General features: G+C 40.7%; 1 protein-coding gene, 3 long non-coding RNA genes and 2 pseudogenes across 7 annotated transcripts; 3 read left to right on the forward strand and 3 right to left on the reverse strand.

The window, feature by feature from the left end:
- Window positions 1–39,491: 39,491 nt before the first annotated feature.
- LOC105465699 (uncharacterized) lies at window positions 39,492–84,965 on the reverse strand. The gene is made up of 2 exons (XR_003014410.2): window positions 84,397–84,965; window positions 39,492–45,017 (listed from the first exon to the last, which is right to left on the reverse strand). It is a non-coding gene; the product is annotated as an uncharacterized lncRNA (long non-coding RNA).
- A 70-nt stretch (window positions 84,966–85,035) lies between these two features.
- LOC105465697 (TNF alpha induced protein 3) lies at window positions 85,036–101,020 on the forward strand. Of its 3 annotated transcripts, none has more exons than XM_011714271.2 (9): window positions 85,036–85,295; window positions 88,907–89,216; window positions 92,522–92,712; window positions 93,376–93,523; window positions 93,684–93,854; window positions 94,749–94,929; window positions 96,131–97,050; window positions 97,770–97,951; window positions 98,732–101,020. In XM_011714271.2, the coding sequence occupies exons 2-9, from the start codon at window positions 88,922–88,924 to the stop codon at window positions 99,014–99,016; spliced, it is 2,373 nt and encodes a 790-aa protein (XP_011712573.2). In that variant the 5' UTR covers window positions 85,036–85,295; window positions 88,907–88,921; the 3' UTR covers window positions 99,017–101,020. The 3 variants fall into 3 exon arrangements, with proteins under 3 accessions (XP_011712573.2, XP_011712576.2, XP_011712575.2); XM_011714274.3 differs by lacking the exon at window positions 85,036–85,295 and adding an exon at window positions 87,411–88,628; XM_011714273.2 differs by lacking the exon at window positions 85,036–85,295 and adding an exon at window positions 88,635–88,806.
- A 14,644-nt stretch (window positions 101,021–115,664) lies between these two features.
- Window positions 115,665–170,349, forward strand: LOC105465702 (uncharacterized). Its single transcript, XR_011623413.1, has 4 exons — window positions 115,665–115,891; window positions 134,349–134,466; window positions 135,201–135,363; window positions 169,686–170,349. It is a non-coding gene; the product is annotated as an uncharacterized lncRNA (long non-coding RNA).
- Window positions 164,195–172,470, reverse strand: LOC105465701 (uncharacterized). 2 transcript variants are annotated; one of them, XR_011623412.1, is made up of 4 exons: window positions 172,374–172,470; window positions 172,150–172,229; window positions 166,948–167,100; window positions 164,195–166,400 (listed from the first exon to the last, which is right to left on the reverse strand). It is a non-coding gene; the product is annotated as an uncharacterized lncRNA (long non-coding RNA). The 2 variants fall into 2 exon arrangements; XR_977738.3 differs by having other exon boundaries at window positions 172,106–172,229.
- Window positions 172,471–216,684: 44,214 nt separating this feature from the next.
- Window positions 216,685–217,581, forward strand: LOC105465703 (small ribosomal subunit protein uS2-like; annotated as a pseudogene).
- A 502-nt stretch (window positions 217,582–218,083) lies between these two features.
- On the reverse strand, window positions 218,084–218,208 carry LOC112423849 (U4 spliceosomal RNA; annotated as a pseudogene).
- Between the last annotated feature and the right edge of the window lie 70,150 nt (window positions 218,209–288,358).

Genomic DNA, 288,358 nt, shown 5'->3' on the forward strand with positions numbered 1-288,358 from the left:
TAAGCATAAGTTAAAACCATGAGAGTTTTGTCAGGAAAGGAATAAAAATCTTCCTCAAAACCCATAAGTTTTTTATTTTTATTTTTCATTGAGAGGGGTTTTCATTCTGCCGCCCAGGCTTGAGTGCGGTGGCAAATCATGATTTATTGCAACCTCCACCTCCTAAGCTCAAGTGATCCTCCCACCACCTCCCAAGTAGCTGAGACCCCAGGCGCACACCACCACGCCCGGCTAATTTTTTGTTGTTTTTTTGATAGAGACGGGGTTTCACCATGTTGCCCAGGCTAGTCTCAAACTCCTGGACTCAAGCAATCCACCAGCTTCAGCCTCCCAAAGTGTTGAGATTACAGATGTGAGCCACTACGCCATGCCTCCTATGAGTTCTTAGTTGGGACAGACTCCTGTCACAAAAGACAGATGAACAAGAGGAAAACAAACACATTTATTAACACATGCAGTGCACATCACACTGGAGAAAATTCAGTAAGAACGATTTCAAAGCAGCGGCCTAGAACTCTGGCTCCTCAAGTGTCTTCAACAAAGAACAATCAATTTGTAGAGAAACGACAAGATGAAGGAGAGTAGTCTTAGGCTTCCAAAGAGAGGAAACTGTGGGAAGGTAAATATGGGAGAAAACTAACAGAATGATGTTTGTTTGCAGATTCCTTCGGTGCTGTATCTGGGCTGATGAGACTATAAAGCTCTCCAGCAGAGGGGAATTTACATCCTGTCTTCAAGGAGGGAAAAAGCAGGATAGGGAGAGTTTCCCCTTTGTCTGCTGCTTCTTAATGATCTTTAGCTCAAAAATAATTTTTGTCAACAAGGCATATTTTGGATTGACATATTCTGGTTTTCTATAGTTTCTTCTCCCATTTCTCTCTTCTCCACCCCTTCCCCACACCACGCATAAAAAAAGACAACACAGACACTTGCTCTCAACTTTGATGTCAGGCCCAGTGAGTGCCACTTACTCCACTCAAGTAAAGCAACTCCTAATGACATCCCAGCTAGCCGTTGTCATAGCCAACAAACACCAAAGACTATGGGAACGTTGTCCTTCATTTACTTCACCCACAAAAACTTTATAAAGCCAAAATTTCGTTTGTGTTTAGTTAAATATTCCCTAGAACCCTCCTGTCTTTACTCTTTTCTTGACTGACATTTGCTTATTCCTTAAGTTTCTGTGTAAATGCTTCTTCCTCAAAGTACCCTACAGTGCACCAAATTCTAAGTCACTTAGTAATCATCTTCCATTTCACCCTTCACCTTACATTCTCAGTATCTATCAGAAATTATAGTTAAACACTTGTACAATTATTTGCTTCGTGTCTACTGCCCAACTAAATTAAAGGACAAGGAGAACAGGGAATGTTGTTTGCTTTTGTTTTCACTGGTGTCTGCAATAGACCTGACTCACAGAGGGAATTCACGACTGTTTATTAAATTGATTAAAAATAGTTTAGGTCAAGCTTTTTAAAAAATACTTTTTTAAAAAAAATACACAATATACTTCCTCACCTGCCCATGAGGGAAGAATTGTTGTGGGAATTTGCTCTTCTAGAAACAACTAGGAATATAGACAAAATATGTGAAATAATGTTTTTCAGATATTTAGACAGCAGGCACAGCTGGATTGTGATCCTCTGGGAGAAGAGAAACAAACCAGGTGACCCTCTGATGGTTACAGGTTTCTGTGTGGAGACAACTTCCAGACCACAGGAAGAGGAAAGAAAGTCTGGTGATCTCTTTAAATAGAGGAGACAGATATAGAAGATTGGAGACACTGAGATTTCTGCTATGTGTGTGGCAGAGTGCCAGAGAGGGAAAAATTGCACAAGGAAAAGAATCCAACGATCCCCTTAGGCCCAGATACTAATACTCCTTGGCTGAATACTAATCTGTGCATGGTAGGCTAAATTTCCATGAGGCTGAGGAAAGAATAACTGCCACAGTAATATAAGCTAAACAACTTCCTGAACTCAAACACATCTGGGAGAAATTTGGATCCCTACCAGCCGGAATGGAGTGGCCTCACTGAATACCCAGTGCATTCAGTAAGGACTCCAGAAGGGTTATGTCTTAGTAGTAAGTCTAAACTAGCTCTAGAATAAAGACTATTTTACAATGATCCTAAGAAAGCTTAAAAACAAGTATCGAAAATCAAGCGGATGACAAGTTATCTCATTTCTTGCTTCATAATATTCAGCATTTTGAAGAAAGATAACAAAATTGAAACACTCAACAGCATAGAATTCATAATGTCTACCATTCAATGAAAAATTACTAGATATGCAAAACAAAAGCCACAAAATGTGATCCATAATCAGGGAGATAATTAGTCAATAGGAACAACCAGGGCTGGTCTGAAGGTAATGAGTTATTTTAATTTACTGTTCACAGTCAGTTACAGATCAAATCTTGTATTCTATGCTTTCACCCCTCCTCACTATTACACTTGACTAGTCCTGAAAACAGGTTGAGAGAGAGAGAGAGAGAGAGAGAGAGAGGAGAAATAGCCAATACAAATGATGAAATTAGCATATAAGAATATTTTAAAGTTTAAAAGTAGTCTGGCCCAATTGCTCAAGCCTGTGATCTCAGCACTTTGTGGGGCCAAGGCTGGAGGATCACTTGAGTCCACGAATTTGAGGCCAGCTTGGGCAACATAAGGATACCCTCCAATCTTTACAAAAAGTAAATATAAAAAAATTAGCATGGAAGCACACACCTGTGGTCTCAACTACTCACTACTCAGGAAACTGAAGAGGGAGGATTGCTTGAGTACAGGTCAAGGCTGCAGTGAGCCATGTTCATACCACAGCACTCTAGCCAGGACAACAGAGCAAAACCCTGTCAGAACAACAACAAAAGAAAACAGTTATTACAATTACGATCATGTTATTTAAAGAAAAACATAAACAAAATAAGGAAAAAAATGGGAGCTATAGAGAGAACAATATGGATATTACAGGGCTGAAAAATACAACACATAAAATGTAAAATTTATTAGACTGAATTTATGGCAGATTGGATCCAACAGAAGAAAAGATCAGTGAACTTGAAAATAATGGCAATATAAACTATTCAAGCTTAATCACAGAGAGAAAAAATACCAAAAAGTTAATAGACCTCAGTGACCTGTCAGAGAATACTGAGCAGTCTAATGGAGTCTCAGAAAACAAGGAAAAAGACATAGAAATATACATATATATGTATATTTACTTATTTAAGAATATTGGCCAGAAAATTCCAAATTTTGTGAAAATTATATATGCCCAGATCCAAGAATCTCAACAAATGTGAGGATATATATATATATGTGTGTTTATAATTATGTATACACACACACACACACACACACACATATATCTTTCCTGATAGTTTCTTCTGTAGATGTCAGTCTTCCATAAGTTCTGGCTAATAAATTTTTCATTTTATCTATTATATTTTTCAGCCCTGTAATATCCAGTTGTTTTCTTTCGTTATATATATATATACACACACACACACACTCTCAAACTACAACAGACATCATAATCAAATTTCTAGAAACCTCTGATAAAGAGAAATTTTTTAAAACAGCTACAGGAAATAGAGAACAATGATACCAAATACCACATATTCATCATTATATGGCATTATGTGGCTGTTTTTAGCAGGAAGATTAAAAATGATATCTTCAAAGTGATGAAACAAGATCCTGATCACTTAAAACTATATGGAAAATTAGTAATAATATCTTTCAAACAAAACTGAGAAAAATGTCATCAGTAGAGGTAGTACAGCTCGAAAATTCTTCAGGCACAATGAAAACAACAGACGGAAAATGCTAGAAAAACAAATATGTAAGTATGACTTCTTTCCTCACACAAACAAAATTCTCCCAAAAATAATTGTTTAAAGCAAAAAGTAATGCCAATCTATTTTGCGGGGTTTATAATACATGCAAAAGCATAAGGAATGACAAAAAATAGCATAAAGCATAGGAAGGAAGAAACGGAAGTATACTATGGTAAGGATTTTACATTAAATATGAAAGGCTGTAATATTACTTGAAGACAGATTGTGATAAGTTAAAAATGTATGTTCATAACATAAAATCTAGACAAAATAAAGAGATACAGTGAATAAATCCATTATAGAGAGAAAATACTCAATCCCAAAGATAGTAACGCAAGAGACAGGGAAAAGAACAAAGAACAGATAAAACAAATAGAATTTATCTATCAAGATGGTAGGCTTCAATTCAACTATATCAATAATTACATTAAATGTAAATAGCCACTATTTTACATTTGGATTTCACATTTTTACATGTACATCCACCCCAATTCAAAGGCAGAGATTGCCAGACTATATGAGAAGAAAGACCCACTGTGAGTTGCTACAGGAAATAGACTTAAATATAAAGACATATATAAGTTCAAAGTAAAAGAATGAAAAAAATTATACCACGTCAATACCAATCATGAGAAATCTAGAGTAACTACGTTAATGTCAGACAAATGGACTTCAGAAAAAAGACTATTATCAGGGATCAATAAGATCACATCATAATAACAGAATCAATTCAACAAGAGGGCATAACAATCCTAAAAATATGTACTTAATAACAAAGTTTCAAAATATATAAAACAAAAACTGATGGATTGATTGACAGGAGAAATATTCAAATCCACAATTATAAAGATTTCAATACTTCTTTCTCAGTACTTGATAGAAAAGGTCAATAGAAAATCAGTAAAAATCGACTGGGCGCGGTGGCTCATGCCTGTAATTCCAGCATTTTGGGAGCCCAAGTTGGGTGGATCACAAGGTCAGGAGTTTGAGACCAGCCTGGCCAATATGGTAAAACCCCAGCTCTACTAAAAATATAATGATAAACCAACCGGGCGTGGTGGCGGGCGCCTGTAGTCCCAGCTACTCGGGAGGCTAAGGCAGAATTGCTTGAACTCGGGAGGTGCAGGTTGCAGTGAGCCAAGATCACACCACTGCACTCCAGCCTGGGAAATAAAGCAAGACTCCATCTCAAAAGAAAAAACAAGAAACAAAACAAAACAAAAAAACAGAAAGAAAGAAAGAAAATCAGTAAAGATCTGGAGACCTTAACAACACCATCAGTTCACTTGGCCTAATAAAATGTTATACCCAAATAGGCTACTTGGCCTAGTAGAATGCTGCACGGCTGGTGCTGCTACACCCAGCAAGACACACATTCTTTTCAAATGCACATGGAACATTCACTAATATAGACCATATGCTAGACCATAAAACACATTGCAATACATGTAAAAGTACTTTATTCACACAGAGAATGTCCCCTGACCAAAATGAAATTAAACTAAAAGGTTTATTAAAATGATACCTGAAAAATCTCCAAATATTTCGAAATTAAACTATACAGTTCTGAGTAGCTCATGGATCAAAAAGAAAATAGAAGGAAAGAAAACACAGGTACAAGTTATCCCTGCTTTGCACAGGTCCTAATATGCACAGATGTCAGTTACCAAAAAATAACACCAGTCCCCCAACAACATGGTTCAAATTTCAGCTACCACATTTCTGTTACCACAGTATATTAGCTGCAAGCAATTCCATAAAATATAAACTTCATTCTTAGCACATCAGTCCATGAATAATTATACAAGTAACATCATGAGTATCATGATCTGTGACCAATCACATCCCTTCTTCTAAAGGCTGTTGGTGATTGGTTGCTGTGCATTTCATACTCAGTTCACACACATATAGGAAAGCTGTTTCCTCTTTGGCTCCCATTGATAAACTCACATGGCATTTTACAAAATTCGATGACCAAAAGAAGAAATTGACCAACAAAGATGAAAATGCAGCAAGCAAACAAAAAGTTATAACGTTGAAAGCGAAACATTTGTATTGAATGTAGATGGAATTACAGACAAAAATAGCTGATATGGAAATGTTAATATTATCACTTTTTGAGAGACTAGGTACGCAAAGGACTTGATGAAAGTAACAAATGAAAAGAGCATTTATGATGAAAAGGATGAAGGTGTGTCCCAAAAAAAGTGATGTCAGCAAAAATTTTACATGACAGGAACTCTCAGATATTTCACGCCATTGAAAATACAAAGAATAAGAAGTTGGAAGTTGACCTAAACTTAGAAAGGAGTTTGACAATTCACAGAGGCAAGGAAAAGAAGATCACTTCATATCATAAATTACACAATGAGAAAGCATCAAGCATTGTCCAAACTACTCCTGATAACATCTTTTAAATTGCATAACACATACATAATATAAAATTTACCATTTTAACTATTTTTAAGTATACAGTTCAGTGGTATTGCATACATTCATACTGCTGTGTAACTATCACCACCATCCATCTCCAGAACTTTTTCATTTTCCCAAACTGAAACTCTACATTCACGCTCTCATAAGTTGTTTGTGGGTTTTTTTCCCCACAGAGTTTATTGGGTTTATAACTGGAGGAAGTCACATGTGTACAAAACGAAGCTCACACTATCCCAAAGCAGAGTAGGAACCGAGAGCTGACTGATAAGTTTTTACAAAGACACAAAATACTTTTGTTCTTAATGTTTCTAATATTTTAAATTATAGTATTAAAAAGTTTCACATTTTTTCATTTTCCTACACATTTATAAAAGACAATAAAAGTTTTTAATGTCACGATAAAAAATGTAAAAGGTCACAGAACAGTTGTAATTTTTTTCTATTTATTATTAAGATCACTTTGCAAGATTTCAGCTAGCATCATTGTTTTCATGGTTCTTTCCTACTAGATAAAGCAAGGATTGTCTTGTGAGGTATATATAAAAATTCGTGAGGTACATCAAAGTTCTTTAAAGGAAAATTCAAAGTCCTGCATACTTACATTAGAAAAGAAAATCCCTCCTAGCACTTTGGAAGGCTGAGGTGGGCAAATTGAGAGGTCAGGAGATCGAGACCATCCTGGCTAACATGGTGAAACCTCGTCTCTACTAAAAATACCAAAAATTAGCCGGGCGAGGTGGCGGGCGCCTGTAGTCTCAGCTACTCAGGAGGCTGAGGTAGGAGAATGGCGTGAACCCGGGAAGCAGAGCTTGCAGTGAGCCAAGATGTTGTCACTGCACTCCAGCCTGGGCAACAGAGCGAGACTCCGTTTCAAAAAAAAAAAAGAAAAAGAAAAGAAAATCCTGAAGTCAATCATCTAAGGTTTCACCTTAAAGCTAGAAAAAGAAGAGAAAACTTAACCCGAAGAAAGGAAATCATAAAGAGCAGGAATTAATGTATAGAAAAATGCATAAACAACAGAGAAAAATAAATGAAATCGAATGACCCAGCAATAGTATTCCTAAGATGTAAATAAAAGAAATGAAAACATGCCCATGCAAAGATTGGTACCTATTCATTATAACCCAAGCTAAAAACAAGACAAATAGTCATCAAGAAGTAAATGGAAAAATAAATTGTGGAGTATCCATTCAATGGCATGCCACTACTCTCCAACAAAAAAGAACAAACCGGCAGGGTTCGATGGCTCATGCCTGTAATCCCAGCACTTTGGGAGGCCGAGGCAGGCAGATCATGAGGTCAGGAAATGGAGACCACCCTGGCTACCACGGTGAAACCCCGTCTCTACTAAAAATACAAAAAACTAGCCGGGCATGGTGGCAGGCACCTGTAGTCCCAGCTACTCGGGAGGCTGAGGCAGGAGAATGCCGAGAACCCGGGAGGCGGAGCTTGCAGTGAGCCGAGATCGCACCACTGCACTCTAGCCTGGTCCACAGAGCGAGACTCCATCTCAAAAATAAATAAATAAATAAATAAATAAATAAAAGGAATAAACTACAAGTTTATGCAACAACATAAATCTTAACATTTTGAAAGCATTATGCTGTGTAAAAACAAAGCCAGATGTCAAAAGGTACATATGGTATAATTCTATTTCTATGAAAATCTGGGACAGGAAAATCTAATCTGTATTGATTGAAAGTGTATTAGTGGCTGCCTGGTACCTGGCGGGAGCTGAGGGGATTGACTATCAAAGGGCATGAGGAAACGTTTTAGAGTGATGGAAATATTCTATATTTTGTTTGTTATGGGGTTACTTCGTGTCTATATTTGTTAAAACTTGCCAAACTGTACATTTAACATGTGTGCATTTAATTGAAAATAAAATAAAAAATAATTATTAGGAATCCCAAAATGTGAATTTGAAGAATATGTTTATGTAACCGTGGATTCTTGTGAATCAAGAGTGCGGATGGTGGTATGGGGGTGGGGGCAGGTGGAGTGCACATGTTTACAATCATGCCTGTTTGAGTTCAGGGGTGTGTATATGTGTGTGTGTGTGTGTGTGTGTGTGTGTGTGGTGATGGTGGTAGTGAGAGAGCCTTCATTGTATAACTATTTTCAACAACAAAATTCAGTCAACAATAAGAAAAACTGCAGCCTTCTGCATAGTCTACCTTAAATGCATCGGCACTGAGAACTAAAGGCACGTTCTCTGCCAATGTGTAATTTACAACCTAATGCTCCACAACAAAGTGAGTTTATCTCTCTCCAAGTTCCCTAACAACAAGCCACCTACTTCCTCGGGGTTTTTTTCCAGGAACTAGGTCTTTCAGGCAACTGATGGGTAATAGTCGCCTCCTCCCCCCCTCCACCCCCCCCCCACCCTCTCTCTCTCACTCACACACACACACACACACACACACACACACACACACACAGCGCGCAGTACTTCCTGGGGGAATTCAGACCCAATCTGAGCTAGTTTTTGGAAGCCTGACAGTTCCTCTACAGCTAGCAAACCAATGCCAAGCCTAGTGGGCCAATCTGCCCGGAAGCATCACTTCCAGAAGACGTGGCCTGAGCTCGGCTTCTTCCAGGACTGGACTGGAAGTCCACTGGAAGTCTGTGTTTTCTGCTGCTATAGGCACGTGCAGGCTGTGGAAATTGCTGGGGCTCTGCTTCACCAGTGTCCGTTCAGTGTTGCTTCTGTTCATTCTTCCATAGAGCACTGTTTGTAAAGCCCAGAAGCTGCCTAAACTTCTCTTCTCTTGTTAAGCACTTTCTTCACACGTTACTTCTTTTAAGTAGTTGCACATGATATTCCAAAGTTGCATTCACATAGCATTCTCTTTTGCTGGATGTTACAAATGATTGAGCTTGGTAGAAGTCACAGAACTTCTTGTTTTCTTAACCTGCGACTTACAGGAGGTTATGTACTACACTAGAATAAACCACACCCAGTCCTTTGATCCATACGCTTTAGCACTCAAGTTGATGATGTCAGATATTAAACATTCAATAATAGTACTCCAAACCAAAAAAGATATGCATTGTTTTTTCCAGTCTTCAAGGTTTAGAATGTGATTGTGTCATATGAGAGACACTAGCCTCCTTGCCCGAGACTGAATCTAGAGTAGACAATGCCCACCGCACAGACAGACAAGCAATGCAGAGATATATACTGAGAGATTTCTTCTCCTTGCCCATCCACAGCTTCCTGTTGGGGATCTGAACTTGACTTCCAAGGTCTCTGACTCCCCAATCAAACCAAGTCCACTTTAATCATTTCCAATTCCCTCTCTAATGTCCTGGGACTGGATAGAGACAGGCAGATGAACAACTTACATGTTAGGTTGGAAATCTCAAGACTCTAATGTTAATCTAAAACATAAATGCATTTTCTTTCACTGCAGCAGAGTTTCTTCTGCTCCCACAAAAAGCTGGCCAAGAAAAGCCAAGTGAAATCTCTTGGGAGAATAGATGAATGTCACAACCAGAGTCACATTATCAAGAATGAGGCTGACCTGAGTTATATGACAGATGAAGAACGTTATAGGATTGATGCCTGTTATCAGGTCAGAATCACATTGCAAGCCAAATCCTATTTAAGATGTATGTGGTTAACACTCGCTGCTAGGGTGCTCTTTTGCACTGTTCAGGAATAAAAACAGGCTGCTCTCAGCTCAAGTGTCCTCATGGCACCAGGGCAAAATACACAAACATGGCACTGGTACCTGTCCAGAAATGAAGAAAGGTTACCAGAAAATGGCCAAGCCAATCAACCGCGATCTTGTGCATATTTTTAAATGTGTTTTCAAGTTTAATTTGAAGGTAGACATAGTAGTTTCAGCCAACCGTCAAAGTGAAACAACTTAACGTACTCCTTTGACCTATTGCCACCTCTTGATACAAGGCAAGATGGAAAAACTTAGAATATAAATCCCACATTTATAGCATGTGTACTGCCTCTCTGATCTAGATAGAGAAACTGGGTGGGAGGGTTGGGACGGGGGGTAGAAGTTCCTCTTAAGCTCAAACTCCCCAGAAACTTTTTTCCTACAGTTGTAAAAGTATTGGTAATTTTTAAAATAAGTTTACTCTGTATTTTACAAACATTACTCTTGAGAGCCTCATCTCACCAGAAGCAGAAGTATCCAGTATTGTGGCCTATAATAAGGCCCCCGGGGTATTTCCAACCAGACTGGCAACGAGAAGCAATAGAATCACCTAACAAAGGAAACATCATTCTTGTGCATTACCTAACAATTGTTGAGCCCCGACATGTTCAATCAAAATAAAGAAGCGTTAGAGAATAATGTGAACACTCACTGACCCCCAGACAGACCCCACAAATTGGCAATTACCTTGGTGAACTCGTTACTCTCCAAAATCTGGTCCATAATTTTGTAGGTGCAGAAATGATGTTGTAAGTGTCCCAGGGTTGGCTAGACTGGAGATGCTGACTCACTCAAAGCCCACGAGAAAATGATGTATAAAGTTAGAATGCAAATCGAGAATTTTACACTCATGGTGGCCTGAGCAGCCCCTTCCCTTATTTTAAACAAGTTACATTAACATCAGGTTGGTTGTTAATTTATTTAATTTTATTTATTTTTATTTTATTTTATTTATTTATTTATTGAGACAAAGTCTCGCTCCGTCACCCAGGGTGGAGTGCAGTGGCATGATCTCGGCTCACTGCAACCTCTGCCTCCCGGATTCAAGTGATTCTCATTCCTCAGCCTTTCGAGTAGCTGGGACTCAGGCGCCCACCACCACGCCCAGCTAATTTTTGTATTTTTAATAGAGACGGGATTTTGCCAAGTTGGCCAGGCTGGTCTCAAACTCCTGGCTTCAAGTGATCCACCTGCCTCAGCCTCCCAAAGTGCTGGGATTATAGATGTGAGCCACCACGCCCAGCTAGACTGGTTGTTAGGCATGGAGTGCCAAGAAAGGTAATGAGGGCACAATGGCATTAGACCCTGATGGCCTGTTATTTCCATTTCTTTCTTTCTTTTCTTTTCCTTTTTTTTTTTTTCTCTGTTGCCCAGGCTGGAATGTAGTGGCCCGATCATGGCTCACTGCAACCTCTGCCTCGCGGGTTCAAGCGATTCTCCTGCCTCTGCCTCCTGAGTAGCTGGGACTACAGGTGCACGCCACCATGTCCGGCTAATTTTTGTAATTTTAGTTGAGACGGGGTTTCACCATATTGGTCAGGCTGGTCTTGAACTCCTGACCTCATGATCCACCCGCCACGGCCTCCCAAAGTGCTGGGATTACAGGCGTGAGCCACTGCGCCTGGCCCATTTCTAAATTAGAGATAGACTTGCCAGACAAACCAAATACATAGTCACTGACAGAGTACCTTCTTCTCAGCCACATGCTTTTATGGGTCTTTTTGTCATCTGTGCCTGCTGCTGATTAATTCCCTATCTGGTTGACATTTCTTTTTTCTCTGTGTTCCTACATTCTGTTAAGTTTACCGGTAGTCATTCAGTAGAGTTACTCTCTATGGCTGTGCTGGTCTGGCAAGCTCCTTTCTGAATTTCACTCATCAAATGCAGTCTCATTTCAAGTTGTTAGAGAGCATTTCCCCAAGTGCCACCTACATTCTGAGAGGATATAAAGATATTTGATGAAAACCTGCCAACCATGTGGTTTGGTGATAGTCGGTGCCTCTTGGGAGGGGCAGAGCTTCAGAATAGGAGAGAGAAGGCGTCAGTTACCATGATGATTGTGTATTTAAGGGGTTTTTTTCCTTAAAGGAATATTTGGCTGCAGGATCACTAAGGTGTGACGATGGAGGAAGAAGGAAAGAAAAAAGATACTAATCAACACCTGCAGGTTGGAGGTGTGGCAACCACATAGCAGTTCTTGATAGCTTCCAACTTAGTGAAGTTTTTACTGAGCCCCTATCACGTTCAGGGTACAGAGCTCTGCTCTATGAGGCTTTCAGGGAAAATGAGGACAACTTGTTACAAATGATTAATGAACTTGTCTCTTCTTGCCTGGCCAGTACATCAATTTCCCCTCATTGGCCTGGAATATCTAGAAGGAAGGAGGGATACAGGGGAATTAAGGGGATTGTTAGAGAAGGAATCCAGTGAAATAGAAGATAATAGTCACCTTCTGGCATTCCATAATAGGACTTTGCAGCATGACATTAGCTTTATAAACTTGCCTAATACCTTGACAAAAGAGTATTTCCATGTCTTTATCTGTTCTTTAGCTTACAGATGAGTCTGCCCGACCAGCCAGATCACAGAGTTCTGATAAGGTAATTCAAGAACAGGAAGTGGGTTAGTGAAGGCCAGTGTGTGAGGTGGGGAAAGGGGAATGTTCCTTTCGAATCACAGAGAAGTGGGAAGAAGAAAAGGAGGAAGGTGGGGGAGGCAGGAGAGCCACACGAATGTCCCATTTGTCCTTTCCTGACTTTTGACCTAGAGTAGGAGTATATCCAGCTAATTGTTGTTATTTTCCATAGTTATGCTTATTATGGTCACTGCTGTGGGAGACCAGAACATGTCATCCCCAGATATGAAGAATTGTTGAGCTGGAACAGTTAAGAAGAAGTGGATACAGAAAAGCTCTCTACCCTCTCTCTGTTGGCCTAAAAGCAAGACATAGTTATGCAAAGATAAAAGGCATCTTCCTTCCTCCCTGCCCTCACTGGGGAGAACAAAGGTAAACACTGAGCACAATTTTGGACCCTTATTGGCCTGAAAATGTTACCAGAGAAATCTACATTAAGGGCTTTACTAACTGGCCTTTATCTGTCATTCATTTGCCTTCTCCCAAACTACCACCCCTAGGGACTCAAAATCCTTTTCCTTTGTCCTGTCACTTTTCTAAAAATTTAGTGTTCTTTGATGAAAATGCTATGTGAGCTGGAATTCAAAACCACCTCTTTGAGAACTTCTCATTACCTGGGTGTCACCCACGTATATATGAAATATATCTGTTAATAAGCTTCTGTTTGTTTTTCTCTTGCTAATCTGTCTTTTGTTACAGGGGCCAGAACCTATGGGGATTAAAGAAAAAAATTATTCTTCCCCTCCACCACAAACACTGAATTAGCAAGTACTAAACCATTGCTCTTAAAAGAAATACACAGTTGTGTTCCTGTGAGCCTCTGTTCACAGCACTTACTTTTTCTTTTTAAATAGAGTATTTTTTAGAGCAATTTTAGATTCACAGCAAAGTAAAGCAGGAAATACTGAGAGCTACCATTTACCACCTGCTCCTGCCCCTCTCCCTGCACAGCCTCCCCCACTATCAACATCCCTCACAGAGTGGTACGTTTGTTGCAGTTGATAAGCCTACATAATCACCCAACATCCATGGTTTACATTAGGGTTCACTCTTGGTGTTGTACATTCTATGAGTTGTGGCAAATGCATAATGACATATACCCACCATTATAGTATTGTATTATACAGGGTATTTTCATCACCCTAAAAATTCTCTGTGCTTTGCCTATTCATCCCTCACTTCTCCCTAACCCCTGGCAACCACTGATCTTTTTACTGTCTCCATAGTTTATGTTTTGCCTTTTCCAGAATGTCATATAGTCGGAGTCATACAGTATGGAGCTTTTCCGATTGGTTTCTTTATCTTAGTACTATGCGTTTAAGATCCCACCATGTCTTTTCATGGCTTCACAGCTGCTTTCTTTTTAGTGCTGACAAATATTCTAATGTCTGTATGTGCCACAGGGTTTTAGATCAAGTTGTGTCCTCCCAGAATTCATACGTTGAAGCCCTAACCCTCAATGGGACTATATTTGGTGATAAGGCCCTTTAAGGGAGTAATTAAGGTTAAATGAGGTCTTGTGATAGGGAATTCGTTGGATGGGACTTGTGTTCTTTTTTTTTTTTTTTTTTTGAGATGGAGTCTCGCTCTGTTACCCAGGCTGGAGTGCAGTGGCACAGTCTCAGCTCACTGCATCCTCCATCTAGTGGGTTCAAGCCATTCTCCTGCCTCAGCCTCCCAAGTAGCTGGGATTACAGGTGCCTGCCACTGTGCCCAGCTAATTTTTTGTATTTTTTTTATTAGAGACGGGGTTTCACTATGTTGGCCAGGCTGGTCATGAACTCCTGACCTCAGGTGATCCACCCGCCTTGGCCTTTCAGAGTGTTGGGATTACAGGTGTGAGCCACTGCACCCAGCTGGGACTGGTCTTCTTATAAGTAGAGATACCACAGAGCTTGCTGTCTCAAGAAAAGGCCATGTGAGGACTTAACAGGAAGGCAGCCATCTGCAATCCAGGAAGAGAGACTTCACCAGAACTGAGATCGTCTGAGGCCTTGATCTTGGACTTCTAACTGCCAGAACAGTTAGAAAATAAATTTTTGTTGTTTAAGCCACTCAATCTCTTTTATTTTGTTATATTGGCCTGAGCAAATACACACGTTTTATCTATTCACTTACTGAAGGATATCTTGAGTGCTTTTAAGTTATGGCAATTATGAATAATACTGTTATAAACATTCATGTACAGGATTTTTGTGTGGACATAAGTTTTCAACTCATGTAGGTAAGTACAAAGAAGTGAGACTGCTAGGTCATATGGTAAGAGTATTTAGTTTTGTAAAAAAAAACTGCCAAACTGACTATACCATTTTGCATTCCCACCAGCAATGAATGAGAGTTCCTGTTGCCCTATATCCTTACAAGCATTTGATGTTTTCAGTGTTCCAGATTTTGGCCATTCTAATAGGCATGTAGTGCTATTGTATTTTGTGTTTGTTTTGTTTGAGATGGAATTTCGCTCTTTTTGCCCAGGCTGGAGTGCAGTGGCACAATCCTTTTAAGTATGATCCCTTTAAAAGAATTCTTATGCATGCGTGGGTAGAGGCTGGAGGTATGTATACATGCATGCACATAGACAGAGGGAAAGAATGCCTGCAAGACTGTTTTTGTTTTTGTTTTGAGACAGAGTCTTGCTCTGTCACACAGGCTGGAGTGCAATGGCGTGGTCTCGGCTCACTGTAACCTCCGCCTCCCGGGTTCGAGCTATTCTCCTGCCTCAGCCTCCCAAGTAGCTGGGATTACAGGCATGCACCACCCACACCTGGCTAATTGTGTGTTTTTAGTAGAGATGGGGTTTCACCATGTTGGCCAGACTGGTCTCAAACTCCTGACCCCAGGTGATCCACCTGCCTCAGCCTCCCCAAATGCTGGAATTACAAGCATGAGCCACCGTGCCTGGCCCGCATTGTTGTTTTAAATTGCAATTCCCTGATGACATATGATGTGGAGCTTTTATTATGTGTTGACTTGCTATTCGTATATCTTCTTTTATGAGGTGTATATTCATGTCTTTTGCCCTTCTTTGTCAGCAGGTTATTCGTTTTCTTTTTGTTGAATTTTAAGAGCTCTTTATATATGTATTAGTTCATTCTCGCACTGCTATAAAGAAATACCTGAGATTGGGTAATTTATAAAGAAAAGAGGTTTAACTGGACCATGGTTCTGCAGGCTGTATAGGCTTCTGCTTCTGGGGAGTCCTCAGGAAACTTACAATCATGGTAGAAGGCAAAGAGGAAGCTGGCACATCTTACAGGGCTAGAGCAGGGGGAAGAGAGAGAAGGGGGAGGTGCCACACACTTTTAAACAACCAGATCTCCTGAGAACTCTGTCATGAGACAGCACTAGGGGGATGGTGCTAAACCATTAGAATCCGCCCCCATGGTCAAATCACCTCCCACCAGGACCCACTTCCAACACCAGGGATTACAATTCAACATGAGACCTGAGTGGAGACACAGATGCAAGCCATGTCAGTATATTTTGAATAACAGTTCTTTACCAGACGTGTCTTCTTGCAAATATTTCCTCCCAGTCTGCAGCTTTTTCCTTCTCTTAACAGGGAACAAGTATTTTTAATTCATTAATCAATCAGTATATAATCTTGTTTTATGTGTGTGTCTATTTTTAAACACCTTACTTAATAGGTATTATTGACTCAGTAGCACTGAACTCATGACCAGTAACACTATAACTCATGTCTGATTGAAGCTTATCTAAGACATGTTTTCTCAATCTGCCCAGGCTGATCTAATAAAATTCCACAGACTCTGTGGCTTAAAGAGCAGAAATCTATTTTCTCAAAGTTCTGGTGGCTAGAAACTCCAAGATCAATGTACCCACAGGTTTGGTTTCTGGCAACGGCTTTCTTCCTGGCTTTCAGACAGTTGCCTTGTCCAAATATGGCTTTTCCTCTGAGTGGCTTTTCCACTGAGGGGGGAGATGGGCAGGGTGGGCAGAAGAGAGAGAAAGCTCTTAGCTCTTTTTATAAAGAATTAATTTTGGCCGGGCGCGGTGGCTCAAGCCTGTAATCCCAGCACTTTGGGAGGCCGAGACGGGCGGATCACGAGGTCAGGAGATCGAGACCATCCTGGCTAACCCGGTGAAACCCCGTCTCTACTAAAAAATACAAAAAAATAGCCGGGCGAGGTGGCGGGCGCCTGTAGTCCCAGCTACTCGGGAGGCTGAGGCAGGAGAATGGCGTAAACCCGGGAGGCGGAGCTTGCAGTGAGCCGAGATCCGGCCACTGCACTCCAGTCTCGGCGACAGAGCAAGACTCCGTCTCAAAAAAAAAAAAAAAAAAAAAAAAAAAAGAATTAATTTTATCAGATCAGGGCCCACTTTATGACCTCCCCCCATAACGTTATAAGGCCCATTCCTTTAACCTTAAAACCTCCTTAAAGACCCCATTTCCATATACAGCCAAACTTTGGGTAAGCCTTCAACATATGAATTTGCAGGGACACAAACCTTCAGTCCATAACACATCTTTTCTCTGTAAGGTACATCACAGCATTCTTCAGCTTAGGAACACCAAACATCACTTCTGCACTATGGTGGGGAGCCATTTGAAACAGTAAAGTCACCAAGAAAAACCACAGAAATGAAAAGATGTGCAACTAAGGAGGCAGAAGGACCTTTGATTGCAGGATGAGAGCTGAAACAAAAAGGCAGAGCTTCACCTGGTGCAACCTCAACTGGAAAAGTGCATGATGAGTGATTCAAATTTTTTACCATGTCATGCGTGTCTATGAATGATACAAAAGCACAAGTGTTGATTTGGGGGTTAAAAATAAATTTTAGCAAATAGGCAAATCTACAAATAATGAGGATCAACTGTATATATTTTGGATACATTGAGAGGATCACCCAGGAGAGGGGCTGCCACACATGCCCATTTGGATGGTAGTGAGAGGATTACAGTGAAGATGGTCCCACACCCAAATGTGATCATCCAGGTGCTTAAGAGGGTAGAAGGACATGAGCAGACACAAAGGGCTAGCTGGCAATCTGGGGTCTCCCTTCATTCTCTTGCCCCACAGGATGCTGAGATGAAAGCCGGAGGACTTGCCACAGGGCCTGCTATGACAAAGCAAGGTGACTCCACAGCACAGGATAGATAGCCAAGCCAAGGGATGGAGGCAGCAGAAACCCAAAGGGCTAGAGCTCATTAGAGTTGAAGAGAAGCAGAGATCAGGAAATGAATGTCGAGTTCTTTTTAAGAACATTTCTGGAGCTGGAGACCACCAGCTGCAGGTTTCAGCCCTGAAGAGCAACAGGGCAACAGCGTTGGACAAGGGGCTGGCCACTACAGATACATGGATTCCTATCAGCACAACCCATGAACTGTCATGAGCCCGGCGCCTATCCATAGCCCATCAGCACAACATGGAACCATTAAGTCACATTCTTTTCCATGCTTTCACCTAGACCTCAATATCTCAACTAGGTAGAAATACAGGGGGTAAGGTCAAACTAAGTGAGCCACTTAGTAACTTTATCCAATAGTGACTTAAGATGACTTAAGGGACTATTTAAATTACTGGAACACTAAACTTTAACATTTAGATTGAACATTTAGCCTTTAACAACAGATTGAACATTTAGCCTTTCCCCCATTTACCAATGGGTAGAAACTTGGGAGGGCCAATTAAACAAAATATAAAGAAATTCCCTTTTCTCTACATCTCAGCTGTACTATGAACTGACATATGTGATCCGGTTACATAATGTTTTTAATTGGCTATCCTCTTAATGGTGGTCATAATCTGGGGAGGAATTTAGATGCTTCGTAATTAATTACAATAATAAGACAATTTCTGATGAGAGCTTCAAGTGTTCATTAAATTGGTTTGTTTTATCCAGGGGGCAGCAGTGAGCTTTGGCAATGCTCTCAGCAAAGAAAGACACTGAATTGGTGCTCAGACAGTGAGTGCTACTCTGAATGTCTTGGAAAGGGTGTTACAGTACTTTCAGATGTATTTCTTATGGTTTTCAGGGCTAACTGCAAAAGGCTAATCTGTCAGGTGCACAGCACCATAGCCCTGCCCTGCCATCTTCATTTCTCCTTCCCCAAGACTTTATACCTCCACATCCCCTCCTGATTCCAAGATGCCTGGCCTGGGCCCTCTCCTATAACTGATGCTCTCGGCAGTAGTGGTAGTAGAGATGACTTCTCTTTTAGTCCACTCCCTTAATTGTCCAGCAATTCTTCATGTTGGTGATGTTGTTCTTAAGATTTGAAATGTGCTAATGATTTTTCACTGCCACCCCTGTCTGCCCTTCTCTGCCCTGTTTAGTGCACTGAGAAGCTGCCCCTTGGGATTGTGCATTCAGGCTCCCTTGCTGGCTGGCTTCCAGTTGGGTTCTGCCACGGAAGGTGCCCGCCCTGTTTGACCCTCCCTGTTTTTATGCACCCTCCCTGTCTCTGGCACCTGCTGCATCCCTTTTTGGCTACAGCCTTTATTGAGGGCCTGTCCGCATCAGCCCCATTACTTAATGGGATTTAGTGACACTGTTACATTCCCCTTGTTCCTTCAGCCCTATGGGTGGAGACGATTTCCAGCTATTGCCAGTCTCTGAATACTTTAACAACCCCTATTGTTTCCCTTAAACCTACCCCAATGCTCATAAATTTCTTCACTGAAATTCTTTCTTCAATCACAGGAGTTGGAGTCTGCTTCCTGCTGGAACCCTTCCTGATCCTTTAAGTTAATCTCTAACTTGCTGTTGGTGATGCTTCCTTTAAGCCTTGAGTTTTTCATAGTTTAACCCACAAACAACTTACTTTCAGAACTGTCATAAGTGCCTGCTAAAATTGCAATCTCCTGGGACCCATCTTTCTAATCAGAATCTCTAAGAGAGCCCAGTGGTGATGAATGCATCTCCATTTTAACCCACTCCTGAAGCTGAAGGACCTGATATGAGGCTCACCACTGCTGGGAGTCAGCTAGTGCCTGAGAGCGTGTTCTTGGGCATGTCAGTAGCCTTCCAGAACCCTCTGATCTCTGACAAAGCCCCTCTTTGTTCATTAAGATTAATTACATGCATTTCAAGTGATTTAAACTTCTAAGAGAAAAAGGTGTCTATAAATAAGATATTTTTGAGCCAAACCCACCAAGCGTTTGGAGCCCTGCTGAACACGAATCTCAGTCTGCCTTCTTGGGAACACCAAAAGCGTGAATATCAAAGGGGAGTTGAACATTCAGGCCAGTGTGCTCAGGCTTGCAATGGTCTCTTTTAGAAAGCCACCCCTACTCTTCCAGCACTCACTCTTTGGGATCTTTACAGAATTCAGAATTACAGGAAACGGCCGCCTAGTTATTCTTGACTTTCATTTATTAACTTTACAGAAGGGAAACTGGGCAAAAGGCTGCCCAGAGGCTCACTCCGAGGTTTCTGGAGGTCAAAGTCTAGGCCCAGATGTGCTGGAGCTTCTGCTCAGGGTCTCACTAAACTGAAATAAAGGTGTTGGCCAGGCTGCATTCCTTTCTGGAGATCAGCAGAATTCAGTTCCTTGTGATTGTAAAACTGAGGCTCCAGTTCTTTCACTGACCGTGCACCTGGGGTGGTTTCAGGTCTTAGAGGCTGTCCGGCAGTTCCTGGGCATGTGGCCTCCTCCATGAGCCCTGTCTCACTTGGGCTTTATGGATAATCTCCCTTTTATGAGCTCGAAGTCAACTGATGAGTAACCTCATCATAAAATAATATCCCTTCATCTTCACAGCTTCTGCCTACACTAGAGGGGAAGGAATTATACAAGGCTTATATGCCAAGGACAGGAATCATGGGGACATCTTAAAACCCTGGCTATCACCAGGGCTTGCCTTAAAGCAGCATATTAATAGCAAATATTTATTGAGTGCCAAACACTGGTCTAAGCCCTATACACAGGTTAACTCATATAATCTTTAATCTTTACAACATCTCTAAGAAATAGGGACTATTATCATCCTGTTTTTTGTTGTTGTTGTTGTTGTTGTTCTTTGTTTTTGTTGGTTTGTTGGTTTGTTTGTTTTGGAGATGGAGTTTCGCTCTTGTTACCCAGGCTGGAGTGCAATGGCACAATCTCGGCTCACTGCAACCTCTGCCTCCCTGGTTCAAGCGATTCACCTGCCTCAGACTCCCAAGCAACTGGGATTACAGGCACCCGCCACCAAGACTGGCTAATATTTTTTGTATTTTTGGTAGAGATGGGGTTTCGCCATGTTGGCTAGGCTGGTCTTGAATTCCTGACCTCAGGTGATCCACCTGCCTTGGCCTCCCAAAGTGCTGGGATTACAGACGTGAGCCACCGCACCCAGCCATTACCCTGTTTTTATAGGCAAATCACTTGAGGGATATAAGGACATATGCAAAATTAGAAATAAGGCTTAATTCCCCCTGTTAAAAGTAAGGTAAGGAGCATCCCACCCTTTCCTTTTCTTCAGAGTTTCTTTCTCTGTCCTTGTCAAATGTATATAAACCTTGTTAATGGCTAACTAAACCTCTGGCCAGTGTCAATACTCAGGAATGTTTCCTGAAGTGTCTAAGAGCCGTCTCTTTGAACTATAATCAAGGAAGATAACAGCCAGTCTCCCTGTGTCCTGGGAAGAGATAGGCCTACCTGTGACCTAACCCTTAATTGCAAAACCTATCCAAGGTAATGGGTTGGATCCACTTAGCTATATAAAAGAATGAAATTTCTTTCTTTATAATGCCTTTAGCAGGTTGCCTGTCTGTGATATACATCACATTCTAGTTTTTTGTTTTTTGGGTTTTCTTTGAGACAGTCTTACTATGTCACCTAGGCTGGAGTGCAGTGGCACGATCTCGGCTCATTGCAACCTCTGCCTCCTGGGGTCAAGCGATTCTCCTGTTGCAGCCTCCTGAGTAGCTGGGATTACAGGTGGCCATCCCAATGCCTGGCTAATTTTTGCATTTTTAGTAGAAACGAGGTTTCACAATGTTGGCCAGGCTGGTCTCGAACTCCTGACCTCAGAAGATCCACTCGCCTTGGCCTCCCAAAGTGCTAGGATTACAGGTATGAGCCACTGTCCCTGCTGCATTCTGGTTTAATGCTGACTCAGTAGAGAAGTTGTTTTCTACTTTCCTACCTTTGTAAAGAGGTTTTGTGGATTTGGAGGTGATATGGTTTGGCTCTGTGTGCCCACCCAAATCTCGTCTTGTAGCTCCAATAATTCCCATGTGTTGTGGGAGGGACCTGGTAGGAGATGATTGAATCATGGGTGTGGGTCTTTCCCATGCTGTTCTCGTGACAGTGAATGAATCACAAGATCCAATGGTTTTAAAAACGGGAGTTTATCTGCACAAGCTCTCTTTGACTGCTGCCATTCACACAACATGTGACTTGCTCCTCCTTCCTTTCCACCATGATTGTGAGGCCTCCCCAGCCACGTGAAGCTGTGAGTTGTCCATTAAACCTCTTATCTTTGTAAATTTCCCAGTCTCAGGTATGTCTTTAATAACAGCATGAAAATGGACTAATACAGGAGGAGATTTTTTTTTAATTATATTTCCCTAATAAGTGCAGAGAAGTTAAGTAACTTGTCAATGACACCTTGCTACTGAGTGGCAGAATTTACACTGTGAACCCAGGTCTCTGGTTCCAGTTCTAAAGTCCATGTGCCTACTCACCTCGTAAATCTTACAGTTTTACCAGAAACAGTTTGGAGTATCACCTATTCTTTACCTGAAGCTTCCCCATACACCTATCAATGACCAGTGAGGCCTCCATACCTAATCTTTTAGATCAGGATTTGGAGCCATGTAATTTGTTGTGGTGTGGGTTAACTTGTGCATTTGTAGGATGTTTAGCAGCATCCTTGGCCTTTACCCATGAGAAACCAGTAAGGTACCAAGATGTGACAATCAAACATGTGTCCAAACATTGTCATAGATTTTGAGGGAAAAGGGACAAAATCACCACAAGTTGAGAACCAGTCCTTTAGTGGACACACACACACACACACCACTTGCTTGGCAGAGAGACAGGAAGAAAGAGAAGAGGACCTATAAATGGGAGAAAGGCTTTGACTTTCACACAGTGGGTAGAAGCCAATGGCCTGGTAACTGAGGCCGCAGCCTCCTAAATCTTGCTTTTTCAGAAACAAGAAGAAAAATGTTGGGTTAGCAGTGGCTTCATGACTCTTTCTTCCCATCCTTTCTTTCTGGTTGGATTGGAAAAGTTAAGTGTCTGAGAAGAGTTAATCACAATAAAAATAATTTCTCTTTAACAAAGATTTGGGCTACTCTAGCTTGTACCGTATTTCCCTTTATTCTTTAGTGAAATTTCAAGTTTTGTGAAATCCTCTAAAGGATCATTGGGGGAAAAAATAATGAGTTTGGTCAAAGACTCTAACTTCAGACTTTCTACAGCTGCAGACCACAGCAAGAAGGTGACTTCACTCTGGAAAATTCTCAACTGAAAGCCTGGGAACAATCAAATAAAAGGTTTGGTTTTTTTCCCCCCCAAAAGATTATATGCTGCCCATATTCAAGCATTTGTATCTTTCTTAAACTAACCAAAACATACAGAATTATCTTGTGGAACTAGAAGATTTATGAATTGAAAACAAACCTAATGTACTTTCACTCCCTTGCCTGAACATCCTGTACTTCAAATATGTCAGAACCGTACTGTTTTTGTTCTGGGCTCTTTCCTTCCAAGTTGTATAAAGGACTATTCCTTTCACACAGTCAGCAAATAATAAGCACATATCAAAGACGTGTTATCTCGCTAACACTTTAAGAAAACAAAGAATGGTAAGATCCAGTCTCTCTTCTCTCAAGTTAGGTCACCTCTGTGAGAGACCAGCTTTATATTTGAAGTGAAAAAGCATTTGCAAAATTTTCTAATCTAGGAGCTCTTTTACTCAAAAACAGATTTGGTTTTCAAAGTTTATTCATCAATCCTTTTGTTTATAAGTAAAAGGAGACCAAAAGTGTTAAATGTTGTATTACTCCTTGATGTATTCCTACCAGACAGAAGCAGGAATGATTTCTTTCATGCTTTGAAAATTGACATACATTTTCTCTTTACTTGGATATGTTGCAGTTGCATCAGGCATCTTCTTTCTGAAATAAAGCAACTTCAATTACAATAAAAACCTGCTGAGGAAAACCACCTATCATTGATGGTTTTTCCAATGTTCTATGAAGTCCCTTAGCAAGTACCTTTTGATGTTATGTAAATCCCAACAGGCATTACATTTATGGAAACCTTAGCCACATTTTTCCGTGCTTAACTTTAGACTTTTAAACCTGCACTCTAGACTTCTCCTAAATTAACTATAGGCTACCTGCGTTGACTGGGAGACCTGGCGGGTCCTATTTTATTTTTGCTACCACAAGCCAAACGCAAAGCCTTGACACTGATCCCTCCAATACTTTCCACCACTACGTGGCTGCCAAGGTCAAAGGCTGCCTTCAAGGTCTCCAAGACGGGGATCATAGGAAGCTTGTAACCTTGGAAAAATCCCTGGTGAATTGATGCTGACATCACTGAATAATATGAGGATAGGCTGACCTGACCTCTCTGCTTCTCAAAAGTCCAGTTCCTGGAGGGTGCTCTTTGGCCTTCAGGAATCTCCTGCTTTCCTTTCCCTTGGCAGAAGGCCAGTCTAGCAAGGGTCTGGATGGTTATCGTGATATGGTCCTCCAGGAAGTCGCTGTAAAATCTTTCATTTATTGCCTGATCTGCTATATCTTAGTGGGGGAAATGGTCTGGACCTCAAGCATGTACTCAAGAGTAGGGCTGACACCCACATTTGTTACAATTGACCCAACTCTATATATATACATTTGATACACACACACACACACACACAAGATATATGATATATTTTTCCCGATTTCATCAGTTTTTTATTCCTTCTATTATTGATTGTTGAGCAGTGTATGAATGTATTACTTTTCACTGGTTGCATAATTCATTCTTTGTGCTTCAGAATATTTCCCACTGTCCAACAATGTATCCAGTTTGTCCTGCAACCTTTGCCATTTTCTCATCATTTTCATTGTATTATTTGTACCTACATTTTTGTCACAATGACACACTTCTTCTAAAAGAATGATCCTAAAGCATCTTTGTAACCAAACCTCATCTTGGAGAAAACACTCAGTGGCATAAACCGACTGTGCAAAAGTATTGATACCATCATTTGGTGCAAGCACAGTTAAAGTGCCTTTCTGGAATAATTTTGGTCTATTTAGGTTTGAAAATTATTTAGTGGAAAGAGCTTCTTTGGTGTTTACTCGGAGGCAGTTAACCTATCATTCATCATTTATCTTCTCCTCAACTGTTAGGAGATAGTGCAGTGTAAGGGAAAGAGGAGTGGACTAGGAGCCAAGGCACCTGTGCAAAAACAACAAAAGTATCCCGAACCACTGCTTCCTCTAGCTGTACTTTTGCACAAATATCTGCACTAGTATTATTCAATACAATTTTCCATGATGATATAAATTCTCTATACCCCTACCGCCCGATACTGTGTGCCCAACATAATAAAGTGTCACTGGCCACAAGTGATTATTGAGCACTTAAAATGTGACTAGGTGACTGAAGAACTAAATTTTTAACTTAATTTAATTTTAATTAAATTAAATTTAAATAGCCATACAAGGCCAGCAGCTACTGTAGTGGACAAGGCAGGTCATAAGGTTTAGATCTGTATCCCTGCCCAAATCTCATGTCAAACTGTAATCCCCAATGTTGGAGGTGAGGCCTCGTGGGAGGTGATTGCAACATGGGGATGGATCCTTCATAAATGGTTTAGCACCATCTCCTCAGTGTTATTCTTGTGATCATGTGTTATCATGAGATCTGGTTGTTTAAAAGTGTGTAGCAGCTGCCTCTCTCTCTCTTCCTTCTGCTCTGGCCGTGTGAGATATCTTACTCTCCCTTTGCCTTCCACCATGATTGGAAGCTTCCTGAGGCCTCCCCAGAAGGAGAGGCTGCTATGCTTCCTGTACAACCTGCAGAACTGTGAAACAACTAAATCTCTTTTCCTTGTAAGTTACCCAGTCTCAGTTATTTCTTTATAGCAATGCAAGAACAGACTAATAGGCCTATGATTAATTCCTTGCAATTAAGTGACAAAGACTTTCAAACCACAAATTTTAAAAATATCTTCCCCCATATTAGTCCATTGTGAGTGAAACAACTGAAGTTTAGCACCTGGTTCACATTGCCAGAATGAAATTATTAGTCCTGTTTACTAATGCAGTGCTGCTAGAAAATCAGTGAGTAGTTCTCAACGGGCTGGTGAAGCATTGCTGTATCTAAGCAGGAAAATGTATAGACTTCATATCACATGTGCATGGTTTTTGTTAGAACTGCTTGCAATGGGCTATCCAAGTAGAAAGGATAACAGTGTACAAAGACGTTGAATCCCAACTCTAAATTGCTCAGACTTTCTAAGTCTCCATTCAAATCTCCCTGAATATTCACCAGTTCTAGAAAACAAAGGAAGTAAAAAATAAAAGCAAGGGGCAGGGTGAGAAGCAAAGCAGTAAGAGTCTAAGAAGTCAGCAGAAAAACATACTTTTGTAAATTGGACTGGTTACCAACAAAATCATCTGATTCAAGGTAGGTAAGGTTGGCACTTCATCAAGGTATGGGAGTTCCCTCCTTGCCCTGGTTTGACCCTTCCTTCCAGGATGGACCTCTGGGACTTGCCCTTTCCATCCAGTTGCTCCCCCAGAGCCTCCTGGGTTCGGTTTTGGTCCCTGCAGGTGAAAAGCCCTTTTTCTCTTGTTTCTAGACTGTTCATCACTTGCTTCAAACTGTGGTGCACTGCTCTTCCAAGGTTCTACTTCACTTTCTTCCCAGGCTCTTGCACTGCTTGGGGCTCCTAAAAGTCTACCCGTACCCCTGTCCCATTAATCTTTATACAGGGAGGTTTACCTGAAGCATGTTTAGTAACATGTAAAGACATGCAAGGATATTGAAACGTGGTTTTATTTCTCCCATGTTTGGAATAAAATAGCTGCTCAATAAATATTTTGTGAATGACTCATAACCTGGGAACATGGGAGTTGTAGAATGAATGATCAAGCCCCTCTCAACCAAAGAATTGATGTCACCATCGCCCACTTCACAAATGTGTCACAGCTACCAAAATGCTCTAAACATTTGTAACAAGAATAACATTTTTGAGACATTAGGTCAATATTTATTTGTTTCGTTTCTGGTGATTCCTTTTCCCTAATTGTCTTTTTTTTTTTTTTTTTTTTTTTTTTTTTGAGACGGAGTCTCGCTCTGCCGCCCAGGCTGGAGTGCAGTGGCCGGATCTCAGCTCACTGCAAGCTCCGCCTCCCGGGTTCACGCCATTCTCCTGCCTCAGCCTCCCGAGTAGCTGGGACTACAGGCACCCGCCACCTCGCCCGGCTAGTTTTTTGTATTTTTTAGTAGAGACGGGGTTTCACCGTGTTAGCCAGGATGGTCTCGATCTCCTGGCCTCGTGATCCGCCCGTCTCGGCCTCCCAAAGTGCTGGGATTACAGGCTTGAGCCACCGCGCCCGGCCCCCTAATTGTCTTATATGTCGCTACCTATTGAACTAATGGGCAGAATCCAGTGAAAATGAGAGCCATTACTGTTCTTTGTGTGAAAGTGGATCTTAGAAAATTGCAGGTAGACAAAAGTCTGCAAGCAAACACCTCTGTTCTGCAGAGGCCATGCTTTACTCAGAAAAAAAAATGATTTAAAAAGACACTTATGTGGTCTGAGGAGCTGAATGCTGGGGCCCCATCAAAGGGTAGGGATGGGCAGCACTGGCCACAGAAGGGTTCCCCCACCACAGCCCCATGGCAGCCTTCCTGGGCTGTGGAAAGGAGCCAAATTAGAGGGAGGAAGACAGGCCAGGGCCTGACCTCATAGGGCAGTCAGAGAGGTTGGGGGATAATCTGTGAGCACAGTGTAAGCCAGGAAAACAGCCAGTCTTTCACAGATTTCCAGTCATCTAGAACTGGAGAACCAGCCTGGGGCAGCTCCCACAGTCTCACGTGGTACAATATAGAAATAAGACAGCAACAGGAGGATGGGGTGGGGGCAGGAGGGAGGATGTAGGTGCAAGTAGGGCCATCTGACTAGATGGGGTCAGAGTCCAGAGTCCAGGCCTACACGTACAGTGTAAGCAGGCCCCTGACATCAGCCAGGAACCCCAGCTTGGCACCTGAGGTGCATGGGGTTAATCACTCCTTTGTGAACAGCAGAGCTGAGAGAGCAGGCTCCTCAGTAGAAGCCATGACTCTGCAGAGGGCAACACAGGGTCAGAGGCCCTCCTCCCTCTGCCAGCCCACAATTCTCTCATCTAGGAATAGAAGGAGAGAGAGAGGAACTCTTGGGAGGGGAGAAATTGCCCTGGAAGAGGGTTTCAACTTTCAATGGACTGAATATTTACCCCCAAAGAACCATTTTAGCCCGGAAAGAATGGAAATTGTCAAAAAAAAATGTCAAGAATGGAAATTGTCAAAACCCTGTTGTCAATGCAAACAGGGGCACTGCGCAAGATGAGCTCAGTGAAGGAAAATAAAGATGCATTTCCTTATTTTTTATTTGTGCACATGTGATTCATATGTGTGAATTTTGACCCCACTACAAATACATGAATTATTTTCCTATCAATATGTTAAGAGGAAAAAATGCTTCCCACTTCAGAAATTAAAAGCAATGATTACCAGATTGTGTCTTAAATCTAGAAAAAGTTCCCATTCAATATATGGGCTCTTTATTATGGGCTCCCCATTCAATGCTAGGCTCTTACCATATACCATGCAATGGGCAGGCTCTGTAAGTTCAGATTAAACATGTAATGTTCATGTAGGACACTGAAAGCAAACGATCTTCACAGCCAGAGAAAACAAAATGATCCTTAGAAAGATTATACCTGCAACCTGGCCAACATGCTAAACCCCGTCTCTACTAAAGATGCCAAAAAATTAGCTGGGTATGGTGGCATGCGCCTGTAATCCCAGCTACTCGGGAGGCTGAGGCAGGAGAATCTCTTGAACCCAGAAGACAGAGGTTGCAGTGAGCTGAGATCGCGCCATTGTGCTCCAGCCTGGGAGATAGGGTGAGACTCTGGAAAAAAAAAAAAGATAGAAAGAAGGAAAGAGAAAGAAAGAGAGAGAGAGGAAGAGAGAAAGAGAGAGAGAGAAAGGGAGAAAGGAAGGAAGGAAGGAAGGAAGGAAGGAAGGAAGGAAGGAAGGAAGGAAGGAAGGAAGGAAGGAAGGAAGGGAGGAGGGAGGGAGGGAGGGAGGGAGGGAGGGAGGGAGGGAGGGAGGGAGGGAGGGAGGGAAGGAAGGAAGGAGAGAGATAGTGGGAAAGAAAGAAAGAAAAAGAGAAAGAAAGAAAGAAAGAAAGAAAGAAAGAAAGAAAGAAAGAAAGAAAGAAAGAAAGAAAGAAAGAAAGAAAGAAAATACCTTTATTAGTTATAATATTGAAAAACAAATGTCCTCATCCTGCTTCTAGCAAGACCCCAGAGCAAGCTGATGAAAGTGCTCATTGGTCACCTACATGTTGCAATTTGATATTTATAGTTAGCACCCCTACCTCAAACTCTTCCTCATAACCTATGTATGGTTGTTCAAATTACCATTTTAGTCCTTAAAGTCGAGCAGTATCTCTATATGCAAAACTATATTCCTAATATCATCATACATTACCATTAATAATAGCTTAAGGTTATTACATGAGTTATAGTTTACACTGAGATTTACAGAATTCTTTAACCTGGATGGCAGGTTGGACATTTTTTGCACCCATTTTACAGATGAGGAAATTGAGGCACCTTTGTTCAACAGTCTTTCTCAATAAAGATTAACCCAGATCTTTAGACTTGTGGACTTGCACCACCAGCCCATTCAAATATCTGCTTGGCTGCTGCCATTCCTAGGATAACTGATTTGGACTTTGCTACTTACCTATAGATTCTTTCTGATTTAAAAGTGTAGCATAGCTCTAGATCCACTGTTTGCCCAAAAACTTCCCTTATCCACCTTGCCCACACTAACCTCGCCTTTCTCTGAATGCCCACAACACACCTTATTGACATTGCTATTTTGTAATCCATCATGTTCTTCTTTGAAACAACTCTTACACTGTTACTTACCTTTCCAGATGCTTACATCTTGTTGCCCCCAACTAGATAGAGCTCCTCAAGGATCTTTTCCTGTCCATTTGCCCCACACTCCCTTGCAGAAGACTTGGCAGACAACAAGTCCTCATATATTTCTGGTTTTATTGATTAACTAAAACACTTCAATTTCTCTCCCTAAACCCCTGGGACAAGAGAAGAACTCCCCAAACAGACAACCACACTGACAAAGACAATGTTCTGCTTCACAGTTTGGCATATGACCGTCCCTGCCAAGACCCCAGATATTAATTTGTTATTTAACCCAATCCAGTGAAGATTGCATAATTTCATCCTTCCAATCAAGAATGCTGTTCTTTATTTAATGACTGAAACCTACTTACTCAGCTTGCAAATATGGTAGTAATTACTTGATATACAGATTAATGCATTCCCAGGCTAGTGCCTTGCACCGAACTATCAAATATAATCGGGGTTTCTAACCTTGTGACAGCCCTACAAATTGCCTTCTTTATTTCCTTTTCTTAAAAAGTACGTTCAATCTACTCTGGACTTTCCCATCTGTCGTCAGGTGACTTCCTGCTCTGTTAGCTGACTGTGAGTCACGTCGCTGCTGCACAGCACGTTTAGTAAGACTGCCTCTGCGTGTGAGGCGACCAGGAGAGGAAAGGAGACACTTGAGCTATCAGACCTCTCTCCTGGTGGGATATTGTTTGTTTCCCTTACCCTTTTCATTTAAAACCTCTTAGTTACAAGCTTTGCTCCTCAGTTTATGCCTCTGTGATGATGCTTCAAAAGACAGCGAAACCAGTTTCCTACATTCCAAAATAAAAATGACATTGTAAAAAGTCCATCACTTTAGGCAATGAATCATTTATCTGGGCAACCCCCTTCGTCAAGGGGCTTCTTCCTTTGGGCCACATTTCAGGGATGTCTTCTGTAAGGCAAATGGTTGTGAACGAGTGCGTACGTATTCTGGAATCAAAATGATGCAAGTAGAGTTTAAAAGGAATTTCAGAATTACAGGAAAGGAGCTATGAGGGTAGAGAGGATGAGTTTAAAATACAAATAAGGAAACTTCGTGGATTGGGGAAGTCATTGGAGCAAAATAATGGGGAAGTTGGAGGCTCAAGAATAAACAACGTCTAGAAAGTTAGAGGAGTCTGGAGGTCAATGTTTGCCTTCTGCAAATATCTTGTATATTATTTTGCTACGTGGGGGCTTAAATTAATCCTCATTAAAAGAGGATAAAGGAACAGTAACACTAGCCTGTCTCATCTGATATTTCTGGGTTTTTGTTTTTATCGTTATGATTATTATTATTATTATTTAGAGACAGGGTCTTGCTCTGTTGCCCAGGCTGGCATGCAGTGGCGCAATCATAGCTCACTGCAGCCTTGAACTTCCGGACTCAAGTGATCCTCCCACCTCAGCCTCCCAAAGTGCTGGGATAATAGGCATGAGCCACCATGCCTAGCCTGTTTTTAGTTATTATTTATTTTTTCTTTTTTGGGACAGTGTTTCACTATTTGGCCCAAGCAGGCTTAACACATTTCCACTTAATATGCTAATAAAGTAATCAGTATTTGGATAAAAAGGTGGCTAAACGTAGAAATAATAATCTAAACTCCATGTAATAATTTACAAATCATTTGGGGATTCTAAACAGGACACAGACATCTATTAGCTGAATAATAAATAGCATGTGTATAGCCAACTTCTTTATGCCAGTCTTTCTGGATTGGTGATATTATGGATTTGTGTTGGAGAAATAAACGTATCCATTAACATTTTAGATCAGCAGTTTTAAGCCCCAAATGAAAAAGGATATGTATTGATTAAGGTTGTATCTTTACAACATTCAATGAAGTTATTCTTGGCATACTGTTTTGGAGAAATTGGATCTGCACTCATAGGTATGTTTACATGTCTTCTTTAAATAGAAGATTTCAGGGTTTTTTTTTTCTTCTCCTAAGGCCTAGTGATATATGGGTGCTCTCCAAATGTTCATTTTATAACAGTTTAAAAATCTCAGTAATGTGGAGTGGGTACCTAGTACTATTGAATTAAATTGGAAAGCTCTGTATTTTTATTAAGAAAAAGCTTCACCAATTATTTAGAATGAATTGCTCCAAGATTCTCCATTGGCTTTCATTTAGGAAGCCAATGTCATAGGGTTTGGACATCGTAGTTGTTTCTGGATTACGATGGAAATATGATGGTCATTCTCTAAGGCTGAACCTATTATTCCTAGAAAGGAGGGGAATAATAACATCATCAACTAAAATCAATGTGGAATCATAAGGAAAAATCTCGTGAATCTTTCAATTAAATGAAATCATCTTTCAAGGTAACATATTCCGTAGACAATTTTTCTGCCTACTTCAATATGACCTTAGAGGGCTAGCTCCAGTGACTAAACCCCCAACCAGGCAAAGCTAAAATTCTGTCTTGACTCAAAAGCAGAATTCCACTACCTGAGTCACCTACAAAACTTCAACAGCACCCTGGATTTTCCTGAAAGCATCCCCAGCCAAGGATTGGGCAGGTTTAGGCATGTTCTCTTATGAAACCAGCTGATGACACAGTTACAGGGACTATGGCTCAAAGGTTATGGGTTGGGTTAGCGCCAACCCTGGTATACTGCCCTCCATTAAGTACTGAGAACGCTCATCTCTAAATATCAAGACACTGTTTGAGATGAAATATCAATGTGGACTGCTCTTGGCAAACACATCACTTTTAGATCTATCCTTTCACAATATGAAGTGTATTTCTTGCACCTTGGCTTAATTCCATCCGATTCCCATGAATTACATGTCAATTTTCAGCTGCATTTGCTCATTTGCTTTTAATACTTCTTCTCTCTGTCTCTCTTCTAGGTAGAGAATCATTTCTAAAACCCAGTATAAAAATCAGCCTCAAGCAGCCAGCACCTAGAGGAGGCTGGAAATCTTAAAACTCGTTGGAGCAGGCCGGGTGTGGTAGCTCATGCCCATAATCCCAGCACTTTGGGAGGCCGAGATGGGCAGATCACGAGGTCAGAAGATCAAGACCATCCTGGCCAACATGGTGAAACCCCATCTCTACTAAAATACAAAAAAAAAAAAAAATTAGCAAGGCATGGTGGTGCGTGCCTGTAGTCCCAGCTAGTTGGGAGGCCGAGGCAGGGGAATCGCTTGAACCTGGAGACAGAGGTTGCAGTGAGCCGAGATCGTGCCACTGCACTCCAGTCTGGTGACAGAGCAAGACTCCATCAAAACAAACAAACAAACAAATAAAAAACAAACAAACAAACAGAAACCCATGTTAGAGCAAGAAGGGACTTTGAAGATTAGCTGGTCTAAACTTAATTCAAACGAGTTAGGATGCCCATGTTAACACTTCCAAGCAGAAGTGCAATCTAAATCCAGCTGCTGGAATTCTCAATGCATATGACTTTGACCCAGTAAATACACATGGAGGAATGTAGTCTACAGATGTATGTACAAGGACACTCAAGGTAGCAGTTTGTAGACAAGAAATAATGGAAGCAGCTTACCTACCAATAAGAGAATGGCTTTCAATAAAAAGATGATCAAATAAAGCGCAATCTCTGAACGTGGAGACACTGCAGACCTGAGAAGGAGGTAAGGCAATCCCTGTATCAGCAAAAGGTGTTCATAATATAATCTCTTTAAAAGAATTTTTATGCATGCATGGGTAGGGGCTGGAGGTACGTATACATGAATGTACATAGACAGTGGGAAAGAATGCCTGCAGGCCTGTTTTTGTTTTTGTTTTTGTTTTGACACAGAGTCTCGCTCTGTCACCCAGGCTGGAGTGCAATGGCGCAGTCTCGGTTCACTGCAACCTCCAACTCCGGGGTTCAAAGAATTCTTGTGCCTTGGCTCCCTCCCCCCACCCGCCCCGCCTCAAGTAGCTGGGACCACAGGCGTGTGCCACCAAACTCGGCTAATTTTTATATTTTTAGGGGTTTCACCATATTGCCCAGGCTGGTCTTGAATTCCTGACCTCAGGTGATCCACTCACCTTGGCCTCCCAAAGTGCTAGGATTATAGGCGTGAGCCACCACGCCCAGCTGCAGTCCTGTTTTAATAGTGACTACCTGTAAGGAATCGGACTAGAAGAGCAGTGGGAGAAAGAGAAGGTTGTTTACATTTTGTTTTATAAACTTCTGCTATTCATTTTTAAAATGGAACAAATTAAGGGATAAGAAAGATGCAGGTGTGACTTCCTGACTCTCAGGTTGATGCCCTCTGCATTAAAAGTATTGGTATGAACAATTTCCCGGTGCACTAAATATGCTTCTCAAAAGACCCCTTTCCTCCCTGTTCAGACAATAGAAACATATTTAATATCCTTTACTATTGGCTAGTGCTGGAAGTGTGACTTATTTAAAGGTTCAGTATGATAGAAAATGATTCATTTAGGCTGGGCGCAGTGGCTCACGCCTGTAATCCCAGCACTTTGGGAGGCCAAGGTGGGCGGATCATGAGGTCAGGAGATCGAGATCATCCTGGCTAACACGGTAAAACCCCATCTCTAATAAAAATACAAAAAATTAGCTGGGTGAGGTGGCGGGCACCTGTAGTCCCAGCTACTCGGGAGGCTGAGGCAGGAAAATGGCGTGAACCCAGGAGGCAGAGCTTGCAGTGAGCCGAGATCACGCCACTAGACTCCAGCCTGGGCAACAGAGCGAGACTCCATCTCAAAAAAAAAAAAAAGAAGAAGAAGAAAATGATTAATTTTCCCCACCAATACAACCTGCAGCCTGTTAAGGTCAAAGCCTCTGGTGGAGGCCGCACAGGTAATGATATGGGAGTACTGATAACTGCTCTTTCTCCCCCAGTGACTGGTAGGGGCCTTCACTGGAATATTTCTCTCTGTCAACTCTGTGCACAGGGTTGAGTCCTGGCCATGATAGAATGAATACTGTCATTCAAGTTTCCCCTGGCCTTACCAGACTGTACAGATAACAGGAACAACCCCAACTCAAATTTCCCTGGTTTTTTCCATAGCCTGGGGATGGTGGACCTTTTGTACCCTGTAAGGTATCTTTCAAATATTTCTTGAGGTCCCTACAAGTTGTCTCACAGGTACTGCTGAATGACATCCCTCCTCTAAGCTGGCCCATGGCTTCATCTGTCCACTGGCTGGCCAGCAGAGTCTCCTGTTTGCCCCTTCCATGAACTTCCACAGCTGAGGCTCAGGAAAGCTGAGATGTCCAACTGACTTGGCGTTTTCTTTTAAGTAGGAGAAGTGCTTCCTTCCCCACCCCGTCATGTCAACCACAATGAGGACACCCAGCACTGATGCCCAGCAATGTGACTTCTGCTCCAGCATATTACAGAGTTTGAATTAAGAATTTCAGATTCCCTTTGTAGGCTGCTGACTGCTCAGAGGAGGTAGGCTTTCATTCCTAAATATGTATTGTTTGCCTGCTCTGTGTAGATGCATACAACGTGCACAGGGATGAGTGAAACCACCAAGGACTCTGACCATGACATTTTTAGCCTAGTCATGGAGAAAGATGATGACCAAGAAATAAAAGCAAATAAATATACAACCACAAATTGAGATAAGTGCTATGAAGGAAACAGGCAGAGGTGTGAGAGAAAATTACAAAGGAGCTACTTTCAATCAGAGGGTCAGAAAAGGTCTCCAAGGTTTTGACAGTTTATATAATAACTATTAATAGGACATATTAGAAATCCAGACTTGGAAAAAGGGAGGGGAGGGGTTTTTAGAAGAGATTTGTTGGGGAGGATAGGGATGGTACAAAGAGGAGGAGGAGTTAATATTTTCAGACATTACTATGAACCAGTAACATTCTAAGAACTTTACATATGTTCTATTCTTTAATCCTAACACAACCCTATGTAGGAACTACTGTTAACCCTGCTTAACAGAGGTATAAGATGTAACAGAGGTATAAGATGAAGCACAGAAGGGTTAAGTAACTTGCCCTTGTCACACAGCTACTAAGTGGTGAAGGTGGAATTTGAATCCGGGCAGTCTCAGACCCTAAGGAAGAAAAGACTTTGGATTATTTTAGCAACTTAAAGACCAGTGTGACTGAAATGGAAAGAAAAAAGGGGGGGAGGGGAATGGGAGAGAAATGGAGTTGGCAAAGCAAGCAGGGCCTTCCTAGATCATGCATGGATAGGCGGTCAGATTTCATCCTCAGAGGGTGTCATGGCTGATTAATTAATACTGCTCCAAAGGAACAACACTGTTCTGGGGAGCCAGCTGTGGTCATGAAAATAATGATCACTTCTGTTACTTTCTTAGGCTGAGGTATTAGAAAACGAGAGTGCTTCCTTTACGCTGAGAAGAAGAAAGGAGCCTAAGATCCTGGGGATGGAATTACCCTCTCTGGCAGAAAGGTCAACTTCATGCATAACCCAGGAAACGGCACCACATCCCAGGACCTACCTGGAGCAATCCATTCCCTGCGTTATAGAATGATGGATGGCCAAATTAAACAGTATTCCACTTGGGGGTGAGCACTGGGTTAGTAATACAGGGATGGGGAAGGGCATGGAGAGGAGCCAGTTATCACAATGGGCCTCTCTAGGGGACGATCTCCACTTTGGCAGGAGCAGCTTGGGGAAGCGCCTGTGTTCCTGGCCACTGACTGCAACTCACAGCCTCTCTACACAGCCGCTTAACTGGGACAATAAATCCCTGGAAATGAAGAGGAGCAGTGTCTGGTGTACCCAGCAAGTAAACTCTGGTAAGTTATATCCACAGGAAGAGTGAAGAGGCAACAATCTCTTGATTCTTAAGGTCAGCATCTTGTTTGGTTGCTCTTTCCTGAATTCTCTTAGGAGATTCCTCCCACTCTTGGGAAATCTCAAATTCATCCCATGAAGAATATTAACTCAGTCTAGCCTCCTAAACTGAGTCTAACCTCATCTCTAGTCACATAAACTAGGTAGAATGGGGAAAGGAGTTTTCAAATTCTGTTTATTGTAATGGTAAATTTTTCCTTTTTTTTTTTTTTTTTTTTTTTGAGAAGGAGTTTTGCTCTTTTTTGCCCAGGCTGGAGTGCAATGGTGTGATCTTGGCTCACTGCAACCTCTGCCTCCTGGGTTCAAGCGATTCTCCTACCTCAGCCTCCCAAGTAGCTGGGATTACAGGCGCCCACCACCACACTCAGCTAATATTTTTATTTTTAGTAGAGATGGGGTTTCACCATGTTGGTCAGCTGGTCTCGAACTCCAGACCTCAGGTGATCCATCTGCCTCAGCGTCCCAAAGTGCTGGGATTACAGGCGTGAGCCACTGCGCCCAGCCTGTAATGGTAAACTTTTAACTGATTAACCTGTTCTTGCTTGTCGAGTAGTGTGGGCATCCATTCTCCATGTTTCCCTGTCCAGCAGCCCCTCGATTTTTGTTTGGGGATCCACACGATACCTGAGAGGCTAATTCCATCTGAGTGGCAAGAAGGGAACACGTGGCCTGGGCTAAGCCATCAGCACATTCTATCCCCCCCAACCAGAGTGACTGTGACCTAAGCCCATTTGTTCAGCGTGAGTCTCAGGATCTCTGCTTTGGAATACAAGACAAAGTCCCTCTGTCCCTCTTGGTGTGTTTGAAAAAGGAGCAAGAGTCATCTAGGAATCACAGAAGGTGCCTGACTTAGGATAGAGCCAACATAAAAATAAAAATAAAAAGAAGTAGAGTTATAAAGAGCTAGGTCCTGCATGACATCATTAAGCAGAAGGACTCCCACCTCATCAGAACCCTGCTCTTTTCAGGGATGAGAGTTGATTAAATTGAGCTCAACAAATATTGACAGAGTGCCTTGTCATGTGCCAGACATGGCATTGGGCACTCACAATACGTTAGTGCATAAAACAGGTAAGAATCCCTGTCCTCAGAGAGAAGGAGACAGAAAACAGACAATAAGCAGAACAAGAGAAATAATAGTATGTTAGAGGAGGATAAGTACAGTGGGGAAAAGGAAAAGAAGAGCAGGTAAGGGAGATGGGCACTGGGTGAGTAGAGCTGGGGATGAGGCTCTGTATTCTTTAAGGTGGGGCTCTCTCTGCTACTTGTTATCTATTACTTGCTAATAAACCTACAACACCTTAGGACATTCTAAATACCTGTAACCCCTTGCCCTAACAGCCACCCAGGGGCAAAAATTTCTATAGATTTTTTTTAAAAAGAATATTGGGGGGGCACAGTGGCTCATGCCTGTAATCCCAGCAGTTTGGGAGGCCGAGGCAGGGAGATCACGAGGTCAGAAGATCGAGACCATCCTGGCTAACACGGTGATACCCCGTCTCTACTAAAAAATACAAAAAAATTAGCCGGGCGTGGTTGCAGGTGCCTGTAGTCCCCGCTGCTCAGGAGGCTGAGGCAGGAGAATGGCATGAACCCGGGAGGCGGAGCTTGCAGTGAGCTGAGATCACACCACTGCACTCCAGCCTGGGCGACAGAGGGAGACTCTGTCTTGAAATAAATAAATAATAAATAAATAAATAAATAAATAAATAAATAAATAAATAATAAAAAAGAATATTAATTACATTCGTCTAAGATTTGGCTTGGGGAGGGACATTATATTTAAGTTCTGGATAAAGGCTGAATTCATCAGTTTTGGAAAATCCTCATCCACATTTTGGGGGCAGGGCACAGGAATTAAAATGTTTCCATTTCAATCCTGTAGCACTCTGACATAAATTATTCTACTTTCCTGAAGCAGCAAGGTTCTTTTACTCCCATTGTTTCTGCTTCTTGAAATATACAAATAATCACCCATTTTTGTTTCCAATATTGATTTATGGAAAATGCATCAAATTAGTATTGAGAATGCTTTACAACTTGAGAAGTTAAATTCTGTGACTCTGATTTTCTCAGGGACCAACAGTTATAATATTGTAACTGAGTCAAAAGCTGGTGAGCAAGAAGGTGAAGAAGAAAGCAAGAGCAAATTAACTTAATATAAAGATATGTCTTCCCCCCACTGTTCTGAGTACGTGGCTAGTGGCTTCCTGTGAAGGAAACACTTGGTCGGCTCTTGTCTTAGTTAAGACTGGCATTCCCCCTTTTGCACAGCTCTGCGATGTTGTGTAAAAGAAGAAACTATCACCATAGAGACTTCGGTCTCCTGAACATTCAAATGATTATCCAGGAACACTAGATAATCTGTCTTTTGCCATAGCACTTACTTTTTAGCAGTCATCTATTCATAGGCTATACGTTTTTAAAAATGGTCCAATGCCAGACAAACTAAAGCTTTGCTCTGATAATGCCTGAAAGACACATTTACAAACATGGCCAAATTAGCCTGATGGGCTTTCATGCAAATGCCCTGTGCCTTTACTGTTTCAGATTTCCAGCTTTCCTTAGATGCTCAGAGTTCAACTTCAGTGAAATTGCTGCTGAACAGAGGCACCCAGAGCCAGGGGGATGAGTGGGGAGAAGAATGGGAGCAGAAGAAGGTACTGTGCCTTCTCAAAGACTCTCCCTAAAACCTAGATGGTTAAAAAGGACCAGACCCACTCCAGGAAGACATATATATGCTCCAATAATATTGATTTTTAAGTTAGTGAAAAGAGACACCTGAGATCATTGGGAAACAAAAAATCTACAAGTCATGGTGAGACAACTGGTCGGTCCTTTTTGCAAAAGAAAGCCCTCCCCTCCTGCCAGATGACAAATTAAATTATCAGTGGATGGGACCCAAGTACATGTGCACATAAATGCACATACACAAGTACACACACACGCACACACACATACCACACACACACACACACACACAGAGGCAAAGAAATCAAACTGTATACATGCCAAAAAAAATAGCTGAATATTTATTTGATCACTGCTGGTGAAGAGCACTGTGAGTTTGTCATGTAAGAAATCCCATGGCAAATGATAATAGACCTGACCACCGAGAAATGGTAAACTTCTGAACATTAAGAAGGGCACAGACTAAAATACAAACATCTACATAGAAAAATCTATGGTAAACAATAAGAAACAATCGTCTAATATCTCTGAAACATAGAGCTTATAAACATTGATTAGAAAAACATGAAGATTTCAGAATAGAAATGGGCAAAGGACACGAGACAACTCACAATAGAGCAAATATAAATAAAAAACAGATAGAAAATGTTCATCTTGTTACTTAACAAAGGCAGAAGTGAAACAGCAGTAGAGAATTTTTCTTACTATCAAGTTAGCAAAAATGATTTCTTTGCCTAATCATGTTCATAAGAGCACAATGCAACAGGAAATCTCATACACTGCTTGTAGGAGTATAAAACTTTCTGGAAAGCGATGTGCTGTTTCCTAAGAGGACTCCAAGTGTTTATATCCTTTGACCTAGTAATTCTACTTCCAAGAACTTATCGTCAGAAAGTAATTTAAAAATTCCAAAATATGGACATCATGCATAAAAGATGTTCATTTCATCACCGCTTATTTAAAAAAAAAAGTGGAGGCACCCTAAATGCCCACTATTCATTTCAATATTTTTTGAGTACCTAGTATCTGTCAAACAATGAGCTAGAACAGAAGCCAAACACAAAACAGATATGATTCTTATCCTTCCAATACTGGGAGGAACTGCAGGCTGGGAGGCGATATACATTTAATTAAGTAATTATTACACTTGCTACAGGAATGCACAGCAGAGGGACCTAACCAGAGGGGGTGACATTTAAACTAACTCGTGAAAACTGTGTGAAAATGACCAGAAGAAGGGGATGGCAGACACAATATTCTGATTAATACTTCAAGAAGCAGGAACAATGGGAGTAAAAGAATCTTGCTGTTTTGAAAAAGTATCATAATGTGTTCCAGAAAAAGGGAACAACATATTGCAAGTCCAGGAGGGAAAAAATTTGACCTAAATTAAGAGTGTGCTCGTATTTCTTAGTGGTGATGAAGAGAGTCCAAGCATCTCTTGGGAAGATTAGACCTAGCAGGAAACATAGTGGAGTTGCTTTCCTCCTCTTCTGATTAATTTCACAGGTTTTTCACATTTTTAGTTTAAATGTCACCTCCTCTGGTTAAGTCCCCTCTGCTATGCACTCCTGTAGCAAATGTCATAATTACTTGATTAAATGCTTATCTCCTCCAAGACTGTAACTTCTGCAAGGGTAAGAATTATATCTGCCTTGGGGATGGGCGTGGTGGCTCACACCTGTAATCCCAGCACTTTGGGAGGCCGAGGATCACCTGAGGCCAGGAGTTCGCGACCAGCCTGGCCAATATGGTGAAATCCCATCTCTACCAAAAATACAAAAACTTAGTTGGGCGTGGTGGTGCACATCTGTGGTCCTAGCTACTTGGGAGGCTGACATGAGAGGATTTCTTGAGCCCGGCAGGCGGACGTTGTCATAGTGAGCCAAGATTGCACCCCTGCACTCCAGCCTGGGTGACAGAGTGAGACTCCCTCTCAAAAAAAAAAAAAAAAAAAAAAGAATTGTATTTGCCTTGTGTTTGGCCTCTGTTCTAGATCAGTGCTTGACACATATTCGGTGCTCCTCATGGAGTTAGCGAGAGACCTCCCACCAGGAAGCAGAGGTTTCCCACGTGGGAGGATGGCTATGTGGCGGTGCTGAGGGACGCTGAATCCGAGGTGCTGTGTCTTGAATTCGTCAGTGAAGACATGAAGGCCTGGCCCGTCAGGAGGACAGCTCCCACCACAAGGGAATGAGAAATGGTCGTCATGTTGGACACGCATCTATGGTCTCGGCCTGTCAGGCTCCAAGGGTTGTGGTGAGTGTCTGTGTATGCACTTATATCTCCAAGAGAACGGGAGTGTCATCCCCAAACATGAATGAGGTTAACTTTTCTAAAGAACATTGGTTAGTGGCCAGGCACAGTGGCTCACACCTATAATCCCAGCACTCTGGGAGGCCGCGGCGGGTGGATCACTTGAGGTCAGGAGTTTGAGACCAGCCTGATCAACACGGTGAAATCCTATCTCTACTAAAAATATGAAAATTAGCCGGGAGTGGTGGCACATGCCTGTAATCCCAGCTACTTGTGAGGCTGAGGCAGAAGAATCGCTTCAACCCAGGAGGCGGAGGTTGCAGTGAGCCGAGATCATGCCACTGCACTCCAGCCTGGGCGACAGAATGAGACTCTGTCTCAAAACAAAACAAAAACAAAAAACATTGGTTAGTGTAGCCAAGAAAGATTTTTTACTTAAAAAATAAATCTGTTGTCCATGCAGTGTGTTGATGAAAAAAAAAAAAAAAAAAGATAGTCTTTGTTACAAATAAGATATTGCATGATCATTAGTAAGATTATTTATGAAGAGTTTGTAATAATGTGGGAAAGTGGTTATGATATAAAGTTAAGCAAAAGAAAAAAGTAAATGCCAAATTATAAAAATAGTATATTGTTAGCTTTGCTTAAACATATATATACGCACACACAATCCACAAAAAGCAGGAATATACCTCACTCTGTAAGTGGTGGTTATCTCTGAGTGATATTTTATAGGATGTTCCCCCGCTTTTTTTTACTGTAATGTACATTCCAGATTATTAGATTAGTATATTTTACTTTTACAAATGGTGATTACACATTTTAATAGTTTCAGAATGTTAAGATCTTAAGAGACTAAGCTTAGTTCTACAGCTAGCATATAGTAGCATTGCATAAATATTCTTCAATCAATTAATGAAGTCATCACTTCATCGCAAGAGTGTACATAAAGTATTAGAACTATTAAAATGTTTGTGTGCACACCAGCCCCATCAATTCTGAATAATGCCCTATCTGCCATAATTATATATTCTTATTTTTGGGGTCCTCATTCCTTAAAGCAACATTGATGTTTCCTTCATTTCTTCTCCCCAAGCACAGAGCAAAAAAAAAAAAAAAAAAAAAAGTCATTTATTGTTTTAAAATCTTCATTTATTTTGGGATGTCACCACGGATTTTTCAGGTCTTAGACATATAAGCATGCATTTCTACTTTTTTAGATTTTGAATAATGTAGAAATCTAGCCAAATTAATTGAGAATACTCTATTGAATAAATCTACAACTTTACTTCCAAGGTCCTGTTAACCTAAGCTAAAGATAAAAAAGCAGCAGCAAAGTGCCGCTGTTATCTGGTTAAAACTGACAACTGTAAGATGTATGGATGATTTTCTACAAGTTTAGAAACAGGAAACAGTGCTTGCTGCACTTGCCACAGGGCATACAAACTGAGAAAGTTATGTAGAAATTCAAGATCAGAGGATGAGCACAAGGATGATCTTCAAGAACAAAACAGTGAACAGAGACCTTTGTGGTGGCAAGCAGTGACGTGAGGTTGTGTTTGTGTGAATACAAACCCTCTCCTCCCAAGTCTGGTGACTACAGTGTTTTCTTCCCACCGTTGTTAATTGTGGAAATATGGTTGTCACTATTAACATATCAAACAGAAGTCTTGATATTATCTGCAGCTGGTCATTTGTTTAGGTTTTACCCGCAGGGAAAGTCTGGTGGCAGCCAGCCCCAGGACAGCCACGCGTGACGTGCAGAAGAGTCCTTGTTGTTCCCCCAGAGGGGATGATGATGCAAGCAAACGCCACGCCTGATCCCTTCGGGTCTCCGTGGCAACAAGGCTGCCTGTCAGACCAGATGATAATGATCCATGATCTGGAAGAGGCTTATTCCATAACAGGAGGGAGGTTTCAAAGGTAACACGTCAATAGCAAAGCAATGCCTCGGCAACAGCTTTTGTTATTGTAGTCGACAAGGACAAAAAGAGGACAAGGCTGCCAGAAGATATTGCATATGGAACAGAAGATTTCCTGCCCTGGAAGAAGGCTAAGTTAGAGCCTCTCTTTATCTATAAATGATCTGTTGGTTAAACAGGATACCTCCCTTCTGAACATCTCAGCACCTCAACAAGAGAACTTCAAGTCTCTGCTATTTAGACATGTCATTTGTAAGTAAAAGAAATCAGGGAAGTAATAGGAGGAAAGCTAAGAATGAAAGGAATTCATCACTACTGCAAGTTTGTCCCCGAAGCAAGGCGAGTCCCTGCCCATCTGGCTATGCCAGCTTTTTTATTTCCCCCTTACTAGACCCCATTTGGGATTTTGTTGGCATATTTGCTTGGGTGTCTATCTCCTCTGTAGTTCCTGAGGTCAGGATTGCAGTCTCTTTTTTAAAAAATTTGTATCTATAGTGCCTGGCAAAGAAAAGAAGCTCCATCAATATTTACCAGTTGCTGGTGGCAATGGTAGTGGTAGTTGTATAGAAGTGGGGAGGGATAGAAGTATAGCTAAGTGATGGGACATTCTATTTCTACACCTTGTTTAACTGTGGAGGTCTCTGGGATTAGCCAGGCTAGCCAAGATTGGGACGTTTGGTGTCTTCTTCAAGAGAGGCAGAATGAGCCTAATGGTTTCGAACATGGGCTCTGGAGCCAGACAAGCCAGATTAGAATCCCGACTCTACTCCAAGCAGTGTGAACTTTGGCAAGTTACTTACCTTATCTGTGCCTCTGTGAGGATGAAACAAGTTCATTAGAATGATGCCTGGTACCCCAGAGGAACTATTAAGGTTCAATGGACTCTGTTTCTAGTATTACTGCTCAATTTAGGAAGAAAAAACGTGCAGATGAGGAGAGCCTTTTGCTTCAAATTTTGAGTTTCACATTTAACCTTGCAGTTTTATCCCTGGGGAGCTTCTGTTGGATGGAAGATGAATCTGGTATCTAAGCTCCTTAGAGCTGTCCTTTAGACCAGTGCCAATCCCTAGGAGTGCTTCTGATTTCCTGCTTATCTCCTACGAATGTAGGAGTTAAGTCAATTCAAAAGAAAAGATAAGTGGTCCAAACAAATCCATACTGTAATCCACTGTTCATGGGGCAATTCATTTGCCCTTGAATTATTATTATCTCCCTTACCAGATGTGCTTGACACTTCTGATCTTGAGCCATGCTGGGCACCATGGCAAATTTGGATATTTGGTATCAAATATCAAAATATTTCATAGTTTTTCCTTGATGCTTTTGAAGACACCTCCTCCATAACCACGATCTCTGACCAACACCCAAAAGGCTGAGGGGAACTAAAGCCAAGTTAGGGAAACAATGTAAATGCCTGGCTGATTAACACATATGGATGTCCAGGGAGTTGCTGGGTCTTCTCACCTCTATCCTCACCTGCCATGAGCACACAGTGCTCCACGGATATATTAAAATTTGAATCAGTAAGTGAGGAATTTTATGAAGTGCCCTCTTGAAGCCAATGGAATAATGTCATCCATAACCATAAACCAGCAGCTAAATATTACCTAAGCACAGGACTCGGACTCGCTTTCATTTAGACCACCTGAAGCAGGTTCTCTTGCAACTGCAAAACAAAAGAAGAGAGAGAAAGAAAGACCACCATTGTGATGGTTTCCAGATAGGCATAATCAAAAGGTTGAAAATGTCTACCAAGAATATTAAGTCATTATGACAGGTACCTTTTCTAATTAAAATTGTATTCCCACTGCAGCTGCATCCTAATAAACTGAGAGGCATCAGCTACCTTATCTTTCATACCAGCTGTAAGTATGCTGATACACATATGTATACTATATTTGTATTATGTATAATATCTATATGCTATATGTATATATAAAGTATCGACCTTAAAAATTATTTCAAAGTCACACAATCATCTGAGTCACATAAGCACGTAGAAAAACAGATAAAGGTATGTTATGTAACTCACCTCCTATATCCAGATAAGTTTTCATTCAAACAAATACAATTATTTGATATTTTTACCTTGATGCTTTTGAAGATACCTCCTCCATAACCACGATCGGGAATGGTCTGTATTGTAGCAGTCAGGAAGTTCTTTTTTTTTTTTTTTTCCAAATAAACTGCTTATCTTAGAATAGTTTTAAAATTATAGAATTAATGTAATTAGTACAGTAATGGTACAGAGAGCTCCCTACCTAATACTGAGTTTCCCCTATTGTTAACATATTACATTAATATGGTACCTTTGTCACGACCAATGAATCAGTATTGATACATTATTTCCTCAGTTTTTTCCTAATGTCTTTTTTCTCTTTTCTTTTTTGAGATGGAATCTCACTCTGCTGCCCAGACTGGAGTGCAGTGGCATGATCTTGGCTCACTGCAGCCTCCACCTCCTGGGTTTAAGTGATTCTTCTGCCTCAGTCTCCCAAGTAGCTGGGATTACAGGTGCCCACCAACACACTCAGCTAATTTTTCTATTTTTAGCAGAGATAGAGTTTCACCATCTTGGCCAGGTTGGCTTCGAACTCCTTACCTCAAGTGATCTGCTTGCCTCAGCTTCCTAAAGTGCTGGGATTACAGGGGTGAGTCACCATGCCCAGCCCCTAATGTGCTTTTTCTACTCCAGGATCCCATCCAGGATACCACATTGCATTTAGTAGTCATGTCTCCTTAGGGCCCTCTTAACTGTGGCAGTTTCTTGGACTTTCCTTGACTTTGCTGACCTTGATAGTTCTGAGGATTACTGGTCAGATATGTTGTAGAATGTCCTTCTGTTGGGATTTGTCTGATGTTTTTCTCATGATTAGACTGGGTTAATGCATTTGATGGGAGGGAGACCACAGAGGCCAAGTGCCATTCTCATCATATCATAACAAGGGTGCACACTATCAATTACTTGCCAATGTTAGGGAGTTGTTTTTAAGGTCAAAAGTAAATTCCTTTTGTTAAAGCAGTGGTTCTCAAAGTGTGGTTCCCCAGATCAGCAGTGTCAGCACCACCTGGAACTTGTTAAAAATGCAAATTCTTGGCTTTGTCACAGGCCTACTAAATCAGAAACTCTGGGGGTGGAGCCCAGCGATCTGTCTGAACAAGTCTAGGTGATTCTGATGCACCTGGAGTTTAAGAACTGCCGTGTTGGTTGTCTAACATGTTTGGCTTCGATGTATAAAAAGAATTCTCCTCAGTGCCCATCATTAAGCCAGTGGTTCTCAACTCTGCTGCATTTCATGAATACCCATACCCGGGCATCTATCCCCAGAGACTGATATCACTGGTTTGGGAGGGTGTCTTACTGAAAAGTTCCCAGGTGGTTCCAAGCCTAGACAGGGTTAAGGGCCCTCAGCTAACAGAAGTCTCCCTCTTCTACTCATGCTTTCCACCCTTCTAAGCTCTCCTTCCTTTCCCCCTTGGCCTTTGGAAGAATGGATCAATCAGTAGCCTGGTTTCTTAGAAAACATCAGAGAAGATTTAATGCTATAGAACTTCAGGTTGGTAATAGCCATAAAGGTCAACTAGTTATGTGGTTTTAAAAGTTTTTTTTTCAGCAGACGCTTTCTTCAAAGAAAATCTTTATGGGGAAACCCAACCCAATACAGAAAAAGAGAGAAAACTGAGTGGCTCTGAGTGAAGGGGAAGGGACTTGAGGTTGCTTCCGGTCCTCCTGTCACTATCTAGCCGTCACTGGGCTAGTTCAGCCTTCCCAGTCAATGGTTGTCCACCTTCTCCTTGATCATCTCCCGCATCAGGGGCTTCTCCACTTACCACGCCACTTCCATTTCAGTACCAAGCATCAAAGCTTTCTTTCCTTTGAGCCCCAATTGGCTTCCCATTGATTATCACTTCCTATCACTAATACTAGTTCCTTTCCTGGTGCTAAAGAAGAGAGATAGAGAGTCTTTCCCATAAAAAGCTTCTTTTTATATCATAATTTAGGCACCCTGCTCCCTAAACAGTGGTTCTCAACTGGATTGTGCACTAGAATCAACCAGCGCACTTTCAAAAGTCTCACTGCCCAGGACACATCCCAAATCAATCTGGCAGTGTCTCTTCACATGGACCCAGGCAGACAAGAACCACATACAGCGTGGCTGGGGACCAAGCACCTTTGTCAGAGCCTCTCCCCTCACCCCCAGGCCAACAGGGAAACCCTCTTTCCTAACAATTGACACTATTCTGAATCTCCTCATCAATCCATCTGCTCCCTTTAGAGAATGCTCCATTATCCGGATCAAAAAATAAGTCATAATGGCACAATTTTCACAAATAGTTTTTATAGAACGAAGGCAAAAAGTTTAAGCACTGGGTTGATATAACACCAAATTCTTTCTTTCTCAAGTTAATTAGAATAAAAAGATACCTATTTGCTTTGTGACTCAACAATCCAACTTCTACTCCAATGTCCCCCTTCCCCTATACTGGAGAGATTGTTCAAATGCTCCTACCTTTCCCGGAGCAGAAGCGTCTCACAGCTAGTATCCCTGCCTTGCCCTTATTAAATGAGAGATAAATGATGTGATTGGTTTTTTGCGACGGCCTTAAGCAACTCCACCCAGACGGCCCAGCTGTTTGTTTGGTGAAGATTTCTCTCTCCTCTTCTGCCCCCTCTTTCTGACCCATTAGTCAGAAAATAACTGGGCTGTGCAAATGTAGGTTGCGTAGGTTGTCAGGTTCACCAGCCTCCAAATGGCCTGTCCCGAATCCTCTTAACCAGTATTTCCAGAATGAAGTTAAGATCATGCAGGCCATTAGCCAAGGAGTAAGCTAGAGAGGGTGGGGTGAAGCACAATCCATGCTTTGAAGTATCTCAAACACTCACCGGCCAATGACAATTACTTGTCTCCACTAGGCTGAAGAACATATTTCAGTTGTTCCTATCTCCACTGAAAAACTTGCCTCCTCTATATGACATGACTCATAGTCATGAAGTCCAATGTGGAGTGCAAAGAGATTGATGTTTTCCTAACCATTGTATTCTAAGTCTCAGTCAACTCAACCAACTGCACCAAGTTGCAGTACATTGCTGAGGTAAACATGGAATTGTGCTGAGAGTTTTGTCTTAAACTCATGCCATCCATCTTCAGTTGGACCCTTGATTCTCTCTTATAATCATTTTACTTTTCCTTACTAAACTTGATACTCTATGCCCCACAATAGTGTTTCAGAACTTCCTTCCAAAATTTCAGTTTTCTCATCTTTAAAATAAGGATAATCATAGCACCTACTTAGTAAGGCTGTTCTCAGTACCTAATACATGCTGTTACTATTATTATATATTATTATCTATGCTAATATTATATGACATGAATAATGAAATAATGAAATAATATTTTCTACTCATCTCAAAGTTAAGAAACTTTTTTAGTGTCAGCTATATGCTGGTTATTCTGTTAACATGACACTTTGACATATAGCCCCTAAGATCCCAACTCCCTTCCACTCTCTTTCCCTCATCTTGTTGGCCTTCTTTCTTGCTAAGATGAAGGCAAGTCCATGGAAGCCCCTCAATGTTCCCCTGCATCTCAGAATTTCTCCATGTCATCAAAGTTCCTGTTTTTCTTTCCTATTCTCTCTGAAAACCATCTCTGCTCTACTCCACAACCCTGGCCCTTCCCACACTAAGTATGGTGCCCCAGGGAGGATTTCCCCTTCAGCTCCACCTACGAGCTCTCAGCATGCAGCCCACAAAGTTTAAAATTGGGTCCTTACTCTTGAAAAAATGAAAACAGAGTCGAGGTGCCAAAAAAAAGAAAAGAAAAAAAAGAAAACCTACAAGATAGCTCATAACAAGTGCCAACTGAGTCACTCAGAAAAAAGAAAAAAAAAGAGAGAAATGCCACTACCTTCAGCAAAAGGGAACCATTGAACTCCAGTTGAAACAATACTATTCCCCAGAGGGAAAAAAAGTTAACTCCAAAAATTTTGTCATCATATTAATAACATTTTAACATCTCATCATTTTTATAAGGCAGTTTCACAAAATTATTTCGTTTAAACCACTTAGAGAGGTAGATTAAGGAATATTCTGCCCATTTTACAAATGAAGAAACTGAGATGCAGAGAAGGTTTAGGAGAATTCCCAATGTGGGCAGCTAGTAAGTTGTAGAGCCAGGACTTCAATGTGGGTCTTGGGAGCCCCTCTCCCCTGCCCTTTCTTGTAGGCCACATTGACTTTCTGCTGGAGGACATCACCATTTGTTCATCTACCATGATGCTGGAAACTTAGCATTATGTTTTTACATCTGCCCATTACAACTCTAGGCGGTCAGTCTAATTACCTGCATTTTAGAGGTAAGGATGACTTTGTGAGGAGGGAGAGTGGAAGGAGGGAGTCTGTTAAGTAAGTAGCCCAAATCCTACTGCTAAAAAGCTCTAAAGTTGGCATATAAATTCAGGGCTCATGAACCTGAATTTTATTTATTATTTGTAAGAAATTGTATTTCTTACAAATTAAGGATTTTTTTTTTTTTTTTTTTTTTTTTTGCCTGTGAGAGCAAAAGATAACACACACACACACACACACACACAAAATGAAAGCTAAGTCTAAAACAGGTGGTTGTGACAGCAGGAAAAAAAAAATATATATATATATTTATATATACACTCACGGTTCGGCAACTTGTCAGCCAAGCCTGGGCCATAAAACAGGATAAAAAAGGTTTGGTTAATAGCCAAAATTACTCAGCTATTCTCATAAATGCTAATTATTAAGTTATTTATGAAAGGAAAAGGATTTTCATTTGATTGTCCCCTGGCTTTTGTTGCTCTCTAAGATAACATAAATTTCCCTTCCAGGACCCCTTCAATGATTAAGGTGCATAGCTGTGATCTATAAGCCTATGCAGACCTATCATCCACATAGATCAGCTCTGACAAATGATTTGATGGCTTATGTTTTTTCAGATAAATTCAATTTTTTGTATTTCATTGGAATGTAGATACCTATAAAAAGTACCTTAAGTAATCTGAATCTTGAGATGTTAGAAACATTTCTTCAGAAAAAAAAAAAAATACCCACCAAGGAAGTTATAAACCAACTTAAAGAATAGGTGTTCAACAAAATTAATAAAACTAAAAATACTTAACATAATACAGGAAAGTTTATGGTAGGGACTTGATATGGCAATCTCTTTGGAATTTTAAGTATAAAATGTTTCAGTGGGTTGATTGTCAAAATTCTAAAGCATGGCAATAATTTTTTACTGGGTACAATGTACTTTTATGAGGATTTCTTCCTTTTCTCCCCCCTTTTTATGTTCAGTCAGACCTGGTTGATGACTATGACTCAGATGATAGACGGACTACTTGTGGTTTGAAGGGTGTTGCTTCAGAATTCTAATCTCTTTTGTCATGGACCATCCCTGGGGATTCCAAAGTATTACTAGCCTTAAAGGAACTCCCCCTCCTCAATAAACCACAGCTCCCAACAAGAAGTGAGCAACTTCTGATAGTGAAAATGGGACATTTTAAAAGAATTAACTAATAGTAAAACCAAGTCAAGAAAACACTCTCTGAAATGCGTTATTTACCGTATTAGGAAAAGATGCATGAAGAGAGACAAAAGTTTTACAAGCAGTAAACTGGATTAATTCTGTGAAAAACTTGCTAGCCAAACACTTGTTATTATTGCTTTTCACCAATGTATTGGAGGAGTGGAAAGAGAATAAATTATAACTCACCTAAGAACCAATTACCTCACTTTTGTGACTCATACCTAGAGAAAACAATTATTCCTAGGAATCCCTTAATCAAATTTAAGTCCGACAAACATCTATGTGTATCTACTGTGTGACACTCTATGTTGACAAGTACTGGGGAGTAAAGCCAGGTCTTTCCCTTCAAGAAGTTTACTATTCGGTGGAGGAGTTCCTACTAAATTCACAAACCTTTTAGCACTAATCAGAGTTGTTATGTATTACTACCTGCTAGTGCTTAGCTCTGTCCTCAAAATAAATAAATGAGAGAGGATCCAGGGGCACATGAAGGCCTCCCACAATTCAAGTTCAATAGACTTCCTTACCACAGGCTTCCATTTGTAGTGTTATATTTATTTTCTCTTAATCCATTTCGAGTAGAGGCATGTATTCATTTATTAATGATGTTACAAATACAAATTACTTATTTGCAACCCAGAAACTTCAATTTCAAAAAGTAAGCGACTGATTGGATCAAAAAAGGGCCTAAAAATGAAAAGGGTGCTGGTCAGAATATCGGCAGAGGCTAAAGTTACAGCTCATTCAAACCAAAGATTTCCAAGATGCTCCCTTAGCACACTGAATGCACAGAGTGAAAATAATGTTGGAGTTTGCAGAAACAGTTTTTTAAGAAAAGGCATTATCATATATAAAATACTCAAATTTTCCTTCAAAATTCCCAAGCGGAAAAGAATTGGGGACTTTTTAAGGAGATGTAATGATTCGGCTTGATTATCCAACATTATTCAATTGCTATTTGACTTAGTATGTTTTGTGTTATTATAAAGGCATACCTGAGACTCGGTAATTTATTTTCAAAAGAGATTTATTTAGCTCACGTTCTGCAGGCTGTACAAGAAGCAAGGTGCCAGCATCTGCTCAGCTTCTGGTGAGGGCTTGTGTGCTGTGTCAAAATATGGTGGAAAAGATTAAAGGGCAAGTAGATACATGCAAAGAGGGTCAAAACCGAAGGGGTGTCCTGACTTTATAATAGTCCTGCCCCTCAGGAACTAATCCATTCCCCCACAGAACCAATCCAGTCTCAGGAGAGCAAGAGTTCACTCAATTCCTTGAAAACAGAACTGATATGGTTTGACTGTGTCCCCACCCAAATCTCGTCTTGAATTGTAGCTCCCATAATTCTCACATGTCGTAGGAGGGACCCGGTGGGAGGCAACTGAATCATGGGAGTGGGTCTTTCCTGTGCTGTTCTTGTGATAGTGAATAAGTCTCATGAGATCTGATAGCTTTATAAAGAGAAGTTCCCCTGCACATGCCCTCTTGCCTGCCACATGTAAGACCTGACTTTGTTCCTCATTTACCTTCTGCCAGGATTGTGAGGCCTCTCTAGCTATGTGGGACTGTGAGCGAATTAAACCTCTTTCCTTTATAAATTACCCAGTCTCAAGTATGTCTTTTTTTTTTTTTTTTTTTTTTTTTTTTTTTGAGATAGAGTCTCACTCTTGTTGTCCAGGCTGGAGTGCAATGGCATAATCTCAGTTCACCGCAACTTCTGCCTCCCAGGTTCAAGCAATTCTCCTGCCTTGGCCTCCCAAGTAGCTAGGATTACAGGCATGTGCCACAACACTCGGCTAATTTTTCCTATTTTTAGTAGAGATGGGGTTTCTCCCTGTTAGTCAGGCTGGTCTCAAACTCCTGACCTCAGGTGATCTGCCTGCCTCGGCCTCCCAAAGTGTTGGGATTATAGGCATGAGCCACCACACCTGGCTTTGGGTATATCTTTATTTGCAGCATAAGAATGGACTAATACAAGAACCAAGCCATTCACAAGGGGTCTACCCCATGACATAAGCTCCTCCCACGGGGCCCCACCTCTCAACACCACCACTTTGGGAATCAAATTTCAACATGAGATTTGATAGGGACAAACAAACCATATCCAAACTACAGCAGGGTTTAAAAAGCAAGCAAACAAAACAACAGAAACACACACACACACACACACACACACACCATGCCTGATTATGCAGCTAGGTAAAATACTCAAATCAGCAATGAAAGTTTACAAATTTGTAAATTGCATCAAGTAGTAGCCTGTAGAGTCTGGGACTACATTTTGTATTTCCTTTAACTCCCTACACAATGATGAGCAATCTTATTCCCATCATAGACATTCACATTTAGTGAATATGCTAGAAGGAAGGGAGGGAGGGAGGGAGGGAAGGAAGGAGGGAGGTAGGGAGGGAGGGAGGGAAGGAAGGAAGGAGGGAGGGAGGGAGGGAGGGAGGGAGGGAGGGAGGGAAGGAAGGAAGGAAGGAAGGAAGGAAGGAAGGAAGGAAGGAAGGAAGGAAGGAAGGAAGGAAGGAAGGAAGGCTCTATAGGCACAGAGGTAGATGTGGGTATATGGGTGTGAGGATCACCTCCTGGTGATCACTTGTTATCAAGCAGGTTTAGGAAATACTGAACTAACTGATTCACATTGCTCTGTTCATAATATTTCATTTGCTTAATTAAGATCTTTTTACCATAGACATTTCCAGTGGTCCTTTCTTCAGTCCCAAACCCTATTACCCTACATTTTTTCCCTCTAGGAGTCTTATCTCCTCCCTTATACGATGGTGATGCAGCCATATCTGCCTGAATCTATAGACCATTTCCACCAAAGTTGTCATCATTGATAACTCTTCCATCAGAGTCCTCATGGTTCGGGTAATACATGATCAGGTCAAAACCTTGGAAACCTTGGAGAAAGGAAATAGTTTTATCAGGAAAAGCTGAGAAAACAAAAACAAAAACAAAAACAAAAATTTGAGGAAGTGAAAACATCTGAGGCCTGAAATCAGGGAATACGCCAAAGGAACAAAACCCTAAATCTCTTGTTTACTCTTCCTCCAGATGCACTTAGAAATTATTTGTAATTTCTACTTCAAAAAACATTATTTTCTGCTTTGACCAAAGTTTTCAAGTTTCGTAGATGATATTTATGTATTTTTATCCTAACTGGCTGAGTATGTGAATGTGTTAATTCCACTACACCACATGAAGAAATTTACCTACTCATTCATTTTTCATTCATTCAACAATTTGCTAAATACCTACTCCATGGCAGTGTGCTATTGAACTAGTATAGTGTACAGACACTAACAAGAGATAATCTCTGTCCTTAAATAAATTATAGTTAATTGGAAAAATAGACACATAAGCAAATAACTATACGTTATGCTCCAATGTGACTATTACATTAAGATTTGTATATAAGATGTTATGAGAACATAGAAAAGCGTATCATGGTTATGCAGAAGGGTGACCTTTAGGGAGGAGATGACAATTTTTTTGCAGTTATCTATTGCTAAGGTAATTTTTAATTGCATAAATGAATATAGTAACATTATTAAGGAGAACATTTTGTCAACACTTTGCACATTGACATTTTTCCTTTTTCCATGTTTCCATTCAGCCTTTGTCCATAAGTATGTGCATATATACATGTGTGTTAGAAAGCTTAAATCATAACATCTGTAATTATGTTTCAAAAGCTTGCATACATTTGGCTATTTGAAAACCAAAATATGGTTTCCTGTAAAAATAAAACTATTCAAGGTTGTTAGCTTTCCCCAAACAGCCTATTTCATACACAACACTCTATTGCCATACTATTGTAGTTGTACAGTGAGAGAGTAATTGTATTGTAATTAGAAAAATATATTGGGTTTCTAATAAATTTCTCTAATAAGAAGGAAAACAATAAAATGATTTGAAAAGATTTTTTTTATGTATTCCAGATGTTCTTCCTTGAGGTATGAGTTAGTAGCCATAGCTCGGTAAAGGAAGGATGTCAACCAGATGCTAGTGGATGGGTAGTTCTCTTTCCCTTTGATAGAATTCTAGTTAGGGGATGTGGACCTCCAAACTTTAGAGCTAGTGGCAGACAGTGGCATGCACAGCTCATTTTCTAATTTGGAGAGGAAGGTTGTCTCTGGAATGGGGGAGAGATGAGCATATATGGATCTAGGTCATCCTCTGGTTGACTGGGAAATCATCATCCTGAAAATGTACAGCATGTATACAGCAGAGTGGGAAGAGAAAAAGAAAAGCAAGTGATCAGGTTCACAGTCCAGATGGTTGGCTGTTTGCCTGGGAATTCAACACCCAGAACAGGAAAAAGTAAGGTGACTGACTGCCAGAAGTCCTCCATACACTGGAACTGGGCCCTGGACCCTGGAATCTATGGATGTTGGGAAACAGGAACCCTAATAGCAAATTAGCTAAACACAAATCATCATTACTGTGGTTCCTTCCAGACATCTGAAGAACATCTTGCATCGAGGCCTCATTTCAGTGAATTAAGCATATCTTAAGAAACTTGAGTCGTGCTATGGAATAGTTGCAAATTAATGTTTCCAATTCAGGGTGCATCTATAGATATGTACTTTGAGCTCAATGTTTTTAAAACTAGAAGCAGATGACCTCTGGTACACTTTATTTTTTATTTTTTATTTATTTTTTTTTACTTTTCCATAAGTTATTGGGGTACAGTGGATATTTAGTTACATGAGTAAGTTCTTTAGTGGTGATTTGTGAGATTTTGGTGCACCCGTTACCCGAGCAGTAAACACTGCACCATATTTTATCCCTCGCCTGCCTCCCACTCTTCCCCTCAAGTCCCCAAAGTCCATTGTATCATTCTTATGTCTTTGCATCCTCATAGCTTAGCTCCCACATATCAGTGAGAACATATAATATTTGGTTTTCCATTCTTGAGTTACTTCACTTAGAATAATAGTCTCTAATCTCACCCAAGTCACTGCAAATGCTGTTAATTCATTCCTTTTTATAGTTGAGTAGTATTCTATTACACATATATACCACAGTTTGTTTTTCCACTCATTGACTGATGGGCATTTGGGTTGGTTCCACGATTTTGCAATTGTGAATTGTACTGCCATAAACATGTGTGTGCAAGTATTTTTTTTTTGAATAATGACTTATTTTCCTCTGGGTAGAGACCCAGTAGTGGGATTGCTGGATCAAATGGTAGTTCTGCTTTTAGTTCTTAAATTTTATTTAAGAACTTAAATTATTCATGAGGAATTTCCACACTGTTTTCCGTAATGGTTGTACTAGTTTACATTCCCACCAGCAGTGTAGAAGTGTTCCCTGATCACTGCATCCACACCAACATCTACTGTTTTTTTTATTTTTTGATTATGGCCATTCTTGCAGGAGTAAGGTGCTATCGCATTGTGGTTTTGATTTGCATTTCCCTGATCATTAGTGATGTTGAGCATGTTTTCATATGTTTCTGGGCCATTTGTATTTCTTCTTTGGAGAATTGTCTGTTCATGTCCTTAGCCCATTTTTTGATAGGGTTGTTTGTTTGTTTTTTCTTGCTGATTTGTTTGACTGTTGTAATTTCTGGATATTAGTCCTTTGTCAGAGGTATAGATTGTGATGATTTTCTCCCACTCTGTGGGTTATCTGTTTAATCTGCTGATTGCTCCTTTTGCAGTACAAAAGCTCTTTACTTTAATTAGGTCCCAGCTATTTATCTTTGCTTTTATTGTATTTGCTTTTACGTTCTTGGTCATGAAATCTGTGCCTAAGCCAATGTCTAGAAGGGTTTTTCCAATGTTATATTCTAGAATTTTTACAGTTTTAGGTCTTAGGTTTAAGCTCTTAATCCATCTCAAGTTGATTTTTGTATAAGGTGAGAGATGAGGATCCAGTTTCATTCTTCTACATGTGGGTAGCCAATTATCCCAGCACCATTTGTTGAAAAGGGTGTCCTTTCCCCACTTTATGTTTTTGTTTACTTTGTCAAAGATCAGTTGGCTGTAAGTATTTGGGTTTATTTCTGGGTTCTCTATTCTGTTCCATTGGTCTATGTGCCTATTTTTATACCAGTGCCACACTATTTTGGTGACTATGGCTTTATAGTATAGTTTGAGATTAGGTAGTGTGATGCCTTCAGGTTTGTTCTTTTTGCTTAGTCTTGCTTTGGCTATGCGGACTTTTTTTTTTTTTTTTTTTTTTTTGGTTCTATATGAATTTTAAAACTCTTTTTTTCTAACTGTGAAGAATAATGGTGGTATTTTGATGGGGATTGCATTGAATTTGTAGATTGATTTTGGCACTATGGTCATTTTCACAACATTGATTCTACTCATCCATGAGCGTGGGATGTGTTTCCATTTGCTGATGTTGTCTATGATTTCTTTCAGCAGTGTTTTGTAGTATTCCTTGTAGAGGTCTTTCAACTCCTTTGTTAGGTATATTCATGAGTATTTATTTTTGGCAGTTATTGTAAAAGGGGTTGAGTTTTTTATTTGATTCCCCAGTTAGTAGCTACTGGTGTATAGAAGAGTACTGTACTCTTTTGTGTACTGATTTGTGTACATTAATCTTTTATCTGGAAACTTTGATGAATTATTTTATCAGTTCTAGGAGCTCTCTGGAGGAGTCCTTAGGGTTTTCAAGGTAAACAATCATATCATCAGCAAACAAAGACAGTTTGACTTCCTTTTTACCATTTGGATGCCCTTTATTTCTTTCTCTTGTCTGATTGTTCTGGCTGGGACTTCCAGTACTATGTTGAAGAAGAGTAGTGAGAGTGAGCATCCTTTTCTTCTTCCAGATCTCAGAGAAGGTGCTTTCAACTTTTCCCCATTCAGTATTATGTTGGCTGTGGGTTTGTCATAGATGGCTTTTATTACATTAAGATATGTCCCATGTATGCCGATTTTGTTGAGGGTTTTAATCATAAAGGGAGGCTGGATTTTGTTGAATGCTTTCTCTGCACCTACTGAGATGATCATGTGATTTTTGTTTTGAATTCTGTTTATGTGGTGTATCACATTTATTGACTTGTGTGTGTTAAACCATCCCTGAATCCTTCGTATGAAACCCACTTGATCATGGTGGATTATCTTTTTGATACGTTGTTGGATTCTGTTAGCTAGTATTTTGTTAAGGATTTTCACATCTATTTCTATTTTAGCATCTATTTTAACATCTATTAGCATCTATGTTCATCAAGGATATCAGTCTGTAGTTTTCTTTTTTGGTTGTGTCCTTTCCTGGTTTTGGTATTAGGGTGATATGGGTTCATAGAATTAATTGAGGGGAGTTCCTTCTTTCTCTGTCTTGTGGAATCATTTCAAAAGGATTGGTACTCGTTATTTGAATGTCTGGAATGTCTGGTAGAATTCTGCAATGAATTTTTCTGGTCGTGGACTTTTTATTGTTGGTGATTTTTTAATTACCATTTCAATCTCACTGCTTATTATTGGCCTGTTCAGGATATCTAATGCTTCCTGACTTAAGCTAAGGGATTGTATTTTCCCAGGAATTTATGCATCTCTTTTAGGTTTTCTAGCTTATGTGCATAAAGGTGTTCATAGTAGCCTTGAATGATCTTTTGTATTTCAGTGGTGTCAGTTTTAATATCTCCTGTTTCATTTCTTAGTGAGGTTATTTGGATTTTCTCTCTTCTTTTCTTGGTTAATCTTGCTCATGGTCTGTCAATATTACATATCTTTTCAAAGAGCCAGTTTTTGTTTCATTTATCTTTTATATATTTTTGTTTGTTTGTTTCTATTTCATTTAGTTTTGCTCTGATCTTGGTTACTTCCTTTTTTGTACTGGGTTTGGATTTGGTTTGTTCTTGTTTCTGTAGTTCCTTGAGGTGTGACCTTAGATTGTCTGTTTGTGCTCTTTCTTACTCTTTGATGTAGGTGTTTATGGCTATGAATGTTCCTCTTAGCACCGCCTTAGCTGTATCCCAGAGTTTTGATAGGTTGTGTCATTATTGTCATTCAGTTAAAAGAATTTTTTAATTTCCATCTTGATTTCATTTTTGACCCAATGTTCATTCAGGAGCAGGTTATTCAATTTCCATGTATTTGCATGGTTTTGAAAGTTCCTTTTGGAGTTGACTTCTAGTCTTATTCCACTGTGGTCTGAGAGAGTGTTTGATATAATTTCAATTTTTTAAAATTTATTGAGGCTCATTTTATGGCCTGTCATATGGTCTATCTTGGAGAAAATTCCATGCACTGTTGAATACAATGTGTATTCTGTGGTTGTTGGATGAAATGTTCTGTATACATCTGCTAAGTCCATTTGTTCCGAGGTATAGTTGAAATCCAGTGTTTCTTTGTTGATTTTCTGTCTTAATGAGTTGTCTAGTGCTGTCAGTGGAGTATTGAAGTCCCCAGTGTTACTTTGTTGCTGTCTATCTCATTTCTTAAGTCTATTAGTAATTGTTTTATGAATTCGGGATCTCCAGTGTTAGGTGCATATATGTTCAGGATTGTGATAGTTTCCTGTTGGACAATGACTTTTACCACTTTATAATGCCCCTCTTTTTCTCTTTTAACCATTGTTGCCTTAAAGTTTTTATTGTCTGATATAAGAATAGATACCCCTGCTCGCTTTTGCATGAAATGCCTTTTCCCACCCCTTTACTTTAAGTTTATGTGAGTACTTATGTGTTAGGTGAGTCTCCTGAAGGAAGCAGATAGTTGGTTGGTGAGTTCTCATTCATTCTGCGGTTCTGTATCTTTTAAGTGGAGCATTTAAGCCACTTGCATTCAATGTTAGTATTGAAATGTGAGATACCATTACATTCATCATGCTCTTTGTTGCCTGTGTACTTTGTTGTTTTTTAGTTTTGCTTTTTAACTTGTGTTTTTGTTTTATAGGTTCTGTGCAATTTATACTTTAAAGTGGTTCTGTTTTGATGTGTTTCCAGGATTTGTTTCAATATTTAGAGCTCCTTTTAGCAGTTCTTGTAGTGGTGGCTTGGTAATGGTGAATTCTCTAAGAATTTGTTTGTCTGAAAAAGACTGTATCTTTCCTTCATATATAATGCTTAGTTTCACTAGATACAAAATTCTTGGCTGATAATTGTTTTGTTTGAGGAGGCTGAAGATAGGGTCCCAATCCCTTCTAGCTTGTAGAGTTTCTGCTGAGAAATACGCTGTTAATCTGATAGGTTTTCCTTTATAGGTTACCTAGTGCTTCTGTTTCATAGCTCCTAAGATTCTTTCCTTCGTCTTAACTTTGGATAACCTGAAGAAAATGTGCCTAGGTGAAGATCTTTTTGTGATGAATTTCCCAGGTGTTCGTTGTGCTTCCTGTATTTACAGGTCTAGGTCTCCTCCTCGATTATTCCCCCAAATATGTTTTCCAAGCTTTTAGCACTGTGTTCTTCCTCAGGAACACTGATTATTCTTATGTTTGGTCATTTAACATAATGCCAGACTTCTTAGAGGCTTTGTTCATATTTTCTTATTCTTTTTTCTTTCTCTTTGTTGGGTTGGGTTAATTTGAAGACCTTGTCTTCAAGCTTTGAAATTCTTTCTTTCTACTTGTTCAACTCTACTGCTGAGACTTTCCAGAGCATTTTGCATTTCTAAAAGTGTATCCAAAGTTTCCTGAAGTTTTCATTGTTTTTTTATTTAAGCTGTCTATTTCCTTGAATATTTCTCCCTTCACTTCTTGTATCATTTTTTGGATTTCCTTGCACTGGACTTTGCCTTTCTCTGGTCTCTTCCTGAATAGCTTAATAACTAGCCTCCTGGGTTCTTTTTCAGGTAAATCAGGGGTTTCTTCTTTGTTTGGATCCATTGTTGGTGAATTAGTGTGATTTCTGGGGGGTGTTGACAAGCCTTGTTTTATCATATTACCAGGGTTGGTTTTCTGGTTCCTTCTTGTTCGGGTAGGCTCTGTCAGAGGGAAGGTCTAGGGCTGAAGGCTGTTGTTCAGATTTTTTTGTCCCACAGGGTGCTCCCTTGATGTAGTACTCTCCCACTTTTTCTGTGGATGTGGCTTCCTGTGAACTGAACTGCAATGATTGTTGTCTGTCTTCTGGGTCTAACCACTCAGGGAGTCTACCCAGCTCTGAGCTGGTACTGAGGGTTGTCTGCACAGAGTCCTGTGATGTGAACTGTATGTGGGTCTCTCAGCCATATCCATGCCTGTTCTGGTGGAGGTGGTGAAAGGTGCAATGGACTCCATAAGGGTCCTTATGAACTCAATTTTCTGAGCTATACATGTGCAAATAAACTTCATTGAAGACCAATGCTTTATGATAATTACATTAAAAGGCATCTTTTTATTCTACCTGTTTCCTCCTATACTAGTTTAACCATGAATCAAAAAAAAAAGGGAGCATATATAATAAATAATGTATTTGGCTAGAGCATGGAGTAAGTGAAAACTAACTAACTGGAAAGTTAGGTTGGGATCATCATATTGTGGATGGAAAAATGATTTAGTGGAGAAGTTTATAAATTTGGCAGGCAAGAGAAGGTATTTTCAAATTAGACTCTTATAAAATTATAATACTAAGTCACGATTACGGTACAAAATTCAAATTGTACATTCTTATCAATCCTTCCAAAAGTTTTCTATGCAATCACGGTTTTTTGAACAGAGGCTTGGGGTGTTCAGAATTGGTATCTCAGGAAGGTTGCTTTAGAGATTATATGAAGGCTGAATTCCAATGGAAAAGAAAGGATGGCAATTAAAGTCAGAGATCTGGCAGTACAATCATTGACAGGACTTGGTGACTGATAAGTGGGAAGTGCCAGAGAGATGATCAGAGTCAGGATGAAAGTCTACGTGAGTGGGAGGAGGATGCTGTCATTGGCTGAAATATGGAACCCAGGAAGAGGGAAGTTCGTAGATTTGTTTTGGAGTTGTGGTGAGTTTGGGGTTACTGGCATTTGGAAATATACACAAGGCCAACATGGAGCTCAGAAAGAGGCTAATGATAGAGGTGCAGGTTTGCAGTTCATTCACTTGGAGATCACAGCTGAAGTATCTGGGATAGGTGAGATAACTGAGTTGCATAGTGTTAGAATAGACAAGTTCCCAGAAAACAATTAAGAAATTGAGTGGAAGAAGAGGAGTCAGTGAAAGTGACAGGAATGATCAGAAGTGTGAGAGAAGAACCATGTCATTGTATTGTCTCAGAAACCAGTAACAGAAAATTTCAAGGAAGGTTTATCAAACAGCACAGAAATGGCAAGGCCACCGGGTTTGGTAACAAAGGAGTCACTGGGAAACACTGAACAATTTCAGTGGAGCAGTGAGCTAGAAGCCAGATGGGCTGGAAAGAGCATTACAAGTGCAGATTTCAAGGGGGTTTGAATAGAAGATAGATAGATTTATTTATTCATTCTCTTATTCACTCATGCATTTATTTATCCAACAGGTAAATTGAATAAATAAAGTCTCTGCATAAGGCAATTTGCTAGACATTGGGGATAGGTGCCAGCCCTCATGGAACTTACATTCTAGTGGGGACAAAAAATGAGTTAACAGAAAATTAAGGAATTATGTTGTGATAACTACAATTAAGAAAGTAATTATGTAAATGAGCAAGCAGGCACAGGGATAGAGGTGGAGGGGGAAATTTCTGTAGACAGGATGATCAAGGAAAAGTTAGGAAAGGAGATTTATTTTACCTTAATAGGAAAGAAAGAGCCTATTTGTAGGCAAGAAAGAAAAGACAAAGTAGAAACAAAAGAAACAAAAGCTGGAAGACAGGTGCAATACTTACAGAGTGAAGCACAGGAGAAATGAGAGCCTGCTGGATCCTGGCCACAGGGGTTGCAGTGGACCTTGGAGAGGTTCATGGACATTTCTTCCTTGAAACAAGATTGAAGAGAGAGAGGAGGCATACAGACCTTCCTCTGGAAAAGAAGTGGAGGAAAGAGATAGAAGGGTCCCACATGAGGAGGAGTTCATCTCAGTATGGTAGACCGTGAGATCATTCACCAAGCCAGAGATTGTCCTTTGGTCTGGTGACATCTTTGAGTGACTGCTGCAGGCCAGGAGCTGTGCTAGGCACCAAGCGTGCAAAGTCAAGTAACACAGAAACCCATTTTCAAAGAGTACATAATGGCTTTAAAGAAGAGAGACTTGAAAACAAATTCTTACAACTAAGTACAATAAGTGCTCTAATAGAAATATCCACTGGGTGGACTGGAGTACAGAGGAAGGAGTGATCAGGACTACCTAAGGAGGAGGGAGAGAAGGTGGCTCAGAAGAGGTTTCTTGTAACTTGTGTACTGGATTGCAAAGATTTCAAGTATGTAAAGAGTAACCTGGGTGGGAACACTCTGGCCAGAGGGAGCACCATGTCCAGAGGCAGCCAGTAGCACAGTGAGTTAGAGGAAGGGCAAGTTTAAACCGCTAGTGTGTAAGGTTCAAGGAGAGAATGGGGTAGGAGAAGGAGGTGGCATGCCTGGGCAAAAAAAAAAAAAAAATGGAGAGGTGAGTGAGGGCCAGGCTACTGTTTTCTGTATAAGGAGGCTGGATTTTCCTCCTACAGGAATGGAAGTCATTGATGAGTTTAAAACAAAGATTTCACATCTGAGGCCATGTGGAGGAAGAACTGGAAGAATTCCTGATGAGAAGCAAGAAAAGCAATGACAGTTTGAGTTTGGGAAACAACTATTGGATAGAGAAAAGGAAACTGAAAAGAGAGGGCCTTAATAGATACAATTAATGAGATTCGGCTTCCATCTGAATATAAGGATGAAGAAGGAGGAGTCCAGAGAACTACCAGGTTCCTGGCATGGGGAAATCAAGGATGGAGTGCCCATCCCTGAGATAGAAAACAAATGTAGAGGGGGAACCGGGTGGGGAGTTAGGATAAAAAAGTTTGAAATCTAAAAGTGGTTAAGAGGAATGAAATAAACAATCAATCATAAGTGGTTATCAAATGGTAGGAGGGTCAAGTTGAAGTTAGCCACATGAATCAGTAGTAACATCACCAGGCGGTGACCTAAGCTTCCCAGAAGAGCTTAGGAGTGAAGCTGAGAAAACAGGTTCATCTTTCCTCTAGAGCAAAGTGTGGGAATGTGAGAGTGGTAGAAGGTCAAGCAGAAAGAGAACTATCAGGCACCAATGACGGTGCAGTTCAATGTGACTAATCTTGAGCTCTGTGCAAGGATAGATGAGGGGCTGGAGGAAAGCGTAGTAAAGAGTTCCGGGACAGTGAAGGAAACAGGTGTTTCTGAGGTCAGACAGAAGCTCAGTGGGAGACATAGGGATAAGTGGCTATGGTCAGGGTAGAGAATTTCAACAGGTAGGATGCCAGAGGGAGAGCACTTTCAGTTGACTTTGAGTTCTAAGATGTGGCTGTGCTCCAAGGGGGCTACTTGCACTGATATGGCTCGGGTAGTGTCTGAAGTTAGATTTGAGAATTTGATCAGAGAGGACGGTAAGCATGGATGAGGAAGTCACTGTGACTCATGCAGGGGAGGGTAGAGGGCACCCTCTGAGGAAGATGGAGATGCATCCTGAAAGCCCTTCCTGCGGTCTATGAGGATGGGTGCCATCTGCCTCCTGCCAGCCTCTCTTCCTGCGGCCCTGGCCCAGCCTCCCCACTCCAGCCCAGCGGGCCTTCTTTCAGTTCCTTGAATGCCCTGGACTTTGTTTCACCCCAGGGCCCTCACAAATGCAATTTCCTCTTCTCAGAATTTCTAACACCCTTCGGCTTCTGCTCTACCTTCTTCCACTCCAATCAGATCTCATTTTGAATATCACTTCCCCAAGAAGATTTCCCCAAATCCTCGGGCCTTAAGTCTGTGTTAGAACCCTCTGTCAAACTTCCCCCTATTACCTAGTACTTCTTAGCATTTGCCACAATTGTAACTCAGTATTTTGTAATGATTTGCTTATGGCCAATCTCAGTGGATAAGCTTTTTGAGGGCAGACACCCTGCCTGCCTTGTCTATCAATACAACTCAGTACCTAATAGAGGACCCACTGACGCATTTTTACCTACCCTTGGTCTGTGAGGATTACAAGTGGCACAATGCAATGTATGCAGTATTTTGATATAAAATATTGAACTAATATTCCAGAAATACATTTAAAATATTAAATTTATTTTGATATTTAAAATAAATTTAAAATATTAGATTAAATGTGTAAGTAAATGTGAAAGTAAATGGTTCGCTGGATCGTGAAACAGTTAATCTCCCAAATTAAGACTCTACAGCATATAAATTTATAGGCTGCTGCTATATATTTTTCTGTGTGGGTGAACTCAGAAAAAGAACTATCAGGCACCAATGACGGTGCAGCTCAATGTGACTGAGCTTGAGCTCTGTGCCAGGATAGATGAGGAGCTGGAGGAAAGCCTAGTAAAGAGTTCCAGGACAGTGAGGGAAACAGAAGGTGTTTCTGAGGTCAAACAGAAGTTCAGTGGGAGACATAGTCTCTCCCAGAGTACCTCGCTGCCAGATCAATCTTCTTTAAACACCATTTTTATCACAGGACTCATGCTTAAAATTTTCAGAGGCTCCATTTCCCTTCCCTACCACAACTGAAGTCCTTCCACAGACTTGCAGTGGCCTCTAGAATGTGTCTGGGCCCCAGCTCGCTTCTGCTCATGAAAGCCTAGTTCTTTCATGCTTCCATTAATCTGTCGGCCTCATTTTCCCACCTCCATGACTTGGCCCACATTGCCTCCCTTTCTTGGAAGGCCCTCACCTTTCTCCAGAACACATTGGGCATTGTCCCTGTCATTTAAGACCGGCCTCAACTATCAGTTTCTCCATGGAGCTTCAGCCTCCGGCCCTTTCTTGTCTATTGTTTTAGGCTCCTTTGAATTCCTATAGCCCCAGAGAACCACAACATAGCTCTCAATGTATACTGTCCTGGGTTGTTCAGTATAGATTCTTGGGAGTTATACATGTCTCATAGTAGATAATAAATTCCTCATCAAACCAAGGGGAACCTAAATAACATAGATCACACTTGTCTTCCCCCAGACTATGATGCTGGTCAGGTTATCTGTTTACTGAATATCCAAACACCTTGAGAAATCATTTTGCCTTAAGGATTTCTTTTCAAATTCAATAGATTTTATCTCTATTTATTTATTTTATTTTAATTAATTTACTTTTTTTGAGATAGAGTCTCGCTCTTTCTCCCAGGCTGCAGTGCAGTGGCACGATCTCGGCTCACTGCAACCTCTGCCTCCCAGGTTCAAGCAATTCTCCTGCCTCAGCTTCCCCAGTAGCTAGGATTACAGGCACCCACCACCATGCCTGGCTAATTTTTATATTTTTAGTAAAGATGGGGTTTTGCCACGTTGGACAGGCTGGTCTCGAACTCCTGACCCCAAGTGAGCCACCCGCCTCTGCCTCCCCAAATGCTGGGATTACAGATGTGAGCCACCAGGCCCGGCTGAAATTTAACGTATTTTGGAAAATATATTTTAGCATTGCTTTTCTTGTTTTTCCCCTAGTCTCCTGTGAGTATATAGTTAACGGGATGTGTTTGGATGAATTATAAACAATCCCTTTCTAGAATACAAAATCAACATTTACTGCCATAAGGATCTGTCCCAAGTCAGTTATTTAAGGTCGTATGATATTTACAAGTGAGGCTGGACTGGGGATAGGAATTCCTGGTATTCTGTGTATTTTTATAATTGACTGCAGTGACTCTCATAACATATGAAGACATTATTACAAAGTATGTTTAAGGCAATTCAGGACTTTTTTTGTGTGACTCTTATTTAAATAACTATTTCCAGTGATTTTCTTGGCTGTGTATCCCACAGAAATTAAGCAAGCTCAGTCTTTGAATCGCTGAAGGCACATTTCTTATAAAACGAAAACAGTTTTCATTAAAAAAAAACTCACCTCTACGTACTAAATCCGTAAAAACGAAAACAGAAAGAAAATCTACATAACAAATGCCAGTTAGTTATGTATGTGTTGTTAAGGGCTCACTATCATTATATTCATAAAATTATTAATTATGTGCAGGGCTAGAATCCAAGACATATCTATAACTCCTTAGGAATTAATGTAGAGGTTCATAGTCACTAATCAGCTGAAAAAAAGTCCTTGGAAAATTTAGAGAATGTAAGATTATTTTGCTTAACCAAGAGACATGACACTGGATGGTGGTCAAAGCTTATGACACAGTTTGTATATGAAGATCGGCAGTTCATATATCATTCTTTATCCTTTGAGAAAAGGTAACATAACATTTCTAGGTTCAGTGTCCCTTTTGCAAGTAAAACAACAACAACAACAAAAAAAAACGTGGTGGAGGCAATTCTGGAATATCCAGGAAATCTGATCTCACAAATGAGGAAGCTCCCAAATATGGGCATAGAGTGAGACCAATTTTCCAGTGCAAATCCTCTGAGGCATATGTAGTTGGGAATACCCTTATTGAAAATTCCTTTTCCAAATCCAGTTTTAGAAGATCTGTTTAATTACTAGATAAAACAGAAAAAAAATTATAAAACTCTTTTAGATTACTGATGGGAAAAAACAACAGTCATGATGTGGGGAATCACCCAAAGTTTTCTATAGACTCATAGGATCCAAGTAATCAGAGGCACTAATTTCAGGAGCCCTGGTTCAAGTGACATTTCCTTCTGATCCATAACGGGCACCTTTCTGTTTCATATTGTCTGTGCATAGTTCACATATGAGGCCAGGGTCATCACCCACACAGAAAAAAAGACAAAAATATGTGTGCCACCCCGACCCGCTTCTGAAAATGAATCCACATCAAAAATGCAGGATACAGTCTGAACTTGTACAGTATGCTGTGTGACTAGACCAGAGCTCCAGCTTGAGAGGTTAGTAAATGTGAAATACGAAGGCAAAATCTGTTATTTCCATTTGCACATGAATCATATTTGCTATCTGTCATAACCTAGTGACATAAAAGTATTGCAAATCCCCAGAGCCCCATTTGCTCCCTGGAAGGAAACCCCTGATCCCCCCCGTCCCCAAGTCTGGCCAAGCTAATTTTATCCAGAGGACTAGAGAGCCTGGGGTAAAGACTCTCAGCCTGGAGACTAAGAACAAGGATGCAGCAGCCAGATTGTGCTGCCACTTAAAGAAAGCATGACTTTGGGCGTGTTACTTACCCTCTCTTGGTCTCAGTTGCCTCATCTATTAAATGGGTTTAATAATAGTGCTTACTTTATAAAGTGATCATGGGAGTAAACTAGACCTACATATTTTCTGCTTAGAAAACACTAGACCATTGCCAAGCAGAGGATATTAATAAATGTTATATAACTGTCAGCTATATTCATTGTTCTGATTACTTTAATGCCAACCGTGTCCTTGTGTCTTGCCAACAGTCCTCCTGAGGGTTTCTGCTGCCTGCCCTATAAAGGCATCTTCATAAGAACTCTGTGCTGACCTCACCTGCACTTTATAGAACTGAACTCAGTTCTGAATTCCTCAAAGAATTTTCCTTAAAATTGTATGATTGTTGACAACTGCAGTGTAGCGATCAGCAAATTCTCTCTCAGGTCATCTTTGAGTGGGTTGACCCTGAGGTCCAGCCAGGTTCTGAGGGACTCTTGTCCTCACAGCCTGTTTCCGTCCGTGATGCTAAGATTGTAGGTCTAACCTTGCAATTCATCTCTGTCAGGCATCACAAACACTTTCCCTGCATTAACTAATTTCTTTTTCTTGTCACAATCACCCTGTTTTTAGCCTCACTTTGGACATGAGGAAATTAAGGTACTAAGACATTAAAAACTTTGCCGTGTCATCCTGCTGGAAGTGACAAAGGCTGTCACAGGCAAATCTGACCCCACATTCTAGATGAGGTGTTCCCTCATCGTAGTCACCTGCCTGCCACCTGTTATAGTTGGTGGTGACTTCACAAAATCTCAGAACCTGGGCTATCCTCTTTGGGAAGCTCTTCAACCCTTTGGGATCAAGGCCACTGAATTTTCTAGACTGGGGTCAGGGAACTATAGCCCATGAATTAACTTTTTTACATTTTCAATGGTTGAAAAAACTTAAAAAATACTTTGTGCCATATGAAAATTATGTGAAACTCAATTTTCAGTGTCCACAAATAAAGTTCTCTTGGAACACAGCCACACTCATTTATCCATGTATTATCTATGACTGCCTTCAAACTTCAATGGCAGAGGTGAAGAAATGTGACAGAGATCATATGGCCCACAAAGCTGGAAATATTTACTATCTGGCCAACCCTGCTGTAGATTCTTGCTACCCCACATGTGGTGCAGATACCACCACCACCAGCAGCAGCTGGGACTTTACAAGCAAAGTAGTACCTCTAAAGATTACTGGGAGGAATAGAGATATTGACTATACTGAACTCATCACAGTACCAGCCACAGAGCAAGCAAATAAATGGAAACTAAATGGTAGCTCATAAAATTGTGAACCCTGGACATTTGGGACGCGTGACTTCCTTAGTAAGAAGTTCCATGGAAAGTGAGGAAACTGGAGAAACATTTTCATTATATTTGATCAAAAGTGAAGACCAATAATGTGTAAAGCTGTCATCGAATAAGTAAGGAGCTTCCTGCCTACTCCTCATCCTCCTAATTTCCCCCAACTATGCCCTGCACCCAGCCACTGCACATGCCACCTGCAGCTTCAGCCCCACCCGAGGCTCTGCAATAACCACGTCCTTAGTCATTGCTCAGGTGAGTTGGCATCAAGTCAACCCCACTCAGAGACCTGCTTTCACCACATGCCCTACATTCTGAAACTGGGTGTCTGCCCTATGCCTCATTTATTCACTCAACAAACACTTAATTGCCTCCCATGTGCCAAGCAGAGGGCCTCCTCTTGGAAACAATATAGCAATAAGCAAAACAGAAGCAAAACAGACACAGTTCCTAGAAACAAGTCTTCCCCTTACACCCCAGTAGTCAGTTTTTTTGTCCAAGTGTCTGCCTTCCTAAAACCCTAAATATTCCACTTCCTCCAAGAATAAGTTCCAGGTTTGCTCTCCCAGTTCTTGTAGAAATGAGGTCCTTTGACATCTAGTCCAGCCACCATCTCCTGCCAGCTCTGTAACTATGCATGTCTCCACATACTTCTGTTCCCGGCCTCCAGGCCTTTTCCCCCATTCAACCATTGATGTGATTCTGACCTTCCAAATACCTTTCCCACCCACCCAGTTCTGCTTCCCATGCCCTAGGCCCACCATTCCTACTTGTAGCATGCTCTCTGACAGAGCATCCCTTTGGGTACTTTAGTGACAAAGCCTCACTCTTTACAAGACAGACCTCACCAGCCTGTGTGGGAACAATCCCATGCTGATTGCATCGATGGAAACTATAAAAGGAATCCTGGCTTTGTTCATTCACCTTTTTTGATCATGGGGTAGTCCTTATGTTTGGTGACTCATATTGAAACGCCTTGAGTGTTCTCTTCCCTGGGCAATCAGTTTCCCCTGATTCATTGGCCACATGCTTTTCCCTTGGGGAATAAGTAATTTGCTGGCCATTTTTCCTACTTGCTGATGTGTTTCTCAGAGGTTGAATAAGTTACCTGGGAAAAGCCAAATGGAAGTGTGACATAAATAAGTTTTCTGCCAAATGAAGGCATTAAAAAATTAAGACCATTAAACAGATTACTCCTTGGATATTGATAGGATGGCATTTTCTGTTCACATAAAAATGAAAACTTTATCCTCCTGCAAATGCAGCTGAAAAGATAGTTGAATTTCCTAGGATATTCAGACTGATTTTCAAGATAGACCAGGAACTATAGCCCTCAGTCATGGTGCAATTTTATTAACAAAAACAAGGTATACACTAATAATACCTAGCATGACAATGCTTCTGTTCCAGATGAAGGAGCATGCTCTAACATGCAGTCAAATCATATTTCAATTTATTTTACAGTTGGTTTTATTTAGCTTCTTCAAAATCAGCTAAATTAAGCATTGTGGTTAATAGCAGAGACTTTGAAGACAAGCAAATTTCCAGCTGCAGTTTTACCAGTTTCTAGAGCTGTGACATTAACCCTCAGTTATTTTGTCTGTACCATGGGATAATGATACCTACTTCAGAAAATTAAATATGATAAAGCAAATAAAACAGTTAGCTCAATACCCACTATACAGTGAGTGTGCTATAAGGTGTATTACATATACGGATATGGGGTGCTGAGTGTCAGGAGACAATAAATCCAGACTCCGTGTGATTGACAACTGAGCAATCTTATCAACCCCCCCGCTATCCTATGGAGGGAGATCCTCTACCTTCAAAACAAAAATAAAGTAGCTTTGAAAGCTATAATGTATCTTTAATATTTTCTTCATCCTCTCCAGAGTTGTCAAGAGAGATGTGAAATGTGACTCTTATACAGTCACCTCTTTCTGGATCCTGATACTTCCCTTGACCAGCAGGGCAGCCATATCCTGAATGTCTCCCGTCCAAGGATGGCCACAGTTACCCCTGGTGGGACTTCTGGTTGTCTCAATTCACCTTTCACAGAGGTGAGCTGGACACAGTGAGTGCGACATAAGTAGAAAAAGAGTTCCTATTTCAAGGGTAGAGCCAAGTGTGAGTCACAACCATGGAAATTTGAGATTATTGAAAGACCGATTTATCTTATTAGATTAGTCACACATAGTCCAGGATATGGCGATAAGTGTGCATTTGTCATGCTTTAATTTTTTAAGTGTGTGTTATGACCAGGCACTGACTATTATCTTCACTTAATCTTTATAATAACTCTTTGCAGGAAGTACCATTATTATCCTCTCTTCATATTTAAACACTCTATGACATCCATACATAGAAACTTCAAAATACTACTGAGGGACACAAAAAGTTAAATAGAAAGGCATATCATAATCTTCTGTAAAAAGGTCCAATATCATAAATATGTAAAGTCATCCTAAATTAATTCATAAGTTTAATGCACAACCCTCACAAAATAGTAATTAATTTTGTTGGGAGTTGGGGGAAGACTAGATTAATGGATACTAAAGTTCATATGAAAAAACAAGTAACATTAGCCAGGAAAATTCTAGAAAAAAAGTTAGAAGATACTCTATTAGATAGTAAAGCATGTTACAAAATTCCAATTTAAACAATGCTTTCTTTGCCTAAGAACAGACAAAAAATTAATGGAACAGACTAGAAAGTCAATACATCAAAATATACACAGAAGGGTTGGGCGCAGTGGCTCACACCTGTAATCCCAGCACTTTGGGAGGCTGAGGCAGGAGGATCACTTGAGGTCAGGAGTTCAAGACCAACCTGACAACATGGCAAAACCCTGTCTCTACTAAACATACAAAAATTAGCAAGCTGTGGTGGCAGGCACCTGTAGTACCAGCTACCTGGGAGGCCGAGGCAAAAGAATCACTTGAACGCGAGAGGCAGAGAGGTTGCAGTCAGCCCAGATCGCACCACTGCACGCCAGCCTAGGTGACAGAGTGAGACTCTGTCTCAAAAACAAACAAACAAACAAACAAAACACACAGAGAAATTTAGTATATGCTAAATTCAGTTGGCAATGAATGTATTATTTAGTAAATGGTATTGTAACAACTGGGTGGCCATCTGGAGAAATAAAATAAAATTAGGTCTCTACTTACAGCTTAAAATAAAATAAATTCCAGATGGAACAAATATTTAAATATGAAAAACAAAGCCATAATTTTTTTTAATTGGGAGACTTTATTTTTTTAATTTCAGAGTGGAAAAGATCTTTCTAAATATGACTTTAAAAACCCAGAAGCCATAAAACAACTCTTAAAAGACTCTGCTTGGTCCTTTGGAAAGACATGCAAGATGAAAAATAAAATAAAATAAAACTCTGCTTGGAAAACTATCCCCATATACAAAGTTAAAAGACAAACTTTGCATATACAAATAAAAATACATGTATATTTGCAATTCGTACAACAGAATAAGGATTAATCCCTATACATAAACAGTTCTTAAACTTTGGTAAGAAGGCCAATACCCAAGGAAAAATGCATAAAAGACTTGAGCAGTTACAGAAAGAGAAATAAAAATAGTTATTTAAGGCTGGGCATAGTGGTGCATTCCTGTAATCCCAGCACTTTGGGAGGCCCAGGTGGGAGGATTTCTTGAGGCCAGAAGTTCAAGACCAGCTTGGTCAACAAGACCCCCTCTCTACAAAAAAAAATTTAAAAAGTTAGTCGGGCATGGTGGCACACACCTGTACTCCCAGTTGCTCTGGAGGCTGAGGCAGGAGAATTGTTTGAGTCCAGGAGTTCAAGGCTGCAGTGAGCTGTGATCATGCCACTGCACTCCAGCCTGCATGAAATAGTGAGACCACATTTGAAAAAAAGAAAAAGTTATGACCCACCACATTGCAGCATTGGCTCCTGTAGAAAGAGACTGGAAACTGCCTAAATGTCCATCAATAGTTAAATAATGGTACAGTCATATCATGGAATGCTGTGCAGCCATTAAAAAAAAAAATGTAGATTGCCCGTGTTGATATGGACATCTCCAAGATCTTTTAAGTTAAAACTATGTAAGCCTGAGAAAAGAACCTTCCAGAAGTTGAGAAACTTGCCTAAAATAACACTGCTATAAGGAGGGTAGTTGGTACTAGAACTCAGCTCTGTCTCAGTGCAGACCCCTGCTTATATCGGGATCTGGGCACTGCTGTCGTTATACTGTGGGAAAGTCATATTGCTGGTAAGATGGGGAGGGCCACTGGATGCCCTGTTTTTGTGACTCCGTGGATCCATTGTTTCTTTGGGCAGTTTTTCAAGGAGTAGGGGACAGAGCATGGGATGAAGTATTGACTATAAGACTGACCTATTGAACAATTGTTTCTTGAGCACTTTATTAATGCTTTTCCCTTAACATGTGTCAGAGACATCCAGGACAAGCAGGGAGGTAGAGTGTCCTTGATCCTCTTAGGATCACTGGAGCCAACTTGAAGCTGAGGGATCTAGCATTGGTGATATGGTTTGGCTCTGTCCCCACCCAAATCTCAACTTGAATTGTAGCTCCCATAATTCTCACATTTTGCAGGAGGGACCCAGTGGGAGATAACTGAATCATGGGGGCTGTTCCCCTGTACTGTTGTCGTGGTAGTGAATAAGTCTCATGAGATCTGATGATTTTATAAGGGGTTTCCTCTTTCCCTTGGCTTTCATTCTCTTTTTGCTGGCTGCGATGTAAGACATCCCTTTGCTCTTCCTTCATCTTCCACCATGATTGTGAGACCTCCCCAGTCATGTGGAACTGTGAGTTAGTAAAACCTTTTTCCTTTATAAATTACCCAGTCTTGGGTATGTCTTTATTAGCAGCATGAGAACAGACTAATGCAATTGGGAAACATGAAAGTTTGTTCCCTCTGTCTCTGCTCCTTGGAAAACATTTTGTACCTTGAAGAAAGCTAGATATTTATGGCAAAACCTTTTCCATTCTGAAGGGAAAAGCACTCAGCAAACTGAGCATTGACAGTAGTTGAAGGGCATGTGGCAACATCCCAAGTAAGTTCACAAAAGGAAATGAAGGCAGAGCTCTTATCTAGTTAAAACAGCTTGGGGAAAGAAAATGGGCAAGGGTTATTACCTAACTTGGCATTGGGCCCAGAAAAGAAAGGTTGGCATTTCTTTTCTTACAAAAACTGTCAGGAAACCTCAAATTATAATCCTTGCTTTAGAGTTATAGGGAATTTTTCTTTCCTGAATCCCAGGGTACTTGACATATATGAATTATTTGGCCCTTGGAATGCTTCCTTAAAAAGCAATTACTGCATTAATTTTTGTATAGGTGGGGAAGTTAAATAAGATTAAGGTTTGAAGAATTTACAAAACAATGTAAAGGCCCAACCTCTGGCATCTTTTCTGGAACTCCTGACTTTAAGTGATTCGTCCACTTAGCCTCCCAAAGTACTGAGATTACAGGCAGGAGTCCAGCACCCCAGTAAATCTCTGTCATCTTGTCTTTTCTTTTCTTTTTTTTTTTTTTTGGAGATGAAATTTCAATCTTGTTGCCCGGGCTGGAGTGCAATGGTGCCATCTCAGCTCACTGCAACCTCCACCTCTCTGGTTCAAGTGATTCTCCTGCCTCAGCCTCCCTAGTAGCTGGGATTACAGGTGCACACCACCATGCCCAGCTAATTTTTGTATTTTTAGACATAGGGTTTCACTATGTTGGCCAGGCTGACCTCAGGCAATCCACTCACCTCAGCCTTCTAAAGAGCTGGGATTACAGGAATGAGCCCCGTGCCTGGCCAAATCTCTGGTTATCTTTTCTAACCTTTCAATTTGCCTTCCCTTGGTTTAGTGTTTACTGCTGTTATGAAGTGAGAGAAACCCCACTTGGCAAAAGCACATTGGTATTTCCTAGAGAGGCTCTGGGTTTTTTTTTTTTTTTTAAGTTGTTGTTTGTTTGTTTTTACTTTCATCTATTTTAAAGTTTCCATGGTAGCATGGTAGAATGTGGTCTATTGAGCAGTCAGAAAGCCTGGGTTTGATTTCTGGTCTGCACTAACCGGCTATGTGTTCCTGTCATTCTGATTTACCTCACTGGGGCCCAGTTTCTTCATGAGGAGAAACTCAATGAGGAAATTTGTGTTAAATCAGATTAATTATCAAGAATTACAGTATTATATAAAGCCAGTGGAAGCAAGACTGTTTTGGTTGAATTTGAAGAGGAACCATGGAGGCACATCCTTTCTTGCCCATCCATCTGCATGGCTTGAGAATAACCTTCATATCCTCTCCAAGGAACTCTAGGATTCCTATGTAGAAAGTAGCTTGAAAATCATCAGTCTTGATGGTTTCTAAGATCTCAAACTCTACCATTCAATAGTTCTATACCTGTAAAAATAAGTAAATGTGTAAAGGAATTCTTGAACTCCCTTGCAAAAAAACCCTTTACCCCCAAGATATGGAAAACAACCATAAAATGCCTTGTTGTAGCTTTTAGTTTTATTAATTCCAAGCAAACCTTAGAATAAAAAGACTTCTCCTGTCAATAAAGTGAGCAAATAACAACTAACATTTATTGAGTGCTTACTATGTGCCAGTCACTGTTCTAAGCACATCACATGTATTAACTTATTTAATCCTCCTAATAACCCTAAGTCCTATTATTATCTCCAATTTTTCAAATTCAAAACCAAAGCAGAGAAGCAAGTAATTTGCCCAAGGTTGTTTAAGTAGTAAGTGGCAGAAGAAGCTTTGAACCCAGCAGTGTGATTCAGAACCTATACTCAGATTCCTATATTAAATGTTATTCACTGTAATATCAAATCATATACAATTTTCTTGATGGAATCATAGAAAGATAAAATAGCGGAATTGGAATGACTTAGGGACCAATGAATCCAGATCCTTCATTTTATAAATGAAGAAAATGAGGCCAGTTTAAGAAGGGAAAAAAATAATCTCTTAATCTCTTGGCTCAGCAGAAAGTTCCACCGTTTTTCCTAAAGTTTCTCAAAATGATTTCTATAAGACTTTGTACCTTAAAGACATAAAAACAAACAAACAGACAAACAAAAAAACAGTTATTGGCCAGGCACATTGGCTCATGCCTATAATTCCAGCACTTCAGGAGGCCGAGGAAAGAGGATTTCTTGAGGCCAGGAGCTCAAGACCAGCTTGAGCAACAAAGCAAGACCCCAACTCTATAATAAATTACAAATTAGCTGAGTATGGTGGCGCAAGCCTGCTGTTCCAGCTACTTGGGAGGCTGAAGCAGAAGGGTCGGTGAAGGCTACAGTGAGCCATGATCACACCACCATACTCCAGCCTGGGTGACAGAGTGAGACCTTGTCTCTAAAAATAAATAATAAAAATTTTAAGAATTTGAAAATAAAAAAAAAAAAACAGGTATCAACTCAGACAAACAGAAGCTTTAAGGCTTAGAGTCAATGATCATTAGTTTAGAAAGTGATTAATGTTTTGTTGTGGTGAATTTTTTATTTAAATTATCCAATTTAGCACTAGAAAGGCACTTTGAAAACAGCAGCATCCAGAGTTTTGCATTGTTCGCTCAGTTATCACAAAGTAAACAGCTGTAGCAAGGGAATAAGACGTAGCAGGCTGTGCAATTCTGAACAATTATAGTTAAAATGCCTAAGGCCAAGAATTTTTCAGCCACCCAAGAAGTACAATAATTTTCTCGAAGTTCAAAGCCGGGGATGTATGTATGAATGAAGTTATTTCATAAAAAAAAATCTTTTTCAAAAATCTCAAATCCCATACTTGCTCAAGTTAGGATGTTTGACACCACTAAGAACCAACCAAACAATGACTGTTTGGTTCAACCAGAGAACCTAAGAACCAACCATGAAAGCCTCAAGAATCAAGGCATTTCTTACAGGTTTATTTCACACCTGAATTGTAACAAGTTGAGTGTTCCCAGGGGTACTTCTTAAGATACCATAAAAGTAACTTAATTCAAGAGAAAATCACATTTCATTGTAGAGATGAAGCATAACGCTTCTCTAGTTGTTTTCTGTAGAGAGCTGAACATATCTCAAGATAGATTTGGTAGATTTATTTCAAGTATGAAAAATTCAGCAACCCCTTCCCAACCCTCTCCTCCTCCCTGCAAAGCATATACTAAAAATATGGCAACTGCAACATTTTCTCCTAATTTTCTAAATGCTCTCTAATAAAAACTAGAAATCAACAAGGCTAAATTCTAGGGATTTTATGAGAGCAGAACCAATTAAGAAAAATAAGAACATTCCCATTAACATAAAACAAAAGATTAACACTTTTGCATGTAAGTTCATTTACAAATAAATTTAAAAAAATTAAAGTGCATGAAAAAACATTTTAAAACGTCTAGACATTAATATGGGAAAACAGCCAACTTACTGTAATCAAAAGAATAATAAATATTCTAAACAAAAATAAAATTCTAAACCCCCAAACCACTGAATGGACCCCTACTCTCAGCCAAGGGGATTTCAAAGAAACCTAAAAAACTAGTTCAGGCCATGATGGGAAGGGAGGGTCGGACATGCCTCCTTATACTCTCCTCTCTTTGGAATTCAGGCACAACTGACCAGCATTAACATTAAAACAGAGATCTTAAGACTGACAAAACAGACTTTTTGTAGCAATAAGATAGCAATATGACAGGAGGCCCTGAAAGAAATCGAAGTATTTTACTTCCAAAGTTATTTATTTGATACATTTTGAAATGACCTGGCAAAGCTGTCTCTTGTGAGGAAACTCTCCATTCAGTAGATAATTCTCTCTCCTTTCCAGGTCTTTTCCTGATCCAGGAGAGATTGAACTAAGAGTCTGGCACCTTTTAAGGTCTGATAGGAGATATTTACCACCTATTACTCTTTCTGAAGCCTACTACCTGAAGACTTCATCTTCGTAACAATAACCTTGGCCTCTACAACCCCCACTCTTATCTTAACCCCAGGCATTTCTGTCTCAATTCTTTAGAAAGAAACTTAACTTTTTCAACCAACTGCCAACCAGAAAACCTTTGAATTCAACTATCACCTATAAGCCCAACACCCTCCTTGAAGTTGTCCCACCTTTCTGGACCAAACCAATGTATACGTTATATACATTGATTGATGTCTGCCTATAAATTCCGCCCCCTAAACTGTGTAAAATCAAGTTGTAACCCAAACGCCTTGTTTGTATACATGTTCTCAGGACCTCCTGAGGCTATGTCATGGGTCATGGTCCTCACATTTGGCTCAGAATAAATCTCTTTAAATATTTTACAGAGATTGGCTTTTTTTTTTTTTTGTCAACAGCATATAAACATCCATACTAAACATACCTGGCAGAGGGTCAGTGCATCTCTCCCTTGCTGATGGTTATTCATTCAAACATGAAAGGGGAAAATAACTGGTCTAGTCTTTCTCAGGAACACACACTCTTTTTAGAGTCAGACTATTTTCTTCTTCAATGAGTTAAGTTTTATTAGAGACACTTAGTAGTATATTTGGAAACTTAAAATGTAATAGCAGTACCTCTTCTTTTCTGATCTTCTGTTTATTCCCTTACCTACCTAAAAAGATAAATCACTAGGATTAACCCAACACTTAGGCTCAGTAAACTGCATTAACGTGTTTGGACTCTCAAAATACTATATTTCCTCAATTTTACAACATACTATTTTTTAACATTTTAGTATTTCTAATATAGTGATTAGTTTAAATTTTTACATAAAAAGCCTCAAATGCCAGAGAGTGAAGAGAGGTGGTTCTCATTGCCTGTGCATTTGCAAGCTTAAAAATGTCCAAAGGAAAGGTATCTTTTCATTCATCCACCCAATCGTTTCATTCATCTAACAAACTGTTATTCACTGAGTGCCTGTTTTATACCACGTACATTTCTGGGCACAGGGAGTACAGAGTACAATGACAGGCAAACATCAGTGACAGACTCTCAAAGAGTCTCATTCTAGTAGGGAAAGGTAGATGATAAACAATTAAACCAATAAATAAAGAATTTTCCATTGTGATAAACGCTTCAAAGAAAACAAGACAGAAAGATCAGGAAGTGGGGTAAGTCAGGGAGGTTTCTCTGATTAAATAACATGTAAGCAGAAAGCTGAGTGCTGAGCAGTTGAGAGGGCAGTCCCTGTAGAGAAAACAGTAAGTGCAGGACCCTGAGGCGAGCTGGCCTGAGCTCAGCAAAATCAGGGAACATGGAGACTCACCCTGTTGACTCATTTACATGGCTAGCTGAACGAGAAGTTCCATTTAACTTAAATTTGGATTTCTATCTCTTGAACAAAATATCTTTCAAAAGATACATTATGATGCTGGACTACAGCTACAAGAGAAAAACGCAGAACTAAAGTCCATTGTTTCTAGTAAAGCAATGGCCCGTTTGGTCCCTATATAGAGATAAAGCTGTTTAAATGTGTCATGGAAGAATAGACCCAATCGCACGATGAAAGGCTTAAAGGGAGCCAAATTCCTTTCCAAAGCTGTTATTGAACAGAGCATCTTCAAGGACTATCTCTGTTTCCAGCAGACCTTTAAGAGAAGTTTAAAGGAATATGTAATGTTATGGTCAATTCTAAATTACGAAAAAGGCCAGAAGAGGCAGATTACTGCAAACAGCCTATCTGAGCACTGCAGTACACAATTGTCAAAGATCAAAATCAGCTCAGAGGAATCACAAAACTCCAAGAAGCCTTCAAATCAAACATGAATGGTGACAGTGAAGAAGAAAAAGAAATGTCATCGCATCAACAAACGTAGGCTAAGTGAGTAAAGGAAGAAACGTGTGTACATTTCATACAATGAGGTTGTCCCCCTCCCAATCTTGTTATTAAATCCATAGTGTGTCTTACAAACATGGACTCTAAGAATCATAGAAATACCACAGCTCTTTCTCCAGCCTGCTAAAGTGCTTGGAATTTCCACCGTTAAGCTCTAGGAAGTTCTGTAAGAACATTTTTTTCAAGAAATATAACACAGTAACACATCGCAATCTGTTTGAAAAACGAGCATGATTTATCTTACCAGCCAGTCCCGGAAAACAGGTCTCCGAAGGAATGGAAGCCTTTAAAATTTCTTTTTTATGGAGATGGCTCACAGCCAAAGGAGCAGGATTATAGAGACCCCAAACTAGATTGAAGGGATTGAGGGACAAATGAAGAGAAAGGGGAATGTCAAGGCAAATTTTCACAATGGCTTGCACTATTCCAAGTAACAAGAACTAATTTATCTCAGAAACACATGGCTTATTGCTAAAACCAACACTGCATTCTAGCTAGTTCCTAGTAACACTCATTTCTAGGCTTTCTGTCATCCTATTTGGTCATTAATAGCAGCATTCGCAGAAACAGAAATGAAACTAAGAATTGAATATTTATATTTATGATGTAAAATAAAAATTACTTTGCCAAGTGTTTCAGCCAAGAGTTGACAGGAAATAAAACAGAATTCACAGGGATAGTGGATTTTCGGACAAGTTTGAGATGTCAGCATCCCATGCTTTCAGGCAAAGTGGAACAGAAGGAACTGTACTCGTCATTACACCAACTGCCTCCCTCCCAGCGGAGGGTCTTTGTTCCTGGCACTATGACTCATTGGGGTCACTAAGGACATCAGTTGTCCCTCCGCCATGGTGGGTCTTGGGTTTCTCCATTCGGTCCAGATAACACCTGTAAAGGATCTGAGGTCCCTAGATAAGAAGCAACATTCAGTAGAATTTGGCATTCGTAAGATGATGAAATCTATGACATCATTATCCCAGTTCTCACGCTTATAATCCACAGAGAGCTGCTCTTTATTCTCAGAACTAGCCTTTGTAGTGATCTTGAATGTGCAAACATCACTCTTTAGTAATGTTTGAAGCAGCATTTGAAAATCTGAACCATGATTCAAAACTATCCTGTAATAACTAAGCTGCCATAGTTATCTAAGGGTGCTTTCCAATATGTTTTGTATGATCTGCCTTTCCAATAGAGTATAGTGCAGGGAAAAGGGGTGGAGGCAATTGTATAAAAGACACAAAAGGTCCAATTTTAGTTTGGCCCATGACTGCCATGCCCTGGAATTCTGTACACTCTCAGAAAGAGAGTGTCACTGATTATTAAAAATATATAATTTCTTCTTTTTTATTTTTTTTAATTTTTAGAGACATGGGTCTTACTGTGTTGCCCAGGATAGACTCAAACTCCTGGACTCAAAGGACCCTTTCCTCTCAGCCTCCCGAGTAGCTGGGACTGCAGGTGCATGCTAATTAAGAATCAACAACCAGGGGCTCACGTGTGTAATCCCAGCACTTTGGGAGGCTGAGGCGGGCAGATCACGAGGTCAGGAGATCGAGACCATCCTGGCTAACAAGGTGAAACCACGTCTCTACTAAAAATACAAAAAATTAGCCGGGCGTGGTGGCGGGCGCCTGTAACCCCAGCTACGAGGGAGACTGAGGCAGGAGAATGGCGTGAACCCGGGAGGCGGAGCTTGCAGTGAGCCGAGATCGCGCCACTGCACTCCAGCCTGGGCGACAGAGCAAGACTCCATCTCAAAAAAAAAAAAAAAAAAAAAAAAAAGAATCAACAACCAATAAACTGTTGCTGATTCTTGATTAAGAAAGGCTTATGAACTATGTTTGAGCTCAGCAGGGTCGCCTCTCACTTGTCACAGGTAGTGCTCTCTTTCATCAGGTTCTTCCTGCTCCCCCCATCTTGGCAAGCACATCTCTTTTACTGCATGGTACAGGGATACAGGCTGCAAGCACAGTCTCACAGAAACCGTTTAATTCCAAGAGGTCATGTGTGCTCATTTTACACAGTTCATGACCCATAAACCCCGCATTGGTGTCAAAATGGCACGTAACTTAGGAACTCTCCAAAAATATTTCACATAATCAGAATTCATTTTTCATCTAATAAGGAGACATATTTTTTCTCCTGTCTACTAGATTTTAATAATTATTCTCTTCTTTAAAGAGTTCTGTCCATCTTTACAAGGCCTATAGCTCAAATTAAAGTCTCCTTCAAGGCTTTTCGGCATTCTATATCTCTTTGGTTTCAACTTATTCAACAAATCTCCCCAAATTGTATTTCCCCTTTTTTCCATAAGAAGTCATTCCATCTATACTCTCTCCTTCTCTTCTATTCTTTCCTTTTGTTTCGCCAAGAAAATTGTCATTGGTCTTATCAATGCATTACATAATAGAAGGGGAAAAGCCAAGGGTACAGCCCAACACAGCGCTGATTTAGAAGGTGGAAAGGACAGTAAAGACTGCCTGGTGGTGGGAGTGGCAATTCACAAGCCCAGTAGTAGAATCATGGAAAGTGGAGTTTGAACAAAATCGAGGGCTACAGACCACTCCTGCCTCTGACTGCTATCACCTTGTCACAAATCCTGGCAGGCAAGATGACAAAGCATTTACATCAGGACAGTTGGCAGTGGCAGGTATGGACATGGCCCCTCGGGCTTGCCACTCCTCCTGACTGCACTCCCAGCTCATCACACCAGAGAGCAAGACATGAGCCAGACAGGGGCAGTGGAAGCTGCAGGAGGAATTGAAGCCATGGAGCCAGACAGAGATGAGAGGGAGCAGGCCAACTCTGTTTACAAAGGAGCACCAGCGGGACAGTGGTGTGAGGACTAACATTCCAGGCAGGGTCTTTCAGATACACGATCTTCTTCTGTCAGCTCAAATGAAGCCCAGGAGGTTTCCTAAAGGTGGAACCAAGACCCTTCTACCTCTGAAGCTGCATTCTGTTTTGGGAGGCTGGGAGACAGGGCACCAAAAGAGTCCCTGTCTCACAGGATCTTTCCTGAGAGGAATGGTCTAGTAAGACTGGTCACTAGGGTCTTTGGAGTAACACAGGCTTAATGCCACAGGTGACTCTGCCCCTTTTGGTTGTGGAAACTGTGCAAATGTCTCAAGTTTTTTAAGCTTCATATAAAAAGCATATATAAGCATATAGCAACTAGTTGATCAATGTCATTTTAGACCCTGTCATTTCTGCTAGCCCTGAATTCCAGCAAGGTCCATCTACAATGGATAGCTGACTATCCATTGTTTGAATGTTGATAACACATTTGTGAACAAGAAGAGAGGACAAATAACGAGAGGTTTGGAACTGGAAGAAATTCCAGCCATCGGTTTTAAGACCAGAACCAGTCTTCGGAGAGGCCACTAGTGACACCCTGCTCTAAACTTCTTTTTTTTTTTTTTTTTTTTTTTTAGACGGATTCTCGCTCGGTCGCCCAGGCTGGAGTGCAGTGGCACTATCTTGGCTTACTGCAAGCTCCGCCTCCCGGGTTTACGCCATTCTCCTGCCTCAGCCTCCCGAGTAGTTGGGACTACAGGCGCCTGTCAACACGTCCGGCTATTTTTTTTCTATTTTTTAGTAGAGACGTGGTTTCACCGTGTTAGCCAGGATAGTCTGGATCTCCCGACTTCGTGATCTGCTCGCCTCGGCCTCCCAAAGTGTTGGGATTACAGGCGTGAGCCACCGCGCCCGGCCTGCTCTAAACTTCTTTTTGCCAAAACAGTGCCATCCTCCACCCAGCTCGCATCCCCATCTCTGCAGGTACTTACGGGCGAGAGGAGGATACTTTTCTAATTAAAAACCTGTGATATATGGCCTGACGAGTATTCTTAAATGTAATTAAAGGGACCACAGTACAGAATATTTCCAACTGGTTCTAGTTTAGCCAGTCTAGTAAATGATCCAAAGGGTCCCGTGCTTAGAGGGCAGTAAGACAGTAAAAGCACCCTAAGCCTCCTCCCTGCACAGGACCTGCACCCCCACTGCCCAGGGGACTGCACCCATCTCCACATGACTCACTCTCCCTATGCAACGCATGGGGGTGGGGAGGGGAGCGCCAGTATTATCAGCCATCAGCACCCTGGGGTGAACTGATAATCAGGACAACTAAAAACACACCTAATAAAGCCTTGGAGACACATGGCAAGCACGGTGATGGACTAGAAGCGATTTCTAAGCTGAAATGCTGCTTGAATGCAATGTCAGCTGGATGCTTGGTGAGCAGAAATAGAGAAGGGGAAATGGAGCAAGGGTGGCATAGGGGTGAATGTTGTTCTGATTCCTAAGTTTACCTAAGATTGGGGCCACGGGGTCAGGTGTTCCCTGGGACCTACGTCTCATGCAGCCTGGGGGCCAGAGCTGGCAGGAACAATGGAGATGGGGACCAAAGGCTGTCACTGCTGCTTTTTCTCGAAATTCCCGCCCGGGTCCTGTCTGGGGCTCCCGCCTACGCGCTCATCACGTGCACAGCCCAAACTTTTCAGAGCCAGCCCGAGGCCTGCGGGCCCGGACGCCAGGGTGGTTTTTAGGGTTTTCTTTTTTTCTTATTTCCCTTCTTCTTCTCCACAGTTGATGATTTTCTGCAGAAAAACAACTGCGAAAAAGAACCTATTTCATTTCCAGTTCCCATCACCGCGATTTCCACATGGATGTGACGTGACCCCAGCTTCCGAAATGCCCAGGTGACTCACGCGGGGACACCCCGGGGCGGGGCGAGGGAGTTTCTCTCTGGGCCCGCGGGGACTGGGCGGGGCGAGGCAGCGGGGCGGGGCAGGGAAAGGGGGCGGGTCGGGGCGCGGAGGCCGCGAAAGCCCCTCGCCCCCTGCGCCCTCTGGCGGCCGGCGGGACGCAATTCGCAGCCCTACCCAGAGAGTCACGTGACTTTGGAAAGTACCGTGGAAATCCCCGGGCCTAGACCCGCATACAACTGAAACGGGGAAAAGCAGACTGCGCAGTCTGCAGTCTTCGTGGCGGGCCAAGCGAACTTGGAGCCCGCGGGGGCGGAGCGGCGATAGCGGCCGCCAAGAGAGATCACACCCCCGGCCGACCCTGCCAGCGAGCGAGCGAGCCCGACCCCGGGCGTCCATGGAGCGTCGCCTCCGCCCGGTCCCGGCCCCGACCTCCGCCTGCTGGGCGCTCCTGCTTTGACCCGGACTTGGGACTTTGCGAAAGGATCGCGGGGCCCGGAGAGGTAACCACTGCGCCTCCCAGTGCCGTCTGCCTCGGGCTCACCGCAGCCAAGGGCTGCGGGTGCATGTTGGGCAGCGACCCCCGGGCTGGCTCCGTCTACCTGGCGTTGGTTTTGCAGCGCTCCTGGAGTGGGAGTTTGTTGGACGTTTGTTTCTGTCTGGGTTTTGAAGTGCTGGGAGTTGAGGTCACCGCTCCAGAGGTTGGAGTGACAGCCCTGGATACCTCCAGCCAGCTGTTCCTTTCGGATAATGCACGGAACTTAAGCTGCAGCTGACTGGTGAAGAGGCGCCCCTCGGGCCCTCTGATCGGGTGGTCGTTGATGCTTTGCTCCTTTCGTGTCTTTTTGGGAGCCAAGCGTTGCATGCTCCTGGCCACGTAGACCTTGCAGAAGCGCTGCGGCTTTTTCCCAAATTGTGCAGGGCCAGCCCGACGGGGAGTAGGGTACCGCAGTGGCCGCCAGCCCGGCGGAGGTGGGGGGCTTCAGTCCCAGAGACAGCTTCCCAGACGCTCAGGGGTCCGTGCACAGGGCTGGGGTCCTGGCGCAGGGTCTAGCTTTTCCAGCTGCAGCAGTGTAAGAGAAGTATGCATGTAGACATGGGTTGCTGGCGCCTGCTCCAGCCCCTACCCCACGGTTAGACTGTCTTTGTCAGCCGGAGTCGTCCCACATCCTGCCACCTGGCCTCTCAGGAAAGCAGTGGCATTAAGTAAGGAAGGAGCTTAACTCTTTTTGAACCCGCTTTGTTTTCAGTTCTCCTCGCCTCAGATCTTCTTGCCTTGGAAAGCCAGTCTGGTCAAGTGTCTCAGGGCAGCATTTTGGTGGAACCATTGTTAATTAAAGGGGCTTCTGGACCCGCAACCTTAATGTACTGGATTATTGAGCAGCCAATGAATGCTTCATTCTCATTGTTTAAGGTGCTGCTTTGATTTTTTTTTTTTTTCAATTCTTAGTACTATTTTTGATAGGCACATCCCCAAATTTGGATGAGGTATTTGTTGATAAATAATTCATCAATTTCCACAACGCAGACAAAAATATCTGCCCAGAGTGGAAAAATGAAACAAGGGGGAGAAGAGTTTGAGCAATGGAGAAGTTCTGTAGAATCCTAGTGACAAAAGTTGAGAAATTACCTTTAAATAAGACAGTGAGGTAACAAATGTTAAGAAAAAAAAAAAGTTAAGGGTAATATTGCATTGTTTGCCACTTTATAATGTATCTGAAACATTTATTCTTTAATCTTAAGTGTAGAGAGATCCAAGAACTGGAAACTTGGACAGTGGGTTTTGATTTCTAAGGAGGCAGTTTTACAGGCTGTGCAAGGCTAAACCTACCAATGAGATCACACTGGGGTATCCAATATTGACATTTGCATGCTTGCGTATGGTTTACAGCTCTCACTATTTTAGATCTTTGGTGAAAAATCTTTAGATTCAGAAGAGAAAAAAGGGTCAGACAAGCAAAAAGAGATAACACCTCATTTGTTTAAAATCTTCCTATTGCCCATCTCTTTCCATCTGATTGTGGCAGGCACTGTAGCCACAGGTTTGGTGTTGTGGGATTGCAAGGGGCAGGTATTGAAAGACCTGGCTCCTAGGCAAAACTTCGCCCCTGAATGGCTGTGGGATCTGAGCAGTACCTGTAACTCCATTGCCTTAGCTGCAGACTAAGTTGGTAGTGTGATTTCAAGGAAGGGAATAAGGTCATCTTTGACTTTCAGTCCCATCATCAAGCATGGTGATTGGCCTTCAGTAGTGGTCAGGTAGTGCTTGTTGGGTGGATGGGTGGGTTTGTGGGTGGATAGATGGATGGATGGATGGATGATATCGTGAGAGAGACTTTTGCTGTGCCACAAAGGAAAGGTGTATGTGTTATTTTTGTCCTGTTATGGTTTTGCCCAATTCCACCTGTAGAGGACGTCTGACATCAGAAGAGAGCACCATCTGATCCAGAGAATGACTCCCACTATGCCTTTCCCAGCAATCAGATTAAGAATCCTAATCTAAAACTATCACCAGAAAACTCCTCAGGAGAAACCATGGGTCATCTAGTCCAACCTCTCCCCTTTGAGTGGGCCACAAGAATTTAGACCACCTTATTAAGAGAGTCTAGACCCACGCAGGAGTAGCTACCCTAAAATCTAGATTTCTTCTCCTCCCTCTTCCATAGGTTTAACATTTTTATTAACTGGAGAGTTGCCCTGGCAAATAGGATGTGGCAGGAATGGAATTAACAATCACTGCGAAATTTCCTAGGGAATGTCTTTGTGCTCTGAAAACTTCTTCATCTTCTTGGAAATTAGGAATTGTGACCAGACACCCTACTAAGGGCTAGTGAATCAGAGCTGGCTTTTTACACTGTTCCATACTGGAGAGATCCCACATCATGTAAATTTGCATCATCCTGCACTGTTGGCATGGGTTGTAGATGCTGGTCTTTGCCGCCTTTCCTCCTTCATTTGCCAGAGTGGCTTCCTGGTGGAAACTTCTTTCCTTGTCTGCTTCTAGACTTTCATTCCTTCTACTAGTTGATTATGCTTAAAGATTTCAGGGTGAAAAGCCAGGCAGACATGCCCCTGTGTTGGTACCTGGAGGGTGATGATAAAATTTCATTGGCAGTTGAGTTAAAATGATTGAGCTCCAATATCTGTTCTTAGAAGTATAGAATTTATTGTTCTATTATTATTTTGTGGTTTTTCATTTTTTGTTTTCGTAGAGACCTGGGTCTCACTATGTTGCCCAGCCTAATCTCAAATTCATGAGCTCAAGTGATCCTCCCACCTAGACCTCCCAAAGTGCCAGGATTAAAGGCGTGAGCCACCATGCCTAGCCTATTGTTAGTCTGTTTCTTATTCTGATATGAAGTCCTATTGGGAGGTTCTGAAGGAATGCTGACTGCTCTTAAAATTACAAAGTATCTTGGTGGAAATGGGCTTTTTTATTGATTAGAAAACATTCGGTTTTAACTCTTTATAAACATTAGAATAAACTTTATGAATACACACTTTATAAATACTTCTCTTTGGGAATAAAGAGGAAACACCAGCCAGCAGCCTAAGTGACAGCATAAAATTGCAAGATTTTTCATAAAGTATTTTACTGTCCTTCCAGCATAGGGAGGGAGTGATAACTCAAGATTTGGCCCAAGAGTAGGATTGCCTGGTGGTGGTCTGAGGGGAGGAGCTACAGACTTGTCAGGGCTATGTTGAGCCCTTAACTGGCATCCGGTACTCCCCAAATCCAGCGCTGTTCAGCGTGGCCTCAGAATGAAACAGGAGCTTAAGTTGGTTTTGAGGAGCAGTACCTGTTGCTGACAGACAGGGTTGGCTCCCTGACAAAAGTTACTGAAAACACGGGTTATTCCCCTCCTCCTCAGTACCCACTCTCTGCCTTCCTTCTCCTGTTTAGGCTAATCTTTTAAAGTGATGTAACTTAAAACAGTCCAGTGTGAGTTAATCTCTGGGGCCAGCTAGTATCCCGGGAGTAGAGGTGCTAAGATCTTTTGCCTACAGATCAGGGTAATGACAAGATCAAACACTGGGGTTTCCTGCAGGCAGCTATATAGGAGTCGTATTAAAGTTAGGCTAATGGAATGGCTTTTTTTCCTTTCCTTTTCAGGTGTTGGAGAGCACAATGGCTGAACAAGTCCTTCCTCAGGCTTTGTATTTGAGCAATATGCGGAAAGCTGTGAAGATACGGGAGAGAACTCCAGAAGACATTTTTAAGCCTACTAATGGGATCATTCATCATTTTAAAACCATGCACCGATACACACTGGAAATGTTCAGAACTTGCCAGTTTTGTCCTCAGTTTCGGGAGATCATCCACAAAGCCCTCATCGACAAAAACATCCAGGCTTCCCTGGAAAGCCAGAAGAAACTCAACTGGTGTCGAGAAGTCAGGAAGCTTGTGGCGCTGAAAACGAACGGTAAAACTTGATCTGTTGTGCTTCTTTTGCCTGGGTGATAGCTCCCGCCTGCTGGGTCCCCATTCGAGCTTTAATAGCACAAGCCCAAGCTCAAATCAGTCTTGAGATTTAGTATTGAGACCTTAGTATAGAATCTCTATTCGGCGCATGTGATAATAGCAGACTTGTTTTGTGAATCTATTTATTAAGGATATTTTCTGATTGCGTATATTGCAGAGCACATTGAGGCTTGGAGAATGCATTTGTAAACACCATACCCCGATTAGGCAATTTGTTTCTCATTCTTGCAAATGTTTAATCATCTGTAAAATACCCTTCACTGGCCCGTAATGGAAATGTTAAAAGCCTTTAAGTTCAAAAGGAAAGCATGGTGTGAAAACTGGTAGTACATTTGTTTCCCACTGTCATTAGAAAATGCTTGTGATGTTCTTACACTTCTTGAATTGGTAGCATTTTATGGGTTAACCAGTGAATGGCTGTTGAAGACATGAAGAACTTCGTTTGTCTCCTCCTCCTCTCTGACCTAGGTTCTATTGCCTATGCCCTGCAAGGTGAAATAGATAGCTGAAATTTTTAGCATGAATTTTAGACTTCACCTTCATTATTTTTAGGGGTTCTTAGTCACTGAATTCCTTCCTGTCTGTGCTGTTCTGCCAATGGCCTTTACCACTAGTAGCTATTTCCTATTCCAAGCTTTACTGTTTTGTTTTTTAATCATTTCCCTTGGGTAAGAATATGTGCATTAACAGGAATGTCAGAGCATACTGCTCCATGCAGGCACAAAATTCTACTCTATGGATGTGGATAATTATGACAATAAGCAAATAGACTGTACAAGATCAATTAAATGCTCATAGTCTACATAAGAGCAGGAATCTCAGGTCCTTATATCTGTGACAGTCCCAAGCCATCCTAATAGAAATAATATGTCCAAGGGAAGAAAATCCTTGTTGACAATGATTACGATAAGAACACTAACTTAATTAACTTCATTGGTACATTAACTTTGGCTTTTTTTGACTTGGGTAACTTAGAGTGATTAGTGGACATGGGTTTTTAAATTTTGATTCTGGGGACTCTTGTACATTACCCCAACATCTTGCCTAGACTTATGAAACACTGATTCTTAGAAACATACATAGAAAGAAAACTGGGGATAGCTACTGTCTGCATTGTTCTTGGCATTAAATTAAGTGATACATAGAGGTAGGTAATTATGTGAAGTCATCATCACGGGGTTTATGTGCCTGACAATTTGTGGTTTTAATCCTCTCCCATTTGTTACCAAAAAGAGATGGAGTCAACTCTGGGGGAGTTAGAAACAAAGATTCTGCTGAATTAAAAATGTGGTAGAAAGGGGAAAACCTTATTAAGAGAATTAACTGACTTTTTGCTTTATTTCCTTAAGAAAGGAAATGCTCTATTTCCACTAGAAAAAAAAAAAGGAATATAAATAGGAAACACTTATTTTGCAAACATGTCATTTAAATCAACAAGGAGCCACACTAGAAATAAAACTACAAAAGCAGGTGTATTTGTGTAACATTTTCTGGGAAATCATTTTTGGACTCAGAATCCTTTTGTTTCTTCACTTTCAAGAAAACTCCTTAAGATTCTAAAAAACGAAGAAAAGATATTTAGGGAGGGGAGGAAAACAAATGACTTTTTAAATTTGATTTTGATTAGCACCTTTTAAAAAAAATTAATCCTTCCCTTGATAGGAGAGTTCTTCAAAGGCAATATCTGTTTGGGGAGGGGGTGATTCACAAGTTTGCATTTGAGGATATGAGACTGTGGTGAATGAGGAAGGGAGTAGGTGGCATAAAATTGAAACTTCATGTGAAAAATTCCAGCGTCTATTGGCTGCAGCGATTTCACTTGTATAATGAGTAGCCCTATTCCAGCTCACCCTGACCACACCCACTTGGAAAGTCCAGGGTGCACTTCGCAGTTTAAATGTCTACACACCAGAACAAAAAGTACAATAGCTGTTGCTCAATTGCTAGTCAAATAACTTAGCACTGGGGAATTCCAGATGTTACTTAGGGAATTTTATACTGGTGCATCTCAATAAAGAACTGAAAGTAAGCACAAGAAGAAAAAAAGCCTTATCTTTGCTCTAGATTTTGCAAAGGGGAAATTTCAACAGAATGCAATCATTGCTACACGTCTGCCAAGACACAAGGCTTGGGTGATCTTTTTTGTTCATTTGTTTGAATACTTAGCTAGTTTTTCTAAATGTATAAATTGAAGGAATACTGGCTGTGGATATATATTTGAGGTTTTTTGGTTTCTTTACAGTTTGACTATAATTACAATTTGATAAAATTTCAAATAACTTTATTGCCCTACTTATAGAGTAATATAAGAAACAGTTTAACTTTTCTTTATAAAAATTATTTTGCACTTGCCAAAGGAGATTAAGGAGTTAACGTTTTTTGTTTTAAACATTCCCCCAAAAGATTTATTGTTTGGGGGTTGAAAAAAAATGCAGCCCATTGAATTGTGAGTTTTAAACTGGAAATGTCACAAATTAATGGCATACAATTAAACTTGTTTTTTGTTTTTTGTTTTTTTCTCAAAATGTCAGCCTTAAACACTGAATTATTTTCAAATTTAGACACCCAGGTGCTTTTTAACTTTTGTACTTTACAGTTACTAACAAGCAGGTTTGCATAAGGCATTTTTGAGAGCCGGACTAGCAGGCCATAGGTAATTCAGTGTTGTCAACGCCACTTTACACACCAGGAGAGGAAACTCCCAGGGCCCAAAGGCTAAAGTGGAATGGTCAAGTCATTTGCCATTGAGTCACAGCCAGACCATCCCTGTCTAGCAAGCCATGCCTGCTTCCTGGTTTGTGCGTGCAGCCTTGTGTGCGCTTCCTTAGAATTAGAGAGCAGCCATGCCAGTGCCTTCACCGGCAGATCAGGGGATGGTAGGAAGGAATGGGGCTTTAGAGACCGTCACTCACTGCCCTCATTTCACAAACAGGAAAAATGCCCAGAGAGCTCAAGGAATTTCCCCCAGGTCACCTGAACTAGGTAGGAGCAGAGTTAAGCTAGAACCAAGGTCCCCTGGCTCCTCTGCAGTTGGTGTCATTCATTAAAAAGAAGAATAAAAAGAACTGTTTTTTCCTTAAAGCTGTCATCATCTTATGAAATATCAGTTTGCCCTTGACTAGGAAATTAAACCAAATTAAACCATTCAGTCCACTAGAATAGCAGTAGGGCTGGTTTATTCTGAAACCTTTGCTGGGCCTTCCATGCAGATAACTTGACTCCTTCTCTTTTCCTTTCTGTCCTCAGGTGATGGCAATTGCCTCATGCATGCCACTTCTCAGTACATGTGGGGCGTTCAGGACACAGACCTGGTACTGAGGAAGGCGCTGTTCAGCACGCTCAAGGAAACAGACACACGCAACTTTAAATTCCGCTGGCAACTGGAGTCTCTCAAATCTCAGGAATTTGTTGAAACGGGGCTTTGCTATGATACTCGGGTATGTTTTTCCCCGTAATTATCTACTGACAGAGCTCCATGGTGGGCATAGGGTACCCCTGGACGAGTCCCTGCCCTCTGGTAGCATCTGATGGACTAGGTCACATGAATTTGTCTAAGTGAAGCATACTCAATGGAAAACACCAGAAACCTCCAGTGGGACCCACCCAAGGCTCTTGCCCTGTTTTTGGTTAGCAGATTCCCAGCTGTGCATCTGTTCCCTGTAGCAGCAAGTCTTTTGATCATGGCCTTTTCCACTGGTGTTTTGTTGTTTTTCGGTTTGATTGCCCTTAGCTTTGCTGAGCCAGCCAATAAGATTAAGACACGTGCCTCACCATCCTCAGTCACACGTTTGGAATTTTTGTGAACATTTGGATAAGGGGCTGCAATGTGATACCTCATCAGGGATTTTTTTTTTTAAAGCAGGTGCTGTCCCGTCCTCCCCAACTTTTGAGTTTGCCTTGTAGTGGAAAAAAGTAAAGGAAGAAAATGGAAATGGGGAAAAAAGGGTGATCATTTGAATGATAGTTTCATGAAAGGGGAAAAATAAGCTGAGTTATATAAATGAATAATTGTAGAGTGATGTCAGAATGACTTTTTAGTACAGGGAGTACAGGGTACATTCAAGCTTTTTTTTTCCTTTCTTTCACCCCCCTCCCCTTAGAACTGGAATGATGAATGGGACAACCTTATCAAAATGGCTTCCACAGACACACCCATGGCCCGAAGTGGACTTCAGTACAACTCACTGGAAGAAATACACATATTTGTCCTTTGCAACATCCTCAGAAGGCCAGTCATTGTCATTTCAGGTGAGATGCCTATAGATCACATATCTGTACTTAAATGCTTTCAGCTTTATGGCTTGGCTCGTCGAGAAAACCACATTGCCAAAGTTCAGGTAACAGAGTGAAATGGAATTTGATGAAAGTCACCTAAGGGTCTCATTTTTCTTTCTCTTTCTTTGAACAGACAAAATGCTAAGAAGTTTGGAATCAGGTTCCAATTTCGCCCCTTTGAAAGTGGGTGGAATTTACTTGCCTCTCCATTGGCCTGCCCAGGAATGCTACAGATACCCCATTGTTCTCGGCTATGACAGCCATCATTTTGTACCCTTGGTGACCCTGAAGGACAGTGGGCCTGGTGAGAAAACTGCATTAATTCAGATTTGTAACTAGACACTGAAACATCAGGGGTTTTTTTGCTTCTTATTGAAATAATCTTATTTAAGTATCTTATTTTTATTTAAATGCATTGTTCTGTGACTTGCTTGGTTAGTAAGAGTAATGCAATAGCAATAACTCATAATACCCTCATATCTTTTTGAATATGACTTGGAAAGTACTTTCATACATGATAAATTAAGGCACACAGTGCCTGTTATGGAGCAAGTAAATGCCTGTCAGGTTAGCTTTTTTATTTCTTTTTGAAACAGGGTTTCCCTCTGTTGTTCAGGCTGGAGTGCAGTGGCACAATCATGGCTCATTGCAGCCTCAACCCCTTGGGGACAAGCAGTCTCCCGCTTTGGCCTCTCAAAGTTACAGGCATGAGCCACCGTGCCTGGCCTGTTGGCTGTTATTTTAATAGCTTCATGTGGAATAAGCACTGTGCCTTGGATATATTATTTTATTGCATTTTTATCCTCTTAGCATTCTTGTCAGATGTAGGCCTTGGTAGCCTTATTTTACAGATTAGACAGTTAAAGCTTAGAGAGGTCAACTGACCTGCCTAATGCCACACAACTTGACAAAAGCCAGGATTCAAACTCAGGTCAGTCTGATTCTAAAGCCTGGGACTTCAACCAATAAGATCCACCCCCTCCAGGCTGGTTAATATTCTGTGAGTTTCCTGGAAACAGTGCATTTTTATATTAGATTGTAGCACATTCTGTTTTCCCTTTTGGGTTTAACTGTGGCTGAGAATAGTTTTCTATTCTGTAAATTATATATTTTACACACTTTCAAAATGCGATCTACTTACCTATGGCCTTGTTTAGTAGAATACGATTTTACTTATGTGTTATTTTTTTTCCCTCAGAAATCCGAGCTGTTCCACTTGTTAACAGAGACCGAGGAAGATTTGAAGACTTGAAAGTTCACTTTTTGACAGATCCTGAAAATGAGATGAAGGAGAAGCTCTTAAAAGAGTACTTAATGGTAATAGAAATCCCTGTCCAAGGCTGGGACCATGGCACAACTCATCTCATCAATGCCGCAAAGTAAGCAGTTTATGTTCAGCTCTCTCCTGTGTCATCTGTAACTGTCTTTAACCTCAGCCACCTGAGTTGCTGCCACCCTGAAGCTCAACAGTAGAGTGATTTGTGGCCAGTTTCTGCCAGTGGGAAACAAATTCAGAGCCTTGTGCATGGTTAGAGAGGATTCTGTAAGGCCGTACTAACTTGGTTTTCAAATCGAAATAAGTCATTTATCCATATTGAGTTTCCTAGATATCTGGATCCCAAAAGCCAGAATTGCAGAATTATGGGTTTTCAAAGTGCATTTACATCAAGGATAGTTGTTGTTTTTTGTTTTTGTATTTTAATTACTCTGGTACGTATTAAAAAGACTAGCAAGTGAAAACACTTGGAAACAAAAAGCTTTCTCTCTTGGCTTCTTGGTAAGAACAGGCACATCAGACATAGCTGGGGCTGTAGAATTGTTCCTGTTGCAGCTCATGATTCTGCCACATGGAATGGGAGGAAAGCCCCAGAATGCCCATTGTGCAGGTATCTGGTCTTTAAACGTTGGCTTTATGTTAAAGAGATGCCTGTTTCTGAGCACTTGAGATGCACAAGAGATGACAAGGAGACCGTAAGAGAATCTGTCTCTCAACGTGGAGATTAGCAAATTATAGAGTCAACAGTAAATAGGCAAGTGCCTTTGAGTGTGTCTGCATCTTAGTTACTCATGGCTGCTAATGCTGGTGGAGACCAGACACAAGTTTAAAGTTAGTAATAGCAAAATACCCAACCTGAGGTTCCAAAGTAGTTTGTGCTATAAAGTAGACTAGTCCCAAACGAATGGCCTGAGTGATGTTTTACTCAAAACTTGATCTCTGAGAAATTAAAGAGTCAGCTGATTTTTTTTTTTTTTTTTTTTTTTTTTTTTTGCCCTTGTTTTAAAACTATCTATAATTTTTGGATGGACCAAGATTGATTAAATGAAACTGTGATTTTAAAAATAAGGAAGTCTTAGCAAACTAACTGACATCATTCTTGACTCTAGAACGTGTTGGGAAATGTGTCAGATCATGTTACGTGAAAAGTGTGAGCTCTTCATCACAGGCCTGCGTTTCAGTTAATGGTTCTGCAATTCTTGTCATAATCCGTATTCTAAAACTTTGTTCTGTAGGCTAATGATGTAAAATCTTGTGTGTGATTTTGTGTAGTCTCATACATATTTTTTCTTTTTGGTCTTCAGGTTGGATGAAGCTAACTTACCAAAAGAAATCAATCTGGTAGATGATTACTTTGAGCTTGTTCAGCATGAGTACAAGAAATGGCAGGAAAACAGCGAGCAGGGGAGGAGCGAGATGCATGCCCAGAATCCCATGGAATCTTCCCTGCCCCAGCTTTCTCTCATGGATGTAAAATGTGAAACGCCCAACTGCCCCTTCTTCATGTCTGTGAACACCCAGCCATTATGCCATGAGTGCTCAGAGAGGCGGCAAAAGAATCAAAACAAACTCCCAAAGCTGAACTCCAAGCCGGGCCCCGAGGGGCTCCCTGGCATGGCGCTCGGGGCCTCTCGGGGAGAAGCCTATGAGCCCTTGGCGTGGAACCCCGAGGAGCCCACTGGGGGGCCTCATTCTGCTCCACCGACAGCACCCAGCCCTTTTCTGTTCAGTGAGACCACTGCCATGAAGTGCAGGAGCCCCGGCTGCCCCTTCACACTGAATGTGCAGCACAACGGATTTTGTGAACGTTGCCACAACGCCCGGCAACTTCACGCCAGCCACGCCGCAGACCACACAAGGCACTTGGATCCCGGGAAGTGCCAAGCCTGCCTCCAGGATGTCACCAGGACATTTAATGGGATCTGCAGTACTTGCTTCAAAAGGACTACAGCAGAGGCCTCCTCCAGCCTCAGCACCAGCCTCCCTCCCTCCTGTCACCAGCGTTCCAAGTCAGATCCCTCACAGCTCGTCAGGAGCCCCTCCCCGCATTCTTGCCACAGAGCTGGAAATGACGCCCCCGCTGGCTGCCTGTCTCAAGCTGCACGGACTCCGGGGGACAGGACGGGGACCAGCAAGTGCAGAAAAGCTGGCTGCATGTATTTTGGGACTCCAGAAAACAAGGGCTTTTGCACACTGTGTTTCATCGAGTACAGAGAAAACAAACGTGAGTGAAATGGTTGACTTCCTAACATAGCAGCTACTGTCCAGAAGAGGTTTTGTTCCTGACTTTTAAGGAAAAAATCCCGTGTGGGCAGTCAGGCAGAGTGGTCAGGACCTACCGTGCTTTTCTACTGGCTTGTGCATGGGACAGCCACGGTGGCCCTGCCAGCTGCCCATGGAGGCAAAAGGCACTGCGTGGTTGTAGCAGCTCCTAATATCACATTCCAAAAACCAGAGTGCCCTGTAGACAGAGCTCATGGGATTTGCTTTTACTAGACCGTTCAGGTCTGGCGTATCTAAGACAGTCTTAAACTAGACTTCTTTTGCAACTTAGATATAATAGAACAATCTTAAAATCTGAAGAGTAGTAACTGGAGAGAAGGAAGTCTCTCTTGACACTGTAAGGAAACAGATGTGGTTTTGGAAATCTCTCGTTTGAAAGAAGGGTGACCAGGTAATGCCTGCTCTTTGCCCTGTTCCTGTGACCAATCAGTGCTTCAAGTTCAAAATGAGAGATTGGTAAAGCCAAAGATGTTTCCATAATAGTGTTGTTATTATTTCTTTTGCTGAATTTATATACTTAAATATGTACCTATATATATTTCTATATATTTAAGGCTGGCCTAATCTGTATTTGGAACCCATTTATTTCTCTAATGTCAGCATCTCTGTATCTGTGGGGTGACACCTATGTGGTACTAACTAGCATCCACTCTCGTGTAGATTTGGTCGCTGCCTCAGGGAAAGCCAGTCCCACAGCCTCCAGGTTCCAGAACACCATTCCGTGCCTGGGGAGGGAGTGCGGCACCCTTGGAAGCACCATGTTTGAAGGATACTGCCAGAAGTGTTTCATTGAAGCTCAGAATCAGAGATTTCATGAGGCCAAAAGGACAGAAGAGCAACTGGTGAGACATTTTGAGGAGTTTTCCCTCCCTCCCGTGTGTCCGGTGCTTTTTGCTGGAGCGTTGGCTTCCGACAGTGACAAGCAGGCTTTCGTCTCTGCCAGGTTCTGTCCCCTCATGATAAAGGATTAGTTCAGAACCTGAAGGGGAATGTCCATGTCACTGTGGCTCCCCAGGTCCGAAATGCTGCCACCGATTTTCATGCTCCAAGAATACTTTTGAATTTATTTTAAAAACAAAGAAACACAGCCATTGCATAAAACTTCTTCCAGCCCCCAGAAAGCCAGACCGTGATGAGAGGCTTCTTTGATTTGTAAGAGAAGCACAGACATCTAAAAAGCAGCCCTTCTTAAATAATCGTTTATCACAAGGAGCGAACAGACAGAGCTTGCCGGGGGCCTGCGCTTAATGGTACATCAGAAAAGCCAGCTTTGACAGATACAGGTGTGTCGCCGGTTGTTCACATAATGGTAGAGAAGCCATCTAAGAACAGTGGTTATTGGTCCCAACAGAAGAGAGCCAGGGAAAGTTTGCAGGCCAACTTAGGCTTGACGGTTTTCCTCAGCCTCCCTGGGGGCCAAGTCAGCTTTCCTTGAGATTGGAAGGAAACATCCTTCAAGAGCTCTGGCTCATAGACTGCGGTGCTCTCCTGTTCCCTTGCTCAGGCAGGTAAAGCTCTTTGTAGACTCCACACTATCCAATGAGATTTCAGTGTGCTGTCCCTAAGAAATGTGAGCAATAGTTTCCTGACTTTTTAATGATCTGTCTGTTCTTTCCACTCAGAGATCGAGCCAGCGCAGAGATGTGCCTCGAACCACACAGAGCACCTCAAGGCCCAAGTGCGCCCGGGCCTCCTGCAAGAACATCCTGGCCTGCCGCAGCGAGGAGCTCTGCATGGAGTGCCAGCATCCCAACCCGAGGATGGGCCCCGGGGCCCACCGGGGTGAGCCTGCCCCCGAAGACCCCCCCAAGCAGCGCTGCCGGGCCCCCGCCTGTGATCACTTTGGCAATGCCAAGTGCAACGGCTACTGCAACGAGTGCTTTCAGTTCAAGCAGATGTATGGCTAACCGGAAACAGGCGGGTCACCTCCTGCAAGAAGTGGGGCCTCGAGCTGTCAGTCATCATGGTGCTATCCTCTGAACCCTCAGCTGCCACTGCAACAGCGGGCTCAAGGGTGTCTGAGCAGGAGAGGAAAGATAAGCTCTTTGTGGTGCCCACGATGCTCAGGTTTGGTAACCAGGGAGTGTTCCCAGGTGGCCTTAGAAAGCAAAGCTTGTAACTGGCAAGGGATGATGTCAGATTCAGCCCAAGGTTCCTCCTCTCCTACCAAGCAAGAGGCCAGGAACTTCTTTGGACTTGGAAGGTGTGCGGGGACTGGCCGAGGCGCCTGCACCCTGCCCGTCAGGACTGCTTCATCATCTTGGCTGAGAAGGGAAAAGACACGCAGTTGGGTGGGTTGGAGAAGCCAGAGCCATTCTACCTCCCCTCCCCTAGCATCTCTCAGAGATGTGAAGCCAGATCCTCATGGCAGCGAGGCCCTCTGCAAGAAGCTCAAGGAAGCTCAGGGAAAATGGACGTATTCAGAGAGTGTTTGTAGTTCATGGTTTTTTCCCTACCTGCCCGGGTGCTTTCCTGAGGACCCGGCAGAAATGCAGAACCATCCATGGACTGTGATTCTGAGGCTGCTGAGACTGAACATGTTCACGTTGACAGAAAAACAAGCTGCTCTTTACAATATGCACCTTTTAAAAGAATATTTTAGTGGGAAGACGTGTAACTCTTTGGGTTATTACTGTCTTTACTTCTAAAGAAGTAAGCTTGAACTGAGGAGTAAAAGTGTGTACATTTATAGTATACCCTTACATTATGTATGAGGGATTTTTTTTTTTAAATTATATTGAAATGCTGCCCTAGAAGTATAATAGGAAGGCTAAATAATAATAACCTGTTTTCTGGTTGTTGTTGGGGCATGAGCTTGTATATACACTGCTTGCATAAACTCAACCAGCTGCCTTTTTAAAGGGAGCTCTAGTCCTGTTTGTGTAATTCACTTTATTTATTTTATTACAAACTTCGAGATTATTTAAGTGAAGATATTTCTTCAGCTCTGGGGAAAACGCTGCAGTGTCCTCTTGAGAGAACATATTTGCTTTGAGTCAGGTTGTGGGCAAGTTCCTGACCACAGAGGGTAAATTGGCCTCTTTGGTACACTTTGCTTGCCTCCCCGGGAAAGAAGGAATTGCATCCAAGGTATATATATTCATCAAAGTTTCGTGCTTCTCCTTATGAAACTCCAGCTATGTAGTAAAAAACCATCCTCTGTATTCTGTTAATGCCTCTGAGTGTCCTACCTCCTTGGAGATGAGATAGAGATAGGGAAGGAGCAGGGATGAGATTGGGGATGGTCACAGGGAAAGATACGGCCTTTTGTGATGGTTTTATTTTCTGTGTTAACACTGTGTCCTGGGGGGCTGGGAAGTCCCTTGCATCCCATGGTACCCTGGTATTGGGACAGCAAAAGCCAGTAACCATGAGTATGAGGAAATCTCTTTCTGTTGCTAGCTTACAGTTTCTCTGTGTGCTTTGTGGTTGCTGTCATATTTGCTCTAGAAAAAAAAAAAAAAAAAAAAAAAAAAGGAAGGGAAATGTATTTTCCCCTGAGATAAAGGCTGTCATTTTGGGGGTCTGTGCTTATGACCTGAAAATATATGTGCTCTATAACTCTACACAGCCTTTACTCATATTATTAGACATGCTTTCCCCTTAGAGCTCCCTAAGTTTTTTCCCAGACAAATCTTTATAATTTCTTTCCAAAGATATCAAATAAACTTCAGTGTTTTCATCTAATTCTCTTAAAGTTGATACCTTAATATTTTGTGTTGATCATTATCTCCATTCTTAATGTGAAAAAATTGAATTATTTATACTTATTATAAAAAGTATTTGAAATTTGCACATTTAATTGTCCCTAATAGAAAGCCACCTATTCTTTGTTGGATTTCTTCAAGTATTTCTAAATAAATGTAACTTTTCACAAGAGTCAACATTAAAAAATAAATTATTTAAGAACAGATTGTGATGTTTTCAATTGATGAATGCTGAAAGAAAAAGAAAGGCTCGGATATTAAGACTGTGCTTCCTAAGCAGCTTTATTTTGAGGCACACCTGAGCAATGCACACATCTCTCATCCATGGTAGCAAGGCAGCTTTTCATAAATAATAACTGTATGAGGTCCAGGCCCGGTCCTCAAGCACAAGGCCCCGCTTGACAATGAGGACTCTTTTCCTCTGATGGGAAGAGGAAAGGGATGCTAGGACCCTGTGGCCCTTCTAAGTTTCCTGCCCTAAACTTTCATAGAGTGAAGAAAGAGAAAACAACAGGGAGGAGGAGGAAAGACAGGAAAGAGAGAAGAAGGCAGGGAAGAAGGAAGACTGATGTAAGATCTCCTGGGTCAGACAAAGCAGAGGAGGCAGCATGGCTGTGCTGGCTGCCAGAACTAGGAAATTAAAAAATAACACATTCCTCCATGTGCAAGCCTTCATCCCCACCTCCCATCCAGTACAAATGGACTCACAGACGACTGATTCCGCAGGACTGTGCAGCTCCCAGAATCTATTTTTTTAAGCTCCTCGGGTGATTCGGATGATCAGTCAGATTTTAGAATCACACTTTAAAAATATATTTATAATCATTTTTTAAAATTTTAACTTTTAAAGTAGAAAACTTTAATGAAAAAGTGACAAGTACTATAAAGAGCCACTCTAGATGTGTGGTATTATTTCTGAGGACTCTGTTCTGTTCCATTGGTCTGTATCTCTGTTTTGGTACCAGTACCATGCTGTTTTGGTTACTGTAGCCTTGTAGTATAGTTTGAAGTCAGGTAGCGTGATGCCTCCAGCTTTGTTCTTTTGACTTAGGATTGTCTTGGAGATGCGGGCTCTTTTTTGGTTCCATATGAACTTTAAAGCAGTTTTTTTCCAATTCTGTGAAGAAACTCATTGGTAGCTTGATGGGGATGGCATTGAATCTATAAATTACCTTGGGCAGTATGGCCATTTTCACGATATTGATTCTTCCTATCCATGAGCGTGGTATGTTCTTCCATTTGTTTGTGTCCTCTTTTATTTCACTGAGCAGTGGTTTGTAGTTCTCCTTGAAGAGGTCCTTGACATCCCTTGTAAGTTGGATTCCTAGGTATTTTATTCTCTTTGAAGCAATTGTGAATGGAAGTTCATTCCTGATTTGGCTCTCTGTTTGTCTGTTACTGGTGTATAAGAATGCTTGTGATTTTTGCACATTAATTTTGTATCCTGAGACTTTGCTGAAGTTGCTTATCAGCTTAAGGAGATTTTGGGCTGAGACAATGGGGTTTTCTAAATATACAATCATGTCATCTGCAAAGAGGAAGGGTTATAAACCATGCTGCTATAAAGACACATGCACACGTATGTTTATTGCGGCACTATTCACAATAGCAAAGACTTGGAATCAACCCAAATGTCCATCAGTGACAGACTGGATTAAGAAAATGTGGCACATATACACCATGGAATACTATGCAGCCATAAAAAAGGATGAGTTTGTGTCCTTTGTAGGGACATGGATGCAGCTGGAAACCATCATTCTTAGCAAACTATCACAAAAACAGAAAACCAAACACTGCATGTTCTCACTCAAAGGTGGGAACTGAACAATGAGATCACTTGGACTCGGGAAGGGGAACATCACACACCGGGGCCTATCATGGGGAGGGGGGAGGGGTGAGGGATTGCATTGGGAGTTATACCTGATGTAAATGACGAGTTGATGGGTGCTGACGAGTTGATGGGTGCAGCACAGCAACATGGCACAAGTATACATATGTAACAAACCTGCACATTATGCACATGTACCCTAGAACTTAAAGTATAATAATAATAAAAAATAAATTTTAAAAAAAAGAGCCACTCTATAGCCATCCTCCAGTTTCAATAATTACCAACATTCTGCCCAATTTGTTTCATCTATCACATCCTCTTTTTTGTTTTTCCTGAACTCCTTGAAAGCAAATCCCAGATATTGTGTCTTCATACCCATAAATATTTCAGTGTGCATCTCCAATTCATCAGAATATGTCCTTTTAACATAACCACCATTATCAGAGCCAGCTAAATTATTTTCTTCTTTAATATCCAAATTCCAAGTATGTATTCTAATTTCTCAGTTTATCTACCATACAAGACAAAGTCTTATTGCTTTCATTTATTAAGGCTCTTTTTGTTTTTCTTTTTTTAATGTTTGGCAATATTTATTAGGACATATACCTACCTTATGATCCAAAAATTCCAATCCTAGGTATACATTCAGTGGTATACACTCTACTCCTAGCTATACACCCATAAAACAGAAATACATACATATGTTCACCAAAAAATGGTAGTAAAATGTTCATCTCAGCAATATTCATAACAGCTCCAAACTTCAAATGATCCAAATGTTCATTAACAGGAGAAAAGAGAAATACATTGTGATGTATATTCATACAATGGATTATTAGATAGCAGTAAGAGTGAACAGGCACCTTAGTTCCAGTTACTCAGGAGGCTGAGGTGGGAGGACTGCTTAAGGCTGCAATGAGTTATATGGCTCTTTTTTATTTATTTATTTATGTATTTATTTTTGAGGCAGAGTCTTTTTTAAATTTTTTTTTATTATACTTTAAGTTCTGGGATACATGTGTAGAACGTGCAGGTTTGTTACATAAGTATACACGTGCCATGGTGGTTTGCTGCATCCATCAACCTGTCATCTACATTAGGTATTTCTCCTAATGCTATCCCTCTTCTACCTCTCAAGCCCCAATAGGCCCCAGTGTGTGATGTTCCCCTCCCTGTGTCCATGTATTCTCATTGTTCAACTCCCACTTATAAGTGAGAACATGCAGTGTTTGGTTTTCTGTTCCTGTGTTAGTTTGCTGAGAATGATGGTTTCCAGCTTCGTCCATGTCTTTGGAAAGGACATGAACTCATCTTTTTTATGGCTACATAGTATTCCATGGTATGTATGTGCCACATTTTCTTTATCCAGTCTATCATTGATGGGCATTTGGGTTGGTTCCAAGCCTTTGCTATTGTGAATAGTGCTGCAATAAACATACATCATACGTGTGCATGTGTCTTTATAGTAGAATGATTTATAATCCTTTGTGTATATACCCAGTAATGGGATTACTGGGTCAAGTCATATTTCTGGTTCTAGATCCTTGAGGAATCACCACACTGTCTTCCACAATGATTGAACTAATTTACACTCCTACCAACAGTGTAAAAGTGTTCCTATTTCTCCACATCCTCTCCAGCATGTGTTGTTTCCTGGTTTTTTTGTTTGTTTTTTGGTTTTTTTGAGACGGAGTCTCACTCTGTCACCCAGGCTGGAATGCAGTGGTGTGATCTCAGCTCACTGCAACCTCCACCTTCCAGGGTTCAGGCAATTCTCCTGCTTCAGCCTCCCGAGTAGCTGGCACTACAGGCACCCACCACCACGCCTGGCTAACTTTTGTATTTTTAGTAGAGACGGGGTTTCACCATATTGGCCGGCTGATCTTGAACTCTTGAGCTTGTGATCCACCAGCCTGGGCCTCCCAAAGTGCTGGGAATACAAGCGTGAACCACCATGCCCGGCGTTTCCTGACATTTTAATGATCGCCATTGTAACTGGCATGAGATGGTATCTCATTGTGGTTTTGATTTGCATTTCTGTAGTGACCAGCGATGATGAGCTCTTTCTCATATGTTTGTTGGCCGCATAAATGTCTTCTTTGGAGAAATGTCTGTTCATATCCTTTGCCCACTTTTTGATGGGGTTGTTTTTTTCTTGTAAATTTAAGTTCCTTGTAGATTCTGGATATTAGCCCCTTGTCAGATGAGTAGATTGCAAAAATTTTCTCCCATTCTGTAGGTTGCCTGTTCACTCTGATGGTAGTTTTTTTTGCTGTGCAGAAACTTTAATTTAGTTAGATCCCACTTGTGAATTTTGGCTTTTGTTGCCATTGCTTTTGGTGTTTTAGTCACAAAGTCTTTGCCCATGCCTATGTCCTCAATGGTATTGCCTAGGTTTTCTTCTAGGGTTTTTATGGTTTTAGGTCTTACAGTTAAGTCTTTAATCCATCTTGAGTTAATTTTTGTATAAAGTGTAAGGAAGGGGTTCAGCTTCAGCATATGGATGCCAGTTTTACCAGCACCATTTATTAAATAGGGAATCCTTTCCCCATTGCTTGTTTTTGTCAGGTTTGTCAAAGATCAGATGGTTGTAGATGTGCGGTGTTATTTCTGAGACCTCTGTTCTGCTCCATTGGTCTATATATCTGTTTTGGTACCAGTACCACGCTGTTTTGGTTACTGCAGCCTTGTAGTACAGTTTGAAGTCAGGTAGCATGATGACTCCAGCTTTTCTGTTTTTGCTTAGGATTATCTTGGCTATATGGGCTAGTTTTTGGTTCCATGTGAAATTTAAAGTAGTTTTTTCTAATTCTGTGAAGAAAGTCAATGGTAGTTTAATGGGGATAGCACTGAATCTATAAATTACTTTGGGCAGTATGGCCATTTTCACAATATTGATTCTTTCTATCCATGAGCATGAAATGTTTTTCCATTTGTTTGTGTCCTCTCTGATTTCCTTGAGCAGTGGTTTGTAGTTCTCCTTGAAGAGGTCCTTCACATCCCTTGTAAGTTGTATTCCTAGGTATTTTATTCTCTTTATAGCAACTGTGAATAGGAGTTCACTTATGATTTGGCTCTCTGTTTGTCTATTATTAGTGTATAGGAATGCTTGTGATTTTTACACATTGATTTTGTATCCTGAGACTTTGCTGAAGTTGCTTATCAGCTTAAGGAGATTTTGGGCTAAGAAGATGGGGTTTTCTAAATATATAATCATGTCATCTGCAAACAGAGACAATTTGACTTCTTCTCTTCCCATTTGAATACCCTTTATTTCTTTCTCTTGCTTGTTTGCCCTGGCCAGAACTTCCAATACTATGGTGAATAGGAGTGGTGACAGAGGGCATCCTTGTCTTCTGCCTGTTTTCAAAGGAAATGCTTCCAGCTTTTGCCTATTCAGTATGATATTGGCTGTGGATTTGTTATAAATAGCTCTTATTATTTTGAGACATGTTCCATCAATACCTAGTTTATTGAGAGTTTTTAGCATGAAGGGATGTTTGAATTTTATTGAAGGACTTTTCTGCATCTATTGAGATAATCATGTTGTTTTTGTCTTTGGTTCTGTTTATGTGGTGGATTACATTTATTGATTTGCATATGTTGAACCAGCCTTGCATTCCAGGGATGAAGCCAACTTGATCGTGGTGGATAAGCTTTTTGATGTGCTGCTGGATTCAGTTTGCCAGTATTTTCTGGAGGGTTTTCACATCGATGTTCATCAGGGATATTGGCCTGAAATTTTCTTTTTTCGTTGTGTCTCTGCCAGGTTTTGGTATCAGGATGATGCTGGCCTTAAAATAAGTTAGGAAGAAGTCCCTGTTTTTCTATTGTTTGGAATAGTTTCAGAAGGAATGGTACCTGCTCCTCATTGTACCTTCGGTAGAATTCGGCGGTGAATCTGCCTGGTCCTGGGCTTTTTTTGGTTGGTAGGCTATTAATTACTGCCTCAATTTCAGAACTTATTATTGGTCTATTCAGGGATTCCAATTCTTCCTGGTTTAGTCTTGGGTGGGTGTATGTGTCCAAGAATTTACCCATTTATTCTAGATTTCCAAGTTTATTTGGGTAGAGGTGTTTATAGTATTCTCTGATGGTAGTTTGTATTTCTGTGGGATCTGTGGTGATATCCCCTTTATCATGTTTTATTGTGTCTATTCGATTCTTCTCTCTTTTCTTCTTTATCAGTCTGGCTAGCAGTCTATCTATTTTGTTAATCTTTTCAAAAATTAGCTCCTGGATTTATCCATTTTTTGAAGGGTTTCTCGTGTCTCTATTTCCTTCAGTTCTCTTCTAATCTTAGTTATTTCTTGTCTTCTGCTAGCTTTTGAATTTGTTTGCTCTTGCTTCTCTAGCTCTTTTAATTGTGGTGTTAGGATGTCAATTTTAGGTCTTTCCTGCTTTCTCCTGTGAGCATTTAGTGCTGCAAATTTCCCTCTAAACACTGCTTTAGCTGTGTCCTAGAGATTCTGCTACATTGTGTCTTTGTTATCATGGGTTTCAAAGAACTTATTTGTTTCTACCTTAATTTTGTTATTTACCAAGTAGTCACTCAGTAGCAGGTTGTTCAATTTCCATATAGTTGTGTGGTTGTGAGTGAGTTTCTTAATCCTAAGTTCTAATTTGATTGCACTGTTGTCTGAGAGACTGTTTGCTATGATTTCTGTTCTTTTGCATTTGCTGAGGAGTGTTTTACTTCAAATTATGTGATCAATTTTAGAATAAGTGCAATGTGGTTCTGAGAAGAATGTATATTCTGTTGATTTGGGGTGGAGAGTTCTGTAGATGTCTATTAGGTCTGCTTGGTGTAGAGCTGAGTTCAAGTTTTGAATATCCTTGTTAATTTTCTGTCTCATTGATCTGTCTAATATTGACAGTGGGCTGTTAAAGTCTCCCACTATTATTGTGGAGGAGTCTAAGTCTCTTTGTAGGTCTCTAAGAACTTGCTTTATGAATCTGGGTGCTCCTGTATTGGGTACATATATATTTAGGGTAGCAAGCTCTTGTTTCATTAATCCCCTTACCATCATGTAATGCCCTTCTTTGTTTTTGTTTTGTTTTGTTTTGTGTTTTGTTTTGCTTTCCATTTGCTTGGTAAATCTTCCTCCATCCCTTTATTTTGAGCCTACGTGTGCCTTTGCATGTGAGATGGGTCTCCTGAATCCAGCACACCAATGGGTCTTGACCCTTTATCCAATTTGCCAGTCTGTGTCTTTTAATTGGAGTATTTAGCCCATTTACATTTAATGTTAATATTGTTATGTGTGAATTTGATCCTGTCGTTATGATCCTAGCTGGTTATTGTGCCTGTTAGTTGATGCAGTTTCTTGATAGTGTTGATGGACTTTACAATTTGGTATGTTTTTGCATTGGCTGGTCCTGGTTTTTGCTTTCTATATTTAGTGCTTCCTTCAGGAGCTCTTGTAAGGCAGGCCTGGTGGTGACAAAATCTCTCAGCATTTGCTTGTCTGTAAAGGGTTTTATTTCTCCTTTGCTTATGAAGCTTAGTTTGGCTGCATATGAAATTCTGGGTTGAAAATACTTTTCCTTAAGAATGTTGAATATTGGCCCCCACTCTCTTCTGGCTTGTAGGGTTTCTTCAGAGAGATCCACTGTTAGTCTGATGGGCTTCTTTTTGTAGGTAACCTGACCTTTCTCTCTGGCTGCCCTTAACATTTTTTCCTTCATTTCAACTTGGTGAATCTGAAGATTACATGTCTTGTGGTTGCTCTTCTCGAGGAGTATCTTTGTGGTGTTCTCTGAATTTCCTAAATTTCAGTGTTGGCCTGTCTTGCTAGCTTGGGGAAATTCTCCTGGATAACATCCTGAAGAGTGTTTTCCAACTTGGTTCCATTCTCCCCATCACTTTCAGGTACACCATTCAAACGTTGGTTTGGTCTATTCACATAGTCCCATATTTCTTGGAGGCTTTGTTCACTCCATTTCATTCTTTTTTCTCTAATCTTATCTTCATGCTTTATTTCCTTAAGTTAATCTTCAATCTCTGATATCCTTTCTTCTGTTTGATTGATTCAGCTATTGATACTTGTGTATGCTTCACAAAGTTCTCATGCTGTGTTTTTCAGCTCCATCAGATCATTTAGGTTCCTTTCTAAACTGGTTATTCTAGTTAGCAATTTCTCTAGCCTTGTTTCAAGCATCTTAGCTTCCTTGCTTTGGGTTAGAACATGTTCCTTTAGCTCGGAGCAGTTTATTACCCACCTTCTGAAGCCTACTTATGTCAATTCATCAAACTCATTCTCCATCCAGTTTTGTTCTCTTGCTGACAAGGACTTGTGATCCTTTGGAGGAGAAGAGGTGTTCTGGTTTTTGGAATTTTCGAACTTTTTGTGCGATTTTTCCTCATCTTCGTGGATTTATCTATCTTTCCCCTTTGATATTGGTGACCTTTGGATGGGGTTTTTGTGTGGATGTCCTTTTAGTTGATATTGATGCTATTCCTTCAGTTTGCTAGTTTTCCTTCTAACAGTCAGGACCCTCTGCTGCAGGTCTGCTGGAGTAGAGTTGCTGGAGGTCCACTGCCAACTCTGTTTGCCTGGGCATCACCAGCAAAGGCTGTGGAACAGCAAAGATTGCTACCTGTTCCTTCCTCTGGAAGCTTCATCCCAGAGAGGCACCCACCAGATGCCAGCCAAAGTTCTTCTGTATTGGGTGTCTGTCAACCCCTGCTGGGAGGTGTCTCCCAGTCAGGAGGCATGGGGATCAGGGACCCACTTGAGGAGGCAGTCTGTCTCTTAGCAGAGCTCAAATGCTATGCTGTGAGATCTGCTGCTGTCTTCAGAGCCTGCAGGCAGGAATGTTTAAGTCTGCTGAAGCTGTGCCCATAGCCGCCCCTTCCCCCAGGTGTTCTATTCCAGGGAAATGGGAGTTTTATCTATAAGCCCCTGACTGGGGCTGCTGCCTTTCTTTCAGAGATGCCTTGCCCAGAGAGGAGGAATCTAGAGAGGCAGTCCGGCTATAGTGGCTTTGCTGAGCTGTAGTGTGTTCCACCCAGTTTGAACTTCCTGGTGGCTTTGTTTACACCATGAGGGGAAAACTGCCTACTCAAGCCTCAGTAATGGCAGACATCTCTCCCCCCCACCAAGCTCGAGCATCCCAGGTAGACTTCAGACTGCTGGGCTAGCAATGAAAATTTCAAGCCAGTGGATCTTAGCTTGCTGAGCTCCATGGTATTGGGATCTGCTGAGCTAGATCACTTGATTCCTTGGCTTCTTCCCCCTTTCCAGGGGAGCAAATGGTTCTGTCTCACTGGCATTCCAGGCACCACTGGAGTATTTAAAAAAAACAAAAAAAAACCTCCTGCAGCTAGCTCAGTGTCTGCCCAAATGGCCGCCCAGTTTTGTGCCCAGGGCCCTGGTGGTATAGGCACCCAAGGGAATCTCCTGGTCTGTGGGTTGCGAAGACCATGGAAAAGTGTAGTATCTGGGCCAGAGTGCACCCTTCCTCATGGCACAGTCCTTCACGGCTTCCTTTGGCTAGGAAGTTCCCCAACCCCTTGCACTTCCTGGGTGAGGTGACACCCCACCCTCCATGGGGCTGCACCCACTGTCTAACCAGTCCCAGTGAGATGAGTTGGTTACCTCAGTTGGAAATGCAGAAATCACCCACCTTCTGTGCTGATCTCGCTGGGAGCTGCAGACCAGAGCTGTTCCTATTTGGCTTCTTGCCAGCCACTGAGACAGAGTCTTGCTCCATCACCCAAACTGGAGTGTAGTAGCACGATCTTGGCTCTCTGAGGTCTCTGCCACCTGGATTCAAGCAATTCTCATGCCTCAACCTCCCAAGTAGCTGGGACTACAGGCATGTGCCAGCATGCCTGGCTAATTTTTGTATTTTTAGTAGAGATGGGGTTTCACCATGTTGGCCAGGCTGGTCTCGAACTTCTGACCTCAGGTAATCTGCCTGCCTCAGCCTCCCAAAGTGCTGGGATTACAGGCATGACCCACATACCCAGCCAAGGCTCTTTTTTTTTTTTTCTGGAATATTCTCTTTTAATTTTTCATGCCATTCATTTGTTAGAGCAATGGGGTCATCTGTTTCATACAGTATCCCACATTCTGGATTGGCTGGTTGCTTTCTTGTGGTGTCATTTAACTTGTTCTTTTGTACTTCTTACTAGATTCTGGTTCCTTGAGGCAAGAATTATTCGCAGGTGGTGCTGTGTGTTTCCTACTGCATTCCATCCTGGATGAGCCATATGAATGCTGGCCCAGAGGAATCAAAGTGTCAGAGTGAACCTCCTCTTGTCTCCATTTTATCTGCCATCTCACACCCGGCATTAGAAATTACAATTCATCAATCAGCGTGATGAACATTAGCATTTGACCATAAGTCATGAGGATTTCTAAAATAGGAAGTGACTTATAATTAGCAAATTATCTCTGACTCAGAAGATTGGCACATAGGGAAACAGAGCAGGTTTTGAGGTCATTGAAGGAGCCAGTTAGAGCAGGGCTCCCATCTGGACATGGACAGATCTCTGGGGCTGAGTGTCCTATAAAGCACAAGTACAAATTTATGCTGTGGTGTGTACATTCACTTTCTTCTGAACTGGAACCCATGGCTTTCTTCAGAGTCTCAAAGAAATAAATAACTTTCCGAAAAGACAAAGAGCCTAGGGATTAGAAGCCTGAAAAATAAAGCTTGGAAGGAACTGGCTTTGCTTCAGCTTGCCCAGATATTCACTCCCAATGCTGCAGGAAGCCTCCCATATACCACATGGGGGGAGGGAAGGGGACCTCATATCATCCGAAACTGAACTCATTACATTTCATGCCCCACCCTCTTCTTCCCATGCTCAGGGAGGAAGGGGCATTATCATTTTCCCAGGTTGGGGTGCAATGGTGCGATATTGGCTGACTACAACCTCTGCCTCCCAGGTTCAAGTGATTCTCCTGCCTCTGCCTCCCATGTAGCTGGGATTACAGGCGTGTGCCACCACATCCAGCTAATTTTGTATTTTTAATAGAGAAATGGTTTCACCATGTTGGTCAGGCTAGTCTGAACTCCTGACCTCAAGTGATCCACCCTCCTCAGCCTCCCAAAGTTCTGGGATTACAGGTGTTAGCCACCGTACCCAGCCTCACATCCAAACTTTTAAGTGTATCACCAAAATGTCTCTCTCAAATCCATCCCTCTCCCTCCCATTCTGCTGCTCTATCTTGGGCTGGAAACTCCTTCATCCCTTTTTCCAACCCACTTTTTGCTGTATCTTTATTAGTGACCTACGCCTGTAAATCATGGGCCTGGACATGCTTTTCCTCTAATTAAGACTTCTTGGCTTTGTATTGCTCCCAAAGCCCAAAGCAGGGTGCATGCCGCCAGGAGGTGCAGGAACAAAATAGAACACCTCTGAGTTTATTTTTTCATCTTAAAAATTATGATATAAACCACATGTTGCTAATATTTGGTATATAAGTTGACAGCGTCTATGGGTCACTGTCACTGTATGCTTTGCTTAGCTCAGAGAAGGGTCCCAGAGGCACCTTCACTCATTCATTCATTCATTCATTCATTCAGAAATGATGCAGATGTGCCACCTACAAACTCTATTATCTGCACACTTAAACTTGCAAACCAAATTTTCTAGTCAGCTTAAAAATTACCCAAATGAAGGGTTTCAAGAGATTTTGAACCCATTTGTTGAGAATTTCAACTTATCTTTATAACTTCCCAACTAACCGACATCAAAGAAGATAGGAATTTACTAGCTGAGTTTCAACAAAAACTTCTTCATACTTGATAACTGACAATGAAATGTGATTCACCATGAAATAGCAGATACACCCAGTGATTTTTTTTCTACATATCTTCTATTTTTTTTCTATTTTTTATATTTTCTTGAGGTGTCTTTTTCAGCCCTGACAGTCATTATCATCAAGGATTACAATAAAAAGAACTTAGAATAATTTTGGAATAGCTTTCTCACAAAGTGATAGACATTTTTTTTTGATAAAGCATATTAACTAATCTTTTACTATTTCTTATTGAGGTTAAAATATACTTTTACCATTAATAAAAATAATTATTTTAAAATATTACCTACTTCATCTGTATCTCATTGTTTTAAAATTCCTCTATTTGGTGATTTTTACAGTTTTAAATAATAGTACATTATAATTGATTTGAAATAACTCATATTTTGTAAAATTATGCTCAAAAATGTTTTTAAAGATGGTATGAGATCAAAAGGATTTGGGACTGGGCGTGGTGGTTCATGCCTATAATCCCAGCACTTTGGGAGGCGGAGGTGGGCAGATCACTTGAGGCCAAGAGTTAAAAACCAGCCTGGCCATCATGAAGAAACCCTGTCTCTACTAAAAATACAAAAATTAGCCAGGTTTGGTGATGGGCACCTATAATTCCAGCTACTCAGGAGGCTGAGGCAGGAGAAGGCAGAGGCTGCAGTGAGCCAAAATGTCACTGCTGCACTCTGGGTGACAAAGACTCCACCTCAAAACAACAAACAAAAAAAGGATTTGGAGTCCAACTCCCAATACGATATGCAATGCTTTTTAGAATAACCCGAGTTAAGTATTCATTCTCGCCTTCACACACACACATATACATATTATGGCTTCCTAGTCTCTCTAGAATGGGACACCTTTCTGGTCTTAGGACTCCTTTACAGTCTTAAAAATTATTCAAGACTCTAGAGAGCTTTTGTTTATATGTGTTTTTATTTGTTTATATTTACCATTTTAGAAATTAAAACTGAGAAAAATGTCACAGCCAGAATTCACAAGCAAGCACTCTTAGCTTCCAGAATGTTGACATCACGACATGACATGGAGCCTCTGGAAAACTCCACTGTATACTCCCTATCCCCTTTTTGCCATCCTCTCTTCTCTCCCTTCATCAGAACCTGGTAGAGTTTGTGCCTTCTGCCCTGCATTCTCCCAGATATCATGGAAAGAACATGACATTTTGTATAAGAAATATTTCGGTTCAAATGCCAGCTCCGTTACCCATGAGTTATTCAGCCTTGAGCAAGTTGCCTCATGTCTCTGAGTTGCAGTTTCCTCATCTGTAAAATGCTCATTAAACGCTTTCAAACATATATCAGGGAATTTTCCCCCTTACCCCACCAGATAATGCCCTTTTTATCGATAACCCAGCTAAGGGTTCTCAATCCTGGGGATCACCCAGGAAGGCTTTTAAGTGATGCCAATGCACAGAGATTCCCAGCTTTAATTGGCCTGTGATGGCTGTCTTGGATATTTCCTTTTTTTAAATTCCAGTGAATCTAACACGCAGCCAGGGTTTGGAATTGCTAGTAGCCAAAAGAGTACTGTTTTCAAAGAGCAATTGAGGGAAAGCGAATAAAATTACAGTGTGTACCTGGGGCATTACAAGAGGGCAGGCACCTTCTTCTGCAGGTGATCAGCTTGTCATGTGCACATGCACTAGGCAGCATTTATTACCATTGTGAATCCATTTTAGTATAGAAGTGCCATAAAAACTTAGTGTCCCAGAGAAAATATCATATTAGCCAAGATCAGAGATATGCTGCTCCCGATACTGATTATTTTCATAAGATCCACTGATTATCAAAAAGGTACAAACACTGTATTCTCCAGTCAGTGACACCCCTCCTTAGAGGCACACTCTATAGCAATGCTTATTATCAGGGTGCCTGATAAGCCTGGAGTCAGACTGAGGGGAGCTAGGGACTGTCTGTGCGATTGAAGCATCCTTCTGCATATTGGGCTATATCCATCTCCATGTCCCCATAGAGTGAGTCTTCTCTCCTTACTCAGCAACAGTCCTTCAGGATACTGTCTCCACATACATGGCTTGATGAGTCCCGCCAATGTCTCTGCCTTTGAAACTCTGCCTGTTCTCTGTGTCACCACCCCCACCTTCTGATTGGCCCACTTTCTTCTAATCCTGGTCAACACTTTCAATTTTAAGCCATAGTCTGTCTCTTCTGGCGACTCCGTACCTATCTGAACTGGTTTATTATTTAACTCCCAGAGAAAAATCTATTTCCAAGGTATTACTTCCAGTTACTATCCAAAACCTTGAGTTAGAAGTCAGCAATCTGGGAAATCCTTAGAGTTTGTTGGAGTAAGATTTGGCATGTAGAGTTTCAATTATTATTGGAATACTTTATTATAGTAAGAAGGACATCCAGCTGTTGTCAGACTACACAAGAATCAAAACAAGAGGAGATACGATTTACAGCCTGAAGAAGCACAGCAAACAAGCAGGAATTTCCTATGTTGGGGTCCGCGTGTTTCCTAAACAAAGGAATGAACACACAAGACAACACAAGACAAGACAAACATGGCGGCCGCCCTCTTCCTTTGTTTAGGAAACACGTGGACCCCAACATGTTTTAAAGGCAGAGGGTGAGTGGATGGGACAGTGCAAGAGAGATTTATTCTACTTCTTTCTTTAGTCATTTCATATTAGGAATACAAGCTTTTTTATTTTTTGAGATAGGGTCTTGTTCTTGTTGCCCAGGCTGGAGTACAGGCGCTTGATCATGACTCACTGCAACCTCCACCTCCTGGGTTCAAGCTTTTTGCCTGCCTCAGCCTCCCTAGTAGCTGAGATTACAGGCACCTGCCACCATGCCAAGCTAATTTTTGTATTTTTAGTAGAGGTGAGGTTTCACCACATTGGCCAGGTTGGTCTCGAACTCCTGACCTCAAATGATCGGCCCACCTTGGCCTTGGTGCTGGGATTACAGGAATGAGCCACCGTGCCCAGCCATCATGTTTCTTAATATTAGGATGTAGAGGACTACGTGCTCGCAAACGAGGCATTCCCGATAAGTCCTGCTCTTGCAAAGGAAGCAGGGCGTTCCCAATAAGTCCTGCTCTTGCAAACGAAGCAGGGCGTTGAGGGCTTGTTTATGTGTAAACATCTTGAAAATCCAGAAAGTCAGGGAAAGGTCAGAAAAACAACAATGTGTCTTGTGACTTGGCAACATTCCCCAAACGACTGTATAAAATAAAGCAGAGTGCTCCATTCGAGGCGGCCGCCATGTTTGTCTTGTCTTGTGTTGTTTTGTGTGTTCATTCCTTTGTTTAGGAAACATGCGGACCCCAACAAAAACACACTTATCTTATGAATGTTCTATTATCTTCCCAGTCCTATGATTCAGTGAACTTCTGCTCTGATTTTAGGGACCTGGACTTCATTCAAAGACTTGCCGGTGAAATCCTTCAGACCCTGGCTGTTCCATGCCTCTTCACACCAACAGTTTCATGAAGGTGAGATTAATTAACATATTGGTTGAATACTGAACTAGCTTACTGAATATGCTTCTCTGGGAATTCCAGTTTTATAGATTTTCCAGTAGAATAATGAGTCAGAAAATAGGAAGTAGCTAGTACTCAACACTTTTCATGATCATCTTTAGAAAACATAAACTTTTAAGTGACTTAAATTTAAGTATAGAAAACTGAAAAGTCTGCTGGTAGTTTTATCCATTCTTTGGGGTTTAAAGACATCAACAAGTTTGTGACTCTTAAAGTAGATACTTTAAGAACAGTTAACACAGGTATTAAAAAGGAACAGTCTTTTTTTTTTTTTTTTTTGGCAGTGAAAAAAATAACAAAAAAAACAAAACAGGAGTAGTTTCAAAGAATAGAGAGGAAATTGTTGACACAGAGGCCTCTGACTCCACAAGAGGCTCAACCCCATTGACCCAGCACAAGCTATACATGTCCTCAGAGGCAGCAAAATCATTTGTGGGTCTGTGAAAACTGTACTATAATTATTTAACCACCGAGTTTAGAAACATATTGCTTAAACCAACTTTAAGCTTCTTTTGTTATCTATGTAGGATTTTGTATTTTTAAGAAAAGAACAGCTTGATATTTCACGTCTGAACAAAACACACGAATGTCTCTTCCAATCTAAAAGTATACGAAAGAAAATACCTGATTGTCAGAGAATTTGTTAACAGATGTTATAATAATATAGCATGCATATATTCCAAGCCATCAGTAAAAGTTAGATTATTAATTATTTAATATAAATGAAAATGAAATGAAATGTGCAGAGAAAATTTTAATGAAAAAATTTTAATTAACCAAAAAAAGAGAAGGGTAGAGAGTATTCATTTGGAACCTTTTGAATCTGTCTAGTACACCATTGCCCATGCACCAGATTACTCCTCACCTGGTGCACCCCAAAAGCTCCATAACTAGTCCTCTTACTTTCAGTCATAGGCCCTCCAAACCACCCGCCAAAATGCAGCCAGTGGGATCTTTCTAAATATCCGTCTAATCATGTTCTCCTCCTGGGGCCATGGAACACCCTAGATCTGAAGGATTTCAGGGACAAAGACTTGAATGAAGTCCAGGTCTCTAAACGCTGAGCAGAATTCCACTGACCGTAAGACTTATTTTTAATGGCCCTCAATAGATTTCCAAAGTCCAAGTTCCTTAATGTGGCTCACAAGGCCTTTTGGTGATATGTGAGCCAATGGCTCTCTGCCTCTATTCATACCCACAGAGAATCCAGGAATGCCCTGAGTCCTCCATCCAGAGCCTGATTCTGCCATTCCCACCACTGCACCACCTTTATTCCTTAGCCAAGCCCTATGCATCCTTCATGACTCAACTCTAGAGTCCTTTAATCCAAGAAGCAGGTGGTCTCACACTCTCCAATCTGACTTAACTGCTTTTCCTAGGTACTTCCTTGAAACCTGTGTACTTTCTGTCATGATTTTATAATTATTGGTTAATGTTTATCATACATGTGAATTTCTTAAAGTAGAGGAAGTTGATTTTTCTGTGTCTCAAATGCTTAACCATATGTCTGACACAGTATGGACTTTCTCTAAAAGTGAATGTTGAGACAATGTTTGAGATGTAAGATGTTTTTTAGGGATCAGAATTTCATCTTTTGCCCAGTGTCTGCCCTCTGTACCTCCAACCATGGGATCAAAAAAAGTTTAAATATGAGTAGTTTCTCTTGTGGTCATCACCACTAATATACTTCATTAGAAGGCATGTCACCATTGAATAAAACATTAATGAAGCATGTCAGTCTGAATTTGCATGATGTACAAATATTTTTGTGATTTTTTTAGAAGTCCAACTTTGTTATAAAGAGGAGGTGTTCGCATAGGATTTTTTCATCAAGGTAGTGCCTTAATTGCTAATAGCTAGTTGATCCATACAAAACAACTCTAGAATTAAAGAGTGACATTTTGAAGATTTCCTTTTTTCCCTCGCTCAGGATATTCGGTTCTTCATTTGCTCCAAAATATCTCATCCTCCTCCCACCCAAATTTATTTTTTATGTTCCCTTTTAACAACATTTACTGAGTGCCTCTTATATTGCAAGCATTGAATATGCAAAAGTAAATAGGACACATCCATGCCTTGAAGAGCTCCCATCCAGAGAAACAAAAGTAAATGTAGCCGGGTGCAGTGGCTCATGCCTGTAATATTAACAGTTTGGGAGGCCAAGGCAGGAGGATCACGTGAAATTAGGAGTTTGAGACCAGCCTGACCAACATGATAAAACCCAGTCTCTACTAAAAATACAAAAATTACCCAGGTGTGGTGGTGCAGGCCTGTAATCCCAGCACTCAGGAAGCTGAGGCACCAGAATCTCTTGAACTCAAGAGGCGGAGGCTGTGGTGAGCTGAGATTGTTGACATTGCACTCCAGCTTGGGCAACACAGCCAGACTCTGTCTCAAAAAAAAATAATAAAATAAATGTAAAAATGACAAAATCATGGGGAAAATATGATAATCAGTTGAAACTAGACTGGGGGAAAACTATACCATGTTAGAAATTCTAAGCGGGAAAGGATTTTTCATAGGAAATGAGATGCTAAGATAACTGATAGACTCTTGCTGGGCAAGAGAAGCTCAGGATAAATTGCTGATGATTTTCAAAAGTATGAAAATTCAGGAATTACATTTGACGACATTTTCTTCCTGCCTACATCCACTACCTACAGCTGTCACCAGAAGATAATGGTTTCTCCTTCTCCTTTGCTTTCCAAATCTCTGGTGATTTTTTCTTGGAGGTGATGTTTTCTTGGGGGTGAGCTCTAAACAAGAACTCTGCTAGAAACACAGGTCAGGCAATGCTGTTTCCAAGTTTTCAGCCCCAACAGAGAAAGGGAAGCTGAGAAGTGCTCTTGAAGGTGGTGGCACCTAACACTGCTATGTACTATGTATATTGGGGTGGGTGACTTCTCTACTCTGAAGTAGCCAAGCCGACTTTCAGTCTGCAGAAAGGCTATAGGATGTGTATTCCAAAATAGCTAGAAGAGATTTGAAATGCTCCTAGCACAAATAAATGATAACTACATGAGGTCACAGATATCTTAATTATTCTGACTGGATCACTACACATTGTATGCATGTATCAAAATATCACATGTAGCACAGATATATGTACAATTATGTTTCAATATAAAAATTAAATTCTTTTAAAAAAGAGATCCCACACAGAGCTTTCCCTTTGATAGGTCTATGCCTAGCTAAGAAACATATTCTCACATTGCTCAAAGGTCCTTTACATCTACTGATTTTTTTTTTTTTTTTTTTTTTTTTTTTTTGAGACAGAGTCCCACTCTGTTGCCCAGGCTGGAGTGTGGTGGCGTGATCTCAGCTCACTGCAACCTCTGCCTCCTGGGTTCAAGCAATTCTGCCTCAGCCTCCCAAGTAGCTGAGATTACAGGCATGTGCCACTTGGCTGGCTCATTTTTTTTTTTTGTATTTTGGGTACAGACAGGGTTTCACCATGTTGGCCAGTGTGGTCTCGAACTCCTGACCTCAAGTGATCTGTCTGCCTTGGCCTCCCGAAGTGCTGGGATTATAGGCATGAGCCACCATGCTTGGCCCTACATCTACTGATTTTTATCCTTCTAACTACATAGTATGTAATATTTATGTGTTTGGAGTAATTATTTGGGGGTTAAAGTGTCATCCTAGGAGGCCTAACACATTAATCCTTCATACCAAAGACTTGGCTGCTTTCTGAAATGAATTATAAGGTCTGTTCAAAGTGAAGGTTAGCCACCCCACCCCCCAGGGTGAAGAACACTAAAATGAGAGATAAGGTCTGAGTTCACATCTTAAAGAGGCCATTTATTAAACATAAATACATCATTAGGCTTCTTAAAGACAGTTTCCTCTTTAGTGAAACAGAAATTTAACAAGCCTCCCCCCTATCTCAAAGAGTTATTTTAAGATTCAAAACTAGAATGGGAAAATATATATAAAGATATTTTCATAAATCATAAATGTAGTAAAGGTCAGAACCCAAGAAGGCTTACCTGGAAAGTTTGCAGGATATTGGTGAGGGAGACATGAGGATAGGAAAAGAAGCCAGAATTACTGGGGACTAACCTGTCTGTAGAACTGGGACCTGAGATGGATAGCTAGATTTTCAAGTTATGGTGTCAAAAGGGATATAGTAAGCTTGACATGGTATCAGTATCTAAGAGGTCCAATCTGGAGCAAAACAGACTGTCCCGCCAATGGTGAATTTCAGAATCAGGCATTTGGCAGGGTTTACTGAGATCTAGCTGTTTGGATTGACATCTCAACAGTAGATCAAAGTCCAGACAGTAATATCCCCCACATAGTAGCTTGGCATGGCATAGGCAATCAATATATTTTTATTGACTTGACCTACTGATAAACAGAATAAATGAACACATATCTGGCAATAAGATATCATGTTGTCAAGACCCAGAGAAGCTGAGTGCAGTTCGTGACCTGGCTCCAGGCCCAGATAGGGATTTCAGTGTTAATCAGGGCAAGCTGCCTAGTGACATGGACAGAGCAAGCTCAGTGAAGGCCAGGAGGAAGAGAAAGGATATAGCTCAAGGGGCTCAAAGATGTTGGAGCTCACCCCAGACGCAATGGCCTTGGATCCAGCACAAATTCAAGATTGTACCTATGAGTAGGGTTACAGCACCTGATGTACTTCAAGGCTTGGTCAGGCTAGTTGCGTCAGGACCAGGATGGAGCTAAGAGTGAAGGTGGCAGGTGCCCAAAGCTTAACAGGAAGTGAAAATATGTATTGACATATTATTTACTGAGTTTTTAAACATTAACTACTCACCTAAAAAATTAAATTTTTTATTTGGGATGCAAAGGGAGCTTAATTTGAATTTGTTTTATTAATCAGCTTAATAGGTACTAAAATTTCTGTATTTAAAGAATATTTAAGGCATGGAAAGTTCTAATGAAGTAATCAAAGAGTTGGTAAATAGTATATGCTATTATGGTCAGAATTCTGTGTGTGCATATTACATGTATACAGATATAGATAAAGAGGAAATTGGACATATCTTGCAGAGACTAACAAAAAGTTCTAGAAGGAAATATATCAAAATATATTTAACAATACTTTCTGGATGGTAATGCCTATAAATTATTTCTGTTTTGTTCTTTGTAATATTGGGTGTTTTTATAATTCCTGACAATGAGTTTACATTACTTTTGTAATCTTTTTAAAAAGATTTTTTGAAAACCTATCTCTTACAGTATCTCTACAATTCATAGAGAAAGAATGAATACTCCACAGCTCAGTCTATGAATTCAATATGACCTCGCTACCAAAATTAGACAAGAATGGAATGAGAAAGGAAAATTACAAGCCAAACTCAGCCATCAATGTATATATACAGGCCCAAATCAGCCATCAGTTTTTTTTTTTTCCAACATAAAAGAAACAAACTCTTGGAAAACCAAATCTAACTGTATTTAGAAAGATAATACACTAAGAGCTAGCTGTCTTCATCCTACAAGAACAATTTATCATAAATAATAGTTTCGTACTGGCAAAAGAACTGACAAATTTTCAGTGGAATAGAATGGAGAGGCCAGTTAACAGGGTGTAGATGACATCTCAACAGTCTTGACTTGGATTTCCTTGCTCACCAGTGAGACTATCACTTCATATGACACACTAATACATGGAAATTTGTCACATGATGGGGGTGACATAGCTGAACAGTAGAGAAAGGAAGGAATCTTTAAAAAGTACAGTTGGAAAACTGATTATAAATATAGACAAAACTGAATTTGGATTTCTAGCTCCTAGTATGCTTAAAAATCAATTATAGACAGAGTAAGGAATTTATATGTCAAAAACAAAACTTTATGAGAGGAATATATATGGGTGAATATTTTTCTGACTTGAGGATAGAAAAGAATTCCTTTAACAAGACCAAATATGGTATCCTAAAAGAACATATTGACAAATTTGTTAAACAACTACACTATACTCCAGGTCCTCCCTCCAAAATCCTAAACCCAAATCTCATCACGTTTTTCAGTGAAATAAAAATACTTTCTGTTTCCAGCAAACATCCTCCATAAAAGGCTTTGAAGTTGTTAATTAGCAAAAAATTCAGTAAAGTATCTATTTTTAAAAAGCAGCATTAAATTATAAGAACTATTTTTCTATTTACCCTAGTTCCTTGAATGACCATGTGGAAGAATCAAATGCACAAAAGTTAAAGCCCGCAATTTTCTTCTTGAAGTAAATGTTAGCATTTTTAAGAAACAACTGAGGCCAATTTTCTTTTTTAACAGTAAGAACAACTTGTAACTAGAAGACAGAATCTCTATTCAAGTATTTTACATAGTGCTTCTGTGAATTGCATATAGTGGATAGGATCATATTGATTTATAATGTCAAAATCCAGTGCAGAGGTTTCACAGAGGAAGTAGAAAGAGATAAGATGACTTCTCACCACTGCTCTGGGCACCAAGGCCCAACCTCTCCTCCTCAGAGGGCAGCTGTCCAGGTACCTTTAGTCCCAGCTCACATCTGAGGCTTCTTATTCCTGGGTGACAGAGCAGCTTTTGGGCACTTTCTAGAATGCTTTATCATGTGCTAGAGAATGATAATGGTGAATTTCTCAGAGATTTGTGCTTGGAGGATTCCCTCATTCTCTGCCGGGAGAGACAACCACCCCCCAGTAGTTGGCTTTAAAATTTGTTTTTATCTGTCTGTCTGTCTATCTATCTATCTATCTATCTATCTATCTATCTATCTATCTATCTATCAATCATCTATCTATCTATCTATCTATCTATCTATCTATCTATCTATCTATAGATATTTTCACCATGTAGCCCAGGCTGGTCTTGAACTCATGAGTTCAAGAAATTGGCCCGCCTCAGTCTCCCAAAGTGTTGGCATGAGCCACCACACCTGGCCCCAGGTAGTACTTTTTACACTTGTATTGTCCAAGTTTTAGCATGAAGTGTTGCTTTTTCTCTGGTGGTCTAGAAGAGTTCATCCTGCCTGGTAGTGTGAATTTCACCTACTAGAAGTGTGTCTCCAGCAGACATCATCCTGAGAATGTCAGCGGGGGACTCAAAAATGAAGGGGCATCTCCTTGTCAGTGGGGATCTCATAGTCATCAGTGCCACTAGCGGTTAACAGGAGTACTTCTGGATGTGCATGCTGTTTTAGGTAGGTCTTTTCAGGTTTTGAAAATGCACAAAGCAAGTGAGGGGACTGGAAATTGAATTAATTCTTAGATCTTTATCTCAGAAATGTAAGCCCAGAGCAAGAAAATCAGCACAGTGCTCTGGAGTCCTGTCTGGTCTCCGGGTTTCTGGGTGGCACCTCCCAGAAGGTGTAGGTACCACAGATACCCCTGCAAGACTCAGTGGAAAAACTCTCACCACTATTCTTATGCCCAAGGGGCCACGCTGTGAGTGTCTCCAGCTCCTCAATCACACAGGTCTTCTCATCCCATGCCTAGATAAGGCAGTTACATTGAAACTATTGCATCACCTTGCTGCAGTCATGTATGATTAACTAGATATGCTGGAAAGAGAGAGGAAGGAGGCTGGTTACGGAGTTTAAGGAGTGTCATTTATGGTAAAACACATTTTTCCTATAGTAAAATCAATCATGGGTGGTGGTAATTGCTACAGCATGCTTTAGTACTGGTTTGATTTCTCCATTTCTAGATAGTGTTTCCCATTAAGTTTTTTTTCTTTTTTTTTTTAAATCAGCCTCAAAGAAACCTTAAAATAAAGTTTTGACTGAGGGTGGGTGAAGGGGACATGGAGTATGACAGTCACTTTTGTTCCAGTGTTAATTTTCAAAAACTCCGGATGTCTAATATTGAAAGCCAGTCCAGAGCGCTCAGTGTTAAAGAACTCGCTCCCTACCCGCCCCCCCGCCACCCCGCCACCCCAACTGCGGGGCTGAATCACACGAGGAAGGAAAGTCTGGCTCACTGCTTTATTAATTCACTACTGTGATTTCTTTCTCTGTTACTAAAGGGGACTGGGTGGGGGGTGGTAAATTGAGTGGGCAGCCAGGAAATGTGATATTTTTCTTGGTTCCTTGTGATTGGAGGAAATTCTGTCTTCTCCTTTTGGTTCAAAAGTTTCAGCAACATAACCTTTTTTTGTTTTGTTTTGTTTTTCTGTGAAGCAATTTGACTTTTCAGTGGAAGCTACCCCAAGCCCACCTCTGTGGGGTTGTAAAACCCACTCGCTTTTATATAATTTCATTAAATGAAGTCATCCAGATGGTGCGCCCATACAAAACCCTGACCTTCAAAGGTCTCTGCCTGTCTCTAGGTCCTTGGGTAATTTGAAGTGTCACTTCTTGGCCATGTCTGCTCAGACCTGTCACCTTAAATCTCCTCTTTAAACTTTATCTTACTTTTCTCCTTTATCTCCTTTGGAAGGGAGGTGAACATTAATAGGAATGATCTTCAATGCCGATTCTCTGAAGACCCACAGTAATTCTTAGTAATCAAACCTGATGTGATGGACCAAATATACACTATGTGTAAATGTCCCATGCAAAATGTAAGAAAGTTTAGATGATGTACAGCAGTTATTTTTAGTCCTTAGAATAAAACATACTCCTCACATGCATACTCCTCACATTTGAGAGCAATATTATAAATAATGCAGCATTCATTTAATATAATGTCAGTATATTTCATTTCAAAAGACCAATTGTAATTTCTATTTCTGTTTATTTTTAAAGAACTCTTCACTATTGTAATAATATTTTAATAATAATAATGACCCACATACATTACATACTTAATATATGACAGTACATAAGCTAGGGTTTATAAAAAATATATATGATCAAATTTCATCCTAACAATACATTATGAGTTAAGTATTACCCCCATTTGACAAACAAGGAAACTGGGTCTCAGAAATGTGCACAATCATGTTTAAAAATCCTAATTCTCTATCTCAAAAACCCATCGTATGCTGTCTCTAAGAGAAATGTGTAGACTGCTCAAACTGGTTCTAATAAAGCTTTCCCTCATTTTCAATGTTTCTATTCTGTAACAAAAAACTGTAAATAAATAATACAAAAAGCATATTTATAACCTAAGTATAAGGTCTAAGAATAATAATAAAATGGATACTTGCATACCCACCCTTGAGCTTAAGAAATCAGACATTAGCAACACCTTTGAAGCCTCATGTACCTTTCCCCCAATCTATTCATCTTCCCCAATCCAGAGACATGATTTAGTGCGTGTGAGTGAGCCACCTCCCCAATTAGAAAGTAGGCTTCTTGAGGAAAAAACTGGGTTTATCATGCCTTCATTTTTCTTTTTAGCTTTACCACATAGGCATTTATCCCTGAACACTGTACTATTTGATTTTGCTTGGTTTTGAACTTTATATGATTATTCTTTTGTAACTTGCTCTTTTCATTCAGTACCACCTATGTTGATGAGTATAGTGTATAGTTCTTAATCTTCACTGCTATACAGTATTCAACTGTATGAATATACCACACTTTTTTTTATTATACTTTAAGTTCTAGGGTACATGTGCACAATGTGCAGGTTTGTTACATATGTATACATGTGCCATGTTGGTGTGCTGTATCCATTAACTTGTCATTTACCTATGTCCGAGTGTTCTTATTGTTCAATTCCATTTACCCATTATCCCATTTGCCTGAATCTGTGTTGCTTCAGGTTTTTGCTGTTACAAATCAAGTAGATATTCTTGTCCAAGTCTCCCGGTAAACACATGCTAAAATTTATTTTGGATATATATCCAGGAGTAAAATTGGCAGATTGAAGGGTGTGTGAAGTTCAGTCTTACATAACCATGTCAATTACTTTTTTATATTTTGAAAAAAAAAATTTCCCATCGTTTTTCTACTGTTCTGTTTGCCACTCATTTTCTTGTTAATTTGTAGGCTGCCTTTATATACTTTTATTACTTTTTTTGTTAGACATACAGTTGCAAATATCTTCTCCAAATTATCAGCTGACTTTTCAGAGAAAGTCTTAAGTTTAACATTGTCAAATTTTAATTTTTTTCCTTTATGAGTAAAAACCTTATTTACGAAATCTTTTCATTTCCAAAGGTGTTATTCATCTAAAATGGTTTTTTGTGGTTTGCATATTTAAATGTTTAATATCTCTGAAATTGATTTGGGGATATGGTAAGAATAGGCAGGAATTTGATTTTATTTTTTCCATGAATTCAGGGGAGCCACAGTCTGAAACCACACCATGTGGGCTCTATAATTAAAATATTACAATCTTCTCCATAACATTCTTGCTCCTCTCTTGAAAAAGGTTTATATATGTATCTTATGTTTCTAATTGCTTTTGTGACTATTGTCTTTTTTTTTCAATTTGGTTTCCTTTTCTAACTTTTTTGCTTTTGTGACTGCTGCCTTTAAAAAAAAAATGGGGGAGGGGGTTCTTTTCCTTTCCTTTTTTTTTTAAAGAGGTAGTCTCGCCATGTTGATCAGGTCAAATCTCTGACCTCCAGCCATCCTTTTGCCTCAGTCTCCCAAGTAGCTGAGATTATAGGCTGGTTTCTTTTTTCAACTTGTTTGCTGTTATATAAAAATGCAATTAAACCCGGGAGGCGGAGCTTGCAGTGAGCTGAGATCCAGCCACTGCACTCCAGCCTGGGCGACAGAGCCAGACTCTGTCTCAAAAAAAAAAAAAAAAAAATGCAATTGACTTTTACATAAATATTTGCATTTTAATATCTACGGATTCTTTTGGGTTCTTCATAAACACAATTGTGTCATCTGAAGGGTGACTTTGAAGATGTGTGTGTGTGTGTGTGTGTGTGTGTGTTTAAAAATACATTAAAGACTCAAAAGGTATTCATTATTCTGCTGTTTTGCCACTTTAAAAAAATCAATTTTATTTTATATATTTATTTCATTTCTCTGTCAGTATATATAAATTTCAGTCTGTTTTCTCAGTTAAGTAATATTTATTCATTCAGAAAACTTAGAGAATAGACATAAGAAGAAAATCACAATGCCCATAATCCTATCACACAATTAATTAGAATTCAACAATATAGTTTTAAATGACTTACCATGTGCTCTAAATGCACTACTTATTTCCTATTTTCAAAGATTTTGCTTTCTGGTGAATAACTACCATAAATGTTTTGATATTATACTCATTTGGGCTTTTTTCTAGAAGTGAATACATATTTTTAACACAAACAGGTCATATTGTACATGCAGTTATGCAACCTAATATTTTTCACAAACTATGTATGTAACCATTTTTTGACATTACTGAAAATTCTTCTGCCACATTATTTTTGATGAATGCATTGTATGTTTCATTGTATGTATTATAATTAATCAGTTTTATTGCATATGTACAGTATTCAATATTTTGTTGTTATAAATAGTTAATGACTTTCTATCATCCTATGATGATTCCCTCAGAATAAGTTTCTGGAAGTCAAATGCAAAATTTTACATTTTTTAAATAGCATTGCCAAATTCTCTTCCAGAGATGTTGTTCCCATATAGACTCTCACCAACTGTGTATCAGATCCATTCTGTAGTCATTTTCTCTTTTTCTCTCTGTCTCTCTCTCACACAAACACACACACACACACACACACACCCCAGGACTCTAAACTTGAATCATTAAATGGAACCAAAAACTTCCTAAAAGTTTCACTAAAACTACCTAGGAAAACTTTGCAAAATTACCCACCCTAGAAATGGCTGTGCTAGCTCCCACTGAGGTGTTTTTTTTTTTTTTTTTTTAAGTTTATTTATTTTCTGGGTACTTCTCAACAAGATGACTAGTGTATAGTACTTTATTTTCCTTTCTTTATAGGGTAGAGATAAGCTATTTCTTTTAATTGTACTATGTCTGATCGAATCCCTTCATGTATGTACTGCTTTGTTTCTAAATATAAGCATGACAGGTTCAGAGCTGTCCGTGGTCACGTAGGGGTTTTTGGAAATAATTTTAGCTTCGGGCATACCCCTGAACGTGGGCAGCGCCTACACATTGTCATCTCAGCCCCCTCTTACCCTTTTGGGAAGTCCTGATACCCTCATGAGGAGGTTTTTTTTCTGCTTCATTCTCAAACCAACGTGGGGTTTCCTTATATCCTTGGCCCAACTTGAACTTACACAATTGTAATGGGCAGCGTTATATTGAGAATGCATGTGGTAGAATATTGGTTCTCACATCTGGCTACAAATTTATTTACTTAGGGAATTAAAAAAAAAAAAAATCCATGTCTGAGCCCTTGCCCCTGAGATTTAATTTGCCTAAGTCATCACCTCTGATTTAATTTGCCTAAGTCATCACCTCTGATCGTTGATGGGTGTCTTAATGTGGATTCCACGGTCTACCACTCCAGATGATCAAAATGACCCTCCAAAGAAGGAGGCTGGATAAAGACAGGAACTGAGTGGAAGAGAGGAGACTCATGAAGCAGGAGTGAAAGTCTCTCTCCTTTTGTGGTTTTAAAGTAGAAGAAGGTTAAATCGTGTCAGTTTATGAAAAGTAGAGGGTGTGAGAATTTCATCATTTCATCACCATCTTTGGTACTTCCAATTCTGCTCAGTAATCTGCTTAACCAATCATGAGTATTTTCAATAGAAGGTGTAATTTCATGGTTTATTACCTGTCCTTTTCCTTTAAAGAAAGAGGGAAGGAGTAGAGGGGGAGAGGAGAGGGCGGGACAACACAACAAAATGAGAAGGACAAAAAGGAGGGAAAGGAGAGAAAGTGCGAGAGAAGCCAGGCGAGGGAACAGGCAAGCACACAAGGAGGAAGAGCAGTGCCATTGCAGAGAGGTGCCCTGTGAGGGGCAGGTAGGGATGCCAGTTGGACACTTGTTGAGTGAGGAATTGATGAGATAGAAAGAGGTCAAAGCAGAGGAAGGCAGACAGAAGAGGAAGAAGAGGTACACAGAACACCAATATCCAGGGCTCACCTCCAACAGAAAAATGAAGCAAAGTGTAGGAAATCAAGAATACAACCTTCCCATTTGCTCAGATGCTCCTACTCTGACGGCGCAAGTGGGTCTTGAAAGATGGGGTAATTCAATCCCAACTCTCAACAAGACGGCAACTACTGAAGACATCATAGGCGGACATGCTATAACTCTCCTCAGTGATCTATTTATCTACTATTCGGTTCCTTCCTCAGTTCTTTTCTTTGTCAATAAAAGCTGTGCATACCTAAATAGAAAATAAACATCAGTTATTTATCTCCTTTCAGACAACATTCACGTATATTTTATGTATCTGTCGTAGAACATCCATCTACCTTAACTGAAATGGTGAAGGGGAAGGCGTATGATTAGGGGCGGGGTTGAGATCAGAAAATCTTGCTTCTACCAGTTGGCATCTTTCTTAATCCTTCTATAGAAATTAAGAATGTTTTTATTGGCATATACCAAAAAATTCATGTTTTCAGTGGTAATGTTCACAAGAAGTCTTGAGGTAGTCCCTTCCCGGGTCCTTTAGAGGGCTGCATAACCTCTAAGTGTTGTTTTTTGTCCTTGTGATTTTGCTTCATGGTTGTAAGATTTTGTCCTCAATTCAGCATCTCAAGCTGGAATCAAAGGCAAGGGAAAGGTTCTGTCCTTTTAATCAGAAAGCAAAATAACTTTCCCAAAAGTCCTCCTGCAAATCTACTTAATGCCTCAATTAGCAGAAATGGGTGAAATGGCCATCCTCAGCTCCAAGGGAGGGTGGGAAAGAGACTGCATGACTGTTCTGCTTGCCTCCTGGGAGGAGGGAGAGGAGGAAGGGTCTGAGGATGGCTTGGGGGAAGTCAAACCACAGTGACTTGCAAACCCTCATCCCAGTTTTGGCTGAGGTCCCTTTCTGTGCTCGTCTGTGCTCCTCTCCACTTTATGACTTCAGGCACAATTTCCAAAGTATAATCCATTTATAGAAACACAAACCCAGGGAATTTCTATCATCTAAAATAAAGCCAACACATCCATACATATTTATATTATTCTTTCTTACAATACCATACTATGTTTTTCCAGAGGTATTACTTAGCTAATAGGGTTTCTAGGTTCCTTGTCTCTGCCTTACCATCTATCACTTTAAAACTTCTAGTTTCAAGTATAATGTAGCCATATCTGCTGTTGTGGCACCTATAAATGAATTGTTTGGGGATTATTCATTGCTTTCACCAGTTGAACTATGTAGCTTCAAATTCATAACTTTTTCAAAGTCTCCTCCCCAACCCAGTCATCTTATTCTTTTGTTTTGTTGGAGACAAAGTCTTGCTCTGTCACCTAGGCTGGAGTGCAGTAGAGCTATCATCGCTCACTACAGCCTCAAACTTCTGGGCTCAGGGCATCCTCCTGTCTCACACTCTTGAGTAGCTGGGACTATAGGCATGCATCACCACACCCAGCTAATTTTTACCTACTTATTTTGTAGGCAGGATCTGTGTTGCCCAGGCTGCTCTTGAACTGCCGGCCTTAAGCAATCCTCCCATCTCAGCCTTGGAAAGTGCTAGGATTACACATGTGAGCTACCACACCCGGCCAATCGTCTTTTTAGTAACAGGATATTTTCTATTCCCATTTTATTTTCCTATAAGTAAACAAAGGCTTAGTTGTTTTCATTCTTAAAAAGTGCTGTTTACAGGCACTCAATGCTTATTGCCCACTCACAAGTCTCCCATGACCCTCATGGGGGGCTGTGAGCCCCTCACTGTGTTCTCCTGGTTTCCTACCTCCATTGTTCAGACACTTATATTAGAGACTCCACTGTGAACCCCACAGGGCAAGCATGCTGCACTCACCTCTTAATCCCCAATGCCCAGCACAGCCTCCACATTAGAGGGCAACCTCTGTGTAGGCACTGGACAATGCTGATTGAACCAAAATGAAGTTAAAGGATGTGAAATGCCCTGTCTGGCCATATGACTTTCAGCTGGCTGCAGCTGAAACACTCAGACCAGGTGCCATCTGCAGTGCGAGTCCCCCTCTACGCTTCAGACAGCCACAGTCTCTCACCAGGCTGTTCTGCAGAAAAAAAAAAAAAAAAAAAAAAAAAAAAAAAAAAAAAACCCTCCTCCCTTCAAGCCAAGCAGAAAAACAAGCAGATTTAGGAAATGAATGATAGTGAAGATTGACGGCTAAAGCTTCATTCCTTTTTGGCATCTTCACCATTTGTTAGTGCTGGGGAAACACCTTCATGCTACAAAGCAGGTCCATTGGCAGGAGGACAGTCAGGGAATGTGTTAGGGAAACAACAGGATCCAGGGGCCAAATTGTCTTCATCCTGCCCCTTGAGCTCTTCTTCTCTGGTGGCCATGCTTTTCATTTTAATTCATTTCCTGTTTAGAGATTCTTCCTGGGCAGGCCCTGAGGGTGTACTGATGAATTTATCCAACAGGCACGATTGCTTCCTTTTTTGTCTGTCTACCATATCCTCCATCATGTTTAACTCTCTTAATTAAGCTCTTTGAAATCAAATTGAACTACAAAAGCAGTCTTGCGTTTATCAGTATAATTGAAAATTTTACCTCTTGCTAAAAGACTTGATTAATCCCATCCAAGTTTATGATCGCCCCTCCGTGTATCTCTTTAGCATTTATATTCCCACTGCCCCCCTTCAACTTGTCAGTGTGAGTGAGTGACCTCCCCAATTAAAAGGTAGGCTTCTTGAGAAAAGGAATGTACTGTGTTCTGTACTTATAAAAAATCATTCTGCTTCACAATATTGTGCCCCCACTAACGTGCTCACACTTACACTGATATATCCAAGCAGTGGTCTTGCACTGGATTTTAAATGTCTCTGGCATAGACCTAGTAAGACATTCTTGGTTCAGTATCAGGTCACTTGTAGTCTTAGTGCTGAACTCATATAATGGTCCACATGCTGTAAGTACTAACTGCCTGTGAGAATATAAAAAGATATGTGTATATATCAGGTTGGATGATGAAATACATTAGTTTCTTGTTTTTAAATTTTAGATTCAGCAGGTACATGTGGAGGTTTGTTATTGGATATATTGTGTGATGCTGAGATTTGGGCTTTTAATGATCCTGTCACCCAAGTAGCCAAAATAGTACCCAATGGGTAATTTTTAAACCTTTGCCCCCTCCCACTCTCCCTGCTTTTGGAGTCCCCCGTGTCTGTTGTTCCCATCTTTGCACCCATGTGTACCCAATGTTTAACTCTCACTTTTAGGTGAGAACATGTGGTATTTGATTTTCTGTTTCTGCATTAATTTGCCTGGGATAATGGCCTCTAGCTGCATCCATGTTGCTGCAAAGGACATTTCATTCTTTTTTTTTGTGGCTGTGTAGCATTCCATGATGTATATGTACCACATTTTCTTCATCCAATCCACTGTTTATAAACACATGTGTTAATTCCATGTCTTTGATGTTGTGAATAGTGCTGTGATAAACATACAAGTGCAGTTGTCTCTTTGGTAGAACAGTTTATTTTCCTTTGGGTATATAGCCCGTAATGGGATTGTTGGGTCAAATGGTAATTCTATTTTTGGTTCTCTGAGAAATCTCCAAACTGCCTTCCATGGGGGCTGAACTAATTTGCCTTCCCAACAACATTGTATAAGCATTCCCTTTTCTCTGCAACCTCATCAACATCTGTTATTTTTTGACTTCTTAGTAATAGCCATTCTGACTGGTATGAGATGGCATCTCATGTGATTTTGATTTGCATCTTTCTGATTATTAGTGATGTTGAGCATTTTTTCATGTTTCTTGGTCACTTGTATTTCTTCATTCAAGAAATGTCTGTTCATGTCCTTTGCCCACTTTTTAATGGGGTTATTTGTTTTTTTCTTGTTGATTTATTTATGTTCCTTAGATTCTGGATATTAGCCCTTTATCAGATGCATAGTGTGCAAATATTTTATCTCATTCTGTAGATTGTCTGTTTACTCTGTTCATAGTTTCTTTTGCTGTGCAGAAATTCTTTAGTTTAATTAAGTCCCATTTGTCTATTTTTTTGTTGTGTTGTATTGGGGTCTTCATCACAAATCCTTTGCCTAGGCCAGTGTCTGGAAGAGTATTACCTAAGTTTTCTTCTAGGATTTTTATAGTGTAAGGTCTTGCATTTAAGTCTTTAATCCATCTTGAGTTAATTTTTGTATATAGTTTGAGGTAGGGGTCCAGTTTCATTCTTCTGCATATGGTTAGCCAATTATCCAACCACCATTTATTGGATAGGGTATTCTTTAGCTGTGCAGCTTTATTTCAAGAGTCTCTGTTCTATTCCATTGGTCTATAGGTCTATTTTTGTACCAGTACCATAATGTTTTGGTTACTGTGGCCTCGTAGCATAGTTTAAAGTTGGGTAATGTGATACCTCCAGCTTCATTCTTTTTGCTTAGGATTACCCTGGCTATTTGGGCTCTTTTTTGGTTACATATGAATTTAGGAATAAGTTTTTCTGATTCTGTGAAAAATGATGTTGGTAATTTGATGGAAATAACATTGAATATGTAGATTACTTTATCTTAACAATATTGACTCTTACAAACCATAAGCATGGAATGCTTTTTTATTTGTTTGTGTCATCTATGATTTCTTTCAGCAGTGATGGAATCTTTCAGCGTTCTCCTTGTAGAGATGTTTCACCTCCTTGGTTACATGTATTCTTAGCTCTGTGTGTGTGTGTGTGTGTGTGTGTGTGTGTGTGTGTGTGTCTATTGTAAATGGGACTGCATTCTTGATTTGATTCTCAGTTTGAACATTATTGGCATAGAGAAATGCTACTGATTTTTGTATGTTGATTTTGTATCCTGAGACTTTGCTGAAGTCATTTATCATGTCTAAAAGTCCTTTGGCAGAATATTCAGGGTTTTCAAGGTATGGAAACTTATTGTCAGTGAAGAGAGATAATTTAACTTCCTCTTTTTTTATTTGGATGTCTTTTCTTTTCTTTCTCTTCTCTGCTTACTCTGGGTAGGACTTCCAAAATGCATCTGAGTGTGTACTCTACTGGGTATTGGAGATGACCATAGAGAAAAGGAAAGCTTTTTTGAGATTTAGTGTAACAATTTGATCCCTTTTCCCTTGGTATATATTTCTCTTCTTTGTTCTTGATGTGTTCCCTGGCACTAACGTGGTGCTTATGAATTCATTGAACTGAATGACTTCTACGTGACGATGCGACAGCCAATGGTGGTCCTCTTTCTCTAAAGTAGCAGTTCCCATTTCACCAATCTAGCTTCTTTACTGAGGTTCTGTGGGCAGTTCCAGTGGTTCTCTAAGTAAATATATATAGTCCGAGAAAACTGTACTTAATGATTAGAGAAACCAGAATTGGATGGGAAGTTTAAGCAGTCATTGTGCTGGGGGTTTTATACACAGGAACAGGTTGGGCAAGAGATAGGATGAAAGAGAAGGACTCTTTTATGATAAGAGGTTCCCAAGGCAATTTTTTTTTTTTTTTTTTTTTTTTTTTTTGAGACAGAGTTTAACTCTGTCACACAGGCTGGAGTGCAGTGTCATGATCTCGGCTCACTACAACCTCCGCCTCCAAGGTTCAAGGGATTCTCATGCCTCAGCCTCCTCTGTAGCTGGGATTGCAGGTATGTGCCATCATGTCCAGGAAATTTTGGTGTTTTTTAGTAGACACAGGGTTTCACCATGTTGACCAGGCTGGTCTCGAACTCCTGGCCTAAAGTGATCCACACACCTCGGCCTCCCAAAGTGACTGGATTACAGGCATGAGCCATCATGCCCAGCCACAGATATTTTTAAGTGGATACATTCAACACCTTTTTTCAGCCCCCTAGTTTCTTGCCAGCCTCTATTATAGAGTCTAGAATACCTAAAAGCAGCCGTGTAACACAGTGAGATGTAAAGGAAAGTTTGTGAGAGGGTGTATTAGTCCATTTTCACACTGCTAATAAACACATATCCAAGACTGGGTAATTTATAAAGGAAAGAGATTTAATTGACTCACAGTTCAACATGGCTGGAGGGGCCTCAGAAAACTTATAATCATGGTAGAAGGCAAACATGTCCCTCTTCACATGGTGGCAGGAAGAAGTGCTGAGCAAAAGGGGGAAAAATCGCTTATAAAATCATCAAATCTTGTGAGAACTCACTCACTATCACAAGAACAGCATGAGGGTAATTGCCCCCATGATTCAATCACCTCCCACTGGGTCCCTCCCATGACATGTGGGGATTATGGGAACTACAATTCAAGATGAGATTTGGGTGGAGACACAGCCAAACCATATCAGTGGGTCTCTCTTTCCAGATAAAATAAATAGAAGGAGGCAGGTGCCATTCTCTTCCCCTTCTTTCCGTGTAGAGTATAGCTGTGATGAATGGACCAACCATTTTTTCCATCATGAACCAACAAGCACGAGGACAGAAGCGTAGCCCACTAAGAATTATAGAACTCAACGTGAGAGAAAGCAAGTGTCTCTGATGATGTTGTTGGACTGGATTCCCTACCTCCAGGTACTTGTTAGGTAACGTACTTTAATGCATCTTTGTTATTGAAACGTCTCATTCACAACATTTTGAGGGTCCACACTAGTGTTTTGTGGTCTCTTCTTGAATTACTTAATTGCATACATTGTAGCTTATTGGATAAGTCAAGACCTGAATTTCTGTTATACAGTGTGGGTCTCAGTATTCTAGTATAGCTTAAAATAGCTATTTAATTTCAAAATTAATTTTGCCCGGAAATGGATATGGATTTTTAGAGTGAAAGATTAGACTTTACAAACCCATTCCAAAAAGGATCTTTGTTTCAGTTTGAAAGAGAGCATAGTGTTGTAGAAAGATTATGGTTTTGGGAGTCAGACTCAAGACACACCTAACTGCAATCTCACCTCTGTCACTTAGTACATAATTAAATTAGGTATGATATTTAATCCTCTAAGCCTCTACTTCCTCAAGTTTAAAATGATGAAAGTACCAATCTTGAAAAGAAGTATGAGGATTAAAAATAATGTACATTGGCTGGGCGCAATGGCTTACGCTATAATCCCAGCACTTTGGGAGGCCAAGCCAGATGAATTACTTGAGGTCAGGAGTTCAAGACCAGGCTGGCCAACATAACAAAACCCTGTCTCTACTAAAAATACAAAAATTAGCCAGGCATGGTGGCATACACCTATAATCCCAGCTACTTAGGAGGCTGAGGCAGGAGAATCCCTTGAACCTGGGAGGTGGAGGTTGCAGTGAGCCGAGGTCATACCACTGCACTCCAGTCTTGGCAACAGAGCAAGACTCCATCTAAAATAAATAAATAAATAAATAAATAAATAAATAAATAATATATAGAGACATGAAATGTTCTGGTACACAAGGAACATTCAATAAATCAATGTAGACGCAGATCTTACATTTTTCACAAAAATTAACTCAAAATGGATCATCAACCTAAATGCGAAACACAAAACTATAAAACTCCTAGAAGAAAACATAAGAGGAAATCTAAGTGACCTTCAAGTGGGCAATTACTTTTCAGACACAACACCAACAGCATGACCTTTAAAAGAAAACATTGATAAGTTAGATGTTATAAAAATTAAAAACTCCTGCTCTGTGAAAGATACTATTAAGAAAAGGAAAACAAAATCCACAGATTGAGAGAAAATCTTTGTAAAACACATATCTGATAAAAGATCAGTGTCCAAAATATACAAAGAATTCTTAAAACTACAATAAGAAAATAAACAATCCAAATTTCTAAATGGGCAAAATGTCTGGACACGTCACCAAAGAAGATATACAGATGACAAAAAAGAAACATATAAAAAGATGCTCAATATCTTATGTCATCAAGGAATTTGCAAATTAAAACCACACTGAGATACTACTACACACCTATTAGAATGGCCAAAATCCAGAACACTGACAATATCAAATGCTGGCAATGATGTGGAGCAACAGAACCCTCATTCATTGCTAATGAGAATGCAGAATGGCAAAGCTCCTTTGGAAGAGAGTATGCAGTTTCTCAGAAAACTAAACATAGTCTTATCATACAGTCTAGCAATTGCACTTCTTGATACTTACCCAAATAAGCTGAAATTTTATTTCCACACAAAACCTGCACACAAATGTTTATAGAAGTTGTATTCATCATAACTGCCAAAATTTTGAGGCAACCAAGATGCCCTTTAATAGTGAATGGATAAACAAAATGTGGTATATCCATATAATGGAATATTATTAATGCTAAGACTAAATGAACTACCAACTCACAAAGACTTGGAAGAAGCTCAAGTGCATATTACTAAGTGAAAGAAGCCAATTTGAAAAGACTACATGCTATGTGATTCCAATTAAATGACATTCTAGAAAAGGCAGAACTATGGAGACAGTAAAAAGATTAGTAGTTGCCAAGGATTTGAGGGGAGGAAAGGAGGCAAGAATGTGAGAAGCTCAAAGGATTTTAGGGATAAGAAACTACTTTTTTTGATACTATAATGGTGGACACGTGACATTATACATTTGTCACAACCCATAGAATCTACAACACAAACAGTGAACCCTAATGTAAACTATGGACTTCAGTTAATAATAATATATCAGTATTGGTTCATCAATTGTAGTATATATACCACAGTAATGCAAGATGTCAGTGAGAGAAAAACTGAGGGGTGGATGTGGTGTCATATGAGAACTTGCTATGCAATTTTTCTGTAAACCTAAAACTGCACTGAAAATTAAAGTCTATTAATTTAAAATGTTAATGTGCATGAAGCATCTGGTACACAAGTAACCATCAATGAATAATAGCTGTAATTATTTAATCTCTGTCTTCCCGGGGAGTGTGTCCATCACACAGTAACTTCTGTAGTCGGCTAAGGGGGCCCATTACATCAGGGTTTCTCATTCTTGGCATTATTGACATTTTGGGCCAGATATTTTTTGGTTGTTCTGAGCATTGTAGGATGTTTAGCTGTATCTCTGATTTCTCCAGACTAGAAAATGCCCACTCCACATCCCCACCCACTCCCATCTCCAATCTGTGACAACCAAAAACGTCTCCAGACATTGTCGAATGCACCTAGGAGGAGCAAAACCACCCGCCATGAGAATCACAGCATGATGTGCTTTTGAAGAAAAGCAAAAGGGCCCCAAAGATCTTAAAATCTGTACCTCTGTCACATTAGACCAGAGTTTCTAAACTCAAAATGGGAAATGCATGCCACTAAAAGTAAGTTATGTCTGCTGGGGATTCTTCATTATGTGATTTTGTCCTTGGGCCTTGAGACCAAAATAGCCTGGGCATATATCCTGGTTTGGCATTATTTGAAAGCCGGAAATCTGAACAATCGCTGCTTTTCTTCCCTTTTCTTTTCTTTGTTTTCTTTTCTTTTCTCTTTCTTTCTTCCTTTTTCTTTCTCTTTCTTTGTGTCTGTCGTCTCTGCTTTTCAAAGTTTCTGTTCAAACTGATCCAAATAAAACTAAAACCATATGGCCAGAGTGGGGGTATGATGCCCATCTATTTTCCCTCATTCCTTTCAAAATAAGCACAGAAGTCAAGCATGGCAAAATCCTTTGCTAGAAGATCATCTTTAGCCTGGTTGTTTTGTTTTGTGTTGTTTGAATAATTGCTTAGGACATTTTGATACTTCATGGCATTTTCCTCCCAAGAAAAAAGTTTTCAGATTAGTAATATTTCTCTTCACTAATCTCAGTCTTAGCCACTAAACCACAATCAAAGGGTCTAGAATAAAGAAAAAGACCCTGTTATTCGTTATTTTTTAAGCTAAAAGGGGATTTTGTGTATATGCCTTAATTGGGCTGGATACCCTACGACTGACTATCCTATTGAAGTTTGAAAGCTGGGAGTTTCCAGAATATGTGCTAAACTTGATTTGCCTGTGTGTGTTTTTATTAGGTACCAGCCAAAGTATTTTATTTATTTGTTTATTTATGTAAAGAATGAGGGATTTCTGCTTAGGCCTCCGTCCAGGGGAATTCATGGTTCAATAAAGACTAACAGCCCCAACAAAGCTACAGCTTTCACTAGTTGGTTTCTCCCTGGGTTCTTTATCAAAAGACAACAGATCTTCTGAAAATGAACTTCCAGTGGATCATTCCTTTTTTTATCAAAACATCGTAGCAGAGCTAAAAGATAGCCTAGCTGGTTTGTGAGGCAGAAAAAGAGGATAGGCTAAGGGTAAAAAGGAACATGTGTGATGTGGGGCCTAGAGACTTATCCTCAGAAAAGACCTGGATTTCTGTGCTGTCATGCAGGCCTGCCCCTGACACTACAGAGCTTCCCTGGGGCTTGAAGAGCATTGCTTGTTGAGTGGATGTCTAAGTTTATGGATTATATATTAGGCCAGCACTGGGCAGCAAATTCCAAGCAACAAAGGCAACCGTGTGTTTGTCAATAGATTTATATTCTTTGTGTGTTTGTGAAACACTGGACTCTAAAGTGCAGGGACTAGATGATTCTGACACTAAAAAAAATATATACCATCAGTTACCTAAATCACCAAAGGCCTCCTGCTCAGAGATGTCTATGAAGGTGGCAAACGCCCAATGCCAGCAGAGCTTCAGATTCACCTGGAGAGCCTTTTGATGCTACAGACATCCAACTTCTCCAGTTACTCTTCATTAGATCTCTAGAGGGTAAGGGCTCAAGCATCAAAATCAGTGTGAGATTGGAAGCCATTGTTACACAGGCTACTTGAAAGTGGTAGTTACAGAAGGCTACCCAACTGTGTGTTCCATTTGGACACCTGTGAGTGACAGACGTACTTGTCATGTGCTGTCCTTGGTGGGACACCACGCAGACAACAAACGGGACCTTTCTTCCCTAGTTCTCTTCGGATGGCCAATTGCCCAAACTTTCCAACTCATTCATCTTGTTACTCTCTATAAAACTCTGAGCACAGTCAGCCTCCCATTTGTGCTCAATCAATTAACCAATTAAGGCAGTAGATACTAATACCTTATTTCATTCTCCAGGTCTCTAGCTCAGCCTTCTCCTTCAGAAACTAAATAAATATTCAAAGTAGTAACACATGTTTGAGATTTCTGAGGGATCTCAAGTAACCTATAGGGAAAAATGTTAGCATAATGACTCATATGAAAGCTGGGGGCCAGTCTGAAGGTGACCTTTTCAAGAGCAGTTGAGGACATTCAGGAATTATAAGGTCCTTCTATGTAAAGAAACATTTTATGTGAAGAAAGGTTTAAAATTGCATGTAAAAGACCCACTTACTACTGGATTAGAGAAATGACACATTAAGCAAGGCACCCTTGGCCTAGTCTAGGAAAGAATTAAAGGTGCCATCTCTAGGGCTGACAGCAGAGCCAGAGGCGTAGCTTCTTAAAATGTGTAACCCTCAACCCCGCTGCAATGCACTCTGGCCTCTTGGGTTCATAACTCATCCCCATGGACAATTGGTTGATGCTATCATGTAGAACACATGGGGTTCTAGGATTCACTACTGGGCAAACTCTACCTCTGGCAGAGTCCAGTCAATAGGGCCCATGCAAATGAGCATCTGAGGGGGCTCAATTGCAAAAATTAATCGCAAAAATCATCTCAAAGGTCAAACCGTAGTCAAATGGGTAAGTTGTGGCTCTGCCACTAAATAACTCTGGGTGACTTTGAATGAATAAATTCATTCATTCATTCATTCATTCATGTACTTATAAAGTAACTGTTATGTGCCAGAAGTGTGTCAATCACTGGGGATATAGCAGTAATCAAAACATACAGCCCCATGCCCATGCCTGGCAGGGAAAGAGATGTTAAACAAAGCACCGAAATACATGTACAAATACAACTTATGATAAGAATTGAGAAGGAATGGTGTAACACGGGGGTCCCTCCTTTAGACTGAAGGGTCAGGGAGGACCTCTTGAAGTAATTAAACTGAAACTTAAAGGATGATTAGGAATTGGACAAAATGGTGGGGGAAGAGGGCTTCAGACGTTCATAACAGCAAGAGTGTCAGCTGGTGTTCGAGGGAAAGAGTGTTTAGAGAAGTGGGCATGGGAGTTACAAATATGGTACTTGCCCCATAATGATGAAAATGATGGCCCAAGGGATGCAAACCAGGCATGAAGAGAAATGAAAGAGGGAGGTACTGAAAAAGAAAAAAGCAAGTGAGTATATTGGTGATCTGACCAAGGCTGCTGAGATTGGAGAACGGTTTCAGCGAGGGACCTCAAGCCTATGCACTGAAGGAGAGTCTTTCTCAATGGAGAAGTTCTTATTTGAAGTAGCAGTAGCAGTGATGTCCAGCGGGTGGCCGCGGGAGTGGATGGCGGAGATGGAGTGCAGAAAACATATATTGGCAGTGAGGGGGTCCCAGGAAAGAGCCCATTCAGTGGGCTCTTTGCTGAATGTGCCCCTGGATATTCATATTTCTTAGAAGAATGAAGACTGGTCCAGGTGCTAAAGTTTTTAATGAGTGACAGGAAGAGACAAGGAGGCTTGCAGACAATCTCCTCTCTCCCCTGGGGAGCCCCTCAGATTTTTGCTATAGGCAATAACAATATTCAGTTTTCTTAACTCTTTCAACATGATAAAAAACACACTAGGCTTAAAATCAGAAGACCTAGGTTCAAATTCTGGCCTGGTGACCTTCTCGATGTGCCCCCTTTTTTTTGGACATGTCACTCTGAGCCTTTAGGTCTGGGTTTCTTCATCTGTGAATTATGTAAATGATTTTCGAAGGGTGGTTGGAAGTGGAGCGGGGAAGACATGCCTCCTTAGGGAAGTCCACCAGAATTTTGAGGGCAGTGGTTTTCAACCCACCTTGCACATGAGAATCACCTAGGGAACTTAAAAAATTATAAGCCACCCATGAGATTCTGAATTTGGCCTGGGTTGGCCAGGTTTGGGAATTTTTTGAAAGGTCCCCAGTGATTCTGATGGGCAGCTTGGGAACCACTGCTCAAGGGAAGCATATGTCATTTGAGATGATCTCCAACTTACACCACTGGAATATAAGCCTCGTTTTTCTGTTTTGTTCACAGAAATTACCTGAGCGCCCAGACTAGCTGACATAGCGTAAGCATTCAACAAATTGTGTTTGCATTTAACTCTGATTATAAAGCAGATCAGAGCACCATGCCCCAAGGACATGATAAAGTCAAAATTGTCACTGAATGTCTTATTCAACTACTTAATTCTTTGGTCAATCCTGGCCATAGAAATGTGGGTGACCCTGTAGCCCCAAGCATAATTCTAAAAGATTAAGTAAGATCCATTTATATATAATGAACCTCCTTCAGAATGTTCCACACATGTACATACACGTGGCCTCAACCTCACAAGGGGTCTGCATTCAGGGAATTTATTCATTAGACCCCCAGGGATATCATGGCCCCTTTTCCTCTCGGTTCCCATTGCACCTTGACTCGGTTTTGCCCCTCAGCAATCACAGAGTGTGGAGATTTTCTGTTTAAAAATCTCCCTACGATGCCCCTGTTTACAAGAAATTCCCTGAAGACAGAGAGTCTTCTATGTTCCTTCTAATTCCAGCACTTATTGATAATGACAGTGATAATGATGATGAGTCCCTGGCTTTGAACCAATATTTTATCACTTAATGAATACATTTGAATACTGTCTGGGACACACTGGGGATTTTCCTCTGCTGTATTTCCCTTCCAATAGAGAAAGAACCAGGATTAGACCACAGAGTCCAATCAGAAATGTCCTTGGTGGCTGGTGGTGGGGTCACTTAGATACTGATATTTCCCTGGGATGAAGGCAAGAAGGAAGGGTCGAAAGGAAGCTTGGGGGACTCTGGCCCATGAAGACTGGCTGATGGGCTCAGGTTATCGCCCTTTTCCCAACCTGCTTCAGGGAGGTCAGGGAACAAAAGCACCGTGATGACTTTTGAAAGAAGGAGAGGTCTTACCGGGTCAGAGGGGTACATAGCTGCAAACTTTTCCACTATGTGGCCTCCTAGAAATAACTGCAGTATGAGAATTTAAAAACTCAGTCCTCAGCCTTTTTCTTAACCAGCTGAGTGACACTGGGCAAGCCACTTAACCACTCAAGGGTTTAGTCTTTTCGTCCATAAAAGAAATGACTAAAAGTTGTTGCTCTAATCACAGTGCCATAGTGCAAATCAAAAACCAGGTAATGCATGTAAAATCTCTTCACAGTAAAACCCTTTCCATGCTCTGTGAAGTAATATAGATAGCAAAGCACTGTTCCCGTTGTGTTCTGGTCACTTAGGTGTCCTGGAGTTTGCTGCATCAGCTTTTTGGGCAGGGCCCTTGTGAGCAGCCCCCAGGTCTAGCATAGAGCGGAAGTGAGCATTGTTGAGTGGGTTTGCTGCTTATGCTGCCTGTCATTTTAGCTGTAAATGGTGCTTTTGTCTCTCTTGAAATCAGATAAGAGCCTAAGGGAAACAAGAACTTTCCAAGATACTGTCATCCACCAGCTGTAAGGTAATAATCAGAGGTTCCTTGAAAATGTTGATTTTCCTGCTGGACATCTGCTAGAATACTCCCGCCTGTGAATGCCCAGGACAGATCTGAGAGGGGCCCTGAAGGGTTGTGCATCATCCACAGTGGCCTTTGCCTGTCCTATCCTTTGCAACTATTTCTCCACACCCACTTTTGCACAAGACTGTAGCCTCTGTTTCTCTTCATTCATCATGATAAAATCCAAATTGCCCAATAGCTGCTACCGTGTAAGAACAGCTCTTCCTTCTTCAGAGAACCTTTCCTGGACCACCTAGCTTTGGAGCTAGCTGAATTTTGACCTACCCCCTCCTACTCAAATCCTGTAAAGCATTTCATGTTCCTTCCCTAAGTTAGAAAGCTTCCTTAGAGTTTTCTCATGCCTGGCATTCTGGAGCAAAGCTATGTTAATGATGCTGTAGTAATTTTCCCAGAATCTGGGTCTAAAGAGGCCCAGATTCTTTCTTTATGGAGTGGGTGCTAGGATGGGGTATTTCGTATTTTCAGACTTCCTTCCATTGTCAGTAGAAAAAAAGACATTTCCTTCTGTCCTTGCTGCTGTCATCATTTAGATGGCTCTGGGCCTTCTATACCAAGTTACTACAGTTTTGTTATAGAATCGACTTTGATGACTGATCAAGTCTTCAACCTTGTTTTAGACAAGGCTGTGACTAGGATGAGGTTAGTGAAGCACTTGCCATGAGCACAATATTTAAGGAGATGGCCAAAAACTCAGTAACTAAGATAAATAGTATTTTAATGTGTCTTTTAAAAATAGACACTAATGCAAAAAAAAAAAAATCCATGATGAGCAAAATATGATAATTTTAAATAAACCTGAGGTCAATAATATTGAGTTTTCCTTTTGCTGCAGGCTGCAATGTAACCTGGCATAGCACTGGCCTGGGATATCTATTTCTGATAGGTTTCCTTCATCAGGGTCTTTTCTGATTTACCCAGACTGCTTCATTGTCTGTGTGGATCACGTACCTCCAGTGGGAGTTTCCCTAAGCCACAGCACCCTCGAAAGTCTTCAATGTGCTCTTCTCCTTCCTTTACCTGTACTCCATACTCCATCCTCATGTGCCTAACAGCAGCAACCAACATTTCTCGCCCACATGCCAGGCTCTGAGCTGAGATCTTCGCATTCATCATCAGGTAACCTCACAATTTGCACAGGCACCAATTCAACAGGTCCTGGTATCATCCTGGTTTTATGTTTTATAGCTGAGAAAGCTTCAGAGCGATGCTATCACAGCCACGGGAGGCACAGCTAGTGCGCAGCAGAGCCACCCTCACCCATCCCTCTGTATTGCTCCTCACAATTTCAGTTCTCAGTCTTTTCTTTCTCCTCGCCATTCACAAATCCCGTCAGTATTCCCTTTCCAGGAACTGTCGACGTTTCTCTTTAAGAGCTTTCTGTTGGATTAGAAGCTCCACTGACACTCATCTTGCTCAAAGGCAAAGCTAGATGAAGGAACCTCAAAGAGAAAGCATTGCTCCAAAGAAATTAATTCCCTCACTTTGCCAAGTAGGAAACGGAGTCCTGGAAGGGCGATATGATTTGCCAGCCTTCCCTGTTGGTGACATGGCAGGAGCACCTGCTCTGCCACTCTGCCTTTCCCTTCCCTTTCCACCAGATTCCAGTTCCTCTCCCTATGGTAGTGGGACCTCCAAACTGTCCTGCCCACTGGAAGTCTTCCTCTCAGGCCTCCGGCTGTGTGCTTTGTTCCCAAAACTGCTCCAATTTCCACCCCTTCGAGCCCACTTCCTCCCTACTCCCCAGACACTGGCACTGATCTCTTCTTTTGTGCTAGGGGTTTTGCTGATACCTGTAGGTCGCACTCTGAAAAACATCAACAAAACTGGCCCTGGCCCGGAATAAAGTGGTTAAGCTGGAGGGAAAAGGGGGATGGGGTCCAGCTTCGGAGAGAAAATTACCTCCAAACTTTAGACTGCTGGGTGGCTTCCAAGTACAGTTTTGGGTGCCAATCACCATCACTAAACCAAGCCCACCTCTTAAGGGAAGCGGTAATATTCCAAACACCTCTTTATCCTGACCGGCCAGGACCGGTTCCCCTCCCCCGTGCCAGCTGTAGTTACAGCCCTCTGAGTAAACAAGGGGTTGGACTTATAAGACTTCATTTATAGGCACCTAAATTCCCTTTCACTTACTCCCAGAAGCTCATTAATAGATCAGTTGGTCAACATCTTGGAATGTGTCTTGCAAAAGGATAGGATAGATGAAAGGAAAGTTTCCATGAGAGGAGAGGAATTTAGGGCGAAAGAGTAGCCTGAAATGGCCCAAGCTCTCATTAGAGATTGGCAGGCTCAGTTGTTGCATTGCTACACATGGTTCCTAAATTCCACCAACAGAGAAAGGTAGTCACAGGGTTACCCAAAAAGACTGTCTGCTGGTCATGTTACTGCTTATTCTGGCAAATGATTAATAAGTTGGGAAGAAAAAAAAACCCAAAAGATTTGTTATAAAACATTCTGTAGAAACTTGGGGCAGAGACTGCACCCAAAAAAATCAGTGATTTCAAGTTAATGGTAATCAGGTAAAGGAGATATTTTGAAATATGTGATAAAAAGCTGCTACCGCTGATTACAGAGTTTGACATCACTGCTCCAAGGCAGCAAACAGGAGATCAGTAGGAATTCTTTACCTTCCTTCCACTTTTCAAATGGAGGCGAAGAATTAGCCTCTAGGAATCCTTTAGCAATTCACAGCAAGAAAGAGCTTTTCTCCTTGTCCTGGTCCAAATTAGCTACAGGCTGGAGTTACTGAGAGGAACGGCTCATTGAAGTTCCACAGAAAAAGTTGTTTTCAAGGAGAATAGAAAAAAATGGAAACCGAATTGGGCAGACCATGTGCCTCCCTAAATCCAAAATTAAATCCACGATGTATAATCTGCCTGCCTTCTCACATTACACTGCGCTGGGTGGCCAAACATACCAAGGGGGTCCTGCTGAACTGGAAGTGGGCCGCCATCTTAGCCTCCGTGAAAAGCACATCTTTGAAAACTCATCTTTCCTTATGGGACTACTACATTTTTAAAAGGATTTTTTTCTTCTAAATGCAATACATTGATTTTTACTTTTTAAACAAAAATGTTCATTATTGAATTCTTTTAGTTGATTCTATTTTTGCAGTTTGTGTAATTGATACTCTAGGTGATACGGAGATTCCTGTGGCTGCCTGGCTCCAGGCAGTGGCTCCCAGAAGCTAGCGAACAGAGCACACTGCCCAGAGCTGGGATATCAATACCCTTTGTGAAGACCACAAAAGAGGCAATTTGAAAAGTAGAGAGAAACCCGGAGAGGAAAAAGGGTCCCTTGCCATTTTACTACTTTCAGCATTTTAATTAAAATGTATTTTTGTCAATGCAATGGTTGTTTCAGACATTTTAAGAAAACATATTGACTCCAAATTGGACCCCGGCGTAAATTAAGTCACTAAACTTTTGAAAACTTGTGCCATGCTGCAGATGGACTTTAAAAGTCATTGGGGGGTGGGGGGAATGGGGGTTTCTAAATATAATAAACTTCCCAAAAAGGCAATCTCAAACCTAACTGAAGTCATACTATTTTTGAAAGTGGAAATCCCCCTTTTCACCACACAACCCCGTGGTCGAGCCATCTAAGAATTCAACTTCTGTGCCAGCGATAGGACAAAGCTCATCCTCTGCCGAATGCCACAGTCACTCCTCTTCCTTCCTGCCACCCACAGGGTCAGCAACAAGCACTATCAGTTAAACGTGACACCTGGTGTCTGCGGGCTGCCTCCGGTGGGAGCCAAATCCCACGTGCTGGTGTGGTTCCCACTTAAATAGATGTTTTCCTTTGAATCGTTCCTTTTCAACCTTCATCTCAGTTTTGTGCTAGTTTCTGGACTTTTGCCAGCACTTCTTGATAAAACAGCTTGTATTTGCTTTGAAAAACAAAAAAGGTTTGCATTTTGGAAAATACACTTCATACATGTCTCTAACCTTTACCATGGCCTGAAGGGAAAATGTAGCCGTTTCTTTCTGTAAATTTTATATATAGGAAAGATAATGGTCACTTTATAAAGAAAGCCAGACTTGTCCACATCCTTACACTCTTCCTCAAAGTTCATTTCCACATTGAATTTGGGTCAGGCTGTGTTTAGAGTGCCAATGAGCCTGCCTGGGCCACTTCTGCATTCTTGATGTTTGCAGCATTCACAGCAGAAACTGGCATCAGGACAGGCCTCTGCCACCCACAGCAAAGCTCCTCCCACCTCCCTCCACTGTGCAACCCCAAAGTGACAGAGGCTGAGGATTCCCAGCAAAGCAAACTGCTTCTGTCATCTGCTTTCAGGCAATTTTGAGACATCTTTCCTTGACTTATTTCCACTGCTAAGCCCTGACACAATATAATATTTCAAAAGCCCCTAAGTGCCGAGAGAATACTCAAAATCACGTTTTACAAAACCAAAGACAGAGGCCTCCCACTGCTTATTAATGCCCATCATGATAATTCCTTACTTTGTCATAGTCTGTGTATTTTTGTTGTTGTTGTTGTTAGTTTGTGTTGCTGATTTGTTCAGCCAAGAATCAAGCAATAGTGTGCAAGTGAGGCCACCCAGCGAGGGGGAGAAGGCGCAGTCTCTCAATCTACAGTGTACTTCTAAACATTCACTTTTTTTTCTGATTATATAGGTAATTCACGTTTACATCAGAAATTTTGTGGAAATTTGCAGAACATTAAGAAGAAAAAATTATTGCTTTAGATCATCTACCCAAAATTGCACTTCAATATTTTGGGAAATATTCTTCTAGCATTTTTTTCTATACCTTTAAATATTCATCATCACCCCCCAGCTCCCCGCCTGACTCCTCCATTTGGGATCATGCTAGACATACTGTTCTATAACATGGCTTTTTTCAGTTTGTGTAATGTAATTAGTTTTTTGTCATTTAATTTTATCCATCTTTTTTCATTTGTTATTATAAAAACCCAGAGTAATAGCCAGAGCACATGTTTTTAGCCCCATTTCACAGATTAAGAAAATGATCACACCTGTAATCTCAGCACTTTGGGAGGCCAAGGCAGGCAGATCACGAGGTCAAGAGATGGAGATTATCCTGACCAACATGGTGAAACCCCATCTCTACCAAAAATACAAAAATCAGCTGGGCGTGGTGACGCATGCCTATAGTCCCAGCTACTCGGGAGGCTGTGACAGGAGAATTGCTTGAACCCAGGATGCAGAGGTTGCAGTGACCCGAGGTTGCGCCACTGCACTCCAGCCTGGTGACAGACCATGACTCCGTCTCAAAAAAAAAAAAAAAAAAAAGGGAAGAAAAGGGAAATGAGACACAGAAGTGCCTATACTAAAGTCATAGTGTGATTAAGCTTAAGTCTCCCAACTGCCAATAAAGTGCTCTTTGCATCAAATTAAAGGGGCAGAAAAGCACAATGTAGGGGTCCTCAATATTCCTTTGCAAGAATAAGAGGCATTAGTGACAGGTCATTGACATAGTGGCTCCTTAGAGAAGAAAGAAATAACATTTTACTATTATAGCAATAATGGCACTGATTTACAAATGAGAGAAAATACAATGTTTTCAGGAATTTAAAAATATTTGGGAAATGTTGGTGAATATATGAAATTTCCATTCGTTGCTGGTGGGAGTGTAAATTGATACAACCACTTTAGAAAACTGGTAAAGCATAATGAACATCTTAACACACAGATTTACCATTCCTTGGTGTATAACACACAGCATTACCTAACACACAGTATTTCCAGTCCTTGGTATAGACCTAAGAACAGAGCAAGGTTCAACAAACCATGGTGTACAGGTCAAATCTGGTCTTTGTAAATAGCACTTTATTGAAACACAGCTATATCCATTTGTTTATGTTTTCTCTAGAGCTACTTTGGCACTACAATGGCATAATTGCGACAGACAGAAACCATATGACCTGCAAATCCTAAAGGATTTACTATTTGGCCTTTTACAGCAGAAGTGTGCCACTCTGTCTTGCCTGGGAGGATAAATGCATATATTCACAAAGCAGTATGTTATAAGAATGTTTGTAACAGTTTTACACACAATTGCCAAAAACTGAAACCCACCCAAATGTCTGCCAACAGTAGAACAAATAAATCTTGGTATAGTTACACAATGGAATACTATAAATTGATGACAAAGAACAAACTATTGCTTTTTTTTTTTTTTTTTTTTTTTGAGCTAGAGTTTTACTCTAGTCGCCCAGGCTGGAGTGTAGTGGTGCGATCTCAGCTCACTGCAACCTCCACCTCCCTAGTTTAAGCGATCCCAAAGTGCTGTGATTATAGGTGTGAGCCACTGTGCCCAGCTTCTTTTTTTTTTTTTTTTTTTTTTTGAGAAGGAGTCTCACTCTGTCACCCAGGCTGGAATGCAGTGGCACAATCTTGGCTCACTGCAACCTCCGCCTCCTGGGTTCAAGCGATTCTCCTGCCTCAGCCTCCTGAGTAGCTGGGATTACAGGCACCCACCACTACACCCATCTAATTTTTTATATTTTTAGTAGAGACATGGTTTCACCATGTTGGCCAGGCTGGTCTCGAACTCCTGACCTTGTGATTCAGCTGCCTCAGCCTCCCAAAGTGCTGGGATTACAGGTGTGAGCCACTGTGCCCAGCCAAACTATTGCTATCTACAAAAGTGATACATTTCACAAACATAATGTTGTACAAAGAGTACCTACAAAATGATTCTATTTATATAAAGTCTAAAGAACAGTCAAAAAGTAACATATGGTGATCCAAATTAGAATATTGGCTACCTTGGGGTGGTTATTGACTGAAAGGAGGCATGAGAGAGAGGCTTCTGGAGTGCTGGCAGTGTTAATCTGGGTGGTATATAGGGCATGTTTATTTTGAAATCCACCAAACTCTATACTAAAAAGTACGTTATACCTCAAAAGAAATTTAGAAAACTTGTGAAGTATGAGAAATGGTCAGAAGAGATGATAAAGGAGTACAGGAAAATCTATCGTAATGTTGTCAAGTATAATGATTACCACTATATGATTATAGAGGTCTCTGATTCGACAGAGTAATGTAATAGCATTTTTGTTAGCAAAATTAATGTCACAATATTAATGCAATAACAGAAGTTCACACTAACAAGAGATAAGCCTGTTGCCCTCATAAGGGTTCCTCACTGAACAATATGAAGGACCTAAAGGAGTTGGCAAAATCTTTAGGCTCTGAAGCTGCCAGCAGATTCTGAGGCAGAAAAGTAAAAAAAAAAAAAAAAAAAAAAAAAGCTCCAAGGAGACAAGAGAGGGGACCAGATAAGGAGATTCAGTGATTCCACTCAAGCTGCTCTTGTTGCAGGTGGACTCTGTATGGATTGATGACCAATTTCATGGAAAAAAAATAAGGAAGTAGTTTGCCAAATGTCTCTGGACTCTATGAGCATGCCTGATTGACCAAAAGTAAGACTCTTTGATAACTGACAGATCAACACACCCTCCTAGATGTTACAGACACAGATCCCATTAACTGAATAAATAAATGAAGAAAATACGCAGAAAGGAAACTGTTAACCTTGGAAGGGAAGTCTCCATCCACTCTTCTTTCATTGACATCTTTCTATTTATATTCAACCACTTTGTTATATTTACTTATTTATGTTTATACCGGCTGTTTCCTCTACCTGGAACCGTATTCCCCTGTACATCCTCAGATGCACTCCCTATTTCCTTCAAGTCTTAGCTCAGATTTCACTTTCTCAGTCCAGACCCATATAGATTCCCCATCTGAAGTTGCTGCCCACACTCTCATATCAATATTACAGGTGTTCCCTGGCCTGCTGTATTTTTTCCATTGTACATATCACTTCCTTACACTCTATGCACTGTACTTACTTATTATGGCTATTGTCTGTCTCTCCCACAGTAAACTGTGAACTCCACAGGGGCAGAGATTTATTTTACAGACGTAAGCCTGTATCCCTGGCACAAGGTAGGCGTGCAGTAAATATTTGTTTCATGAATAAGTGAATGAAGATGGTAGTCAACCATCCTTTCTGGCACTAATATTTAGAATTACTTGATCCACACAGTCTTTCCAAAAAGATGGCAATAATTTGTACTACCAACTGCCAATATATAAGCCTGCTTATTTTCCCGTATTCTCATTAGCATCACATATTATCAGTCTTTTTCATTGCGCACTATTTGTTGGGTGCAAATATACCTCATTGGTTTTTAAATTTCATATGTTTATTAATCATTTGCACATTCACTTCTAGGAATTGCCTGTTTATGTCATTTGGCCATTTTTATTTTGGATTGTCTTTTGTTTATCTTGAGGGGCTCTTTTATAAACTGCCAACACTTTGTCTATCAGATGTAGTCTAAATATTTTATTCCACTGTCTTTTAAACATTTGACTGGAAGCATTTAGACATGTTTCTGTTCAAAGATATGTAAGAATATGAATTTTCCCTTTTATTATTCAGAAGACATAAAAGATGTTTCTTTGTGATGCTCAAGGGTTAAGCCTCCTAATCAAATTGCAGCAGTACTTAGTAGCAAGTTGTGTACAAAATCTTACCTTTCAGGAACAAGGAAAAAGAAAGATAATTGCTAGGCTAGGTTTAAATAATTTGACTTATAGCAGAATTCTTTATAAGTCAATGATAAGTAACAAAGTTTATTTTTCTTTTTCTTTGTTTTTAGTAAAACAAAAAACCCAATTGGTCCCCAGGGTAATCAAGCCATGATTCTGATTCTGTGAGCAAAGAATAATGATTTCATGGCCGGGCTCGGTGGCTCACGTCTGTAATCCCAGCACTTTGAGAGGCCGAGGCAGGCAGATCACAAGGTCAGGACATCGAGACTATCCCGGCTAACACGGTGAAACCCCGTCTCTACTAAAAAATACAAAAAAACTAGCCAGCCAAGGTGGCGGGCGCCGGTAGTCCCAGCTACTCGGGAGGCTGAGGCAGGAGAATGGCGTGAACCCGGGAGGCGGAGCTTGCAGTGAGCCCAGATCTCGCCACTGCACTCCAGCCCAGGCGACAGAGCGAGACTCCATTTCAAAAAAAAAGGAATAATGATTTCATAAAATTATACATTCCATTTATATAACAATTTATAGTTTTCCAAGTACTTTCATAAATATTATCATATTTGATCCTCAAAAACAAAACCATTTTTCAGGAAGGTAAACCAGAAGTTCATAAAAGCTAACTCTGGTGACTAGGATTCCATGTTGATTGTGTGACAGAGCCAGGCCCCCTGCCTTCTGTGGAGGATTTCTATTACTTAACTACATTAGTTAGACTTTCAATAAACAAAAATGTTAAAGTAAGAAAATGATATTAGAGTATTAAGTTGAACAGGTTAGGCCTTAAAATGTATTTCTTCTTTTTGTTCTAATAAAAATGTTAAGTGCGTATCTATCTCCTCCTGTCTTAGAAAAACAGATGGACGTCTATCTACCTGTTGTTTATTCTTGCCCCAGGTCAGTGCTGACAATCCATAGAACACAAGTCAGCGGGGTCAAGAGAAAGGCTTCTGGCAAATATTTCTCTGTGATTTTAGTGTCTGTGATCTGTATGTGGGCTACAGTACAAAATTTTAAGGTAGGGATCATTTATATAATCTGAAGCACTTTGGGCTCACCTATCTTTATCAACCAAGCCTTATTCTAGATCCGCGCATGTGTTCCTGACTCAGCTGGCCCCTGCCACTCTTAATTAATCCCGTTCAGGCCTGGTATATTTAATCTTTTATGCCACCTGTTTCCAAATACTCTGTCAAGTCCTGGCTGGGTTACTGCTCCATTCAGGCCTTTCTATTTTAGCTTCTCAATTCTGGATTGCTGTGTTTCAGAGTTTGGTTTCACTGAGTCATGAACTGGGCAACACCTCCAACTTTCCTCTTATTTCAAATAATTCTGGCCTTGGGCATTTCCTTGCTATTTAGCCTGAGGCATGAGAAGACCTTGGTCTGCCAAACAAGAGAGCTGGCCAGCAAGGCTGAGTATCAACTTCAGTCTGGAAACCAACTTGCAGCAGCATTGCTTCCTTCCAATGAGCAAAGAGCCTCAGGCAGTCTGGGGAAAAGGTTCAGAGAACTGTGGTGTTTTTCTCGTGCCAGATGTGATGATGGGACTTGGCTTGAGACCACATGTGGAGCTTATTCACTCAAACTTGTTATAGAATACTCATTTTTCTACCAGTAATGCCCTGCCAACTAAAGAAAAATAAACACATGCAGAGGTAGTCTTCAGGTGCCTACAGTTACTTTCTATTAAAACAGGCTGCTTCTTGCATAACCTGTTTTCCTTCTGGAGAAAGTTTTTTAAGCCATATATTTCTTTTCTTAATTTTATTTTTATTTTTATTTTTAAATAGAGATGGGGTCTAGTTATATTGCCCAAACTGGTCTCAAACTCCTGGCCTCAAGTGATCCTCCCCTCTAGACCTCCCAAAGAGCTGGGATTACAAGCATAAGCCACTGCCTCTCTTCATAACCCATATATTTCTGAATTGTAGCTCAACTTGATACAACCACAGCAGAAATGTTGGGAGGGTAGCAAGAATGTTGAAAATAATATTGTAGTCTAAACACCAACTTCATAGCTTATAGCATTACAGCTTTCTTCAAACTAGATCACTGTCATCTGTAAACAGTAAACAAGACTGTTTACTCGGAACTTATTGTCAAAAGCAGGAGCCATATCTGTTTAATTTTTTTCACCTAATATTTGCCTAGGACTTAGAGATATTATGTGATGACATTATTCAAATATTCAGTCGTAGGACCTTAGACTTTGTCAATTTGATGAACAGACTTCTTATATTAGGCAAAAAAAAAAAAAAATTAAATTTATACTTTTTTCTCTCCTTACAAAATAATTCCCTCCCAATGTCCTTTTTCTCTCAGCTTGATTGAGGTGCGATTGACAAATAAAAATTGCATATGTTTACAGTGTACATGATGTTTTGATATATGTATACATTGTGAAATGATTATCATGATAAAGCTAATTAACATATCCATCACCTTACATAGTTAACTTTTTGTGTATATGACAAGCATATATAAGATCTACACTCTAAGCAAATGTCAAGTATACATTACATTATTATTACCTATAGCTGTCATGCTGCATAGTAGATCCCCAGAATTTATTCATCCTGCCAGAGATTTTGTAGCCTTTGAACAATACCTCCCCCTTCCACCCACCCCCTAGCAACCACCATTCTACTCTCTGAGTTTGACATTTTTTAGATAAATACATGAAATTATACAGTATTTGTCTTTCTGTGCCTGGCCTATTTCTTTCAGCATAATGTCCTCCACGTTCATCCATGTTACCACAAACAACAGGATTTCCTTTGTTTGAGGGGCTAAATAATATTCCTCTACGTGTGTGTGTGTGTGTGTGTGTGCGTGTGTCACATTTTCTTTATCTATTCATTCACCAATGGATGCTTACATTAATGCCATATCTTGGTTATTGTGAATAATGATGCAATGAATATGGGAGAGCAAATACCTCTTCAACATACTGATTTCATTTCCTCTGGATATGTACCCAGAAGTGGGATTGCTGGATCACATGATACTTCTATATTTAATTTTTCTAGGAACCTCCATAATAGCTATACCAATTTATGATTTATGTTTCCATCAACAGTGTACCAGAGTTGTTTTTCTCCACATCCTCACCAACACTTGTTACATTTTGTCTTTTTGATAATGGTCATTTTAACATGTGTAAGGTGAGATCTCCTTGGGATTTTGGTTTGCATTTCCCTGATGATTAGTAATGTTGAGCTTTTTTTTATTACATATGTTGGACATTTATATGTCTTCTTTTGAGAAATGTCTATAAAGTCCTTTGCCTATGTTTTAATTGGGTTATTTATGTTCTTATTATTTAGTTGATTGAGTTCATTTTATATTTTGGATATTAACCCAAAACCATATAAATCATTTGCAAATATTTTCTCCCATTTTTGTGGGTTGTCTCTTCTCTCTGTTGATTATTGTGCAGAAGCTTTTTAGTCTGGTGCAATTTCATTTGTCTGTTTTTGCTTTTGTTGCCTATACTTTTGGGGTCATATTCAAATAATCATTGCCCAGCCCACCAATGTCAAGAAGCTTTTCTTCCTGTGTTTTATTCTCGTACTTTTACAATTTCAGCTCTCGTGTTTAAGTCTTTAATCCATTTTGAGATAAATGCCTAATTTTATTCTTCTTTATGTGGATATCTAGTTTTCTCAACACCATTTATTGAAGAGACTGTTGTTTGCCTATTGTGTGTTTTTGGACCTTTGTTGAAGATCATTAACCATAAATGTGTGGATTTGTTTCTGGGCCCTATTCTGTTCCACTAACCTATATGCCTGTTTTTGTGCCAATAATATACTCTTTCAATTACTGAGGTAATGTGATGCCTCCAGATTTGTTCTTTTTGCTCAAGATTGTTTTGGCTATTTGTGGTCTTTTGTGGTTCCATATGGATTTTAGGATTGTTTTTTCTATTTCTGTGATAAACATCATTGGAATTTTAATAGAGATTACATTGAATCTATAGATCACTTTGGGTAGTATGGACATTTTAACAATATTCATTCTTTCAATCCATGAACACAGGATACCTCCAATTTTTTTTCTTCAATTTCTTTCATAGATGTTTTATAGTTTTCAATGTACAAATCTTTTATCTCTTTGGTTGAATTCATTCCTAAATATTTTTATGATATTGTAAATGGGATTGTTTTCTAGATTTTTTTGGATGTTCATTGTTAGTAGCAGAAATGCTACTAATTTTTGTATGTTGATTTTGTGTCCTACAACATTACCAAATTTATTTATTGTAACAGTTTTGGGGATTTTTTTTTTTTTGGTGTAGTCATTGAGGTTTTCTTTTTTTTATTATTATACTTTAAGTTCTAGGGTACATGTGCACAACATGCAGGTTTGTTACATATGTATACATGTGCCTTGTTGGTGTGCTGCACCCATTAATTCACCATTTACATTAGGTATATCTCCTAATGCTATCCCTCCCTCCCCACAATAGGACCCGGTGTGTGATGCTCCCCTTCCTGTGTCCAAGTGATCTCATTGTTCAATTCCCACCTATGAGTGAGAACATGTGGTGTTTGGTTTTCTGTTCTTGCGATAGTTTGCTGAGAATGATGGTTTCCAGCTGCATCCATGTCCCTACAAAGGACACGAACCCATCCTTTTTTATGGCTGCATAGTATTCCATGGTATATGTGTGCCACATTTTCTTAATCCAGTCTGTCACTGATGGTCATTTGGGTTGATTCCAAGTCTTTGCTATTGTGAATAGTGCCACAATAAACATATGTGTGCATGTGTCTTTATAGCAGCATGACTTATAATCCTTTGGGTATATCCCCAGTAATGAGATGGCTGGGTCAAATGGTATTTCTAGTTCTAGATCCTTGAGGAATTGCCACACTGTCTTCCACAATGGTTGAACTAGTTTACAGTCCCACCAACAGTGCAAAAGTGTTCCTATTTCTCCACATCCTCTCCAGCACCTGTTGTTTCCTGATTTTTTAATAATTGCCATTCTAACTGGTGTCAGATGGTATCTCATTGTGGTTTTGATTTGCATTTCTCTGGTGGCAAGTGATGATGAGCATTTTTTCATGTGTCTGTTGGCTGTATGAATGTCTTCTTTTGAGAAGTGTCTGTTCATATCCTTTGCCCACTTTTGGATGGGGTTGTTTGTTTTTTTCTTATAAATTTGATTGAGTTCTTTATAGGTTCTGGATATTAGCCCTTTGTCAAATGAGTAGATTGCAAAAATTTTCTCCCATTCTATAGGTTGCCTGTTCACTCTGATGGTAGTTTCTTTTGCTGTGCAGAAACTCTTTAGTTTAATTAGATCCCATTTGTCAATTTTGGTTTTTGTTGCCGTTGCTTTTGATGTTTTAGACATGAAGTCCTTGCCCATGCCTATGTCCTGAATGGTATTACCTAGGTTTTCTTCTAGGGTTTTTATGGTTTTCGGTCTAACATTTAAGTCTTTAATCCATCTTGAATTAATTTTCATATAAGGAGTAAGGAAAGGATCCAGTTTCAGCTTTCTACTTATGGCTAGCCGATTTTCCCAGCACCATTTATTAAATGGGGAATCCTTTCCCCATTTCTTGTTTTTGTCAGATTTGTCAAAGATCAGATGGCTATAGATGTGTAGTATTATTTCTGAGGGCTCTGTTCTGTTCCATTGGTCTATATCTCTGTTTTGGTACCAGTACCATGCTGTTTTGGTTACTGTAGCCTTGTAGTATAGTTTGAAGTCAGGTAGTGCGATGCCTCCAGCTTTGTTCTTTTGGCTTAGGATTGTCTTGGCAATGCGGGGTCTTTTTGGTTCCATATGAACTATAAAGTAGTTTTTTCCAATTCTGTGAAGAAAGTCATTGGTAGCTTAATGGCAATGGCATTGAATCTATAGTCATTGAGGTTTTCTACATGTAAGATCATGTAATCTGTTTTCTATATATAAGATCATGTGATCATGTGATTTTGCTTTTTCCTTTATTATTTGAAGTTTTATATTTCTTTTTCTTGCCTAATAGCTCTGGCTAGGACTTCTAATGCTACCTTGAATAGAAGTATTGAGAGTGAGTATCCTTATCTTATTCCTAATCTTAGAGGAAAAGCTTTCAAATTTTCACCAATGAGTGTGATGTTATCTGTGGGCTTGTCATGTATGGCATTTATTATGTTGAAGTACATTCCTTCAATACTTACATTGTTGAGAGTTTTAATCTTGAAAGGATGTTGAATTTGGTCAAATGTGGGTTTTTTGCATCTATAGAGATGACTATATTATTTTTATTATTCAATCTGTTAATGTAGTGTATCACATAACAGATACACCACATTGTGATTTGTGTATGTTGACCCATCCTTGTATCTCAGGAATAAATCACACTTGATCATGGTGTATGATCTTTTAATATGCGATTGAATATGGCTTGCTAGTATTTTATTGAGGATTTTTACATCATTGTTCATCTTGGCTTACAATTTTTTTTCTTGTGATGTCTTTTTCCAGATTTAGTATCAGGGTAATGTTGACTTTGTAAAGTAAGTTTGAAGGTGTTCCCTCCTCTTTAAATTTTTGGTAGAGTTTGAGAAGGATTGGCATTAATTCTTCTTTAAGAAGAATTCTTTGATAGAATTCCCCAGTGAAGACATCAGATCCTGGATTTTTCTTCACTAACAGATTTTTCAAATACAGATTCAATCTCCTTACTTGTTTTTTGCCTGTAAAGATTTTCTATTTCTTCATCATTTAGTATTGGTAAATTGTATGTTTCTAGGAATATATCCATTTTTTCTAGATTACCCAATCGTTCGCATATAATTTATTTTTATTTATTTTTTTTTGAGATGGAGTCTCACTCTGTCACCCAGGCTGGAGTACAGTGGCACGGTCTCGGCTCACTGCAAGCTCCACCTCCCAGGTTCACGCCATTCTCCTGCCTCAGCCTTCCAAGTAGCTGGGACTACAGGCGTGCGCCATCACGCCTGGCTAATTTTTTGTATTTTTAGTAGAGACAGGGTTTCACTGTGTTAGCCAGGATGGTCTGGATCTCCTGACCTCATGATCCACCCACCTCAGCCTCCAAAAGTGCTGGAATTACAGGCGTGAGCCACCGTGCCCAGCCAGGCATATAATTGTTAATAGTAATCTTTTATGATTCTATGTATTTCTGTGATATCATTGTAATATCTCCTTTTTATGTAAAATTTTATTTACTTGAATTTTCTTTCTCTCTTCAGTTAATTTACCTAGTTTCTTAATTTTGTTTATTATTTCCAAAAACCAACTCTTAGTATCATTGCATTTTTCTTTTGGTTTTCTAGCCTCTATTTCACTTACTTCTGCTCTGGTCTTTATTATTTCCTTCTTTCTGCTGACTTTGGACTTAGTTTGTTCTCCTTTTTCTAGTTCCTTGAAGTGTAAGTTTAGATTATTTATTTGAGATTTTTTTTCTTTATGTAGGCATTTATTACTATAAACTTCTCTCTTCATCTGTTTCTGTTTCATCCTATAAGTTTAGGTATGTTGTGTTTTCATTTTCATTTGTCTCAAGATTTTTTAAAATATTTTCTTGGACCCATTTATTGCTCAGGAGTATGTTGTTCAATTTTCATATATTTGTGGATTTTCCAATTTTCCTCCTATAATTGAGTTCTAGTTTCACACTATTGCAGTTAGAAAATATATTTGATAAGATTTTAATTTTCCTAGATTTGTTTTGTGGCCTAACATATAATTTATCCTAGAGTTCCATGTGCACTTGAAAAGAACATGTATTCTACTACTGTTGGGTGGAATGTTCTGTATATGTGTATTAGGTCTAGTTGGCCTATAGCATTGTTCAAATCTGCTGTTTTCTTTTTGATTTTCTGTCTGGATGATCTATCCATTGTTGAAAGTCAGGTGCTGAAGTCCCGTACTATTATTTTGTTGTTGTCTATTTTTCCTTTCAGTTCTTTTAGTACTTGCTTAATATATGAATATTTAGGTGCTCCAATGTTGGGTGCATATATATGTACAATTGTTACATCCTCTTGATGAATCGGTCTCTTTATTATTATATAGTAACCTTCTTTGACTCTTGTGACAGTTTTCGACTTAAAGTATATTTTATCTCATGTAAGTATAGACACTCTTGCTCTTTTTTTGGTAACCATTTTCATGCAATATTTTTTTCCCATCTCCTTACTTTCAGCCTGTGTGTGTTTTTAAGGCTAAAGTGAGTCTCTTGTATGCAGCACATAGGGAGGTCTTTTGTTAATCCATCAGCCATTTTATGACTTTATATTTGAGAATTTGACCCATTTACATTTAAAGTGATTATTGATAGGGAAGAACTTATTACTGCCATATTGTTTTCTCACTGTTTTGTAGTTCCTTTGTTCCATTCTTTCTCTATTGCCCTCTTTTATAATGTAATGATTTTTGATGGTAGTATGCTTTGCTTCCTTTCTCTTTATCTTTTGTGTATCTATTACAGCTTTTGGGTGGGTGCTTACCATGAGGCTTACATAAAGCATCTTGTAGTTATAATAGTCTATTTTAAGCAGAAAACAACTCAACTTCAGTTGCATATGGGAATTCATTGCCACTGGACCTGCTTTATAAGAAATGCTAAAGGGAGCTCTGCAAGTTGAAATGAAAAGATGCTAACTAACAACATGAAAACAAATGAAAAGATTCTAACTAACAACATGAAAACATATGAAAGTATAAAGCTCACTGTAAAATTAAGTAGTCAAATTTAGAAAAGCTCTACACTTTACCTTTCCTTCCCCATATTTTATATTATTGATGTCACAATTTACCTCTATTGTGTATCATGTATCATTAACAAATTATTATAGATATAGTTATTTTTAATACTCTTGTCTTTTAACTTTTATATTGGAGTTAAAAGTTATTTATGCACATACTTTACAATATCAGAGTATCCTGAATTTGACTATATTCTTATTTTACAGTGAGTTTTATACTTTCATATGTTTTCACATTGTTAGCATTTTTTGCTGTTTGTTTCAACTTGAAGAACTCCCTATAGCGTTTTTTGTTTGTTTGTTTGTTTTTTGAGACAGAATCTTGCTCTGTCACCCAGGATGGAGTGTGCTGGCACAATCTCAGCTCACTGCAAGCTCTGCCTCCCAGGTTCATGTCATTCTCCTGCCTCAGCCTTCCAGGTAGCTGGGACTACAGGTGCCCACCACCTTGCCTGACTAATTTTTTTGTATTTTTAGTAAAGACGAGGTTTCACCATGTCAGCCAGGATGGTCTCAATCTCCTGACCTCGTGATCTGCCCGCCTCGGCCTCCCAAAGTGCTGGGATTACAGGCGTGAGCCACCACACCCGGCCCCCTATAGCATTTTTTATAAGGCAGGATATAGCTAATATCCCCAGGTGGTCTCCTTGCCTCCTCCATCCCACCTTGCCCCCCTAAACTCTAGCATCCACTATATGAGGCTGACCCCTTGTTTTCTGCTATAGGATATGTAAAGTGAAGACAAAGAATTCAAGAGGTTATCTGCAATTCCTGATCCTACCTGAAACTAACTCTGCTTCAAACTCTGTAATAAGTTTTCTAGTATTTGCTTAGTACTTCCTAGTTTTGCAGAGTGCAATAGCCTGTTCAATCATCCACAGAAATTGGGTAAATGCCCTTTTACTTTTTCTTTCTTCGTCTAAATGGACTATAGAACGTGAAGCTGTTGGCTTTGTGTGCTCACCAAAGAGTCATCAGTTTTACAACTGAGACATTTTAGTGGTTTAGGGGGACTCCTCCCACATCTCTAAACCCTATTTTAGAAAAGGCAACTACAGGGGAATTCTGGTTATAGCACCTCCTCCACACACATGCTTCCCCCTGTACCCCTCTTCAGGAAGCTGCCCATGTACTAGATCTAAAAACCTCAGACAAGTCTGAGAAAATCCTGATCCAACATGCTGCCCAGGTTTCAAAGGGTTCTTATAAATCAGATTATGGAAGAAATTTCCAGACACTTTTTGGACTGTTTGGGCATAAACAAAATCACTAATAAATATTAGATCATCCTATGGTGTCTTCACTTTCCCAGTTGTACCTATCCTGCACTTAAAAGGAATGACCCAAGGTTTCTGGACCCAGTCAAGATACTCCTAAGACAACATGAGAAGCCAGAATCCCTTGGCAGACTTTTCGTTGAAGAGAGTTCAGAAACCAAGGAAATGACAAGTCCTAATGAGTTGTCGGGAGAAAATGGACCATAATATGAATACCAAAATAAGTGATATAGTTCTACATGGAGAATTCTTGCATACATTCATATTCAGGAGATTTGGGGAATGGAGTGTTCTGTTTAATTATTAGTTAGAATATAGTTTATTCGTTAGATTATTGGTTTGGCTACAGTTACAATGAGACTCAAAATAACTATGGCTTTAAAAACACACACTTTATTTTCCTGTAATACAAAAACGCAGGTTGGCAATTCAGGCTGGTAAATTAGCCCCACAATCTTGAGGGTCTTCGTTATGTTGCTCTCTCATCCTCAACAACTGGTTTCCATCTGAAAGTCTGTAATGGCTGGCTTAACGCCTATTACCCTACCAGTTTCCCAGCCAACAACGGGAGCACAGGGGATGAGATGGCACATCCCTTAGCTTTAGAGCACAGCCAACAGTGTCACACAGTACCTTTATTCAGAGTCCACTGGCCAGAACTGAGTCCATAGCTATAACTATCTGCAAAGAGTGCTGCAAAATAGAAGCTTTAGCTGGGCAACCATAAATTCTCTTATGAGAAGAAGAGATTAGGTCCTGGAGGGCAATTATTAGTTCTTCCACAGTCTACTTTCTAAGGATTAGAATATAATATCTAGAATTAATATAGAAAGTGGTTCTGTAATTAACTATCAATCCCTTCTCACTAAAGAATTGGCAAAAAGCATAGTCTGGAGTAACTCCACTTTTATTATTATGATTGCATATATTTTTTTCTTAATCTTCCTCTGTGGCCCATGTTTTACATGCCACATTGGTCTACGAAAGTATCATCATTTCTTTACAAACATTTTACGTACTTTTATACTAACTTCACATATTTCTTAGTCTCTGGGCCTAAAGTTTCTAAATATTCTAATTTAAAGGAAGACTTTTCATCAGACATTTCTATAGGTATTGATAATTTTGATGTGTATGGAAGAGACCAAACAATGTGTAAACTTTAAGGAGGCAATTTGGAGGAGCAGAAATCTTGTCAAGTTTAGATCAGATTTTTCTTTATATCAAATCCCAGCTCAACTTTTTACTAATTACTTGATCTTAGACAAGTTAATTTACTTTTCTAAGCCACATATTTATTGGTTTTAAATGTGGATGGGCTAAAATATATCCTTGCAAGTTTATTATAAGGATTAAACGATTCATTCCATAACAAATGTCTAGCAGAGTGCCTGCTACATAGCAGATGCTTAGTAAATGGCTATCTTCTTTATACACTTGCTAGCTTCTTTATACACTTCACAAAATTCCTGCCACACTCCATCCAGAAGTGATCTTCCTCTCTCTCTGCTCTGTGTTGTGAAAAGTTGAAGACAGCCCTGATGTTCTGGTGAGTCAAGCACCATTTTAAAGTGGTGTGCTGCCTGAAGAATTCTTTCCCAGAGTGCAGAAATCATTTGCTCTATGAAATCTTCGTCATCCCTTGCAGTTCCTCCTCTAATGGTCCAGGAGAGTTGGAGTTTACTATTTAATTTTTTGCTGTTTAATTTGTTTTATAAAGTAATATTTTGCTAGTTAGTTGTTTCATCCCAACCACGTATGCCATATGTGCTTAAGGTCAGATAATCTTTGTTTACGAATTTATATCATTTGTAAACCTGAGAAGAATTTCAGACAGCGTATAAAGTTATGTCTAGTACAGTAAACTTTTTTAAAAATAGAAGATAAAATTAGAAAGATGAAACAAATGGAAAACAAAGAATAGGACATAAATGGTAGTGGGACAGTGATGAAATGAGTGCCCAAATACACACCTCCTCAGAGACTGTAGATGCCTCCCTTTGTCATCAGATTAGAAACTGGGTGTCACAGTGTATTTTGCTAGGGTTATTGTAACAAAAGATCACAAATTTGTTGTCTCACAGTTCTGGAGGCCAGAAGTACAAGCTCAAGATGTTGGCAGGGTTGGTTCCTTCTGAGGCCTGTGAGGGAAGGATCTGTTCCAGGCCTCTCCCCTTTGACTTGTGGATGACCACCTTTATGTTCACATGGTGTTCTGCCTGACCGTGTCTGTGTCCAAATTACCAGTTGTATCAGGTTAGTTGTATCAGGTTATCATCCCAATGACCTCACTTTAATTTGATTACTTCTGTAATGTCTGCATCTCCAAATAAGGTCACACCCGAAGGTACTGGAGGTTAGGACTTCAACATACATATTATGGGGAGACGCAATTCCACCCATTGCTTTCAACAGAGCAAACTCAGAGCTCATGTTTTTGTTCATTTTGTGTTTTATGGGGTTTTTTTTTGTTTTTCAAAATCTTGCTTCAGGACTTGACAGGGCTTTAGCAAGATCATTTAAATATTAATTACTGTATAAAGCACTAGAGAGGGGCCCCGCTCATGCAGGCTTTGGGATCACAAGGATTCTGCTAGAAGGCAGCTTGCTGCCCCTTGGACTAATTACACGCTAAGAGCCACTGGAAGTGGAGGCTTTTTCAGTTCTCCTATTTTACATCTCTTTAGTCCTCTATAATTAACATAAACCATACCGTCTTCCATAATGTTTTCTAGCACTCTCTGGAGTTCACAATTGCTTTTGTATGCCGGTAGTTTCATTGTAGGTTTGTTGAGTGCATAACCAAAATATCTATAGAATCTGGGTAAATGTCCTTTCACATCACTGACAGAAATGTCAGCCAAGAATCTGCTGGAAACCTATGAGAAAGAAAATGATTTTCACCTTTCTAAATTTGTAATACAAACAACAATACACAACAATCTCATCTTTATGGCAGTAATGTCTGAACATTTCTTAAGAAAGCAAGAAGGTGTGGAATCAAAATTTTAGAGACAGAAGATGCAAATGCCATCTGCTTCTCAGGGTAGAGAATTGAAGCCAGAAAGATGAAGTCTTCTGGCTCTCAAACCAACATTCCTTTTATTAGGCTTTTTTTGTTAAAAGAATCAAATAGTACTGCTTCAAACACCACCTAGAGACTGCACATGAGGATTTAGTACAGGTGCCCTTTACTTGAACCCCCTAGAGTCAAGTGTGTTTCTGAATTCAAGAATTCTTTGGGCCGGGCGCAGTGGCTCACGCCTGTAATCCCAGCACTTTGGGAGGCTGAGGCAGGTGGATCACGAGGTCAAGAGATTGAGACTATCCTGGCTAATATGGTGAAGCCCCGTCTCTACAGAAAAAATACAAAAAATTAGCCGGGCACGGTGGCACGCGCCTATCGTCCCGGTTACTCAAGAGGCTGAGTCAGGACAATCGCTTGAACCCGGGGGGCGGAGGTTGCCGTGAACAGAGATCACGCCACTGCACTCCAGCCTGAGCGACAGAGTGAAACTCCACCTCAAAAAAAAAAAAAAAGAATTCTTTGGATTTTAGAAAGACAGTTCAGCACCGTGTACATACTATACATCCATTAACATTCCCAGTAGGGTCAGGGAAAGCTACTTCTAATCAAACACACTAATATTTCTGCAGCAAAGTGTGTGAATGTCCACATTATGTGCAATAAATAAGGATCATTTATAGTGTGATGTCACTTCATGGATCAGATTTTGCCACCAAAATGAGTTCTGAAAGCCTAGCAGTTTTCAGTTTTCACTACTCTTTAGATTTCAGGATTAAGGATAAAAGATTGTTCACTCTCCTTAACCTACAAGTGGGATTCTCAAGCTGCATTTTGCAGAACTACTTAGAGTGCCCCAGCCCAGCAGTACTGAATCAGATTCTTTGGGGTGTGGCCTGGGAATTGGAATTTTTGACAAACAACCCAGCTGATACTGATGCAGACGCTGGGGAAATACTTCGAGAAACACCGCCTAGGGCATAGTGCTACGGCATGGGAAACAGATGGGAACCTCAGCTGGGCTATTTTTATCACGTGCCTCTCACCAAACCTCCCTTTGACATCACTTTGGCCCTGCAGTCAGGTTTCACAGAATTTTTCTGTGACATTTTGATGGAGGTGGGTGTCCAAAGGATAGGAATATACAAAGATCAAAGGGACAGGAGTGAAAAACAAAGCAGAAAAAGGCAGACAGAATTACTATTCTAAACTCAAGCTACAGTCTGGTCATCAGATTACGTCAGATGTATTCATTCACTATCTATTGAGTATGGGTTATCGGTCAGACACTGGTGCAGGTAGTTGGACAATCACAAAATAATTCTAGACCAAGTAATTTTCCCTTTTGGTAATTCTTGTTTCTCTCTACACCACTTGTTGTTTTGGGTTTGGTTTTGTTTTTTGAGGAGTGGGCATCAGCCACTGAAGCACACTGAGTCCTTCCAGGCGGTAGCTCCATCTGCTGGAATAGAAGGAAACTAATCAGTGCCCCACTGTTTGATATAGATGAGCCTTCGCATGTACTAAATCACAATTCACTATTTGACCAGGTCACTTGTGCTAATGGAAGTTGTTAGTTAGCTATAGGTAAGCGGAGGAGAGAATTACTTACGTAACCCCATCAGAGAGCATTAGACTAATCTACATCCTTGAGAAGGCTTTAGTGTTAAATAGGTTAACACCCAGTGAAATTTCCCTAATATAGCTTGTGCTGGATGGAGATGCACTGACCTTCCTTGCAAGAGCCTTTCCCTGAATTTGGGCTCCTGAGAAAAGCTTTGAACATGGCTAGCCCTGCCTTTTCATCTTGGCAGTAGGTAATGAGCTAGGCATGGGAGCTCAGAATATCACCAAAAGCCCTTTAGGGGCTATCCAGGCTTAGCATTCTGTCTGAATGTCCTAAACTTGCTTTGTTGACCTTTATTTACCCTCTCTTCTATCTCCTCTAGCCCTATTCATTTTCTCTACGGTACCCATTTCCCCCTAAATTCACCTTTGGTTTTACTCACCAAAGCTTGTACTCACACCCCTCTTCATCTGGGCGTCTGTTTCTCTAGGTTACTTTTTGCATGGGCTTGCAATATGGAGATCTGGTTATCTCTGCGGAGGTTTCTATGTTGATGTCTCTATTTGGAGGTCTCTCGGTAGGTAGGTGTGCATCCCTGTGGGAGGAAGTAGCGGTGATAAGGTAGTGTTTATGTTTAGATATATCAGTGCTCACATGTGGGAACATAACATTGCTATTTTCAGCCTGGCTGGCTTCTATGGAAAATGGAGGATTTGGATAAGTGGAGGGGAGGAAAGGGGCTGAGAAGGAAGGAGGGAACATTTGTAGAGATGGAAATGAGTGTGACCAATAAGGGATCTATGAAAAAAAAAACAGACTAGAGAAGCCCCCTCCCCAGTGTCAGCCCACAAGAGCAGAGACTTTGTTGTCTGGAGTCTCCTCGGAGGCTGGAAGGGGGCCTGATACACAGCAAGCACTCGATATGTGTTGAATGAACGAATGTTATCATTGAAATGGTTACTGTTACATAAAAGTGCATCCTACAGGCTTCTAGAGCTTTGTAAGTTATAGGGTGTGTAGGAATATTTGTGGTGTCAGAAGTAGGTTGGAGAAGGAGAGAAGAGTCAAAGCCGGCCTTGAAAGTCAGACTGAGGAGCTTGAGGCGGAAGGAGCTATTGCAGTAATTGAGGTTGCAGGGGGCAGGGCACTCTGTAAGACTCCTCAAAAATGTTGCATCGGCAGTCAGTTCCTTACTAACTGGGTGCTGTGGGACAAGCTTCCCTTCTCACACACCTGGATTCTTCTCTTCTGCCTGTCTCAGAAATGTCTGGGCTCCACAGAGCTCAGAACAGAGGCACCTTCTCTTCTCTGTGTATTTTCTCCTGCAGGCCAATGGTTCTAAACAGTGTATATGCAGATAATCCCATATTTTTACCTCTAGCCAGATTCCTCATCAAGATTCTTGTATTTGACTCTCTAATTGACGATTGGATCATCTTTTTTTTTACATGGCCAAAATAGAGCTCTTGATTGTATGTCCCATTTCTCTTTCTTAACACCTGTTTCTACTACTCTGGTCCTCCTAACTCTGTTATTGGCACTGCCATTCACCCAGTTGCTTAAGCTAGAAACATCTTTCTGGCTCCTCCCTTCTCCTCGCTTTCCTCTACAGCTCTCAGCTGAAACATAGGCCCCACCTATCCCCTTGTATCCATCTCTCCTCGCTCCTTTGGTCCAAGCGCCATCATCTCCTGCTTCGACTACTGCAATAGGTGCCTATTTAGTATCCCAGGTTTATCTCATACACCCTTTTGCCACAATAAAGCCAGAGGAATATTTAAAAGTTTTAACTTAGATCAGCCACTCGCTGCTCAGCTTTCACTGTATTTAGCTTTGCCACTGCGTGTGAATAAAACTCCAAACTGCTGGCCGTGGTGCATGGAGCTCTCCATGTTCTAGGCCAGGCCCCTCCTCCCTATCCTTATCCTCCCCAACATTCCTGCCCCTACTTTTCTTCAGCCCCTGCCTGTCTTGAAGTCTCTCAAGTATGCCAGCTCCTTCCTGCTCAGAGGCCTTGGCGCTCTCCCCTCAGGCCTTTTCAGGGTTGAATCCTCCTCATCCCTACGTCTCAGCTTAAAGGTCACCTTCCTCCAGATGCCTTCATGACTTACTCTACCTAAAGCAGGCCCAGCCACCTGTTACTCCCTCTCACAAGACTCTGTTGTTTACTTCACAGGATTCTTCACAGTTTGTAATCGTTTCATTTGTTGACTTGGTTTTCCCCACTAGGTTGTAAGTTTTATAAGAGGGAGGACCTTATCTTCTGTAGTGGTGAATCTCAAGCTTCTAGAAGGGTTCCTGGCACAGACTAGACACCCAGTAAACATTTACTGAACAGGTGAATGAGCCTCCATAAGCCTCATTTTCTTATTTTGTGACCTAAGGATAAAAATACAACCTGCCCAATAGAGTGGTTATGAGGATTAAATGAGAAAATAGAACTTAATAAATGTTAGCCATTATTAGTATTAGTATTGTATTTCTAATACCATATACTTATTCTTACTAATATTAATACTATTCTGCCACATTACTACTAATACTATGGTAATAGTTTTTAGTAGTTAATTCCACTACCTTGTACTGGTTGTTGAAAAGAAAAATACTACTACTGTAGTAGTTCTATTATTCTTTTCAACAACTATTATATGGTAGTTAAAATTAACTACGATTTACAAATAAGTAAACAAAGATCAGAAATATAAATAGTCTACTCATGATCACTTACCTAGCATACATTACAGCTTAAATTTTAAGAGTAAAGAGTTGCAAATAAATACAGATCTTAAGCCTGAGTGATTTGAGGGAAGGTGTTACCGATGGCATAAATAGGGTTTTTGAACAGAGGTGGCTCTAAAAAAATGAACTCATGTTGTGCTGAGTGAATAGCTGGATATTCCTGGGAAGATGTCTCACAGACTATCGGAGATACAGAACTTTTACTCACATAAGAGGTGAGCAGTTGGAGATTTGAGCATCAGATGAATATAATATCGCAGTTGTGATCATAATACCATACCTGGAACACACACACACACACACACACACACACACACTCCTTGGGATTAAAAGAGTTGCTGCTCTTTGCTCCTCAAATGGGTCTCTCCCTCTCTCTAATCTCTCACCTTCTTATTCACCCAATCCCCCAGCTGACATTTCCTTCCATCTTTTCCATCCTAGACCTTCCCCTGCAACATCCCATGTGCATTTTGGAGGCTCACTATGCAGTCCTTAAGAATGGAATTAACTTCAGGACCTTCAAGCAATTCTTTATCAGCTCATGTAAAATCAGGTTCAGGTGTCATGAACTTTTCAGAATAGGACAAATAAACAAAGTATCACAAAAACTCTTTCTCTTACATTTCTATCTCTAAAAATAGGTAAAATTTATATAGCATTGATATGCCAGGCACTAAGTATTATATATATGTTAACTAATTTTTCTTAAAACAGCCCCATGAGGTAGGTGGTATTGTTTTCTCTATATTATGGTGGAAATTGAGACACAAAATAGCTAAGAAATATGTCTAATGTTACGAAATTGTTATGCTATGATTGGTTTGAAAACAACTGCAGTAGACTGGGTATGGTGGCTCACGCCTATAATCTTGGCACGTTTGGAGGCCAAGGCACGTGGATCACTTGAGGCCAGGAGTTCAAGTCGCCAGATTGACCATCCTGGCCAACATGGCGAAACCCCGACTCTACTAAAAATACAGAAATCAACTGGGAGTGGTGATGTGAGCCTGTATTCCCAGCTACTCAGGAGGTTGAGGCACAAGAATTGCTTGGACCCAGGAGGCCGAGGTTGCAGTTAGCTGAGACCTCTGCACTCCAGCCTGGGCAACAGAGTGAGACTTCATCCCAAAAAAAAAAAAAAAAAGAGAGAGAGTGAGAGAGAAAAGAAAAGAAAAAGAAAAGCAACTGGAGTAGACTTGGAGGAAAGAGAGAGGAAATCTATAAGGAGGTTGCAGTTAGAGAAAAGAACATTTATAACTAAGATCCCAAAGAAAAATAACCCCCTGGGATCTCCAACTCTTATATCACCTCAAAATATAAAATATTAAAAATGAGAATGTCATGTCACCTCTAAAGTTCAGTGACATTTGGTGAAAAGAATAGTAGCCAAAACTTTTTAGACTGGTCACGAGACGTACACAGCTCTGCCAACAACCAGGTAAGAGATTTTAGGCAAGTTCCTCTCTAATCTCTGGGGCTCAGTTTCCTCCTTTGTGCTAGAAAGGGGCTTGACTAGTTAACTTCTGAGGGCTTTTATACTTGAATTACTATATCGGTTTATTAGGCTGCTTAGCTGTGTACATCACCAACCTGCAAACATATTCTTCTTTAAGCACGAGTTTCTTCATGTTACTTCCCGACCCCAAAACACTTTTTGATGCTTTCTCTTGACTTTGTGCTCCCATCCCCTAAATGGCTGTGACAATCTTGATATTAGAAATAGCCATCTTGTGGGGAAAAACCTCAGGCTTCCCATTTGTTTTCTAGTATTAACTAGCAGAAGAATTTACTGGTAATCCACTTAAAGAGATGAAGCCTTATTAAAACCAAAAACAAGTGGCTCATGGGAAAGCTTTTGTGCACTTGAGCATAACTCCTCATTTGTGTCAGCCGAAGGTTGTCCTGACTTACACTGTCATGCATTTTAACCAAATTAAGGTATCACATCATCATTACAAGTTTCACAATTTGTATCCCGGAGTTGTCTTATTCTTTTTTCTTTTACCAAAAAATTGAGTTTAAGGAAAAACTTTAACCTGAAAAGTGAGCAGGCTCACTTAGCACAATGTCAGCTGACCTACTTGTTTCAGTTTAAATGAAACTAACTTTTGCTCTTAATTCTCCCTTCTTCTTTCCTCTCCCCTACTCTCACCTACTTCCTGGAAAATATAATTCAGGTCAGAGTTCTTAGATGCAATGTGAGATGGTTTCTATCTTCCCAACCAGGTGATTTAGCACCTGGGCTTGCATGTTGCTATAGCTGCAATGTTTAGACATGGGTTTGCAAGTGAGTAAAGTCTAAAAACAGAGTCTTGTTGACAATATATATGCCACAGAATTTTTGAATTGCTTAGTTACCAATGAGCTTGGTTATAAGTCGAAACCACTTTTTTTTTTTTTAAACCACCATTTGCAAATGAGATCTACTGAAAGGCAAATAAAGCCTCATTTAAAAGTGTGGCTATTATCAGTAATAACAGTTATGATGATTTATGCTGCTTGGTACATTTCGACATAGGCTTTATATGCATTTTTAATAATAATTCTCAAAACCATGGAGGAGGGGGACAGGCATTCATTCATTCACTCATTCATTCAATCAATTGTCCTAGTTCATGAGAAGGACAAGTGGCCAGACTTTTTGAGACAATGAACAGGTAGTTAGAGAAAAGGTCAGGTATTTGCAGGGCTAATTGCATCCTGGGACTCAGAAGGTCAAGAAGTGATACACCAGGAGCTCAGGAATTGCAACCATAATTTATGCAAATGATTCACACTAGAGTTAAGAGTATGAGTTACAAAAACCCGACAGCTGGACAGGAAGACGCTATTTTAGAGTCAAGCCAACAGGTGGGCGTCACCTGGGATTCATCACTGCAGTCTTGCTAGAGCAGCATATTCCCACCTTGTCAAGAAGAAGGACCCACATTTCACATCAAAATGTCTTGTGGACTCCCCACATGCTAATTGTCATCTTCTTTATATCTGTTAATTGAGAAATATATAACAATAAAAATCTGTTCATTAAAAATATATAACGATAAAAATCAACTAGGAATCAGCAGAGATTTAACATAAATTTATATTTCACTAATTCTACCAGCGCTGTGCCAGTTTTCAATTTATTACCTCTTTGTTCCAGATTTCTTCAGCAGCTGCTCTACAAACATGCACTAAACTCTTTAAGCATTTCTCCTTTACAGTGAGCACAGCGTTAAGCTTTGTCAGCAGATGCCACTGGAGCAGCATTGCAAAGAAAGCAAGTTTCTCTTCCTGATTCTGGTGTGCTACTTTTCTTCTTCTTGCTCCAGCTGCATTATCCATCAGTGGTGCTATGTATAAGACCATCCCGCTGTGTGCCCTGCCCCTACCATCTGCCCAGAGGCACAGTCCCTCACTGACTATTTGGCCTGATCCTGAGCCTGTGGCCACTTCACAGCCCTGCAACACAGGCACTGTGTACTCCAGGCCTTATGTCCCCAGCAGTGGCCTGACTGTGCACTTAGCCACAGCCTCAGTTTGCCTGTGCTCCAAGAGATTGCATCCTATTTGCCCAGCAGCTATGGAACAGCTCTGGTCCTGGAAAATAGGAGGCTTCTCTGACATCTGGTGGACTGCAAATACACCTTCTCCAACAAGGCCTGAACCCCAGCCTTAGGGAGAGAACCATCTTTCCAAGTTGTCCTTCCTTGGGTACTCTCCCTCAATCCTCAGATACCCTTGAAAGTTCTCTTTACATTGTTATAGGTACTCTTCTATCACCGTTGAATAATTTTTTTATATTAAACTTCTCTTGATTTACATTACCATGTGGTTTCTGTCTCTTGCTTGAACTCAGACTGATAGAAGTTCATTTGGAAAAATAGCAACACTTATGTGTATGAGATATTCAATCTACAGATAACATTTGTATAAGAAAGCATTCTGAAATCCCTTGCTACTGATACCTGCAACCTTCTAGTGTCTGTAGTCACCAAGTCAGGAAACCCTGGACTAAAAATGGACAGATTGGCAAGAAGAAAGACAGAATCCTTGACATGAAAATGAAGCTATTTGGGGGATGAGGTGAACAGTGTGGGATGTGGGGAGCTTTGATTGCTAGGGAATAGTGTTGGTGTTCAGTGGTCAGCCCTGCCTCCTCTTCATCCAGAATCTATGAAAGTCACAAAGATAAAGTCTGTCTTGGATTGAAGAGATGGGGAAGAGTAGACAGGGGCTATATGCAGTCAGAATTGGCTCAGACACCAGACTGGGATGGAGCCTATGGATGGATATAGGCTCCATCCCAGCCTGTGGAGCCTATGGATATAGCCTATGGATATAGGCTCCATCCCATTCCAGTGTCTGAGCCAATTCTGACTGCATATAGCCCCAGTCTATATGTGCTCTGAATTATAGGGGGAGGGGAGGCAACAGCAAACCCAATAGTGAAGATCAGAGAACAGCTGGGAGATGAAGGGCAGAGCTAATGTCAGCATTTATTAAACACCTGTTTGACAGACGAGTATATAAGGCAGGGGGATATTAGGATAACTGCTCAAGAGCATCCAGTTTACAAGTGGAATGTGCATGCTTAGAAAACAGGTCACCTGCTTCTTAAACAGGAATTCCTCTTTATCACACTGCTAATCTTCCCTGGGCTTCCTATTAGGGGTAGGACAGAAGGTTTTTGTCATTTTCCACATTGCAGAACAGATTAAGGACTCACCTATTTATTGAAGATATTGATGAAATTAGGTTATTTTTGAAATCTCTGGATCTGGCTTCTGGAGGATTAGATTTGGGAGAACATTTTAAATTCCTCTTTGATTTTCCACCACATTGGGGCTTTTTAAGCCATTCCTTGGATCAATTTTGGTAATTTACAATTCTCCCCAAAAAATGTTTTTTCATCTAAGTAGTATTTAATTTCTAAGTATCTTCTATATCTGCAGCCAAACCAATTTTTTACACCAAATGATAATGTTACTCAGTTTTCTTCCCTTTCCCTTTCTTCTGTGGTCACAAAAGCCAGGGGTTTACCTAAGTCTTTCCGTAGAACCAGCTCTGTGTTTTTCAGCCAGTTCTATTCCATTGTTTTCCTTCTTTCTTTGTTTTCAATTTGATAGGAGGAGTGTTATGGGAGATCTCAGATGCAGAGATGTGTTCACTATACTGTCTTCTTTATGGCTCATATCACACTTACTCTGGACAAGACAGTCTATTTTAATTATTTTGTCTTTTCACTCTACCATCATCTTCACTCCCATTCCCTTTTCCTGAATATACTTCTTATAGTCCTTGGGTCTGTGTGTATCCTAGAAAAAAATGTCATATGTTTTTAAATTTATTTTACTCAACTGCTTGATTTTAACATCTACACACCTTGTATGCTTATGTTAGTTTCCTAATGCTGCTCTAATAACTTATTACAAACTTAGTGGCTTCAAAGAACAAAAAAAAATTATCTAAAATGTAGCACATTTCTTTTATAACCTGTAAGTGCGAAAGTCTATTACCTAAAATCCAGAAGCCATAACAATGATTGTTACAGTGACTATACAAAAACCTACAAATCCTCTGTGCCAACAGACACACACACACACACACACACACACACACACACACACACACACACACCCTATAGGCAAAGCAAAGAAATGAATGATAACCTAGGTTAGAAGTCGTAAATATTTTGCTAAAATTCCCAATTCCTATTACAAAGGGCTAATCTCTTACATAAAGAGCTCTGACAAATCAATAAGGCCAGCAACCCTGTAGAAAAATGAGCAAAGAATATGAACAGATTGTTCACAGGAAAACAACTGCAAATGATTTTTAAACATGTGAAAAGATGATCCGTGTTGACTTACAAAAGGAATGCAAATTAAAAATACATGGAAATATTACTTTTCTCTCATTAGAAGGTCAAAAATCCAGAAGTTTGGTGACTATCTTGGCAAGACTGTGGGAAAACAAGCAGGAACGTAAATAGTTACAAACCCTCTGGAGGGCAATGTGGCAAAATTACAAATAATCTATCAAAAATGTAAGACTGTATGTGCTTTAACCAGGCACTTCTAGAAATTTATCCTAAAGATAAACTAACACATACACAATGACATATGTACATTTTGTGATCTATTTAAAAGGGTAAGATTGAAAACAATGTAAATGTCCGTCAATAAAGATTCTTAGTTATGCCTCCACAAAAAAAAATAATAAATTTTCTCTTACGGTCCTGGAGGTCAGAAGTCCAAAATCAGTCTCATTGGGCTAAAGTCAATGAGCCCTTTATTGACTTTAGGAATTGGTCCTTTTTGGAGGTTCTGAGGCCACCCACATTCCTTGGCTCATGGCTGATTGCTTGCTTCACGCCCACCTTTTACTTCCTTCATCACATGTTCCACTCCTGACTGTTGATCCTACTGCCTCCCTCTGATAAGGAGCCTTGTTATCACATTGGCTCACCTTAGGAACCCAGGATCACCACCCCCATCTCAAGATCGCTAACCTAAAGGCAGCCGCAAAGGTTGTGGACATGTGGATGTAGCCATTTTTGGAGCACTGTTATTCAGCCTACCACAATGCTCATCCAGTCCATCTCTTCTAACAGCAGTGCAGTGTTCTGCTGCATATCTGCCCCATATTTTACTTATCCATGCCCTACAAATAAACAGCTGCTACCACGTACATCTCTTCAATAAATATCCTCTAACATGGTCCCTTGAGCATCTATGTGAGACTGGGGAAAGCTGACACAAATTCCCAAGCCCCATCATCTGGAAGGGTGTCAAGTACCTAGACTGCATAACAAAACAAATCCCGTGAAAAGATTGTTGCCAAGTTCACCCTTGTTTGGGGACTTGACAGCAATTTTCCCTTCAAAACCAAAATTCTACTCACTAGCCATGGGTGATACTGGGAAGAACTACTGCCAGCTTGTTGTGTGCACACACATGCCGTCTCTCCAGTTATTCCCAGGTTGCTCTCCGGATTGGCTGTATCATTTTACATTTTCACCTACGGTGCAAGAAGACTGTAATTTTCGTCAAAATCCTGCTAATATATGGTAATATCAGATTTTCTCATTATTTACAATGACGGGGATAAAATGGTTTCCCGTTTTCATTGAAGCACTATTTTTTTTTTTTTTTGCTTTTGTTTTTGTTTTTGGTGGTAGTTTTAAGGAGCAGAGAGTTTAATAGGCAAGAAAGAACAAAGACGCTCCTGCATACAGGGACTGAGGAGGGGGTTCCAAAGCCAAGAGAGGAAACCCTGTGTGCCTCGGAAAAGTGGCTGCTTGTATGAGGAGGCTGGAGGGGGCAGTGTCTGATTTGCATAGGGCTCAGGAGACTGGTTTGACCAGGCATGTCACTCACATAGCTGGTGGAAAAAGCTGGACCTCCCACCCTAGCCTTTTAATATGCAAATATAGGGCGCCATGATGTTCTACACACGTGGAGATACACGGGAGCGGCCATGCTGCCAGGCACATGTGAGGCCAAGGGCAGGAAGAAGAGGGCAGGAATCGCCATGTTTGGGTGGATCCAGTTTCTAATGGCCTTCATTTGCATATCAAAGCTTGCCGGCCAGCTCTAAGATCCGGGGCTTTCCTGTGAAGCACTCTATTATGTGGTTGACCATCTATTGATGTGCTTGCTTGCTATCCATGCCGCTTCCTAGGAATCTGCTCATTTTCTTCCAGAGTGTTTCACTTGCTGTGGTGATAGCTGATACTATTGTTCATTTGAAGAAGTTCCTTGTATTTTCTTTTTTCTTTTTTTTTTTTTTTTTCAGACGGAGTCTCGCTCTTTGGCCCAGGCTGGAGTGCAGTGGCGCAATCTCGGCTGGATGCAAGCTCCGCCTTCCGGGATCACACCATTCTCCCGCCTCAGCCTCCCCAGTAGCTGGGACTACAGGTGCCCGCCACCACGCCCAGTTAATGTTTTGTATTTTTTTTTTTTGTAGAGACGGGGTTTCACCGTGTTAGCCAGGATGGTCTCGATCTCCTAACCTCGTGATCTGCCCACCTCAGGCCTCCCAAAGTGCTGGGATTACAGGCATGAGCCACCGAGAAGTTCCTTGTATTTTCTAGATAATACTTGTTAGTTATCAATATTGTGAATATCTTAATATATTGCGTATGCCTTAACTTTTTTGAGAATCTTTTACTTAACAGACATATTTCATTTTGATGTATTCAAACTTACTTTTACCTTTAATTTGTGTACTTGCTTTTAAATTCATTTTCACATTTATTTTTATTTCTTCTTCTTGTTTGTTGCTTTTTTCCCTCTAGAATCTTCAGTTAAATGCCTAGTTGTTTTATGTTCATCTTTTAGCTTTTAAAATGTATTCAGTAAATGTGGGCTACATTAATATTATTGCTTTGGTGACAAATATTTTTGAACCTAATAAAATTTTATTTTAAAATTTAATATATTTAACTCCAAATCTTTGACCAAGGTATTTTTCTTTCCTTCTTTTTAAATTTTTTTTATTTTTAATTTTTATGGATACATAGTAAGTATATATGTTTATGGGGTACCTGAGATATTTTGATACAGGCAGACAATGTCTAATAATCACCTCCTGGTAAATGGAGCATCCATCACCTCAACCATTCATCATTCCTTTGTGTTACCAACATTTCAATTGTACTCCTTCAGTTATTCTAAAATGTACACGAATTATTGCTGACTGTAGCCACCCTGTTGTGTAATCAAATACTAGATTCCTATTCATTGTATCTATTCCTATTCATTGTATCTATTTTTATACCCATTAACAAAAAATGTTTCTGCTTTGAACTGTTTTTCATCTATTTTGCAGATGATTTGGCCGGGCGCGGTGGCTCAAGCCTGTAATCCCAGCACTTTGGAAGGCCGAGACGGGCGGATCATGAGGTCAGGAGATTGAGACCATCTTGGCTAACACAGTGAAACCCCGTCTCTACTAAAAAATACAAAAAACTAGCCGGGCGAGGTGGCGGGCACCTGTAGTCCTAGCTACTCGGGAGGCTGAGGCAGGAGAATGGCGCGAACCCGGGAGGCGGAGCTTGCAGTGAGCTGAGATCCGGCCACTGCACTCCAGCCCGGGCGACAGCGTGAGACTCCGTCTCAAAAAAAAAAAAATAAAATAAATAAATAATAAAAATAAAAATAGATTTTATAACTGGGCTAAAATCAATATATTGCTAGAAATTACAGTCTGCATCATATAAAGAAGAAAAGTAGGGCCTTCATAGCAAGTAAAAAAACCAAAATACTCTCAAGTGCAAACCAAATCCACCCATTCTTTCCTACCCTAATTTTTCCTTTCTTTCTCACCCTAATTTTTCCTTTCTTTCTCACCCTAATTTTTCCTTTCTTTCTCTGTGCTGCTAAATGTTTAACATCTAGAATTGTTTGAGGTTTTTGGCTTTACTGTATTTTTTTATGTATTTTTTATCGTTATTCTGTGAGAACACAAGGTCATTTAATATTAAAAAGCTATGAGCAGAGAGGAAACTCAAAAGTCATTTTCTTAATTTATTACTGTCATACATTTCTTAATTATTGCATTGAGGATGAAACCATTTATACTCAACTATACTTCAGCCAATGCCATAGATACAAATTGCAACTTAAGGGAGCAAAAGCAATACAGAGGCTTAACCACATCTTATTAATTTGTTCATTCAACAAATATTTATTAAGGCCTTATCACGTGCACCATTCTGACGACCAGGAATATAGCACTTAACAAAGTAAACAAGATCCACGTTCATCTCTCCACCAAAGCTTTTTAGGAAGAGAAGCTGCAACAAAGAAATAAACAAAAATAAAAGTAATTTTAGATATGGGTATATCCCAGAAAGAAGCTAAGATATGATGACCTGAGAGCCAAGAACTTACCCAAGAAGAAGCCAGCAATGTGGAGGTCATCTGGAGGAGCAAGAGTGGAGGCCACAGCAAATGCAATGACCTCAGCAAGGCCCTTCTCTTCATCCAAAATGCAACAAAAATCAGGGTTATTAGAGTCAATTGCTGGAAATGAAAGAGAAACTTTTTTTCTAAAATGGTTCCTCACGAAATTTCACAAATAAGAATTGACTGTAACACCGTGCAGTCAGGAGGGGAGTCATGATGGGAGAAGTAACCCAATTCTGGAAAAATAACAATGTTTATGGATTGCTTTAAAAAAAAAATAGGTGCAAATATTCATAAGGATTGATTTCTCAACCTGTAAGGACCATTTCACCTGAGAAAAGGTTGACATGGCCCAGTTCTCAACACACGAATTAAAATGTCACAGGGCAGGATTTTCTTCCACTCCCAAACTTTCCATCCAGCTAGAGGGCTTCCTTCTCACTCCTTTCCCCTCCAATTTCCAGCCCAGTTCATTCTAGGCTTTCGCAGTCCAGGAGCTTTCACTAGAAGTCTAGGCTTCTCTTCTATTTCTTACCCAAACGATTTATTCCCACTCAACCCAACATTCGCTTAATTTATATTATCACAGCTAGGCCATCAGCAAAGCAGCGGGCCCTCCAGAGACTAAGGTCATCCATTAGAAGACAGTGAGGAGTTATAAATGAGAACAAACTGTATCCTTTACAACTGTATCTCCAATTGTGCTTTGGTATTTTATTATTTCCAATAACAGCCATCTCTCTTTGTGGTTAAGATTTCAGAAACTACATAACTAGCATGTATTACAGTAACTTAATGGTAGGAACAAATGTCTGTACAAATTTTGTTTACTGAAATGGTTCTGAGCTAATTCATTCTGCATTTCCTGGACTGACCTTATAAGTTACTTATTGCAATATATGGCTTGTTTCATGATGCTTCTTAATGTTTTATATTTTAAATGACTGCTAGTCTGAAGATAAATGGGATAGAAGCTCATATTTACAGTAGCCTCTAAAAACAGAAAATACCCAGATAAAACATTTAATAAGAAATGTGCAAATGTATATAAGGAAAATGTAAAAGTGCTCCTGAAGAATACAATTACAAAGCTGAATGAATATGAAGATATTTGTTCAATATCAAGGATAGAAAACTCAATCCTAAGAAGGTGTCAGTTCTCCCTAGGTGATCTTTCCCTTGCGATAAAAGACATACAGCATAACATTTACTATCTTAACCATTTTAAGTGGACAGTTCAGTGGGATCAAATAGGTTGTCAGTGTTGCCCAGTCATCACCACTCTCCATCTCCGGCCCTCTTTCATCTTGTAAAACCGAAACTCCATCCCCATTGAACAATAATTTCCTGTTCCCCTCCCCTAGCTCCTGGCAACCACCATTCTACATTGTGTCTCTGTGAATCTGCCCACTCTGGGCACCTCATGTAAGTGGAATCATACAGTATTTGTCTTTTTGCAATTGGTTTATTTCACTTAGCATAATGACCTCAACATTCATCCATGTTGTAACACATGTCATAATTTCCTTCCTCTTTCTCAGTAGCTTTTAAATGTAGCATGACCCTAATAAAAACATACATATGTTAGGCTGATGTGGAAAAATAAACAACTAATAAAAAGTGCTCCAAAATGTTGGAGTCCCACCTCAGGTAGCTGTTATTTATCATGTACTCATTTATCCTCGCCTTACCGTATTCCAGATACTGCTTTACAAAATAGGCAGGTATTGCTTTCCACCTTTTTTTTTTTTTTTTTTAGATGGAGTCTTGCTCTGTTGCCAGGCTGGAGTGCAGTGTCGCAATCTCGGCTCACTGCAACATCCGCCTCCTGTGTTCAAGCGCTTCTCCTGCCTCAGCCTTCTGAGTAGCTGGGACTACAGGTGCTCCTCATCACGCCCGACTAAATCCTGGACTCAATTTTTTTTTTTTTTGACACGGAGTCTCGCTCTGTCTCCCAGGCTGGAGTGCAGAGGTGCGATCTCGACTCACTGCAAGCTCCGCCTCCCGAATTCAGGCCATTCTCCTGCCTCAGCCTCCCGAGTAGCTGGGACTACAGGCGCCTGCTACCACGCCCGGCTAATTTTTTGTATTTTTAGTAGAGACGGGTTTTTACCGTGTTAGCCAGGATGGTCTTGATCTCCTGACCTCATGATCCGCTCGCCTCGACCTCCCAAAGTGCTGGGATTACGGGCCTGAGCCACGGTGCCTGGCCAGTCTCAATCTCTTGACCTAATGATCCACGCATCTCGGCCTCCCAAAGCGCTGAGATTACAGGAGTGAGCCACCATGCCGGCCTCCACATTTTTTATGTAAAAAGAAACTGAGGCCAAGAGAATTATGTAAATTCCCAAGTTAATATCCTAAGTACTGCAAGTAATAAAATCAGGTTTGAAATCCAGGTATGTGTCATGCCTAAGCCCTCCACTCCTCCTCAATTCACAATTATACTATCTAAAGTTCCCCCTCACAGATCAAGAAAGATTTCTCTCTCTTGCCTGTCCAATATTCTTAGGTAACTATTACTGTGGAAATCAATCTGATTAACTAAATGCACTCTAGTGATAGTGGCTAACAAAGACTTACTAATAGCTATTATGATAGCTAAGGTTTATTGAGCTCTCATATACTAGGCGCTGAGCAAAAGCCTATATTTATGCAATATTTTGACCTTTAGCACATTTTTAGAAAATAGGCATTATTATTACCTTCATTTTAAGAGGTCAGTTAGACTTAAAGAGCTGGATGTTCTCAGGTAAGTTAGGAAGGTGGTAGATGGTGGATGGAGCCAGGCAGCACACACAAGCCTGGTAGGTAGCCATAATACAACACTGCATCCCTCATTTGTACCTCCAAAGGCACTTGTAACTAAAGATTCTAGCTTCAGAAAGCACAACTTTAATCACAAGAAATAAATCTGTACTAGTGACCTTCTAGCCTCCAGCTGGGAGATATTATGATGCACAGAGGGGTCTTCTCAGTGCTTCTTCGGGTATTTCAATTATGCCTACTTCTGTTGGGCTAGTCTCAGTTTCCTTGAAATCAGACCTAAGTCATGTTCCTACAGTGAACCAAAATAAAACTTTCTTTCCTTTTAGGTCTCAAGAGATTCACTGTTAAAGGTCTCCAAAGAAATCATCTCCACAATCCAAACAAGTTACCTCTCCATAGTACCTGGTTAGTAGGTAACTTCCAGAGCTAGCTATTCACCTTTTTCTACCTCAAACAATTTCTTCCAGCTCTAACTTTCTGAAGGTAGTTTTCCTTGCCAGTCAGGAAGGGGATGTTGAAATAATCCCAGGTAAGCATTTTGTCAAGAATTTTACATGATTCTTTAAGTTCATAAAATGTTCTGCTCCCGCCCCAAAGCAGGAGGGAGTTAAATCATTTGAGAAAGGATATTTAGTGGAATGGCTGCCAGACATGCATTTGTATTTTACTAGAATTCAACTATACTTACCCTGCAAAAAAAAAAAAAAGGAGGTGGTGGGGGAATATTTATGTCCTTTTATGTGTGGTCTGGATTTGCATCCCCACTCAATTCTTATGTCGAATTGTAATCCCCAATATTGGAGGTGGGGGCCTGATTTGAGGTGACTGGATCATGGAGGTGGATTCCCCCCTTTGGTGCTGTTCTCATGAGAGTTCTCATGAGATCTAGTTGTTTAAAAGTATGTGGCACCTCTTCCCCACCTTCCTCCTGCTCCAGTCTTGTAAGACATGCCTGCTTCCCCTTCACCTCCACCATGACTGTAAATTTCTTGAGGCCTCCCCAGCCATGCTTCCTGTAGAGCCTGTGGAATTGTGAGCCAATTAAACCCTTTTTCTTTATAAATTATCCAGTCTCAGGTATTTCTTTATAGCAGTAGGAGAATAGGCTAAAATATATCCTCTATTTCTCTCCTCTCATTTCAAACTAAACTTGTTCTCCATCATCAAAGAAAGACAGAACTCTGAAATTCAAAGAGACAAAAAACATCAGTTTTTGCTGTTGTGCTTTGATAGGCCCAGCTATATTGCTAAGGGTAGTTCTTGTAAGCAACTACTGTTACTTGAAGGGTCATTTTGACTATCTACTATTTTTGCCTTTTTGGTGTATTTAGGATAGGCCATTCTTTTTTTTTTTTTTTTTTTTTGTATGTGTATTTTTATGGGAACATAGCCACAACCCACTTTGTTTATGTATCACCCATGGCTGCTTTCACACTACAACAACAGTATTAGTAGTTGGGACAGATACCATATTGCCCACAAAGCCAGAACTATTTCTGTTTGGCCCTTTACCAAAAAACTTTGCCAACCTCTGCTTTATAACATCATTCCCTAAAAATCATGACCCTATACTAATAGTTAAGAATTTTAATGGTGAAGTCAGAGCAAAAATTCCAACTAGAATCCAGTTCCATAACTTTGTTAGCTGTGCCCTTATCCAAGTTTCTTAACCTCTTCTAAATCTTTGGGGGTTTTTTAATCTGTAAAACATTATCTGTAACAATTGCACTTGCTTGTAAGGTTGTGAGAATTCAGTAACTGTAAGATTTAAAGCACAAACTGTGTAGTACTTGAAAAGAAGCAAGTCTTTAATAGGTATTAGTTATTATCAATATTATTATTGATATTATGGGTGTTTTTATTAAGATTTACAGGCATGTTGGCATAATTAAGAATCTGAGAATCTTTAGAATAGAAATTTTACTTTGTTCAATCCACCTTTGCCCAAATTTCTGTGACTGGAGAATACATTTTCAGTACTCCTCAGAACCTTCAAAGACACCACCCTCTCTTAAATCAAAAATAAGAAGAGTCTGTCTCCCTCCAGGCCACTGCCTCTCCTTCTTTCTCTGCCCCTCCCTTCCATCTCGTGCCCCTCACATTTTTCCTTCTGTGATCTAACCTTTCTTGTGAAGTACTCAATGTTTCAAGCCTCAATGTTTTCTTGCCCCTCATTTCAAATAAATTGTACTTGTCTTGAGACAAGTTCTCAGTGGATCCAACTCATAGCTAATTGAAAGCCAGCCTGTATGATAGATGAGCTAGTCCTTGATAACATATTTGTAACTGTGGATGTTACCTCTTAGCATTCTAATGGGGCCTTCTGGACACATTGCCTTACCCATGGCAATCATTCTAATCAATCTGGAAACTTCGGGTATCAGAGCAGTGAGTTAAGAAAAAGATGCTAGGGCAAGGGGCCATTTGACACTCTTCCAGTACACAGTGAACATCTGTCTATAAATAAGACTAACCTAGAATAATTGCTAAAGGACTACCTGGGCATTTGTTGTGGCTAAGGCAGGGGGGAAGACACCTGGAAACAGATGTCCATGCCCACATGGATGGTAATGACACTATATCAGCCTTCCTGAATTGGATCCTAGCTTCATCATAATCTAATCTGTGCTTTTCCCCAGCATCATATTGTCCTCTTCAACTGGACACTCCATCCCCCCACTTACATTTCATTACATTTTAACAAATTATTTTTCCATGTCTGTGTACCTGTGCTAGGAAGTCACCTGCTTTACAGCAAGAATCATGTTGTATGTATCTTAGTGCCCCATAGGGGCTGCTACATAACAGACACCAAAGAGGTCTTCATGGTAGGATGCCAGGTACGGAGGATGGAAGGGAGGGAAGGAGCGAGGGGCTTTTTGTTAGCTTTAGGACTTGCTCTTCAGTGAGTTTTCTTTTTTTTTTTTTTTTTTTTTTTTTTTTTTTTTTTTTAGACAGAGTCTTGCTCTGTTACCCAGGCTGGAGCTCAGTGGTAAGATCTCAGGTCACTGCAACCTCTGCGTCCCAGGTTCAAGCAATTCTTCTGCCTCAGCCTCCCGACTAGCTGGGATTACAGGCGTGTGCCACCACACCCAGTTAATTTTTGTATTTTTAATAAAGACGAGGTTTTGCCATGTTGGCCAGGCTGGTCTCGAACTTCTGACCTCAAGTGATCCGCCCGTCTCAGCCTCCCAAAGTGCTAGGATTACAGGCATGAGCCACCACACCCAGCCAGTTGTTCTTTACTTGAGGCTTCCCTTGACTTGCTTTCATTTTATGGCTGAGTGGGAAGGAATTAGATGTGAGATGACACCTGACACAGATGGTATAAACAGGTAGCAACTTAAAGTTCTCATGCTTGACCAAAAGCTGGCAAGGAGGCATGCCTAGAAGGGTCCCAGGATCTGCGATGTGGACCAACTATTGCTTCCCTCTGCAATCTTAGTGGTCTAGCTATAATAAAGGCACCTGATACAAGTTGGGTTTTCTTCTGGGAATTTGAACTTTTGGTGGTGATCCCAGTAATTGATAAATTTGGAACTGCAGGTCTGATGGTGGCATCTAGAGCAACTCCTGCACTGCAGATTCTGGAGCTCCCCTGCATCTGTGCTCCCCAGGGCTGCTTGTTGAGTTCTCCTATGAGACTGCTGAGGCTAGGCGCAGTGGCTCACACCTGTAATCCCAGCACTTTGGGAGGCCAAGCTGGGTGAATTACATGAGGCCAGGAGTTCAACACCAGCCTGGCCAGCACGGCGAAACCCTGTCTCTACTAAAAATACAAAAATTAGCTGGGTGTGGTGGTGCATGCCTATAGTCCCTGCTACTCTGGAGGCTGAGACAGGAGAAGCACTTGAACCCGGGAGGCGGAGGTTGCAGTGAGCTGAGATCACACCACTGCACTCCAGCCTGGGTGACAGATTGAGACTCCATCTCAAAAAAAAATTTGTTAAGACTGTTGAAGAGCCCTTCCTGTAAGTCCTTTTTAGCTTAAGTTAACCAGTTAACCAGAGTCTATTTCTATTGCTTTGCCCAAAGGACATTTAAATAAAGAGAATTTCAAAGCCAAGATCAAGATTTGGGGCTGGACAAAGATGTTCTTCTTCCTCTCTGTAATAGATGTTCTTCACCTATTTAATTAAATTTAACATTCCTGATCATTCTTCATGGAGAAGGCACTATGACATGTTCAGTGAATACAGAGATGGATTAAATGGGACCTCTGAAGACTCTAGTGAGGAAGAGAAAAAGAAATTCACAATAAATCAAACTAGTGAGAAATAACATCAAAGTATGTGCAAAGTATTATGAGCCACACAGGAGGAAAAGAAAGAAATTAATATTTATTGGATAACTGCCAGATGTCAGGCACTCTACACATATAATCACACTATGTCTGTACTCAACACATTGAGGCACATAACATTATTCTCATTCTATAGATGAGGAAACCAAAACTCAGAAAGATTCAGCACCTCAAGTTAAGCGGTAGATCTCAAACTCAAATCTGTCAGACTCCAAAGCCCCTATCCCATCTGTTGCCTCTTGAAAAGGATAGTTTTAGCCACACCCAAGAAGTAGTTGGGCTCTTTCTCCACCTCAAATACTTAATAACACATGCACTTCTTCTATGTCTATGATAAGGGACCAAAGCATGGCGTGCTTGTCTAATGAATACAATATTTTATTGCAATCTTGCCCAACTCTGTAGCAGGCCCTGCTCTAGAATAACAATGGCAATGGCTACTCGTGCCTTTCCTGCCCCATAATGCTTTATTAGCACATGTTTTCCATGTCTATGCACCCTGTGCTAACTGGTTAGCTCCTTTGGAGCAAGGATCACATCCTGGGCAGCTGGAGCTTCTAGGTTTCAAAGGCATGGCCTGGGCCATGTTATTAATATCTTTCTTTCTATTCTATAAGTGAGGAAGTGAACTCTTTGCACCCATCTGCTAAAAATTCCCCTTGTGTTTTACTGCTAAATAGGCCTCACCTGGAGTGCTCAAAATAACAGTCTGAAAAAGAAACTATGGCTGGGCACAGCGGCTCATGCCTGTAATCCCAGTGCTTTGGGAGGCCGAGGTGGGAGAATCACTTGAACCCAGGAGTTCAAGACCAGCTTGGGCAACAAAGTGTGGCTCCATCTTGAAAGAAAAGAAAAAGAAAGAAAAGAAGGAGAGAAAGGGAGAAAAGAGAGGAAGGAAGGAAGGAAGGAAGGAAGGAAGGAAGGAAGGAAGGAAGGAAGGAAGGAAGGAAGGAAGGAAGGAAGGGGAGAAAGAAAGAGAGAGAGAGAGAAGGAAGGAGAAAGAAACTACAATATGAAATAAAAGAACAGGACGGAAGACTAATTAGCCCATTGGATCAGCAAACCAATATGAAATGTCTGCTTTGTGCTAGAGATAGAAAGAAAATTTTGCACACTTGAGTTGTCCAAGGGATACGAAGACAGGTAAAGTAATAATTGTGAATTAATGAGACAAAATGTTGTTGAAAAGCGGAAAGAGCACCACAGAATGAAGCAGCAGTCTTTACATTTGAGTGTGTATGTCACAGACGGGGAGCAAGACTTTCTAAGAGTATGCAGGTATGAACAGTCCAGATCCTCAGCATTAGTAGTCCTCCTTCCTAGAGTTGATCTGCTTAAGAACTTGCATTTGGCAGAAGTAGCATATTGTATTTCTTTTCAAAAATAAAAAATATCTCACATTGTGAAAAAAATCTGCGCAGATACCGAAATGGGAATACGATGTAAAGGAAGAAATGGAGTGGTACGAAATCCCCAATTGTCAAAAAAGAGCTTGACTGCGTAGTTTTTCTCAAAGAACAATTATGGATATCAAATGATATGGTATTTAATTTCTGAAGATATTTTAGAAAGTGATGTAACATTTTACTTAAAAGTCTATTGTACCTGTAATTCTAGTGCTTTGGGAGGTCAAGGTGGGAGGATCACTTGAAGCCCGGAGTTTGAGAACAACCTGGGCAACATTGTGAGGCCCTGACTATACCAAAAAAAAAAAATTAAAAATTAGCCAAGTGTGATGGTGCACACCTGTAGTCCTAGATACTTGGGAGGCTAAGGCAGAAGAATTGCTTGAGCCCAGGAAGTCAAGACTGCAGTGAGCTATGACCATACCCCTGCACTCCAGCCTGAGTGACAGAATGAGACCATTTCTCCAAAAATTAAAAATAAATAAATATAAAGTCTATTGTTTACATCAGAAATGATATCCTTTGTGACTATTTAAGCTATAATAAAATTTTTTTTAAAATATCTGAATATAAGTAAAAATGCATGACGCATTACATGGTCTTAAAAATGCTTTTAGTGGGCCGGGAGCAGTGGCTCACACCTGTAATCCCAGCACTTTTGGAGGCCAAGGCAGGCGGATCATCTGAGGTCAGGAGTTTGAGACCAGCCTGGCCAGCATGGTGAAATCCTGTCTCTACTAAAAATACAAAAATTAGCTGGGCGTGGGGTGCACACCTGTAATCTCAGCTACTCGGGAGGCTGAGGCACGAGAATCGCTTGAACCTGGGAGGCGGAGGTTGCAGTGAGCCGAGATTGCACCACTGCACTCCAGCCTGGGTGACAGAACAAGACTCAGTCTCAAAAAAAAGTGCTTTTAGTGGCTGTAAAGTTTGTTTGAAGATCAGTGTTAGAAGATGATGATCGCGTACATTAAGCACCAGGATTGGACGAGGGAACGGGAAGGAGAAGGCAGAGAGTGAACTGGAGACGGGTGGTGACAGAGCAGTCTTGAAGGACTGGGGGCGGCCACCATGGTGGAGAGGAGAACTTCCCTGGGGGGCACCAGCATGTGCCCAGAGGCAGCAGAGAGGCTGATGTGTTTGATATCATTGTCATACAGCTTAACCACAGGGAAATGATGAACAATAAGCCAAGGAAGGATGGTGGAGACTCATATGGGGGAAAAAAAACAGCTTAACCTGGCAATGACATCGTATTAACCTCCTTTGTAGTGATTCTGGGCTCAATATAGTGGCTCACTATGAACTTGAGTCTAACAAATCTGGGATTGAAACCCAGCTGCCCTTCTATTAACTGTGAGAAGTTGGACAGATTCTCTCTCTAAGCCTTGACTTCACCATCTATAAAAAGAAGCAAATGAAGAGTATTTCCTCAGAGAGCTGTTTTAAAATTTAAATAAGATAGTCCATGCAAAGGGCCTAGCATATACTAGGTACAAATAATTTTGTTATCATTTCTAATACTTAAACCTGATCCTACCATCCCCCTGATTAAAATTCTTAGTGTTCTCTTTTGCCCTCAATATAAGAATCCAAACTTGCTAAGGTTATCTGAAGCCCTCCTCAGCTTTGTTTTAGGGGTACCATCCACAATTTTGTTCTCCAAAATTAAAATGAAAGAATTAATAAAGGATTATCACCATGAACAAGTTAACTACCACAGAGAATGTTACACTAAAAGGTCTAGTGGCCTCCTTCCTCTAAGTTCAGCAGAAACCAAGAAAACCATCCCTCGACCCAACTGTCCCCCACCATCACTCTGCCATCCCAGCCCCACCATCACTCTGATGCCCCAGCCCCAGCCCATCCCACCATCACTCTGATGCCCCAGCACCAGCCTGTCCCACCATCACTGTGCTGTCCCAGCCTGTCCTCATCATCACTCTGATGCCCCAGCCCCAGCCTGTCCCACCATTACTCTGATGTCCCAGCCCCAGCCTGTCCCCATCATCACTCTGCTGTCCCAGCCTGTCCCCACCATCACTCTGATGCCCCAGCCCAAGCCTGTCTCACCATTACTCTGATGTCGCAGCCCCAGCCTGTCCCCACGATCACTCTGCTGTCCCAGCCTGTCCCCACCATCGCTCTAATGTCCCAGTCTCAGCTTGTCTCCCACCATCACTTTGATGTCCCAGCCTCATCCTGTCCCCACCACACTCTGATGTCCCAATCCAATATCCCTGCAGTGCAGCATGTGCCTTATATTGCTAGACACTTGACGACTTGTTTTAAAATGATGCAGAAGAGAATCAACACTCGCCAATTCTGTAATGACAATTGTTTTTGAGACAAAGTCAGTGCAGTAAATGAAATACAGACAGGGAAGTTAACACAAGATTGTGAAATATGTGGTTGGAATTGCTTCAGTCAAAATACAATTTGGTTTCTTTTTATTGCTTTCTTTTCTTTTCTCATATGGTATTTTACAATACTATTTAAGGGAGAAGTTTTTGCTGGGGATTGGAGACTTTGGAGGCACAGCCATTGTCATTAGTTTCGTCCTATTTCTCAATGCTGCCTCCTGATCTCCTCTCTCTCATGGAAGGGGGCTGACTGCTTCCCTCAAAGGTGGCCAGAAGGCCTGGAACCTAGTATTTGCAACGGCCTGACTCTGAGTGCAACTTTCTGTGTGTGTGCTCAGACACAGGTGTTTGTGCCTCTGTGTGAACGTAGGGAGAGGGAGAAGGAGGGAGATGCGTAGAACTCATCATTCCTCCTCCAGCAAACTGAATTCTCTCACTCATGACACCCAGACGATGGCAAGCAAGTGGAGCAGGAGAGAACACATTTCAGATATGTCATAGGAGTTTGACCTAAAGGAATCAATAACTGATTAAATAACAGATAAAGGGAAAGGATATCCAGGAAAATGCCCATATTTCTAACTTTGGCAACTAAATAGATTGCTATGGCATTAACTGTGACAGGAGTTATGAGTTCAGTTCTTTAACTTTTATACTTGAAGACCCTAGGAGATAGTTAAATGAAGATGTTTAGTAGGCAGCTAGATATATGATCAGGAGGGGAGCAGGAGAAAGATCAGAGCTGGAGGTATAGATAAAACTGTCCTTAAAACTGTGGCTACAGATGAGCTTGCCCAGGTAGAGTAGATAGTGTTGAGAAAAGAGCAAAAAAAGACCCTTAGGAAATTGCATCATTTAGAGATAAGAAACCACAAAAGAACCGACAGAGGGTTAGAATGAAAACCAGAGACACTATTGTCTGAGTAACTAATGGAAGAATTTTTTTTTTAAAAAAAGAGGACATAGTTAACTGAGTCAAATGTAAAAGAGGTCATAAATAGGATCCGTTCATTCAGCCAGTCACGCTTTCATTCATTGAACAGACATAGGTTGTCTACTATGTGCCAGAGACTGTTCTAGATGCTGGGGACAGAGGTAACTATGAAAGAATCTTGTTCTCGGTGAATTTAGTTTATTGAGTGAGACAGAAAATAGGCAATTACAATAGAAAATGTAATAAGTAAATTGAGGGTGTTATGAGCTGACATGGGAGTGTGACTGGGCCTTAAGGACAGCAGTTTCAGGGGGCAAAGAGGGCAGATACAAACTTGTGCAAATGTTGCATTCAAGGAACTTTGCTTTGAGCAAATAAGAGACCTAGGGTGATAAATACGATGGACAGGGAGGTGGGGAGAGGTGTTACTTTTAAAGACAGAAAGAACTTGGGTTTATCCAGGAAAGGATGGGAGTGAAGATCAGAGATAAAAAGGGATTCACTGAGCTGGGTGCAATGGCTCATGCCTGTAATCCCAGCACTTTGGGAGGCTGAGGTGGGTGGATCGCCTGAGGTCAGGAGTTCAAGACCAGCCTGGCCAACATGGTGAAACCCCGTTTCTACTGAAAATACAAAAAATTATCTGGGGGTGGTGGGGGCCTGTAATCCCGTCTCAAAAAAATGTTGGGGGGATTCACTGATCTTCAGTCTCCCCAGGAGGAGCAAGAAAAGAGAAAAGGGAATAGTGGAGTAGGGGGTGGAAGGTGGAATTTAAAGGACAGATGGACAAGTTAGTCCTGGAGATAAGGAAAAGTTGTCTGTCATAGAGATGACCGTCAAGAAGAAGATGATGGATGGAGGGAATAGGTGGATGGATGAATGGATAAATCGTGGATAAATTGATGGAGGAATAGATGGAGAGATGAATGGATGGAAGGATGGATGGAGGGAGGGATGGATGGAGGGAAGGATAGATGGAGGGATGGAAAAATGAAGGAATGGATTGAGGATGAACGGATAAATGGACAGATAGATGGATGGATGCATGGATAGATAGATGGAAATGCAGGTAATCTTTGGAACCAGAATGATAGGAACTGTACAAGAAAGTATGATTTGCAAATTGAATTATTAGTCTCATCTTTCCCTCTACTCATACAACAAAACAAAACAAAAAAAAAACCAATGAGTAAAAGTATTCACTTGAATGAGCAACCTCAAAGGCCTTTCAGAGAATCTGGTAGATTTTGCTGGAAACACTTTAATCAGCAGCCTGCGACATGGGAACGGGGTTTGTGGGGCTCTGCTGGGAAGTGCTTGACAGCATGTGCCGCAGTCCTCCAGGGGAAGAGGCATTCTCATGTCAGCAGCCATGAGGCACAGTGATCTGTGAAAGGTCACCAGAGCCTGAGGAAGCAATACATCCATTTCCTCCCCACCGGCTTCCTCTGTGACCTAGCACTCAGCCCTCTGCCCCAGCTGCTTCGTCAAAACTTGTCCCTTGAAGGTCACTGATGACATATTTATTGCTAATTCAAAGGGCCTTTCCTTCCACCTTGTTCTCATCATCTCCCATAACCTCTTCTTTACCAAAATCGTTTCAGGGACACAGCTGACCTCTTTTTGAATCTCTCTCTCTCTTCCCCGAGCTTCCATGATACTGCATTACTGTAATTTTCCTCCTACTCATGAGTAAAGGGTAATTCCTAGAGGATGGAAAAATCAAATTGGTAATACAGCTGACCCTTGAGCAACTTGGGGGTTAGAGGCACTAACCCACCACATAGGTGAAAAGTGGAGTATAACTTTTGACTCCCCCAAAACTTAATTATTAATAGCCTACTATAGTCTGGAAACCTTACCAATAACATACATAGTTGATTAACACATATTTTGTGTGTTATATGTGTTCTATACTGCATTCTTACCATAAAGTAAGCTACAGAAAAGAAAATGTTATTAAGAAAATCATGCGGAAGGGATAATATATTCACTGTTCATTAAGTGGGAGTGGGTCATCATAAAGGTCTTCATTCTCATCTTCTTCACATTGAGTAGACTGAGTGGGAGGAGGAAAAGGAGGTGTTGGTCTTGTTGTCTCAGGGGAGGCAGAAGTGGAAGAAAATCTGCATGTAAGTGGATTCACGCATTCCAACCCGTCTTGTTCAAAGGTCAACTATATAACTCAGTGAAGGATAAATTTGTTATTACACAGTTCTTACAATGGCCATAAGGTCCAGAAAAATCTGACCATCTCTCCTACTAATCTCCACTCACCCACTGACTCCACTCCAGCCATATTGCCTTTCTTGCTGTCCTGGAGATGCCCCAACCAGGTATACTCTTGCCTTTGCTAATTCTTCTGGCTGGTGCACTCTTCGCTTTGATATTCTCATAGCTGACTCTTTCCCCTCTGTAAAGTGTGTTTACTATTATTCACTACTTGAGAATATTGAATTCTGCTCTGAAAGATGAGAAAAACAATGGGGTGGATGAAATGTCTAAGATATGTTAAATATAGTATGTACCTTATAAGACATGTTAAAGAGAGATATAATGAATGAGATATAGGATTTGTAAACCATGAAATAATCAAGAGCATTATCTCTATAAAGAAAGGGATAGAAGAACCAATAGTAAGGTATGGGTCATACCACCTCCACGCTGACAGCTGTGTCATCCCAAGCTGCTTGCCTGCGGATGATACGTATTGTAGTCCTTCCTCTGACTCCACATGTGTTCCACCCAAGAGACTCAGAAAAAGCTCCCAGCTGCTCAACAGGCTAATAATATGAGCCACAGCTATTGACCAGGAGTGCTTCGTGCTGAGTCTCTCTAATAAAGCAAGTGTGTGTTGGCCATAGGCACCTCTGTCTGCTGAGCTCAAGTCTGGTCCTTATATCCTCACCATCAGTGGGGAAGGCTAGGGGAGAGAAGGGAACACAGGAGGGGGACAAAAAGAAATAGGAAGAGTATATTAACAATGTGTAACCCAGCATTCATATACTGTGGGTTGTACCTGCTTCTACCTCGTTGTAAGTATTTCATATGTTAACTTACAGCATTTCTTTCCTCTTGCTTCTCATCGTGTGTTTTAGGTTGATTTGATAATCTGCATGATTTGTGCATCCTAATTTGGTCTGTGAGCCTCTGTTCCATGATAGAACAGCTTGCCTGGTACTTGGAGATTCCCATCACATCGAGGTAATTTCCCACGACAACCTCCTTCAAGTCTTTGCTTAAATGTCGTCTTCTCGATGAGGCTGATGCTGAATGCCCTGCTTAAAAATGGCAGTTTCCCACTGCCAGCCCTCTTAGCCTACTGTGTTATTTTTCCTTTTCCAAATTATTTTCCAACATATATAATTTACTTGTGTATTACAGTCATTGCTTATTGTCTGCTGATGTTGATGTTGGAGCTGATGTTGATTTTCCCATCTTTGTAAACTGTGAACACCTCAGCACCATACCATTTCTTTCACTCAGGCCTGGTGTGTGACAACACCACAACATATAATTTTGAGCACCCACAGTGTTCCAGGCACTGTTCTGGGAATGTGGGCTATCCCTGAATAAAACTCCCAGAGCTTATCCTGAGATAAACTCCTCAGGTTTGTCTGTTTTATTTGATGATAGCCTACATTTCTTGAACAGTGCCTGGAACACCGTAGGTGCTCAAAAATATTTGTTGCAGTGTTGTCACACACCAGGCCTGAGTGAAAGAAATGGCATAGTGATGAGGTGTTCACAGTATACAAAGATGGGAAAATCAACCTCAACTCCAATACCAAGCAACAACAGTGATGAAAAATTTACATTGCATAGCCCCAGGAAAGACCATGGGTAATTTCAGTAGAAAAGACAGGAATAAAAGGAAACCCTAATAACAATCTTTGGATATATGGCACAAATGTTTAATGTTTGTTGTCTCTCATTTCTAGCAGACTGTTATAAAAATAGTGGATTTTTAATTGGTGTTATCAGATTAATTTCTAATAAACATGCTTTTCTAAATTGAAGTTTGCAAATTCCACTGCTTAGAGGGGCTAAGCAAATAATTAAGTGAAGAAAGAAGAGGGTAAAAGAATAGGGCATGATGTGGATACTGGTGAACTGGAGAATCCAGACCCTGTTCATGACAATAACTCCTCCTTGGCTTCAGCCAAAAGTCGAGACTCAGGAATGTAGGCCTGATGTTGCCACATCATTTTGTTCAAGAATTTTCAGAAATCCAAATTCTTCCCCCCGCAAATTTTCCAATTTTTAAAACTTGAGCCAAACAAAATCCATTATTTTGGCCTTCCAGTTGATGACAGCTGGGTTGCATTCGAGGCCCCTGCCCTCTGTTGCCAGCTTCCTTTTCTAGCCTGCATCGCTTTCCTTTCACAGCACAGGTCTTCCTCTCCTTTTAGCCGTCTTTAGCTGATTAGTCAGTTCAGGCTTCTATAACAAATGATTGCAGACTGGTGGCTTCAAAACAAACATTTATTTCTTGCAGTTCTAGAGGGTGGGAAGTCCAAGATCAATGTGCTGGCAGATCTGGTGTCAGGTGAGGGCCTACGTCCTGGTTTGCAGATGGCAGTCTTCTCATTGTATCCTCATATGGCAGCAAGTTGAGGAGGGGGGTGGAGGGTGCTGCTAGCTCTTCTTAAGAGAACATTAATCCCATAATGAGGGCTCCAACCTCCTGACCTAATTACCTCACAAATGCTCCCTCTCCGGATACCATTACATTAGGACTATGGTTTCAAAATATAAATTTTGTGGGTAACAAACATGCAGTCCATAATACAACCCCATTCTGGCAACACCCTTGTGCAGCCAGTGTTCCATTGAAGATTGTCGCTTTATGCAACAGAACCTATCTTATCACATCTCTCCAATCCTCAGTTCTTTAAATACGCACAGATCAAGACCCATCACATCTTCATAATTTCTCAGACCACTCTTATCTACAGCAATGCATCTTACAATTTTTATGACTTTTGGATTAAATCATCTATTGCCTTATGACATCAGACAACTTTTCTATGTATGTGTATTGTTTCCCCAAGTAGACTGTAAGATTTTCAAGGGTTAGTGGCCAGTACTAGAGCACATACAGTTGTTGGTGTTAGGAAGATTGAGTTTTAATCTGGCTTTTGCTATCTATTAATATAACATTGAGTTAGTGATTAAACTTCTCTCAGCCTCACTTTCTTTCTCTATAAAATGCAAATAATATTTCTCCATAGAGATATTGCAAACTTTAAATGAGATGAATAGAACATGGACATCTCAATGAATAGGAAAAGTCCCTGGCAATTAACAATGTAATTGTTTTTATTTATGTAAAAACTCTTACTGCTTTGCATCCCCTGTGGTGCTTTGTATAAGTTTTTGTGCAACAGAATATTTATAATAAATATATGTTGTTTTCTGATTCACATAAGAGAACATTATCTTTGCTACAATAAGGGCATTTTATGCCTGAATTTAATGTTTGGAAGTCTCCAACATAGATTTGAAGAGCACACATTTCTCTGATGATTCAATAACAATTTTGCCCATAAGCAGGACAGTAGGACAGAGAAAACTTTCAAAATTTCATTCATTCTTGTAATTAGAGTTTATCTAAAATACTGGTTCTCAAATGGAGGAAGAGGGCAGTTTGCTCCTCAGAGGACATTCAGCAATGTCCGGACACATTTTTGGATGTCACTACTAAAGGATGTGACTAGCACTGAGCAGATAGCGAGAGGCCAGGGATTCTGCTAAATATCCTACCATAAGAAGAACAGCTCCCTGCCCCTAAAAAAAAGAATTATTTGGCCCAAGATGTCATTATCGCCAAGGCTGAAAAACCGATCACCACTCCTAAGATCTCTCCCATCCCAGAACTCCCTGCTAAGTCAAATTAATTAGACTGAGGAGAGAGCAAGTTGCTGATGGGTCCAAAGAGTAGCCCAAGTAAGTGGTGGCTGGTCAGTGCAGAGTCAAGCAGCCAGCGCCAAAGATCTCTTCCCAGCCTGCAGACTTCTGGAAGCACTGAACTGGAGGCAGCCTTCTCATTTCCATCACAGGAAGCCATTGCTGTCAATGTGTGTCTGAATACCGTTTACTCCCTTCTTGAATAATTTCACTTATTTCCCTACACAACGTAAACATGGAAACCAACATTAATGACCTCTTTGAAGGATATTGAATAAAATCAGTTTTGAATACAAGCTGGGAATTATGCTAATGCAAGACTTACTTAAAGGGACTAGCAAACTTTGTAAATGTAAATTCATTCTCATAGTTTCCCAAAGAGACAACTGCTTTCATAAGAAGGTCAAATGTCTGTCTTGCACTCACACATCGAGGCTGTGAATAAATGCGGTTATAGCACTGGTTTCCTCCCTCGGAAACTTCCTACATCAGCAGCTTGGTTCTTTTCTTTAGTTAAACATGATCTACTTGGAGGTGAAGTGTTTTCCTTTTTTCTTTTACTTTCTTTTTAAATAGCTTTCCCTCCCTCAATTCCTCCAGTCCATTTTTTCATCTTTTACTTCATTGCTTTCTTTCATACTTTATTCCTTCCTTTCTTTCCGGTTATAGGAACAAGAAGAAAAATTCTCAGTTATGGTTGCTTTCCAGGCCTCTATTAATACCTGGGCTTTGAAAAAAAGAGTTTTGTTTTTTTCTTTTTTCTATTCTCTTTTATAACATCATGCTGCCATCTTGTGGAGAATTTAAATATTCAACTAGTTAAAGAAATGCAGCGTTCAAAATCACTTAAACACCTGAAAATACACAACCATGTAGTTGGGGCCTCAGTTGACTAAGAGTGGATGCCATCTCACATTGTGATTTAAATCCCAACACCCAAAGCTGTATTTCTCCTTTCCCTGAAGGCTGTGATTTCCAAACTGAGTATAGAAAAATCCGAGTATAGAACAAATGTGGTACATAGGCCTATGGCATGTTTGAGGTCCTGAGAAGGAACTTCTGAGGTTTTGAGTGTTTAGAATGATTTTCTCTCAAGTCACCGCTGCAGATTCAAGATCTGCTGTATTAACATGAGGGAACTGCCCAGGTCAGTCGTGGCATTGACGTCAACCTAGATGAGTCGCGAAAAGTCAAATATTTTGGGAAAGACAGAACACAACACAAAAAAGTTAGGATGATTATTTCTAAAGATCTAAATAGTATTTGCTCAATGAACAAAGCAAATGTCTACTCCATTCCTGTAGCAGGGGTGAGTAACCTCACAAAATACACAGTTGATATTTAGTAAAAGTTCTCAACCATCTGGATTCCTCAAATGATACTAGACCTCAAACCCAGCAGGTCCAAGATGGAATTCATTCGTCCACTTCCTCATTACCAGCTCCCACACATGACCACACTCACAAGTGTGCACTCACACTCACACACACACTCTATGTCAGGAAATGGCATTATCACCACCCAGTTCCTCAAAGCAAAACTCTAGGTGACCTCCCTGAAACCGCCCCCCACCCCCACCCCACAATCCAGCACCAAGTCCCTTTAAGTTTGCCTCTTAATCTCTTCCCTCCTGTCCCCTTCATCCCAGCCTCATTGCTGTAACCCTAATCCAAGTCACCAACATCTCTGGCCTGGTTTAGAAGCCTCCTTTCCCACCCTGCCTCCCTATACACACTGACACATATGCACACACATACACACACACACACACACACACACACACAACACAGTCTCCACACTACAGCCAGATGATCTCTTTAAAATACAGATCTGACCATGTTACTGTCTTTAAGTCCTTCGATGGCCTCCCTTGTCCTCAGATTAAAGTCCAAAATCCCTACCCTGGCCCTGAATCCCTGTCTGCCTCCCCAGCCCCTTTTGCCCCATCTATATTTACCTTCTTTTTGTTCTTTAAAGTAATCTCTATTTTCCCTGTTACAAGAAGGTAGACGTTATGGACATTGTGTTTGCTACATAGTTAATGCATTCACTTAACCTACCTCTACACGTGGCTTTGAGCAAGAGTGAGATAGAATAGAATATTAGCAGGAGGAAGACCATTGACTCACTGCCCCAGGTTCCAGGTAAGCACCAGACCCAGCAAGCCTGGGACACTTGCTGAAGGTCCCTTAGCTGGTCTAATGGCAGACCTGGAATTAAAGTCCAGTTATTCCAACAACCAACTCTGAGCACTCTCTGTAGTATAAGGAGGGCTGGGACTGGTGCTTTCTTTGGCGCACATGTTGAAGTGAATAAGGGTTGAGGAATTGGGTGCAAGTCTGGTTCTCAGTGAATCACCTGCTGTTTCTCTCTGCTTGCTTTATTTTATTTTATTTTATTTTATTTTATTTATTTTATTTTTTGAGATAGAGTCTCACTCTGTTGCCAGGCTGGAGTGCAGGCTTACTGCAACCTCCGCCTCCTGAGTTCAAGTGATTCCCCTGCCTCAGCCTCCCGAGTAGCTGGGATTACAGGCACCAGTCACTACGCTCAGCTAATTTTTGTATTTTTAGTAGAGACGGGGTTTCATCCATGCTGGCCAGGCTGGTCTCAAACTCCTGACCTCAGGCGATCCACCCACCTCAGCCTCCCAAAGTGCTGGAATTATAGGTGTGAGCCATTGTGCCCAGCCTGCTTGGCTTTTTACTCTGAGTTCTGTGGCTTCCTTTGTTTAGAAACCCTAAACAGTTCAATTCTGATTATGTCGTTTTAGGGTGGCCGTTACGGAGTGGTTTTGATATGCTCCAGAGAAAGGAAAGAGAAAGAAAACTAACGTTGATATGCCCAGAGTTCACAGCCATTCTAAAACATTTGTTACTCTCCCCAGTCCAAAGATCAGGAAATTTCTTACTTCTCAGTACCAAAATATCCTCATCTTGGACTGGGGAGAGCTACAGATATTTTTAGAGATCAATCTTGATCTCCAGGGAGTGTGTGTCAGACCTCAGAGCTGGAATGAGGGGCTCTTAGGAGACATTGTGGGGAGTGGGAGACTATCCGATTTTTGCTGTTGAATTTGGCCTTGGGAATTAGCTAAAGGCAGAAGTTTCCATTCCCCATCACAGACCAGAAGCACAAACCATAAATTGGACCAAAATTATACAAACTTTTGTTAGGATTCTAGAAACTTTGTACTATGCTAATTTTTGTTATCTGTATTAGATTCATTATTTGTCTTACATATTTGTGATAAGCAATAATTCCTTTAAAATCAAAAGGACCTAATGACTTATCTTCTGAGATGACTAGGAAGGGAGGGGACGAGGGAAAGGAGGGGACCTGGCGCTCAGGGGACAGTAAAGACCAGGACGGCTGAGTCACTGGAGCCTGCTGTAAAGGAAGAACGAAAGAGCCTAGAGGTATGTGCTTGAAAAGAGGCCCTGGGCTGAGTAAGAAGCAGAAAAGCTGTATGAAGCTCTCTGACAGGTGCAGGGCTGATGAGGGAGTCACTGTGGTTCACACCTGGGTGGGAACAACTAGTAAACCTCTCAAAACCTTCTTCCCATAAAGGGGGAGTTGGTGGACGCCAGGTTTGCTATGTGAATGGCATGCTGACTAAAAAGAGCCAGGGTCATCTGAGAGCATGACTGTTGCTGTTCAGGGCCACCTGGACAGTGGTCTGAGGCATACGATAAATGTGCAGGAACATGTCACTTATTCTTCACTTGTTTTTCTCCTCTAAAACCAAGGACTGGTAGCCACCAGTCTGGGCAACTGGTACAAAAGTGAGTAACAGTTACCAAAAGCCGTAGGTTTTATTCCACACATTAATCTTTTACCCCCTGTGTTGTGTTTGTTTGTGTTGCATTTATCATGCACCATACATTTAAGAGAAGTCATTTTTGAGGCACTCTAGTATCAACCTTTTTTTTTTTTTTTGAGACGAAGTCTTGCTGTGTGGCGCACTGCAACCTCCACCTCCCTGGTTCAAGCAATTCTCTGCCTCAGCCTCCTGAGTAGCTGAGATTACAGGCATGTGCCACCATGCCTGGCTAATTTTTGTTTTTGTTTTGTTTTGTTTTGAGATGGAGTCTCACTCTGTTACCCAGGCTAGAGCACAGTGGCACAATCTTGGCTCACTGCAATCTCCACCTCCCGGTTCAAGCGATTCTTCTGCCTCAGCCTCCCAAGTAGCTGGGACTACAGGTGCATACCACCATGCCCAGCTAATTTTTGTATTTTTACTAGAGATAGGGTTTCACCATCTTGGCCAGGCTGGTCTCGAACTCCTGACCTCGTGATCCATGCACTGCGGCCTCCCAAAGTGTTGGGATTACAGGCATGAGCCACCGCGCCCGTCCCAGTATCAACCTTTCTAACATACCACCTTCCAAGAAAAATCAAAGCTTTGGCTCACACCACTTTGCCTCTCCACTTTAGATAAACTCCCTTGCATCCACCCTCAATGTCTATGCTGCTTTCTCCCTTCCTCATGCTTGCCTGGCAAAACCCAGTCCTGGTTAAATCAACTCTGTCACTCGGTGCCTGCATCTCTACAGCTGCACATGGCTAGAAAAACCACCCAACCGTGGGCAACTGGACTTATTTTAAATTCTTGGGAGCCAATGCCTAAGGTTCTCTTAGGTCCCTGGAGGAGCTCAGGCAGTTCTAACTTATTTCCCTGGTCAGCTCACGTTTCTGCCCTTTTAAATGATGCTCCTACAGCTCCTCCTCTCTCTCCAGACTTCCATCACATTCTCCCCTTCCTCACCCTCAGCTCAGCATATTGCTTCTCATTTCACTAAGAAAGAAGTTGCCAGAGGCCGGGCGCGGTGGCTCAAGCCTGTAATCCCAGCACTTTGGGAGGCCGAGACGGGTGGATCACGAGGTCAGGAGATCGAGACCATCCTGGCTAACACAATGAAACCCCGTCTCCACTAAAAATACAAAAAAATTAGCCGGGCGTGGTGGCGGCGCCTGTAGTCCCAGCTACTCGGGAGGCTGAGGCAGGAGAATGGCGGGAACCCGGGAGGCGGAGCTTGCAGTGAGCCGAGATCGCGCCACTGCACTCCAGCCTGGGCGACAGAGCGAGACTCCGCCTCAAAAAAAAAAAAAAAGAAGTTGCCAGAAATTTCACACACTGCCACCTCCACCTGCATCTGTGCCCAAATAACTTGCCTTTCCTCCATTACCCTGGATGAATAGTGCATGAGCTAATAATTTGTTTTTTGAGACAGGGTCTCACTGTGTTGCCCAGCCTGAGCTCAAGTGATCCTCCCACCTGAGCCTCCCAAGTAGCTGGGATTATAGGCACAAGCCACTGTTCCCGGCATGAGCCAATGAATCTAAAGCCAACTCGTACTGTCCCTCCCTTTTCACCTACTGGAGAATACCATGATCTTTTTATCACATCCATTATTAATGCCCCCCACCTCCTGGATCAGTCCCTTCAGCATACACACACGCTGAACAGTCTCCCAAGTCACACACACACACCCCCTTCTGAAACCCACTTTTGCCTCCAGCTGTTACCCCATTTCCTTTCTTCCTTTTACAGCAAAACTCCCCAAATGGGTTTTTAACACTCTGTGATCTCCACTTCCCCTCTTCTCATGCTCTCTTGAACCCACTACCGTCGGGTTTTTTTCCAGACCAATCCACTGAAACAGTTCTTGTCAAAGTCAGCAACCTGCACGTTTCTATGCGCCATGACCAGTTCACGGTTTCCTTCATGTTGGATCTACCAGCAGCATCTGCTGTTCATCTCTGCCTGCATGAAACACTTATTTCACTTGGCTTATAGATTATAACTTCCTTTTAGCTCTTCTCTGAACTTACTGGCCTCTCCTTCTTGGTATTCACTGGGATTCATCCTCACAGAGCTGACTTCTGCAGGTGGGAGGGGCCCAGGGCACCATCCTCTGACCTCTATTATTCTCAGCCTACATTCACTTCCTATGTGAACTTAGTGAATCTCACAGCTTTCAATGTCACTATAGGCCTGCAACTCCCACACTGCTGTCTCCAACCTGCACATCTCCACTGAATTCCATACTCCTGACTGCCTGCTGGACATCTCTGATGGGCCATATATCGCAAGCTGTTCTGTGTTTGGCCTCCGGAAGGTATCTGTGAGTGAAGCCCAGCTCTTCCACTCGGCAGACATATGTGCAAAAAAGCCTTACATATAAGGTCTGACTTCGAGCCTTAGAAAGGCCTCCCTGCAAGATTAACCTCTGGCTGGCATCTGGGAACTTGGATTCCAGGAAGGACCTCTCCACTTTCAGAAATAAGAGTTGATCACTATGCCTAAAGTGTTTGTACAAACAACATGACTTATGCTCAACACCTTTCCTTCTGGGAGTGTGAAATTTTGACATTTGAGCAGAGGGTGCCTACATGACCAGCCCCAGTTGAAAACCCTGGGTGCTGAGTCTCTAGTGAGCTTCCCTGATAGCCACCTTTTCACACGTTGTCACCACTCATTGCTGGAGGAATTAAATGTGTTCTGCGTGACTGCCCTGGGAAGCACGTGCCTGGCTTCCCCTGAACTTCTCCCCCTGTGCCTTTTCCATTTGCTTATTTTGCTTTGTATCTGTCACTGCAATAAATCATAGCCATGAGTATCACTGTGTGCTGAGTCCTGCAAGTCCTCCTAGCAAATCATGAATCTGGGGGTGGCCTCAGGGATGCCAAACACATCTGAGCAGGTCACTGCAGCTTCCTGTGCCTTGGTTTCCTCATCTGTAAAGTCGGAATAATAATCACACCCAACTAAGCTATTGTGAGGATTAAATGAGTTAATACATGTAAAGAATTTAGAACTGTGCCTGGTTCGGGATAAACACCCAATAAATATTACATTATCTCAAATACAAATGTTCAAGAACATAGAGTTAGATAATATAGGAACTGGGGTAAGACCCTGAATTTCCCTGTCTTACTATGGAAGTTACACTTTTGTCCTCTGTCAACCATTTAAGCTGCTTGGGGTTCCACATTTAAACACTGACATTTTTTGGATGTCTGTCCCCTCCAAATCTCATGTTGAAATGTGATTCCCAGTGTTGGAGGTGGAGCCTGGTGGGAGGGGATTGAATCGCGGGGGTGGATCCTTCATGAATGGCTAAGCACTGTCTCTTTGGTGATAAATGAACTTACGGCTCAGTTCACAAGACCATGTCTTGTTGTTTAAAAGCTCAGGACGTGCTCCTACTCCTGCCATGTGACACGCCTGCTCCGCCTTCACCTTCTGCCATGATTGTAAACTTCCTGAGGCCCTCAACAGAAGCAGATGCTTTCACCATGCTGCCTGTACACCCTGTAGACCCATGAGCCAATTAAACCTCTTTTATTAAAATAAATTATACAGTCTAAGGTATTTCTTTATAGTAACGCAAACGGACTAAAACGAATACATTCATCTATGTGGGATGATTCAACTCTGTCAGCCACATATTGGTTTATCTATAGAAAAAAGTGATTAAAAGTACCTCAGTCAGTTTGTTTTCCTGAATAGTCACATAAATACCTGACAAAAATCAGCTCTAATATAATTACAGGGCATTTTGTTGACTATTATCTATAACATTTTTATTCCACAAGGGCTCGATGAAGGCTAGAGATAGTTGTTTGAAAAATACACCTTTCACAGCCTATGTCTTCACTTAGCAAGCGTTTGTGAAGCCTGCTTTGTGCAAAGCTCTATAAAGGCACAATGTTGCTGAGAAAAATCAGTATCTCAGAGAGCAACTATCATGGGTTTTCCGACTTCGCCACAGGAGCCACCTGCCAGACACCGCTTACAGATACCAGACAGCTTCTTCCAGACTTCAGGAAATTCTAGACTAGACTTCTAGGTCATTTCTCAGACACACACATACACAAGGAAGTGAGGCTCATTAATCATCATGAAGTTCACATCGCTGTGCCCTACTTATCTTTCTCAGGTCTTTCTCCAGGCCTCTCTTGTCTTCTTGACCTAGGCCAGGCCTGTCACAGTCTACACGACCCATCTTCTCCCTTCTCTGTGTAAACATTTGTAACTCCACCTCTCCTTGATGCCAATCTGTGATTGGGGGAGCAGGGTAGTACTGCCCAAGCAGATTCAAAAACTTATTTTCTAGGGAAGCTGTGAATATGTCATCTGTTCCTGCCTCTCAGATAAGGAACATCAATTTCTGAAGTTCCCTTTACTCTGGCTTCCATCTTCCCTGTCCGTGGTAGCTCAGTGCGCAGGACCTGGGCTCTGAAATCAGTCTTTGTGGGAGCCCTTCAGCCCTTTGTGATCAGCAAGGGGAGACTGGGAGATGGAGAAAGGAGTCCAGGGGCCAACACTTGTGGATCTCCCCGTTTACAGAATGTCACGGTGATCTCATCTGAAGAAGCAAACCTCTCCTGAGGTGTGCATTTTGAGTAATGAATGGAGACAATTTTGTACCAGCCCTGGCAGGTCTCCCTGATTCTTACTCTCCCTCCTCCCCACTCCAAATGTATGCTCAACATAGCAGCCAATGATCCTTTTAAATCATAAGTCAGAACATGTCACTCTTTGCTTGAAACCATGCGAAGGCTCCTCACCTTATTCTGAGGGAAAGCCAGAGGTCTTAGAGGCCCACACGGCCCTGCACGGCCCAGCTTCCTACTGACTCCATCTCCAGCTACCTTCCCTCTTGCTCCCTCTGCTGTAGCCCAGGCTCGTCCTAACACACACCAGGCCTATGCCTGCCTCTGTTCCCTGCTCTGACTGTACACTCTGCCTGGTCTTCCTCAATATCCACACGCTGGCTCCCTTGTTTCTTAAGGTCTGTGCTCAACCTTCTGATTCATTTCACTCTGCTTTATTTTTCTCCACAGCACTTATCACCATCTGACATGCTACATATTTACTTGTTTATGTGTTTGCTGTCACTCTCCCTCACTAGCATGTCAGCCCCAGGAGGAGAGGAACTTGGTCTGCTTTGTTTGTTTCATCTGCAGTACCCAGAGGAGGTCTGGGTCTGTTACAGGTGCTCAGAAGGTTTTCTTGTTTGTTTGCTTTGTTTTATTATACTTTAAGTTCTAGGGTACATATGCACAACATGCAGGTTTGTTACCTACGTATACATGTGCCACGTCGGTGTGCTGCACCCATTAACTCGTCATTTACATTAGGTATATCTCCTAACGCTATCCCTCCCCCTGCCTCCCACCCCACAACAGACCCCCATGTGTGATGTTCCCCTTTAGGTGTCCAGGTGTTCTAATTGTTCAATTCCCACCTATGAGTGAGAACATGTAGTGTTTGGTTTTCTGTCCTTGTGATAGTTTGCTCAGAATGATGGTTTCCAGCTTCATCCATGTCCCTACAAAGGACATGAACTTATCCTTTTTTATGGCTGCATGGTATTCCATGGTATATATGTGCCACATTTTCTTAATCCAGTCTATCATTGATGGACATTTGGGTTAGTTCCAAATCTTTGCTATTGTGAATAGTGCCACAATAAACATATGTGTGCATGTGTCTTTGTAGCAGCATGATTTATAATCCTTCGGGTATATACCCAGTAATGGGATGGCTGGGTCAAATGGTATTTCTAGTTCTAGATCCTTCAGGAATTGCCACACTGTCTTCCACAATGATTGAACTAGTTTATAGTCCCACCAACAGTGTAAAAGTGTTCCTATTTCTCTACATCCTCTCCAGCATCTGTTGTTTCCTGACTTTTTAATGATCACCATTCTAACTGGTGTGAGATGGTATCTCATTGTGGTTTTGATTTCCATTTCTCTGATGACCAGTGATGATGAGCATTTTTTCATGTGTCTGTTGGCTGCATAAATGTCTTCTTTTGAGAAGTGTCTGTCCATATCCTTTGCCCACTTTTTAATGGGGTTGCTTGATTATTTCTTGTAAATTTATTTAAGTTCTTTGTAGATTCTGGATATTAGCCCTTTGTCAGATGGGTAGATTGTAAAAATTTTCTCCCATTCTGTAGGTTGCCTGTTCACTCTGATGGTACTTTCTTTTGCTGTGCAGAAGCTCTTTAGTTTAATTAGATCCCATTTGTCAATTTTGGCTTTTGTTGCCATTGCTTTTGGTGTTTTAGACATGAAGTCCTTGCCTATGCCTATGGCCTGAGAGGTATTGCCTAGGTTTTCTTCTAGGGTTTTATGGTTTTAGGTCCAACATTTAAGTCTTTAATCCATCTTGAATTAATTTTTGTGTAAGGTGTAAGGAAGGGATCCAGTTTCAGCTTTCTGCATATGGCTAGCCAGTTTTCCCAGCACCATTTATTAAATAGGGAATCCTTTCCCCATTTCTTGTTTTTGTCAGGTTTGTCAAAGATCAGATGGTTGTAGATGTGTGGTATTATTTCTGAGGGCTCTGTTTTGTTCCATTGGTCTATATCTCTGTTTTGGTACCAGTTCCATGCTGTTTTGGTTACTGTAGCCTTGTAGTATAGTTTGAAGTCAGACAGCATGATGCTTCCAGCTTTGTTCTTTTGGCTTAGGATTGTCTTGGCAATGTGGGCTCTTTTTTGGTTCCATATAAACTTTAAAGCAGTTTGTTCTAATTCTGTGAAGAAAGTCATTGGTAGCTTGATGGGAATGGCATTGAATCTATAAATTACCTTGGGCAGTATGCCCATTTTCATGACATTGATTCTTCCTATCCATGAGCATGCAACGTTCTTCCATTTGTTTGTGTCCTCTTTTATTTCGTTGAGCAGTGGTTTGTAGTTCTCCTTGAAGAGGTCCTTCATATCCCTTGTAAGTGAATTCCTAGGTATTTTATTCTCTTTGAAGCAATTGTGAATGGGAGTTCACTCCTGATTTGGCTCTCCGTTTGTCTGTTATTTGTGTATAGGAGTGCTTGTGATTTTTCCACATTGATTTTGTGTCCTAAGACTTTGCTAAAGTTGCTTATCAGCTTAAGGAAATTTTGGGCTGAGACGATAGGGTTTTCTAAATATGCAATCATGTCATCTGCAAACAGGGACAATTTGACTTCCTCTTTTCCTAATTGAATACCCTTTATTTCTTTCTCCTGCCTGATTGCCCTGGCCAGAGCTTCCAACATTATGTTGAATAGGAGTGGTGAGAAAGGGCATCCCTGTCTTGTGTCAGTTTTCAAAGGGAATGCTTCCAGTTTTTGCCCATTCAGTAAGATATCGGCTGTGGGTTTGTCATAAATAGCTCTTATTATTTTGAGATATGTCCCATCAATACCTAGTTTATTGAGAGTTTTTAGCATGAAGTGCTGTTGAATTTTTTCAAAGGCCTTTTCTGCGTCTATTGAGATAATCATGTGGTTTTTGTCATTGGTTCTGTTTATATGATGGATTACGTTTATTGATTTGAATATGTCGAACCAGCCTTGCATCCCAGGGATGAAGCTCACTTGATCGTGGTGGATAAGCTTTTTGATGTGCTGCTGGATTAGGTTTGCCAGTATTTTATTGAGGATTTCTGCATCGATGTTCATCAGGGATATTGGTCTAAAATTCTCTTTTTTTGTTGTGTCTCTGCCAGGCTTTGGTATCAGAATGATGCTGACCTCATAAAATGAGTTAGGGAGGATTCCCTCTTTTTCTATCGATTGGAATATTTTCAGAAGGAATGGTACCAGTTCTTCTTTGTATCTCTGGTAGAATTCAGCTGTGAATCCATCTGGTCCTGAGCTTTTTCTGGTTGGTAGGCTACTAATTATTGCCTCAATTTCAGAGCCTGTTATTGGTCTATTCAGGGATTCAACTTCTTCCTGGTTTAGTCTTGGGAAGGTGTATGTGTCCAGGAATGTATCCATTTCTTCTAGATTTTCTAGTTTATTTGTGTAGAGGTGTTTATAGTAATCCCTAATGGTAGTTTGTATTTCTGTGGGATCGGTGGTGATGTCCCCTTTATCATTTTTTATTGCATGTATTTGATTCTTCTCTCTTTTCTTCTTTATTAGTTTTGCTAGCAGTCTATCAATTTTGTTAACCTTTTCAAAAAACCAGCACCTGAATTCATTTATTTTTTGAAGGGTTTTTTCTTGTCTCTATCTCCTTCAGTTCTGCTCTGATCTTAGTTATTTCTTGCCTTCTGCTAGCTTTTGAATGTGTTTGCTCTTGCTTGTCTAGTTCTTTTAATTGTGATGTAAGGGTATTAATTTTAGATCTTTCCTGCTTTCTCCTGTGGGCATTTAGTGCTATAAATTTCCCTCTACACACTGCTTTAAATGTGTCCCAGAGATTCTGGTATACTGTGTCTTTGTTCTCATTGGTTTCAAAGAACATCTTTATTGCTGCCTTCATTTCATCATGTACCCAGTAGTAATTCAGGAGCAGGTTGTTCAGTTTCCATGTCGTTGAGTGGTTTTGAGTGAGTTTCTTAATCCTGAGTTCTAGTTTGATTGCACTGTGGTCTGAGAGACAGTTTGTTATAATTTCTGTTCTTTTGCATTTGCTGAGGAGTGCTTTACTTCCAACTATGTGGTCAATTTTAGAATAAGTGTGATGTGGTGCTGAGAAGAATGTATATTCTGTTGATTTGGGGTGGAGAGTTCTGTAGATGTCTATTAGGTCTGCTTGGTGCAGAGCTGAGTTCAAGTCCTGGATATCCTTGTTAACTTTCTGTCTCGTTGATCTGTCTAATGTTGACAGTGGGGTGTTAAAGTCTCCCATTATTATTGTGTGGGATTCTAAGTCTCTTTGTAGGTCTCTAAGGACTTGCTTTATGAATCTGGGTGCTCCTGTATTGGGTGCATACATATTTAGGATAGTTGGCTCTTCTTGTTGAATTGATCCCTTTACCATTATGTAATGGCCTTCTTTGTCTCTTTTGCTCTTTGTTGGTTTAAAGTCTGTTTTATCAGAGACTAGGATTGCAACCCCTGCTTTTTTTTTTGTTTTGTTTTCAATTTGCATGGTAGATCTTCCTCCATCCCTTTATTTTGAGCCTATGTGTGCCTCTGTGTGTGAGATGAGTCTCCTGAACACAGCACACTGATAGGTCTTGGCTGTTTATCAAATTTCCCAGTCTGTGTCTTTTAATTGGAGCACTTAGCCCATTTACATTTAAGGTTAATATTGTTATGTGTGAATTTGATCCTGTCATTATGATGTTAGTTGGTTATTTTGCTCATTAGTTGATGCAGTTTCTTCCTAGCATCAATGGTCTTTACACTTTGGCATGTTTTTGCATTGGCAGTACCAGTTGTTCCTTTCCATGTTTAGTGCTTCCTTCAGGAGTTCTTGTAAGGCAGGCCTGGTGGTGACAAAATCTCTCAGCATTTGCTTGTCTGTAAAGGATTTTATTTCTCCTTCAGTTATGAAGCTTAGTTTGGCTGGATATGAAATTCTGGGTTGAAAATTATTTTCTTTAGGAATGTTGAATATTGGCCCCCACTCCCTTCTGGCTTGTAGAATTTCTGCCAAGAGATCCGCCGCTGAAGGTGGGCTTCCCTTTGTGGGTAACCTGAACTTTCTCTCTGGCTGCCCTTAATATTTTTTCCTTCATTTCTACTTTGGTGAATCTGACAATTATGTGTCTTGGAGTTGCTCTTTTTGAGGAGTATCTTTGTGGTGTTCTCTGTGTTTCCTGAATTTCAATGTTGGCCCACCTTGCTAGGTTGGGGAAGTTCTCCTAGATAATATCCTGAAGAATGTTTTCCAACTTGGTTCCATTTTCCCCATAACTTTCAGGTACACCAATCAGATATAGATTTGGTCTTTTCACATAGTCCCATATATCTTGGAGGCTTTGTTCATTTCTTTTTACTCTTTTTTCTCTAAACTTCTCTTCTCACTTCATTTCATTCATTTGATCTTCAATCACTGATACCCTTTCTTCCACTTGCTCCAATCAGCTACTGAAGCTTGTGCATGTGTCACGTAGCTCTTCATCCATGGTTTTCAGCTCCATCAGGTCGTTTAAGGTCTTCTCTATGCTGTTTATTCTGGTTAGCCATTCATCTAATCTTTTCTCAAGGTTTTTAGCTTCTTTGTGATGGGTTCAAACATCCTCATTTAGCTGGAAGAAGTTTGTTATTACTGATCATCTGAAGCCTTCTTCTCTCAACTCATCAAAATCATTCTCCATCCAGCTTTGTTCCATTGCTGGCAAGGAACTGCGATCCTTGGAGGAGAAAAGGTGCTCTGATTTTTAGAATTTTCAGCTTTTCTGCTCTGGTTTCTCCCCATCTTTGTGGTTTTATCTACCTTTGGTCTTTGATGGTGGTGACATACAGATGGAGTTTTGGTGTGGATGTCCTTTCTGTTTGTTAGTTTTCCTTCTAACAGTCAGGACTCTCAGCTGCAGGTCTGTTGGAGTTTGCTGGAGGTCCACTCCATACCCTGTTTGCCCAGTGTCACCAGCGGAGGCTGCAGAAAAGCGAATATTGCAGAACAGCAAATGTTGCTGCCTGATCCTTCCTCTGGAAGCTTCGTCTTAGAGGGGCACCTGGCTGTATGAGGTGTCAGTCGGCCCACACTGGGAGGTGTCTGCCAGTTAGGCTACTTGGGGGTCAGGGACCCACTTGAGGGGGCAGTCTGTCCATTCTCAGATCTCAAACTCCATGCTGGGAGAACCACTACTCTTCAAAACTGTCAGACAGGGACGTTTAAGTCTGCAGAAATTTCTGCTGCTTTTTGTTCCACTCAGAAGGTTTTTATTGTGTGCATGAATAAGTGAATGAATGTTCAAGCCCTCACAAATCCACAACTAAATTCCCATTTCAAAATGATCTCTTAGTCGCAAATTCATTCCTAAGCATTTAGTGCCCAAAACTGGGTAGGAAAGAAGTGAAAAAGCTGGAGTAAAATAGACATTCTTGGAGAATGACTTTGTACACAGAATCTTACATATTTCTTGAAACGGAGTTGGTAGCTAAGAGTTTTAAAAGATCCTGAAATTGACCAGGTGCAGTGGATCATGTCTATAATCCCAGCACTTTGGGAGGTTGAGGCGGGTAGATCACTTGAGGCCAGGAGCTAGATACGAGCCTGGCTAACATGATGAAACCTTGTGTCTACTAAAAAATACAAAAATTAGCTGAGCATGGTGGCACGCACCTTAATCCCAGCTACTGAGGAGGCTGAGGCATGCGAATCACTTGAGCGTGGGAAGCAGAAGTTGCAGTGAGCTGAGATCATGCCACTGCACTCCAGCCTGGGTGACAGAGTGAGACTGCCTCAAAAAGAAAAAAAGATCTTGAAATTATCACAATACAACTTTATGTAGGTACCTGATGCTAATGCCAGAAATTCTGAAGCTAACTTTGTTCTCTTAAGGTAGTCTCCCCTTAGTAAGTCTAGCTTACATTTTAGTTAAGGTCAAGGATTTATATGAGTAGCACAGATTTCAAATATTCTATCCCAATATCCTCATATTTTTTTAGATAAGGTTCTAAATTTTTGTTTCAGAAATATGGAGTTATAACTATAACACAAATATGAGTTTAAGGATAGATTTTGGTGGAAAAGGAGGTTTAGGGATGGAAAGAACTGGAGGAATTATGCATCACAAATAGGAAAAAGAAATGGAAGCCAGTTTAACAGGTCTATCTGGTTCAGCAAATATTTACTAATCACCTTCAGTGGGCATAAGGCTGTTATCCTTGAGAGAAGGAAAATGCATACAGCAAGCCCACATTCACCCCTGATTTCTGCTTGGAAGGACTACTAAATTTCTCCCAAGGGAAGTGGCCTAAACGGTTATCATTCTTGTCTGGCAGAGGAGACTGAGATTGGGGTCTGTGCTGCTGATGCAGGTGGAATTTGTGGACAGGGTAACAGACAGAAGGGAGCTGGACAGGGAAGAAGCCCCAGAAATACGCATAGGATTTTCTCAAGTCTTTGCCAAATACTGAGCTGTATTTAAGCGCAGTAGACAGCTGAAGACCTAGCAGAAAACAGCTTCATGAAGACTGAGAGGTGAATCCAGATTTTAGAGACTGCACAATGTTAGGAGGCATTGGAATTTCAACAGCCAAAATAAGAAAACCTCATGATCACCCCAGCTACTCAGATGAGTCTCAGAAAGGCCATGGTAGAACTAAGGATCATGCTCTAGAGTAAGGGCTATTCTAGAATTACCTAAGCAAAACCAATAATCTAATCTCATCAGGATCAAGGTAGTCTACCAAGAAGTGAATTGCCTACCTGGACACAAGTAAACAATCTTAATTGGAAAAAATATCCTGACTTTCAATGATGTTGCATTCACAATCTCCAACAAACGATGAAAAACAAATCACTAGATATGTAAAGAAGAAGAAAAATGTGATCCAAAATCAGGAGGAAAAATGGTAAATTGAATATATATATATATATATATATTTTTTTTTTTTTTTGAGACAGAGTCTTGCTTTGTCACCCAGGCTGGAGTGCAGCGGTACAATCTCAGCTCACTGCAACCTCCATCTCCTGGGTTCAAGAGATTCTCCTGCCTCAGCCTCCCAAATAGCTGAGATTACAGGTACGTGCCACCACACCCAGCTAATTTTTGTATTTTTAGTAGAGATGGGGTTTCACCATGTTGGCCAGACTGGTCTTGAACTCCTGACCTCAGGTGATCCCCTCGCCTCAGCCTCCCAAAGTGCTGGGATTATAGGCATGAACCATTGCACCTGACCTGGCAGTTAGAGATTTTAAAACAGCTTTTATAAGCATATATAAGGATTTAAAGAAAAACATAAACACAGTAATAAAGAAAACATTTTTAAAGAAACAAATGTGACTTTTAAAGCTAAAAATACTATAAACAAAATTTAAAATTTACTATAAAAGCTTTAGAGCAGATTAGATACTGCAGAAGGAGAGACTAGCACACATAAACAGAGAGCATGCAGAGAAACTGATAAGTTGGCTTTTCCTCAGAAATAACACAAGCAAGATGAAAATGAAACATCTGTAAAGTATATAAAGGAAAAAGACTGTCTACCTAAAATTTAATATTCAGTAAAAACATTCATCAGAAATTAAAGTCAAATTTAGAAGTTTTAGATAAAATGTGAGAGAATTTATTGTCAATAGACAACAAAAATGGCAAAGGAAGCATTTCAGGTTGAGGGGAAACAATGCTATGAAAACTCAAACCTGCATGAAGAACTAAACTTGCTGAAAATGGTGAGTATGAGCAAATATAAGACTTTTTCATGTTTGTTAATTTACTTAAAATACAATAGATAGTTTAAAGTAAAAATAATAGCAATGTTTTGTGGGAATTATATGTAGAAATAAAATGTATGACAAAAACAGCATACAGGATATGTGGGACAAGAGGATATTGAAAACATTAATGTCTTTTTAATGAAATATTAAATGGAATTATGCAACTTAAATCTTTTTGCATTATGTATAAAATGATTTAATATTAATCAGAAGTAGACTAATAAGTTAAGAATGCATATTGTAATTCTTAATGCAACCCACTTTATAAAAGGCATATTTTTAAGTATTCTATTTTATTTCTACCATTGGCTTTTTTGCTAATTAAAAAAAGTCAATTGTAGAAATAAAATAGAATGCTTAAAATTACCTTATTGATCAAAGAGAAGGTGGAAAAAAGAAAAAGTAAAAATAAAACTGATGGAAAAAATAGAAAACAAATAGTGTGTACTCAGCCATATCAATAATCACATTAAATGTAAATATAATTAACACTGAAATTAAAAGGGAGACATTGTCAGAGTACATTAAAAAGCAATCCCCAACAGCTTGCTGGGTGAGATTAGAGATGCAAATTAAAAGAAAAAGGATGGGGAAAAATACGCCAAGAAAGTACTAATTATAAGAACGTTACAGTGGCTACATTAATATCAGACAAAATAAACACCAAGACATATGGTAATATTAGAGACAGAGAAGGATATTTTATCATAATAAAAAGGTCATTATGTATACCTAATGACAAAACTTCAAAATATATGAAGCAAAAACTGACAGTACTACAGGGAAAAACAAATCCACAATTATAGTTGGTTATTTGAGCACTCCTCTCTAACTGAGAGGAAAAGCTAGTAACATCATTAAGGATATGGACGATCTGAATAATGCCATCAGACCATTTAACTAACTAATGGATATTTCTAGAATATTTCCTATAAAAAGTCCAGGTTCTTTTCACATGCACATAGAACTATACCAAGATAGACCATATACTGGTCAATAAAATAAGTTTCAACAAATTTAACAGATGTGATATCATACAAAACACATTTTCTGAAAACAAAAAGAATTAAGTTAGAATTTTTTTAAAAAGATATCTACTAAGTACAATGTGATATCCTAGATTGGATCCTGGAGAAAAGACATTAGTAGAAAAACCGATAAAATCTGAATCTAGAAATAGTAATATAACAATGTTGATTTTTTTTTAGTATTGACAAATGTACCGTGGTAATGTAAAATGTTATCTCTGGGGAAACTGAGTGACAGGCATACAGAAACTATCAGTTATATTTCTGCAGCTTTTTTGTAAATCTACAACTATTCTAAAATGAAACTTTTTTAAAAACCAGTTTTTTTCCAAATTTCCAAATATTTGGACAGTAAGCAATACCATTACAAATATCCCATGGCTGAAATAAAAAATCACAAGAGGTATTAGAAAATATTAGAATTAAATGATAATCACAACATTTTAAAATTTGTGGAATTTACCCCTTTGCTTAGAAGTTTGGATCTGTAAATGCTTAATTAGAAAAGAATGAAGGTCAAAAATCAATGATCTACCCTTCTTCAAGCAGCCAAAAATGTAAGAACAAGTTAAACCCAAAGTAACTAGAAAGAAGGAAGCAATAAAGGGTGGAAATCAATGACATAGAAAACAGACAAAAGAGAAACATCAACCAAGTCAGAAATCGTTCCTTTGAAAAGTTAAAAATATTGAATAATCTCCTAGCAATACCATTCAAGAAAAAAAGGAAAATACAAGCCATCCATATTAGGAATGAAAGAGGGAACATGATTATAGAGCCTATAGACACTAAAGGACAATAAAGAAATACATAAAGAAATGTATGCCAGTAAGTTTGAAACTTTATATAAATAGATTAAATTATTTGACAAATACAAATTAACAAAACTAATACAAGAAGAAATAGAAAGTCTAAAAAACCCTATATCTGTTCAGGAAAATGAATTCATAGTTAAAATCCTCCCACAAAGATAACTTCAACCTCAGATGTGTTTACTGGTGAATTTTATCAAACATTTAAGGAAGAAATATTAGCAGTCATACACACTTTTCAGAATATAGAGGAGAGAACATTTCTCAACCTGTTTTATGAGACCAGCATGTCCCTCACACCAAAACCAGACAAATATATTACAAAAAAAGAAAACTGCAGAGCAATATTCCTCATAAGAATAAATGCAAAAATCCTTAACAAAATACTGGCAAATTCATAAATCACAGAAATAAGAATGTAACATGATCAGGTAGGACTTTTCCCCAGGAACGCAAGGTTGATTTAACATTGGAAAATTAATAGATCAATGTAATTCACTACGTTAACAAAAAAGGGGAAGCATATAAACATCTTAATCGTTGCAGATGAAGCATTTGCCAAATTCAACACCTATTCATCATAAAACACACAGCATATTAAAAATATAAGGAAACTTTCTCATTTTGATTTTTGATGAAAGATCTAAAACCCTAAAAGTGTCATCACACTTAATGATGAAAATACTTAAGTCATGCTAAGATTGGGAAGAAGGCACAATGTCCACTGCACACCATTTTTATTCAATATTGCACTGAAAGTCTTAGTGCAATGAAGCAAGACCATGAAACAAACATAAAGGATCAAGGCTTTCCGCACTAACTAGAGAGGCATCCATACGGTCCGGTTGTAGATTCCCTTCATAACTTAAAGGGAAACTCACACAATGTCCAGAGCCCTTGATGTCCTGCAAATGAAGAAGTATGTCCTCAACTATCTTGCAGCAGTAACTGACTTACATTGCACCAATCTTGACTTCCAAATGGAACAGTACATCTACAAAAGGAAAAATGATGGCTTCTACACCACAAATCTAAAGAGGACCTGGTAGAAGCATCATGCTATTGTTGCCATTGAATACCCTGCCAATTTCAATGTCATATCATCCAGGAATGCTGGCTAGCAGGCTGTGCTGAAGTTGCTGCTGCCACTGGAGTCATTCTTATTGCTGGCCACTTTACTCCTGGAACCTTCACTAACCAGATCTAGGCAGCCTTCCAAGAACTGCGTCTTCTGGTGGTTACTGGCCCAGGGCTGACCACCAGCTGCTCACAGAGTCGTCTTATGTTCACCCACCTATCAACCATTGCTCTGTTTGACAGATTCTCTTCTGCACTGTGTGGACATTGCAATCCCATGTAACGACAAGGGCTCTCACTCGGTGGGTCTGATGTGGTGGAGGCTGACCCAGGAAGCACTCATGGGAAGAGGTCATGCCTGATATTTGCTTCTACAGAGATCCTGAGCACATTGAAAAGGAAGAGCAGGCTGCCGCTGAAAAAGCTGCGGCCAAGGATGAATTTCAGGGTGAATGCACTGCTCCACCTCATGAGTGCACCACCACTCAGGCTGATTGGTCTAAAGACGTGCAGGTGCCCTCTGTGCCTGCTCAGCATGTCCCTACTAAGACTGCAGCATTCAGCCTGCCACGGAAGACTGGTCTGCAGCTCTCACTGCTCAGGCTGCTGAATGGGTAGAAACAACCACTGAGTGTTCCTAAGCTGTTCTTTCACAGACTCTTAAGGAAAATAGAAATAAGGTTGATGGAAAATAAACATTAGTTTCGAAATAAATAAGAATGACTCAAAAGAAGATGTGATTGTTTATATAGGAAAATCTCAATCAATATATTAAACAAAAAAACTTAGTTATGTTAGCAAAGTCACAGAATATAAGATGTAGCAAAGTCACAGAATATAAGATGCAAAATTGAGTTTATGTCTACAGAGTAGCAATGATTGGAAGTCAACATTGAAAATATCATATATAGTGACATCAAAAATATTATCAAAAACTTTAACAAAAGATGTATAAGACTGCTACACTAAAAATCATAAAACCTTACTGAGGGAAATTAAAGACTGAAATAAATAATAAGACACACCACATCCCTGATTTAGAGGCTTCAGTATTGCTAAGACATCAGTTCTCCCCAAATTAATCTACAGATTCACTGCCATTTTAATTAAGATCCCAGTAGACTTTGAAAAAAAAAACAGAAACAGAAAAACTGATTCTAAAATTTTCATGAGAACACAAACGACCTAGAATTTAGCCAGGAAAACAAAATCTTTTTTTACAAAACCGTAGTTGGAGGAGTAACACTACTTGATTTTGAGACTTACTCTATTAGCAATAATCGCGCCTCAGATAGACCTCATTGGCTACGATACTGCCACTGCACAAAGCTAATTTTGAGACTTACTCTAAAGTTACAGTAATAAACACAGAGTAGAACTGGCATAAGAAGAGACACATTGAGCAGTCAAAAGAATAGAGAGTTCAGAAACAGATATGCAATCATTTGATTTTCAACATTGGCCATGAAAAATTCAATGGGGAAAAATGTTTTCAAAAATTGTCCTGGAATAACTGTAGGTCTATATGGAAAATAAAGAAACTTGACATCTACCTCATAGTATATACAAAAATTAATTTGAGAAAGACCATAGACCTAAACATAAAAGTTAACACTTTAAGCTTCCAGAAGAAAACACAGGGGAAGGGAGGAGAGAGAAGATGAGAGGATGGGAGGGGTAGGGGAAGGGGAAGGGAATAAGTACCTTGCCCAGAGAATGCTGAATGCTGAGTTAGGAAAAGATTTCTTAGGATACCATAAAAGAAAAAAGATAAATTGGTTTTCATCAGAATTTAAAACTTCTACTCATCAAAAAATGAATGGGTCAGCCTCAGACTGGGATAAAATAGTGTGTGGGGGCAGGGTCTATATAGATCTACATATTATAGAATATATATATATATATATATATATATATATATATATCTCGTCTTCCACTCAATAATAAAAAGATAACCCAATTTTTAAATGGCCAAAACACTTGCAAGATTTATATGTATCCAAAAAGCACTTGAAAAAGTACTTACATCATTAGTCATCAGTGAAATGCTAAATAAATCACAATGGGATTCCATTTCACACCCATCAACACAACTAAAATTTAAAAATTGACAACATCAAACGTAATTGAGGTTGTGGAGCAACTGGAACTCTTATACATTGCTAATGAGGATATGAAATCATACAACCACTTTGAAAAACTGTCTATTTCCTATAAAGTTATAGATAAGCCTACCCTATGGCCTAACAATTCAACTCTAGGTATACAGAAACCTAAGAGAAATAAACAATGTATGTCCACAAAAAGCCTTATAGATGAATGTCATAACAGCTTTATATATAATAGAGAAAAAATATGGACAACCCAATGTCCATCAACAGGAAATTGCATAGACAAATTGTATGTTCATACAGTGGATACTACTCAGCAATGAAAAGGAAAGTACTGATATATGCAACAATGCAGATGAATCTTAAAAACATTACACTGAGTTAAAGAAGCCTTGCTCAAAATATACCTACCTTATAATTCTATGTGTGTGAAGCACAAGAACAGGCAAAACTAGTCTCTGGTGATAGAAAGGTGCCTGGGAGGCCCCAAGCAGTGGCTCATGCCTGTAATCCCAGTAGTCTGAGAGGCAGAAGCAAGCAGATCACTTGAGGCCAGGAGTTTGAGAACAGGCTGGGCAACATAGTGAAATCCCTTCTCTACAAAAAATACAAAAATGACCCAGGCATGGTGGTGCATGCCTGTAGTCCCAGCTACACAGGCACGAGATTGGCTTGAGCCTGGGAGGCTGAGGTTGCGGTGAGTGCTGAGATGAAGCCACTCACTCCAGTCTGGGCAACAGAGATGGGGGTTGTGGGGGAAGGTGCCTGGGTGGGATAGCAGGGGGCAGGGAGCAGGGGGCAGTGGGTAGGAGACCAACTGGGCGTGGGGAAACATTATCCAATGATGGCAATGAGGGTCCTAGTGTGTGCACATTTTTCAGTCTCACTGAACCATACAACTAAGATCTGTGCGTTTTACTGTGAATATTGATTTTACACCCATTTTAAATGACAGACAGCGAGACAGAGGCACGAGTAAGAAAGAAGCAGGGAGAGAAGAAGGAAGGAAGCAAGGAGTATGCAAGGAAAGAAGGGAGAGAGGGAGATGAAGGAAGGGAGGGAAAGAGGAGGAGAATAGGGGCAGAGAAGAGAGGGTGGGAGGGGTAGAGGAGGAGAGGGAAAAAGGTACCTTGCCCAGAGAGTGCCAATTGCTGAGTTTGCTGCGCTCATTTCTGAGCTTGGAAGAGCCAAAATCACAGGGGTGTGCGCTCTCATCTATCTCCGTGAGTTCCTGTGTAGATTATGTGATCTGGCAGAGAGTGGATCTGAAAATCTTCCACTGAATCTTACAAAGTTGCTCTGTTTAAGCAGTTCTTTCATTTTCCTTTACCATTTTTCTTTGTTCTCTTTTCCTCTTTTCTGTTTCCCCCTTCCTCTCCTCTTCATTCCTTCTTCCTCTCTCTGTCCTTTTTAGTAGTGGATGAGGAAAATGATTTGCATATTTATTCAATGGCATGGAAAATTTTCTACTACATATTTTTAGGTGAGTTGGCAGACTACCAAAAAACCAATGTAATGTAATGACATTTATAAAAAGGTACATAAATACAGGCGCGGTGGTTCATGCCTGTAATCCCAGCACTTTGGAAGGCCAAAACGGGCGGATCACCTGAGGTGAGGAGTTTGAGACCAACCCGTCCAGCATGGTGAAACCCCGTCTCTACTAAAAATACAAAAATTAGCCAGACGCATAGTACATGCCTATAGTCCCAGCTACTCGGGAGGCTGAGGCTGGAGAATTGCTTGAACCCAAGAGGCAGAGGTTGCAGTGAGCCAAGACTGTGCCACTGCGCTCCAGCCTGGGTGACAGAGCAAGACTCCGTCTCAAAAACAAAAACAAAAACAAACAAGCAAACAAACGAAAAAATATAAATACATAGAGAAGTGCCTACCAAAGTATTAAGAGTGGTTGCCTATGGGCATTTGGGGCTCACAACCATTGTTACAGTGGAATCTTGCTAACCCGCTGATCCTTATTTCCTCTGGAATCCTGTGGACTGGTCATGCTGCAAACTCCCTGCAGGAGGCCTCCAGAGAGCACCAGCCCCGCTGCTCCCTCAAGTTCCCTGGGATTTTTACTAAGAATCACTTGTGTCTGGTCTCAAACATGTTTATGCCATTTGTATTTGCTACTGTAATTTTGTATTTTAATTAAATATGTAATCAAAATAATGAGTGGCAAAAGTTTCTATAGGAACTAAGGATGAATACTTTGCAAATACTTGATAAAGACATGTTGTTAAAAAATGAATACTGTCTGATTAGGTATATACAATAGGCCATTCTTGCATTGCTATAAGAAATATCTGAGACTGGGTAATTTATAAAGAAAAGAGGTTTAATTGGCTCACAATTCTGCAAGCTGTACAGAAAGCATGGTGCTGGCATCTGTTTGGCTTCTGGGGAGACCTCAGGTAGCTTACAATTATGGCAGAAGGTGAAGGAGGGGCAGGCATCCCACGTGGTGAGAGGGAGTGTAGGGGAGAGGGAGAGAAAGAGAGAGAGTGCAAGACAGAAAGTATGAACACATTTCTAAACAATCAGATTCCCTGAGCACTCACTCATAACAACAAGACATGATGGATCTGCCCCTGTTACCCAAACACCTCCCACCAGGCCCCACCTCCAACACTGGGATCACAATTCAACATGATTCACAGGGACATATATTCAAACCATATCAGTATAGTTCTCCCTCTTTCTACCTCTTTTTTTTTTTTTTTTTTTTTTTTTTTGAGACAGTCTTACTCTGTTGCCCAGGCTGGAGTGCAGTGGTGCGATCTCGGTGCCCACTGCAACCTCTGCCTCCTGGGCTCAAGCAATTCTCCTGCCTCAGCCTCCAGAATAGCTGGGACTACAGGCTCACACCACCACACCTGGCTAATTTTTGTATTTTAGTAGAGACGAGGTTTACACCATGTTGGCCAGGCTGGTCTCGAACTCCTGACCTCACATGATCTGCCCATCTCGGCCTCCCAAAGTGCTGAGATTACAGGCATGAGCCACCGCACCCAGCCTCTATCCCTTTTTTTAAAGCAAAAAAAAAAAAAAGTTCTCCCTCCTTTACCCGGGGTTAGATATTTACCATCAAAATTTAGGTACAGCTTTAAACGAATACACACACACAAACACACACACATACAAACACAGTAGGGAGCAGTGAAAAATATCTTATTTTAAGTATTCCTTAGGTATAGCTTTATAGTAGTAATTATGGCCAATATAACAACTCTTATAAATACCTTTATTTATCATTTTTCCCTTTCTAGAACAGCTGACTTCAGTTGCTAAATCTCATATCACCATACCTCCCAAACCTCCTAGACTTATATTTTAATGTTCACCATGATTACCAAGGCAATAAAAGATGCTGAAGTGAATTCTACAGTCATCAAAAAAATTAATTATACTGAATATACTATCGATTTTATTTGTTGTGTTCTGATTCTTTGAAAATAATTGGTAAACCAGGCCGGGCGCGGTGGCTCACGCCTGTAATCCCAGCACTTTGGGAGGCCGAGGCAGGCGGATCACAAGGTCAGGAGATCGAGACCACGGTGAAACCCCGTCTCTACTAAAAATACAAAAAATTAGCCGGGCGCGGTTGTGGGCGCCTGTAGTCCCAGCTACTCGGGAGGCTGAGGCAGGAGAATGGCGTGAACCCGGGAGGCGGAGCTTGCAGTGAGCCGAGATCGCGCCACTGCACTCCAGCCTGGGCTGGGCGACAGAGCGAGACTCCGTCTCAAAAAAAAAATAATAATAAAAAATAAAAAAAAAAATAATTGGTAAACCGTATGTGTTTAATGTAATAACTTTCTACTAACCAGAATATTTAGTGAACCAAAACATGATTTTCCCACTATCTTGGAAAACCGAGTTTAATGTCTTCAATATATAACAAAGTTAAATATGTAACTATGTAATGAAGCTGATGACATTATTGTGCCATAGGTATTTGTTAAGTTCCACTTTCTCTCCCGAAAGAAGCCTGAGGGGTTTTCTTGATTTAAAGCAGAGTACATCTGGGATCCTGAAATTTCAAACCAGCTAATGAATTTGAGGCTCTGTATTTATTCCAGAAAATAAAATCACTTTGTTTAAAATTAATGTGAGCATTATGTATTATTCCATTAAAGGAAGTCTCTGAGGGCAAGAGTAGCTTTCAACCAGATTTACAAGTTAGTAGTCATTAGCAAAGGACTGTACACATTTTCCTAGAGAAAAATTATACCACAATCCTGTTTCCTCTCTATCCCTCTATGAACATTGATTAAGTTCAACAACTGCATTAAAAGTCTCTGTGATGGAAAGGCTTCTGAGAAGGGAATTAAAAAGAGAGAGACAAAGTAACATCAATTTATCTAATTGAACACCAAAGCACAGCAATTCATTCCTTCATTTATTTATTTAACAAGTAAATTTTGCTATATTTTAGAACGTATCATAAAATTTTCAATTTCACAAATTATACAAATACAAAAAATTATGTTGTGTGTGTAATTGTATTTAAACATATAGTATCTGCCCAAGTGCATTTAGAAGAATACATAACATTATTTAATGCTGAGGATGTTCTCTTCTGCTCAACCCTACTCTCTTGGGAAATCTGTACTTTAGATAAATTCTAGTTTAACAAACCCAGATCAGAATTCCATATTGAAAAAAAAAGGGGGATTGTTGAACAAAAGTATAGTTGCTCCAGTTGTAGTTGAAAGTCCTCTGGATTTTTTTCTCCTCGACCTAGCAGTAGACTGCCTCCAGGGGGCACCAGAGTATAGCAGATTTCTATCAAAGTGTAAAGCTAGTTGAATCAAAGTGAGTTTCGCAGACAAAAAGTAGGCCGTGGGTAGAGTGCAGTTGCTAAAGAGAAAAGTACATTGTAATTTGTTCACCTGTGCATTATTTTCATCGTCTTTTAAAAATGCCTTTTTTATATTCCATAATCTGGTCCTTTTATTCAAATTTTAAGAGCAAGCAATTGTCAATGGTGATCTCTTCCTGACAATGACGTCCTGTGACAGGAAGCTACTTACCTGCAAATGTCTTATAGTCCAAGCTAAACTATAGCTCCTTGAGGGTAGAGTCCATTCCTCTTTGTGTATTTCTCCAGCTCCTAGCTAAATATAGTAGTGCCCAAAATTTTTTTCTTTTTTTTTTTTTTTTTTTTTTTGAGACAGGGTCTCATTCTGTCGCCCAGACTGGAGTGGAGTGGTGCAACCTCGGCTCACTGCAACCACTGCCCCTGGGGTTCAAGCGATTCTCCTGCCTCAGGCTCCCAAGTAGCTGGGATTACAGGCGCCCAACACTACACTTGGCTAATTTTTTATTTTTAGTAGAGACGGAGTTTCACCATGTTGGCCAGGCTGGCCTCGAACTCCTGACCTCATGTGACCTTCCCGCCTCGGCCTCCCAAAGTGCTGGGATTTACAGGTGTGAGCCACCGTGCCTGGCCCCACGCCCAATAAATTTTTAATTGAAAAATGGTGCAGAGAAGAGCAGCACAGTGTAAAACTGAAGAGCCAAGGGGCTCTGGTGACTGTTGAGAGTACAGCAGAATGAAATACAGATGCGAAATTACTTAGTGGATCTGAAACATGTAAATGGCATTGGCTATCTTAAAATGTCCTTGATGTGAGGGTAATTGTTCCATTTCCTTGGTTTTTAATTTTTATCTTTTTATTTATTTTGAGACAGAGTCTTGCTCTGTTGCCCACGCTGGAGTACAGTGGCGCAATCACCCTCGACTCCTCAAGAGTCTCAAATAATCCGCCAGCCTAGGCCTCCCCAGTAGCTGGGACTACAGGTGCCCACCCCCATACCCAGCTAATATTTTTCTTTTTGTTTTTTCTTTTTTTTTTTTAGAGAGGTGGTCTTGCTATGCTGCCCAGGCTGTTCTGGAACCCCAGGGGTCCATGTATCCTCCCACCTCAGCATCCTAAAGTGTTAGGATTATAGGCATGAGCCACCATTTCCAACCTCATTTCACTTTAAAATGCTATTTTAGGAGGCAGGAGGATCACTTGAGCTCAGGAGTTCAAGGCTGCAGTGAGCCATGATCGTGCCATTGCTACTCTAGCCTGAGCTACAGAGTAGAACCCTGTCTCAAAAATTAAAAAAAAAAAAAAAAAAAAATTCTAAGCTACTTTATCGCCATAGTGTTCTCCAGTACTTTTGGGAGCCTACTTTCCTACAGAGAGTGCAAAATTGAGATACGATGTGCCATGCAGTGCTACACGATGCCAGTTTGTATCAGGGACTTGGGCATCTAAGGATTTTGGTATGGAGGAAGTAGCCTGGATGCAAAGTTGGCCTGGATTGGCCCAGAACCAATCCCCCGTGGATGCTGAAGGAAAGCCATACCAACCTATTTATTTGTATTTCCAAAAAATTTTCAGACATTACATAATGTAGCTCTCTCAATAGATCACATTTACACAAAAGTTACACTCTGCTCCCAGGCAGTTCATGTCTTCTCAAAGGGTTATAGAATTAATGAGACTTTGGAAGAATTCAGACCTACTTTTTACAATGATCCTTACTGTTTATTAGAGTGTATTAGCAAAATTTTACAAATCATGCAAACATATAAATCAGACTGCATTTAAAACTGTGTTTAAACACGTTATATCTCACCAAGGGCATTTAGATGAATCTATGACATACTCCTAAATACGAAGCATGTTCCCTTAATTTATACCTCTCTAAAGGATGGTTTGCTCCTGGCCAGCTAGGGCAGGGAAGGGTGTGGGGTTAATCATTTTAAAAACTATGAATCAGACTCTGGGCTCGCCATTAGCTGAGCTGTTCTTTCTGTAACTACAGGATTATGCTGTATTCAGCAAATATGGACCCATCTACCTTCAAATATTAAGTATTTATCCTTCAGAACCTTAAGAAACATGGGTGATCAACCGCGCCTCATCATCACAAGGGTTCCAGAATGAATGAGTGAATTTGTTCTGAAATTTGGGGTGGGAATGTAAGAATGAAATCCTTTCTACTACATAAAATTCCATTGAGTGGGGCCACTGGGAAGGCATTAATTGCCCCTGGAGAGCAATGCATCAAAATTGAGAGAAAGGAAGAGATTTTTTGAGCCATTTTGCCTTTAAATTCAGCAACAATACTCTTGATTTTTTCAGCAAATTACTTAATAATGGAGTTCAATTCGAATCATATAAAAGAATCTGTAAAATATATTCTCCAACCGAACTTTCTTCCTACTTAAATTGATATTTTAATATTAATTATAGTTTTCATTATTTCTATATAAAAATGTTATCACATTGTATACATATGTATCAGATACATAGCCTTGGCTTGAAGGAAAAAAAAAAGTCCTGGTGTTACCAAGTCCTGCTCAAAATGAAGCCAGGGTCGCAGCATTTTCCCAAAGACACATCTCCCACAAATTACCTTGTTCCTCCCTAAGCAAGGATATTACAAACAGTATAAGAATACAGTCCAGAAAATGTTAGCTAAAGACTGACACCCCAGTGGCGGAGGTGATTTAGTTGGTGAATTATAGCACAGCTTCTTGCATAGGAGTGAGGGGTGCACATTGTGGGTGTTTCTCTGTAATACATGGTTTTCATTTAAGACTCAGGGTCACTGAAGTCCAGATTACTTTAAAAATCTAAATATACATTCCTGACCTGAGTAATTTTTTTAATTGATCATTTGAATTCAATTATAAATGTAGACATTCCCGGAGTGTACAGGAACTAACTGCATTTTCTGCACCCTGTAGCCTCATGTGTTGCTTTGAACGTCCCTTCCACCCTCCAGCTGCAGTTCCATCCCATCCCTCTCTTCCTTGTCAAGTAGCAGGCACAGACTGTGGATCTCAAACTTGCAGGCATCCCAGCCATTGAGGGAACCTGTTAAAGAAGCTGATTACTGAGCCCACCTTACACCTATAGAATGGGACGCTGCAGGCGCGAAGCTGAGAAGTCCTGTCTGAAATAAGCCACAGGCTCACTTCTGTTGTGCGAGTCCTACAGCAGTGACTGACTTCTGTGTATTCTCCCTTCCTCTGGCAACTCCCTTAGGAAATTATTTAAGGTCAATTATTGACAGACGACTTCTCAAATTTTGTTGTGAATCACGTCATTGATTTTGATGCGGTGAGTCTGGAGAGGGGCCCGATCTTCTACATTTCTAACAGGCTCCCAGGTGATACTGCTGCTGCTGCCGGTCCTGCACCACATTTTGAGTAGCAAAGGCAGGAAATCTGTGCCCTCTTAGAATGTAACACTGGAAAGTGGTCTCCCTCTTACGGTTTTTTAAATTGTGAGTGTGCTGGTTTGAGCAATAAACTCTGAAGGTTGAGCATGCATATGTAGTACACGATTCTAATGAAATAAACTGTACAGCAAAATTAGCTGTCATTAGCATGTATACGACATGGTAATTAGGTATAACTGCTTAGCCGGCCACATAATTGTCATAATTAATGTTGCTTTTACGGAAATCACATCTTTAGATTTTCTCTTCTCATGCGACCATCTTCCTCCCGATATAGAAGAGCTTTTCACCATCATGTTCTCCCTCACCCAATGATATGGGTAAGTTTAAAACCAGAGCGTAAATGATTTTGTCACGACATTTTATTTTGACGAGGGGAATAACTTAGGAAAATAGAAAGTCGTTTGAAAGGTAAATCATTAAAGAAAAAAGAAAACAGAGTCTGAAAATGTTAAAATCAAAATTTCCCAGATTCACAGTTTTGTTTAGGTCGACTTCATTGTTGTGAGTGCCCTTGAAGGACACAGGTGTGGTTCACTAGAAAGTCTTCGGAAAGAGTAAACAGATTTTAAACACCTGCCACTGATAGAGTGGGGAGGGGCCTCAGGATTGATAAAAAGGATGACGGTAACACCCATATGAAAAGAAACTTCACAAACGTAATTTAAGTCTTTCATGATTGTCTATGACAGAGTGGTGGGGAGGGGGATGTATTCTCAGAAACAAGGCTTCTAGGTTCTGTCTAGACCTACAGTAGGCAGAGGCATGAAAAGATTCAGGCACATCACTTCCTGCCAGGGATACTGTCAAGCAAACCCCAACAAAAGCAAGAAAATGATCATATTCCTTTTTTTTTTTTTTTTTTTTTTGGTAGTATTGCCTTCTCCAAGAGTCTATTTCAGCAATCCACTCTAGCCACCAGGTTGGAGCAAAAGGAATGAATACTTTATCCAGCTGACTCTGCAGAGAAAATTAGCTCACGAAATTTAACCAACGTAAGATATCCTCTTAGAGAAATTCAGTGGAGATGGTAACACTATAAAAAGATTTGCAAAAAATAATAATAATAAAATATACCAGGAGATAATAACCTGAGTGGTATTTTCATTACATTATGAAGCTAGAAAAAAAAGAAATAGAAACAATAGTCCAGAAACAATCAAGAAATGCAATCATAAACTCCTGATCCTTTGATGGCCGAGGTGGGTAGGTAAGACAGAAGTAAGGTAAGACAGAAGAGAAAGGACCATTTCCCTGAGGGCCAATCTTGCAGCAGACCTGAATTGAATTACCAGGGTGAGTTCTCCACCCTCTGCCTGGGAGCTGATGAGAGGCGTGTGATACTGTTCACCAGGCACTGGCTAGTATTATAAACTTCCCTCACTTCTATAATCTAGTCAATGTCGACATCTATTTCATTTATTGATACTAAGACATTCTTTAGAAGTTTCTACTTTAATTTTTTTCCTGCACAGTACACCTTAATGCTTAAGTTTATAATTTTCCATTCTTCCTAATCACAAAAAAGTGTTCAGATAAGAAAAGCATTTTAAGAACAACTTCCTGTTAAGTTCTTCAGGATGGTGTTTGAGCAACAAAGCTATTACAGAAATCAAGTTTAAAGCATTTGAAATCAGCTGCCCTTGGCAGCCCATCTTTCCCAAGGAGCTTCACGGTATGTACACCTAACTGCGACCGTTCAGTTGCCCTTGTCCTCTCCCTGGAATAAATCCCAATTGTACTCCCACCACCAGTGGGTAAGAACAGTTCTTCCAGCTTCCTACTACACCCTGGTGGCAGAGACCAAAGTTGCCCTCTAGCTTTGAGTGTTCTCTGGGTCCCAGCACCACTTTTAAAAAGAGCAGTTCCTGGCTTTTCAAGTGTCCTCTCTGTCCCTGGGATTTCTAGGTGTCCCATGGGGCACTGCAAATTTGCTGAGTCAAAGTTTGTCCAGCCAGATTTGCACAGCACGTGGTGGTGGCAGTAGCTTGCTTTGAGCTAATGCTACAGTCTGCTTCACCAAGCAAAAGATGACTAATCTGGCCTATGAGAGAGGAATGAAGCTGGGCATTGTATAGTGTGATTTTGTGATGCAGGAAAGTCAGTTTGGTGTGTGGTAGCCATAGCGAGACTACCCTTGGATGGGGCGGTGCCCACTTTACTCAAATCAGATCCAGCCAGGGGAGTCAGACCTAGCAAATTACACCATAGAAAATTATGCCTCTGAATGAGAAACTGCAATCTCAAGAGTGGATAATTAGGGTTCCTAATTGCACAACATTATTGAAAGTTTCTCCCACCTCTTTCAATGAAATAGCATGCCTCCATAGATCCAACCCTAAAGGTATACTGAAAGAGATTTGACTAGCTTTAAAAGAAAATCAAGTTGTGTTCAAAGAAACTCAGTAACAGCTACAAATGAAGCCACAGTTCTACTCCCTCTTCAACACTGCGCTCCAGCTCCCTAGAGGCAAGCTCAGTTACCCCATGCAATGATGCTAACCCAAAGGCAGGACTGGGGAAAAGGAAGAATCCAAGATACTAGTTGGCAGGACACTACAGGTCGAAAGAGAAGCTGACCTTGACCCAGAGCTCTCAAAGTTGACTGTCCATTGGAAACATCTGGGAAGTGTCTAAGAATACCAAGAGCAGTGTGCCGTTGACCTGGTTCTTAGGGGAGGAAGTGGGAGTGGGGGCTGATTTGTGATTTGTCTGATTTGTCAATTGCTATAATACAAATATCACATTGTGGCCATTTTTTTTTCTTTTTTTGAGACGGAGTCTCGCTCTGTCCCCAGGCTGGAGTGCAATGGTACAATCTCTGCTCACTGCAACCTCTGCCTTCCAGTTTCAAGAGATTCTCCTGCCTCAGCCTCCTGAGTAGCTGGGATTGCAGGCACCTGCCACCACGCCAGGCTGATTTTTTATTTTTAGTAGAGACAGGGTTTCACCATGTTGGCCAGGCTGGTCTTGAACTCCTAACCTCGTGATCTGCCCACCTCGACCTCCCAGAGTGCTGGGATTACAGGTGTGAGCCACTGCACTGCGTCCGGCCACACTGTGGCCAATTTTAAGCTACCTGAAGGATGTTGCTGAATACAGGGTTGGAAAGAGAATCGCAGCCAGAATGAGCCAGCTCCTGCATATCATTGAAACGACTGGGCTTAAAGAGTGAGGCCTGAGCATGGGGATGTTTAAAACCTCCCCCAGGTGATTCCACTGTGCAGCCAAGTTTGAGAACCACTGACCTCTATGAGTAGCTTTCTTCCAGGCTGCTGCTGCTGGCGCCCTTCCATCATGAACTCCACAACTCCCAGGTCAGTATATTCCCTTTACAATAGTCTTGCCACGTTTGGTAAGACTATTGGTAAGACTATGGGCTTAGAGGAAGGTGCTTCTCCCCTTCCCCTGGCATGCTAATTTGCTCATTGAGGGTGCAGTGTGGATGCTCTCTAAAGGTAGTTCATTTATTAAAAAACATCTTTTAAATAATGCGTTTGAGGTACATGCTAGGAGCTTAGGTAACAGGACTGAAAAATACTCTTTCTAACTTCCAGGGGCTTATAGTCTGGAAAGAAAGAGTTAGCAGCAGTGTCAAGGGAGCATGAGGGAGGAGGGCAGAGAGCATGCATTGTTGCAGACGCTGTTTATCAGCTAACCCAGCACACATCCAAAACCCTTTGTTGTCTCCAAGGTAACAACTAGAAAATCGAGGGCTGTCTTTCCCAGCTCCCCTTAAAGCTAGGCCTGGCAGGAAGACAGTTTTACCCAAGGAGAGAGAGAAGCTAAAATCAGCTGGGAACCTCCAAAGAAGTTTTTGCTTTTAATGTTCAACAAAGAAAAAAATGAAAGCATATGCAAGGGCGGTAAAACCTCTCCCTGGAGCTCAAGGCAGCTGCCTGGAGCTGCTGCAGCCATCGTATAACCATGAGGTAAAAGCCAAAAGCATCACTGATCCACTAGCAGGAGCATCTTTTAGTCGTGGAACCAATACCAGAAGCTGCCTCTGTTGGTCTGCAGGTGTGTAGGTAAGGATTGCTCTGGCTTGCAGCTGAATGCGATCAAAACTAGCAAACTGGTACAGGTATGGAATCCAAACTGGAAGGTGGGGATAGAATGCTTCCTCGCCGGGAAAACGAACAAGCTCAATCTCAGAAGATGAGACAAATTAGTAATGGAGAAACATGGGGAGAAAAGGGTTCTAAGCAGAAGAGTAGTATGAGCCAACGTCTATAGACACAGAAATGCAAAGCACATTTTGGCAAATAGCAGGTAGTAAAGGTTGACAGGAGCATGGGGTTTGTGTGAGGGTTTAGAAAGAAATGAAGCTGGAGATGCGAATAAACGACAGACCATGAAGCATCCTATTTTTGCTAACTACAGGAATTGAAACTTGATCCTAAAGGCAAAGGTTAAATTTTGAAAAATTTTAGATTGAGAAACTATATGACCAAATATATGTTTTAAAAAAATGTTACCGTCTAATGTGGCCTATTGCTTCTAAGAATGTTTGTTTGTTTGTTTGTTTGTTTTTGAGACAGGAAGGATCTCTGTTGCCCAGGCTAAAGCACAGTGACGTGAATCACAGCTCATTGCAGCCTCAACCTCCTGAGCTCAAGCAATCCTCCTGCCTCAGCCTCCCAAAGTACTGGGATTACAGGCATGAGCCACTGTACCTGGCCACTTCTAAGAATTTTCTGTTGAACTACTTAGTTTATAAAAGTGCAATACCAGAAACAATCTAAACCTTACCAATAGAACATGGTGAAATAAATTATGGTAACACCCTATGGTGGAATATTTTTACAACCATATTTTTAGGGAATATATTATTTTATTAGTGGCATCATAACTAAAGAAAAAAATTGGCCGGGCACAGTGGCTCACGCCTGTAATCCCAGCACTTTGGGAGGCTGAGGCTGGTGGATCATGAGGTCAGGAGATCGAAACCATCCTGGCTAACACAGTGAAACCCCGTCTCTACTAAATATACAAAAAAAAAAGCCAAACGTGGTGGCGGGTGCCTGTAGTCCCAGGTACTCGGGAAGCTGAGGCAGGAGAATGGCATGAACCCAGGAGGCAGAGTTTGCAGTGAGCCGAGATTGCGCCACTGCACTCCAGCCTGGGTGACAGAGCAAGACTCTGTCTCAAAAAAAAAAAAAAAAAAAAAATCACAATATAAAACCTCAACATTTTAGGGAAAAAAATGCATAGAGAAAAAGACTACAAAAATTTATGAAACTGTGATTGTAGTTCTTGCTAGGTAGGGAAAATACCACTAATTTTTATTTTTTAATTAATTATTTTCCAGATTTTTAAGTAAACATTTTTATCATCAGGGAAAATGTTGCCTACAATCTAAAAATGGCAGCCACAGTGGGGGCTAGCCTAGAAGCAAAGAAATCAGCTCCCAAAAACTGTCTGTTTTGCTTCTGGCCCTTTGTGCTGTGTAACCTAGAGTTGGAAAATAATATTCTTAGAACATTCTCAAATCTTGCTCTTCCTTCCCACCAAAAGCATTGCTATGGACCTGGCATGGTGGCTCATGCCTGTAATCCCAGCACTTTGGGAGGCCGAGGCAGATGGATCACTTGAGGTCAGGAGTTTGAGCCCAGCCTGGCCAACCTGGTGACACTCCATCTCTACTAAAAATACAAAAATTAGCCAGCATGGTAGTGAGCACCTATAATCCCAGCTACTCAGGAGGCTGAGGCAGGAGAATTGCTTGAACCCGGGAAGCAAAAGTTAGAATGAGCGGAGATTGTACCACTGCACTCCAGCCTGGGTGACAGAGCAAGACACCGTCTCAAAAAAAAAAAAAAAAAAAAAAAAAAAAAGCATAGCTATGGTGCTATGTTCCCCTCAAAGCATGTGTTGATTCTCTGGAGTCTCACCCTGGCATTCATACCCTTGACATACCTCAATGGCTTTTGACTCGGCTGGTTTCTTAAGCCCAGCCTTTCCCACTACCTTGGGTGAGCCCCTTCCCACCCTCCTTGAGGGCAAGAATTTATATATTTTTTATATCTCCGGGAGCAACATGATGAGTGTTCGTGTTCCATGTCCTCACAATCCCTGCCACGACTACTGTTCCAGCCATGGTTTGGATCATGGGACTCTTCATTACCAAACATGGTGGACTGGGTTGGACAGTTGCTCAAGAGCAGTTAATCAGTAGAGTGGCATTGTAAAACCGAGCCAGGTCCATCCATGTCTTGACCTTGGGGACTTGAATTGGGAAGCATGGAGAGAACCAGACAGCAGGAGCTAAAGTTGGAGTGATGTTTAGATGAAGGTAGGAGGTCATGTTGTGATCATAGCAAGTCATGGCCAAGCAGCAATGAGAAGGCAGAAACTATGAGTATGCAGATTCAATGATGTATGTAGGAAAAAAATATGCTGAGTAAAGGGGTAAATGAGATGTACTGAGAGGCTACCCCCGCCCCCTCCCCCAGAAAATAGCAGACTCCTATAAATGGAGGAGAATTAGAGGGAAGGTTCAAAAACTCCAGAAGTTGAGGTTTTTAGAGACTGCTGCCTTGACAGAATACTGGCTGACCTACTCTTTCTTATTTTGTGTTTTAGTTCATCTCCCTACATGCTATTTGTTTCTTTAAGCTAAGATACCCTACCTCTATTTGTACTTCAGTTAACCTAGGTTACAAACGTCTCTGTTTCTTAAAATCAAAAAGACTGAACTTGAATTGATTGGTCCATCTATTTGTTTATTCCCTTATTCATTCTTTCATATATTCTACAAAATATAGTGAAATTGTGCCCATATTCTATGCACTAGGAACAAGACGATATATGGTACAATGCCTGCCCTTAATGATTATTCAGTATTAGCCCTTATGATGGTGATAGAGAGAAAAATATGAGTGACATTTAGAAGGATAGAATGGGTACAACTGAATATGGGTGATGGGTGAAGAGACTATAAGGAGGGAGCAGGAGGAGAAATTTAAGATTATGCTTCAGGCTTTGCCTGGGTCATTTAGAGAATGACAATGTCGTTCTCAGAAATAAAGAATTCTGGGGCTGGGTGTAGTGGCTCACGCTTGTAACCCCAGCACTTTGGGAGGCTGAGGCAGGCAGATTGCTTGGGCCCAGGAGTTCCAGACCATCCTGGGAAACATAGCAAAACCCCATATCTACAAAAAAAATACAAAAAATTAGATGTAGTGGCATACACTTGTAGTCTCAGCTACTCAGGAGGTTGACGTGGGAGGATCGCTTGAGCCCCTGGGAAGCAGAGGTTGCAGTGAGCTGAGACTGCACCACTGCACTTCAGCCTGGGTAACAGATTGATACCATATCTTATTTGCATATACCATATGCAAATAAGAAATTCTGGAATAAGGAACACTGGGTTTAAGGACATCCAGGCCTGGGTATTCATTATACGCAGCTGAGGAAAGAGATCATAAACATACATTTCAAAACAATATATATCACTGGTACTATTTGAATCTATGGCTTTTACAAAGAGAAGAAGGCTGAGAACAGAGTTCTGGGCAACACCAACATTTAAGTGGAGGTCAGAGAATGAGATTTCCAGGAAGGGGACCAAGTAGGTGTTACCCAAGTAGCAAGAGAAGAACCAGGAAGTAGTATGTCATGGAAGCTAAAGAGTATGATGAGAAAAATATAGGCCGAAATGCCTGCTATGTTTGTAGTATAGAAGGAAGATATTGGTGATGTGGATGAGAAAGTTTAGTCAGAGAATGTCAGACGGTCATGAGCTGATGATCATGTGTGGATTCAGTAAGCCGGACTCCATAGGGAAGGAGAGAGACAGAGGAGATACACAGTCAAAAATTAATGGAACCCATTTATGGGGCCCATCTGCAGGTCTCCACCCTTTTAAGCATGACTTCAACTCTCAGATCTAACTGAACATCCTCATGGAACTGCTCCTCTATGTCCTGGGCTCCTCCCCATCCTTCCAGAGTTCATCATGAGCCCCTGCCAGTAGCTCCTACACACAGCCTCTTCTGCCCAGCTCCCTCCTTCTGCAAGACTAGAAGGGAACCACAACTTCCACCCTGCCTCTTTGGTATTCCCAAGGAGAATTAAGATCTCAGAGCCTTCTTTTCTTTGTAAAAGCCAAAGATTCAAATAGTACTAGTGATCTTTATTGTTCTGAAATGTATGCTTATGATATCTTTCCCCAGCTGCATAACAGATCCCCAGGCCTGGATGACCCTACACTCACCATTCCTTATTCCAGAAATCCCCCTCCCTCCTTCCCTTGCTTCTTTTCTTCCTTCCTTCCTTCCTTACTTCCTTCCTTTCTTCCTTCCTTCTTTCCAGCAGCTCCACACCTGATGACTTGGATGTATATGCCATTCTGTCCTGAAAGACAGGAGAAATAAAGTGGAAATTGTACTGTGTAGAAGGAAACAAAAAGCCGTGCTCAAGAGCGTGGTCTGGGAAGACGGGGAGCAGGCATGGCCAGATTGGGCCTGGGCCTTCTCCATGTCAGGTCTCCTGATTGGCTTTCCCACAGCTGTGGGCCCAGGTTCACACAGCTCCCAAGACAAACATTAATTCTCAAAGGTCAGACTTATAAAGAAGAATAAAAGATACTCTTAACTCTTAGAGCTTTTAAGATTCCTTTCTGCACAGCTTCAATAAGGCACAGTATTGTTATAATCTCTTAGTTACACCAGAGAAATTTCGAGACAAGATACTAAAAAAGAACTCAAACTTTGGCAAGGATTCTCCTTAGTTTCCATAGGGAGGAAGGGAAGGGAATGCTTAATGCCGGTCTTGGCTCCCCTGCCAGAAGGGGAAAGAATGGATGATTAATGGAGCCAAGTTTTGAATAGGTAGAACGGGTGTGGCTCTGGGCACAGGCATGAACAAGTCACCTTCTGGGACAGAGGAGAAATGAAGGGATTAGGTGCAGGTGCAGACATGTTTGTAAATGGGACAAGATAAAGTTCTGTGTGATGGCTTTGTTTTCTAGGTAAATTGCAAACAAAATCTGCTAGCAGTAAAAGTTGAGGCCATTGTTACTACCACTGCCACTAAACGCAGAACCACACATTGTGCACTGAACACGTGGATGTGTCCTTTATGTGTGTTATCTTATTGAGCCCCTGACACAGCCTTCTGAAGTATTCTTAGTGCAACTTTACATATGAGAAAAATGGGACTTAAGATATTTATTCATGTTGCCCAACTAGTAAGTGCCAACAAGGAGAATGGAAGGAAATGGCAACTAGAGCAGCAGAGAATGATTTCTTGGTTTTTGAGAAGGAAATAAACACAACAAATTTGCAGAGACACCAGTCTGAGGACTGAGTGATTTTCTCCAACTATGTGATGGAGCTGGGGCAGAGGAACAAGGGAGGAAGAGGACTGGACTGATCCGGGGCTGATATTCTAGAGTGTCATGGAAGGACAAAGGGGCAAAAGAGTTGAACATCTGGGCAAAAGTATAATCAAGAGACAGGCTATGGGATCCAGGCTGGAAAAGGGAACATACAGCCTGTAGACAATAGGTCAAAATAAAATGACAGGGTCATAGAAGTGGAGTTTGAAATGATGTCGAAGAGGTAAGTATTTGGGAATTTGGGATTCAGAGAATCAAAAAACTGAAATAATATGAGACTGATAAAGTTATGACCAAAGAATAGGAAATTGTAGTTATAGATTTTAAGTAGGGATCAATTCTGAAAAATCATCAAGTTCAGCATTACCAAAATGAAGTAAAGGTTAATGTAATTAGACTTTAAAAGCACAAAGAATTGAACTAGTATATAAAATGAAATGAATACTAACACATTTATTTATTTACCTACTTACTTACTTACACCTTACTCTAGTCTTTAAAATATGAGGTATAGACTTTTTTAGTAGTAGTTTTGTTTTTTTTTTTTAATTTCCATAGGCTATTGGGGAACAGGTGGTATTTGGTTACATGAGTAAGTTCTTTAGTGGTGACGTGTGAGATTTGGGTGCACCCATCACCCAAGCAGTATACACTGAACCCAATTTATAGTCTTTTATCCATCATCCCCTCCCACCCTTTCCCCTCAAGTCCTCAAAGTCCATTGTATCATCCTTACTGCCTTTTCCTCATAACTTTAGCTCCCACTTATGAGTGAGAACATATGATGTTTGGTTTTCCATTCCTGAGTTACTTCACTTAGAATGATAGTCTCCAATGCCATCCAGGTTGGTGCAAATGCCATTAATTTATTCCTTTTTATGGCTGAGCAGTATTTCATGGTATATATGTACCACAATTTCTTTATCCACTTGTTGATTGATAGGTGTTTGGGCTGGTTCCATATTTTTGCAATTGCGGATTATGCTGCTATAAACATGCGTGTGCAAGTATCTTTTTTGTATAACGACTTCTTTTCCTCTGGGTAGATTTGGTGAGATAATGATAGTGAGACAAGCTAGAAAGAAATATGATAAATGAAGAAATATATTGTCAGTAACTGTGCAGGGAACTCATATATTTGGTACATGAAAATGACAAAGGGAAACTGGTTTTGCATGAAGCAGGTATAGAAAAGAAAAATTCTGACTTGCCTAATGGTAAGAGGAGTAATGGTGAGTACACAGTCCACACCAGAGAGGACCACAAAGAAGCATCATATCCTGGAACGACGGAGCAAGTTTTCTCCATGGCGAGGAGGCAGGATAATCATCGTGTGATAAACTTGAGAGTTGTAGGAGACTGGGGACATGATCAAGATACTGGAGGCAGCACTGGGTGAGAGCACAAGTCAGAAGCTGAGTGACACTGAGTCCTCTCCAGGAGAGGACTTGCAAGGTGGTATGCGAATGAGAATGAAATTTATAGTTGGTTGATTTTTTTCGTTTGTGTCTTCTGCATTTATTTCTTAATTCATGTATTTTATCAGTATGGTCATGGATTTTATACTTTATAATCCAATATTTTGTTATTTATTTTGTTGATAAAATTGTTTGGCTTTGGCTATCGGGAGCTATTCCGGTTGGCTCCTGTGTCTCTTTGGCACATCCCCATTGTTTGACATAGCCCCACTGTTTTGTTTTTTGAGCACTACCTTACACTCTGGCATGACAAGATGTTCCAGGCTTATCTTGCATATTCTTTCCATTAGCCCTAAGATCAGTCATTTCTCCCAAGAACTCTAGTTCCTTATATTGGAGAATGGCATTAGAAACCAGAATTTGGATGCTGGGTGTGCTTACTGTTGCTGGGGTGTCGTGGATAGGCCCTCTCAGCAGACCGAGCTAGAAAATACATACACAGTAACCCACATATACATGCATATCTGTAATTAGTTCTGTATCTATTCATCTGTGTCTATGTTATGCTAGACATGAGTTCATTCTGATGTCTCCAAATCTAATTCAGCATGGTTCATTGTGGCCTTTCCCCTCACTCAGCTGTAACCTTTCTCTCCAACAATGAAAAACCCTGGCTCCCATAATCTGCCATCCATTTTTTGTTTGTTCAATTGCAGTATGCATGTACGGAAGTTTCAGAATTAACTCATACCCTCATGAGAAACAACCTTGCCAACTAGAATACAACGCTTATGTACAATTCCTTTTGTCCTTAATCTTGTAGTTTCCCATCAAAGCACCATTTCCCAGTGTGACTTAGGCCAGCCATTTTTTCTCCCCAACTACCACTGGTTGATTTTTAAACTGCCTTATTTATGTTTGGATATGTTATTATTGAATCATTTTCTATTCCATTTCTAAGTGTTGGCTTCTAGAATTTTAATAAGCTTAGATTTTTTAGCTTAATTTTTTAAAAAGCAACATGTTCCCTCATTTGTCTTACTTTTATTGAAAGATGTACTACGATCATATCAAGCATGAAATTCTATCTTTCTTAGCTTATTAATAAATATAAACAAAATATTATTGGAAAAAGACTCTGTTACAGGTAGATGTGATAGAAGTTGGCTGGAGTGAGCAGATTCACAAGAACCCTTGTGTAGGCAGAAAGTGTGTCTTCTGGAGGCAGAGAAAAGGAGTGAAAGACTTGGAAGAGGTCTCCAGTGACGGTTGAGGGTGAAACTAGCACACTGCCTTTCTTCAGTGCTGTGTGCCTTAGGAGGAAATTAGGCAACAGGAAACATGAGTGATTCCTGACTTTCCAGAAGGTCAAATGTGACAATGGAGACTTTCCAGTACCATCAAGAGAGGGGAGTGGAACTATTTCCACCACCAAGGGGGCTCTAACTGAGGCGAATTTTGATCTAACTGAGGGGAATTCCTAGCCACTTTCAAGATTCAGCTCACAGCATGGATGCCTGGGGAACTGGAAAGGTAAACACATAAGCGGGTGTGCACATCATTCTGCACACTAGTTTGAAATGGCAGGTGTGTGCAAAATAGATGTGCCATCCTACACTTGAAGTAATCTAATAAAAGGCAAATTTTGCTTTCCCAGTCATAAACCAACATCCCATAGAGACCTTGGCTTCTAGGATTACAATAAATTTGATGTCCAAGAAATAGTCTTAAAAATACTTTTAATAATAGAACCTTAAGGGATCTTTGTCATTTGACCTTCTGGTTCCTGATCATGAGAAAAGCTAGGGTGGAACTTAAAAAAAAAAAAAAAAAAATTCAGGAAGTTAAAAATTGTTGGGATTTACCAGATTTTTTTTAAATGGAAAAATGTAGTCACATACTTTAGGGTCATCTTGTTAGACTACAAAGTCAATAGACCTGGAAACTGAACATAAATGATTAATGAGTGCCTACAACATACATTCTGTTGGCTTCAGGGCTTTTTTTTTTTTTTTTTTTTTTTTTTTTTGAGATGGAGTCTCACTCTGTCACCAGACTGGAGTGCAGTGGCATGATCTCAACTCACTGCAACCTCTGCCTCCTGGATTCAAACAATTCTTCTGTCTCAGCCTCCTGAGTAGCTGGGACTACAGGCGCACACTACCACACCCAGCTAATTTTTGGGTTTTTATTAGAGACAGGGTTTCAACATGTTGGCCAGGATGGTCTCGATCTCTTGACCTCGTGATCTGCTGCCTTGGCCTCCCAAAGTGGTAGGATTACAGGTGTGAGCCACCGTGCCCGGCCAGGGCTCTCATATAAAAATGATTCAAACACAACCAATGCACATAGGAGCTCACAATTCAGTCAGGGGAACATGAACAATACACACACAGATAATGGTTGCATAGACTTCATGGTGAAAGTTGCCTCAGGGATGGGCCTAAACGATGAATAAGATGTCACAAGGTGGAGATGAGAAGGAAAGCACTTCAAGCCAACTGACCAACAAAGCACAGATGTAAAAAATGCATGGTATTTGAGGGAAGGGTCAGTAGTCCAGTTTGGGGATAGCAATGGTTTTCAGGGTGTGATTCCCAGAGCATCTACTTCAGCATAAACTAAGAACTTGTTAGAAATGCAAATTCTCAGGTCTCAACATCTGACCCAGTAACTGCACCCCCAGGCATATATTTCAAGAGAACTGAAAACCTATGCCCGTGTGAAAACTTGTGCATGAATGTTTATAATAGCATTATTCATAATAGTCAGAAAGTAGTAGCAACCCAAATGTCTATCAACTGATGAATGGATAAATAAAATGTGATATATCCATACAGTGAAACATGATTCAACTATACAAAGGAATGAAATAGTGATACATGTTACAACATGAATGAAATCCGAAAACATGGTAGTAAGTGAAAGAAGTCAGCCACAAAGGACCACGTATTATGTAATTCGTTTATATGAAATGTCAGAACAGGTTAATTTATAGAGCGAAACAGTAGATTGATTAGTGGATTCTCGGGGCTGGGGACAGGGAGAGATGGGAAGTGGCTACTATGGGTGTCTTTTAGGGTGATGAAAATATTCTAGCATTAGATAGTGGTAATAGTCGCAGAACCTTGTAAATATACTACAAACTACTAAATTGTACCTTTCGAAAGGGTTGCCCTTATGGTATGTGAATTACATCACAATTAAATAAAAAAAGAAAGGAAAACTATCATGTCTCACCTAAGTCCTCATGAGTTGAAAGCCCAGGGGCTGGGACCCTGCAGCCTGCATGTCTATACCCCCCAGGGGATTTTGATGCACACTACAGTGTGTGACTACCTGGCTAGAGAATGGGTCTCAGTCCTGGTCAGACATTATTATTAAATGGGAATTTTTTTAGGTATCAATTTCCTGGGCCCCACATCCAGAGATTCTGATTCACTGGGCCAGGGAATCAGTGTTTTTCAAAAGCTACTCACATGAAGCTGCTGTGTACCACAGTTGAGATCCACCAGTCTAAAGCCTAAGGCATGTGTACGTAGATGCTAGAGAGAGAGATTAGGGCCTCATTTTAGAAAGCCTTGATAAACAGCCTTGAGTGGAAGGAGATCATTAGTTCTGTATATTCAGATTTTTCTGGCAAAATGGGGAGAAAAGAATTGACACGTGTAGACACTGAAGACCATATGATCAGTTAAGAAATCTGGACAAGCGAAAGGAATCAAGGGTTGAAAGCAGAATTGTGGTGATGGCAGGGAAAAGGAAGGAGTGAGAAAAATGGAGAAAGACACACAGGCTGTGAAAACAAATAGGACCAGGACCCCCTCAGTCCGGGACCCCCTCCGTCTGGTCCATGTATGTCTTTCTCCGTTTCTCTCACTCCCTCTCAGAGGGAGGAGTCGAAGGTGCCTTCAGAGTTGAGTCCAGGTGACTGGATAAAGGTAACGTCGTCAAAACAAATAAGGAAACCAAGGGTTTCTGCTGGTGTTTTGACGTGAAAGAATGAGAAATATGGGACAAAGGGGAAAGGTTGGAGAGTAAAGGTGAGAATAAAATAAGGAACAGATCATCCAGGACACACCTACTTTTAAAACAAAACAACAGCTGCAACTATTCCATGAGCAAATCAGATTCTGCCCAGTTTCTCTGAAATTAGCATTAGCATTGCAAATATAAGATTAAATCAATGATGGGAGCTTTTATTATTTTCTATTGTTGCCATAACAAATTATCTCAAACTTAGTGGCTTAAAACAGCATAACTTTATCTTAGGTCAGATGGCTGACACAGGTCTCCACTGGGCTAAAATCAAGATCTGGGCAGGACTGCATGCCTATTAAGAGGGTCCGGAAAAAAATCCATTTCATTGCTTTTTCCATCTTCAAGAGGCCACCTGTATTCCGTGGCTGATGGACCTTTCCTTCATCTTTAAAGCCAGCAACGGTGAGTTGAGCTTTTTCATAGTTCAGCACCTCAACTTCCTCATCTGCTGACCTCCTCCACTTTTAAAGGACCTCCGTAATTACACTGGAACCACCCATGACAATCTGGGTTAATCTCCCTATTTTAAGGTCAGCTGATTAGCAACCTTAATTCCAACTCCAACCTTCATTGCTCTTTGCCATGTAATGTGATATAATCGCAGATTCTGAGGTTTAGGATGGGCATCTTTGGAGGTCCTTATTCTGCCTATCACAGAGCCATTTCATATTTTTAGATTCACTATACAAATTCAATTCCTGCCTTCCACATCTGTTCTAGTATTCCATAATGTGCATGAAACTTTGTTCCTTTTTACAGCAGCTTTACTCTATGGTAGTGAAACTTACAACAAGCCAGATAACAGTGGGGTAACGTCAGTAGCTTATAATTCAATACTAAGGAATAATATTAAGAGGGTGCATATAAGCAAATTGCTAAGGATTTCTTTATTTTATCATAGAAATCAAGAAGTTTCTGAATCACTTTCAGTTTTAGCTCTACTTTTGTCCAGTTTATGAGACATATTAGTTTACTTGGCTGTTGTAACAAAGTGCCACGGATTGGGTGGCTTAAAAAACAGGAATTTATTTTCTCATAGCCTGGAGGCTGGAAGCCTGAGATCAAGGTGTCTGAAGGCTATGGAGGAAAGGTCTGCTCTACGCCTCCCACCTTGGCTGATGGACGTCTGTCTTCTCCCTGTGTCTTCACAAAGCATTTCACCTTTCTATGCCTGTATCCAGATTTATTCTTATAAGGACACCAATCTTATGGGATTAGGGCCCACTCTGAGCCTTTACTCTAATTTAATTAGTATTTAAACACCCTATTTCCAAATACAGTTACATTCCAAAGTACTGGGGATTAGGACTTCAACACTTGAATTTTTGTGAGAGACACAATTCAGCCCATAGCATAATAGGACAATGGGATATTATCCATAATAGGATAAACCTATTACAAAATGCTCCTCATGTTCTGACACCAATGGTTGGTGGCTGCCTTAGAGTATCTTTTGGGAAGGATTCTGATGGCATATATAGCTCAGTTAGAAAGAGCACTAAGATCAACTAACAATGACCCCATGGACGCCAGCTAGTGGAGGTGGCAAGCTATGTGCCATGGATTTGCAAACCTTCTCATGACTCAGTGGCCACACAGGCAATGAGAGATTATTTTGCTAAGTACAGAGTAGGCTACTATCAGGAAAGATAAAATTGGATGATGATGGACTGAGCCATCAGCTACATTATAACCTGGAATTTATTGTCCCACCTCCACTCTCAGTTTGGAATGTTGTTGTTTGTACTATATGATCTCAGACTGACCAGTGTCTAAATGCTCAAATGATAATTTGAAAACCTGCCTAAGGAATACAAGCTACTAATATGAATTATTTATCAATAAAGGATGCCTTTTATAGGAAAATGAAATCATTAGAGAAGGTAGTTATTACATTATTTTGACTCTATACAGCATGGATTAATTTAACAATAATACACTTAGACATGGACCATAAAAAGGAATTGGCTGTAAAACTATCAAGAGACCTGATACTGTTTTAATTAAAAATGACAAACCATCATTATTGAAGGATGAATATTATTTTTATAAGAGTAACTCTGTGAAAATTTTGACTGAGGTATAGTCCCCAGAATGGTTCAAGGTGCCTTTATAGTATCAAAACTCTGCCAAAAACTACCACAGTTTCAAACCAGTCACTTAGCAGGCAGATTCCTGAGAGTGTATCAGCAGGATAATTTGTTTTTTTGAGATGGAGTCTCGCTCTGTCGACCAGGCTGGAGTGCAGTGGCATGATCTTGGCTCACTGCAAGCTCCGCCTCCTGGGTTCACACCATTCTCCTGCCTCAGCCTCCTGAGTAGATGGGACTACAGGCGTCTGCCACCATGCCCAGCTAATTTTTTGTATTTTTAGTCAGACAGGGTTTCACTGTGTTAGCCAGGATGGTCTTGATCTCTTGACCTCGTGATCCACACGCATCAGCCTCCCAAAGTGCTGGGATTACAGGTATGAGCCACTGCGCCTGGCCATCAGCAGGAGACTTTAAGACAATTTGGGTTAGAGCCTTATCTAAATTATCCCAGTCATACATCTCTAGTCTCATGCCACTGAGACCCCAAAGAGATGGCAAAAGGAGAAGGGCTGAGACTCAGCATCCTTCCCTAGCAGGAGCCAATTCTGTTGGCATTCCTGATGTTTCGAGACACACATCAACAGACTCCGAGAGAGTTTCCAAGATAAACTAGAATGCATGCTGGATGTACTTTTAACCACAGAAGTTAGTGTATGTAGCAAGAGCAAGCTGACTTCTGGCACTCTGTTCAAGATCCTGGGGACAGTGTCATGTGAGGCTGGGGCACAAGAGAACTAATGTTACATTGCCAGGTGGGCCAACATTAAAGTGCCCTGTCAGGGTGACCTGACCACGGTGGAACCAGGACTGATGAGAGTTACCAAGAGAGCAGCATAAATGATCCCTCCTCTCTACCCTCTCAAATGAACGAAGAGAATCTCTCGGTAGTTCTCGTCATTTTAAGTTCACAAGTAATATATGAATATGCATCACTGTGAAGAATATGAATTATTTTTAAATGTCAACACATAAATGTAAACAATTTAAACGATATAAAATGCCTTCTTCCTGACTTTTCTAAATCTTATTCTTTTTCATAGATTTAACCATTGTTTTTAGTTGTGTGGCTATTCCTCCAAACCTTTATTTTTATACATTTACAGATAATATTAATATTATAATATTTTATAAATATCATACAATATATACTTATATATGACATATATCATATAATGATATTTAAATATATGAATACTATATATTATATAATAAATATATTGTTGCATAAGTAAAAATATAAATGTCTATATAAATATATACAAAAATTATATATTTTAAAATATATATGTATGTATACATATATGTATGTATGTATATAAAACATTTTACCTATTATCTGGCAAGTTGCTTATTTTTCACTCAGCATTTTGTCTTGGAGACTTGCCGTATTAATGCATTGATCTACCTCTTCTTTTTAATTGTTACATAGTATGATAATATCATATTTCAATACTCATTTTTCTATTGCTTGCCATAGAGACAGTTCCCCCGTTCTCTGAGACTGCGAGTGCTGCTCTGCCATTCACTGGGCACTTGGAAACCTTCTTTTCCATGTTTCATTCTGACAAATGAGAGTTTTCTCTATAATTGATTCATAAAGGAACAAATGTTACAGAAAAGGTCATTTTGTTTTTGTTTTAATGACTACCCAATGTTCTATTTCTATTTGCACCAGTAGTATATGTGACAGCCTTTTTCCCACACTTTCCCAACACTTGCCATTGCCAATCTGTTTAATATTTTTCAATTTCATGGCCAAAAATAGTAAATAATTTGCACTTCTATTGCCTAGTGTTCATGCATCTGCTAATGTAAGACAGAAACATCATGAAATGCTTAACATGGTTTTAAAAATGTTAAGCAAGGAGAGAGAGAGAGGTATCTCAACTTATTAAGGCAGTTTTTGTTAATAAAATGGTGGAAACAATATTGTCTTCCCCACAGGGTTGGTTTGAGAGAAAGGAGAAAGTCTTTATACAATTATTTGAGCATTATGGAAATATTACTCATTTACCTATTGTTATTGTAACTTTTGAGTTACTATAGTTTGATGCATTTTGGGGGAAATGAAATGAGACCAAATAACTTTTTCTTCCAGTAGACAGCTGTACTCTGTTTCATTCCCTTCCTATTGACTAGTACGGAAACAAATAGCAGCAAAATGCGGGCCATGTATGATAGCTTGAGAGTGACTGGAAGTTTTGATTATTATAGAAAATATTATTAAGCTCTAAGACTTAGAAATAAGATAGTAGGAAAAAATGTGTCTTAAAACTACTCATTATTTACTAAAACATTTGACAAAGCTACATTTCAGGACTGTGACTCCTTGAAAGCTAGTGGACTAAGCACACTGTATATGAACATCTACATCATGCCAGTGAATGCACAAGGCACCAAGGATATAAAGATGTGAGAAACTGCTCCTAACAGTAGAAAGGCACACAATTGTAATATGATATGTTGGGTCAGATTGTCTAGGTATAACAATACCATTCCTACTCCCTTCTAGACTTGCCCTGTCCACAAGGTCTGGAAGCCTGAAAACTACACTTCCATTCTCTCTTGTCAACAACATTCCAGTTGAGGTCCCATCACTGAGAGGTACTACTGAGAGGCACTCATGTGAGCTTTGAGAGGTAGAAGAAAAAGGGAGGTCATTATTGCTCCAACTGCAGTGGGCAGGCATGCCTTTGACAGATGGCAGATACGAAGTTTTGCAATTTATTCGGAGTCCTAGAAATCACCCCTTTTGTGTTACAGCCACCTGAGATAGTCAGTGGTGATTGCCCACAATTCCTGAAATTCCTGATTTCCTAAGAGCCAGGAGTGGCTGGGCTCCCCTGCCCTTACCATTGTTTTCTTGACATTGAACTTCCTATTTGAAATACCTTGAGTAGTTTTCTTTTCTTGACTGATACACATGGTAGGTGCTATGGGATTATAGCTTTCAGTTATTCAAAAAACAACCTAAGGTTAGGCTACATATGACCTCCTGGACAGTGGAAAACTTGCTTGAGTTCGAGGGTGTTAGGAGCCTTGGCTGAGCTGAGAAAGAGCTGAGCTACCAGGTATTAGAGCAGCCAATTAAAGCAACAATCCAAAAAAAGTGAAGAGAGGCAGAAAGGGCTAGGCCTTTAATCTCTTACTGCCATAGTACGAGAAGAGAAAGTGCCGACCCCCTGAGCAATCTTCTGCCAAGGAATGATGTGCAGGTCAAGGGTCAGGTGGATTAGCACATATATGGGCATCATCTCACTGCTGGGGAGCTCAGAACAAAAGGCTTCAGCAGTTTATGAACCCTGAGGTCAAGGGGAGTGTGAGGAGTAAAAAAGTACTGGGTGCTGAGTCAGTGGGGAAAGGTATGCATTTTCAAGGTTTTTTCCTTCTTCCCTCATAATAAGGCATCTGAGGAGGATCTGTACCCAAGGCCTCAGATAGAAAGACCTGGAATGAAGGACTAGTATAGGAATGCAAGCATGTGAAGAGCCTGATTCCTCTGCTGCATCTCCATTCAGAGGCTGCCATGCAAGAGCTATGGCTGTGAACCATGCACAGGCTGTGCTTCATATCTAGGATGGGGAGGGCAGTTTTGCCCCTGAGGCCTGCCAGCTAGAGCCTCTGTCATTGCCTCTGGACAGGCCTGAAAGCTCACACATTGGTTTTTAACCAGAAGTAAACTTCTCTGAAGGAGCGAGATTGGCAGTTTGCTAAAAGGAATACAGAGGGACCAATGTGAATGGACATAAAACACAAGGCCCTTTGCCTCTCCCCTAAACACCCAACAGAATATCCACTGCAGAGTGGCACTCAGCCAGCAGGAGGAGAAGACTTGTCCTATGGATGTCAGCCAGGCTCTCTCTTTGGCCACCGTTAAGCTTGCAAAATGGGCCCATGGATAGAGACTGCATTGCCTCAGTGTTTGGGCTCCCTCTTGCAAAGCCTGATCTAGTTATTGATACTGGTCACCACCTGACCTTCCAGCAGCAGTAATGGATGCTGAACCCTCAACATGGAACCATTCCTCAGGGAGACTAAAGTCACCTGGTGGCAAGTTGATAACATTGGCCCCTTCTGCCCTGGAGGAAGCAAGGATTTGTCCTTGTTAGGAGAGGCAACTGCTGTAGACTCTAAGCCTCCCTGCATGTTCTTGCTGGGTATGACAAGAATGCAAGGCCCTCACAGCTCTTGCCAGGTCATTTATCAAGGTTGTGTTTGCAGTAATCAACCTTGAGAGATGAAGTAATATCTCCCTCCAAGACAAACAGAAGTTTTGTTTATTGCTTGCTACAAAACAATGGTTCCCCAAGCTGAATATTCCTCAGTTGTGATACAAACTTACTACATCTGTGCCCTCTATCATACCCCCATGAGACTTGGAGACAGGGGAGCTGACATATATAATGCTGCTTGCTGTGCTGGGAGTAAAAAGTCTTTGTCTCTGATCTAAGAGTCTTGTATCTTCTGCCAGAATCCATAAAGTAGTAACAGGTTAACTTTTTACCTTCAAAAGTAAGATAAAATCTAATTCCAAACGTAACAGTTTTTACCAGAATTGCTATCAATTCCTGATATACACTTGCCTCCTCCACCTGTAGTACCTCTCTATAAGCACCGTGAACCAAGGCCTCATAGAATGCCTGAACTATTGACTTGGTACCCTGTACAAAATTGCCTTAGATCAAGGAACCTTTTTAACAGCAATGGAGGTACCAAAAAATGACATGACCACAGCATCTGCAGTTCTTATCACATGCCTCCTCATTCAGAGGCATTTGGTTTAACAGAATGATGGTCTGTTAGGTAAGGAGTCAGATTAGGCTCAAAGCCCTATGGTTCTGGGATATTTGCCTCCAGAATGTGCTAGACACATTGGAGCATGGATGGATATAGAGTACTACATCCCTCATAGCTTGAATGCCTGGGACCTGAAACCCAGTCGTGCAAATAAAAATGGACCTTCTCCCCATCCCTCTTGGTGTCCTCTTTATAGAATCTATGCTTCCCTTCCTTGCAAACTTTGGCACTGCCAGGTTAGAAGTCTCAGTTCTTTGGGGAAAAACTTCAACCAAAGGACACAATAAGGGTTCCATTGAACTTGGAGCTATAACTACTACCAAGTCACTGGTGGACGAGCAACCATGGGAAGGAGTTATACTAGCATGGAAGTAATTCACCCTGATTCACATGAAGTTCTATTTTTTTTTTTTTTCTACACAGTGGGGCAGGGAAGAATATGTTTAGAATCCGGGAGATGCATTGGGGCATCTCTTGGGAATTCCATGTGCAGTGAGAATGATAAATGGGCAATTGCAAGTACCAGAGCCCAGTAAAAACAAGGCAACCTAGAGTCCTGGATACCTTGAGGATAAGAATCTGAGTCAACAAACAGGCAAATCCTCCAGGTCAGTTCAGTGATGGCTGAGTAAAAGGGAACTCTAGAATGGAGGGTGCAGCAGGAAGAGGATGAAAATCAATTATGGTCACAGCGCCAGCTACAACTTTAGGAGCTGCAGTTTACTTCACTGATTTTCTTGCTTTCGTCTTCTTAGACATGCGGCTGGCTACACCTTGCAATAAACTCTATGTCATTGAACTTATACTTTTTCTCTTAAGGAATAAGCGAGACTATCTTGTTCTAACAAAAACGGAGGCTTAAAAATTAACTGGACATGGTAGTGCACACCCATAGTCCTAGCTACTCAGGAAGTGAGGCGGGAAGATGGCCTGAGCCCAGGAGTTTGAAGCCGCAGTGAACCATGATCGCACCATTGCACTCCAGCCAGGGCAACCAGATGAAACCCTGTCTCTAAGAAAATAATAAATAAAAATAAATTTTTTAAAAGGCAGCTCCATATTTTCGTTGTGGTGCTAGAAACACTAGAAAGTGCAACTGAATCTGAGTGGCGCAAGAGGCGGACTGCATCAAATACCCCTTAGGCACCACATCAGATCCTTTTGGCCTCAACCCTCTGAGGTCTTTGGCTTTTTCCACTTACTTGGAACAACTTCTTGCAGCCACGCCCAATAGCACCTGTCTCATGCTAGTGCCACATACTTTTTGCTACCTGCCCTGGCTTCCCTGTTGATGCTGAGGCGTAAATCACCTGAGAACTTCTCAGGGAACTCCTGTAATCACAACCCAGAAATTCTGGACACTATGAATCCCACAGGAGCGATATGTAACCAATGGGAAAAGGAGCTGAATGAATAAATTCTTCTCTATTTGCCTCCTACCCCTACCCGCTCCAAACAGTAGATACGGAGAATGCCACTCACTTAAGGGGAAGTCATATCACCACCCCCACCCCCACTACTCAGCCTTATTGGCTTGTCCTTGAGCCCAAATAATTATGGTAATTACGTTAGAACACAATGCCACTTAACAGACTCCAATATTCCCCACACACCAAAGCCTTCTAGGTAAGGCAGGGTCAAGTAAAAAACCTTTAGCGCTCAAGTCCTTTTAAGTTGCAGAGAAAGTGTCCAAAAATTATCTCCCAAGAGGCAACCTAAATCTCTCAGTCTCCCACACCATGGTAGAAAAGTAGTATTCTGATTCTTCCTGCTCCGGCTTTGCATGATCTTCTTTCAGTTTTCTCATAGCAGGCTTGGTGCCAATGGTTACACCCAGACACTTAGCAATTGCCCACGGCTCTCTGAGCCATCAGACAGGTAAAGCCTGTAGTGTGCAAGTGGTACCTCCCAGCACTGGGGCGAGTGAGCCAACCTCACTCAGCCCGACTCGCCCATCAAATGATGCCACAGGTTCCCACTCCCAAGGGGCCACTCCTTGTTTCATCTGGAATGAGTGCCAGACACTTCCAACTCATGACTTATTTCTTTTCTTTTTTTTTTTTTTTTTGAGATGGAGTCTCACACTATCGCCAGGGCTGGAGTACAATGACACGATCTTGGCTCACTGCAAACTCCGCTTCCCAGGTTCAAGCAATTCTCCTGCCTCAGCCTCCTGAGTAGCTGGGATTACAGGTGCCCACCACCACACCTGGCTAATTTTTGTATTTTTAGTAGAGACGAGGTTTCACTATGTTGGCCAGGCTGGTCTTGAACTCCTGACCTCATGATCCGCCTGCCTCAGCCTCCCAAAGTGCTGGGATTGCAGGCTTGAGCCACCGCACCTGGCCTAACTCATGACTTACTTCATGTGGATCCTGAGAATGCGGTTCTGGACTGTAACACTGCTTCAGTTGTTTCTTGGCCTCCACTTTTCTCATCAGCTTAGCTCCCTACATGAGCCCAAGAGGAACCCTGTGCCTCTTTGTTTCCTAGGATGAAAAACACTGAAAAATGCAGTTAAGTAGAAATTATGTTTGGAGGACAAGAAGGAGATGTGATCATAACTCAATTATTACTTTTTCTTTTTTCTTTTTTTAACAAAGCACCAATGGCCTTGGGAGGACTTGATAAAGTTGTCAGGGACCAGCAGTGCTTGGGCCAGTAGGATGGTGAGCCTTAAGACTTGTTTCCCAAAAGCCTGGTTGGCATCTGCCTCTACAATGATTCCCAGGCTAGTGGAAGTTAAAAACAAACAAACAATACAAACTTTAGAGAATGACAGGATTTCTTTTGTCAAGTATAGGCATTACAAACAAATGAACAATAGACTCTGTCATTTATTCTTACATTGTTCTTAAATGAAAGAGCAATTAATATCTAAAGATGGGAAGAACCCAATTGGAATAAATTAAATTAATTTTATAAATTAATTGGATTAACTCTAAGAAATAATATCACTGTTTGTCTTTTATCTCATTTTACCCCAGATGAATGTCAGTGGGTTAGACTAGATCTGCCAGAGTCCATGGTCATCCCTTGGAAACCATTTCTCTGCAGCATATAACTCAGCAGAGGATTAGCACAGAGCTTCCTGTGCATTAGTAGGATTCATACGGTGGGCACTGGAATATTCTCCACTTGTTCTCCATGGCCGTTCCTAGAGACCTGCTCCAGCCCTCTGACAATGAGCAGTAGGAAGCCATCATTTGGCTCATAACGGAGACTGCAACCACATGGAATCTAAAGGAAGCTGTGTTGTGTAAACCATGCCTAGGAATGGTTATTGTCAGTGTTGGCTGTGCCAGGCCAGTTTCTTGGCTGTCATTTTGCTAACTTGCCTACATATTTCTAGAAGTTATTCTAAATGAGAGAAATTTCTGTAGCTAGTCCCAAGTAAATTGATTATTTTAAAATTCTGCCTTAAATCAATCCACATTTTAGATTGTTAGGTAAGATCTGTTTGACAATGTTGCAAAAAAGAAACAAACAAACAAAAAAAACACCCACATCTACTGGAAGTATTACCTTATGGTAATGTGTTTTTAATCACATGAACTATGAAATTACTAAGAAAATTCAATATCAAGGGATAATATTAAAAGGGACCCTAAAAATCGTCAAGGCCAACTCTCTACCCAGTTCCGGAATCCCCGCCACACACCAAATCCCTCACTCTGTGACACATGGCTTACACAGACCACAAGGCTGCTACGCTTATGCCTGGCTCCCACAAGGTCTCCTTGATTCTGACCATTGCCCGTTGCTAGAATCTTAAGTATCACAAGGAAATAGTACTGTCATTTGTGCTTCATCTCAGAATTAGAGAAAAGATAGAGCTTATTCCCATCTCAACTGCTATTCCAGAAAATCTCTTTACTCTGCTTTGAGTTACACAATGGAGTCTCACAAGTATACCTGGTTGAAAACAGATATGAGGATAACAAGAAGGAGTGGAGAAGGAAGAAGGGCCCTCACTCACCCATCAAAATTCCCTGTGGCATATGGGATTTTATACATTATTTTTCTATAAAGTATCTTCAGCAACTACCTCCATGGAAAAATTAATTTGAAAACACAAATAAAAGCAAACAGCAATGAAGAGCAAAGTTAGGACTTGGCTGGGTATTTAGAAGGCCAAAGCCAGCCTGGGTGAGGTGCTGCGATGTGACATGTGACAAAGAGAAGCCATTCCAAGGAGGAGCCTGGGCAAGGAGGAGTGGGGCTGAGCTGCAAAGGGTGGAGTCACTGCCACATGAAATTTGTCAGCTGAACGCTGGGCCGATCGGCCCTCATGCTGAGTTATTTGGAAATGTTGCCCATTTTCTATCTCTGTCATCATTAACCAGTAGTATCCTTATTCTAGAGACAACTCTGAGACCATGTTTTTACTCTGTCCTCAACTTCACGAGACCGTATTTTCCTGAGCTCCACTGTTCATTTCATTCTGAATTTATTGGCTCCTTTTCAGGCTCAATTGTTCTGCCATAACTTTGCTCATCAAGGCCCTACCCAGAAGTCTGACAAAATGGATTTTGAAAATAGCCCTTCCTGTGAATTTCAGGCTGTAGGAGTAAATATCAAGCTGCAGAGTGTCTCCCAGAATCCAATTCTGTGTTTGGTCTGATAATGTGAGGCAATGAGAATATAAGTCTTGCTTGGAGCGCACTATTTTTAAACCCCTGAGTGATGCAGACAGATACTGTGAAGCAAGATTGCACAGGCTTATACATGTCATTTGAACAGAACGTTCTCAGGAGAAGGAAGGTGCTATTGAGAAAGCATAGCCAAGAACAGTGCTGTCTGGGGAAAGGGGGAGAACAGAGCCTCCGAACAACTGTCTATCATTCCCATTGCCTGAGCTCTCCGGGCTTTGGGCTGGACCAGTACTGGAGAACATATACACTAAGCCAATAAATGTTCAGAGAAATGAGGGGGAAAATAGTTCTACCTGTTTCTCTGTCAAGTTTACCAATGGCTGGAGAAAGAACTTGGCAAAGCAATGACAGGACTTCAGGACCCACTCAGGTGACTTGAAGAATGACATTTTCCAGGATGGAAAGCTTTTCAGTTATTCTGAGACACTGACTTGAATAAACCTGAGCAAATCACCTCCACAGGGTTCCCATTTCAACTAGCTAAGCTGTATGATTCAGAGCAAACTAAAATGAGAGATAACTGAGGGAGGTTTTTAAGAGAAAATGAGTTTCGGTACGAAACTATTCCTCTAAGGCATCAACAGCTATGACAAAGTCAAGCAAGAATGCTACCATCATGCACCTAGCTGGCTTCGGAGCAAGCACTGGCACATAATTTACAAACTCTCCACTGTCTGTCTCTCTCTATACACAAACTCCTACTATAATATTGTGATAGGTCTGTTTAAAGGGGCTGAGTTACTAAAAAGAACCAGAAGCATCGGAAGCAGGATCAAGAAGTGCAGATGTTAAGGACAGCACTAAGCAACATACAGCTGAATTGGAAAACCATTTTTAAAATGTGCAAGAAATGAGTCCCTTGAGCTGTGCATGCCCGCATCTTCCAAAGGGCAATTTACAAAGAAGTAAGATTTAATTAAAAAAATAAAAAGTACAGGTGTCCCCTCAAAATCAATGTCCTAATATAAATACTAGATTCAGTTTTGACTCTAAAATGACTCAGTTATGTGGCCTTCACCTTAGAAGAATAGCCACCTTTCTAGAAATGCACATTGACCTAGGCTCTTATATGTAAGTTTCAGTGAATATCCATGGAGAGATGTGGTAGATGAATGCAGGCACTCCGGGCCCTCACAATCCAATTTAGCTTGGAGCCAGCAGCCACCACTGCTAAGTCCTGCCTTGTGACAGGGTTCCTGGGCATACTCCCTGTCTGCAGTTGGTTTTAGGAACTTCAAGACCAGTTGTTAGGGCTCCTGAGTTAGATCGCACAGCCTCAGAACACACCCAGGTGAGTAAATTCAACACAGGCAGTGTCATAACATGGAGGACAGGGACAAATAGAATAAAGGAAAAAAGTGCCCCACCAATCATACCTGATTATCTCCCCAAGTGTAGTGAATTCAATTACCTATCTAAATAGGTGCTGGATGAGACTCTTTCTGTAGTGAGAATGAACAGCTGCCTTTCCCTCTTCCTATCCCTAATCCGCAAACCCACCCTCATGTCATGAGTGACCCGGGGTCAGAGAGCTTTTGGAGTTACCCGTTTGTGTGATAAGATTGCAGAAATCCTGAGCGGACAGCATAGAGTAGCACCGGCTAGGGCTCTTGGGTTCTGGGTGCCAAAGAAGCTCCACTGACGACAGAGACGGAACACAGTGGTCTCTGCAGCTGGGGTTAAGCAGCCTTGTCCACTGTGGCATTGGTCAGCCACTGGAGCAGTGTTTCCCAACTGGGATTTTGCCCCCAGAGGAGAGTAGGCAATCCAGAGACATTTTGGGTTATCACAACTGGGGGAATGCTACTGACCTCCAGTGAGTAACATCTAGCTAGGGGTGCTGCTGAACACCCTTCAACACACAGGACAGCCCCTCAATAAAGAATTACCTGGCACAAAATGCCAATAACACCGAGATTGAGAAGCCCAGCTCTAGAGTATGTCACCAACTCTGCTTTGAGTAAGAATTTGGTTCAAAGGAGGCTTGTCAAGGGTATCAGTGTTTCCCGAAAGGAAGTAGTCATAATATGGTCTGGTCTGTCCTGGTTGAGGCCTTTGAATTGGGCTTGGTACTTGCTACTTGAAGTCTTATAAACAATTATACAGAAAAGTATATATATATAATATATAAAAGAATTCTTGCAACTCCCATAGACAAAAGTTCTGAAAATCCCACTTTCTGTTTTACAGTCAACAGAAAAAGATGACATAGGGCAGGGCGTTTTGTTTGTTTTGTAGACTGATACATCCCAGGTTCCTAGAACAATACCTGGTATATGGTAACCACTCAAAATATATTTTATCAAGGGAAGAATAGCCTTAGATCCACACAGAATCTTCCTCAGGCCTCCTCATCATTGGAGAAGTAATAGCTAATAATAATTGAATATTGATTGATTATTAAGTGCCAAGAACTGTTCTAAATGTTTATGTTATCTAAATTAACTGAATTAATCTTCACAGTCACTTTTTATGAAGTAGGCACTATTATTAATCCCCATCTTGCAGATGAGGAAAATTAGGCAAAGAGAAGTGAAATAACTTGTCCAAGGTCACACAGCCAGTAAGTGCTAGAGCCAGGATTCAAACCCAAGCATTCTGGCTCCAGAACTCAGGGTCTTAACATTCCACAGTGCACAGCCTCGCCCTGCATTATCTCACTCAGTCTCAGTGGGAAATATCCCTAAAGTCAGAAAATAAGAGTACTTCCTGGCCTAGAATCAGGCCCTAAAATTATGATAAAGATGCTAGTCTAGGAAAAGAAAGAATTGAACCATCCCCAAGTTCTGGAAGAATTAGGGGAGTCTCTGAGGCTGAGAGGTGATGGCTGGGTGTGTTTGGAGAAGACACTAGTGATTTGCCTGGCTCTCTACTCAGTTTCCTGAACTTCTGTCCTTGACCACCAGCCAGAGTCTCCTCCCACTCAGCACTCACCCCTCCGGCTCAGTGGTGCCTCTGAACTTCATCAGAGAGAACTGGAGGAGCACGGCTTCTAACAACTCAACTTCACTTTGATGTTGGCCTTAAGGTTAGGCATCTCCTGACCCTGTGCTCTGGATAACCCTCAGCTTGCACCCTAGTTCCTCTAGGCCAACAACCTCCTTAGCTTCTGCCGTCCCACTTCCTCCCTGCCTGTGGGGAGCTTTGCTCTTAAAACCCCTTCTTCAAGCCTATAATCCCAGCACTTCAGGAGGCCAAGGCGGGCGGATCATGAGGTCAAGAGATTGAGACCATCCTGGCCAACATAGTGAAACCCCGTCTCTACTAGAATACAAAAAATTAGCCGGGTGTGGTGGTGTGCACCTGTAATCCCAGCTACTCGGGAGGCTGAGCCAGGGGAATCACTTGAACCCGGGAGGCGGCGGTTGCGGTGAGCCAAGATCGCAGCACTGCACTCCGGCCCGGGTGACAGACCAGACTCCATCTCAAAAAAAACCGAAAACAACAACAAAAAAACCCCACACATTTGCAGTTATGTCCTGTTTCTTCTGCCTGCCCACATCTTCTCAGATTGTCTTGGCTCTGCTGTGATATCCCTGCACACTGCTCCCCGGCCCGCACCCTAACCTGCCTGGCCAGCCCTCCCTGATGCCACCACCTGACTGGACTGCCCTGGCATCAGTTCCCATTCTTTCCGCATGCCATGCTCCACCTGCCTGGACTTGCCACTGCTTGCAACTGCACTTGCTCTGGAGCATCCTCCCTGCCCCCTGGGATGGGTGTGCCTGTCTCTAGGTTCTCTCTTCTCATGTGTCTGGGGCAACCACCTCCTGAGAGCTGACACCTCAGCTATGACGCTGCTGAGAAACCAAGCTAGACCCATGCTGAGGTCAGCAAAACTATACCTCCATTCTCTACCCTGCTTCCCAGAGCCTGACACCTGTGCCACCACCTCCATGAAGTTCTTCCTAAACTCCCAAGCAGAGTGGACCCCTCATCCTTGGTGAACCTCAAGTACCCTGGACGTCGCTTTGAGGATACCTGTTGCTGCCATGACATTTCTTTTTAATGTGTGTAACAGGACAGAGAATATTCTTTTTGTTAGTAGCAGGTATGAGACTTCTCTTAGGGCAAAAATCATTTTTGTTGGGAAATATTTTCTTGAGATCACTTGGGTTTAGTGAGTTCCTGCAAGAAATAACAGCTGGTACTGAAGCCTTGAAGAAAAGAGCAATACTGTATCACACAAGGAGAGGGATTTGTTTGATCCTCAGAGCAAATGGGGAGAGTAAAGGAAGATGAAACTTACAAGCATGGAGAGAAAGAGTAAAGCCATCAAAATACAAAAGGCCATATGCTCTGTGATGAGACCCTTCCCCTGGAAAAGCCCGCCAGGCTTATAAAACTAACGTCATGAGTAGATTGTTGTTAGAAAGCAATGATGAGTTTGGCATTGGCATCAGATTTATCTGAAAGGAATCAGAAACAACGCGTGGATACAGATCCAGAAACAGCAGAATCATGAGACTGCAAGCCCTTGGGAATTAAGTATATATATATTATATACTGCTGAGAGAATAGAAACTACTATGTGAATAATCCTCATCGTGTCTTATGAAAAATCCTTTCAAGAGAGTCACCAAGCCAGTGAATTATACTTTGCTGCCTTGATTGTTGGGACAGAGGGCACAGAGGCCTGGGTGTTGGGGCCGTCATACTCCCAGGCCTCCAGAGAGCGCCAAAGCCAGCCCTCCTGAGTCAGTGTGAGGGTGTGGCCCGTGTGGAGCGCCCCAGGTGAAGGGTGGGGAGTACTGTCAGAATCTGAGTGGGGTAAGATGGGGTGGGGTAGGGAGGAGCCATTTCAGCGTCTGTTTTTTGCGTGTTTTTTGGTCTCACAATTAACCTCCTAGACAAGAGGCTGGGTGTGAGAGCTGTGTTATGTATATACTGGAGACAGAGGGGACTCCAGGCAAGACATGAAAGCTATGAGAGCTTCAGGATGACCAACCCAACATAGAAACTTACACCTGGCTCTGCTTTGATGCATCGCATCCCTTTATCTGGCCCAATTTACCTAGCCAACTGATTTCACAGCATCAGTGAGAGGCCTGCGGAAGTTGACCTCACTTGCTAATTTGAAAGCTATGTAGATTGGGCCCAAGTAATACATTTCCACAGAAATCATAAAAGCAGGAACACTAAGAGACAAAATAATGATCTTATAATTGAATGAGCCACCCCATTTACTGCTTAGCATGTTAGTCATTTACTATGTGCTCTAATCAAAAGATGAGGTAGCCTCTGTTGAAACCACCAGTTCAGGTGATTTCTGATCAGCTGATTTCTATGTGTAATTCGCACAAATCAGTATTTGTGTATTGTCTAGACCATATCACCATCCCGTCAGAAGCTCAAGAAATACTTATACATGATATGTACTAGGACACATTATTTTCCTGGAAACAATTATAATAAATGCCATTTACTTCCTCTAATGAAAACATATCTGCCCATATATCATCCATGAGGAATAAAAACAAGGAGGTCTTAAAATGCTCTGAATGAGGCTCTATGACTGGCCCCATTACCTCTTCACAATCAACTGAGTTCAAAGAAAGAATAAGCAATTGCTCACTCTGAGTCTGACTTTAACTAGAGGCTGATGTCACGGCCATTTAGGCTGCAGTGGGATAACATTCAAGTAATAATAACTGGAGTCATAGAAGGGATACTTGTGCTCTCTAGCCTGAAGCAAACCTATGTTAATTAAGCACTTAGGACTCTCACAATTGTAGTGTGAATCTCTTGAGATTGAACACTGCCTGCCACCCAATCTCCCACAAGTCACCACCAAATATCAATAACTTTGACCTTTGAGCACATATTCTTAGCAGGCTGTGCCCTTAGGAATCCCATGTATTGACTCATTTAATTATGATGTCAAAACACTACCCTCTCTTGACAAAAATGGAAACTGAGGCTTGGGCAGGTTAAGTAATGTTCTGGAGGGCATACAGTTAATCCATTGCAGAACATGGACTGAAACTCAGGAAGCCTGACTCCAAGACCCACATACCTAAACAATGTGCTACACCAAAATCAAAAAACAATAAAACTCAAAGAAAAGGAAAAATGGTATGTGAGTGGAACATTATAACCAATATACATTAAACTACCTGAACAGGGAGAAACAGAACAAAAAAAAAAAAAAAAACGAAGAAGAAAAATTATCCCTTCATCAACTCTGTAGTTATCTCCGTTTAAACCTAACCTTGGCCCGAACTACCGTAGGGAAATGAGGCCATGGTTAAAACACAAGGGAAAACCAAAAAAGTTTGCCGCTGGGTTCAGTGTTAGGATAACATGAGGAACTTTCAAGGATAATCTGATTACCCAGTGTTTTACCTTCCATGCCAAGATTAGACCCTTAGCCCCCAAATAAAATGTGACTCTACTCCACTGATATGACTGATTTGGGGCAAATCTTGTAATATTTCTTTCATCATTGAATCGCAGTTAAGAGGCATCATGAGGACGACCAACTGTGCTCTGGATTGGCATTCAGAGCTGTACTTTCTTCCTACTGCTGTAGCAATACCCCTCCTGCTGAATATAGGTTTCTGGGCTCAGTAGGCACGGAGGCAGAGCTCACAAAATAATAGCAACGAAATAAAAGCAACACAGATTGTAGTCATCTGTTGATCAAAACTCCATTAGGTGTTTCTCCATACATAAATCACACATATTAACTAGAACTGCTTTGTACAGAACCTATGACTACGTTCACTCAACTGTAGTGAAACATCTGCCTGTGCACAGCCAATACTAATTGCTCTTTCAACTTGAAAGCCACTTCCACTGTGCAGTGTCCCTCAGTGTCACTTGATGAATGCATTTTGCCAAAAGCATGTTGAGCCCTCTTTCTGATCATAACATTAGTCAATACCTTTGTAGCTGGTTTTAGAAGCGTCTCATAAATAGTGCCACTCATACCAATTTTGCTCCAAGAAGCTCATTTGTGTGAATCTTCAGGTAGAGAAGAGGGTCTCCAGATGCGAAGCAGAAACTAAGAAGCGGCCAGGCTCGGTGGCTCACACCTGTAATTGCATCACTTTGGGGGACTGAGGCAGGAGGATGGCTTGAGTCCACAAGTTCAAGACCAGCCTGGGCAACATAGTGAGACCCCATCTCTACAAAAAATAAAAATATTAGCCAGGCATGGTGGTGCACACCTGTAGCCCCAGCTACTTGGGAGGCTGAAGTAGGAGGATCACTTAAGCCTGGGAGGTTGAGGATGCAGTGAGCTGTGATTGCACTACACCACTCCAGCCTAGGTGACACAGAGAGACCGTCTCTCAAAAAAATTAACTAAGGGCTGGGCACAGTGGCTGTAATCCCAGCACTTTGGGAGGCTGAGGCAGGTGGATCACCTGAGGTCAGGAGTTTGTGATCAGCCTGGTCAACATGGTGAAACCCCTTCTCTACTAAAAATACAAAAATTAGCCGGGCATGATGGCATGCGCTTGTAGTCCCAGCTACTTGGGAGCCTGAGGTACGAGAATCGCTTGAACCCAGGAGGCAGAGGTTGCAGTAAGCCGAGATCGCGCCACTGCACTTCAGTGTGGGCAAGAGAATGAGACTCCATCTCAAAAAAAAAAACAAAAAAGACTAAGAAGTCAAGTGTTCAGGAATTGAGGAAGAATGTTCTGTCTCCCTTTTGGTTTAGACCAGTAGTCAATTGCCATACTTCAGAGTCACTGGAAAAACTTGGGAAAAAAAAAAAAATCCTGATTCCTACCCTCAGAGTTCTGATTCTCTAGGTCAGGTATGGCAGGACCAAGGCTTTTTTTTTTTTTTTTTTTTTTTTTTGAGGCAGAGAGTCTCACCCTGTCTCCCAGCCTGGAGTGCGAAGGCGCCATCTCAGCTCACTGCAACCTTCACCTCCCGGGTTCAAGCCATTCTCCTGTCTCAGCCTCCCAAGTAGCTGGGATTAGAGGCACACGCCACCACACTGGGCTAATTTTTTGTATCTTTAGTAGAGACAGGATTTCACCATGTTGGTCAGGCTGGTCCAAAACTCCTGACCCGTGATCCACCTGCCTCGGCCTCCCAAAGTGCTGGGATTACCACGCCTGGCCCTTTTTTTTTTTTTTTTTTTTTTTTTTTGAGACGGAGTCTTGCTCTGTCGCCCATGCTGGAGTGCAGTGGTACAATCTCGGCTCACTGCAAGCTCCGCCTCCCAGGTTCAAGCCATTCTCCTGCCTCAGCCTCCCGAGTAGCTGGGACTACAGGCGCCTGCCACCACGCCCAGCTATTTTTTCTTTGTTTTTTGTTTTTTGTTTTTTTTAGTAGAGACGGGGTTTCACCATGTTAGCTAGCATGGTCTCGATCTCCTGACCTCGTGATCCACCTACCTGGGCCTCCCAAAGTGCTGGGATTACAGGCGCCACTACGCCCAGGCCTGGCCTTTTTTTTTTTTTTTTTAAGTTTTACAGGTAATTCTGATAATCAGATTAGGCCAGAGCGCCATTGAAAAACTAACAGGTTCCAAAAAGCCGTCTCTACTGCAATTATTTTCTGTTAGTTCTAGACCTATTATCAACATTTAATTTTTTCAAGGTTTTCTGTTTATAAAGTAAGACCAACTATTATTTAGCCTCTTTTTTTTTTTTTTTTTTTTTTTTTTTGAGACGGAGTCTCGCTCTGTCACCCAGGCTGGAGTGCAGTGGCCGGATCTCAGCTCACTGCAAGCTCCGCCTCCCGGGTTCACGCCATTCTCCTGCCTCAGCCTCCCGAGTAGCTGGGACTATAGGCGCCCGCCACCTCGCCCGGCTAGTTTTTTGTATTTTTTAGTAGAGACGGGGTTTCACCGGGTTAGCCAGGATGGTCTCGATCTCCTGACCTCGTGATCCGCCCGTCTCGGCCTCCCAAAGTGCTGGGATTACAGGCGTGAGCCACCGCGCCCGGCCTAGCCTCTCTTAATGATTGTTTACAATTGCAACATTAGCTTTTTCATGTAATAACAGTATTTTTTTCTAAATCAGAACAAGTACCACATAGAAGGAACTCCACAGATTGACCGTGGCCTTGCAGCAACCACCTTCCTCCTTATCCCTAGTAGGAGAGAAACAGGCAAGTTTCACATGTGATTTAATAAGAAAACAAACAAATGTTCTCAGCAGCATAATAAGATACTGCTCCCCATATCCTGCTTTCCCTTGGAAGTCAGGGCATATTTTGGGGAATGGCAAGTAGAATACATTACAAACTAGCAACTATCAAATGCAGAATTTATTCTTCTCCTGTCTCTAGCCCACGATTTCCTTAGTAGTGTTGACTGTAAACACACTGGTATTATAGCAGAAGCTGGGGATATAGGACAGTGCCCAATATCTTCAAGATGAAAAATTTAACCAGAGTGTAAATTTCTCTCTCTCTCTCTTCCCCCCGCCCCCCGCCCCCACCGCCATATGGAATCTCACACTGTCGCCCAGGCTGGAGTGCAGAGGTACCATCTCGGCTCACTGCAACCTCCACCTCCCGGGCTCAAGCGATTCTCATGCCTCACTTCCCAAGTAGCTGAGACTACAGGCGCATGCCACCATGCTTGACTAATGTTTTTGTATTTTAGTAGAGACAGGATTTCACCATGTTGCCTAGGGTGGTCTTGAACTCCTGAGCTCAGGCAATACACCCCCTTTGGCCTCCCAAAGTGCTGGAATTACAGGCGTGAACCACTGCACACAGCCTAATTTGTCTTATTCTATGGGAAGATATTTAAAAATATATATCTTATTAGTTGATTTAATTATTGGATGTTAGTAACAGTGTGTGTTTTATTAATCTAGTTACTGATACCGGTTTTTAAACATTAGGTCTGATTAGTTTAATTCTGAAAAACAGGTTTCTAGAATGGTGTTCTGCATTCCCCCTGGATGCCTATGAAGCTAAACCTATTGTAGACATCTCTTAGTTGGATGTCAATATCAGGGATTAATTCCTAAGGGATTGGATAAGAAGATAGTATCTGCCGTATGCACTCAGACTGGAGCTGGAAAGCAAAGGCCCTGTCTAGAATTTGTCTTTCCCCCTTACTCCACAAACCAGAAGCAGGTTTTCAAACCAGAATTAGGCTTATTTTATAAACCAATTTAGGCTCAGAGAGCCATCTGTGTTTATCTCCCACAAGTTATCCCCTAAAGCCTTATTTGCAAGTCTCAACCTGTCTCAGCAATACTTCAAAGACCCAAGGGAAGATTCGTATTCCGCAGTTAGCCTGACACACCAGAGAGGAAGGATTCTTTTAGAGGCAAGTGCCATAGTGAGTTGAAGTTTGAGGGAAAGAGGAAATCTTAGAAAAAGGTGGTATACTCCAACTGTACCTCTCCATCAGGAAATTCTTCTTTTAGGGAAAAATTTAGAGGTTTGACATTTTTTTCCTTATTAGGTAAAGTATGCATATCCTACAGAGATAATCTCCCTGTCTTACACAAAAAATAACTGAAGCCAACATGTCAATGTCTGTCTCCAAAACAACACAGCTGCAAATGGTGGCATAAAAAGTCAGAACTGTGCCACTTAGAGTTTTACATACTGGTTTTCAAATTTTGCAGCATTCTGGCATCCTTTTTGTTTATTATTTTAAATTGTGGTAAAAATACATAATATAAAATTTACCATCTTAACCAAGTATACAGTTTAGTAGACTGAGATATATTCACATTGTTGTGCAACAGATCTCCAGAACTTTTTCATCTTGTGAAACTAAAACTCTATACCCGATGAATAACTCCCCATTCCCCCTTCCCCCAGCCCCTGGCAATCACCATTCTACTTTCTGTTTCCATAAACTTGACTATGTTAGGTATGTTATGTAAGTGAAATCATGCAGTGACTGGCTTATTTCACCTAGCATGATTTCCTCAAGGTTTATCCATGTTGTAGCGTGTAAAGCCATTTTCTTCCTTTTTAAGGCTGAAATATATTCAGCTGTGTGTACATATTACATTTTACTTATCCATAATCCATTGATGAATGCTGGGCTGCTTCCACATCTTGACTATTGTAAATAATGCTGCTATGAACGTGAATGTGCAAATATAACCTTAAGATCCTATTTTCAATTCTTTTGTATAATACCCAGAAACGATATTGCTAGATCATATGGTAACACTGTTTTTAATGTTTCAAAGAACTATACCATTTTCCATAGTGGTTGCACCATTTTACATTTGCACCAACAATTACACAAGGGTTCTAATTTCTCCACATCCTCGCCAACATTTGTTGTTTTCTGTTTTGCGTGGTTTTTATTAGTAGTAGCCATCCTGAGTGTGAGGTGACATCTCACTGGGGTTTTGATTTGCATTTCCCTAGTGGTTAGTGATGTTAAATATCTTTTCATATGCTTCTTGGTCATTTGTATATCATTTTTAGGAAAATATCTATTCAGGTCCTTTGCCCATTTTTTAAAAGGGTTATTTGGTTTTGGTTGTTGAGTTTTAGGAGTTCTTTCTATATTCTGAATATCAATCCCTTATCAGGTATGTAATTTGCAAATATTTTCTCCTTTCTGTAGGTTGCCTTTTAACCCTGTTGATTGTGTCCTTTGATGAACAAAAGTTTTAAGTTTGACGTAATCTCATTTATCTGTTTTTGCATTTATTGACTGTGCTTTGAGTGCCATATTCAAGAAATCAAGCAAACTAACACAGGAACATAAGAACACGTGGATACATAAAGTGGAACAATACACACTGGGGCCTATCAGAGGGTAGAGGACAGGAGGAGGGAGAGGATCAGGAAAAATAACTGATGGGAACTAGGCATAATACATGGATGATGAAATAATCTGTACAACAAACCCCTATGACAGAAGTTTACCTATATAACAAACCTGCACATGTACCTGTAACTTAATATAAAAGTTAAGTTGTTTAAAAAAGAAACCATTCCGCCGGGCGCGGTGGCTCAAGCCTGTAATCCCAGCACTTTGGGAGGCCGAGACGGGCGGATCACGAGGTCAGGAGATCGAGACCATCCTGGCTAACCCGGTGAAACCCCGTCTCTACTAAAAAATACAAAAAACTAGCCGGGCGAGGTGGCAGGTGCCTGTAGTCCCAGCTACTCGGGAGGCTGAGGCGTGAGAATGGCGTGAACCCGAAAGGCGGAGCTTGCAGTGAGCTGAGATCCGGCCACTGCACTCCAGCCTGGGTGACAGAGCGAGACTCCGTCTCAAAAAAAAAAAAAAAAGAAACCATTTCCAATTCAATGTCATAGGATTTTATCCAGCGTTTTCTTTTAGGACTTTTACAGTTTTAGATTTTACAGTCTTTAATCTATTTTGAGTTAATTTTTGCATATGGTATAAGCTAAGAAACCAGCTTCATTCTTCTGCATGTGGATATCCAGTTTTCCTAGTACTATTTGTTGAAAAGACTGTCCTTTCCTCCATCGAGTGGTCTTAGTACCCCTGTTGAAGATTATTTGACCTTATGTGTAAGACTTTATTTCTCTGGTCTCTATTCTATTCCATTGGTTTGTATGTCTGTCTTTGTGCCAGTATCACACTGTTTTGATTATTGCCACTTTGTAATAAGTTTTGAAATCAGGAAGTGTGAGATCTCCAACTTTTTTTTTTTTCCATATTGTTTTGGTTATTTAGGGTCTCTTGAGGTTCCACATGAACTTTAAAATAGACTTTTCTATTTCTGCAAACACATCATTTAGTTCTTGACAGGGATTGCATTGAATCTTTAGGTTGCTTTGGATAATATCAAAATCTTTTTTTTTTTTTGAGACGGAGTCTCGCTCTGTCACCCAGGCTGGAGTGCAGTGGCATGATTTATTTATTTATGTATTTATTTATTTATTTATGGAGACAGAGTCTCACTCTGTTGCCTAGGCTGGAGTGCAGTGGCACAATCTCGGCTCACTACAAGCTCCACCTCCCGGGTTCATGCCATTCTCCTGCCTCAGCCTCCCAAGTAGCTGGGACCACAGGAGCCCACCACCACGCCCAGCTAATTTTTTTGTATTTTTAGTAGAGACAGGGTTTCACCTTTTTAGCCAGGATGGTCTCGATCTCCTGACCTCGTGATCTGCCCATCTTGGCCTCCCAAAGTGCTGGGATTACAGGCGTGAACCACTGTGACTGGCCGGGTAATATCGGAATCTTAACAATATTAAAGCTTCCAATAAATGAATACAGGATGTCTTTCTACTTATTTGTATCTTCTTTAATTTCTTTTAGCAAATTTTTGTAGTTTTCAGTGTATAAGTCTTTCTCTCATTTGCTTAAGTTTACTCCTAACAATTATAATTTTTGATGCTATTATAAATGGACTTATTTTTATAATTCCTTTTCAAGTTTTTTATTGTTAGTGTTTAGAAACACAAATAATTTTCTGTGTTGATTTTGTATCCTGCAACTTTGCTGACTTTATTTCTTAGTTCTAACAGTGTTTTGTGCATGTTTGAAACCTTTAGGGTTTTCTACATATAAGATTGTGTCATTGGCAAACGGAAATAATTTGACTTCTTCCTTTCCAATTTGGAGCCTTTGATTTATTTTTCTTGTGTAAGTGCTCTGGCCAGGACTTTCAGTACAACATTTATGGAAGTGGCAAAAGTAGTTTTGCTTTTGTAAACTATTGTAGTTTTTTTTTTTAATGTTAAGAAAGAAAAGACCAGAAGTACACTTCAAAATCTTACTAATTTTTTTCTATAAAATAAGATAGGATTATGATTTTTTTTAAACAATAAGTAATTAGAAAATAAGAAAAAGCTCTTGGAAATTAAACATGCCAGGTATTTTCAAAGTTCATGGGAAATGCATATTGTAAAAGAAAACTATGCATAGACTTCAAAATCTTTTGAACCATCGTAAACTCATGCTAACTGGTTATAACTTCTGGACAGGATCTGGTTTGTGGCATTAAGAAAGATAGGACAGGCCAGGCACAGTGTCTCATGCCTGTAATCTCAGCACTTTGGGAGGCTGAGGTGGGTGGATCACGAGGTCAAGAGTTCAAGACCAGCCTGGCCAACATGGTAAAACCCCGTCTCTATTAAAAATACAAAAATTCCGGGCATGGTGGCGCATGCTTGTAGTCCCAGCTACTCAGGAGGCTGAGGCAGGAGGATCGCTTGAACCTGGGAGGTGGAGGTTGCAGTGAGTCAAGATCGTGACACTGACCTCCAGCCTGGGCAATAGAATGAGATTCTGTCTCAAAAAAAAAAAAAACCAGAAAAAAAAAGAAAAAGCTAGGACACAGTTTGAAAAGAGCTTCTATCAGAGTAACATGAATTCTGCTAAAATTAAACAAACATCAAATTTATGATGAAGCTTAGGTGGAAGAATGGTGAAATAATTGATGCTTTACAAAAAGTTTGTGGGAACAATGCCCCAAAGAAATCAGCAATTTACAAATGGATAACCTGTTTTAAGAAGGCACAAGATGATGGTGAATATGAAGCCCACAGTGGCAGACCATCCACCACAATTTGAGAGGAAGACATTTATTTTGTTCATGCCTTAATTGAAGAGGACCAACAATTAACAGCAGAAACAATAGCCCACATTATAGATATCTCAATTGGTTCAGCTTACACAATTCTGACTGAAAAATTAAAGTTGAGCAAAACTTTCCACTCAATGTGTACCAAATCTGTTGCATCCAGATTAGTTGCAGATAGGAGCTTTCAATGGAAATTTTAAACAAGTAGGATCAAGATCCTGAAGCATTTCTCCAAAGAATTGTAATAGGAGATGAAATATGGCCTTAACCAGTGTGATCCTGATGAAAAAGCACGAGCAAAGCAATGGCTACCAAGAGTGGAAGTGGTCCCATCAAAGCACAAGTGAACCGGTTAAGAGCAAGGGACATGGCAACAGTTCTTTGGGATGCTCAAGGCATTTTGCTTGTTGACTATCTGGAGAGCCAAAGAATGATAACATCTCTGGTAGCACTCCTCACATAGGGCACCAGCTGAGGTCGTGCCCCTCACACGGGGGCACCAGCTGCAGGGGTCTTTCTCTTGCAGACCCCTGACCCAGTGATGGATGAATGAAGTACACGGACAACACCAGCCTGATTGAATCCCTACAAACATCTGCTTATTATGAGAGTGTGTTGAGAAAGTTAGCCAAAGCTTTAGCAGAAAAATACTCAGGAAAGCTTAATCAAAGAGGCTTCTCCACCATAATAATGCTTCTGCTCATTTCTCTACTCAAACAAGGGAAATTTTGCAAGAGTTTCTATGGGAACTCATTAGGTTTCCACCTTACAATCCTGATTTGGTTTCTTATGACTTATTTTTGTTTCCTAATCTCAAAAAATATTTAAGGCCAGGCACGGTGGCTCACACCTGTAGTCTTAGCACTGTAGGAGGTGGAGGCGGGCGGATCACGAGGTCAGGAGTTCAAGACCAGCCTAGCCAACATGTGAAACCCTGTCTCTACTAAAAATACAAAAAGTAGCCAGGCGTGGTGGCGCGTGCCTGTAGTCCCAGTTACCTGGGAGGCTGAGACAGGAAAATTACTTGAACCTGGGAGGCAGAGATTGCAGTGAGCCGAGATTGCACCACTGCACTCCAGCCTGGGTGACAGAGCGAGTCTGTCTCCAAAAAAAAATAGATAGATAGATAGATAGATAGATGATAGATAGATAGAGACTTAAAGAGTATTCATTTTTCTTCAATTAGTAATATAAAAAAGACGGCCTTGACATGGTTAAATTCCTAGGACTCTAGTGCATCATGGATGAACTGAATGCTTGGTATCATTGTTTACAAAAGTTTCTTCATCCTAATGGAGCTTATGTTAAGAAATAAAGCTCATATGTTTCATTTTTATCTTTTTTTTTTTTTAAGACATAGTCTCGCTGTCACCCAGGCTGGAGTCCAGTGGCACGATCTCAGCTCACCACAAACCCTGCCTCCCAAGTTCAAGTGATTCTTCTGCCTCAGCCTCCTGAGTAGCTGGGACTACAGGCGTGTACCACGATGCCTGGTTAATTTTTTTTTTTTTTTTTGTATTTTTAGTAGAGATGGGGTTTCACCATATTGGCCAAGCTAGTCTCGAACTCCTGAATTCCTGATCCGCCCACCTCGGCCTCCCAAAGTGCTGGGATTAAAGGCATGAGCCACCACGCCTGGCTCATTTTTATCTTTTAACTCAATTTTCCCACAAAGTTCCTGAAGTCCTCTCATATATGACAGAAGAAAAATTTTTAGACTCAACAGAAAGATTGAAAAATTAATATTGACAAAATCACTGAAAAGGAAGAACAAAAAAAAAGAAATGAAAAATGGGCTAGGCACAGTGACTCATGCCTGTAATCCCAGAACTTTGGGAGGCTGAGGTGGGTGCATCACTTGAAGTCAGGAGTTTGAGACGAGCGTGGCTAACATGGTGAAACACCATCTCTACTAAAAATACAAAAATTAGCTGTGTGTTGTGGTGTGTGCCGGTAGTCCCAGCTACTCAGGAGGCTGAGGCAGGAGAATTGCTTGAACCTGGGAGGTAGAGGTTGAAGTGAGCTGCAATTGTGCCACTGCACTCAAGCCTGGGCAATAAAGCAACACTCCATCTCAAAAAACAAAAAAAAAAAAAAAAAAAAGAAAAAAGAAAAAGAAAAATGGAAGAGAAGGTAAAACATAAAGGAAACAGAAGGAAAGGGACAGAAAATTAGAAGAGTAACTAACAGGTCCAATATATGACTAATAGGCAGTACAGAAAGAGAGAACGGAAAAATGAAGCCCTTGGATAAAAGTGGATTAAAAAGCAAATACAACCTTGCACTAAGACACATCATAAATTTGAGAGCACAAGAATGAAAAGAAAATACTAAAATCTTCACATGATGAAAAGATGACTTACAAGCAAAAGATTGGAAATCACAATGGCATCTGACCTCTCAAGAGCAATATAAAAACTAGGAATGTAGCAAAGCCTGCAAATTCTGAGAAAAAATGATCTCCAACCTGAAACTCTATATGTAGACAAACTATCGATCAAGTGTAAGGGTAGGATAAAGAAATTACCAGAAATGGAAGCTGTATTAGATTCCTGTGGCTGCAGTAACAAAGCATCACAAATTAGGTAGCTTTAAACAACAAAAATATATTCTCTCACAATTCTGGGAACTGTAAGTCTTTAATTATGCTATTGTCAGGGCATGTTCTCTCTCTTAGCTTCTAGTGATTGCCAACAATACTAGACACTCCTTGACTTGTAGCTGCATAATTCCAATCTCTGTCTCCTCCATCACACAGCCGTCTCCCCTCTGTGTGTGTGTCTTCACACGGCATTCTCTCATCTGATGTGTCTCTGTGCTTTCTTTTCTCCTTTTTATAAGGGTACCAGTCATGTTGGATTAAGGACCTGCCCTAGTCCTTACATCTTAATTTACATCTTAATTATGTCTGCAAAGATCCTGTTTCCAAAGAAGGTCACGTACATGTACCAGAAGTTAGGATGAAAACATCCTTTGCAGGGGACAAAATTAACAGAGGATGTATTTACATCACATGTAACCATTCTCAGCTACTTGATAAAGTGCTTTACTCTAATGAGGGGAGAAAGCAAGAATATAAAATATAAACGCTTGAAGAAACAGGAAATCCAATCAAGAGAGAAACAAAATAAATTCCTAGGACGATGGTGAAAGGAATTCTCAGAAGGACAGCTACACAGCAGCAGAGAGCAGCCAGGTCAAATTGGAGCAGGAGTCTACATGTTCAATGCATTCAACAGGAAGAGAGAGAAAGAGAGAGAGAGGAAGGAAGGAAGGAAGGAAGGAAGGAAGGAAGGAAGGAAGGAAGGAAGGAAGGAAGGAAGGAAGGAAGGAAGGAAGGAAGGAAGGAAGGAAGGGAGGGAGGGAGGGAGGGAGGGAGGGAGGGGAAAAGAAAAGAAAAGGAAGGAAGGAAGGAAGGAAGATGAATGGATGAAGGGAAAGAAAGAAAGAAAGAAAAGAAAAGAAAGAAGGAAAGAAAAAAGAGAAAAAAGAAAGAAAGGAAGAAAGAAAGAGAAAAAAGAGTAAGAGGAGAATGCTTCTGAGAATAATGTTTTCATGAGAAAAATAAATGCATCAAAGACCTAATGCATATTAATATAACTAAGGAGATTTTTCAGGTCTGTTGAAGAGCTTCCAGATGAATTGTTGCTTAATACATAGACAGATAAGGAAATAAAAAGTGAGCCAAGAATTAATTCCAATAAAAACAAAAAGCTGTAAAAGAAAGAAAATGAAATCATTTACTATAAGACACAGGTGAGAACAATACAGAGAGTTATATTGTAAAATGTGACTATTGATGTAGCCAGAAAGAGTGACATAACACCACTGGGAAGTTGAGAAGAAGAGAAGCGTCTGAACGTGTACATGTGTGCTTGGCCATGTGCACACATGAGCATGTCATGCATGTGAGTGTTTGCATAAGTTGGTTGAGTGAGATGGATCTCAAAGTTACATCCTCATCTCCCATGGTATGAAGTCAATATAAAATCAAAAACTCAAGAAAAAAAAGGCACATTACTTTGAATTACGGAGGTGAATATCAGAAGAAGCAACTGGAAGAGTTGTCAGTAATTACTTCCGGAGCCTGGACACAAATCGTGAGGAGACAATGGGTAGGGCTTCCTGTTTTCATGCTAAGCTCTTCGCAGCATTTGACTTTTTAAATCAGCATATGTAATATTTTGATTGTTCTTAAAAAGAACAGAAGCAGCTTGGGAAAATATTTGCCATGGTTCTGCAAATGAGTTAATAGTCATTAGGTTTAAAAAGAAATACTGCTAATTATATTGGTATTTACAATGCTGTTGTAGAAAGGGTTTTACAGTTTTTTCAAGTGAGATTCACTGCAAACACCTTAACAAAATTTTGGTTTTGTCTATTATAGAAACATGTTTTTTATTTGGAAACATTTTAAACATTTAGAAAAATATAAAGCATCCAATATATACATTTCTGTACCTACCAACCACAAGTTAAAAAAAAAGTGATAATTTTATCATTTCCCTTCAGTTTTTTTTATCAAAGAAGTAGAATGTTATGGACAAATTTGAAGTCTTTTTCATTCTCCTCTAGTCTCATTCCCTTTCACCTCCTCTGAAGGCAATTCTCATTATAAATTTGGTGAATACATTTCCAGTCCACGTTTTATGCTTTCATTGCATATGGAAATATTCTCATAAACCATGTAATATATTATTGCTGTGTTTTTAGTATTTTGTAAATATATTCATACGTGTAAATTAGTCTGCAACTGCACCTGTCATCTAAAATTCTTTAAATTTATCTATGTTAATACATATAGATCTAGTATATTGGTTTTAACTGCTCTATAGTATTCCATAGTTTCAATTTTTTTTTTTTTGAGACAGAGTCTTGCTCTGTCACCCAAATTTATTTATCTAAAATTTATTCTCCCATTCATGGAGATTGCTTCCAATTTTTTACTATTACAAAAATTACTTCAATGAAGATATCTGTATCTATCTCCTAGTAAACATATTAAAACTTCCTCTGGCATTTAAACCCAGAAGTTGAATTTCTGGTCACAGGATATGCACATTTTCACTTTTCTCAGTCTTACAAAATTGTTCTTCCAAATCATTTAGGTAATCTACACTCTCACAAGCAGCTTATGGGCAGCTTAAATAATCTCATGGAGTTACTGAAGTATTACCAAGGTATCTCACTTCACCAGTCTAGTCATTATGAAATAGCACATTATTATTTTAAGTACCTTTTATCTGAAATTTAGTGAAGTTGACCATCTTTTCTTACGTTTCTTGGCTGTTCAGGTTCCTGGTTTGTGAATTGCCTATTCATATTCTTTGCCTTGTTTTCTCTTGGGTTAGTTTCTGTTTCTAATTTCTTTATAGAAACCTTTTAAATTCTGGACACTAATTTATACACACACACACACAAAAAAAGCTTACCTCAACTTATTGTGCTTCACTTTATTCAACTTTGCAGATATTACTTTTTTTACAAATTGAAAGTTTGTGGCAACCCTGCTTTATGCAAGTCTATTAGCACCATTTTCCAACAGCACGTGCTTACTTCATGTCTCTGTCATTTTGGTAATACTCTCAATATTTTAAGCTTTTTTATTATTTTTATATCTATTATGGTGATCTATGATCAGTGATCTTTGATGTTACTATTGTCATTCCTTTTGGAGTGCCACAAACTGCACCCATATAAGACGGCAATCTTAATTGATAAATGTTGTATGGTGTTCTGACTGTTCCACCAACCAGCCATTCCCAAGTCTCTCTTTCTCTTCTTGGGCTTTCTTGTTCCCTGAGACACAACAATATTGAAATGAGGCCAATTAATAACTACAATGGCCTCTAAGTGATCAAGTGAAAAGAACAGTCGTATGTCTCATTTTAAATTGAAAGCTAAAAATGATTGAGTTTTGTGAAGAGGACATGTGGAAAGCCAAGATAAGCCAAAGCCTAGGCCTCTTGCACAGCCAAGCTGTGATTGTAAAGAAAAAGTTATTGAAGGAAATTAAAAATGCTACTCCACTGAACACATAAACGATAAGAAAACAAAACAGCCTTATTGCTCCTATAGAGAAAGTTTGAGTGGTCTGGATAGGAGATCAAACCAACCACATTTCCTTAAGCCAAGGCCTAATCCAGAGCAAGGCTATAACTCTCTTCAATTCTGTAGAGCCTGAGGGAGGTAAGGAAGCTTCAGAAGAACAACTTGAAGCTAGCACAGGTTGGTTTATGAGGTTTAAGGAAAGAAGTCATTTCCGTAACATAAAAGTGCAAGCAAAGCAGCAAGTGCTGATGGAGAATCTGCAGCGAGTTATCCAGAAGATCTAGCTAAGATCATTGATGAAGGTGGACACATGAAATAACAGATATTCAATGGAGATGAAACAACTTTCTATTGGAAGAAGTTGCCATCTAGGACTTTTCACTGGTAGAGAGGAGAAGTAAATGCCTGGCTTCAAAGGACAGACTGACTCTCTTGTTAGGGGCTAATGCAGGTAGTGACTAAGTTGAAGCCAAATGCTCATTGACCATTCCAAAAATCCTAGTGCCCTTAAGAATTATGCTAAATTTACTCTGCCTGTGCTCTATAAATGGAAAACAAAACCTGGATGACAGCACATCTGTTTACAGAATGCTTTACTGGATGTTTTAAGTGCACTTTTGAGACCTACTGCTAAGGAAAAAAGATTCCTCTCAAAATATTACTGCTCATTGACAATGTGCCTAGTCACTCAAGAACTGTTATGGAGATGTACCAGGAGATAATGTTATTTTCATACCTCTTGACACAACATCCGTTCTGCAGCCCACCAATCAAGGAGTAATTTTGACTTTGAAGTCTTATTATTGGAGAAATAGGTTTTGTAAGGTCATCAATGCCATAGATATGGATTCCTCTGATAGATCTTAGCAAAGTAGATTGAAAACCTTCTGGAAAGAACTCACCATTCTAGATCCCGTTAGGAACATTTATGGGTCATGGGAGGAGGTCAAAATATCAACACTAACAGAAGTTTGAAAGAAGTTGATTTCAATTGTTATGGATGACTTTTAGAGGTCCAAGACTTCAGTGAAGAAAGTAACTCCAGATATAGCAGAAAGAGCAAGAAAACTAGAATTGAAAGTAGCACCTGAAGATGTGACTCAATTGCTGCAATCTCACAATCAAACTTGAAAATATAAGGAGCTATTTCCTATGGGTGAGCAAAGAAAGGGCTTTCTTGGAATGGAATGAGACACTGTGAACACTGTTGAAACAACAACAAAGGATTTAGAATAGTACATAAATGTAGTGGATAATGTAGCTGCAGGGTTTGAGAGGACTGACTCGAATTTTAAAAGCAGCTTTATTATGAGTAAAACACTATCAACCAGCACTGAATACTACAGAGAAATCCTTTGTGAAAAAGACGAGTCCATTGATATGGCAAACTCCACTGTTGTCTTATTTTTTTTAATTGCCAGAGCCATGCCAATCTTCAGCAACCACCACTCTGATTAGTTGTAAGGTATCAGCATCAAGGCAAGACCCTCCACAACAAAAAGATTATAGCTCACTGGAGCCTCAAATGATTGTTAGCAGATTTTTTTTTTTTTTAGCAGTAATGTATTTTTAATTAAGGTGTGTACTTTTTTAAACACAATGGTGCCACACACTTAATAGACTATAGTATAGTGTAAATATAACTTTTATATGCACTAGGAAACAATAAAATTTCTGTGACACACTTTATTGGAATATTTGTTTTCTTGCATATGTGGTGGTTGAGAACCAAACCTACAATATCATTCAGGTATGCCTGTGTGTGTGTATATAGAGAGATACATATATACACATACACACATATATGTATGTGTGTGTATACATACATATATTATATATAATATATGTATATGTATCTATCTTGGTTTTCTAAATGACTGCATGACAAAAAATTCAAAAACGCTTAGAACTAATAGCACCATGAATGCCTCAGAAAGCAGTATTGCAGTATATTTGAAAAACTGTAAGCTGAAGGAAAGCACTTATTATATGCTAAGTACTGGAATATCTTATTTAATCATTTTAACAAACCCATGAGATTGATATATTTTTCCACTTTGCACACAAGTAAGCTGAAGTTCAGTGAGGTCAAACCCACTGCTTCAGCCATGCCATTAACTCGTGAAAGAGGCACGATTCTCTTTGATAAACAAAGTTACTATTTTTTCATAACACTATGCTGGCTTTCATTAAAATACTAATTCTTTATAACCTACCAGTTCCCCGCCTAAAAATCTATTCCCAAAGAAAGAAATCTAATAGATAAATGCAAATGTTTATTGCAGCATTTATGGCTAGTGGCAAAAATACTATAAAAATCGAATCCCTCCACATAAGGGAATGATTTACTAAGACACCTCTACTCATGCAGTCTGAGGAATTAATAACCATGCTCTCTCAAGGGGAGTCCTTGCTACATTACCCAGTAACAAGAAAAGAATTCTTAATGATAAACATAATCCTCTGTGGTGGCAGATGAGTTCGTAGTTGCTTAAAGTGACATTCTGTGTGCCACAGAGGCAAATACTATAAGGGATTCATTCACTCATTCATTCAACAGCAGTAATAAGCACTTCTAGGCTCAGACATTATGCTTTATGCAGGTGATAAAAAGCAAAGATATGCCCATCAGCCATCAGGAGTTTGCAGATAGTATGATGAAACAAAAACATCAATGTTGAGGGGTCAACATTTACACACTGTGAGAAGCAAAACATAGCTCTTGTATTTTCCACACCAAAACCCGCTTGCCCCTGGGTAATGGTGGGGCAGTGGGGGAAGTTGGAGCTAGACTTAAACTTGCCAATGAAAGGCACTTTAGCTTGTTCTGGTTTAAGTCTCTCTTAGGTGACCTTAATTCCTTTAGAGGTAAAAATTTTGCTACTCAAAGTCCAAACTTCTTTGTTTTGTCCTTTCCTCAAGGGTCCCCAACCATGTCCTCCTTTCCCGGGAGATACCTGTAAGCAGGGAGCATTTACCTGTCTGTGGGAGAGAGGTGGTCTTCACAATCGATGAATCATAATCCTCATAATTGATTATCATCATTGATAATTTACTGTCAAAGGCCCATTTCTGGAATGAAGACTGCTCTGATTTCTTGGTTCTAGAAAGGCATGGAGGTGAATTTTCAGGGCCCTTGGCCACGAACAGCTGCTGGCATGGCCACTCCTTGGCCTTAGCCGGTGCTATAGGAACCTCTAGCTCCTAGGTCGTGAGATGTCAGAACGGCTACAAGATTGGCTGTCTTGCTAGATGGCCTGAGGTTGAGCCTCAGCGCTGCCATTAACTAGCTCTGTGATTTTAGCAAAGTTACCTCTTCCCCATGCCTTAGTTTCTTTATCTGTGAAATGAAATAATTGTTTAAAGTATCCATCTTGTTGGGTGATCAAGAAAATTAAACGAGATAATGCATTTAAACAGGAATAGAGCAATATCTGCAATATTATATGTGCCAAATAAATGCAAACTATGTTTCTAGCCTCTGAACTCATCAGGTGATTCGATAGCCCCACTCTCAGCAGTACCACCTGACATAATGGTGTGTGTGTGTACGTGCGTGCGTGTGTGTGTGTGTGTGTGTGTGTAGGGGGAGATCTAAATCTCTTCCATGCCACCTGAGAGAGATGACTTATTTCTAAAATTCTCAGTGGGAAGCAGGGTGCAAGATACCACACACACACCCACGTATTATTAGCTTCCCCCTCTATTTCTTTGTAATTTCTACTCTAATTCCTCTTCTCAACCTGGATCTTGGGGACATAAGATTTTTAAGCCTGACCTTTTGCCTTGGTCTACCCTCTACTTCCACCCATAATTCCTCCTTTCAAGCAGAAAGCTTTCCGGTTCTTTCTGTTTAGTGGGAACTTTACATAAATCATATCCTGAGTTCTCTACCTATGGCTTAGAGCAAAACTTTGTTGTTCCCTGGCAACAGCAAAGCATACCGCCATGCTTTGCTCTTACCAGGTAACTTAAGGATCTTTTGGCTCAAGCCTGTAATCCCAGCACTTTGGGAGGCCGAGACGGGCGGATCACGAGGTCAGGAGATCGAGACCATCCTGGCTAACACGGTGAAACCCCGTCTCTATTAAAAAAAAAAATACAAAAAACAAGCCGGGCGAGGTGGCAGCGCCTGTAGTCCCAGCTACTCGGGAGGCTGAGGCAGGAGAATGGCGGGAACCCGGGAGGCGGAGCTTGCAGTGAGCTGAGATCTGGCCACTGCACTCCAGCCTGGGCGGCAGAGCGAGACTCCGTCTCAAAAAAAAAAAAAAAAGAATATAGAAATCCTTTTTCTTTTCCAATTAGACTGACTTCAAAACTCAGGAGACTCCACCTAACACAAAGCAATGACATATGCTTGAGGGGATGGATATCCCAATTACCCTGACTTGATCATTACACATTGTATGCCTGTATCAAAACAGTTACCCTGACTTGATCATCACACACTGTATGCCTGTATCAAAACAATTACCCTGACTTGATCATCACAGTATACGTCTGTATCAAAACATCACATGTACCCCATAAGTAATACAATTATTATGTACTCAAAATAATTTTTAAAAATCATTTTAAAGATTTGAAATTTTTTAAAAAAGAATCAGATAGACAGACAAGAAGACAGATCGCTATTTCCATAGAATTGTCTAACTTTGACAGAGTACACAGTTTTCTCAGTGCAATTTGCTCTTTAATCATCCCATGAACCTCCCTTCCTGTGGTGAGTGTACTGTACTGTGTCTCCTGATCTCGACAGCTACCTCAAGGATGACACTCAAAAATCAATGTGTCCTCTGACATAGGATGAAATGAAGATTTTAAAGCTACATACTGACATGTATGTCCATGTGGTTTTCATTTTTTCAATCTCTTTAAAGAACTGTTTCACCGATGTTATCAGAGTTGATGTTTTTTACTGTTTTTCTAATCAAGTGTCCTAATGGATTTGAGTACCAATTCAAGATTTAAATTTTTTTAAAAAGAAAGGAAAAAAACCTCAAGAGAGTCAAGTCAGCGTGGAGACTCACATCTGGTCAATTATCTCTTTATTTTTGTGTTTTATATCCTCTCTCTGAAGGGGGAAATGCTATACACACCCCTATATGTTATTAGCTTCCCTCTTCCCTCTCCTCTTCTCTGTGATTTCTGCCTTTCTTTCATTGCTCTTCTCAACCCAGAGAGAACCACAGCACCATAGGCTTATGGAGGAAATGATGTTAGAAAATGTGGCTGTGCACGGTGGCTCACACCTGTAATTTTAGCACTTTGGGAGGCCAAGGCAGGAGGATTGCTTGAGTCCAGGAGTTCAAGATAGTGAACTATCTTGAACATAGTGGGCCTGGGCAACATAGTGAGACCCTATCTCTACAAAAAAATGCAAAAATTATCTGGGTGTGGTGGCGCCCACCTATAATCCCAGCTACTCTGGAGACTGAGGTGGCAGGATTGCTTGAGCCTGGGAGGTCAAGGCTACAGTGAGTGATGATCATGCTGCTGCACTCCAGCCTGGGCAACAGTGTGAGACCCCATCTCTAAAAAAAAAAAGAAAAGAAAAAATGTTTCAAAAACTACACCCATTATATGTAAATATATACAAATTATAACAAATTATAAATTCCTTGAACACTTCCTGTGTGCCAGGCATTACACTGAGATCTTTTCTTTCAATCTATTCTCACAACTACAATTATCCCCATGTTATAGGTAAATCAAATCAGCATTAAAGATATTAAATATTTGCTGAATGTCACACCACTAGTAATGAGTGAAGATGTGTGATAGCAGAATCTGCTGGCAATCACGGTGCTATTTGGCTTCATACAGATGCAATGATGCAGTGTAAAAATGATTTAGTGGGCCTGCTTGGGCCAGAGCTTAGTGGCTAGCTAGTGTCAGTGCTTCCGGGAGAGGGAGAAACAATTCTGGGTAACATAAGGGAAAGAATTTGAGTATTTTGAGAGATTTCAAAAGAGAAAGAATGGGAAAGGGTAAGTGGATGGTATGATGGCCACTGTTCACTGTGACCACTTTCCCAGCTCTTCCCTAAATCAACAGTGAAAGGCACAAACATTGAAAAATGCTTGTGCTCTCTGAGATCTTGTAAAAACATTAAAAACTGTTGAGTCCTGCACTCAGGTGGATGTGGGAACAAAACAGGAGTCAAATAGCTGTGGAGACAGAGGGAAAATGGAAACCGTAAGTCCAAGGGTTTTTGACAAAATCTGGGGGAACATTGCTATGAACTACATCCAGCCTTTGAATTTGTCTTCTTAAGAAACTTTCACCTAAAATGCAAGGGATGATGTATTTGTCTGAATTCTCCAGAGAAACAGAACCAATAGCATGGAATATACACATAGATATATAGAGAGATACATAGATTTCTTATAATGAACTATGACTCATATATAAAATTTGTTATATAATAATTATATTATTACATATTTGTGATTTTATATATTCATAATTTATTATAACAAATTTTAAATCTTATAAATAAATAGGGTTTATATATAAAGGCATTTATTGTAAGAAATTGGCTCATGTGTTTATGGAGGCAGAGAATTTCCAAGATCTGTAGTCAGCAAGCTGGAGACCCAGCAGAACTAATGCTATAAGTTCAAGTCTGAGTTTACAGGAGGAGAAGACCTATGTTTCAGCTCAAAGACAGCAAGGCAGAGAAGTATAGTCTTCCTCACTACCTTTTTTGTTCTATTCAGGCCTTCAGTGGTTTGGATGAGGCTCACTCACATTGAGCAGAGCAATCTGCTTTACTTAGTCCATCAGTTCAAACGTAAATCTCACCCAGAAACACCCTCACAGACACATTCAGAAAAATGTTTCACCAAATATCTGGGTACCCTATGACCCAGTGAAGTTGACACATAAATTAGCTTTCATGATAGGGGACCCCCAAATGGTATCTTGCTCATATTTAAGACATAGAAAAAAGGGCTCATTCAGTTGAGAAGACGTTTTCATAGTAGGTTAGGAAGTATGATGCATTATCTAAATAATGACAGATGGGGATATTTAGGTTGGGGGAGGGAGAGAGTCCAAAATATTTATTTTTAATTTTAAAATACTTTAATGTTAAAATTTATATATTATATTTATATCTAATATTAAGGGTTATAAATAATATTTAAATATAAAGATAAAATATAAAATATTTGTTTTAAATATTATTTTATTTTTAATGTTAAATAACAATATTTTATTGTGAAAATATTTCAATATTATTATTTTAATATTTTAATTTAATTATTTTATATTTTAATATTTTTATTGAGAACTCCAGCAAGGGTTCTGTGTCCCCACCCAAATCTCATCTTGAATTGTAGCTCCCATAATTCTTACATGTTGTGGGAGGAATCTGGTGGGAGATAACTGAATCATGGGAGCAGTTTCCCCCATACTGTTCTCATGGTAGTAAATAGGTCTCACAAGATCTGATGTGTTTATAAGGGGTTTCCCCTTCCACTTGGCTCTCATTCTCTCTTGCCTGCCACCATGTAAGATGTGCCTTTCACCTTCTACCATGATTGTGAGGCCTCCCCAGTACTGTAAGTCCATTAAGCCTCTTTTTCTTTATAAATTACCCAGTCTCAGGTATGTCTTTATCAGCAGCATGAAAACAGACTAATATAGTAAACTGGTACCAGTGGAGTGGAGTGTTGCTGTAAAGATACCCAAAAATGTGGAAGTGACTTTGGAACTGGGTAACAGGCAGAGGCTGGAACAGTTTGGTGGGTTCAGAAGAAAACAGGAAAATGTGCGAAAGTTTGGAACTTCCTAGAGGCTTGTCAAATGGCTTTGACCAAAATGCTGATAGTAATATGGACAATGAAATCCAGGCTGAGGTGACCTCAGAGGGAGATGAGAAACTTGTTGGGAACTGGAGTAAAGGTGACTCTTGCTATGTTTTAGCAAAGAGACTGACAACATTTTGCCCCGTTCTAGAGATTTGTGGAACTTTGAACTTGAGGCAGTTCATTTAGGATATCTGGCAGAAGAAATTTCTAAGAAGCAAAGCATTCAAGAAGTGACTTGGGTGCTGTTAAAGGCACTCAGTTTTAAAAGCAAAACAGCATAAATTTTGGAAAATGTGCAGCCTGATTGTTTGGTAGAAAAAAAAAATTTCTGAGGAGAAATTCAAGCCATCTGCAGAAATTTGCATAAGTAACAAGAAGCCAAATATTAATCACCAAGACAATGGGGAAAATGTCTCCAGGGCATGTCAGAGACATTTGCAACAGCCCCTCCCACAACAAGCCTGAAGGCCTAGGAGGAAAAAATGGTTTCATGGGCTGGCCCAGGGCCCCCTGCTATGTGCAGCCTAGTGACTTGGTGCCTTGCGTCCCAGCCACTCTAGCCACGGCTAAAAGGGGCCAAAGTAGACTGGGTGCAGTGGCTCACACCTATAATCCCAGCACTTTGGGAGGCCAAGGCAGGTGGATCACCTGAGGTCAGGAGTTCAAGACCAGCCTGGCCAACATGGTGAAACCTCGTCTCTACTAAAAATACAAAAATTAGCCAGGTATGGTGGCATGCACCTGTAATCTCAGCTACTTGGGAGGTTGAGGCAGGAGAATCATTTGAACCTGAGAGGCAGAGGTTGCAGTGAGCCAAGATCATGCCATTGCATTCCAGCCTGGTGACAGAGCAAGACTCCATTTCAAAAAAATACAAAAATAAAAATAAAAGGGGGCCAAGGTATAGCTCAGGTTGTGGTTTCAGAGGGTGCAAGCCACAAACCTTGGCAGCTTCAATGTGGTGTTGAGCCCACGAGTGCACAGAAGTCAAGAATTGAGGTTTGAGAACCTTTGCCTAGATTTCAGAGGATGTATGGAAACGCTTGGATGTCCAGCCACAGGTCTGCTGCAGGGGCAGTACCCTCATAGAGAATCTCTGCTTGGGCAGTGTGGAAGCAAAATGTGCGGTTGAAGGCCCCACACGGAGTCTTCACTGAGGTAATGCCTAAGGGAGCTGTGAGAAGAGGATCACCGTCCTCCAGACCCCAGAATGATAGAACCACCTCAGCTTGTACTGTGCACCTGGAAAAGCTGCAGACACTCAATGCCAGCCCATGAAAGCAGTCAGGAGGGAGGCTGTACCTTGCAAAGCCACAGGGGCAGACAAGACCATGGGAACCTACCTCTTGCATCAGCATGACCTGGATGTGAGACATAGAGTCAAAGGAGATCATTTTGGAGTTTTAAGATTTGACCGCCCTGCTGGATTTTGGCCTTGCGTGGAGCCTTTAGCCCCTTCATTTTGGCCAATTTCTCACATTTGGAATGGGTGTACTTATCCAATGCTGTACCCCCATTGTATCTAGGAAGTAACTAACTTGCTTTTGATTTAACAGGCTCATAGGCAGAAGGGACTTGCCTTGTCTCAGGTGAAACTTTGGACTATGGACACTTGAGTTAATGCTGAAATGAGTTAAGACTTTGGGGTACTGTTGGGAAGGCATGATTGGTTTTGAAATGTGAAGACATGAGATTTGAGAGGGACCAGGGGTGGAATGATATGGCTTGGATGTGTCTCCACCCAAATCTCATCTTGAATTGTAGCTCCCATAATTCTTACATGTTGTGGGAGGGACCTGGTGGGAGATAATTGAATCATGGGGGCAGTTTCCCCCATACTGTTCTCATGGTAGTAAATAAGTTTAATGAGATATGATTTTTTTTTTTTTTTGAGACACAGTTTCACTCTTGTTGTCCAGGCTTGAGTGCAATGGTGTGATCTTGGCTCACTGCAACCTGTGCCTCCCAGGTTCAAGCTATCTGTCTCAGCCTCCTGAATAGCTGGGATTACAGGCACCCAATACAATGCCTGGCTAATTATTTTTGTATTTTTAGTAGACACAGGGTTTCACTATGTTGGCCAGGCTGGTCTTGAACTCCTGACCTCAGGTGATCCTCCCGCTTTGGCCTCCCAAAGTGCTGGGATTGCAGGTGTGAGCCACCCCGCCCAGCTGAGATCTCTTGTTTTCATAAGGGGTTTCCCTTTCTCTTGGCTCTCATTCTCTCTTGCCTGCGGCCATGTAAGAGATGACTTTCGCCTTTCACCGTGATTGTAAGGCCTCCCCAGCCACATGGAACTGTGAGTCCATTAAACCTCTTTTTCTCTATAAATTACCCAGTCTCAGGTATGTCTTTATCAGCAGCATAAGAACAGACTGATACAGGTTCTATAGACAGAGCTCTGATCTCTCCCTGAGATAGAGCTTCTGGGTAGAGGGATAGCCACCATCTCTGGTTCAGTAGACTCAGCTGTTCCAACCTGCTGGTTTTGGAGAATACAAACAGTCCAGACAAGGAAGAGTTCTTCCAAATTGAGCACACCTACTCTATTAAAAAGCAGCCAGACTGTTTCTTTAAGCAGGTCCCTGATCCTGTTCCTCCTGAGTGGATAAGACTTCCCAACAGGGGTCTCCAGCAACCTTCCACAGGAATGTTCAGGACAGCAACAGGTCAGTACCACCCTAAGACGGAACTTCCAGAGGCAGGAGCAGGCTGCTGTCTTTGCTGTTTTGCAGTCTTCACTGGTGGTACCTCCAGGTACAGGAAAAACTGAGGCAACTAAGGTCTGGAGTAGACCCACAGCAAACTGTAGCACCCCTACAGTAGAGAGGACTGACTGCTAAAAAAACAAAAAATCAGAAAATAACAACCTCAACAAAAAACCCATTCAAAAGGTCAACAACCTCAAAAATTGAAGGTAGATAAGCCCACAAAAATGAGAAACAATCAATGTAAAATAACTGAAAACACAAAAAGCCAGAGTGCCTCTTCTCCAAATGACGGCAACACCTTTTTAGCAAGGGCACTGGACTGCGCTGAAGCTGACATAGCTGAGCTGACAGAAGTGGGCTTCAGAAGGTGGGTAATAATGAACTTTGCTGAGCTAAAGGAGCATGTTGTAACCCAATACAAAGAAGCTAAGAATCATAATAAAATAATACAATAGCTGATACCAGAACAACCAGTTTTGAGAGGAACATAACAGACCTGATAGAGCTGAAAAATACAACTTGAGAACTTCACAACTTCACAATCACAAATATCAGTAGCTGAATAGACCAAGTGGAGGAAAGAATCTCAGAGCTTGAAGACTATCTTTCTGAAAAAGACAGGCACAGAAGAATAGAGAAAAAAGAATGAAAAGGAATGAAGAAAACCTCCAAGAAATATGGGATTATGTAAAGAGATAACCTGTGACTGATTGGAGTAACTAAAAGAGATGGAGAGAATGGAATCAAGTTGGAAAACATACTTCAGGTTATCATCCAAGAGAACTTTCCCAAGCTAGAAAGACAGGCCAGCATTCAAATTCAGAAAATGCAGAGATCCCCACTAAGATACTTTATGAGAAAATCAACCCCAAGACACATAACCATCAGAGTCTCCAAGGTTGAAATGAAAGAAAAAATGTTAAGAGAAGCCAGAGAGAAAGTCCAGGTCATCTACAAAGGGAAGCCCATCAGACTAACAGCAGAACTCTCAGTGGAAACCCGACAAACCAGAAGAGATTGGGGGCCAATATCAACATTCTCAATGAAGAAAAGAATTTCCAACCCAGAATCACATACCCAGCCAAACTAAGCTTCATAAGCAAAGGTGAAATAAGATCTTTTTCAGCAAGCAAATGTCGATGAAATTCATCACCACCAGGACTGCCTTGCCAGAGCTCCTGGAGGAAGTGCTAAATATGGAAAGGAAAAACCATTATAAGCCACTACAGAAACACAGAGGTACACAGACCAGTGATACTATGAAGCAGCCACGTGAACAAGTCTGCAAAATAACCAGCTAGCATCATGATGATAGGATCAAATTCACACATAACAATACTAACCTGAAATGTAAATAAGCTAAATGCCCAAATTAAAAGACACAGAATGGCAAGCTGGATAAAGAGCCAAAACCCATCCATATGCCATCTTTACGAGACTCATCTCACATACAAAGATACACATAGGCTCAAAATAAATGGATGGAGGAAAATTTACCAAGCAAATGGAAAACAGAAAAAACCAGAGGTTGCAATCCTACTTTCTGACAAAACAGACTTTAAACCAACAAAAAATCAACATAAAGAAGGACATTACATAATGGTAATGGGTTCAATTCAACAAGGGAAGCTAACTATGCTAAATATATATGCACTCAATACTGGAGCACCCAGATTCATAAAGCAAGTTCTTAGAGACCTACAAAGAAACTTAGACTCCCACACAATAATAGTGGGAGACAGATCATTGACGCAGAACATTTACAAAGATATTCAGGACCTGAACTCAGCTCTGGGTCAAGTAGACCTGATAGATATCTACAGAACTCTCTATCCAAAAACAAGAGAATATACATTCTTCTCATCGCCATATGGCACTTACTCTAAAAGTGATGACATACTCAAAAGTAAAACTCCTCAGCAAATGCAAAGGAATTGAAATCGTAACAGTCTCTCAGACCACAGCGCAATCAAATTAGAACTCAAGATTAAGAAATGCACTCAAAACCACACAACTGCATAGAAATTGAACATCATGCTCCTGAATGACTTTTGGGTAAACAATGAAATTAAGGCAGAAATCAAGAAATTATTTAGAACTAATGAGAACAAAGAGACAACATACCAGAATCTCTGGGATGCAGCTAACACAGTGTTTAAGAGGGAAACTTATAGCACTAAATACTCACATCAAAAAGTTAAAAAGATCTCCAGTTAACAACCTAATATCTCAACTAAAATAACTAGAGAACTAAGAGAAAATGAACACCAAAGCTAGCAGAAGACAAGAAATAATTGAGATCAGAGCTGAAATGAAGGAGACAGAGACACGAAAAACCTTTTTAAAAAAATCAATGAATCCAGGAGCTGGCTTTTTGAAAAAAAATAATAAATGAGATAGACCACTAACTAGACTAATAAAGAAGAAAAGAGAGAAGAATCAAATAGACACAGTCAGAAATGATAATGATGGGGTATCACCACTGACCCCACAGAAATACAAATAACCATCAGAGAATACCATTAACACCTCTATGCACATAAACTAGAAAATCTAGAATAAATGGATAAAGTCCTGGACACATACACCCTCCCAAGACTGAATCAGGAAGCAAATGAATCCCTGAATAGACCCATAATGAATTCTGAAATTGAGGCCATAATAAATAGCCTACAAATAAAAAAAAAAAAAGCCCAGGACCAGATGGATTTATGGCTGAATTCTACCAGAGGTACAAAGAAGAGCTGGTACCATTTCTACTGGAACTATTCCTAACAATGGAAGTGGAAGGACTCCTCCCTAACTTATTCTATGGGGCCAGCATCATCCTGATACTAAAACCTAACAGAGATACAACACCAACAAAAATTCAGGCCAATATCCTTGATGAATATCTATGCAAAAATCCTCAGTAAAATACTAGCAAACTGAATCCAGCAGCACATCAAAAAGCTTCTCCACCAAAATCAAGTTGGCTTTACCCCAGGATGCAAGGTTGGTAAATGCACATCAATAAATGTGATTCATCACATAAACAGAACTAAAGACAAAAACCACATGATTATCTCAATAGATGGTAGAAAAGGCCTCTGATAAAATTCAACATTCCTTCATGTTAAAAACTCTCAATAAACTAGGTATTGAAGGAACATACCTCAAAATAGTAAGAGCCATCTATGAAAAACCCACAGCCAATATCACATTGAATGGGCAAAAGCTGGAAGCATTCCCTTTAAAAACAAGCACAAGGCAAAGATGCCCTCTCTCACCACTCCTATTCAACATAGCATTGGAAGTTCTGACCAGGGCAATCAGGCAAGAGAAAGAAATAAAGCATATTCAGATAGGAAAGGAGGAAGTCAAATTATCTTTATTTGCAGATGACATGATCCTATACCTAGAAAACCCTATAGTCTCAGCCCAAAAGCTTCTTAAGCTAATAAACAACATCAGCAAAGTCTCAGGATACAAAAATCAAGTGCAAAAATCACTAGCATTCCTATACACCAACAACAGGCAAGCAGAGAGCCAAATCATGAATGAACTCCCATTCACAATTGCTACAAAAAGAATAAAATACCTAGGAATAGAACTAACAAGGGAAGTGAAGGATCTCTTCAAAGAGAACTACAAGTCACACTGCTTGAAGAAATCAAAGAGGATACAAACAAATGAAAAAACATTCCATGCTCATGGATAGGAAAAATCAATATTGTGAAAATGGCCATACTGCCCAAA

The sequence above is a fragment of the Macaca nemestrina genome, chromosome 5 (assembly GCF_043159975.1).
Source record: "Macaca nemestrina isolate mMacNem1 chromosome 5, mMacNem.hap1, whole genome shotgun sequence".
Taxonomy (NCBI): domain Eukaryota; kingdom Metazoa; phylum Chordata; class Mammalia; order Primates; family Cercopithecidae; genus Macaca; species Macaca nemestrina.

Excerpts from the sequence above, each read along its gene's own strand:
- LOC105465697 (XM_011714271.2), top strand. The coding sequence starts at position 88,922 with ATGGCTGAACAAGTCCTTCCTCAGGCTTTGTATTTGAGCAATATGCGG. Across the intron at positions 93,524-93,683 it reads GCCAGTCATTGTCATTTCAG|ACAAAATGCTAAGAAGTTTG; the intron begins GTGAGATGCCTA and ends TTCTTTGAACAG. Across the intron at positions 97,051-97,769 it reads CGAGTACAGAGAAAACAAAC|ATTTGGTCGCTGCCTCAGGG; the intron begins GTGAGTGAAATG and ends ACTCTCGTGTAG.